The sequence below is a fragment of the Neofelis nebulosa genome, chromosome 17 (genome assembly GCF_028018385.1).
Source record: "Neofelis nebulosa isolate mNeoNeb1 chromosome 17, mNeoNeb1.pri, whole genome shotgun sequence".
NCBI lineage: Eukaryota > Metazoa > Chordata > Mammalia > Carnivora > Felidae > Neofelis > Neofelis nebulosa.
The window spans coordinates 10001-277330 of record NC_080798.1 but is presented as its reverse complement, the minus strand read 5'-3'; the positions used below and the strand labels follow the sequence as shown (position 1 = coordinate 277330).

Genomic DNA, 267330 nt, shown 5'->3' with positions numbered 1-267330 from the left:
GGAAACTGTTGCTAAGGAGAATTTGAGCTTTCCCCCATTTCTTTTCCTGTCTCTTTTCCTCTTTCTTTCTCCTGGTCAAGGTTTTAAATGTAACCAAGAAGCAGAGAAGCAAAAAAAAAAAAAAAAAAAAAAAAAAAAAAGTATCCATGCAAAAGCTTGCACGTGAATGTCATAGCTGTAGTACAGATAATACAATAATACAGATAATATATAATATATATAATTACTATAGCAGCCAAAAAATGATAACAGGCCAATGTCCATCAACTGATGAAGGGATAAACAAAACGTGGCAGATACTTACAATCAAATATCATTCTGCCGTAAAAAGGAATGAAATATGGTTACATCCTATAGGATACGTGAACCTTGAAAACACTATGCTAGGTGAGAGAATCCAGACACAAAAGACTTCACATTGAATGGTTCTATTTATCTGAAATGTCCAGGATAGGCAAATCTGTAAGAAACAGAAAGTAGATTAGTGACTGCCAGGATCTGGGAAGGAAGGAATGGATAATTTGATTAATTGGGTATGAAATTTCTTTTAGGGTGATAAAAATGTCCTGGAATTAGATCATGGTGATGATTACACAAAAATGTGAATATACTAAAAAACAACAACTGTACGTATTAAAAGTGTTAATTTTTTTAGAAAGTCATCAGCCAAAGGGCACCTGTGTGGCTCAGTTGGTTGAGCATCCAACTCTTGATTTTGGCTCAGGTCATGATCTCACGGTTTGTGGGATCAAGGCCTGTGTCAGGCTCTGTGCTGGCAGCATGGAGCTTGTTTGGGATTCTCTCTCTCCCTCTCTCTCTGTCCCTCCCCCCTGCTCATGCTCTCGCTCTCTCTCGCTCTCTCTCTCAAAAATAAGTAAACTTTCAAAAAAAAGACTTTCCAAAAAAAAGTCATCAGCCAATTTCAAAAGGCTGTTACATGATTTCATGTATATAACATTCTTGAAATAACATAATTGTAGAAATAGAAAACAGAAAGCCAAGCCTTAAGGAGGGGATGGAGGCAGGAGAGAAGTAGGTGTGGCTATAAGGGCAACTTAAAGAATCAGGTGATGGAAATATTCCTTATCCTTACTATCTATTTGATATGGTTATCATACTGTACTGTAGTTTTGCAAAAAGGTACCATTGGACAAAACTGGGTAAAAGCTACATAAGATCTCTGTATTATTTCTTACAGATGGGAATTTATAATTATGTCAAAAAACTTTTTTTTAATCATCAGAATTAAAAAAAAAAAAAAAAAAAAAAGTCCGTTTTTGTTTCTTGAAGGACCAGAAGACCTGGCTTCAGGAGTCCCATGTTTCTGAGGATAGAGTCTGGCAGGGATATCCCTCCAGGCAGGACTTAGGCTTCAGAGCTGCCCAGCCCTCCATCCCCTCTAACCGGGCCTAACTGCCTGGGAGTCTGCCCATCTTGGGATAGTATCCAAATCCCTGAAGGTCATCCCGATTGCCTTCACTGCTCCAGCCTCCCACAATCCTCATACTCACCTTGCTTGCTCTTTTTCCGCCTGAAAGCCTTTTTCTCCACTTTTCCCCCCAGAATGCCTAATCACCATGGTCTGTGGCCACCTCCCCAGTAAGGTCCCGTCTCCCACGCCAATGGGCTCTCATCCGACGGGTCACAAGTGACTATTTGTGTCTACTCCCAACCCCCAATGCCCGGGCTCTCACCTACTGGGGACTGAGTGAAAAAAATACAAAGTGGGAGAAGGGGAGGGACACTGAGCAGGAGACGTCCAAAGGGGGTTTTGGTCTCAGGAAGCGCTGGGCTTGGATCACACCGGGCAAGTGAGAGTGGAGGTTGGATGCTGGCGTGCAGAAGGCACATGCAAAGGCTCGGAAGCAGGAACCAGGAGCGCCAGGAGGAGGTCTGAACGAATGAATGAATGAACGGAGTTAGGAATGTTGGCGGGCCTAGGGAACGAGAGCAGGAGTAACGAACGAAAGGGTGAATAGACGGACAAATGCATCGGGAGATGCCGGACCGCGCAGTTTAGCGCACGAGAGGCGAGAGGAGGAACCAGAAAGCGGGGGCGGGGGATGAAAAACAAGTGAGTGAATGAACGGGCAGGGGGAAGGGATGCTACACAAATAAATGACCTACGTGGCTCACGGAAGGGCGAGCAGAGCCCACCGACTCTCGGGCGACCGCACTTCCGTCCCGACCCCACTTGGCCGAGCCACTTCCGGGCTGCTCTGGGCGGCGTGGAGACCTTACTCTCAGTGGTCCCAGAGCGCGCCTGCGAGGCCAGGCCGTGGGAGCCGCGGGCGCGGGTCCGATAACACGTCCGAGCTGGGATCGTTCTTTTCTGTGTAAAAGTCTCTCAGTTGCCCCCACTCTCAATTTGGGTTTGGGCAAGTGTGAATGCATGACTCAGGCAGACAGCATCCAATTCCCCTTGGCCCTCAGGATTGACTCAGGATCCACAGATGACCTACTTGGACCTGTGGGTTTCACGGGGCAGGGATTCTTTCTGAACTATTAGGACTTGTATTTCCTGTGGAACTTTAAACCCTGAATACCTGTCAGCAGGTACAGGTGCAACCTTCGTGTCTCCATGAAGGGAGAACCTGTCAAGAGAATGGAGCCCACACAGAGAAGCAGAAATGAAGGACAGTGTATTAGTTTCCTGTGGCTGCTATAACATATGACCACAAACCTGATGGCTTAAAATACCGGAAATGTATTCTTTCATAGTTCTGGGTGCCTGAAGTCTGAAATCAGTATCATTGAGCTGAAATTGGAGTGGCAGGAAGGCTACCCTCTTTCTGGAGGTTCTAGGGGAGAATTCATATCCTTGCCTTTTCAACATTTAAACTGCATTCCTAGTATTCCTTGCTTATGGTCCCTTCTTCCACCCTCAAAAAAGTGGTTGTAACACCTTATTAAGAAACAAAATCTTTGACACATGTTCATTTTATACTTGCATGAGAGTCACAATTTTAGTTCTTTTTTTCTTAAGTAGGCTCCATGCCCAACTTAGGGCTTAAATTCATGACCCCAAGATCAAGAGTCACGTGCTCTACTGACTGAGCCAGCCAGGCGCTCTATGATTTTAGTTTTTTAAAAAGATGTATTCACTAACAGCACATAACAGTGACTACACTAACAAACAATCCCAGGATCTCAGTGGCTCAACACAATACAGACTTCCTTTTTGCTCATGTCACAGTCTCAAGTGGGTCAAGTGACCTTCCTAGAAGATTGTCCTTGATTTAGGTACCCAAGCTCCTTCTATCCTGGGTCTCTGCTGTTCTTTGTGTCCTTCTCAGGATTTTCTGCTGAATCTCCTCTGTCCAGCTGACTGATGAAACAAGTGAAAAAGATGATGTAGGCCATTTTAAGTTATCCATCACTCCTGTCCACATTCCATTAGCCAGAACTCATTCACGTGGCTCTGGGTAACTTCAGGGAGCCTGAAAAACATAGGTTTGTGGATGCAGGAAGAGAAAAGGGGATTGTTGGGTATTTTAGTCCATCTGTACCATAGGACACACAATGTCTCCCAGGAAGTCCCTGGTTTTGACTGGACTCAAAGGCTACCGTACTCCTAGCCATCCCAGCAGCCATTCAACTCCTTGCTCATATGGACTTTCTGATGCTTGATGAAGTTGGACTACCAGCAAACTTCCTTTTTTCCTTAACTTTTCCATAAACTTTTCCTTATGCTTCTCACTTAGATGGTATAGTAACCAGCATTCAAGAGGACTGCCAACAATCCTCACCTCCTGACAGTCACACCTTTGTTGGTATGGTTTTCTCCTACATTGAATCAGGGATGGTCTCTGTCACCGGTAGAATATGGCATAAGTGACAGTGTGTGACTTGGACTCTTGAATTGCTTGCTCTGGGGGGTGAGGGGAGTCAACTCCCATGTCATGAGGACACTCAAGCAGCTCTACGGAGAAGCCCTTTAGACAGGAACCACTTGCCAACCATATAAGTGAGCCATCTTGGTAGTGGACCCTTGAACCCATCATGCTTCAGAGGACTACAGCCTCATGAGAGACCCTGTCATGTGATTCATTCTGGCCAATGAGCGGTGAGAAGTACCCTGCAGCTGTTGGGCTACACTTTCAATTAAGAGGTGTGAGACCCCAAAAATTCCTTTTCTATCTTTCATATTAGTGTCCAGCTATGTTGGAGATAGTGGCTGTTCCGTTGTCAGGGACCCTGATGAGTGACAGTGAATGTAATGAGTAGTGCCCTAGCCAACCTGTGAAGCATGGTTTGGGCAGGAGTTAGTTTTAGTGTTTTCAGTCAGTAAGGCAGTAAGCTGTGTCACTGAAGTGGAACTGAGCCCATCTGGTCACATTCCTAGGTTCTCCCCAAAAAGAATTCTCTTGTGTTGAGGCTTGATGGGAAATTTTATTACATATATCATACCAATGGGTTTTTCTTTGGTTTGAATGTTTTCAGATCAAAACCTGTTGATGGTTACAGGTCATTCATGGCATAGTGACCAGTGGTAGAGTTTACCTCCTTCATAAATCCTCTTATGTCTACCAAGGATTGATTTTTCAATAATAGAATGTCTCTCCAGAATACATGTTCTAGGTTTCTGTAAAAGATTGAGTTGTCTTTGGGTATACCCACAAAACGGGTATGGTAAATGTAAATGCAAACAGCTGAATGGAGGGGCCCTGCTCACTCCAGCAACAACCAACACCAAGAAGGCCTGATGCCTGCTATGACTATTTCCAAATGCCACTGTGGCTGTTAGTTTTCCATTGCTGCTATAACAAATCACCACAAATTTAGTGGCTTAAAACAATGCAAATTTATTATCTCACATAAAGCAAGGTTTCAGCAGCGTTGCTTCCTTCTGGAGGCTCAAAGGCAGGATCTGTTTGCTTGCCTTTCCTAGATTCTAGATCCCACCCACTTTCCTTGTCTTGTGGCCCTGTCTTCCATCTTCAGAGCCAGCAGTGAAACATCAGACTCTGCCCCTCCTGCCTCTTCTTATACAAAGATGTTGTGATTACATTGGGCCCATCATAAATAAGCCAGGATAATCTCCCGCATCAAGATCCATTATCACACCTTATAGTCTCTTTTGTTGTGTGAAATAACATATTCATAGGTTCTAGGGACTAGGACACATACATCTTTTGAGGAAGGTGGGGTGCATTATTCTCCCTACAACAGTGGCTTTTTCTGAGCTCTTCATATGGTTTACTGGGAAAACACAGTATGTGCATCAAGATGCCATTCAGATTAAACAAAACTATGAAAGTTTAGCCTGGAATCTAATACACATACAGCTCAGAACAGTCCCATCTGGGTAGGGGCTCACTTGGCAGGCCATAACTAAAATATGCAGAGCAGGGGGAGTGAATCTGATGTGCAGCAAACATACATGGAAGGGTCAGACAGAGAAGGCCCACCTGATGGGTGGGAATATGGAAAGGAGGAAGAAGAGGACTTGCATGTTGATTAGGTTACTGATCAATGACAGTCACTAAGAGAGGATTGACCTGTTAAAGAGTTCATGGTAGGGGTACCTTGGTGGCTCAGTTGGTTAAACCTCCAACTTTATCTCAGGTCATGATTTCCTGGTTCACAAGTCTGAGACCTGCATCAGGCTCTGTGCCGACAGCTCGGGGCCTGGAGCCTGCTTCAGATTCTGTGTCTCCTTCTCTCTCTGCCCCTCTCCCACTTACGTTCTGTCTCTCTCTCACAAAAATAAACTTGAAAAAACTTTTTATTAAAAAAAAAAAAGAGTCCATGGTAAGAATGAGAATTCTTCCTAAGTTCTTGCTACCTCCAGAACAAATATGGACTTGCCCAGCACAGCCTCTGGAGTTTGAGTATGTAAGTGCACTAAATCAACACTTCACTGAGCACAAAAGCTCGGGCTCTTGTTCTTTCATTCTGTTCCCTTTTCTGTGGAAGGCAGATAGATATTCCTTTATCAAAAGTTCCAGAAATCTGAGTCTATTTGATGAAACTGTTTTCACCAACTCTTCCTTGACCGACTGTTGCTTTTCTGTCATTTTTGCAAATTTATAAAAAGCAGGTGCCCAGGGGCACCAGTGACCTGAAATAAGTTGGCTTGGAACTAAAAAGAATCTAGCTAACTAAAAAGAACTAAAAGGAAGCATTTAACCAAATCTCTCTACACATTTTCAGCCAAGGACACTTCAGAGTAACCAGATGTGGTTCTTTTCAGGATGCTGCTCCCAACAGTCTCTGGTGGATTATTTTGCCCATGGACATCACAACCACAATGGGAAAGATTTGTTGACAGTCAGTGATCTGGAGGAAAATGTTTTGGAGTGAAAATCATGTACATAAAAGGTGAAAATACAGAGTTTGACACGTTCCACAGATCTTGAGGGGTCATAGAAGCAGCTGGGCCATCAATGGAGCATGGGAAGTGGAAGGGCCCATATTAAGGGTGGTTTGTATGGTCACATGTTCAGCAAGTCAATGGTCTGGGGCATTCTCCAAAGAAGCAAAGATGGCAATAAGGACAGTCCTCACTCGGGTCACATGTGGTAACTGCCAAACCTCCTGTAGCCTCCAGGCCTGTGTGACACTGGCCTTAGACCCAGGACAGATGAGGCTACCTTTCTCCATCTGAATCTCAAAGCCACTTAGCATCTGGGTTGACTAAGGTTTCATGGGGCCACATTCAGGCCCATAAGGATATTGATCCTTGCTGGTTCCCTCTCCCATGGGTGGTACTGATCAGGGCTAATACCTTGGAAATCCAACACCTTCCCCATTGTGGCAACTACCACTTTGTGCCTTGCTTTCTCCAACTGGCAATTTAACCACCTGGAGATTAAGACCCAAGCAGAGGTGCTCAGAGCCCCAAAATGAGGGACTTCAAGCAAGTTTGAGGACATCTGGGTGCCACTGGGCAAGCATGTTGTCCCCCAGTGCCAGACTGTCCATGGGGCCCTAACAGAGTGATCTGTCACCATGGGAGCCAGTGGGAGGCTGAGAGAGAAACATCTCTTTCCCAAGCACCTATGGATTTGAGTCCACAGATATTCTTTCCAGGTGGGAAGTGGCTGCTATCCCACCCTGTTACTGGGTTTCTGCCTGTCTGCAGCTCTCCAAGAACAGCAGTTGTGGGTTCCTTCTGCCCTCCAGTGCTGACCATCCCAACAACAGATGGATATGAATCTAACCTGCAACAGACACCATGCCCAGGGCTGATGGAGCCAGGCTCAGTGGCCATGACTCCTGCAGGGTCCTGATGGCCTGCCTGGGGAAGGTCAAGGGAGGAGCTTTCTCTAGAATGAGCGGCTTGCTGTGCAAATAAAATAGACACATTGGGGGTCCAGGTTTCAAAAAGTATCACTTGTACACTGGGATTGACAAAACTGTTGGGTTGTGTGGACCCAGTGTGGGTGGACTGATCAGCCTCTTCCAGCTAACTCACCACACTCAGACTTTGTCCTAATGAGGACAGATAGGCAGAAAGAGCTGGAAGAAAAAAAGGCAATTGCACAATGTACTCCCACACAGCTGGTGGGAATGGAAAACGATGGAGCTGGCTACTGTAGAAAACAGCCTGGCAATTCCCCAAAAGGTTAAACATGGAGTTAGCACATGACACAGCAATCCCACTCCTAAATATTTATCCAAGAGAAGTGAAAACCACTATTCAAGCAAAAATTTGTACACAAATGTTCACTACAGCATTTTTTATATAATAGCCCAAAGCTAGTAATAACTCAAATGTCCATCACCTGAAGAATGGATAAACAAGATGTGGTCTGTTCATACAAGGAAGTATTACTCAGCAATAAAATGGAATAAAATACTAATACGTGATTGGACCTCAGAAAACAGTAAGCTCAGTGAAAGAAGCCAGACACAAAAAGACCACACTGCACAATTCCATTTATGTGAAAAATCCAGAATAGGCAAATCCAGAGACAAAGACTGTATTGGTAATCGCCAGGGGCTGAGGGAAGGAAGTACGGGGGGTAACTGCTTAATGAGTATGCAATTTCATTTTGGGGTGCTGGAAATGTTCAGGAATTAGACAATGGTGATTGTTGCACAACATAGCAAATATATTAAAAACTAAAAATTATACTAAAAACCAAAGTGAATTGTACACTTCAAAATGGTTCATTTATATTATATGAACTATACTTCAAAAACAAAACAAAACAACAGAATATACCCGGGCATAAATATTCCTGCATTTGGTGTGCCCAGGTGTCTGCCTGGGTGAGTCCATTCTGCAGCATCCAGGATGTCATCTGAGCTCGGGCCCCAGGCACAGTAATGCATGGGACAGAGGTACGTGTTTGTGTGTTTTAAACAATGCTTTTGTAATGAGAAAAGCAAGGTCTTCAAAAGTGTTAGGTAAAAATGAAATATACGGACTTCAAGCTGTATTACAAAGCTGTAGTCATCAAGACAGTATGGTACTGGCACAAAAACAGACACTCAGATCAATGGAACAGAATAGAGAACCCAGAAATGGACCCACAAACGGATGGCCAACTAATCTTTGACAAAGCAGGAAAGAATATCCAATGGAGTAAGACAGTCTCTTCAGCAAATGGTGCTGGGAAAACCGGACAGCGACATGCAGAAGAATGAACCTGGACCACTTTCTTACACCAGACACAAAAATAAACTCAAAATGGGTGAAAGACCTAAACATAAGACAGGAAGCCATCAAAATCCTAGAGAAGAAAACAGACAACAACCTTTGTGACCTTGGCCACAGGAACTTCTTACTCAACACGTCTCCAGGGGCAAGGGAAACAAAAGCAAAAATGAATTATTGGGACCTCATCAAAATAAAAAGCTTCTGCACAATGAAGGAAAAACTGATCAGGGCTAATACCCTGATGGTGACAAAACGAAAAGGCAACCAACAGAATGGGAGAAGATATTTGCAAATGACATATCAGATAAAGGGTTAGTATCCAAAATCTATAAAGAATTTATCAAACTCAACACCCAAAAAACAAATAATCTAGTGAAGAAATGGGCAAAAGACATGAATGGACACTTCTCCAAAGAAGACCCCCAGATGGCCAACCGACACATGAAAAAATGCTCAACATCACTCATCATCAGGGAAACACAAATCAAAACCACAAAGAGATACCATCTTACACCTGTCAGAATGGCTAGCATTAACAACTTAGGCAACAACAGATGTTGGCGAGGATGCGGAGAAAGAGGATCTCTTTGCATTGTTGGTGGCAATGCAAGCTGGTGCAGCCACTCTGGAAAACAGTATGGAGGTCCCTCAGGAAATTGAAAATAGAACTCCCCTACGACCCAGCAATTGCACTACTATGTATTTATCCAATATATAGATGTGCTGTTTCAAAGGGGCACATGCACCCCAATGTTTATAGCAGCAATATCAACAATAGCCAAAGTATGGAAAGAGACCAAATGTCTATCGACTGATGAATGGATAAAGATGTGGTATACATATGCAATGGAGTATTATTTGGCAATCAAAAAGCATGAAATTTTGCCATTTGCAACTACGTGGATTAGTCAGTCAGAGAAAGACAAATATCATATGACTTCACTCATATGAGGACTTTAAGACACAAGACAGATGAACATAAGGGAAGGAAAGCAAAAATAATACAAAAACAGGGAGGGAGACATAACATAAGAGACTCTTAAATATGGAGAACAGAGGGTTACTGGAGAGGTTGTGGGAGGGGAGGTGGGCTAAATGGGTAAGGGGCATTAAGGAATCTACTCCTGAAATCATTGCTGCACTATATGCTAAGTAACTCGAATGTAAATTTTAAAATTAAATTAAATGGTAAAAAACATATATACAGGATGCATGGTTAAATTTGAAGATAGATAGATAGATAGATAGATAGATAGATAGATAGATAGATAAAATAAAAACTTCTCCCACCTGGCCACGCTGACTGCACACCAAGCAGTTTTCACATCAGAGGCTGAACCTCTGCATTCTCCCCAGGCCCATACTTTTCTTCAACCAAGGGTCTCTTAATCCACTCATTTCAAGAAAACTCTTGATGGGAAGCTAGACACATCTGCTGTACATGATGGGCCACAAGCTGGAGCACGGGGTGATGCTTTATGGTGTCTCAAGCCCCCGGGCACTGCCAGTACTGATTTACAGGTGGGAAGCTGTGACTTGGCAAGGGCACAGGGTGTGCCCCGCTCTGTCTGACCATGGAGCCGTGTCCTCCACACTCAGTTTAGCCACTGGCTCCCACTGCCATGCACAGCATTCAGCTTCTGCCTCTCACAGGGATGGGCTTCGCCCTCTGGTGGGTGAATGCCAGTCACAGAGAGCTGTGAAAAGCAGGCCCATCCCACCCACCTCCCCAGCGTCCTCTGCACCCCCTCAGCCTCTGCCTCTAGGCACCAAAAGTTCTGCAGAGTTCCCTGGTCAGCCTCCCAAAGATCAGGCTGACCTTGCAGGGGGCCAACTACAGAATTGTGGGGGAAGCCATAAGCACGGATGTGGGGACTATCACTCTTCTCTTCCTCATACAGCTGTCACTCCAGAGCGAACTCTGGCCCCTCACAGAGAGGAGAGGGGCCCCACAGTGAGCGCCATGCAGCAGGAGGGAAGGCACTCAGGTTTCTGTGTATCATCCCTGGGGAGGAACCAGGGCTTCCACAAATGTACATCCTGGAAGCCTCTTAGCCAGGATCCAGGTCTCTCTGACAGGACACCAGGTCACTGCATTCCAGGTGTGAAGGACAGTGAGTGGGACCTGGGTGCCTGCCATGCCTCCGCCCCAGGGCTTCCAGTAAATGGTTCCCTACAGGGTCATGGCTGCTGGCCTCATACCCTGGTTTGCACAATAGCTGGCGGCCAGAGCAGGTCCCCAGGCCAGCATTCTACATGACCTCCTGGAACCTTAGGGACCCAGAAGCCAAGGACCCACCAGGGTTGAAGAACACATCTGGGACAGCCTGGCCAACTGGAGACAGCCAACCACCAAGGAATCAGTGGACAGGCCACGGGATGGGTGGTCTGGAGTGTCAGGTCACTCAGGACTGGACAGATGCCACCGAAGAAAGCTGTAGTGGACTGAATGGTCCCCCCACCCCCAAAAGATACATCCATACCCTAACCCCCAGAACCTGTGAAAGTACCTTAGCTGGGAAAGGAGTTTTGCACATGTAGTTAAGGATCTTGAGATGAGATCATCCTGAACTCCCTGGGTGGGTCCTAAATCCAAAAATAAGAATCCTTATAAGAGAGAGACAGAGAGAAGAGAAGGCCAAGATTGAGTGTTGGCGCCATGACCCAAGTTACAAATGGACCCACCAGGTGCCAGGACAGTTGCATGGGATGGTTTCCACCTCAGAGCCTTAAGAGTGGAGCCCTGCTGGGGCACCTGGGTGGCTCAGTCGGTTAAGCATCTGACTTCGGCTCAGGTCACGATCTCACTGTCTGTGAGTTCGAGCCCCATGTAGGCTCTGTGCTGACTGCTCAGAGCCTGGAGCCTGTTTCAGATTCTGTGTCTCCCTCTCTCTCTGACCCTCCCCCGTTCATGCTCTGTCTCTCTCTGTCTCAAAAATAAATAAACGTTAAAAAAAAATTAAAAAAAAAAAAAAAAAAAAGAGTGGAGCCCTGCTGACATCTTTATTTCAGACTTCTGGCCTCCAAAACTGAGAATAAATTTCTTGTTTTAAGCCACCTAATTGGTAATAATTTATTATAACAGCCACAGAATATTAATATGGAGACTGGTCCAGCACCCTTCATAGGATGAGTGGGTTATGTGGGGGAGCTCTCCTGATCCCTGCTGATGGAGAGGATCAGGTAAGACTGGGTGGTCCCAGGAAAAAGGAGCAGCTCCCACCTAGCAGGAAGGCACCCCAAACTTACAGGATGTGGGGACCAAGGGCCAACCATTAGCCATGTACCCAGGGCATCTCCAGAACTGTCCCCAGACACCCTGCTCCCATAGGTATCTTCCTCTGTTCATCTATGGTGACAGAAACCTGCCTTCCAGCACTAGACAGCAGATGGAAGCTGCAGACCAGGGAAGAGTCTCCCTGCCTCTCTTGCCCTGCTCCCAGTCTACACCTTTAAACTGCCCTACTTGTCCCTGGATGACCTTCCTTCCAGTCACGGACCTGAGGGCTCCTGGGAGCCTGTCCCCAACCCTGCACTGCAGCTGTCCCAGTGACCTCTCATCTGCCCTGGATGAGCATGCCCTGCACCCTGAGTGCTCACCCAGTCTTTCTATGGGTTTCCGGGGCTGCTGGTGGATGGGACCAGGGCACAAAGCAGCCACCTTGGGGCAAACAGGGGGCTGAGAGATGAACGTGTCTCAGGCTGAGCCCTGAAGAACATGACAACAGCACACCGGAAAAAGGTTAGTGGGGCTGACCTTACTCAGAGCTTGGGCACAGCCCACTGAGGCTGATAACCATCTGCCCTATTCTACACTGTACACGCAGTGCATGACCCTATAGGGCAGGAGTGCCCCGAGTGCAGGCAAAACTCCTTTCTGTGCCTGTCCTCCCCACGGTGCCTCCATCTTCCTGGCCCTGGCCCTGGAGGACACGGAAGTTTTAGCAATTTCAGGCCATCTACCGTGTCTGGGTCGGTGGGTGCGGCGGAGCCAACCGGGGGATCCTTACAGGGCTTGAATGAACAGGAGGAAAATCAAATTAGTGAGGTGAAGAATAACAAACGCGGGGTAGCGCCAGCACGTGGGAAAGAATGGCTTCTTAGGTCTCTTTGAGGAAGGGACACTTAACTGGGACTGAAGGAGGAAGAGGAGCCGCTGTGTCTGGGGACAAGTAAAGGGAAACGGCAAGCGCAAAGGACGGGAGGCGGGACTGGAGGCAGTCGGGAGGCCGCGTCGGCCAAGCGGAGGATATGGGCTTGATTTTGAGAGTCGCGACGACGGGTCCTGGGCCGGGTGCCTCTCACGTGGGCCTCAGTCTCCACACTCAAGATTGGGCACGCGGGAGCCTGAACTAGGGCCGCCCCGCCGCCGGAACTGAAGGCCGCCCCTGCAGTGGCCAGCCCGGACCCTGGGCTAGCGGACCGGAAACGCGCGGCCTCTGCCGGGAGCCCTACACGCCAGGGTGTGGAGGGAACAGGGGGCGGCGGCCGCGCTGAGCGCCCGGAGGAGCCCGCCTCGCTAGCTGGGGTCGCGGGTACGCGCCGAACGCCACATACCAGCTGGGGGGCGGCCCGCACGGGTGCCCTGGTCCCCGCCTCGCACGCAGCACGAAGCCTTCTTCCCTCTTCCTACGGGCCGTCGCGGCACTGAGGAATCAATGCCTCCGCCGGAGAGCCGGAGCCCTCGCGAGGGCTGTAGGGAAACGTAGTCCCGCCGCCCCGGCTGTCCAACCCCAGGACTCCCAGCTGTCATGGCAACCGCGGCCATCCCCACCCAGCAGGCGAGGCGTGAACTTGCGTGGTCGCCCGGGAAACGGCGGCCCAGACAAACGAGCAGTGCCGCCTGTCCGAGTCAAGCGGGTGTTTGATAGCCCTTGCTTCGAGTCAGACTTCTGGGAGTTCGGGCCCCAGAAACGATCTGCCATTTGCAGCCTCGCTAGGGGAACAAGAGTTGGGGGTGGGAGACACGTGGGTAGCTCTGAAAAGCCTGGGTGAGCGGGCTATCCTCTAGACCAATGAAATCGCTGGAACCTCTGGGTTGGGGCTCGAGCATGTGTGTCAAAACTCCACAGTTGATTCTAATATGTGCCCCATTTGAGAACCCTCAGCTCCAAAGGTGACGCTAACCCTGCTTGCTCAGGATGGGCTGGTGAGGCCTCCCCAGCCATTTATGTCACCCTCATCTTCTGCTCATTATCTCGTGGCTCCTGCCTCACATAAACACATCTAATTTTGTTGAGCTGATTCACCTCATGTATGGCATCCAGCAACCCATCCTGACTGCCCCAACTTTCTGCTCATGCTGTGTGTGTGTGTGTGTCTCAGGAGGCACTGGGCTTATCCCACTCCCTTTCTTGATGCTCTGGGTATCTGGACATTGAATGCTCTGACTCAGGGTCTTCTGTCTCCCTGTCCGGGGACAAAGTCAGGGCTCGGTATGGAGTCCTGTGTGGAACCTACCATGCTGAAGGATGATGGATGGAGCAGTCGCTGAGGAGCACTTGGAGGGCCGCTGCCCATGTGCCTACCCAGGTACACACGAAGGACTTGCCCACAGTTGCCGCACACGAAGGAGTGCAACTGCTGGCTATGTGGGTGCCCCAGTGAGTGAGCCGTTTCCACCAATGGCCGAAGGCCCCGTGCACTCCCTGGGGCTTCTCACTGCCGGGTCCTCTGGTGCTCGATGAGGATTACCAAAATTGGGACTTCTCGTGCCCATGGGTGCACTGCTGCTGAAGGAGCTTCAAACTCTTGCAAAAAAGTTCTGCTCTGGCTCCACAGAAAGGGCCTCTCCTCAGAATGAATTATCCGGTTTCTGCCCACCACACAAAGGCCTTATTGCTGTTGAGGCAGGCATGAGTCTGCTTGCACTCAGGGGGTTGCAGCTCCAATTGAAGGTGGGTACTGGCATTGGGGGTGTGTCTAGATGGGGGCTAGCTACAGGGTCTGTGGAAGATCTGCATGCCCTCACCGGTTTTTTTTGTTTGTTTGTTTGCTTTTAAATTTTTTTTTCCCAACGTTTTTTATTTATTTTTGGGACAGAGAGAGACAGAGCATGAACGGGGGAGGGGCAGAGAGAGAGGGAGACACAGAATCGGAAACAGGCTCCAGGCTCCGAGCCATCAGCTCAGAGCCTGACGCGGGGCTCGAACCCACGGACCGCGAGATCGTGACCTGGGTGAAGTCGGACGCTTAACCGACTGCGCCACCCAGGCGCCCCTGCCCTCACCGTTTTTATAGAACCCTGCTGCCTAAGTGCACTGTCCCACACCCCAGGGCTAATGCTGGGAGCAGCACCAGGAAAGCACCTCACTACATTCACTGGTCACATACACAGAGTATGTGGTTCTCACATACACAGTGAGAACCCTGGTCATGCAGGTTACTAGAGAGGAAGTGGGAGTCCCACATGAGGAACCCAACTCCCTCAAATTGTCAGTCACTGGATTGGGGCTTGTGCCAAAGTCACAGACCTGGGAGCCTGCATCCTAGGAAAGTTGTCTGGCCACCTGCCATGCCCTTTACACAGGCCCCTTACCTGAGAGGGGATAGCACATCTCTGTCCTCTGCCAGGAGTCTTGGCTCCACCTTGGGTCTCTCCTAAAGGCCCAATGCAGTTCACTGGAGTCAGTCTCAGGGACTCTTGTGAATTTTAGCTATGCAAGGTGACCATCCCCCCCGCTATTTCCCACCCCATGGGGTTTTATGGCAAGACCTCCCTCCTGCTCTCCAATGCACAGCAGGCCACTCTTTCAAGTTCTATACAGACGTCCATTATCAAGTAACCACCAGCAGCCCAGGGCATAGGATCCAAACTGGCCTTGTCTGATTCTGTTCTCATTTCTATGCTGAAGGGGGAAACTGATGGGGTGCCTGGGTGGCGCAGTCGGCTAAGCATCCGACTTTAGCTCAGGTCACAATCTCGCGGTCCGTGAGTTTGAGCCCTGCGTCGGGCTCTGGGCTGAGGGCTCAGAGCCTGGAGCCTGCTTCCGATTCTGTGTCTCCCTCTCTCTCTGCCCCTCCCCCGTTCATGCTCTCTGTCTCAAAAATAAATAAACGTTAAAAAAAAAAAAAAAATGAAGGGGGAAACTGAGGTTTAGGGGGTGGTGCCTTCTCACCTTCTGAGGAGAAAGGGGCAGGGTTGGGAGCCTCCCTCTGGATCCTGCTGAGTGCAAGGGTAACTGGTGCCTCTGCCTCTCAGCTTCCCTGCTTTCCCCAGCTAGCACCTCCCCAGAAACCCTAACCGCAGGACGAGGTAGGGCCCCTAAGGATCACAAAGTATTCTGCCAGGACCAGGTAGGAGTTCACTTATCCCCTCCTCATCCCCCACAGACCCCAGTGGTAGGCCCAAGGCTGCTGTTTGCACGCACCAGGACAGGGAAACGATAAGGGCCAGAGGCTGCAGGGGCTGGGGATATTGGTGCCCCCTTGCAGCCTGGGATCTAACCCCCTGCTTAGGCCACCTTCAGGGTATGTCCTTCTGAACAATGGCATGAACTGTGACTGACAACAGTCCAAGGAGGCCCAGAGTCTCTGGTCTAAAACACTCCCGAAATTGGGGTAGGGGCAGGGGCAGAGCCCTTAAATCGGTAAACAAACAGCTACTGAGCCCATACTATAAGCATGCTCACAGGGTGGTGGGCAAGTGGGTCACTGGAGATCTATCTATGCAGGACCCCTTCGGTCAAGTGACTGGGCCCTTTGGGGTCTGGCTAGAAGGAACATCCCCTTGGAGGCAGAGACCTCATCAGGAGGTAAGGAGCTCCATGCTGCCCCATTATCCTCCCACCAGCCGGCTTGGGTGAGCAACCACAGTGTTCGCTGCCTCTGGCAAGCCAACCAAAACAAGTCCACGTCCCAGCTAGACTCCAGGGTCTAGGTTTAGGAGGCGACAGACAGGAGGGGGATGTGTAGGGCGGGCACAAGATCTTCGAGTTGGCCACATGGTCACGGGTGGGGTACCCACTACCCGTGCCGACCCCCCTGCACCCGTCCATTGATCTCGCATCAACGCATGGCCGAGATGCATCAAACAGTGGGGTTTGACCCCCAGGCCACCTGCTGGACACAGCACCTGGTCCCACGTCCGGAGCTCCTCCCCTACCCTCAAGCTATGAAGAGGCAGCTGGAGCTTCAGGGGTCGAAGAGAGATGATGGGGGTACCCTGGCATGGGGTGAAGAGAGGTCAAACCGGAAAGGGTCCCCTCTGGGAGGCTCAGGCCCGCAGCAACCCCGGGCGTGCAAGCGTGGGGGAGGCCGACCTGGGAGAGGGGCTCGCGCATGCACGTGGGGGGGGGGGGGGCAGGACCAGCGGAGTGCAATCGTGACCACCAGACTCACTCTTCCTTCCCGAGCCTACAGCGAGCGCGTGCCTGTGAAGCGACTGTAACCTGGACGAGGAGCGACAGGGGTACCGAACCGGATGCCCTACTCAAAACCGGCGGCAGGTGGGGCGTGGAGCCCGCGGCGGAACACGGTGGAGAGCGCGAGCCTGACTTCCGCCGTCACTAGACATGGCGGCTTGGCCTCAGAGAATTCTCTGAGCTTGTGCAAGCCCCACCTACCCCCCCCCATCCTCCCCCCTCCCCCGCCCCAAGAAGGAAAGTACTGAAGGTTAGAACAGCCGCCAGGCACGCTTATGGGGCCGCTTCTGCAAGTGCGCGTGCGCAAAGGATTTACGGCTTTCCTTTGCGCCTTCACATTCTTGTTCCGGATTGGCCCTTGAACAAACCGTGTCATTTTTCGCACGCATTGTCCCCGCTGACCCGGAAGTTTTCACCTTAGTTAAAAGCGTCGGCCCGCGACTCGCGGTCTCTTCCTGTCTGCGCCAGGGCAGCGCGTGGTGCGCACCGAGCGATTGTGACTCCCCGGCTGCGCCCCCAGGTGAGGCGGCCGCAGGGTTGGGGGTCCGAGGGACGATTCAGGATCTTTTGGGGAGTCTTCATCGATCCTCGAGGCCCGGGGCTTCCCTAGGGGGTGGGCTCTTTCCTTTCTCTGGAAAATGTGCTGAGAAAACGCGGAGGCGAAGGAAAGTTATTCTTTCTTTGGCGTTCCGCTACCTCCGTAGCTTTACCCTGCAGCAGGGCTCGGATATAGTGGTTTGGCCCCTGCAGGCATACTTTGAAATAGGACGTTGCTGTTACTTTTATATGCGTGATGCACTTTGTGGCATATACACGGTTTTCTCTTTAGTAGCAGCCCCTTGGTGCTTGCCAAATGCCCCCTTGGTGTCGGACACGAGTGGTAGCCTTTGCTTTGATTTTGCACGGAATTCGTGTAGTGATCTTGATGACAGATAAACGGTTCTGTTTTATGGAAGAGGGAGCAGAGTGTCTAAATTAGTTTGACACTCCTAGCGTGGCAGAGCTCGTTAATGACGTGGCTGGGATTTGAACTTGAGCGGGTGCAATGTTACGGTATTTGGCATCTACTGTCTCGATACGGCCCGCGCAGCAGCTGTTGACCCAGGCCTGCCACCAGCTCTCCTTGGTGAGAGACAGCTGTTTCTTGCTGACAGCTAACTGGTTCTTCTAAGACTCAGAAAGATGGACCCGGATGTTTACAGCCTTTCTTGGTTCCACATAACTTCCCAACTTACAGGTTGTGGGTTAGTCTCACAGTGGTGGGTGTGCTTGGGCTCTGACAGTCTGTTCCTAGGATGACGGAGTGGGAGACAGCTGCACCTGCAGTGGCGGAGACCCCTGACATCAAGCTCTTTGGGAAATGGAGCACCGATGATGTGCAGATCAATGACATTTCCTTGCAGGTGAGGGGGCTGTGTGGTGGTTGTGCTACCCAGTTGGGTTTTGGGGCACACACGGATTCTTTCAGGAGGGGTCCCTGGAAACTTGTAGCTGTAAAGTTGAAAACCTGACAGGTAAAGGAGGGCTCCCTGGACCATCACACCTACATGTCCATTTTTTCCTTGTGTTCTTTTCATCTGTACACAAGATGGTTCCTTTCTCAGAGGTCACATCACATCCCACAGGGTTTTTGTGTGGGTGTTTGGGGGTGTTTTGTTGTTTGTTTTTGGATCATTATTTTGCATGTGAAAATCCAGTTGTCCCAACACTATTTGGTTTTTGTTTTTAGAGTTTTGTGCATTTTACTTAGCAAATTTAGGCTATAAGTTGTCTTAAGTTAAATCTTTTATACATTATAATAAGTTTGTCTGAATGCCACCATATGTTGAAAAGAATATTTCCCGTATCGAATGGTTTTAGTATCGTTGAAAATAAGTTGAGCCTAGCTATATGATATGGGTTTATTTTTGGACTCAATTCTTTTCTGTTCTGTAAATGTATCCTTAAGCCAGTACCTCACTGTCTTGATCATTGTAGTTTTGTAGTAGGTTTTGAAATCAGGAAATCAGTGGGAGTCCTCCCAGTTTGTCTTAACCCCTATATTGTTTTACGCTGGGCCTCATTAGGACTTTTGTGGGCCTTTCGTTAAAAAGAAATTATATTTTGTAATTTCATTGGTATAAAGGCAAATACGGTTTGAATTGTTTCTATTCCTTTTTCATTTTAAAAGAAACAAAAACATTTTTTGTTGTTTCTATACATATCATGGGATCTAGGCACTGTGCCTCATGGAGGATTCGGTCCTGTTTTTCACCCCGGATAGTTTGTAGTTCTGTTTTCCTTCATTTCTTTGTTCTGCGAGGGCTAGATAGCAAATATTTTAGTCTTTGTGGGTCATATGTGGTAGATATGTGTTGCGAGTGTAAGTGATGGAATGATCTTTGGGTGTATTTCATAGCGGAACAATTGACAATAGTCGTCTTCACGTACATGTAATTCCTCTGATTCCAACACCCCTGAACATTTTGGTGTTTTCTAGACATTTTCGTTAGAAATGATACATGTGTATATAGGAGAGATTGACGAATAATTGTGTGTGTGTTTAGAAAGAGTGGGGAAGGTGGTAGAGAGAGGGAGACACAGAATCCAAAGCAGACTCCAGGCTCTGAGCTGTCAGCACAGAGCCCGACACGGGCTCCAACTGGTGAACCATGAGTTCGTGACCTGAGCTGACGTCGGACGCTTAACTGACTGAGCCACCCAGGTGCCCCAAATAATTGTTTTAAAACAGTAGTTCTCTGGAGTGATTTCCCCCCACCTCCTTTAGGGGACAGATGGCAATGTTGGCTTATATTTTTGGGTGTTGAAACTGAGAAGGGTGTTACTAGCATACTGGATGCTGCTAAACATCCTGCAGTGTGTGGGGCAGCCCTTACACAAAGAATGTTCTGATTTAAAATGCCTATGCTGCAAAGTTTGCGGAGCACTCTATTTAATGTTTACTTTTATATTTGGGAGAGACAGAGTGCAAGTGGGGCAGGGGCTGAGAGAGAGGGAGACACAGAATTCAAAGTGGTCTCCAGGCTCCAAGCTGTCAGCACAGAGCCCAGCATGGGGCTCAAACTCACGAACCATGAGATCATGACCTGAGCTGAAATCAGAAGCTTAACCGACCGAGTCACCCAGGCACCCCAAGGAGCACCTTAAAATGAGATCATGAGGGGCACCTGGATAGCTCAGTCGGTTAAGTGTCTGACTTTGGCTCAGGTCATGATCTCACAGTTTGTGAGTTCAAGCCCCGCGTTGGGCTCTATGCTGTCAGCTCAGAGCCTGGAGCCTGCTTCAGATTCTGTGTCTCCTTCTCTCTCTGCCCCTCCCCCACTTGTGCTCTGTCTCAAAAATCAATAAATGTAAAAAAAAACTTTTTTTTAATGAGATCATGAGCTGTAATCTTGGTTTTCATCTTCCTTCCTCCTATTATAAGGGAAACACTCTTTTTAGTGACTTGGTAAAGTTACTTTTTGGGGATTTATTGTTTTGTGGCACACGGGCCTCACAGTCAAGCCCCCACAGGTGGACGGGGGCTATCCAGAGGTGGTGCTCAGTCCTTCTGGTTCCTGGCCATCCTGCTCCTGACCATGATCCCTCCATCCTCTCTCCCTGCTGCCCTAGGATTACATTGCTGTGAAGGAGAAGTATGCCAAGTACCTGCCCCACAGTGCAGGACGCTACGCGGCCAAGCGCTTCCGCAAGGCACAGTGCCCCATTGTGGAACGCCTCACCAACTCAATGATGATGCATGGCCGTAACAATGGCAAGAAGCTCATGACCGTGCGCATTGTTAAGCATGCCTTCGAAATCATCCATCTGCTCACTGGTGAGGTAGGGCTCTGAGGCCTGATGAGGCAGAGAGTGCCCTTAGTACACCATAAAGCCAACAGCTACCCCATGGCAAGCATGCCGGGGTCTGCCAAGTTTTAGGAGTGAGGACACCGGGGAGGGACGTAGGTTGGGTGTCAGGTTCATGGCTGCCTTCTCTTAGAACCCCCTGCAGGTCTTGGTGAATGCGATTATTAACAGCGGTCCCCGGGAGGACTCAACCCGCATTGGACGAGCTGGAACAGTGAGACGTCAGGCTGTCGACGTGTCCCCCCTGCGCCGTGTGAATCAGGTGGGCCTGGGGCTTTAGGCACATATGGATTGACGGGAACACCACTGGGCTCCGGTGTGGTTCTGCCTGGGGCAGATTGGCAAGTGGGAAGGTTTGTCCTGCCTGTGTGTTTTACTCAAAGTGGCCTTTCCTCCAGGAAGCCTTCCTGCATTTCCATCCCTCTGATGGCAGATTCTAGCTCTGGCCCCTTCCCTGAGCAACAGTTGCCTGAGGCACAGTTTCATTTGAGTATATTTTTACATACCATGTGTGGGTATATATTTTTTCACAGACCATTTGAGAATCAGTTGCAGGCATTGCAAACATTTTCCCCTTAACACTTCAGTGGATGTCTCCTAGGAACAAGGATATTCTGTCCCCACCATCAGCCTCAAGGAGTTTAACAGTGGTAGAATTATCTGATCATCCCATCACTGCAGCTGTCCCTAGCATACCTTACAGTTGTCTGTTTACTTTATTTTTTTAAATGTTTATTTTTTAATGTTCGTGTATTTAAATTTTTTTTAATGTTTATTTTAGAGCATGCACAAGTCAGCGGCAGGGGAGGGGTGGGGGGAGCAGGGGGCAGTGCAGACAGAGGAGACAGAATCTGAAGCAGGCTCCAGGCTCTGAGCTGCCAATACAGAGCCCTTTGTGGAGCTTTAACTCACAAGCTGAGGTAATGAATGACCTGAGCCAAAGTCGGATGCCTGAGCCACCCAGGTGACCCTAATGTTTATTTTAGAGCTGGGGGGGGGGGGAGGGGGGAGGGCAGAGAGGGGTACAGAGCGTTGGAAACTGGCTCTGTGCTGACATCAGAGAGCCTGATGCAGGGCTCTAATTCACAAACTGTGACAACGTAGCCTGAGCTGAAGTTGGACGCTTACCCAACTGAGCCACCCAGGTGCCTGTCTTAATGTTTCTTTGTTTTTATGAGAGTACATGCACGAGTTGGGGAGGAGCAGAGAAGGGGAGACAGGATCCCAAGCTGGGCTCTGCGCTGATAGCAGAAAGCCCATTGTGGGGTTTGTATTCATGAACTGTGAGCCGAAGTCAGATGCTTATCCAGCTGAGCCACCCAGGTGCCCCTATAGTAGCTGTCCATTTTTAATCGGAGGTCCAGGTCAAGAGCACACACTGCATTGCATTTCGCTGGGGTGGTGGGTTTCAAATCTCCTGTAATCAGGAGCTTTTGTGTCTATGCTTGTTTTTGTGGCCCTTGGTCTGATCCCAGATAGGCAGCATGCCACCTGGGCAGCCTGTGGGCTCCTGCTGTGTCTTGACTCAGTGGGCCAGTGGATGGCAACATGGTAACTGACATTTGTTGGGATCACAGAGTACTGGAGGACAGTGGTCCTATCTGCTTTGGGGGCACCCCTGCCCCCAGGCTTAACTGACCCCTGTGCTCCCTAGGCCATCTGGCTGCTGTGCACAGGTGCCCGTGAGGCCGCCTTCCGGAACATCAAGACCATTGCTGAGTGCCTAGCAGATGAGCTCATCAATGCAGCCAAGGTGAGTGAGGACACTGGGGTGGGGGTCAGTTCAAGAAAAGGCTCTTCCCGGAAACCAATTTGACAGTAAATTTCATATATTAAAGAAAAAGAAAAAAAAAGAAAAGGCTCTTCCAACATTCCAAACTAACCATCTACTTCCTTGCAGGGCTCTTCCAATTCCTATGCTATCAAGAAGAAGGATGAGCTGGAACGTGTGGCCAAGTCCAACCGTTGATCTCCTGGCTATGGCTCCAATAAATCTGTCTGCTCTTGGGGCAGCCTCACCCACCTGTGCCAATGTCTGTCCTTGTGTGGCTCCAGGAACTAGAGTGGGGATGGCAGTGTCCTGAGGAGCTGCCCACACTTCTGGCATGTGTTTTGGTCTGTGGGGACCTGGGATCACCAGGGAAATATTCTGTCCAGGAAGCAGCACTGACTCAGGACCATGGCACCCCGGGGTGCAAGCCTGGCCACCTGGAGTGTTCCGTGGATGTTGGAAATGAGACGGGTGGGGTTGTCCTGGCAGAGATGTCACTGTAGTCTGGGGAAGGGCTTGGTGGTTGTCCATGATATCTGGGTGGCTGCCCACCATCCTGAGAGGCATGTTCCCTGGAAGGAGCTCCAGGGAGAGGAATCCAAGGCCACAACCGTTTCTAGCCCCCTGTCTGCTTGTTTGAATGGGGCCAGCTCTGTCCAGTCCACTGTGGTGTCTGCCCACCTTCCACCCCAGAACTCCAGAGGTTCCTTGGTTCTGGCCAGGTTCCCCCAGGGGTTCCAGGCTGCCTCCCCAGTCATTTTGGGTGGTCAACACTGCAACCCAATCCTGGGCATCCTGTAGAGCCACTGCCACACTAGGCTTCTGATTGTACTGGGTGGCTGGGAAGTGGGTTTCTGAGGTGTTGAAGGCTTGGTTGCAGGGGTGTGGGGTGTTGGGGGGGGATTATTGCCCACCCACGAGGCCAGACTCTCCCTGCCCTGTCAGTCTGCCATCCCTCACCTGCCGCCCCCAACATCCGGCCAAGGTCAGGCTTGGTGTTCATGCTGGAGGGACCTGTCTGGGGGGGGGCAGGGCAGGCGGTCAAACAGGTCTGGTGGGTACCTTGGGAACCTGGGATCTGGAGGGAGTGGTACCAAGGCAGCACCCTCCTGCAGGGAGGGGCACCTAGTATGCAGTTGCTGGTAGACAGAGGACTGGGGTCAGAATTGGAAGGGACGTGCCAGCCAAAGGGAGGAGGCATCAACAGGTAGGAAGAGCCCAAAGGTCAGCTGGGGTCTGTCATTGTCTAGTTGGGACCCTCTGTCACCTGTTGGGCTTTCAACATTGCTCTGTCCTGCTGGGCTCCAATCCTGAAGTTTGGGTGTCCTCTTACCTCATCTTCCTCTCCTGGAGTCTGTGGACTCCCCAGAGTCAGTTCTTTTGGTGGGTGGGGGCATCCCCTTCTTTGCTCCTCTTGGTGTTGGATCCTCCTCATTGCCTACGGTCTTGCCTGGTGACTCAGGTCCTCTCTGCTATCCTCTCTGGGACCTTTTGAGTCTGTAACTTAGGATCTGGGCCCCCTGAGTCCATCCCAGTGTCTGTCCCTGTCCCCAATCCTCTGTTGTCTCATCTGTCCTGCCCCCCCCCCCCCCCCCTTCCCTAGTCCTGATCTTCTACTTCCTACTTCGGACACCCTTTTCCTCTGCTCCAACCCAGAGAGTCGCTAATTTTTCCCGTCCTCTCTGCTCCTTGGCTCTCGCAACCCCCCTTTCTCTGAATGCCCCCTGCTCTAGGTTGGGCCAGCCCCTGACCTTCGTTCTTACACGGCCTCCTTCCCTGGCTGACCGCCTCTCCCCTCAGGCCTCGTCCGGATGCCCTGCCCTCGGCCACCCTGGCTCCGCCGCCCCCGGGCCGCTCAAGGCTCAGGCCCCTGCTCCCCGGGCTCACTCTCTGTGCCACGCTCCCCGGGCAGGGGGGAGGGTGAAGACGACGAGGAGGAGGAAGAAGGGGACGGCAGCCCGGGCTCGGGCCCCATCCTGCCCCCCGCGTCTCCCGTGGAGTGCCTCATTTGCGTGTCCCCCTTCAACGGCGAGTTCAAGCTGCCCAAGCGCCTGGACTGTGGCCACGTCTTCTGCCTCGAGTGCCTGGCCCGCTTGTCCCTGGCCACGGCGGGCGGCGGGGACGCGGTGGCGTGTCCCGTGTGCCGAGCGCCCACGCGCCTGGCCCCGCGCCGCGGGCTGCCCGCTCTGCCCACGCAGCCCGGCCTGCTGCCCCGCGAGGCGCGCGCGCCGACCCCGCGCCGGGGCTCCGTGCGCTTCGACCGCCGCCGCGGCCTGCTCTACCTGCGGCCGCCGCCGCCCCCGCCCGGGCCGCGCAAGTCCCGCGCCGCCCGCCCGCCGCCGCTGCCGCCGCCGCTGCGCCTCGGCCGCCCCCTGTCCCGCCGCCTCTCTCTGAGCAGCCCGGCCTGGGCCTTCAACGCGGCCGTGGCGCTGGCCGTGCTGGTGGCCGCGGGCCTGGTGGTGTCGGGCGTCTACATCTTCTTCCTCATCCCGCACGCCGCCTCCTCCGGCCCCGCGCGGCCCCAGCTCGTGGCGCTCGCCCCCGCGCCTGGCTTCTCGTGGTTCCCGCCGCGGCCCGCACCCGGGGCGCCCTGGACCCCCGCCTGGACGCAGCGCCCCGCGGGCCGTGACCTGGACACTGCCCTGCCGGGGGCTGCGGAGGACGCGCCGCAGCCCGAAGGGGGCTCCGAGGACACGGCGGAGGGCGAGGGGACGCCGGCCAGGGCCCCGAGCCGCACGTGGAGGGCAGGGGCTGGGCCCGGCTGGGCCCCGCGGGGACGGGGCGCGAGGAGGGTGTGGGGGCCGCAGTAAACGCATCTGTGCTCCGGGTCCTATCTTCAGGCCTGGGGACCTCCGTGTCACTCTAGTGGGGCCCTGCCAGCACCCCTTGCCATGATTCTCCCGGAGGCCTTAGTAAGGTGCATCCCTTACCGATCGCCCACTTCTCCAGAAGGAGGCCTGGTGGGATCATTCCAGGCATCATCACCACAAAGCAGGGACCCTCTCAAGGACTAACCCCTGCCTTCATTCCCCCAAGGGGCCCTCAGAGAGCACCCATGACCCCAATCCCTGTGGACATCCGGCAGCTGAGGCTTATAAAGATCCCCATCTTTATAAAGGTCCTGCTGGGAGCCACTCCTAAGCCTGGTCTCCATTAGGATCCAGTGGGAAGTACCCTTGATCCTCATCCCTCGTGGCAGTCCACCTGGAGAGCCCCTCTGACCAGTATGGTGCAGGTACCCTGCTAGGGACACCATCAGCCCTGATCACAGGGCTCGACTAAGTGTACCCCCAGTCATCAGACCCCTGGGGGAGCACCCTCAGCAAGCAGCTGGGGCCGAAGGCTCTGATTTACTCACCCTTCGGACTCACTGGAGGTTGCTGGGGCCCCCCATCTTTGGAGGCAAAGCTGCTGCTGCTGTTAGTCTCTGGCCATGGTCTGGCCCAGCCCATTGTAGTCCTCCCCCTCCCCCCTCCTCCCTCCCCCACCAATCCCTACTGAGGCTGTGGAGTTTTCCACTCTGCTGCATACAGGCTGGGTCTGGGTGGCATCCAGCTGTTTCCATGCTGGTCCTGTGTTGCCTCTCTGTAGACATAGCTGGAACTTGAGCTTGGAGGGGCAGCAGTGGCCTGGCCAGGATTTAGGAGGGACAGATAGACCCTGAGCCTCAAAGACTAGCTCCCACTTGGTCCTGAGTACCAATTTGCAATGGGAGCCTCCACAACTCCAATGGGTCATGGCTTCTGGGACCCTCCTGAAATGCTGTAGGGGCAGCTCTGGTCACCTAGGCTTAAAGAGGCTAAGGTTGCCCTCTAGGTCAATGTCACACGATTTTGGGGGTGGGTGTTCCTGGATCTCCCTGGCCTGCTGGCAGGTATCCTGGCCACCTTAGGTTCTAGAACCTCCATCACCCCCATCTGCACTCAGTTATTGCACCTCTTCCTCCAGGGCTCTATCAACCTTTTTTGGCATCCTTGCCATTCCCCTAGGTGAAGCTTTAGCCCTCCCTGTGGACGGCAGCCTGCAGGGTTCCTGTCCTCCTCCTCTCAGAAGCCCTCCCTGCTAATGTCACTGCAGGGTAGATGGCAGCCACCTGCTACACAAACTGAACACGGGCCTTCTGTTCCCCCCAGGTCCTGGAGCCCACATCCTGTCTCACTTTGCCCAGGGTTGGGGTTCTGTGTTTTGTGGGTGGGAATCCAGCATTTTCCAGAGAGCAAAATGACTGCTATGGGGCTGGAGGCTCCTGTTTGACTTGTTTACATCTGTGTCCTCAGTGCCTGGCATACAGAGGGGGGCCAAATTGTATTCTGGGGAGTGACAGCATTGCAGGTGACAAAGAGGCAGCCCAGAAATGCCTATGGACACTCCAGGCCCAACTGTCTCCCAGTCACCCGGATCTAGGCATGTCGGCAGAGCTCCTTTTGATACAAGCTGCTCCTTCCAGGTGGAAAGCCAGAGGGGGAACATCAGGACATTGAAGGGAGTGTCTTCCCAGACCAGTTCTTGTTGCACACCCAGGTGTCAACGTCACCCACAGGGGCTGGGGGCAGTGTGCTGGGTCACTGGGCAGTCATAGCCCAGCCCACTCAGGGAGGGAGGGGACTTGGTCAGGCAGGAACAGGTTGGTGGTCTGTATTAGTTTTCTCTGGCTGCTGCAACAAATTACGACCAACTGAGTTCCTTAGAACAACACACATTAAGTATCTTATAGTTCTGCAGGCCTGGAGTCTTGAAATCAATTTTGCCTCAATAAAATCAAGTGTCCTCAGGGCTAACTTCTCTGGAGGCTCCAAGAGAGAATGTCCTTAGCTTTTCCATCTTCTTGAGCTGCATTCCTTGGCTTCTTCCTCTATCTTCATATTTTATTTTATTTTATTTTATTTTATTTTATTTTATTTTTTAAGTAACTACGTCTCACGTGGGGCTTAAAATCACAAACCCAAAATCAAGAGTCCTGCGCTCTACTGACTGAACCAGCATGCTCTATCTTCAAAGGCAGCAGCCTAGCAGCTTCAGATCTCTCTCTGATCTGCCTCCCTCTTTCACTTATAAGGACACTGTGATTGCATTGAGCCCACCCAGATAATCCCAATTTCCTCAGCTCAACATCCGCATCTGCAAAGTCCATTTTGCCATGTAAGGTAACAGATTCACAGACTCTGGGGATTAGGATGTGGCTATCTTTGGGGGACATTATTCAGCTTAGCATAGGGTCTCAGATATCCCTCTTCTCATTCCTTCCCTCCTCCACCCCAGGCTGGGAAAGTGGAGAGGGTCAGGAGTTGGATCCAGCTGGGGGTGTCAGAAAGGGGCCCTTAGCTGGTGGTGCACAGAAGAGGGAGAGACAATGCTGTCTGCTTGGAAGGAGACCTTAGAAATGTATCTTCAAAACAGCTGGCATCAAGGTAAAGGGACCTGGAACAGGAAGGTGGTGACTGAGGGCAGTGGGCAGGGCTGGCCCCTCCCCGCTGTCCTAACTAGCTTCCTCTTAGGGGCTAGGGAGAGTAAGAGAGTGCTTCTCCACTCTCACAAATGGAAACCTGAAGCCTCAGTCTTTCTTTCCTTTAAATGAGGCTGATGACAGATCCCAGGGGTCCTGAGCATTCCTGTCCACTAATTACTACCTTGATGCCTGCCCACCTGCTGCCCACAAACAAAAGGAGCTGCCCCAAACCACCCTGGGTGACTCCTCCCCATCCTTGCCTACCAGCCTATGTGGCCACCCAGAGCTGTGCTTTCCCAGCCCTCTCTCTGCCCACTGCATCCCTGCTGCATAACCACCCCTCACCAGCCCCAGGCTTGTTCCTTCTTCTAGGTCCTGGTGCCTCTGACTACCCAGAGATGGGGCATCAACCTCAATGCCTTGCATGGTGCCAGAGATGCCAGATGTTTGTTCTTTTCTCTCTAAAGTGGACAATAAACATTTTACTTGCAGGAAAATTTTGTTAATCGACAAGTATTTATTGAGCACCTGCTGTGTACCAAGGGGGGTGCCTGGGGACACCTCAGGAACAAAGAGGGCTCTCACATGCCAGATGACATCCATAAAGCTGAGCAGAGGGGCCATCATCTTGGCCACACTCCCTTCCTTGTCAAGCTCCTGGAGCCCCCAACTCCCCAAACCTTTCCCAGATCGTCCCCCAGCTCTCCCTCCCATGCTCTCTGAAGGGCCCCCAGGTACTCCATTCTACAGGGATCCCGCCAGCCTCTTCTGATTGGAGTCAAGGAGGCTCCTGCTTACTCCAAACCCGACCCTGACCATCAGGCATCCTTTCGTGTTGAGACCAAGGGAACAAAGGCCTCAGAGGGCCCTCACTGGACCCTGAGAGCAGCGGTGTCCAGATGACATATGGGGAAACTGAGGCTGATGGGCTGGGCAGGACGTGGATTTGAACAAAGACTAGAGCTTTCTGCAAAACACTTTCTCCCCTCAACTCCACGCCCTGGCGGGGCAGCCTTGGTTTTTTCCCTTCCCTGGAGGTGCAGTGGAAGTTCTCTCTCAGTGCTTGGAGTCTTCTCTCCTTGCTAAGACGAGCAGCAGGCCAGGGAAGCTTGGGAGAGCTTCTAGCGTTCCCGTCTGGGGGGCCACAGGAAGAGGGAGAGGTGAACAATAAACAAAAGACCCAGACACCTCAAACGCCTTAACGTAAGAAAAGGGGCAGATTTTGCGATCGCCTTTGTGGCACTTCTGCTGTGTACCAGGCCCAGCGCTCTGGACACACAGGCCCATGCCCTTGCAGGGCTCACGCCAGACACAAGGTGGTGGACAGGGACTAAACTCGATTTGAACAGAGATAATACAATTATGGATAAATTTTAACACAGACAAATGTGAACGCGGGCAGATTAGATCACGAGGTTTCCAGTGGAGGTAAGTGCCAGAGGAAGACCCCAAATGTGCGCCAGGCAGGTGGACCTGCCTGACTCTGAGGCACTCTCACTAAAGCTAACCACGCATTCAGATTAGAGCTGGCAAGTGCTAAGATCCTCCCATCCCAGAAGGGAGACTGAGGCTGGGTCAGGGAGCATCTCCACTAGGAGCCCAACTTGGCGGTGCAATCCTGGACGTCTCCTCCAAGCTGCCACCCGCTCTGCGCTGGCAGTCTCTGCAGAGGCTTGGAGCCACAGTGGCCTGAGCGACCTGTGACCTGAGTTCTCCCTCCCTGGGGCATGGGGCATGGATGCTTCACTTTAATAGCCTGGGAAAACTTTGGGTATAGGGTATAGGACTTTTTCAAAGAAACTTCTAGAAATCTACTCTTTCCTTTTTAATTTTTTTAGAGAGAGGGAGAGAGAGTACATGTGAGCAGGGGAGAGGGTCAGAGAGAGAGAAAATGGGGATCTTAAGCAGGCTCCATGCTCAGTGTAGAGCCTGATGCAGGGCTTGATCCCGCGACCCTGGGATCATGACCCCACGACCCTGGGATCATGACCTGGGCCGAAATCAAGACTGCCACTCAATAAACTGAGCCAGCCAGTCGCCCCAGCTCTGTAACTTCTTAATTAGGATCCAGCAAACTTTTTGTGTAAAGGGCCAGATCATAAATATTTTCGCCTTTGTGGGCTGTGCAGTTTCTAGTCACTACTCTGTCACTGTAGTGTGAAAGGAGCCATAGACAATATGTAAATGCATGGCTACAACTGTGTTCTAATAAAACTCTATTACCACCTTATAGCACCCAGAATGGCTAGTATCAAAAGACAAGAAAAAACAAGTATTGGCAAGGATGTGAAGACAAAGGAACCCTCGTGCACTGTTGATAGGAATGTAAATTGGTGCATCCACTGTGGAAAACTGTATGGAGGTTCCTCAAAAAATTAAAAATAGAAGGGACACCTGACTGGCTCAGTCAGTGGAGCATGCAACTCTTGATTTCAGGGTTGTGAGTTCAAGCCCTGTGCAGAGATTACTTAAAAAATAAAAATCTTTGGGGTGCCTGGGTGGCTCAGTCAGTTAAGCCTGTGACTCTTGATCTCAACTCAAGTTTTGATCTCAAGGTCATGAGTTCAAGACCCATGTTGGCCTCTGGACTAGGCCTGGAGCCTACTTAAAAATAACAATAATAAATAAATTTTTTAAATCTTAAAAAAATTAAAAATAGAGATACTGCACAATCCAGTAATTTACTGAGGAAAATGAAAACAATTTGAAAATATATGCATCCCTATGTTTTTTTGCAGCATTACTTACAAAAGCCAAGATATGAAAGCAACCCTAATGTCCATCAATAGATGCATGGATAAAAAAGATGTGGGGTAAATATGATGAAATATTACTCAGCCATAAAAAAAGAATGAGATCTTGCCATTTACAAAAATATGGACAGACCTAGATGGTATTATGCTAAGTGAAATAAGTCAGAGAAAGACAAATACCATATGATTTCACTTGTATGTGGACTCTAAAAACAAAACAAATGAACAAACAAAAAAAGCAGAAATAAACCCGTAAATACAGAGAACAAACTAGTGGTTGCCATAGAGGAGAGGGGACACGGGATGAGCAAAATGGGTGAAGGGGAAGGGAGGTAGAGGCTTCCAGTTATGGAATTAATAAGTCATGGCAATAAAAGGTACAACATAGGAAACATGGTCAAGGGTACAGTAATAGCGTTGTATGGTGACAGATGGTGGCTACACTTTTGGTAAGCATAACATAATATATAGACTTGCTGAATGGCTACGTTGTACATCTGAAACTAATGTAACATTGTGTGTCAACTATACTCAATAAAAACTCTATTTATGGATGCTAAAATCTGAATTTAATATAATTTTCATACGTTACAAAATGGTGTTCTTTTGATTTTTTTCAACCATAAAAAATGTAAAAACCATTCTTATCTTGGGGGTAGTACAAAAACAGGCAATGAGCTGCATTTGGACCACAAGCTATAGTCTGCTCTTGCCTGTCTTAAATTACTCATGACTCTTGATTTTGATATTCAGTGAACCACAGAAGACAGTGCCCTTCTTTGAGTGGCCGTGTGCACACGGTCTGAGGAGCATTCTTTCTCTCTGAACCAGGCTGGAGTATGGTTCTTCTGACCCAGCTGGCTCTTGTTGGTCCCTACTCCATGGGCTGCAGACTTGGTTTATCGTCACAGCTGGCCCCTCCCTTGCCAAGAGGCCAGCTCAGAGTTCATTGCTTCCATCAGTTCTGGACTCCATCCCAGGCTAAGTGAAGAGCTCTGTAGTGGGTGGAATAATGCCCCCCAAAGATATCCATGTTCTCATTCCTAGAATCTGTGAGTGCTATATGGCAGAAGAAACCTTACAGATGTGATTAAGGATCTTAAAATGTGGAGATTACCCTAGATTATTTGTGTCGGGCTTCAATGCAATCACAAGTACCCTTCAAGAGGGAGACAGAGGAGTCAGAGAAAGAGATGTGACAACAAAGACAGAGGTCAGAGTAATGGGGCCACAAGCCAAGGAATGCAAGCAACCACCAGGAAGTGGAAGAGGCAAGGAACAGATTCTCCCCTAGAGGCTCTGGAGGGTGTATGGCCCTGGTGACACCTTGATTTTGCACTTCTAGCCTCCACAACTGTCAGACAATAAATTTCTGTTGTGTTAAACCACCCAGCTTATGGAATTTTGTTATAGCAGGCCTAGAAAATGAATACATCCATATTTCCACTTTCAACCTCTTGCCACTTCTGCTCTCTGTCCCTTCCTGCCCCTGTCTCTGCCCTATCTCTCCCTCCTCCACCTCTCATTCCTCTCACCGCTCCCTCTAGTGTTTTCCAGTTTTGGTCTTCACTTAGTATATTATGAGATATGTTCATATCCTTAAACTGTTCTCAAATACTGGATACTCAGTTTCAACTGGATTTTCCTGTGCTTGAACACACCCTTCTGCACAACATTTACAAATTTCTAACAGGGCTGTGCTGAAAACCATTTATAGAGGTGTATATCGGAGAATCTGCCTTTTCTCCATGTTCTGTACTTCATTCTTGTGTCCTTGTCCCTCATGAGGCCTCCTACATTCTCTGATCTTGCACATCAGCCTCTTAACCTGATTTGAACCTCCTCAATGGAGTTATTCGTAGTGTTAGACACACATTTATGATGGAACTGCCCCATTCAACCAAAGTCACCGTGGACTTTGTCAGCATTTCTTCACTGTCAGCTTGTTGGCATTGAGTGGAGGACGAGGAGGCAACTTTCAAGCAGGGTATTTTTAAATTTTTTTTTTTCAACGTTTTTTATTTATTTTTGGGACAGAGAGAGACATAGCATGAACGGGGGAGGGGCAGAGAGATAGGGAGACACAGAATCGGAAACAGGCTCCAGGCTCTGAGCCATCAGCCCAGAGCCTGACGCGGGGCTCGAACTCACGGACCGCGAGATCGTGACCTGGCTGAAGTCGGACGCTTAACCGACTGCGCCACCCAGGCGCCCCAAGCAGGGTATTTTTATAAAAGAAGAGTCACAAATCTTCAAGGTTGGTCCTGCTACCCAGAAGATCCACCTCTGTGACATATGTAATCCAGTCTTGAAGATAATTTTACACCTAGCTGAGCACCAAGGGGCAATCCTTGGATAGGAACCATATGTATGTAGGGATGTGGGAGAAGGTTCTAGTTCAGTGCAAAACTTTCCCAGCTCCCATCCTTCAGTAATAATAATAATAATAATAGGAATGTCTGAGTTGCTCAGTCGGTTAAGTGTCCAACTCTTGATTTCAGCTCAGGTCATGATATCATGATTTGTGCCCTCCATCAGGCTCTGTGCTGACAGCGGGAAACCTGCTTGGGATTCTCTCTCTGCCCCTCCACTGTTCACCCACACTCTCTCTCAAAATAAATAAACTTAAAAAAAATAACAATATTGGGGCGCCTGGGTGGCGCAGTCGGTTAAGCGTCCGACTTCAGCCAGGTCACGATCTCGCGGTCCATGAGTTCGAGCCCCGCGTCAGGCTCTGGGCTGATGGCTCGGAGCCTGGAGCCTGTTTCCGATTCTGTGTCTCCCTCTCTCTCTGCCCCTCCCCTGTTCATGCTCTGTCTCTCTCTGTCCCAAAAAAAAAAAAAAAAAAAAAAAAAAAAAAAAAAAAAAAACGTTGAAAAAAAATAACAATATTAATAACTATGACAGTAATGTAATAACACTCATTGAGAGTTTACTAAATTCCAAGCACCACGGTTTGCCTGTCATGTTTTTTTTTTTTTTTTAACGTTTATTTACTTTTGAGACAGAGAGAGACAGAGCATGAACCGGGGAGGGTCAGAGAGAGAGAGGGAGACACAGAATCCGAAACAGGCTCCAGGCTCTGAGCTGTCCGCACAGAGCCCGACGCGGGGCTCGAACTCACGAACTGTGAGATCATGACCTGAGCCGAAGTTGGACGCTCAACCGACTGAGCCACCCAGGCGCCCCTGTTTTTTTAAAGCTCAAATAGCCCCACAGGTAAGTCCTAGAGATGGTGAAGAGGCTAATGATAAAAGACTCCAGAGCTGGACACTCTGTGCCCTTAGACAAATAATGTGAGCTTTTTGTGTCTCAGTTTCCTTCATGCCAAAACAGGGGTGAAAATAGCACAAGCTTCCCTGGTGTTTGAAAGGCTCAAAGTTATATAAAGACTAGATACATAGATAAAAGACAGTGCCCAGCAGAACTCAGCATGTGTAGTGATTACTATTGTATCTGTGTTACAGATGAGGACACCAGGGCTCACAGAGGTTCATCTACTTGACCAAGGTGACCCCTGCCCCAGTATAATTATGCTTGGAGTAGGGATGTGAACTTGGGGTTACAGGACTGCCTTGTATGCAGAGGAAGACTTTACTATTCTTATTTCATGGCCAATTTAGTAACTAATAGATTTATCAAACAATTAGCATGTTTAAACATTAAACAATCAACATTCCTAAATAACTACCAGTGGGACGAGTGAAAAATAAAAACTTAGGGATTTAAAAAGTCGTATCCATGTTTAAATATTGTGTCCCACTCATAGGTACTCAAGTGAAGTGAAAACTATATTCACAGACCAGTATACAAATATTCATAGCAATTTTATACTTTTTTTTAAATGGAAGCAACTCCAATATCCATTACTAGGATGAGTAAATACAATGTGGTACATCCATAAAATGGAATCCCATTAACCAATCAGAAGCAAAAACTTAGGGGCGCCTGGGTGGCTCAGCTGGTTAAACTGGACTTTTATTTATTTATTATTATTTTTTTTTGTGAGAGACAGAGACAGCGTGAGCGGAGGAGGGGCAGAGAGAGAAGGAAAGAGAGAATCCCAAGCAGGCTCCGAGCTGCCAGTGCCGAGCCCGACACAGGGCTCGAACTGAGGAATCGTGAAATCATGACCTGAGCGGAAACCGAGTGGGACACTTAACCAACCGAGCCACCAAGGTGCCCCTAAACTGGACTCTTGATATCAGCTCAGGTCTTGATCTCATGGTCCTGAGTTCAAGCCCCATGTTAGGCTCTGCACTGGGCATGGAGCCTACTCAAAGGGGGAAAAAAAAAAAAAAAAGAAGAAGCAAAAAATTAATGACATATATGCAACACCATGGAGGAAAAAGTCTTAAAAGTATGAAGATAAGTGAAAGCTAGGAAAGAATGATCTTTAAGATTCCATGTATTATTTTTTTTCAAGATTTTATTTTTAAGTGATCTCTACACCCAAGATCCAGTGGGACTGGAAGTCACAACCCATATATCGAGTTACGTGCTCTACCTACTAAGCCAGCCAGGCACCCCTGTAAGATTCCATTTATACAAATTCTAGAAAATACAGAATTATATTTTTCCACATTGGCTCTACTCATAAGGTGAGTTTTCTGAGCCCAAAGAAGAAAACATATGTGGGGCATTTTTTACTTAAGTCTTTCCCCAATGGTTGCGCATGCAAAATTCTCTGATATGAACTTGCTCCAGTAGACTTCAGAGGTGGGAGATATGACCAAGGCCCTCCGAAAGTCCTTATGCACACAAGATTTTGCTCCGTGATCTCTTCAGTAGTAAAAGAGAGTTGCTTCCTCTCCAAGGACTTGCCATAAGCCACGCACTGAGCGGGCGAGTTTTCCGCGTCCACTCTCGGGATGTTCTGCACAGGGATTGTTGAGGCCTTAGCTGCCCGATAAGGGCACATACTGAGCAGCAGGAAGGCCCAGGCGGTGCACCGTCTGCATCTCTGCCTACATCCAGCTGTCAGCCTTCCTCCCCACACCTCCTTTTCCTCTTGCAGAGGTTCCCCAGGCATTAGTCCTTAGCTGCTCCACGCCACGGGGAACGACTCGGGGGCGGCCGCGGGCACGTGCCGGCTTCTGCTGTGGCCGCGGAGGACGCCCCCTCTCTGAGCGGCTGCGCAGCCCCCGGGCGGTCCCACTGTGGCTGGGGACGCCGGGGATCGAGGAGGCGGGACATTCGTCGCGGTAAAGGCGCGTTCATGGCGTGGTGGGACACCCCCCACCCCCACCCCTACACTCTCGAGCTGTCCCTGTTCCTGATTCCGCCCTTTCAGGGAGCCTTACAGACGCCGTCCCGTTGCTGCTACCCGATGCCTAAGCCAGAGGCTGTCGGAAGTGGAACTCTAGACAAACAACCATCGGAGGCGGGCGGCGGAAGTCCCGCCCCAGAAGCCCTTCCCGAAACGCCCTCTCCTGGGTCTTCATTGGTCAGGGCCGAGAAGTCGTCGCAGTGTCTTCTGGGTAGCATAGTTCGCGCGGCTGGGCTCTGCGCTCCCGGCTGGCTGAGTCCTGTGGGTGCTCTGCAGGCTGGGTGAGGGCAGCGTCCGTTGTCGTATCTTTGCCGAGCCGTGAGCCTCCAGTATTGGCTCCGTCTCCCTGAGACTCGTTGTCCCGACTATGGGATGGGCTGCCTGTCACGGAGATATCCGCCCAGGCTGCGCGCTCTCCCGAGCCTCCTCACCCTGTCCTCGTCCCCGCTGCCCCGGCTAGCGGCACCCAGGTCCCTGTAGGCATTTTACGCAGGAAGGGGTGAGGATTGAGGCCCAGACTGCCACGGTCAGCCTGAGGTCATCCATCCTTTGGCAGGGCTGGGATCGGGTCTGCCGACCCGCGGGACCCACCGGGGTATCCGCCTTTCAGTGTGCAGCTCCGCCCCCAGGGTCTCGAGGCGTTGGCGGTGATGACAGACCGGCTCAGATGAGTTGAGGGTGCTCCCTTGGCCCTCGCTAACTCAGACCCCGATATCTGGGATGTTGGTATCCTGAGACTTTTCCTCCTCGCCGCATTTGCCTCTCTGCCCTTAGTTACTTGGGCTTTGGGAGTCCCATCTGGCCCATGATTCAGCGGTTATGCAGGAGAGTTCCCATTTCTGTCAGTCAGTAGGATGTGATATAGAAAGTGTTAAAGACACAGAGACCAGCAAATCCTTGGCAGTGAGGATGAGCTGGGAATGTTGAGAACCACAGGCCCCACTTAGGTCTTTTGAGAACAGTGAGCAGGGGCAGGAGTCAGGCGGAGAATGGACCTAGACCTCTGTTCTGAGGATGCTGGGCGCCATGGGAGATTTAGAGCAGAGGAGGAAGATGATCTGACTCAGGTGTTGGGAGGCTCTCTCTGGCTAGAGGGGAGAACAGACTGTACTTGAAGAAGGCCCATGAAGAGGCTGCTGGTGACAGGTGGCTGCACCAGGGTGGTGGCAATGGAGATGGCAGATATGCTTGTACTCTGGATCTGTTATTTGAGTAGGACCAGCCCAACTGCCTGATGTGAGGCAGTGAAAGACACTGAGCTATCAAGGGTTAGCCTAGGTGTTTGGACTCAGTGGTTTGATGGGTGGAAGATATATCAACAGATGTGGAAGTTGATGTCTAGAGCAGTTTCCAGGGACAAGATCTGGAGTGTGGTTTTGGAGATTTTAAGCATGATATATCCAAGTACTCTTGAATGGGGGTGTTGTGTAGGCTCCCGGATACACAACTCTGGAATTCTGCAGGATCAGGGTTGGGAACATCCAAAGGGTGGGGCTAGAGAGTGGAACTAGGAACAATGTGGGATTGGTGAAGGAATGTAAAGAATACCCCTACAGGTTGGAGAAGGGGAGGCTGAGAACCAAGGACCAGATGTCCTGACTATGCAGTTGGAAGGTGATGGTAGGTGTCATTAAGACACTGTGAAGGCTGGGCCAATGTTAGCAGGGGAATAAAGAGGGGGAGTGTCAGGGGGCCAAGGCACCTGAGAGGCAAGTGGACCTGGGGTGGAGCCTGTGGCATGGCAGTGATGGATGTAGGTGGTAAGTGGGCCCAGGATTGGGCTGATTCTGTGGGATCTCTAGGCTTTTATGTCTGCCCCCTTTGGGGCCTGAGGCTTTTCATTCAGGGTTGCAGAGGCACTCAGTGGCAGATGGGGGTCACCTGGGAGACAGGTAGGGTCCCAGGCCCGGTGGGCTGGACTCTGAATGTGCCTTAGGAGGGGAGAGGAGGGTCACGGCAAGTGAAAGGACAGCTTGTGCAAAGGCAGAGTTGAAGGAATTCCGGGATCTCAGAGATCCAGTTGTACTTCTGAGTGGCTGAATATTGAAGCTAGGAGCAGGGCCTGGTGGGGAGTCTTTAATGCAGGGGTGGGGGATTCCTGTGGCAGTGGACCATTGGAGGTGCAGGCGCAGACAGGCCTGAGCCAGGATAGGATTGTGGTTTCTATGCCACAGACTCTCAGGACGCCACATGGAGAGTGGCCTGTGGGGAGGCCAGGGAGTTGCCAATGGGGTGAGCTGGTTAGGTTGTGCTAGGGGTGTGGAATTATGAGCATGCCAAGTATGTTATGTGCCTGATAGGGGGGAGGGCAGACTGAAGGGCCTTGGGAGCAAGTATCTCGACCTAAGGGAGAATGGCGTGTGTAGGTTTGGTTGCATCTGAGAGGTGTGATCTGAAGGACACAGAAGGAATGGGCTGGGAGGAGAAAGGGTGAGGCCTGTGTGGCTGGACCAGAACATAGATGGCATCCATCCTGTTGTTGCTGTGGGCTGGATACAGAGTCCAATAGTAACATGAGGAGAACAGCATCAATGGTGTTGTGACCTTGGTATTCTCTCTGAGGTAGAGTTCTGGGGAAAGGGGGAGCATCAGGATGTGTTTGGGGGTGGTGGTTTGGGCCTCTGGGGAAATAGGATGTCAGTGAGAGATATATTACCCTTCCATGTCAAAGGCCTGGCTGGGTGTGTCCCTTTGTCCATATTTTGGTTGTTTTTTCTGCCTAGTCATCAACCCCTAGGATCAGTTGAACCCACCACTGCAGGGTATGGTGACATGTGAGGATGTGGCCCTGTATTTCTCCCAGAAGAAGTGAAGGCTCCTTAATGTAACCCCATGTAATCACCATGATGTGATGTTGAACTTTGAGCTCGTCGGCTCACCGGGTAAGTCCCTTACGCCCTCCTGAAGTATATGATCACCCTCTGCCTTTTCCCATGGGAAGTTCTGTCTATCCCAAAGCTGGACCAGAGGGCTGCTTCTTTCCCAGGTTCCCTATGGTGGGTGTTGTGGGTGCTGTGACTGGGCCAGGTGTACTTTCCCTGCATTTCTTTGAGCAGCCCCATGAGTAGCCCCAATAGGTATTACCTGAAGGCTTCACAGGGTAGAGTTTGGGGGGGGCCAGCTCTTTCACAGGTATCCAACTGATCCCACCAATCTCAGCCTGTCTCCAGCTTGTTGATCTATGCGCAGCACATGCGTGAGAGCTTAGTTGCATCTCTAAACTTTTTTAATAGCAGAAATTACAGGAAAGCCTTCAGATATAGCTCCAACCTCATTCAGTACTGAGAAATTCATCACCCCAAAATGACTTGTAAATGCAGTGAATATAGAAAACCTTTACCCCAAAGCCCCAAATTTGTTCTACATGTAAGTTTTCCTACCACAGAATATCCTCTTTAGCCCAACCAGTGTGGGAAAGCCTTTAGCTACAGCTCCAACCTTATTCCACACCAGAAAGTTCACGCTGAGGGCCTTAGAAGTACAATGAAAGTGGGAAAGCCTTTAGCCATGGCTATCACCTTGTTCGGCCTCACACCAAAGAGAAGTCTTTGCGAGGGAGCCACTGCCAAAGGTTCAACCTTGTGTAATAGTTTTCTATTGCTGTGTAAGAAATCACAATTACCAAAACATCCATGTATTAGTTCACAGTTCTGAGCTCAGAGTTCTAGCACAACATAGCTAAGTTTTCTGCTCCTACTAGGGTGAAGGTGCTGGCTAGGCTGAGTTCTTCTCTGGAGGTTCTGGAGAAAAAAATCCATTCGGTCTCATGAATTACAACAGAAAAATCTTGGGGCCTTAGAATTCTGCCCACCATGCTTTTTAAAAAGGGCAAAAGATTGGGACACCTCCACAGACAGCCAATAAACACAAGAAAATATGCTTGGGCACCTGGGTCACTCAGTCGTTACGCATCTGACTTCAGCTGAGGTCATGATCTCACGATTTCTGAGTTCAGTTCCCACATCAGTTGAGCTTGTATGCCTCTAATGGTGAGCTTTGCTTCCCTCTGTCTCTCTGTCTCTGTCTCTCTGTCTGCCCCTCCTAGGATTCTTTCTCTCTCTCTGCCCCCTCACTCACTTGTGCTCTCAAATTAAAAAAAGAAAATAAAAAAAGAAAAGATGCTAAACATCGAATGCCATTAGGGAATTGCAAATTAAAACAAGAGCATTACATATGTATTAGAATGGCTAAAATCCAAAATACTGACAGCAGGAGGAACCAGAACTCTCATTCAATGGTACAGTCACTTTGGTAGAGTTTGACAGTTTATTGCAAAGTTAAATATAGCCCTAGCATATGATCCAAGCAATCACCCTCCTAGGTATATACCCAAATGTGCTGAAAACTTAAGTCCACACAAAAACAGGCACATGGTTTATAGCAAGTTTATTTGTAATTTCTCAGAACTGAAATCAACTCAGATGTCTTTCAATAGGTAAATGGATAAAGAAACTATGGTGCACCCATACAATGGGATATTATTCAGCAATAAAAAAAAAACCTGAGCTATCAAGTTTTATCAAGCTTAAGACATGGAGGAATCTTAAATGCATATTGCTAAGTGAAACAGTCTGAAAAAGGCATACTGCATAATTCCAACTTTATGGCATTCTGGGAAAGGCAAAACATAGATACAGTAAAGTAGTGGTTGACAGGGACTTGGAGGAGGGAGGGAGGGAGGGAGGGAGGGAGGAACAGATGGATCACAGGGGATTTTTCATGCAGCACAACTATTCTGTATGGTACCGGAATGACTGACACATGCGACATTATGTACTTGTCAAGAGTCAAGACCCATATTATGTACAACACAAAGGATAAACTCTAATGTAAACTGTAGACTTTAGTTAATAACGTGTCAACATGGGTTCATCAATTATAACAAACATACCACACTAAAGATGTTAACAGTCGGGGAAACTGTGCAGGGATACCAGGAATATGGGAAGTCTGTACTATCACCTCAATTTTCCATAAATGTAAAACTGCTCTAAAAATAATGCATATTAATAAAAACTAGAGTAATATTGGAAAACACCAGAAATTTTAAAAATGAGCCAGGGACGCCTGGGTGGCTCAGTCACTTGAGTGTCCGACTTCAGCTCAGGTCATGATCTCACGGTTCGTGAGTTCAAGCCCTGCATGAGGCTCACTGCTGTCAGCACAGAGCCCTCCTTGGATTATCTGTACCCCTCCCCTGCTCACGCTCTCTCAAAAAAGAATAAACATTACAAAGGAAAAATGAGCCAGACTAGAGACAAAGGGAAAATCATATGATTTTCACTTGTAGTTCATAGTAGCCTACTTGGAACACAGCTGACCAGTGTGAAGCATTGTCTACTCAAATTTAAAACAGTTCTCCCAATGACAGGCCCAAGGAGACTCATACAATGAACTTAAGAGCTGCACTGTTTTGAGGGGAAACTGCCTAACAACAGGCACTACTGGAAATGATTAGGGTATCTCCATTAAAAAATGTTGGCACCAAACATGATTGTATTTATAATCAGCAAGTATACTTCTAAACATTCTTGGACAATCAGAACACATCATGCGCTTGTTAAAGAGTAGACAGAGTCCCAGCTGGTGCCTTGGATGTTTTCACTCTCTCTTCCCTACTCCTGATGAGCAGGGTCTTGGGGTTATCTCCTTGTCCATGTCAACCAACCCAGTAAGTACTAAAGCTGAAAGTATGTGACCCCAGACAATGATCTGAATCCACATGAAAAAACAAAAAAGCACCAGTAATTATGTAAGTATAAGTAGAAATGCATATTTCTTAACTTATTGTAAAAGTAACTATACAAAACCATACACACACACACACACACACACACACACAACTATACACAACTATATATCTATCTATATCTATATCTATATTAGTTGTACTGTTTGGCCTATAACAAATAGAAATATACTTTCCATTAGCAACACAATGGAGGTGAGTGGGACACTATTGGCTTAAGGAAATGGCTCCAGTGAGTATCTCAAATTCAACACATGGGCATATTTATTTGTCCAACCTCATCAAATTTTGCACTTGAAAGGAGTGCATTTTGTTGTACATAAGCTACACATTAATCAAGTTGACTTAAAAAAAATTCGTTAGAAAATGGGCAAAAACTTAAGATATTTCACTAAAGCAGATATATTATCCATATATCCATATATTACCCATATCCATATATCCATATATATCCATATGTGCAAATACATGCATGGAAAGATGTTCAATAGCAATTACTGGTGGGAACGTAAAATAGTACAGCTACTCTGGAAATAATTTGGCAGTTTAGTATACACTTACTGTACAACTCTACAATTGAATTCTTGGGTTTATCACCTCCCTGACACAAACAATGACAATTCATGTCCACACAAAAATGAAAACATGTTCAGAGAGAACCGAATACAAATGTTAGTGGCAGTGTTATTTGTAATAATAATAATAATAATAATAATAATAATAGTAATAATGCAGACAGCCCAGATGTCCCTCAATAGGTCAATAGCTAAACAAACTGTGGTATAGCCACACTATTCAACAATTAAAAAGGAACAAGCTACTGACACACACAACTTGGATGGATCTCAAGTGCATTATGATGAATGGTGAAAGCCCAAAGTATATCCCATCCGTACTATAGGATTCCATTTACGTGACATTCGTGATGTGGCACGAATATAGTGATGGGGGACAGATCAATGGTCGTCAGGATTGGGAGAAGGTGTGACCTAAGGGTTAGTTAGAAGAGCTTCCTTGTGAAATGGAACAGCTCTGTAGTGGATGGTGGTGGTGGTAGTAATATGAATTTAAACATATGATAATATTTCATAGAACTACATAAAGAGTATATGTGAAAATTGCTGTCATCTGAATAAGGTCTGTGGTTGAGTTAAAAGTACTGTATTAATACTATTTTCCTGCCTTTGACAATGTACTATGGTTACGTACATTGAGGGAAGCTGGATGAAGGGTACATGGGATCGGTTTTGAAACATCTTTCAAAGTACTTCAAAATAAAAAGTATTTAAAAAATTCCTTGAATGTATATGTCCAATTGAGTGTGGAAACACAAAAAAAAAGCACTATGAAATAAGAGTACATATCTATTAGAATGGCTAGTGTAAGGTAAACATACTTACATACTACTGTGCTTACAAAAGGGTCAGGCAAACAGTCCTTGTGGCGTACATGAGGAAGCTCACTGGGATTAATATTGCTGTAAGACCCTCACAGACACTGCTGGGCTTTATATGGGAGGTAGAATAGGGGGTCAGAGCCACTTCTCCACAGGGTCACTGGTCTCATCTGTCAATCCATAAAGTACACTGACCCCTCAACCTAGCAGGAAGACTTATATGGAATGTTTGTACTTTGATAAGGGAGCACATCACAAAATACAGGCAGGACTCTTGCCCAAGAGATGTATTCTTACATGCTACATCATTCCTAACTGGAGACATGCAAGAATAATTCCCCCTAGACTATGCAGAGAGAAGGGTCTACACTGTTTCAAATTCAATGTATAAAATGTGATTCTGTATCTTATACTTTCAAATCCACACACTTCAAACTTGCATCATATGTAACCACCATGTCCTGCTAGATGCAAAATGGTACACAGAGGCAAGGGGGTCAGAACTTAGGGAGTCAGGCTGAGCTGATTTGTACCTGGGCTCCCATGTGACTGTGGGTACAATGCCTCACCACTCTGTGTCCATTTCCTTATGTATAAAATGGGGAAATTAGGGGCGCCTGGGTGGCTCAGTCGGTTGAGCTTCCGGCTTCGGCTCAGGTCATGATCTCACGGTCTGTGAGTTCGAGCCCTGCGTCGGGCTCTGCGCTGACAGCTCGGAGCCTGGAGCCTGCTTCGGATTCTGTGTGTCCCTCTCTCTCTGACCCTCCCCCGTTCATGCTCTGTCTCTCTCTGTCTCAAAAATAAATAAACATTAAAAAATAAATAAATAAAATAAAATGGGGAAATTACAATCAGCCCATGGTGGGTGAGAATACCAACATTGAATGCCAGCAATGGAAGCTCAGAATCACTGCTCAGTCTCTGTATGGCTGTGTGGACACTCCCACCTTCAGTCCCACACTCCACAACCTTTCACAACTGGTTGGCAGGAAGTATCTCCCAACTGCTAACAGCCTCCCATGCTACACTGTGATCTGGGTATTTCCAGGTGTCCACCTGCTGCGGCAACCCAAATTGCACCCTCCTCTTGCCATCCTTCAGGAAGGCAGTCCTAAGTAGATGCCCTACATTTAGGGGTGCCTGGGTGGCTCAGTCAGTTAAGCGTCCGACTCTTGATTTTGGCTCAGGTCATGAACTTGTGGTTTCAAGATTGAGTCCTATGTCGGGCTCCACACTGATTCTCTCTCTCTCCCTCTCTCCCTTTGTCCCTCTCCCCTGCTTGTGCTGTCTCCCCCCCCCCCCCAAAAAAAAAAGATGTCCTACATTTAGGGTCACCCTGCCACCTTCCCAGTAAGACTCCATTATCTCATTACCTGTCCTTGTGGTCCCTAAAGAAGCACTAAACTTTTAATCTGAAAAGTAAAACTACTGAGGTCCAAGAAGTCAACCTCAGGAAGTAACACAAATAAAAACCATAATGAGCTGTGAATGCAAGCCCAAGAAAGATGAGTAAAGAGAGGAAACTTCAGTCCGAGAACACTTGGGTTCAAATTGTGGTGCTGTCGCCTACCAGTTGTGACCAAGTAAGCATGAGCCTCTGCCCACACCCAAGACAGGGAAGCCTGGCTCACTGAGGAATGGACTTTCTAGAACTACTGAAGAATGTGTATCTGCCCAAGACATGTTGAAGATGGCCAATGTTTTCAGCAGAAAGAAGGGAGAGGGGAGGTGAGACATGGAAGACAGAGAGGTGAGGGACAGCCAGGATAGAGGAGTCAGGGAAGTAGATGAGAGGGTAGACTGTCCATTAAGTCAGGAAGATAGAAAAGTCACAAGGGTAGTGGCCATGGCACTTGGACACCAGAGGTACAGCTCAGGCTCCAGGCACAAGAATAGTCTAACCCCAGAGACACTCCCACTCCCCAGCTTGCAATCTTGATGGATGAGCCTCTTCAGGACCTCTCATGCATCCTTGGTTTCAAGTCTACCTGGTCCAACAGTGCTCTTGACAGTACTCTAATCAGGTGACCTCATGGAGTGGAAAGGTGATAATCATGCAGGGAATACATACTGCTAGGCTCAGAGTCCAGCCTAGGCTAGAACAATCCACCCAATGACAGTAGTCTGTGGCCACTAACCACAGGCACGTACCATGTGGTGAGGGCAGTCCCAACTGTGCCTGCCTTCTTGGAGAGAATACACAGGTGTAACTGAGGAACAGGGTTGCGAGGAATATCTGAAGATATCCGATCAACTCAGGACCTGTTAATAAGAGGTAAACATTGCATAGCCAGGGGGCTGGAGTCAGGATTGTAAAGAGGATGAAAAAACACTAGGGGGTCAGGGAGGCACCAAGACCTGAGATGGCATGGACCAGACGCCAGGTGTGAGAATAGCCCACCTCGGGCAGTCACCAGGGCAGGTCTTCTCATCAATTCCATTGGGATAACCACAGGGAATGTAGAAACCACCAGAGCTATGCGAGCTGATGAGGTTTGTGAGAATCCACCCCAAGAGGACCAAACCACCCCTCAACAGACCATAACCCGTGAGGATCGTCTGTATATGAACAATACTGAAAATCCACAAACTGAATGTTCAGGGAAGGTCTCCAAGGCAGAGTCCAGTGGCCCCACAGACAATCACCATGTCAGTGCATGAAATGTTGGGCATCTTAGAGAAAGTGACTGAGCTGGACATGACCTGCTGCAAAGAGTTAGACTTCTGACCCGATTTCAGCCACTCATGGCCCCTTGATAGAATGTGTGTGTGTGTGGGGGGGGGGGGGTTGTTCACAGCAGTCAGGGAGAGAAGGAAACATAGCCTAGGGGCCGCAGCTACAGGACCACCAGAAACTTGCAAGGCGAACACGGCAAGAGCAAAGAAAACAGAGTTCTAGGTGTGGGAGTAAGGAAGCCAGTGGCCCGACCCAGAGGTCACCAGTGCAAAGTTCTCAAGCATCACCCTGGGGTAGGTTGCTCTGGGACTCGTCTAAGTGTTCCATTCTTCCTAGGAGACTCGGCACCACATCCTCTAGGATGAGTGCATCTGAATCCACTGCACGACATCCAGGAGCCGGGTCCTTCTCCTGCTAGCCTCGCATCTTGATGTGCCCAGGACCTTTCTCCCTGACATCCTCAACAACGCGCTCACCCTCCTCCACAAGGCCCCCTACCTGACTATGGCCTTACACGGGACAGGCTACCAGCCTACTGTCCCCTGAGCATGTTCCAGACCCATCCCCGGTACCCCAGACCTGCCTGAGTCCAGTGGCCCAGGCACCACCAGACTCAACACTTGTACAGTCCAACTGCGGATCTTCTCCAACACTTCCTCCTCCTGCCAAGGCTCCCTGGCCGCTGGTCCCCAGCTCCTCACTGAACTCAGGTTGGAGAGGCTTTTCTGAGCTCCGTCTCCTGCTCCGTGAAGCAGACACCGCGTCCGGGGCGATGACTCCTGGGCGGCGGCGGGCGCGGATGGGCTTTGACGGAGGTGAGACCCGAAGGTGACGCCTCTTTACCGCCAAAAACACTTGCCGAGCTTAAGCCGCGTACAGAGCGCGCAGCCTCCTCTCAGGCCCTCTATATTCCAGTTTCCACCGTTCGGAGGAGCCTCCCAAATTCCCGCCTCCGCGCAGTTACGCAGTCCGTCTGCCGGACGTGGTTCCGAAGGAGGGCGACGCCGGAAGTCCCACCTCCACGGAACGCGGAAAAGCTCCTCTCTGGGGCCGTCATTGGCTACGTCGGTACGAACGGACAGCAGCGCCCTCCCCTGTCGCCTTGGCAACGAGCAAGCGGCACCGCGAGGGGAGCTGGGAAATGAGGCCCTAAAGTGACGCTGGAGCTAAGTTAATGAAGGCGTCTGGAGGCGGCCGGACTTCCGGCGTTGCTCTAGCTGTGCTCTTCTTGCAGCTGTGGGTGGAGACCAGCACTTGGAGAGCCGCGTTGCCGAGAAGAGGGTCGGGGACCCTCGTCGCGCCTGTGCGCGCGCCGTGACCCTCGGAAATAACCCCATTTTTCTAAGACTCGGTGTCGCCCACTGCGGAACGGGTGCCGGAGGGTCAGGGCCTCCCGCGGGCGGTTCCCTGGTCTTTGAGCACATTTTACACGGAGGAGACCTAGCTTCGAAGGTTCCGCGGTCGGCCGGAGGTTCCTGCGCCCAAGGCGGGGTGGTGGTAGGTACGGATTTGAGCTGAGTAGACCGGAATTCGGCGCCTATCACAGCCAAGCTCCGTCCACAGCTTCCGATGGCCGAGGAGGCGCTGGTAAGTGGAAGGTGCCAGAGGCTCTGACAGCCCTGATCCCCTCCCAGTGGGTCGGGTTCTGAATGAGCTCAGGAGAAGCGGGGAAGGCTGTGCAGGTGAAGGGGCAGCCTGGTCAAAGGCAGAGGTGGAAGAGGGGTCTTGGAGATCCATGTGTGGTCTGGTCGGCTGAGAGTTGAAGCGAGGGACAGGCCTGGGTAGGGAGGTCTTCAGTGCAGAGTGCGGAGGCGGGGATGCCCTTAACACTGAGCCATGGAGGAGTGGGGCTGGACTGAGTGAGGATGGTATTGTGATTGCTCTCAGTGGTGTTACCGGAGACACTGTGTGCAGGATGGGCATGTAAGGGAAGTCCAGCGAGTTGCCAGTGGGCTGAACGGGTGAGATTGTGTTGGGGTGTGGAGCTCTATCAAGTTGTGGTACAAAGAGTTCTGTGCATGTCAGACACCGGGGGCAAACTGAAGGGTCTGGGACCTAAGACAGAAGGGTGAGCCTAGGTTTGCTTGTCTCTGGGAGGCGATCTCTGGGACTTAGAGGGAATTGGCTAGCAGGAGATAGGGTGAGACCTGTGTGTCTGGCTGGGGACATAGATGGCATCTATCTGGTCACCAGCCTGTTGTTGCTGTGGGCAGGATGCAGAGTCCAATAGTAACATGAGGAGAGAGGCACCAATGGAATTGGGGGCCCTGGCAATCCTCTGAGGTAAGAGTCTTAGGAGGAGGGAGGTAGAGGGTATGTGTCGAGTGGGAGTAGGGGTTTGGGGCTCAAAGGGAAAGTTGATGTCAGTGAGAGATAAGGCAGGACCTTGGGACACTGATCAAGGGCCTAGATGTGTTCCTCTGTCTGTGTTTTGGTTGGCTTGTCTGCCCACTATTGACCCCTAAGGCTCAGTTCAATCCATCATTACAGGGGCTGGTGACCTTTGAGGATGTGGCTGTGTATTTCTCCCGGGAGGAGTGGGGGCTCCTTAATCTGACTCAGAGGAGCCTTTACCGTGATGTGATGCTAGAGAACTTTGCACTTATTGGCTCGCTGGGTAAGTCTCTCACACTCTTTCCTAACAGACCGCCTCTGCCTTTTACCCATAGGAAGCTGTGTTCATCCTAAAACCCCACCACAGGGGCTGCTTCCTTCCCAGGTTCCCTGTGGTTGGTGCTGTGAGTACTGGCAATGGGCTGTGTGTTCTTCCCCTGCCTCTCTCTGAGCAGCCTTGTTAGCAGCCTCAATAGCTGTTGCCCCACAGCCTCCTGTAGTAGGGCTTGGGGTTCAGAAGTTTACAGTTTGCCCAACAAATCCCACTCGGCCCTGACTGTCTCTGTGACTCTGCTGAAGTCATGGCCTCTCTGTGCTCTGGGTTTTGCCTTCTTTCTCCAAAAGAAAATTTATAGGGTCCTCCTTGGTCCAAGCTTGAGCCATGAATTCGAATCAGTAGCTCAGTTGGGGGAGTATTGCCACTTAATATCTTTCAATTCAGAACATGAAATGTCTTTCCATTTATTTAGTCGTCTTTAACTTTTTTCAACAGTGTTTTGTAGTTTTCAGCATATAAGACTAAAGTTATTCCTAGGTATTTTATTCCTTCTGATGATATTTTAAGTGGGATTGTTTTCTTAACTTCATCTTAGATTGTTCAGTGCTAGTGTATAGAAATATAGATTTTTGTATAGTGATTTTGTGTCTTGTGGCCTTACTAAACCCATTTATTAGTTCTAATAGTTTTGTTTTTTTTTTTTTTTTTTTTTTTTTAGTGAACTCCTTGATATTTTCCATATATGTGGTGTGATGTCATCTGCAAATAGAGATATCTTTACTTCTTCCTTTGCTTAACTGACCTGGCTAGAACCTCAAGTACTTTATTGAATAGAATTAGTGAGAGTAGATATCCTTGTCTCATTCTCAATTTTATGGGAAAAGCATTTAGTCTTTCACTAATAATCACTGTGGGTTTTTTGCAGCTCACCTTTTCAGGTGAGGAATTTCCCTTCTTTTCTCAGTTTGTCCAGTGCATTTATCATGAAAGGTCATTAGATTTTGTCTAGTACTTTCCCATGTGTATGGAAATGATCATGTGCAGGGGCCTGGGAGGCTCAGTCGGTTAAGTGTCGGAGTCTTGGTTTTGGTTCAGGTCATGGTCTCACAGTTCATGAGATCAAGACCCGAGTTGGGCTCTGTGCTGTGTGTGGAGCCTGCTTGGGATTCTCTGTCTCCCTCTCTCTTTCTGTCTGTCTGTCTGTCTGTCTGTCTCTGCCCCTCCCCTGCTTGCATGTGTTTTTTTTCTCTCTCTCAAAATAAAAAAATAAATAAACATTAAAAAGAAAAGAGATGATTGTGTGATTTTTATTGTCTATTCTGTTAACACAGAGTATTGCAGTAATTGATTTTCATAGTTCAACCTTGTGTTACTAGGACGTTTTTCACTCTGTCGTAGTTTATAATCCTTTTATGTATTTCTGGATTGGCTTTGCTAGTATTTTGTTGAAGAGTTTTGCATCTTTATTTGTAAGAGATACCAGTGTGTAGTTTTCTCATAATGTCTTTTTTTTTTTTTTTTTAATTGAGTATGAGGGTAATTTTGGGCTCAATGGATGAGTTGGGAAATGTTCCCTTTTCTACTGTTTTCTGGAAGAGTGTGTCAAGTATTGGTGGAAATTTTTATTTCAGTGTTAATATTCATCAGTGAAGCCTTCTGGGCTGACTTTTTTTCTTACCCCCATGGGGGAAGTTTTGTTGTTGTTTAAATATAATCAGACTTTCTGTTTCTTCTTGAGTCAGTTTTGGTAGTTTGTGTCTTTTTTAGGAATTTGTCTGTTTTATCTAAGTTATCTAATTTGTGGGCATACAGTACAGTTGTTCATAGTATTTTCTTAAAACCCTTTCTAGGGGTGGGGCACCTGGGTGGCTCAGTTGGTTAAGTGTCTGACTTTGGCTCAGGTCATGATCTCATGGTTTGTGGTTTCGAGCCCCGCGTGGGGCTCTGTGCTGACAGCTCGGAGCTTGAAGCCTGCTTCAGATTCTGTGTCTCCTCTCTCTGCTCCTCCCCCACTTGTACTCCATCTCTTTCAAAAATAAATAAATGTAAAAAAAAAAACAAAAAAAACCAAAACCTTTCTAGGGATGCCTGGGTGGCTCAGTCAGTTAAGTGTCTGACTTCCGCTCAGGTCATGATCTCATGGTTCGTGAATTCGAGTCCCATGTCAGGCTCTATGCTGAGAGCTCAGAGCCTGGAGCCTGCTTCAGGTTCTGTGTCTCCTCTCTCTGCCCTTCCCCATTCACACTCTGTCTCTCTTTCAAAAATAAGTAAACGTTAAAAAAAATTTTTTTTTAACTTTCTATTTTGTAATTTTGTTAGTGATGTCCCCCTTTTCATTTTTCTTTTTAATAATTTGATTCTTTTATTTTTTTCTTGTCAGTCTAGGTAGCAGTTTTTCAATTTTGCTAATCTTTTCAAAGATCCCAATTTTGGTTTCACTGATTCTCTCTTTCTAATCTCTATTTCATTTATCTCTGTTCTTTACCATTTCCTTTCTTATGTTAGCTTTGAGTTTAGTTGTTTTTCTTTTCCCTGTTCCTTGAGGACTAAAGTTAGGCTATTGGTTTGAGATCTTTTAATTTTTTTAAATTATTTTAAAAATGTTTATTTAGGGGCGCCTGGGTGGCTCAGTCGGTTACGTGTCCGACTTCAGCTCAGGTCATGATCTCACAGTCCGTGAGTTCGAGCCCCGCATCGGGCTCTGTGCTGACAGCTCAGAGCCTGGAGCCTGTTTTGGATTCTGTGTCTCCCTCTCTCTCTGACCCTCCCCCATTCGTGCTGTATCTCTCTCTGTCTCAAAAAATAAATAAATAAACGTTAAAAATTTTTTTTAAAAAATGTTTATTTATTTATTTTTGAGAGAGAGAGGCGGAGGGAGAGAGGGAGCCCAAGCAGGCTCCACACTGTGAGCCAGGATCCCGACAAGGGGTCAGACTCATGAACCATGAGATCATGACTTGAGCTGAAATCGAGAGTCATATGCTTAACTGACTGAGCCACCCAGGTGCCCCTGAGCTCTTTTTAAATATGGGTGCTGTGACATAAAAAGAAATATATATTTTGTCTTTGTTCCCACTTCCTAGCACTGCTCCAAAAACTGTTGGAATCTCTGAAATGATGAGTATCTTTTGTGTGCTAATGGGATGGCTGGTGGCTGGGAGCCCCTAGATAGCTTCAGGATAGGGGTGGCCACCAGAAAGACTAGGGCACGATTGGAAGGTTAAAAATTGAGCTGCCCCCACCCCCTATCCTCCCAGTCCCCTAACCCTACTCTCCAGGGAGATTAGAGGGGCTGGAGACTGAACCAATGACCAGTGGCCCATGCTTTAATTAATTATACATCATAATGAAATTTCCATAGAAACTCCTAAACAATAGGCTTCAGAGAGCTTCTGGGTTATTGGGAAAAGTGGCACCACCAGAGGGCGTGAATGCCTCTAACCCTCTACTTCGTCAACCTCCACCCCCATCTCTACCCTGGCATACTTTGCCCTTTGCATCTCATCCATTGGGCTGTTTCTGAGTTCTATATTTTATAATAAACTGGTATAGTAAGTAAACTCTTTTCCTGAGTTCTGTGAGCCATTATAGCAAACTATTGAACCTGAGAAGGGATCAATAATTGTGGGAATCCCTGATTTATAGCCACTTGGTCAGAAGTGTGGGAGGTCTGGGACTTTCAACAGATGTCTGAAGTAGCAGAAGTCCTGTGGGACTGAGCCCTTAATCTGTGGGATCTGACGCTGACTCTGGGTAGTTAATATGAGAATTGAATGGAATCCTTGGACACCAGCTTGATGTCTGAGATTTGGAGAAGTGGTGTGGAACACCTGCCCTGTACCTACCCACTTTTGGTGTCAGATTGTTAGAAGTGAAACAGCACAGAGGTGTGTATAGCTCTAATTTCCTATTTTCTAAGGACTGCTATGTCCCATTACTTTGGGCATGTTGTATTCTCATTTTCATTCATTTCAGAGTGCTCTGTAGTTGTCTTTTGGTCATTTAGGAGTGTTGTATTTAAATTCCATAAATTTGTGAGTTTCCCAAATTTCTTTCTGTTGTTGATTTCTATTTTAATTCCTTTGTGGTCAGAGATCATACTTTGTGTGATTTCAGTCCTCAAAAGTCTATTTCCCATCAAGTGGTCTGTTCTGGAGAATGTTCCATGTGCATGTGAGCATGTGAGAATATGCATTCTGCTGCTGTATTGTGGCATGCTCTATAGATGTCTGTTAGGTCTAGTTGATTTTTAGTGTTGTTCAAGTGCTGTATACTTATTTGTTTTCTTCCTAGTGATTCTGTCCATTATTGAAAGTTCTCCAACTATTATCGTTTGTCTATTTTTTACTTAAGTTATGTCAGTTTTACTTCATGGGAGGCTCTATTAAAAGATTATGGTAAAAAAAAAAAGATTATGGTAAAACACAACATGGGGTCTACCTGCTTAACACATGTTTAATTGTGCAGAAGATGTTTTTTTCTTTTCTTTTTTTTAAAAATGTTTTTGATCCTTATTTATTTTTGAGAGAGGGAGAGAGAGACAGAGCATGAGAAGGGAAGGGGCAGAGAGAGAGGGAGACACAGAATCCAAAGCAGGCTCCAGGCTCTGAGCTGTCAGCACAGAGCCTGACATAGGGCTAGAACTCAGGAACCGTGAGATCATGACCTGAGCTGAAGTCAGATGCTTAACCAACTGAGCCACCCAGGTGCCCCGAGGATGTTGTTTTTCTAATACTCTGTTTCCTTCATGGTTGCCATGGTGACATGAGCTTCCTTTGGTGGGGGATGGAGTGGGTAAGCCTTGGCTTGGGTTGGCCTCTTACTGCCGTTCTCCCTCCCAGGATTTGCATCTTCAAGGTGCCATGTGGTTGCCCAGCTGGAGAGTGAAGAAGAGTTCTGGGTTCCCAGCATGGTGGACCTGACTCTGGTCAGCAGAGTTGAGGCCAGGAGGGGTCCTGGTCTTGGTGAGTAGGGCTGAGACATGTCTTGGTTTCAGTGATGGGCTCACAGCATGCTGCTCATCTGTGTGCTTTGGCTTTTTGGTACTGAGGCCAGTGACCACACACTATTCCCACCTTTCCTCTCCCTTGTGGACACAGTATGTGATTTCTGTCCCTACCATGACTCTCAGGACCTAGATGACCCCCCTCCCTGTTCTCCACGCCAGTGTAGAGCTACTAGTGACTTGAGATGTGCACACATCCTTAAATAATACTTCAAGACCAGCTACTCTGTTACAGCTGCCTTTTCACCTGTGCAGACACATCCTCTTCACAGTGCCCACTGTCACCAGCAGTGGAGGCCCTACTTGAAACACATTGCAAGGAGTGACCTGGTGGCCTCACCTCTTCTCCTGGCACTGCTCCCATCTTTGTGTTCTCATCCCTGCTGAGGTCTTTCCTAGTCTGTGATCTGGCAGACCCCTGTTCTACTGGGCCAGCCGTTTCTCACCCAGACTTCTAGCAACCTCCTGGCAATTCTGTGGACTGCTTTCTGGTATGTCTGATGTGTGTTTGTGATGTAGGTACCTCCTGTCTCTAATCCAGCTCTCGGTAACTGGCTTTTATGTTTCAGGTTGTCCATGTAGCCTGAAGGATGGGGAAACCCCTACAGAGCAGATGAAGAGTTACAGAGTCTACCTGTCAGAGAAGCCCTCTCTGCTTGGGGAGTCTGGGAAGGACGTGCCTACCACCTTAGGTCTTCTCCGGCACCAGGCCACCCACAGCAAGGGGAAGCCACACAGGAGCACCGAGCATGGAGAAGCCTTCCAACCCAGCTCCGGTAGCCAACAGCAGCAGGCAGTCCACGCCACACAGAAGGCCTTCAAGTGCAGTGACTGTGGGAAAGCCTTCCCAAAGGCCTTTGCGCTCCTTGACCACCTGGTAACCCACCCCAAAGAGAGACCCTTTAGATGTCCAAAAGGTGGAAATGCCTCCAAGGAGAAATCCACCCATGTTAATTACCAAAAAATTCACACTGGAGAAACATCCCATGTGTGTACTGAGTGCGGAAAGGCCTTTAGTTATCCCTCTAAACTGAAGAAGCACCAGAAGGTTCACACGGGCATAAAACCTTTCAAGTGTGATGAATGTGGCAAAACCTTCAACCGCAAAGATGCACTCGTTCTGCACCAGAGAATTCACACTGGAGAAAGGCCTTATGAGTGCAGCGAATGTGGGAAAGCCTTCAGCGTTCTGTCTACTCTCATTCGGCACCGGAAAGTTCACATTGGAGAAAGGCCCTATGAGTGCAGGGAATGTGGGAAGTTCTTTAAATACAACCATAGCTTCATTCTTCATCAGAGAGTTCACACTGGAGAAAGGCCTTATGAGTGCAAGCAATGTGGGAAAACTTACGTGACCCGCTCTGGCCTGTATCAGCACTGGAAAGTTCACACTGGAGAACGGCCCTATGAGTGCAGCCTGTGTGGGAAGACCTTCACCACCAGGTCCTACCGCAATCGGCACCAGCAGTTCCACACTGAAGAGAGGTCCTATGAGTGTACAGAATGTGGGAAAGCCTTCAAACATAGTTCTACCCTTCTTCAGCACAAGAAAGTCCACACTGGAGAAAGGCCATAAGAAGGCAGGGGATGTTGGAAAGCCTGTAGCTAGGGCTGGCACCTTGTTCAACATGAAAAACCTCACTCAGAAAGAAGAGGAGAGTAGCCATTTGAAAGCTAAACCTGGCACACCCCAACACATGCGCTGGGGTGGCAGGTGTGTGGGAAGTTTTCAGGAGCTAGGTTGCACTTGGACCTGCCTAGGCTGTTGGCAGTGTTAAGTTGCTGCCAGTTTCCATGATACAAACCATCTCAGCTCCACCACCTGGCAGGTGCCCAAGGTGTGCATCAGGCACACCTTTCAGAGCAATGTGCTCTGGAACAGCAAGACCTCCATGGTCGCCACTCTTTAAAGGAGAGAGTCATGAGTGGTGGAGTCCGTGATGGGCCTCATTTGCTCCCTCCAACTGGTTCAGGTATGCCTGTGACCAAGCTCTGGTCAAGAGTAGCTGAGCTGTGTCTACTGGGGGCTTCCAGAGAAGGTTAATCCTTTCCATGGACATCGTTTACACTACGCATGGTACCCGTCATGGATTTATCCGACCCTGGAACTGTCTCTCACTTCCCTGGAATGTATGGTAATAAAAGCTTTATTGTTTAAGCCATCTTTAATATTGGGGGTTCTGATCACTGTGTGTGAAGAGATTGAGAACAAACCTGGGCTCATGAATAGAAGGACTGGCTTCTGTGGTAAGGGGTATTTGACTTTTGTTGCCTTACTGGGGATAGCAGGATGTTCACCTCATGGCTATCACTCTGGTCCTGAGAGAAGGAAGATCCTGTTGTCCTGGGATGTGGCCAATGTTCCTAGTGTCTCTGCATACTGTGGCTTTCATTGTCTTTGCTGCCAGTGTGCCAGGGCACAGAGGAAAGAAGTGGTCGAACCAACATATGGACCCGTATCCTCTGGTTTGTGGGGTCTTTTGATTTAAAAAATTTTGGAAACTAATTTCCCAAAGGTCAATAAAATGTCAGTTCAGCAAAACTTGTATGTTGGTTGTAGCTGTGTCCCTGTTCCAAAAGTTATGCTTCCTGTCAAGAAGAGAATGTTAGTTTGAAGCACGTTGGAGAGAGAATGGTGACCCTAGGCTTAAGGGGCTTTGAGCCACAGTGCTCAGCCATTACCATGTGTTGGGGTTGGAAATGACTGCTGCCTCCCATAACTGGAGTGATGCTTCTCCCCCACCCCTGACGGCAGGAGGGCTGGGGGTAGAAACAGGGTAGAAGCCCAGGCAGGCTTATAGTCAGGGGACTTTTTGGCCAGTCCACTCAGTTTCTTCCCAACACTGTGAAGTATATGCCCACCTCCAGGCCTACTCAGGCCCTACTCCCTGCGTATAGTAATTGTTTGCCTGCACCATGGTGGGGGTGGGGGTGGGGGTTGGTCTGTGTTGTAGCAGAGTTAAAGTCCAGCTGAGCCAAGTAGGGCTCAGTTCTTGGGGTAGGGTAGACATCAGTCATTAGAGTTCAATCCTTTGTACCTTGTATGGGTGGCCTTGGTTAGATCAGATGGCCCTGAGCACATGGGTGAAGGGTCCTCTGAACCAGCTTTCTGGTCTCCCAGTGGGGTTGCTTGTATAGCAGCCAACCTGCTGGGGAGGGGGTGAAGGGTAATGTTTTCCAGGTGATGCTGGAACATCTGAGACAAATGGTTCCTGGTGGCTCTGACCCTTTGACTTGCCCAGGGTATCAGTTTGGGTATCAGCTCAAATCTCACCTGGAAAGCCAGTGCCAGCAGCCCATCCTTGCAGCTTCTTTTTTTTTTTTTTTTTTTTTAATTTTTTTTTTCAACGTTTTTTATTTATTTTTGGGACAGAGAGAGAGACAGAGCATGAACGGGGGAGGGACAGAGAGAGAGGGAGACACAGAATCGGAAACAGGCTCCAGGCTCCGAGCCATCAGCCCAGAGCCATCAGCCCAGAGCCCGACGCGGGGCTCGAACTCACGGACCGCGAGATCGTGACCTGGCCGAAGTCAGACGCTCAACCGACTGTGCCACCCAGGCGCCCTCATCCTTGCAGCTTCTGTCTTGGCTGCCCTGAGACTGCACTCTCCTGCAGCCAGGGGTAGCTCTCCTCTGGAGTCCACCCAGCAGTTCTGTGCCCCTGGGCATTTTTATATGTGCCCTCAGCCTATCAGGAATGCCTTCCCAGCCTCTCTACCTCTTTCAAGAATACCCCTTCCACAGTTAAACCAAGATAGTATTTCTTCTTGAGACCCCTCACTTCCTCATTTGGAGTGACCTTCTTCCTCTTTCTCTGCCCTCTCTGTGCTTTGATGTCTGGCCGGACACAAACCCAGTGCTACCCCTAAGTTTGTCCTCACGATTACATCTGCTGCACGTTTGAAATTGAGGGATACATTTGGGTTTGTTAAAGACTTAGCAACATAGAAGTCTTCACTGAGGTTGGGACTAGTGTGTTTCTTGATTTTTAAGTTCATCTACAGAGGCATAGTACTTCTTTTCTCACTGTGCTATGTGACGTGTTTGGTCCCCGGTCAGCAGGGCAGGTGTCTGTTTATTTTCTCACAGTCAACAAGACAGTTTGGTGATAGGAGTAAATGTGTGTGTCTCCATAGTAATTAAGCAGGAGAGCAAGGTTGAAATTCTGAATATCCTCAGTTTGATACCTTGTCTTAAAAGACTCTGTGAACTGGTTCATGAGAACAGACACCATCTTGCTCTGCAGATGCCCATAAGGGGAACCTCCTTCATCTCTTGGTGAGTGTCTCAGTCTGTTCAGTTGCTATAAGAAAATACCAGAGACTGGGCGGCTTAAGCAAGAGAAACTTATTTCTCCCGGTGCTAGGGACTGGGAAGTCCCGGACCCAGGTGTGGGCCAGTTTGATTCTTTGATGAGAGCTCTTCTGGCTTGTAGATGGCCATCTTTTTGCTGTGTCCTTACATAGTAGAGAAAAAGAAAGTTCTGGTGTCTCTATGCTTCTTATAAGGATGCTGATTCTGTAATGGAGGATCCACCCTCATCTAAATCTAATTACCTCCCAAAGGCCCTATCTCCGCACCATCAGATAGTAGTTTAGGACTTCAACACATAATTTTGGGAGACACATTCAGTTCATAACAAGTCTCCTTAATATTGGTGATTTTCATTTTTTAAGCCAAGCTCTGGAACTTAATCATTTAGCACCTCAAGCCCTAAGCAGACCAATATAGCTAATTTACTGGGAGAAATGGAGAAGAGCCTAAAGAAAAGTTGGCTTTTAACAGTGAGCAAGTAAGTATGTCCAGTAATTACTTGTTCGTTCACTCATTCAAGTTTTTACTGAGTATATGCATCAGGCCTGGTCATCAGAGCATATTCAACCCAAAGCTATAATGATGGGGGTCAAGGGTGGTCATGTGACCTGAGGTGCATTAATGAGAGGCATTCAAAGGACTTGAAAGGAATTGTGAGGAAAGGGGAACCCTCTTGTGGACCCTGGAGTTCATGCACCAGGATTTGGGAGTTGGGGCTGCCAGCAGCAACTTTTCCTCTTTAAAGAGATGCATGCCTGAAAACTAAGCCAAAAGAGGCAGCTGAGTGGAGATAAGAGACAAGCCCTTTTGATCTCACTGAGCCCTGCATCCAGTTGTGCCTAAAGCTGTCCTGTGAGCTTGATGAATGAATCAATGATTTTATTTTGGCAAAACCACTTATATTTGGGTTTAAGTGCCCTGGAAGGAAAAGAGTTCTGCCTAACATGTAGTCCTTCCCTGCAGTGGTTCCCCCCACTACTCCTGCCAAGGACATCACAGGGCAGAGCCTCCTGGGGTAGAGTACCCACGGACAGATCAAAGCCACGTCAGACATGAGGCTCAGATTCCACCAACCTAAAGGTATATCGAGTGTTCACTTGCCTTCTCTGAGTTGCCCTTCCCCGCTCCAGAAGCTCCCAGCAGCATGGCACCTGCACAAAGAAACTGGCCCCCTCCACCAGTATCACCACATGCAGCCCAGGCCTCCCTCAGAGCAGCATGTCCATCTGTGGTTCCCATTTGGTTTAGAACAAACCAAACTCATCCCAGCTTACAGGGCCTGCATGACCTGGTTTCCATGCCCTCCTCCTCCAGCATGGGTTAGCGTCTTCTCCTCACTCTCAAATGCACCATCTCAGTCCTGCCTGAGGCCTCTGCCCTGAAGTTGCCTCTGTCCAGAATCCTCTTCCCCTGGAGTCACCTCCTCAGAAGTAGTGGTTGTAGCTTTCTGTCACCTCCCTATTTCATTTCCTTCGAACCCCAACCATTCTCTGCTATGGCCCTGTTCTCTGATCTGTTTGCACATTAAATCTCTGTATTGCACATCATATTGAGATAAAATGTGTCTGCCGCAGGGCCTGACACACAGTAGGACCCCAGGAAATGGAATTTTTGTTGAGCTAGTATTTGGCTGCCCTGCAGGACTGTGCTGGGCTCAGACCACAGCCCCATCATCACAGCTGACTCTGGGGAGGGAGAGAGAAGGACACCATAGAAAAAGGTAGTAAATCCTTCTTTCTGCACTCAAGTAAGTTACCTGAGTCTGCTTACATATTTATCTCATGCTATGTGAATTGCTACTGTATGCTGAGACTGAACTTGCCCATCAGGGAAGAAACACATAAGGGCATGGAGCTGACATTTTAGTAGGGGGATATAGACTGAAGTCCCCCACCCCAAATTCACGGATTAAAAACTAATGCCCAGTGTGGTATATTTGGAGATGGGGCCTTTGGGAGGTGCTTAGGTCCTGAGAGTGGAGCCCTCATGAATTATATTAGTGCCCTCAGAAAAGAGATCCCCTGAGAACACCTTCCTTCCTTCCTGGAGTCTCACCAGACACTGAATCTCCTGCCACCCTGATCTTGGACTTCCCAGCCCCTAGTAATGCAAGAAATAAGTTTCTGTTGTTTGTAAGCTACCTGGTCTATGGTGGACTGAGACATGGGGAGACAGATATCCCTCAAGAAACCATACAACTGGCAACTATGACAGGGGCTATGAAAGGACATCCTTTAGGGTATCAACTGAGCCCCCTCTTGGTTCTCTGCATTTCAGGACCTCTGGGTTTGTCGTCATGTCTGTCTACTGGGAACTCAAGTGACTCTGCAATTGGCCTTTACCTTCTAGTGAAAGGAAGTTATCATGGCTTTTAGTCATCATGGCAGCTTCTTTTGTGTGGCTGTGATTTTGTTTTTATTTATTTATTTATTTATTTATTTATTTATTTATTTATTTATTTTATTTTTTTAATGTTTGTTTTTGAGAGACAGAGAGAGAGAGAGAGAGAGAGAGCGAGTGGGGAGGGGAAGAAAGAGAAGGAGACACAGAATCTGAAGCAGGCTCCAGGCTCTGAGCTGTCAGCAGAGTCCAACGCGAGGCTTGAACCCACGAACTGTGAGATCATGACCTGAGCCAAAGTCCGGTGTTTAACCGTCTGAGCCACCCAGGCTACCCTGTGACTTTGTTTTTAATCTAATATTTAATGATTCTACTTTTTTGCAGTCCACAGAGCTTATTCAAATTCCACCAGTTTATATATGCACACAGATACGTGTGTGTGGTTCTATACAGTTCTATCACGTGTAACTTCATGTAACATCACCTCAATCAAGATATGGAACTGCTGAAATACCACGACAACTTCCCTCATTCTACTCCTTTATAACAACCCCCTCATGTTTAACCCCCAGCAGCCACTAATCTCACCTCTGTAGCTTTCTCATTTTTAAAAAATGTTTATTTATTTATTTGGGGGTGGGGGAGGGACAAAGAGGGGGGAAAGCAAGAATCCTGAGCAGGCTTCACGCTGCCAGTGCAGCCCGATGCAAGATTCGAACCCACGAACCGTGAGATCATGACCTAAGCTGAAATCAAGAGTCAGATGCTTAACTGACTGAGCCACCCAGGCACCCCTGGAATTTTCTCATTTTAAGAAAAATGACTTAGATGAGGTCCAATTTGTCATTTTTTCCTTTTATGAATTGTGCTTTTAAGGTCAAGTCTAAGAACGTTTCACTTGATCCTAAGTCCCCCAAATTTTATCCTTAAAATGTTATAGTTTTGTTTTATATTTAAATCTATGATTCCTTTTGAGTGAGTGTTTTTACAAGGTGTGAAATTTAGGTAATGTTTAATTTTTGTTTATTTACTTATATTTTACCTGTGGGCGTCCATTTTCTCCATTACCATTTATTTGTTAAAAGGCATATTCTTCCTCCATTTAAGTTCTTTTGCATCTTTGTCAAAAATCAGTTGGGCCTTTATGTGTGGGTTCATTTGGTTCTTTGTTTTGTTCCACTAATCTATGTATCTATCACTCTGTCAGTACTAATGATTACTTTTAATATTTCCATTTCCCCATAGTTTGCACTGGGCGGACCTGGAGTCTGAGACCTAGAAGAGCAACTGGATTTGCTGTAGTGTAATGTCACCCTTCATGGATGCCACCACATTCAGAGGTTCATCCCCATCTCTTCTCCATGCAGCAAAGTAAAATTCCCAAAGGTAACTGCAGATCCAGCCCCCTGGTTGCCCATTTCCCACAGGACCTGACCCTTCCTGTCCGGGGGCCCATCTCTGACGAGGGATGGCCTGAGGACTTCCATCAGAGATTTGTCTTTTTTATGGACATTGTTGACTCTACATAGGACATTTGTCATGGATTTGTCCAGCCTTCAACTTACTCATCCCTGGTACATATCACCTTATACTGCTCTAGATTATATGATAACTTAGGTCTTTTTTTTTTTAATATAATTTTTTGTCAAGTTGGCAAACATACAGTGTGTACAGTGTGCTCTTAGTTTTGGGGGTAGATTCCATGATTCATTGCTTACAACACTCAGTGCTCATCCCAACAAGTGCTCTCCTCAATGCCCATCACCCATTTTCCCTCCCCGCCCCCCCCCCCCCCGCCTTCCCCATCAACCCTCAGTTTGTTCTCTGTATTTAAGAGTCTCTTATGGTTTGCCTCCTTCTCTGTTTGAAACTATTTTTCCCCTTCCCTTTCCCTATGGTCTTCTGTTAAGTTTCTCAAGTTCCACATATGAGTGGAAACATATGATATCTATCTTTCTCTGAGTGACATTTCACTTAGCATAATACACTCCAGTTCCATCCACGTTGTTGCAAATGGCAGGATTTCATTCTTTCTCATTGCCAAGTAGCATTCTGTTGTATGTGAACCACATCTTCTTTATCCATTCATCAGTTGATGGACATTTAGGCTCTTTCCATAATTTGGCTATTGTTGAAAGTGTTGCTATAAACATAGGGGTACATGTGCCCCTATGAATCAGCACTCCTGCATTCTCTGGATAAATTCCTAGTTGTGCTATTGCTGGGTCGTAGGATAGTTCTATTTTTTTTAATTTTTTAATTAATGTTTTTATTTATTTTTGAGAGAGAGAGAGAGAGAGAGCACGAGTGGGGGAAGGGCAGAGAGAGAGGGACACACAGAATCTGAAGCAGGCTCCAGGCTCTGAGCTGTCAGCACAGAACCCGACGTGGGGCTCGAACTCATGAACCGGGAGATCATGACCTGGGCCGAAGTCGGATGCTTAACTGACTGAGCCACCCAGACGCCCTGCGTAGTTCTATTTTTAGTTTTTTGAGGAACCTCCCCACTGTTTTCCAGAGTGGCTGCACCAGTTTGCATTCCCACCAACAGTGCAAGAGGGTTCCCATTTCTCCACATCCTCACCAACATCTGTTGTTTCCTGAGTTGTTAATTTTAGCCACTCTGACCGGCATGAGGTGGTATCTCAGTGTGGTTTTGATTTGTATTTCCCTGATGCTGAGTGATGTTGAGCATCTTTTTAAGTGTCTGTCGGCCATCTGGATGTCTTCTTTGGAAAAATGTCTATTCATGTCTTCTGCCCATTTCTTCACTGGATTATTTGTTTTCAGATGTTGAGTTTGGTAAGTTCTTTATAGATTTTGGATACTAAGCCTTTATCTGATATGTCATCTGCAAATATCTTTTCCCATCCTGTCGGTTGCCTTTTAATTTTGTTGAATGTTTCCTTTGCAGTGCAGAAGCTTTTTATCTTGAGGTCCCAATAACTTCATTTTTGCTTTCATTTCCCTTGCCTTTGGAGATGTGTTGAGCAGGAAATTGCTGCAGCTGAGGTCAAAGAGGTTGTTGCCTGTTTTCTCCTCTAGGGTTTTGATGGTTTCCGCCTCATATTTAGGTCATCCATTTTGAGTTTATTTTTGTGTATTTTTATGTTAATTTTGTGTGTGTATTTTGTGTACCCTTAGTCAAGGGTAAAACTGCAAGCATTTATACCCATGGTCAGTATTCCTTTGGGGTAACTCATGACTTTTGAATATTATGGAAACAACAATATATCCCTACTTCCAATGGGGATAAAATTAAAAATGACTCCTATGTCCAAATTTTATTAGATGCAATACCTTTGCCAGCTGCTCTGGATATTATTAAGCTTTCCAGGCATTCCAGACTCAACTCCCTGGAGGCCAAAAGAAAGCGCCTCACTGATATTTCCACCAAAAATGCTGCTTGCAAGGAGGCCAGTAGCCAAACCTCTGTCTTGGTCCAAAGAGATGTTATCCCAAGTGATAATTTGGGTGGTGAGGAATGATCAGAGACACCCAAAGGAAAAACAGTATTGAAAATCTAATAATTGTTGGTTCAATAGTAATAGAGAACCTTGGTTTGGAGCAAATAACAATCCAGCTCTACCAGAAATTCTAAAATTCTCCCTACTTACAACTGTACATGCATCAAACCATTGGTTTACTGAGAAAATGACAACATTCATGAACCAATTTTGGTTGCGAAATATTAATAAGGTCTCACAAAGTACCTACCTCACTCATCCCATCTGTCCAAAGTATAATCCAGGGAAACCTGTTAAAAAAATGGATTTCATACAGCTTCCCCATCTTGTGGATATAAATATGTTTTAATCATGGTTTGTATGTTTTCTCACTGGATCAAAGCTTTCCCTTGTAGACAGGTCAGTCATTCTACCATGGCTAAAATTGTTTCAGAAGAGATTATCCCTACCTGGGAAAATCCCTCTCCAACTCTCTAGTGCGAGGGGAACCCATTTCACTGGACAGGTGCTTTGACAAGTCTGCACTGTTTAGCTGGTTTTACAAAACTTTCATTAGCATACCATCTTCAATCCTCAGGGTTAACTGAATGCACTAACAGCATGGTTAAGACTCAATTGGTAGGGAGTCTGAGTGGCTCAGTCGGTTAAACCTCTGACTTGATTTCAGCTCAGGTCATGATCTCACGATTTGTGGGTTGAGCCCCATGTTGAGCTCAGTGCTGACAATGCTCTCTCTCGAAATGAATAAATATGCTTTAAAAAAGAGTCAATTGGCAAAATTTACAGAGGTCTTCCAAATATTTTGGCTGAAAGCATAGTTGTTAGTCCTTCTAAACCTCAGATCCACCCCTTTGGGAACACAGACTCACCCTTCGAGATAGTCACAGGATGGCCAATGCATTTGGCTATGCCTCCTTTGATCCACAGTTGATAAAAGAACAAAGAACATATACTTCAATATTGTAAAAGCCTAGTTGGTTCTATTAAAAGTAACCATGCTTCGGTAGAGCCATCTTTTCACAGTGCGCTCCTGGGAGACAATGACCTTAAGCATCACACCTTACAACCAGGAAAAGACTGCTCCAGAAGACTCTACTGCCTCACTGGAAAGGCCCTTATCAGGAACTTCACACCAAGTCTTGTGCCACCAAACTCCAGGCAATAGACTCTTGGATTTACATGTTGGAGCTAAAGAAATAACCAAACCCGACTGGACCTGCACACCACCTATTAATCTGAAAGTAAAGATTTCCCAAAGTGAAGCAGACAACATCTGATGAGACAACTTTCCCAAGATGTTTGGATCTTGCGTGCATTTTTTCTCACTGTTGCTTCTTCTCTCTCTTTTATGGGAAGAAAGGACCCCTGTCTGCATTTTCCAAGCCCTCACGAAAGGGGAAACCTCTTCTTTTGACTATGGCCTTTTGGAAACAGCCTCATTGTGATTCTGTGACAAATTAATTTTTCTCTTGCTTTTTCTGAAGGGTTAGAAGCTTCAGAATTCACAAAAATTTATATTTAATATATATATATTAAAAATATATACACACACACACATATATATGTGTACACACACACACACACACACACATATATATATATATATTTTTTTTTTTTTAAGTTTAGTTTTTTATTTTGAGGGGGCAAGGGGCAGAGAGAGAGGGAGACAGAATCCCAAGCAGGCCCTGAGCTGGCAGCATAGAGCCTGATGTGGGGCTTGGACTCATGAGCTGTAAGATCATGACCTGAAGTCTGAAGTCAGATCCTTAACTGACTGAGCCACCCAGGCGTCCCTTCACAAAATCTTTCTTTAATATGAACTATTAACCGATATTCAGAGATTCTTACTGAAATTCATGGTTTCTGAATTTAAAATTTATACGCTGTATTATCAATAACATATTTGGTTCCACACAGTTCTTTTAAGATAGTGATACTGTTTTAAAACATCTTTGAAACTTTGCTGTTTTGCAAAAAGTTGATCAACTATTGCTTCATGTTTATACTTGCACTGTATCTTCCCAAATTCACTTGGTTAGTTCTTTCAATGTGCTCCTGCAGTATTCACTCTTCTGTTTTCATGGCCTCTCTTAATTGGAGACTTCCAGGAGGATACACACTCCAGGTATGCCTCCATAGTGAGAGCTTTACTCCCCTGAGTCAGAAAGAGTGCCAATAAATATTTCAATTGGCTACTTTCAGACCTAAGGTCCTGGTTTAGAACTATCATACAATTTGGAATTATCACATTACTTCCTCTGTTTTGTAAACTTAATAATTTTAAGTTTTGTATATCATTGCTGGTCAAACTTTTGTAAGAATGATGTACCCAATAAAGAGATGATCTCCAATATTTATGATCTTGGTAAATTTATTATTATACATGGGAAGTGTCTGGAAGTTCTCCCTCCTAGCCTTCCATGTTAACTCAAATGTGGCCTTAAGTGGTTTCCAACTGGTTTCCACTTTCCCTCCAACTTAGGACATGACAACCAGGAAAGGTCCTTTTTCTGGCACTGAGTGACAAAACCACTAAAATCTGATCCTTGATCTGTGATGCTTTTAAGGAAAGATTTTGATCAAAAGGGGTAAATATGAACATTTATAAAGGAAACCTTATAAAATGGACTTGGGAGGTAGGAAGAGGACGCTCATGCCCTACCACTGGTCATCAATGGCAGACCCAACAGGAAGAAACCAGTAGTTCATCATTCCAGCAGAAGAAAGGAGGATTTCCTTCCTGACATTGGCAAAAGCCCAGCCTAAGAAAGACATGACAGTCACAATCCAGTCAATGAGAAAAAAAACAACAAAACAATCCAGCCAATGAGAAGACACTACACCTTTGAGCTCCCAGTTTACCCCAATGGAATTTTGGTTTACAACAGCCCCTCCTAACTTCTCCTTTCTTATATAAAAAAGCCTCCTTTCCTTTGATCTCCAGAATTGGATAAAGTTTTGTCACAGCTTGCTCTAATCAATCGTAATTGTCTGCTATTACTGAATAAATCCATTTTTGCTGGTACTCTGCATTATAGGTAATATCATGAAACAGTTTTGCAAAAGTCCACTTTTTATTACAGCTACCTCCTTAGTTGTAGCAGAGCATCAAAAGTTCTGTAATGGTCTCTTATTTATATGGGTTCCTATAGAGGTCCATAAGTAGAGCATTTTCCAAATCATACTGAAGTCATGCCTCAAAGCATACATACTATCAGTATTACTATTTTTTCTCTGGTTATTTGTCTACTGGCAGGTGTGGATGAGGGCAATTAATTCATCAATGTGAACTGAATTTCTGGGAAAGACTTTTTTTTTTAATGTTTATTTATTTTTGAGACAGAGAGCACAAGTGGGGGGTGGGGCAGAGAGAGAGGGAGACACAGAATCTGAAACAGGCTCCAGGCTCTGAGCTGTCAGCACAGAGCCTGATGCGGGGCTCGAGCCCACGACCCGTGAGATCATGACATGAGCCGAAGTCGGACGCTTCACTGACTGAGCCACCCAGGCGCCCCAAGACTTATTTTCTAAAAATGAATGATCTGTGATAGCCTTCTGGGCAAAATTTGGCTTCTGTTTTAAGTATGAACAATCAAGAAAAAAATAAATGAGGTTATACAAAAGAGTCTAAAAAAGTTCTGAGGGCACCTGGGTGACTCAGTCGGTTAAGTGTCTGACTCCTGATTTCATCTCAGGTTGTGATGTCACAGTTTGGTTTGTGAGTTCCAGCCCCACATGGGGCTGGGTGCTGATGGTGCTGATGGTGTGGAGCCTGCTTGGGATTCTCTCTCTCTCTCTCTCTCTCTCTCTCTCTCTCTCTCTCTCTCTCTCTCTCTGCCTTTCCCCCACTTGTGTGCACTCTCTCTCTCGAAATAAATAATTAAACTTTAAAAAGGCAGATCGCGGGGGGCGGTGCCTAATGGCTCAGTCGGTTGAGCGTCAGTCCGACTTCAGCTCAGGTCATGATCTCATGGTTCACCCCACATGGGGCTCGCTGCTGTCATCACAGAGCCTGCTTGAGATTCTCTGTCTCCTCTTCTCTCTGCCCTTCTCCTGCTCGCGCTCTCTCTCTCAAAAGTAAACATTAAAAAAAAAAAAAAATTCAAGGCGCCTGGGTGGCTCAGTGGGTTAAACATCCAATTTCGGCTCAGGTCATGATCTCGCGGTTTGTGAATTCCAGCCCCGCAAACAGGCTCTGTGCTGTCAGCTAGGAGTGTAGAGCCTGCTTCGGATCTGTGTCTCCCTCTCTCTCTGCCCCTCCCCACTTGTGCTCTGTCTCTCTCTATCAAAAAATTAAAAATGTAAAAAAAAAAAAAAAAGTTGTATACAAGATGTCAACCAACAAAAATTCACTGAAAATTTAAGAAAATAAGCATATACTTGGGCAATGAGAATTCCAATTTGGGAGACACAGACTCAGGTATAAACTTGAATTGGATCCTAAAGAAGACAAAGAAGGGGTAGAGTTATACAGGCAAAAAGCTAGGTAGGAGTGTAGTAAATGTTCAGTTCCTCTAGGCAAAACAGGGATTTAAATTAGATTAACTGAGATTGGTAGAGTTAATATGCAAATGAGGGATTGAAACTTATTAAATCACATTGGCTTTTTTTTGAAGTGAAGAATGTGGATGATTCAGGTGTCATGGTGAGGAGTAAATTAAGTCCAGGCTGAGAGCTTGCAGCTGACTAAAAAAAAAAAAAATTTTTAAGTTCATGGTTTCCCCAGTGAGGATGTGCATAAGTTTCTCCTCCCTTATGCCTGACCCTGTTTAATTTAATTTAATCAATTAATTATGTGATGTATTTTGGCAGCTTGAACCTTTATTTTTAGTATTTTTTTAAAAGCATAATTATAGAGAGGTGGGTTGGGATGGGCTAGATGGGCGACGGGCATTAAAGAGGGCACTTGTTGGGATGAGCACTGGGTGTTATGTGTAACTGAGGAATCACTAAATTCTACTCCTTAAACCATTATTACACTGTTAACTAACTTGGATTTAAATAAATTAAAAATAATTAATTGATTTTAGAAAAGCATAACTAGAAACTTTCAATACGTAAATAATCCTAGCAAACCATTTAAAAGTGTTGTTGTTCCACAGGAATTTCACATCAGGTCCACCAGGACATCCAGCTCTGTGAGTAACCCCCCCCCCCCCCACATCCCCCCCACCACCTGACTCTATTTTAAAAAGAGACCTTTTAGCCAGTCTTGTTTGCTCCATTTTGAAATCTCCTTTTACAAAGATGTAGTTAATGTTCTAACAGAGGTCCAAATAGTGGAGAGGTTTCTCCCCTTCAAGTTGGGGAAGAAAGTTGCTGGATTCAAGCTGCTATAGTGAGAAAAGTGATACATAAAAGGTTAAGACACCATGGGTACCCCAATATATCACTATGTTCTTTAATTCTTCTCATAACACTTACTAGAAATTGTCTTTCAGCAAGATCATTTGTTTTTTAAAAATTTTAAAAATGTTTTTATTTATTTTTGAGACAGAGACATAGCATTAGCAGGGGAGGGGCAGAGAAAGAGGGAGACACAGAATCCGAAATAGGCTCCAGGCCTGTGCTGTCCGCACAGAACCTGACGCAGGGCTCAAACTCATGGACCGTGAGATCATGACCTGAGCGGAAGCCAGACGCTTAACCGACTGAGCCACCCAGGCGCCCTTCAGCAAAATCATTTATATTTAGAATCCTGGCAGCCAAATATCTGTGAAGGCTGTTTTCTATATTTTGTGCTAAAAATTGAGTCTTTTTCTTGTAAATTGATAAATCATTGAAACATTTTACTTTTATAATAAAATTAAGAAGGTGGCATTTTCATTTTGTCAATTTTAACTTTTTCTTTTATCTGCAATTTGGTAGATAAAAGTGCTTTCAAATTATTAAATGTGGAGGATGCCAGACAAAAGTAATTTGTGCTATTATCCTTCCCTTCATAAAATGAAGGAGCAGCCATCCCTAGGTGGCTCAGTCGGTTAAGTGTCTGACTTCAGCTCAGGTCATGATCTCACAGCCTGTAAGTTCGAGCCCCGCATTGGGCCTGGAGCCTGCTTCGGATTCTGTGTCTCCCTCTCTCTCTGCCCCTTCTCTGCTCACACTCTGTCTCTGAAAAATAAATAATAAACATTAATATTCTTGGTTTGTTTTGTTTTGTTTTTGAGAGAGAGCACGAGAGTGAGAGCAGGGGAGGGGCAGAGAGAGGGGGGAGAGAAGGATCCAAAGCGAGCTCTGCACTGACAGCAGAGATCCCGATGTGGGGCTCAAACTCATGAACCCTGATATCATGACCTGAACCAAAGTCAGATGCTCAACCGACTCAGCTACCCAGGCACGCCTTGTGTTAATATTCACCACTGTCACCAACTGGTTTTATTCTATAAAACTGACACTGTGTCCTGTGACCCTGAAGACTTAGCACTTCATATACTGGTCATAAAGAATCACTTTCCTTCCATAGATGTTATGGACTGAATGTCTGCATGTCCCCGAACTTCATATGTTTAAGCCCTAATCCCAGTGATGGTATCTAGACAAGAGGGCTCTGGGACATAATTAGGTTTATTTATTTATTTCTTAATGTTTTTAAATTTATTTTAATTAAAAATTTTTTTAATGTTTACATATATGTGAAGGAGAGACAGAGATGAAGTGTGAGTGAGGAGGGGCAGAGAAAGAGGGAGACACAGAATCCAAAGCAGGCTCCAGGCTCCAAGCTGTCAGCACAGAGCCCGATGCAGGGCTTGAACCCACAAACCGCGAGATCATGACCTGAGCTAAAGTTGGATGCCCAACTGACTGAGCCACCCAGGCACCCCCATAATGTTTATTTATTTTTGAGAGAGAGAGAGAAACAGAGAGACAGAGCTCGAGTGGGGGAGGGGCAGAGAGAGAGAAGGAGACACAGAATCCAAAGCAGGCTTCAGGCTCTGAGCTGTCAGCATAGAGCCCAATGTGGGGCTTGAACCCACGAACCATGAGATCATGACCTAAGCCCATGACCTGAGCTGAAGTTGGGCCCTTAAGCCACTGAGCCACCCAGGTGCCCCTGGGACGTAATTAGCTTTAGATGAGTTCGTGAGGGTGGTGCTCCATAATGGGATTGGTGCCTTTGTGAGAAGAGGAAGAAAGGTCACACTCTCCTCTCTCTCCACCATGTGAGGACACAGCAAGAAAGCAAGCCACAGAGAGGGTCATCACCGGAACCCAAACATGCTGGCACTCTGATCTCTGACTTCCAGCCTCCAGAACTATAACAAAATAAGCATCTGTTGTTTAAACCACTCAGTCTATGGTATTTTGTTATTGCAGCCCAAGCTAAGTCATGTGACCTTTAAAATGTTAAGAACACCTTGTTTAGCACTAGTCTTCAAGATCAATGATTTCAGAAAGACAAATATACCCTTGAGGTTTGAAACATTTGCACCTGTGGGTACAACCATGTAAGAAAACATAAGGGTAGCAGAGGGCTGGCATCAGGCCAAAGCTTCAGGCATCAGAGAAGAGAGAAGCTAATACCAAATTGGAGGAGGAAAAGTACAGCAGACTTAGAGGAGAGGAAAAGTTGGGAGAGGTTGAGAAGACTGTAGAGGGTGTCCCTCATGGGGGAGGTCACAGGGCAAAGGTCCAAATGCAGGGAACTACTACTGGACAGAGCTCAGAGAAGAGCTATCACTAGTGAGGGCAGAATGTGCAGTGTTGGTGGATTGATAATGGACTGAAAGCGCTGTAACTGCTAGGTCCCATACAGGCTGGTATCCAGAACAGCTATAAGGTTAGGGCCATGAGGCCTTTGCCTGGAGTGTTCTGGCATCGCTGGCAAAAATCTTCCTTCTCCAACAGACTGGCTGCTGTGTACTGAGCCCCAGTAGGAGACCAGGCTGTTCTTTTTTTTTTTTTTTTTTTTTAATTTTTTTTTAATGTTTATTTATTTTTGAGACAGAGAGAGACAGAGCATGAACGGGGGAGGGTCAGAGAGAGGGAGACACAGAATCCGAAACAGGCTCCAGGCTCTGAGCTGTCAGCACAGAGCCCGACGCGGGGCTCGAACTCACGGACCGCAAGATCATGACCTGAGCCGAAGTCGGCCGCTTAACCGACTGAGCCACCCAGGCGCCCCTAGACCAGGCTGTTCTAAGGAAGATTCTTCACCCACAGAAGAATTCTTCACCCATGAATTGGGGGCCATTTATGGAATCTAACCATGGCCATCCACACAGTGTACAAAGGATTGAGATGACCAGTGTCTATCCTACCCTATTTGCTTGGAAGGCTTGATCCTCTTGTGGCTCAATTGGCCTTTAACTCTGATCTCACATGAGTTCTCCATGTTGATTAAAGATAATTCTTACATCCAGGAAGGAAGGTCTGAGCAGAGTGGGATTCCCCCAAACATCTCTGCTGGAGAGTACTTGAGCAGCCCTACTGCAAATTTTGATGACTGCAAGCCTGTCTTGGGTTCTGCCTCTGATGTGGCTATCATTCCTTGTTTCCTTTAGGCTTTTAGGAAAAGTCACCGCGAAGAGGAGGCAGCAACAATGCCTTCTCATCCACCAAGCAGTATGGATGTACACTGCATGCTGAAGCCTCTCATGTCAGAAAACTCCAGGTCTTTCTCCCCCCAGGTCTCATGGAAGGACACAGGGGAACGTATATAGCCCACATAAAGTTTTGTCAAACTGCTTTTGTACCAAAATGTTTTTTCAAATGGCTTCTAACATAAAACCAAAAGCCACATAAAAATCTGCATATCTGGCTCTTCTTGGAAAGCCAAGACATCTAAGAAACCCATATTAATTCAACCATGTTGTCTCCCCATCCCTTAAAAAGGACAGACTTCCTTGGTGGCTACCCAAAATGGGGTAATGAAGGCCATGACTATGCAATCCTCTAGAAACTCTGGTTATTAACATAAACCACTCTCCAGACCATGAGCTCTATCCTCTCAATGTCAGAGTTCTTGTGTGGTGACAGCCACGAGGTGAACAGCTCAGGAAGGATATAGGAATTCATAAAACACTTATTTGGATTTGCATTATGGGTGCTACACAAGTCTGCGGATCTTAAGAAGTTCTGCACCCTTGGGGCACCTGGGTGGCTTGGTTGGTTAAGCACCCAACTTTGGCTCAGGTCATGATCTCATGGTTTGTGGGTTTGAGCCTCTTGTCGGGCTCTGTGCTGACAGCTCGGAGCTTGGAGCTTGTTTCAGATTCTGCGGCTCCCTCTCTGCCTCTCCCTGGCTTGTGCTGTCTCTCTCTCTCAAAAATGAATAAACATTAAAAGAAGAAGAGGAGGGGGAGGGGGAGGGGATAAGAAGAAGAAGAAGAAGAAGAAGAAGAAGAAGAAGAAGAAGAGGAAGAAGAAGAGGAAGAGGAGGAAGAAGGAAGAAGAGGAAGAAGAAGGAGGAAGAGGAGGAAGAAGGAAGAAGAAGGAAGAAGAGGAGGAAGAAGAAGGAAGAGGAGGAAGAAGGAAGAGAAGGAGGAAGAGGAGGAAGAAGGAAGAAGAGGAAGAAGAAGGAAGAGGAGGAAGGAGGAAGAAGGAAGAGGAGGAAGAAGAAGGAGGAAGAGGAGGAAGAAGGAGGAAGAGGAGGAAGAAGGAAGAAGAGGAAGAAGAAGGAAGAGGAGGAAGGAGGAAGAAGGAAGAGGAGGAAGAAGAAGGAGGAAGAGGAGGAAGAAGGAGGAAGAGGAGGAAGAAGAAGGAAGAAGGAAGAGGAGGAAGAAGGAAGAGGAGGAAGAGGAGGAAGAGGAGGAAGAAGAAGGAAGAGGAGGAAGAAGAAGGAAGAGGAGGAAGAAGAAGGAAGAGGAGGAAGAAGAAGGAAGAAGAGGAAGAGGAGGAAGAAGGAAGAGGAGGAAGAAGGAAGAGGAGGAAGAGGAGGAGGAAGAGGAAGAGGAGGAGGAAAATGAGGAAGAGGAGGAGGAAGAGGAAGAGGAGGAAGAGAAGGAGGAGGAGGAGGAGGAGGAAGAGGAGGAGGAGGTAGTAGTTCTGCACTCTTATCTCACTTGGCCAGTCACCTGGAATTTTCTGATGTACCTTTAGAACAGCCAAGTTCCCCCCTAGTTTACTAGTCTTCTTCTCCACAGCCAGTGTTTCTGTACTAATGATGGCTTCCTAAATGGCCCCTGTGGGTCTCAGATTAAGTTATACTTGCCTCACCTGCAGAGCCACAGTTAATGGAGAACTGTGGTTACTCCTTATCCCCAGCGGCATGGGCCTATAGTTTCCTAGTCTCCCCAACTCCCTATTACTTCACACCCAGTGTTTCTCTATCCACTAGGTGGATACAGTATCCACTAGGCCTCTACTGGCCTCCCAGGGTCATATCTCCTTATTAGGAACCAGAAGACAGCTTCTCCTCACATGGGGGAACCCAGAGTTCTCTCTGTGAACTAGGGACCTGCCCTCTAATCCAACAGACCATTCTAATGTTGCAGACTAACATCCTCCTTCTTCAGGGTGAGCTCTGGGCCTTCAGGTATCTCTGAAACACAGGCCACTATGTTTACTTTAAGAGCCCTTCAGTTTTTCCCAGTCCTTCAAATGCAATGCGAAGTGGGCCACAAAAGATCATAGAGCAATTCCCTATGTTCCTTTTATACCCTGAGGTAGATGTTGTCGGGTGCTCTGTATCAGCCTTCCCCCACTCTACCTGCTTCTTTTTTCAACCTACCCCACCCCAACCCCCAAGATTAAGCTGGGTTGATCAATGAGGTCTTTATTATCATGCTGGATAGAGAAGACCAGGGTAAATGGTTCCAGGGAAGGGTAATGTGTGGGCTCAGTGGACACATCATTGGGATTACATGCAGACATGACAACATCCATGAGGAATGTGCGTCTTCCTGAGAAGCCCAAACTGGACATCCCTCAAGGCCCCTCAACCAGCCTGGGGTCAGTTCATTTCCTAACCCTCTCAGAGGCAGTGGGAATGAAGCCATTCCAATGGGCCCAGGATAAGTCTGTTTTCCTCCAGGAAAGTGGAAAGGAGGCACAGGGAGCTATTTTTTCCATGCATATGTAGATGACTGTTGCAAATATTTGGATCCAGGCAGGTTCAAAAGGGATTTGTGCTCCATAGGGGAGAGAGCTCAGCTCTGGGCTGCTGAGAAAGGCCAGGGTAGCTTTTGAAGGCTTCTCCAAATTAGTGGTACATGTAGGTAACTTCTCTGTGGGTATTCTGCTCCAAGTCTGACTTGGCTGAAAATCTTCTCAGAAAGACCATTTCCATAAGACTCCACTCAGGTATGAATCCTTTTATGCTGAGCAAGATTGCAAAGACGGCTAAAAATTTTTCCACAGTGGCCACACTCATAAGTCCTTTCTCTGGTATGTACTATCTGGTGTCGAACAAGTGTGGATCGTTCACTAAAGGCTTTCCCACATTGGCTGCACTCATAGGGCCTTTCCCGTGTGTGAACTCTCTGGTGACGAACCAGGTGAGAATTATTGCTGAAGGCTCTCCCGCACTCACTGCACTCATAAGGCCTTTCTCCAGTGTGAACTCTCCAGTGATAAATAAGGCTGGACTTTCGGCTAAAGAACTTCCCACATTCGCTGCACTGATAAGGCCTTTCTCCAGTGTGAACTTTCTGATGTTTAATGAGAATGGAGTTCTGGCTAAAGAATTTCCCACATTCACTGCACTCATAAGGCCTTTCTCTTGTGTGAACTCTCCAGTGCTCAATGAGACTGGAACTGTGAGCAAAGGCTTTCCCACATTCACTGCACTCATAAGGCCTTTCGCCGGTGTGAATTCTCCAGTGCTGAATCAGGCTGGAGCTGCGACTGAAGGCCTTTCTACATTCACTGCATTCATAAGGCCTTTGCCCGGTATGTACTTTCTGGTGCTGAATGAGAGTGGAGCTATTGCTGAAGGCTTTTCCACATTCGCTGCACTCAAAAGGCCGTTCTCCAGTGTGAACTTTCTGATGTCGAAGGAGGTGGGAGCTCTGGCTGAAGTCTCTTCCACATTCACTGCACTCAAAAGGCCGTTCTCCAGTGTGAACTTTCTGGTGCTGAGCAAGGTTGGAGTTATTATTAAAAGCTCTTCCACACTCGCTGCACTCATAAGGCCTTTCTCCAGTGTGAACTCTCCAGTGTTGAATGAGAGCAGAGCTACGGCTGAAGGCTTTACCACATTGATTGCACTCATATGGTCTTACTTGGGTGTGAACTTTCTGGTGCCGAAGGAAATTAGAGCTTTGGCTGAAGGCTCTTCCACATTTGCTGCACTCAAAAGGCCTTTCTCCAGTGTGAACTTTCTCATGCCGAGTGAGGTGTGACCTGTTATTAAAGGCTTTCCCACATTCACTGCACTCATAAGGTCTTTCTCCTGTATGAATTCGCTGGTGATGAACAAGTGTGAGTTTGTGGCTGAAGGTTTTCCCACAATCATTGCACTTATAATGTTTTACTCCAGTGTGAAATTTCTGGTGCTTCCTCAGTTTAGAAGGGTGACTGAAGGTCTTCTCACACTCTTTACATACATGACATGTCTCTTCATTATGACATTTTTGGTGATTAACAAGGGTTGATTTCTCCTCTAAGGAATTTTCAACTGTTGGACATCTAAACAGTATCTCTTCAGAATGAATTCTCAGGTGGTTGAGGAGGGTGGAGCTCTTCTGAAAGACTTTTCCACAGTTGCTGCACTTGAAGAGCTCCTGGGTGGAACGGACTTCTAAGAGCTGCTCAAGATTAGAACTGTGTGAAAAGGCCTTCCTGCACTCTGTGCTTCTATATGGCTTCCCACTGCTCTCAATGGCTGGATGCTGGAAGAGGTCATGGCTGTCCAAGGCATCCTCACCATCTTCCCCACAAGTGAAAGGCTTCTCTGACAGAAGGACTATAGAGTGTTCCACAAATGAGTCCCTGTCCTTGTCCCATCTGAAGGGCTTTTCTCTACTGTGCTCCTCCTGGTGCTGGTGAAGGTTCACACTGAACCAAAACTCTCTTCCACATGCTCCACATGTATAGAGGGTATTCTCAGGATATGTTCTTTGATGTTCATCCAGGTGCAAAATGTCTTTCAAGAATGGGCCACACATATCACAGGTGTCAGCCTTCTGGGTGGAAGGATTTGCAGTGGGGATCCTGACCTGTAACATCCCTTGTATAGAAGCATTCTTCTTGGAATGGGCCCCCTCATCTTCCACTCCATGCCAACAACCTAAAAGCAGAGAAATTTCTGGTAACCTGAGTGCTCCACTTGGTGGAAAGGGTGATTTCATTAGAAATGTGTGGCTGGACATATACAGCAATGGATCCAAGGGATGGTGACAGGTCAAGGGGGCCAGAAGAAGAGTGAAGGGCCCACTGTGTAGGACAGGGATAGCCAAGCTACAGAATAAAGGAGGCCTTACTAGAGGAAATGACAAAGGACTTGAATAGACATTTCTTAAAAGGAGATATGTATATATACATACACATAAACAAATGGCCAACAAGCACATGAAAAGTTGCTCAACATCATTAGTTATTAGAGAAATGCAAACGAAAACTACAGTGAGATACCATTTCACACCAACTAGGCTATCTATAAGAAAACAGACAATAGCAAGTGTTGATAAGGAAGTAGAAAAATTGGAACACTCATACACTGCAGTGGGAATATAAAATGGTACCGCCAATTTGGAAAACACCTTGGCAATTCCACTATGTATCTACCCAAGAGAAATGAAAACATACTTACGTAAAAACTTGTACATGAATGTTCATAGCAACATTTTTCATAACAGCCAAAAAAGTGGAAACAAGACAAATGCTCATCAACTGATGAATGAATAAACAAACCATTGTATATCTACACAATGGAATATTATTTGGCCATAAAAAGGAATGAAGTACTGGTAAATGCTACAACGTGGATTAACCTTACAAACATTACACTAACTGAAAGCTATTCACAGAGAAACATATACTGTGTGACTCCATTTATATGAAATGTTTAAATAAGCAAATCTATATAGTCATAAAGTATATTAGCAGTGGCCTAAGGCTGAGGAAGAAGAGATGAGGGAAGATGGGGAATGACTGTTAATGGGTACAATTTCTCTTTAGGTGATAAAAATGTTAGATTATGGTGATATTTATACAACTGTGCAAATACCTAAAAACCACTGAATTATACATTCTGAAGTATGAATTTTATGGTATAGCTCAACAAAGTTTAAAAAAAAAAGTCCCATGGGGGAAGGGACAGATTCTGGGCATGGCCCCATAGTGGGTCACCGAGCCAGAAATTGGTCTAGCTTAGTGGGATCCATCAGGCACACCATATGTCCCTGATCCCCAACCTCTGTTCCCACAAGGCCCCTGGCCAACAGCTATTAGGACTATTTATGAGGCTGCTCAGAGAAATACAAGGAGAATGCACACAGCCCAGTCCTAGCATCCACAGCATCTATAACAGGAAACCTTGGAAGAACCAGTGCCAATGGTCCAACTTTGGGATGAACAGAAAACTCTATGGGAAGAAGGTAAAAGGGAAGAAGCTGGTCACCATGCTGGGGCAGGGCAGAAAGGCCTTACCAAGTGAGGTCATGAGCTGAAAGTTCTCCAGCATAACATTGTGGTACAGGTCCCTCTGGCCTGCATCAAGAAGTCCCCACTCCTCCTTGGAAAAGTACACAGCCACATCTTCAAAGGTCACTGGGCTTTGCAATGATGAAACAGCTAAGCTAGAAGGCCAACAGATGGGCTGAAAAGCAAACAAAAAGTCAAATGGACACATCCAGTTCCTTGACCTATGACTCAGAGTTCTGCTACATCTACCACTGGCATCTTCTCTTCTTTGACTCCCTCAGTCCATCCTTCCCTCACCCACCCACAGCTCCTCCTCCTCCTCAGGCCCCCACCTCAGAGGAGATAAGAGGCCCTGGCACCACAGATGTCCCTTTATCCTTGTAGTCTCACTAGTTACTGTAGCCAGGCCAATCCAATCCAATCCAATCTAGAGAAACAAAAAGCTGATACAGATGCTGTCTGTGCTCTGTGCTAGCCAGGAACCCACTCTTCACACTAAACAAGCTCCTTTGTGTTCCCCAGATCACACCTCCCAAGTATAAGAAAATTTGGACTCTCTTTCCTCCCTTAAGCCTCTAGTGCCAAGGCCCTGGGCCCATTGGTTCACATTCCCTTACCTTGTACATGTCACTCTTTGGACACCCACTCCCCAGCCCCCACCCTCCCTTCCTGTCCACACCACAGGCATATCCCTAGTTCCTATATCCCACTACGCACATGGCATACCCAACATAAAATGGGCAACCAGGATCCAATACTCAGCCTGGCTTGCCCCACATCTCCAAAAATCGCCACTGCCAGAGACAATCATCACTTCTGGTTAATGCCTCCCCACTTTGCCTTGTTGCTTCAGCCTTCAGCTCCCCAGAACCATGAATAGATCTTAAACACCCCTGCCCTCTTCCACCTCCACCCTCTACATGCTTTCCCTTCAGCAGTCATAGCTGTTTTCACAGATAGACAAATCCCAGACCCTAGGCTTGGGGACTCTTAGTTTAGACTGACCCTTTCTGCCCCTGATTACTCCTCCACCCTGAAAAAAACCCCAGACCCCAAGGAGGATGGCCACAAAAACCTGGTGAGCTGTAGAGAGGTAAACCAGTCTCATCTCAGACCCCACTGTCATCTTACCTCTGTTACTTTCATGCTTCATTTTTTTCATCCCAGGTCTAGTCTCTAGGTAGAGGCTTGGTCACCATTTTGGTCAACCCCCAGCCACACATAATGTCGACACACAAGTCTCCCTTGGATGTCTCCAGCCTGGACCTGGCATAAAGCATACTTGGCACTTCCATTTGGCAGTCTACAGGACACCTCAAATACAATACGGCTAAAGCCTAGCTCTTCATCTTCCCTCTGAAATCTACTCCTCACGCCAACTTCCATGCCTGCCAAACCTGTCTGGGTCAACCCTGATATCTCATTGCCTCACAGCAGGAAATCTAGTCCACCCTACTTAAAAGGGAGATTCATGGGGCGCCTGGGTGGCTCAGTTGGTTAAGCGGCCGACTTCGGCTCAGGTCATGATCTCGCGGTCCGTGAGTTCGAGCCCCGTGTCGGGCTCTGTGCTGACAGCTCAGAGCCTGGAGCCTGTTTCAGATTCTGTGTCCCCCTCTCTCTGACCCTCCCCTGTCCATGCTCTGTCTCTCCCTCTCTCAAAAATAAATAAAACGTTAAAAAAATTTAAAAAAAAGGGAGATTCAGGAGCCAACAATTTCTCCTACTTCTACCTTTGGTCCAGCCACCAAAGCACACACTTGAACTGTTGCAGTCACTCAATGGAAGACTCAGTGGTCTTCCTGCCTCCAACTTCACCTCCAGAGAGAACTCTGTTCTCTCCTGGCCATCCAGAGGGAGCCTATTAAGATCCGAATCAGATCACCTCCCTCCTCTGCTCTAAACTTTCTGGGATTCACCATGCTCAGAATAGAGACCCAGCTCCTCAGCCTGCCATTCCAGGCCGATACCTGTCCCCATGCTTTCTATGTTCACCAGATGAAATACAGACCTTCAGTTCCTTGAACACTTCCACCTTATACTCCCCTTCAAGAAATTTGCACATGCTGGTCCCTGTGCCTGGGATACCCTTCCAGACCTTATCCCATAGGATTCCAGAAATATGAACGTTGGGGGGGAAGTCATCAAGAGGATGTGACTGCCAGTTGACCCATGACCTGGACCTGGGCAATGGGAGGCTTGTCATCACCTCCTGTCCTTGGAATGTGTATTCTTCCCCACTCCCAGAAATTCCCCCAGGGACATAGCCTTGAGATTGTCATCTGACACTGAAACCATCTGGATGGTATACTTGACTGAACCAAGTTAAAGTCTCCATATAAACTTTTAAGATTTGTTGGCCTGGTGTGGAGATCTACTCTTGTGGCTGCCCAAGGCAAGCTTCCTATGTACCTGTCCTTGCTTATTAAACCTGCACCAACCAGTCTGGAGTGAGGTGCCTCTTTCTTCACTCTCTCACTACCCTCCACCTCTGGGGTTGGTTTCAGATTACACCAGGGCAGCTCCTGAGGAGGTTGCTAACTTACAGTGAACCCATCCATATAACGTCCAGCCTGGTTTCAGGATGCTAGGAAGAGTGACCCTGGGCTCCAGACTCAAGTGTAGGCGAAGAGTCCAGGACACCATCATTCTCTTGTACAGGGGCTCCAGGATCGGGAGGGCAGGGATACCAGCGGGCGAGGAACTGGGGCACCCTCCACTCACCTGCCCGGGGTCCATCAGCGAGGTTGCTGGCCTGGTCAGAGTCTGTGGAGTGGGCGGGGCCGTGCAAGGCAGCGACAGTGACAAGCCCTGCGGGGTCATCCAAAACCCTACGCCCCCACTGCCCGGGGTGACCGCGTGCTGACGGTCGCACTCAGGGTTTTAGTAAGTCTTCCCCGTATAAAATGCACCCAAGGACCTGGGAGCTGTCTCCGGGGACCGTGGGGCTAAGGCGGAGTACATTACCTCCGTTCTACATCTGGGGAAACCAAGGCTCAGGAAGGAGGAACCATTAGCCGAGGGGTAAAAGTGCATGCAGTGGTGCGGTGACAGTCCCGGGACTTCCCTATGCCCATCTCTGGTCCCAGCAGCCGACTGCCAACCAGCCCACCAACTGCGCGGCGAAGATTGCAATGGCGACGACGGAAGTCCCGCCCAGTCCTCTTTTGCTAGCGCAGAAACGCCCAGACTCTGAGCGGGCAAATGCTCTAGGCCCGCCGCTGGCTACCACACTAGTTCCTACAACCAGTAGCTGTGCCTCCGGGTCGTTGCCTGGGTGATCAGGACACACACACACACACACACACACACACACACACACACACGCACGCACGCACGCACGCACGCACGCGGACACACACACGCACGTGTCGCGTCACTGCTCACGCGTCGCGAACTACATTCCCCAGAAAGCCTCTCATCAAGCGTCTTCTCAGAGCTTCCCAGGGAGAACCTGGGCGAGGGGCGTTTCCGAGGCCGCGATCTGGGCTCTGGCCAATGATAGCCTAGGGGAGAGGCGTTTCCGGAACCGCCGCGTCAGCGCGTGGTGGCTTCTGGTTTTCGGTTGTTTCTTTGGCAGCTTGCGGTTTTATCGGTATTGGAGGAGGAACCAAGTTGCCTGGCTGTGGATGGTGCCGGGAGGCTCACCGGGCCTGCGGGAACCGGTGCAGGGAAGATTCGAGAGTCGGGGAGATTCCGTCTCCGTGCCCTGTGCACCCCTTGACCCCAGAGAATGTCCTGACTACCCAAGCCCAGATATCCTTGGCTGTAGGGGGGCGACCGCGCGGGGATGTCTGCAAGGACCTCCTTCGGAGCCTGCCCGGGAGTCGTCGCCCTTGGCGTTGTGTCTGCTTTACAGAGCGGGGGACGGAGGCTCAAAGCCAAGCGTTCCGAGGTCATGACCAGCTTGTGGCTGGACTACCGGCGCGATGAGTGAGCCGATCAACTGGTCACGGCTGAAGGATTCTTCCACCCGACCTGACTCGGGGTCCCAGTGTCCTGAGTCCCCGACTGAGCTACAGGCCTCGATGTTCTGGATGATGGAGCGTTCGCAGGTGGGGAGTCTTCATCCCAGAATTCGGTATGTTAAGATGTAGAGGGTACAGACAGAGGGATCTGCATGTGCAAAGATTCGGAGGTGAGACTGACCTGAGAACATTCAGGAAAATTCTCATTCTTCCACTCCATGAAGAGAGGAGTCCTGCCTCTATTCATTGGCTGAATGTGCTGGGAGTCATAGAAATTTTTGAATAGAAGCAGGATATCCATTGTCTGGATTTAGGATTTTGAAAGTATCCCAATGAATACCAAGTAAACATACTGAGTGAACACACCGGTGGGAGAGGGGTTGTGGCCAGGGGTTGTGAGGATGCTGCTGCAATATTCTTCCAGACAATTGTGATGATGGCCTGTCCAGGGTAGAAGTAGGAGAGGTGAGAGAAGTGATCAGATTTCGGTTAGATTTTCAAGATGAAGTTAATGGGATTTCCTGCTACGTGTGATGAGTGAACGTAAGTGGTGGATAAAAGACCATCCCGAGTGTTTAGGAAGAATGAGATATTGTACATAGAGATGGGAGTTTGGCAAGAGGAGGATATTTTGGGGAAGATTAGCAGTTGGATTTTGTAGATGTGGACTTTTAAGTGGAAGTGACTACGTGCCATGGACACATAGGGAGTTTTGGTTTGGCCTCCGATCTCCAGGTTGCAGTTCACTGGTGGCCTGGACCAAGGAAGGGCCTGAGAATGGCATTTTGGAAGGAGAGTCTTAGGTTGTGGTTGCAGATAAGTGGCCCTGATGTGAGTGTGGGGTGTCCAGGATAAGGACCAGTGGCCAGGTGGAGGAGATGGGTGCAGAAAAGGAGAAGCACTGTCCAAAGACCAATGGATCTGGGGAGAGGGCACATCCAGGAGGAGGGCCCGCCCTTTCAAATATGAGAGGGTAAGCAGGCATGTCAGGGGACAAGGTTGGGAGACATAAAGGGAGGTGGCCGCAGGACAGAGACTGGGGTCCCAGGTCCCATGCCCAGTGCTTAGGTTGCATCCATCTGCTCCCTGGCCTGCTATAGCAAGGCCCAGTGACTTTTAAGAAGGTCATATACTGCTTTCAGAAAAAGTGGGGCTCCTTGATGAGACACAGTAGGGCTACTACCATGACATGGTGCTGTCCTCACCAGGTTAGGCCACTGTGTTCCCCATGGGATATGCGGCTGGTCCTGGTGCTGGCCCATGTCTTGATACATCTTCTCCCAGACTGCTGTATAAACAACTCCAGTATCTTTTAGGTCAAGGGTCAAAAGTATCACAACTTGCATAGCAGATCACATCCAGCTTGGTTATTATCTGGCCAAGTGACCCAGTCGAGGTGTGTTGCTTTTCTTTCTCCTCTGTCACACTTCCTCATTCCAGCAGGTTTTCTGCCGGCTGCCCCTTGTCAGCCCCTGTGATGGCACATGGACACAGACATGATCACTGACTGTGGGGACAATGCACCTTTCCCCTGAGATCTTTCCTGGTTGTTCATTTTGTGAGGTTCAGTTCTCCAGATGCATAAGTGATCCTTATCCACCTCAGTCTGTCACGGGTGAATCATGACAGACCTGGGGCTGGCCTCTCACAAGCCACTTGACCCCCCATAAGAATGACTGCCTGCACTACCATCAATGTGGTCACCCAAGGTGAACATGGCCAGGAGACCTGGACAGGGCAGCTTGAATCAGTCCATGACCAGAGAGGCCCATGGAGGACCAGTCCTGGTCAGTGCAAGACTGGTAGGGGAGGGCCTGTGGCAGCGGGCTTGTCTCTCACCTGGTACCTGGCCTGTGCCCTCTCTTACCCTGGTGCCAAAGTGAGTAGCCATGCCTCTTTTCTGTCATTCTGGAACTTCATTCTACTTTCCCTTGACTCATATTTCCTGGCTGATCCCTCTGTATCCTTTTCCTCTCAGCCTTTCGCCTTCTCCCCTTTTATGGTCAGATGCTCCACCATTGGCCTCCCCTTAACATGTTCTGAGCTGATACGTATCCTTAAGTAGTTCTTTTTTTTTTTTTTTCAACGTTTTTTATTTATTTTGGGACAGAGAGAGACAGAGCATGAACGGGGGAGGGGCAGAGAGAGAGGGAGACACAGAATCGGAAACAGGCTCCAGGCTCCGAGCCATCAGCCCAGAGCCCGACACGGGGCTCGAACTCACGGACCGCGAGATCGTGACCTGGCTGAAGTCGGACGCTTAACCGACTGTGCCACCCAGGCGCCCCCCTTAAGTAGTTCTTGAAAGGGTGCCTGGGTAGCTCAGTCAGTTGAATGTCCAACTCTTGATTTCAGCCCAGGTCATGATCCCAGGGTCATGGGATCAAGCCCCCATCTGGGTCCATGCTGAGTGTGGAGCCTGCTTGAGATATTCTCTCTCTCTCTCTCTCTCTCTCTCTCTCTCTCTCTCTCTCTCTCTCAAAAAAATTTTTAAGGAAAAAGAAAATTTATTTCTTCATGGGACTGCTTGCTTCCTCTAAGGAAGGTGGATATAATGTCAGTGGCTGGACCACCCTCACTGCTTGGCACCTGCCTGTCACCAGACACTGAGGCCCTTTTGCAGAACTCACAGAGAACTGACACTGAAGAGACACCCAGTAAACACATGGTATATGGAAAGGTGTTCAATCAATAAAAAAGACCAGAATGGGGGCGCCTGGGTGGCTCAGTCGATGGAGCTGCCGACTACAGCTCAGGTCATGATCTCACGGTTCATGGGTTCAAGCCCCTACGTCAGGCTCTGTGCTGACAGCTCAGAACCTGGAGCCTGCTTCAGATTCTGTGTCTCCCTCTTTTTCTGCCCCGCTCCTACTCGCACTCTGTCTCTCTCTCAAAAATAAGTAAAACATTAAAAAAAATTTTTTTTTAATTTTCAGAATGGGAAAAAAATCCCAAGTACATTGGGAAGATGAGAAGGCCTTCACCTTTGTCTCCATTCTGAGAAAGCAGAAGTACATTCATGTCTTCAAATGTCATGATTTTTGTAATGTGAGAAAGCCTCCAGCCAGAGCTCTATTCCTTTTGAGAATGAGAATGTTTGCCCCTTAGAAAACACTCATTAAGGCAGGGAGTGTGGCCCAGTCTTGAGCAAACTTTTGCATTTCCCCTTGCACCAAAGGAGTCAAGTGCCGAGAATGTGGGCATCTGCATTCAGAGCTCCATTCTTGTTAGCACCAAAAGATTCATGCCAGAGAACAGTTGTACAAATGCAGTAACCACCTGAAAGCTCTCAGGAAAATTGAACCTCTTTCACACAGTCCCCACTGGAGAAAGGCATAATGAGGCAGCTGGTGTTGGATAGCCTCCTTGCCCAGATTTAATCAAGTTTTGCAGCAGCAAGTTACTGCATTGTGAGTGTAGTGAGTAGGAGAGCAAAGCAGCTCCTGCTGGGTCCTGCATAGAAATATTCACACTGGAGAAAGCTCCTGTGTGTACAGCTGGTATGGGAGACTCAGCCACAGCTCCTGCCCACCAACCAGCACAAAACCTTCACTAGTGAAAAGTCATTTTAGGAGCAGTGAATTTAGTAAAGTCTTCAGCTGCCCCCGCCCCCCCCCCTTTTTTTTTAACATTTTCTTTTAAATGATGTTTTAAAAACTTCATTCAGGGGCGCCTGGGTGGCGCAGTCGGTTAAGCGTCTGACTTCAGCCAGGTCACGATCTCGCGGTCCGTGAGTTTGAGCCCCGCGTCGGGCTCTGGGCTGATGGCTCGGAGCCTGGAGCCTGTTTCCGATTCTGTGTCTCCCTCTCTCTGCACCTCCCCTGTTCATGCTCTGTCTCTCTCTGTCCCAAAAATAAATAAAAAACGTTGAAATAAAATTTTAAAAACTTCATTCAATATAAAAGAATTAACACTTGAAAAATACCATATACAAATAGCCTTCAGCCACAAGTTGTACCTTGTATAGAAGTTATTTTTTTTTTAATTTTTTAACACTTATTTATTTCTGAGAGGGGGGAGGGGCAGAGAAAGAGGGAGACAGAGGATCCAAAGCAGACTCTGCGCTGTGAACACAGAGCCTGATGTGGGGCTCGAACCCACAACCATGAGATCATGACCTGAGCTGAAATCAAGAGTCGGCTGTTCAACCGACTGATCCACCTGGCGCCCCAGAACTTCTACCTGCAGAGATAACTCCACGAATGCCCTGTAGGGGCCCCTATAGGGGCCATACTGTACTTTGTGACCAGCTGTCACATCGCTGGGTGCTATGGAAAATGTCCTTCTGTGTTTGATGGTCATCTATTACTCAGTGTAAGCAGCCCCTGTTCCCTGCTTGCCCTCCTCTGGAGGGATGGTGGTGGCCCTGCACCCATTGAAGTGATGTCCTGCTGCTCACCCATGACTGAGTTTGGCATGGACATGACTCTTGCTCTGAGCAAGGGGCCTGATAAGATAGTTTCTGGAGGGCTTCTAGGGAAGTTTTCCCATTGTTTATGGACCTTGTGAAATCTGCCTTTGACATCCATGATGTCTTCATTGAGTTTCTCCAGGTACTCATAACATAGTTTATATGCGTTGCTATCATTACCCAGCTCTGGTACCATGACTTCAGACTGCTCTGCACCATTTGATACTGAATACATCACCAATTAATTCACCTTTGATATTGGAGTCCTGTTTATTGGGAGTGAATTGGAAACAGAACAGAGTTCTCAGACTGGTTATCAGGTTCCCTATAGCACCTGACAGGGCACAACAGTAAGGCATGGAGCATTTCTGACCAGATGTGACCCAATTTGTATTTCTACCCCATGTTCTCTGACAAAGAATGAAAGCCTCTGTGTTCTGAAGCTTCTCACCTAGAGTTCGCCTGGAAAAGCCAGTCAACAGTCTGGAAGAAGCAAGATAATGGTCTGTGTTTTAGGAAATGTCTCTTCCACCCAGCAGTGGTGAAAGGAAGCACTCCGAAGGCCAGACCCCGGTAATATATCATCCACTTGTGTTTGTACAAGGATGAATTGAGTACTGTAAATGGGTAAAGAATACTGAGTGTGAGGAAATAAGGTGTGGGGAGCCTGGTGAACTGTTTTTTTTTTTTAAATTTTTTTTTTTTTTTCAACGTTTTTTATTTATTTTTGGGACAGAGAGAGACATAGCATGAACGGGGGAGGGGCAGAGAGAGAGGGAGACACAGAACCGGAAACAGGCTCCAGGCTCCGAGCCATCGGCCCAGAGCCTGACGCGGGGCTCGAACTCACGGACCGCGAGATCGTGACCTGGCTGAAGTCGGACGCTTAACCGACTGCGCCACCCAGGCGCCCCCTGGTGAACTGTTTTGATGTCTGGGCCTTTGCAGGATTGAGGTGTGCAGGTGTTGGGGCGCCTGGGTGGCTCAGTCAGTTAAGTGTCTGACTTTGGGTCAGGTCATGATATTGTGGTTTGTGGGTTTGAGCCCTGTGTCAGGCTCTGCGCTGACAGCTCAGAGCCTGGAGCCTGCTTCGGATTCTGTGTCTCCCTCTCTCTCTGCCCCTCCCCTGCTCATGCTCTGTCTCTCTCTCAAAAATTGATGAACATTAAAAAAAAAAAAAAGTGTGCAGGTGTAGATCTGTATATCTCCCACAGCTGTAGTCAACATATTTTTTATGCATTCCTGTCATCTCTTAGTGGGCTAGATACTTTTGGTCATCACCATGTGGTCAGGAACTCCAGGACTGTGAGAAAGAACAGCCCATAGCCTTTTTGTTAAATGGCTTTATTGAAGTATAATTTACATATTATAGAATACATCCATTATAATTGCATAATTAATGATTTTTAGTAAAATTATAGAGTTGTACAACCATTATTATCTCACCCCATTCCCATTGCCTCAAAATGTGCGGTTGGACACTTTTTTTTTTATTTGTTTAATTTGAGAGAGGGAGAGAGAGAGCATGAGCCGAGGAAGAGCAGAGAGAGTATCCCAAGCAGGCTCCATGCTGTCAGCATAGAACCCCATGTGGGGCTTGAACTCACAAATCCACGAGATCATGACTTGAGCCAAAATCAAGAGTAGGACACCTAACCAAGTGAGCCACGTAGGTGCCCCTGGACACTTATATAGCCAAAATCACTCCCATTCTCAGCCCCTGGCAACCACTAATCCATGTTATATGTCTATACTTTTGCCTTTCCTGATATTTGGTATCAATGGAATCATATAATATATATCCCTTTGTGTGTCATTTCTATCACTTAGCATAATGTTGTTGAGGGTTTTGTTTTTTGGTTTTTTGTTTGTTTGTTTGTTTTTGCTTTTTAAACTTTATTCTGGGGGTGCCTAACTGGCTTAGTCTGTTCTTGAGGTTTATTCATGTTATGTTATATATCAGTATTTTATTCCATTTTATTGCTGAATAGTATTCCCTTGTATGGATATACCACATTTTATTTGTCATTAATTGATAGACAACAGTTCTTGGCCGTTACAAATAATGCTGCTAGGCATATTTGCTTACAAGTCTTTCTGTAGATGTATGTTTTCATGTTGCTTGGGTAGATTCTGTAGGGGCTGAGGGCAGGCTGCCCCAAGATGGGCCTCTTCAGCATAAAGATTATTTTGAGTTAGGGGCGCCTGGGTAGCTCAGTCACTTAAGCGTCCAACTTTTTATTTCTGCTTGGGTTGTGATCTCATAGTTGGGGAATTCAACTCCCGCATCGGGTTCTGCACTGGCAGCGCAGGGCCTGCTTGGGATTGTCTCTCTGCTTCTCTCTCTCTCTCTCTCTCAAAATAAATAATTTTTTTTTTAAGTAATCAAAACCCAGCAGATGCAGGAAAAGCTCTCTGCCTTTCCCACAACTGTCTAATTTACATTGGAAGGAGAACCTGTAATAGGAAGAGAGCTATTAACAGACACTTCCCTTTGCCTAAGGAATTTATCTGCCTCATAGAGGAAACTTGTGTTTCTAAACATCTTTCACCTTCTTGCTAAAAGCTTTCTCCTTTTCATATCCTCAGACCTCTGCCCCTCTCCTCAGCTCATGTGAGCTTCATGTGCCCCATTGTCTTTGGAATTTCATGTCTGTGGATTCCCTGTATATGCACTCATTAAATATTATTTTCTCCTGTTAATCTGTCTCATGTCCATTTGTTTCTAAGGCCATTTAGAAGGATTATAGAGCAGAGGAAGGTCTTTCTGCCTGACAGTTTCTAGGAGTGGAACTGCTGAGTGAAGTTCACGTTTAACTCTTTACTGTCAAATTTTTCCAAAGCATCTCTACTATTTTATATTCCCACCAGCACTGTAAAACCGTTCCATTTTCTCCACCTCCCTGCCAATACTTGGTGTTGCCATACTAGCGTGAAGTGGTATCTCAATGGATTTTTTTAAATTGTGGTAAAATATACACAAAACTTCTATTTTTTAAGTGTTATTTATTTTGAGAGTGAGAGAAAGTGTGAGTGGGGGAGGGGCAGAGAGAGGAGAGAATCTCAAGCAGATTCTGCACTATCAGTGTGGAGCCCAATTCGGGGCTCAAACCCACAAATCTCGAGATCATGACCTGAGCTGAAGTTGGACACTTAACTGAGCCACCCAGGTGCCCCTAAAACTTCTATTTTTAGGTGTATAGTTCAATGACATTAAGTAAACACACAGTTCTACAACTATCACTCCTAAACATCTCTACAACTTTTTCATTATTATAAACTGAAACTCTGTGCCCATCAAATAATAGTCTCAAGGGGATTTTAATGTATATTCTCCTAATGAATAATGATGTCAGGCATCTTTTCTTGTGCTTATTAACTGTTTATCTTCTTTGATAAAATGTCTACTCAAATCTTTTTGCTCATTTTTACTTGGGTTGTCTTTTTTTTTTCTTTCATTTTTTTTGATGGTTTATTCATTTTTCAGAGACAGAGAGACAGAGCATGAGCAGGGGAGGGGCAGAGAGAGAGGGAGACACAGAATCTGAAACAGGCTCCAGGCTCTGAGCTGTCAGCACAGAGCCCGACCTGGGGCCCAGACTCATGGACGACAAGATCATGACCTGAGCTGAAGTTGGACTCTTAACCAACTGAGCCACCCAGGTGCCCCTACTTGGGTTGTCTTCTTATTGAGTTGTTCAAATTCTTTATATATTCTGTATTAAGACTCCATATATATGTACAGGTGTTTCATCTCGGCCTGTAGCTTGTTTTAATTTTTTTTTAATGTTTATTTATTTTTGAGAGAGAGAGAAAGAGCATGAGCAGGGGAGGGACAGAGAGAGGGAGACACAGAATCCAGAGCAGGCTCCAGGCTCTGAGCTATCAGCACAGAGCCTGACATGGGGCTCGAACTCATGAACTGCAAGATCATGACCTGAGCCAAAGTCAGACACTTAACCAACTGAGCCACCTAGGTGCCCCTTGTTTTAATTTTCATAATGACATCTTTTGAAGAGCAATATTTTATTTTTATTTATTTTTTAAATGTAAACTCTATGCCCAACATGGGGCTTGAAGTCACAACCCTGACATCAAGAATAGCATACTCTACTGACTGAGCCAGCCAGGTGCCCCTTGAAAAGCAATATTTTACATTGTGATGAAGTCTAATTTGTTAGTTTCTCCTTTTATGTTTTGTCCTTTGGTTCATATCTAAAAAATTATTTGCCTAACTCAGTCAAAATTTTTCTCCTATTAGCTTTATAGTTTTAGCTCTTACATTTCCATTTATGGTCCATTCTATGATAACTTTTTTAATATTTATTTTGAGAGAGAGAGAGAGAAAAAACTCAAGTGGGGGAGGAGCAGAGAGAGAGGAAGAGAGAGAATCCCAAGAAGGCTCCATGCTGTCAGCATGGAGCCCTACATGGGGCTTGATCCCACACCTGTGAGATCATGACCTGAGTTGAAATCAAAAGACAGACACTTAACTGAGCAACCCAGGCACCCCTCATATGTCTTCTTTAGTGAAGTGAGTGTTCAAGTCACTGACCATTTTTTTAAAAATTAGGTTGTCTTTTGTAAGTGTTCCTCATAGGTTCTAGATTCACATCCCTTGTTAGGATTTGTTTTGCAGATAGTTCTTCCAGTCTATGGATTGCATTTTCATTTTGTTGAAATGACTATTGAGAAGCAAAAGTTTGGGCGCCTGGATGGCTCAGTTGGTTTAAGCTTATGACTTTGGCTCAGGTCATGATCTCAGTCGTGGGTTTGAGCCCCATGTTGGGCTCTGTGCTGACAGCTTGGAGCCTGGAGCCTGCTTCAGATTCTGTGTCTCCCTGTCTCTGCCCCTCCCCTACTCTCATTCTGTGTTTCTCTCTCTCTCAAAAATAAACATTTTTTAAAAAGAAAAGCAAAAGTTAAAAGTTTTTATTAAGTCCAATTGATTTATCTTTTTCTTCTCATGCTTTTTGTTATACTTAAGGAATACACTAAATCTGAGGGCTGACCAGAACCTTTTAATACAAGGACCTTTGCCTATAGTTCTCGGGCATTCACTTTCGAATGTCCCCTTTCTGTAAAGAGAGCTTTCCTATGATTCTTCCTTTCTGATCTTATCCTCTAATAAACTTTTGCCTGCTACTAAAGAAAAGAAAAGAAATCCACCAAATCCAAGATCACTATGCTTTCTTCTAGATTTTTTATTGTTATGAGTTTTATGCTTACATCTATGATCAATTTTGAGTTAACTTTTGCATATGACTTGAGGTAAGCTTACAGGTTTGTTGTTGTTACATATGGCAATTCAGTTGTTCTAGCACTATTGGTTGAAAAGATTACCTTTTTCCTATTGAATTGTCTTGGTCTGTTTTGGTACATGGAATCCTAAAATCCACTTGGTATCTGGTTTCAGGCACTGAGTGGATCTGGGGGCTCAAATGATGTCAGAAGGGCTGCTTCTGACCATCTCTCAATACTTCCTTCTTCTGTGGCTGGTTCAAAAGACAGCCTTCCTGTAGAGTTAAGATGAACATTAATAGCCCAGTTCATAGGTGCTCAGAGCCATGAGGGCTTTGTTTTAGATGTTCCGGCGCATGCACGTGCATGCACACACACAGCTCCACAGACACAGACATGCATATGCGCGCACACACACACACACACACACACACACACACAGTAGGCCAGCTGCCTTGCACAGAGCCCTGATGGGGAGAGCAAAAGTCAGATTCACATTGGGACTACTTCACCAAATCAAGGACTCTTTGCCAAAAGACTTCGTTTTACAAGACACACACCTAGGTGACCATTCAGGAAAAGGGATTGAGTTCTGATGACAAATGTCTGTCCTATGTTGCTTGCAGGTGTGGGCTCCACATGGCTCAGCTGAACATTAACTCTAATCCCAAGGAGCCCTTCCATGTTGGCAGGAGGCAGTTGTTACACCCAGGAGGGAGAGCCTGAGCAGACCAAGGATTCTTGGGTACTTCATCACGATGGGGAGACTTTGAGCTCCACGTAAATTGGTCCTCTGGGGAGATCAAACTTTCAGAACCAACAGGCCTTTGTTTGCTATGTTCTGGCACCACCAGGGAAATATTGAGGTTCCAATAAGTTGGCTGATGTACAGAGAGCCGTGGTGAGGAGACTAGAAGGCAGGTAAAAGACTTCATTCATGCATTGGGAGCACTGTTATGAGGTCTGTCTAACCATAGCTAAAACATGGGTTCAAGGAGTTGAGCTCTTGATGACCCATGATCCCTTTGCTTGGAAGCCTGAGGCCTCAAGGTTCAAATGGGCTTTAGTTCTAACCCCAAGCCCCCATGTTAATAGAAGGCAATTATTGGGGCACCTAGGTGACTCAGTCAGTTGCGTCTGACTCTTGATTTGGGCTCAGGTCATGATCTCTGCAGTTTGTGAGATTGAGCCCCACATTTGGCTGTGCACTGACAGCACAGAGCCTGCTTGGGATTCTCTCCCACTCTCTCTGCCCCTCCCCTGCTTGCATTTGTGCTGTCTCTCAAAATAAATAAAATAAAACTTAAACAAGAAAACAGAAGGCAATTATTATACCCAGAAGGTCCAGGAGTGCCATACCTTGGGATGTGGGGAGCACTTAGGCAGACCTGCCACATGCCTGGGACCCTGCCATCCCTCATATGGTCAGCTTCAGGGAACTGGAGGATCCTAAGTGGAGTGGCAACAGCAGTACCGTTGCCCCTGCCACATGTTCTCAGGTAAACACTGCACCAAAAGCCTTCATGTCTTGGGGTCCTGGGGCTCCAGACAGCCTGGTTCATTTATTTTCTGATACTTGAAAGTATTGAACCAGGAGATATGCAGCCCATATATATCGGTTGCATATATACCTATAAGTTTTGTAAAGCAGCTTTCAACATTTATGAAATCAAAAGGCTTCACATAAACATATGGTTCCCTCACTCCTCTTGGAAAACCAGAAAATGGGGGCAAGCATATATTGATTCCATTATCTCTGACTCCTGTACCCAGGGACAGCCCTGCTTCAGTGGCAGCAAAAAATAGCAGATGATGAAGATCATGGACACTACACTCACCTGGAATATTGGCTGGGCTACAAAAGTCCTGAACTACAAGATCTCCCTTTTCTCAGGCCCAGAGTTCCTACCTGTGCAGTAAGGGCCTTGAAGTGACCAGTGCAGGAAGGCTACAGGAATCCACACCACCATTTGCTCAGGCAGTGAGCAACATACCACTGTTATGTCCTTTGTTCTAGAGGATAAGATGAGAATATGCAGGACTTCCTAAGACCTGCAGAGCAGAGTCTCTCCTATGGCCAAAGTCACTGTCAACAAACTTGGCAGACAATCCAAATCAGGTTTTTTTCAGTTGCTTTTTGTTTGTTTGTTTTCAAGGAGCTGTTGTTTCTTCATCTTTTGTGGTATAAATTCCACCATGGCTGATTGAACTCAACTAAATGTTGAGTTGAACACAACCAGTTCTTGTGAGTGGGTGTGATGTAGCCCAGGCATAGCACCAGCCATTATCTCCTCTGTTTGCCAGTGTCCCTGACCTCAAAACCAGTGTTTCTGTGCCCACTGAAACAGGTTCTACCTGCCTCCTGAAGATCTTACGTGCAGCAATACCTACCTACAGATTTTGGACATCAGGGGCCTTACTCCTGGACAGTAGCCCCTCAATTCTACTGGAGAATGTAGGACATTCCCAGGAACAAGGTACCCAACCCCTGCTGCCCAGGAAGTACTGGCGAATGTCCAAAGCTCTGGGTCTTACAGGTTGTCCTGGCATCCAGGACACAAGATTTGACCCAGAGACTTTCAGCCTGTCCCGGAAGCCCTTGGGCCTAGACTGCAATCTATTCCTTGCCATCCCACTGTTCAAGTTGAGGCCTCCCAAAAGACCTTCTCCCTTTCTATCCTGTTAGAGCCCAATTCATTCTCCATTTCTCACACACACAATGGATGGAGTCCCAGTATTAAAGATGGCTTCAATAGTAAGGCCTTTATTACTACACACTCTGGAGGCAGGCAGTTCCAGGGTTGGGTGATTTGGATACTGGACAATTCCATTGCAGGCACCATCTGTAGACTCAACAATAGCCACAATAAAAGGGAAACTTCTTCTGCAAGTCCTCACACTCCAGGTCAGATCATCCTGGGGAGAATAAGGTCAGGACTATGCCTGAACTACTAGAGACAGGGCAAAGATGGAAAATGAGGCCACCCCCAGATAGCTTCCATCACTCGTGTCTCCCTCCAGGGAATGAGAGAGCACAAGATCAGCCTTCCCTGAGTATGTTGACATGATAGTTACACGCTGTGGGAAGATCTGCTGGCTGGCAGAAGTGAGATGGCATCTGGCAGTGACGTCATCTGGCAAAGCACCTGGACAGGTTAGAAAGTGTGGTGAAGCTCCTGAAAGCTTCCATGTATCTGGCAATCTCCTGGTAGGGGTATTAGGATATTTAAGTTTCAATTTTCGGCTTATGGCTTCTTTACAAAGGTTCCTTTCACAGAAGCTTTCTTAGGAGTAAATCCTTTTAAGGTGAGCAAGGTGAAAGCCCCAGCTAGTTAGTGGTTTTCCACATTTGCCACACTCCTAAGTGTTTTCTTTGGTGTGACCTTTCTGGTACTGAGTGAGGCTAGCGCTCTGGCTGAAGGCTTTCCTATGTCCATTGCACTCCAAAGGCTCTTTTCCAATATGGCCCTTCTGGTGTTTAGAGAGGTTTGAGCTGTAGCGGAAAGCTTTTTCTTTTTTTTTTTTTTTTAAATTTTTTTTTTCCAACGTTTTTTTATTTATTTTTGGGACAGAGAGAGACAGAGCATGAACGGGGGAGGGGCAGAGAGAGAGGGAGACACAGAATCGGAAACAGGCTCCAGGCTCCGAGACATCAGCCCAGAGCCTGACGCGGGGCTCGAACTCACGGACCGCGAGATCGCGACCTGGCCGAAGTCGGACGCTTAACCGACTGCGCCACCCAGGCGCCCCGGAAAGCTTTTTCTGCATTTGTTACACTCGTAAGGCTTTTCTCCAGTGTGAACTCTCTGGTGCTGACTGAGGATGGAGCTTTCACTGAAAGCTTTCCCACACTGACTGCACTCATAAGGCCTTTTTCCAGTGTGAACTTTCTGGTGTTTAACAAGGTTAGAGCTACAGCTGAAGGCTTTTCCACATTCACTACACTTATAAGGCCTTTCTCTAGTGTGAACCTTCTCGTGCTGAATGAAGGCAGAGCTTTGACTGAAGGCTTTCCCACATTCCGAACACTCATAAGGCTTTTCTCCAGTGTGAATTCACTGGTGTGGAACAAGGTTGGAGGGGCAACTGAAGGCTTTCCCACATTGGTTGCATTTATAAGGTCTTTCTCCAGTATGACTCCTTTGGTGCAGAATAAGTTTGGAGGTTTGCCGGAAAGCTTTTCCACATTCACTGCACTCAAAAGGCGTTTCTGTGTTGTGAACTTTCTGGTACCGAACAAGATGAGAGCTGTTAACGAAGGCTTTCCCACATTCTTTGCACTCATAAGGCCTTTCCCCCGTGTGTATTTTCTCGTGCTCAACAAAATCAGCAACACAGCTAAAGACTCGCCGGCACTGTCTACACTCATAAGGTCTTTCTGTGTTGTGAACTTTCTGGTGCCGAAAAACATGGAAGCTGCGAGTGAAGGCCTTCCCGCACTAGCCACATCCATAAGGCCGTTCTCCAGTGTGAACTCTCTGGTGCTGAACAAGTGAGTGTTTCCGGTGAAGGCTTTCCCACATTCACTGCAACTGTGATGCATTTTTCCAGTATGAACTTTCTGATGTGTCCTCAGTTTTAAAAGCTGGCTGAAGGCCTTCCCACATTCCTTACACACATGGGATGTTTCTCCATTGTGTTTTTTTTTGTGTGATGAACAAAGGTTGAGTCCTCTTTAGGGGCATTTCTTGTTGGCCATCTGAAGGGTCTTTCTTTGGAGTGAGTTATCAGGTGGTCAAGGAGCATAAAGGCCTTCAGAAAGGCTCCCCCACAGTTGCTGCACTTGAAGGACTTCTGTGTGGCATGAACTGCCTGCTGCTGCTGGCAACTGGTGCTGGGTTAGAAGGCCTCCTTGCGTGCGGGGCTCCTGTTCAGCTTCCCTGTGGTGTGAGTGATCTGATGCTGGAGGAAGTCCTGGCTGCATGTGAAGAGTTTTTCTTCACTGTGCTCCTTCTAGTGCTGGTGAGAGTTTGTACTGAGCCAGAAGTCTCTCCCACATGTCTCACATTTGTATGGCTTCTGCCTAGGGTGTATTGCCTGATGCTTAGCCAGGTATAATACGTCTTTCAAGACCAGGCCACACATGTCACAAGTGGGTGGAAGGCCACACATGTCCTTCTGGGTGGAAGGACCTGCCTTAGGGGTTCTGAACTGAAACACTCCTACAGAAACACACTGTTCAAGAGGGGCTTTTTCATTCCATACCAACAACCTGAAAGCAGAGAAATGCTGGTGAAGTGTATGTAGGCTTTTTTGGGAGGGGGCAGCCCCTTTACAGCTGTGGATCTGACAAACTCAGGAATGAGTCTGTCTGTAGGATCAAGTCAGGATGAGGTAGAGCTTGTGGTGCAGGACTGGGCCCAGGAGGGCCACCGAAGGTGAACACTCAGCACATGAGAACACAGGGGTGGGGTTCAGGCTGGGAGGAGGGGCAGAGACCGCAACTCCTCAGCTTTCATCAGGACCCAATACAGACAGGCTCCAGATCTCTAGGAAAAGGGGACACAGAGTGGTGAGCATAAGCCCAGGAAAATCCAGCTGCAACCAGGCATCTGGTGCTTAAAGTCTTTATGAGGATATGTGCACATCTCATAATACATTGACTGTGGGCTAATGTGGGACACCCCCGTAAAGTGGGGAGTGGAGGGGAATAAGGAAGACACAGAGCAGATCAGTGGAGTCATCCACCACCCAGGGCCCAGGGACAAAGTAGAAATGGCAAGAATGTGGTGTCTAAAATGAAGAAGGAAAGTGGAATAAGGTAGGGCTACTGGCTCCAGCAACAAACACTAGCAGATACAGGGCAGGTGCCGAGTATACCCCAATGTAACCTTTGCTCCAGCTCCCACTCACTAGAGCCAGACCCTGTCCCGGCCTCTTTTGCAGTGTATGGAGATATGTCCACCCTGTCAGGCTCTCAGCGTTCTTTGCCCTGTTCCAGGTGGGCAACCACATAGGACTTGGAAGTTGCAAGTCCTGGGAAAAAGATAAGGTTGGTAAGTAGCTGGCCCAGCTAAGAGCAGCCCACCCTGAGAACGACCAAAGGGAGATCATGTCATCTTTGCAACTGGGAAGAAAACTCAATGTTACAAAATAAGTCTCTCAGGAGCATCTCACAGTGGTTCCCATGGGTAATAACCATGTCAACTGTCCATAGGCCATGACATGGCCAGGCTTCTGGAAATGTCTGATATTAAAAAAAAGGGAAAGGTGGGGCGCCTGGGTGGCGCAGTCGGTTAAGCGTCCGACTTCAGCCAGGTCACGATCTCACGGTCTGTGAGTTCGAGCCCCGCATCAGGCTCTGGGCTGATGGCTCGGAGCCTGGAGCCTGTTTCCGATTCTGTGTCTCCCTCTCTCTGCCCCTCCCCCGTTCATGCTCTGTCTCTCTCTGTCCCAAAAATAAAAAAAATTAAAAAAAATAAAAAAAACGTTGAAAAAAAAAAAAAAAGGGAAAGGGGCGCCTGGGTGGCTCAGTCGGTTAAGCGTCTGACTTTGGCTCAGGTCATGATCTCACGGTCCGTGAGTTTGGCCCCGCGTCGGGCTCTGTGCTGACAGCTCAGAGCCTGGAGCCCATTTCAGATTCTGTGTCTCCCTCTCTCTCTGCCCCTCCCCTGTTCATGCTCTGTCTCTCTCTGTCTCAAAAATAAATAAACGTTAAAAAAAAAAAAATTAAAAATAAATAAATAAATAAATAAATAAATAAAATAAAAATTTTTAAAAAAGGAAAGAAGGGGTGCCTGGGTGGCTCAGTTGGTTGAGTGTCTGACTTTTGATTTTGGCTCAGATCATTATCTCTCAGTTTGTGAGATCAAGTCCCATGTCAGGATGTACACTGACAGTGCGGAGCCTGCTTGGGATTCTCTGTCTCCCTCTCTCTCTGCCCCTCCCTTGCACGCACACTCTCTCTCTCTTTCAAAAATAAATAAACTTAAAAAAATAAAAAGAGGGAAGAACCTGGGCACAGAAATGCCACTGATCTGGACAAACCTGGGCAGCCAGCCAGACCCTCAGTCCTGAGCCTTTCTCCAGAAAGCTTCAGAAGCAGATATTGGGGCTCCTCAGGGAAAGGAGTAGGCTGTGCTCATGACCCAGCTCCTCACACACAGCAGATAGTCCAGAGGAAGAAGCAATACCCATGCTCAGCTGTGGGAAGACAGAGATGCTCCTGTCAGAAGGGGAAGGACAGAACCTAGAACAGGAAACTAGGAGGATGGGAGGGCCTTACCCAGTGAGGCCACAAGCACCAAGTTCTCAAGCATTACATCGCAGTACAGATGTCTCTGAGCTTCATCAAGGATCTCCCACTCCTCCCAGGAGAAGTACATGGCCACATCCTCAAAGGTCCCCTAGCCCTGCCATGATGAGGAGGACAGCTAAGTCAACCAGACCAAAGGGCAGCAGAAAAACTAACAACAAAAACAAATACACAGACGAACCCATATATGCCTAGGCCTGTGACCCCACATGCTGCCACCTTTCTGGTGTTTAGTCTCTGACCCCCAAATCACTCCTGCCAACACACTCCTAGGTCATCCTTCTCCCTAAGCTCCAATGCCATGGCTGCCACTGTCTCCTTGTATCCCACTGATTACGGTGTCCTCCTTCACACAGTAGGCAGGCAGATAAGTTGCCACAAGCTCTGGGCCTAGTATGTGGGGCCCCACTGCCTCCTACTAGGCAATTCCCCTGGGTTCCCAGATCCTGCCTCCCAGAACAACCAAACGGGCTCATCTCCCATAGGTCCCCGCTACCAGGACTCCCAGTCCATGAACTCATACTCCCTCTGCATGTACACATCCATCTTTGTATCCCACATCTCCAGACCCCACCACCATCCCATGAGCCATTCATCCTCTCAGCCACACTACATATTACTCTGCAAATGGTGTCCAGAATGTGCCTAACTTGGTAAAGTCAACCAGGATCACATCCTGAGCCAGACTTCCAAAAGTTCCAACTTCCGGAGGTAGCACCCAGCCTTTCCTTCAGTTTCTACCTTTAACTCTCAGCTACCCAGAGTGGGCTACACAGATCTCTGGGACCTCCAAGTCTCTGCCTTTCTCCATGCTGTCCTCTCACCAACCACAGTATTCCTCTCTCCTCCTAATGCACATTCAAAGCCCAGCTCCACCACCTCCCACCCTAGGCCTGAAACATCCCCAGCTGACTGCCACTGAGCTAATCTGCCATCCTGAATGAAACCCTCAGGTCCCAAAGAGGGTGGCCAAGGAAGGTTGGTGAGCCCACAGAGAAGTGAATAAACATCAGCCCTGGTCCCACTATCATGCTACTTGCGTCTCCAGTATGCCTCAGCCTCTGTCCCAGGGACCTTGGTCACTATTTGGACCCTCCTCTCCCACACACACCTTCCCTCATGGCTGTTCCTCCCTTCATCTGACTTTGTGACATCCACCAACCCTGCCCAGGTACCCAGGCCAGCCACCCAGTCCTCAGCTGCCCCAGTAGGACATCCTTCACCATAAGCTAAAGATGCCCCCTCCCAAATCTGAAACAGCTCCACCTTAGTTCACAGGCTGACTGTTGACTGGATGTCTCCAAGCTGAATTCCTCGGCATAACTTAGACCTGCATGTCCAGCTGCCCTTTCAGTACCTCCACCTGGAAGTCTGCAAGGCATTGCCAGGGTCAAAATCTGCCTCTTGATCGTCCCTGAAACCTGCTTTGCCCAGTAACCTCCCCATCTCAGTCGATGCCCTTCAATTCCATCTTCTCATAGCTGAGGCCAAAATCCATGGTGATATCCCTGGATATCCACATCATAAAATCTGGCTGACTTGAAAGATCCAAATCCAGCCACTTCTCCCAACTCCAGTCACCACTCAAGCCAAGACACCATCACTCACCTGATCCAGTAAAGGTGCATCCTTATGGGCCTCCCTTTCTGCCTCCTCACCTTCACTCCCTACCCCACGTCTGTTTTTCACTCTGCAGCCAAAGGGAGCCTATGAACACCTGAGTCCTATCACCTTCCTCCTCTACTCCAAACCTTCCATGACTCATACCACCCTCAGATTACAGACCAAGCTGCTCAGGCTACCGTGTCAGGCCTGACTCTTGTCCACCAGACACGAAGGAAACCTTTCACATCCTAGTCCCTAACCCTGAGACAGCTTTCCACACCTTGTCCCACTGGATTCCAGAATTATGAAACTTTCCACATAACCCCTGGCCAGGACTCAGGACCTCGGGCTTGGGGTAATCCTAGGGTCCTAGCAGCAAAGGAAGGAAGGCGAAGGCGGAGGAGAAGAGTCCAGGGACCCACCACTCCCCTCTATCGTGGGCCCGTACTATGCGGATGCCGGTCCGGGTCCGCCAGCGCCGCCGCTGCCGCCATTGGACCCGGGCAGGCCCTGAGAGGTTGGCCGATCCCCACACCTCCACTGGGCCAGGTGCCCGCCCGCCGCCCGTCGCAATCGGAGCCTCAGAGGGGACGAAACGCGGCAGCCGATCCCATCTTCCTTACTGTCTTCCACGCTGGGTCCCGAGGAGGCGCCTGGAAAGCAGCCCCCGCCCAGAGCTCAGGTCCCCGAGGGCGCTTTATAACGACCTGTCAAGAGCAAAATGAACGCCCACCACGGAGGCGCCGGAAGTCCCGTGAGCCGCAGGAAGTCGCTCTTCTTCTGTGATTGGCCCATAGCTCGCCGCCATTCCCCTTGGCCTTCTGGTTAGTGTAGTTTCAGCCTCGCATTGGCCTGGAGTGGGGCGCGGACAAATTCTCCGTGGGCAACGCCCAAGTGGCAGTGGAGGGGCACTGGGAAATGGAATCCGAGTTTAAGAATGGTAATGGTGTGTCATAGCTTCCTCTTAAAGAGGTCATTCTCGATTTCCTCCCTCAGAGATGTCCCGCCTGTGACCTGCATTCTGAACATGGAGGGACCAGCACTGTGAAGGGGCCCCTGGAAACACCTCTTCTGCATTTTCTGAGGATGTAAAATGAAGATAATACCTCCTTCATGGAGAGTTTTAGTAACATTAAATGTGTCTTTAATTCAGTGGCCCCCAGATCATTAGCATCAGCATCACTGGGGAACTTGCTAGAAATGCAAGTTCTTGTCCCTTCTCCAACCCCTCATCAGAAATTCTGGGACAAGCCTAAACATTCTGTGCTTTGACAATCCCTCTTGGGTATCCTCACCCAGAATAAGCTCTAACTCAAAATCCAGTGGTGAAAGTTGGAAAATACTACAACTTTCCTCAGAGAAGTGACACGAAAAGTGCTTAGCACAGGGCCAGGTACATGGTGCTGTGACACTTAGTAAAGGGAAACCTCACTAAAATGGAGTGCAAGGGAAAGCTCTCACTTGGTATCACTGGAAGTCAAGAATTGCCGACAGAAGAATCTTCAACAGGAAAGAATCATCAATTCCAGGCCCCAACAAGTAAAGATGTACATTGGATCTCCTAGTAGAAATCAACTGCCCCTGCAACTCAACCAATGAGAAACTGTCATCACCCTGAATTCTTTTCTCCCATGGACTTTCTTTCAAAACAGCCCCTCCCACCTTCCTCCTTCCTCTTATAAAATAACATTCCTCTCCTTTGTTAGACTTGCCTAAGGTTTTGCTGTAGCTTGCATGTTCAGAATTGTAATTCTCTGCTAATCCCAAATAAACCCATTTTTGCTGGCAAAGTAACTGTTTTATTTATTTATTTTTAAGTAACTTTTGTTTTTGTTTTTTTTTTTTAATTTATTTTATTTTTATTTATTTTTGGGACAGAGAGAGACAGAGCATGAACGGGGGAGGGGCAGAGAGAGAGGGAGACACAGAATCGGAAACAGGCTCCAGGCTCCGAGCCGTCGGCCCAGAGCCTGACGCGGGGCTCGAACTCACGGACCGCGAGATCGTGACCTGGCTGAAGTCGGACGCTTAACCGACTGCGCCACCCAGGCGCCCCTTTGTTTTTAAGATTGACGCTACTAAATAAATGAGAGCTATTGTTGTTATTGTTCTTATCATCATCATCATCATCATCATCATCCCAAGGCTTTCATAGCACTGCCAGGGGAAGGCAAATTGGAGATGCTTCTCAAGAGAATCGTTGTTGACATCTGTCAAAATATAAAATGCACTCTTCCTTGATTTAGCAAATAGCCATATAGGCAGTGTTCAAAAAATTTTTAAGTATGTTCATGTATTGTGGTAGGCAGAATATACTGACCCCAAAGATGTACAGGTCTTAATTTCCAGAACATGTAAATATGTTATATTACATGGCAAAGGGGAACTTAAATGGTATATGGAATTAAGATTAATAATCAGCTGACCTTTGGGACACCTGGGTGGCTCAGTTGGTTTAATGTCCAACTCTTGATCTCGGTTCAGGTCATGTTCTCACTGTTCCTGGGATTCAGCCTGGCATCCGGCTCTGCTCTGTGCTGACAGTGTGATGCCTGCTTGAAATTCTCTCTCTTTCCCTTTCTCCCAGCCCCTCCCCTACTTATGCTCTGACCTTGAGATATGGAGATTATTCTGTATTATCTGAGGTGAGGGAGGGGTGGGCGGACAATATAATAACAAAGGTCTTTAAAAGTGGAATAGAGAGGCAGTAGAGATTGAGAGAGTCAAGAGTGCTGCAATGTGAGAAAGATTCAAGTTGCCACTACTGGCTTTGAAGGTGGAAAGAGCCATGAACCCACACATGCTCCTCTGAGCCTGGAATAGGCAAAGGAACAGCCACCAACCCATCACCCTTGAACACTTCCAGCCAGACCTTTCTCAAGAAAACCAGATCTCTGAGTCTTGCCCACATCACGTCTCCACTCAGATATCTTCCAGGCAACTCAGACACAATCCCAACTCCTGCTTTTCCTCTGGAATCTGCTCCTCTTTCCCCTTTCCCATTTCTATGGAGGGCAGTTCCATTCTTTCAACTGCTCAGTCTAAAAGCCTGGAGTCCTTCTGGACCTCTCATCTCTTTCTCACCACTCTTTGATCCATCAGCAAATACAGCTGTCTCTGCCTGCAGAAGAGATTCAAAATCTGACTACTTCTCCCACATCTTTTGCGACCACCACCCTAGTCCAGGCTGCCGCCTGGACTACCATCGCTAGCCTCCTTGGTTGCAGTTGCCTTCTTCCTGTGTCCCCAACCACCTCCACCTTCATCTGGCACCCTATCACTTCTCCACATGGAAGCTAAAGTTATACTTGCCAATTTAGATCAGGTCCCTCTTCTATTCACACATCTTCTCAGTTCCCAGGTCCCTCAGGATAAAGGCCTAGTATGAGCCCTTCTCCCCTTGGAGCTTTCTGGTAGAAGTAAAGGTCTTGAAGTTTCCCCAATGCCCTCCTCTCTGGGTCGCCTCCAAGCCTTTGCACATGCAGGTATCTCTGCTTGGAACAGCTTCCATGCTTCATTCCATGCGCACACTCTACTGTCCCAACCTGGGGGGATAAAAATGACCCCAGGCCGGACATCCTCAGTTTCGCGACTTGGACACTGGGGCTTGAGTCTGGCCAGGCGAAAGCTTAAGAAACTTTCACCTACCCGTGCAGAGTCCACCAGCGCTGCCTCGGACGGGGACCCGGACGGGGACCCGGCGCAACGGACCCAATGTGGTCTCGGCGTCAGGTCCTCTGACAACACCGCTGACGAGCCTCCAACGCGTTGCCGCTTGGTCGTTGTCATGGTGACACGACAAGGCGGGGGGGGGGGGCGGACTGCGGTCCCCGCGGAAGTAGGATTTGCGATGTGAACTACACTCCCCAGAAGGCGCTGGCGCCGTGCGGGGCGTACCCGAGTGTACCGCTCTGGGCAAGGGCGGGACACTCGACGTCGCCCTGAGGTTTTTCTTTGGCTGGTTGTGCGCCTGTGCGAAAAAAGGCCTCGATCCCTGGTTTGAGGACGCGTTTAGGAGACTCTAGGGCGCCACCGTCCAGGGTCTGGGGTGCTCCAAGTGGGGAAGGTGTGGGGCTCCTTTTTGCGCCTTTGCGCCTACGGGCGATGCCTGCGAGCGATCGTCCCCGCCTCCTCGGGCCTCGGCGTTGACGGAAATAGAATGGGCGGCCCTGTGGGGCGTCCGCCGGGACCGCCGCAAGAGCCCTCAAGACCTTCCCAGTAAGGGCCTTGAGCGTGTTTCCACCATAATGCGCGGGAGACCGAGGTTCCGAGGGCCTGCCCGCAGCCCAGGGTCCTCCAGCCGTGCCGGGGGACTGAGGGCGGAGGAGGTGCTGTTCCAGCGGGCCACTCCCAACGGGTGCGCGCGCGCTCTCTTCCTCCCCGGCCCCCCACGGGTTGGCATGGGACCAGCGCCGCTACCGATGTCTTTGGCGAGTGAAGGGTCCACCTTGCCGAAGCCGGGCAGTCCTACCCCCAAGTTCCTGGAGCCCCAGCGTTAGCGGATGAGTGTACCTTGGGATTCCTGCCGCTTTCATTTCCTTGTCTGGGATGATGGGAGTCACTTTCATTTTGTGCCTTCGTGCTCCAGATTACTGGTCAGTATGCTGGCCAAAAGGGGGGTGGGGTGGGGCCTGAAAGGGTTTTTCACGCGTGGGGACAGAGATGTGCGGAGACTTGTTTGTAAGGGTGAGCCAAGCCATCGGGAACCGCAAATCCTTCTTAAATCTTGTGAGAAAAGAGCCTCAGAGGACAATTTAGGCTTCAATTTAGGCCTTCTTTAGGGAGACTAATTGCTGGCCCTTTATTCTTACTCTGCTGTTAACTGGTTTCTTTGGCTAGTGTGTGAACAGACTAAGGGGCCAGGGCAAAAGCAGGGAGGCCAGGGAGGAGCCTTCATCAACAGTCCAGGCATGTAATGATGCCCTAGGCCAGAGTGGCAGCCTTAGGTGACGCTTAGGAGGTGCCAGTCCTGAGGTGGACAAATTGTGGGAGCATGTGATGGGGAAGGGCCCAGGGAAGTTCTGCACACTGCTGAGGCTCCAGAGTGAGACTGCGGGCCTTGTAGGTTTGCTAGTATAGAATGATGGTTCAACCTACTGCAAGTGCAGGGGCCTGGATGTGTTATCTACAGTGACGGTGCAGCTAGAGTGGGTCTTGAAGGACTGTCTTGTGGTGGAGCAGGAAGGACACACCTGGTAAAGGGTTAAGACAAAGGCAGAGGTGTAAGAGGGCCAGAAGTGTTTGGGAATCCAGGTGTTTGTAGCTGAGAGATGGAGCAGAGGACAGTGACAGGCGGGAAGGCTTTGAACAAAGGGCCAAGGGCAGCCCCTAGGTCTAGGTGCCACTGGAGATTTTGTTGCAAGATGAGGTTGAAATTGGATCCTGGCTGTTATTTCCAGGGTCACTAGCTGCCATGAGCCGAGTGGCCTGGGGAGCCTTGAGAGAGAGGGCGGATCCAAGGGCATAACCCTTGGATAGAAGAGGACCTAAAGGTGTAAGAAAGGAGCGGTCACAACTGATGAGTCTGTCTAGGGGAGGCAGAACATTGGGGGAGGATAGCTTGGTGCTGGGGTCCTAGGGGGGAAGTTGAACTTGGGGCTTATTGTGGTCATAAGTTACATTGTGGTGAATGCCCAGGGAACCATCTGGAAATACAGCATGAACAGATTGGGTGATGTCTATCTGCCCTCCTGCTTCATGATGCAATGGCTCCAAAGCAGTGGCCAGTTGGTGTTGGGAGAAGGAGAAGGCACTGATGTTGGCAGACTAGTGTCCCCTCAGAAATGGAGGCCTGGGGAAGAGGGTAAGCTGAAGGTAGTTAGTATGTCTGGGAGGTGTTATAGGGGAGAGGTTGCCAGGGAGAGGGCAAGATGCCCTGGGTTTTAGGCCCAGGGCTTGAAGATGTCCACTCATTGCCCTGCAGGATCATCTCTCTTCCTCACTGCAAGGCCTGGTGACCCTCAAGGGTGTGGCCATGTACCTCTCTTGGGAGGAGTGGAGGCTCTTTACAGGCCCAGAGAATCCTGTACTGGGACATGATATTGGGTGACGTCACACCCATGGCCTTACCAAGTAAAGCTCCTGCCTTTCTTTATGTGTTCTTTTTCAGAATTGTTGGCACCCAGGTTGGGCTGTGGGCACTTGCTTGTGCTCTCCCTGAGCTACTCCACCTTTGCTGACCCAGGCTTGTGGTGACCTGGGGAGAAGAGTCAAAGTTCTCTCCATCTTTCCAATAAGCCCTTTGGGTTTGGCTCCATGACAAGGTCTCTCTGTGTGCCATGGATTCGCGGTCTTTCTCTAGCAGATACTTCCTTAAAACTGCCAGTGCCAGTCTCTAAGGGTCCTGTCATTGTTTACAAGGGCTACTGAGTTATTCCTGAAAAACCCTCCTGAAAATTTCATTTTTTTCTTTTTTTATGTTTTTGTTTTTTTATTTTATTTTATTTTAATGTTCATTTATTTTGAGAGAGAGAGAGAGAGAGAGAGAGAGAGAGGCAGAGAGAGAGGGAGACACAGAATCCAAAGGAGGCTCCTGGCTCTGAGCTGTCAGCACAGAGCCTGATGTGGGACCAAACACACAAACTGTGAGTGAAATCATGACCTGAGCCAAAGTCGGCCACTCAACCAACTGAGCCACCCAGGCGCCCCGTGTTTGTTTATTTTTGAGAGAGAGAGAGAGAGAGAGAGAAAGCAGGGGAGGGGCAAAGAGAGAGAATGGGACAGAAGATCCAAAGCAGGCTCCGCGCTGATAGCAAGAGAGCCCGATGCAGGGTTTGAACTCACGAACCGTGAGATCATGACCTGAGCTGAAGTCGACACTTAACTGACTGAGCCACCCAGGCACCCTGTTTCTTTTTCTTTTTTACGTTTATTTTGGGAAAGAGCGTGAGCGGGGAAGGGGCAGAAAGAGAGGGAGAGAGAATCCCAAGCAGGCTCTGTGTTGTCAGGGCGGAGCCTAACGTGGGGCTCAATCCCACAAACCATAAGATCATGACCTAAGCCAAAATCAAGAGTCAGACACTTAACTGACTGAGCCACCCAGGCAGCCCTCAAAGTTTCATTTTGTGACATCTCTTCTTCCTTCCTCCTTACTAACGATAAAGATGAAGCAAGCTCCTTGACTTCCACAGAAAGCTCACACAAAGGGCAGGCCCCTTACCTGCCTTGTCCTCCATTGGACTTGTGGCTACTGCATCCCACGGGGGCATTTTTGCCAGAGCATGGCAGGGAGTCCTGGGTATGTAGCTGAGAAGATGCAATTCTGGCCATTGTCAGAGAGTCCTGGAAGATGCTGGGACTTGATGAGTATAATTCGGATATGGGCTGAGGCCTAGTCTACGTTGGATTGTTCCTGGCTGTGGTCTTATACCACATCACTACCCTGTGCCAAAGTTAATGTCCCACCCTCAGTCCAACTTTACACCTTTCTGAACATTCTGCCCTCGTGCCTTCTCTTCCTGATGTCTAGTCCCTATCTTCCTGACCTCAAGTTCCATCTTGTAACTACTCTCCCTATGGGTCCTCCTGTGTTAGCTTCTATTTAGCTATTAGGAGATGTTTATGTATTGGTAAGTAATCCTGGGAAGCCTAATGCTAAGAGATGGCTGAATGTTACATCATGTGTGGGCTCTTTCTGCATAGCATTGACCTCTGCAAACATCCCTATTGCACTGAGTTTGCAGACAGTGAGCAGCAGATCCTGCCAGCCACATTGAGTCTGTGACCCTGATGAGATACTTTGCATTGGTCTGGCCAGACCCTATACCAAAAGGATTGGCCCTTTCTCCCCTGATCCTGGCCCCCTTAGTTTCTTATGAACCCAGGGAATCAATTGTTAGCTTAAGAATTATAAGCCCCACTTACTGGGGTGCCTGGGTAGCTCAGTTGGTTAAGCATTCATTTTGGCTCAGGTCATGATCTCACAGTTCATGAGTTTGAGCCCTGCATCGGGCTCTGCACTGTCAGTGCGGAGCCTGCTTGGATTTCTCTCTCTCTGTCCCTCCCCTGTTCTCTCTCTCTCAAAATACTTTCAAAAAGAAAGAAAGAGAGAGAGGAAAAGAAAGAAAGAGAAAAGAGCTTTAGACACCACTTAATGATGGGTCCATCCCCACGCATCTACTATGACATATAGAAAAGGGCATTTCCCAGGGCACTTGGGTGGCTCAGTGGGTTAAGCATCCAACTATTGATTTCATCCCAGGTCACGATCTTATGGTTTCTAAGTTTGAGCTCCACACTGTCAGTGCCGAGCCTGCGTGGGATTCTGTCTCTCTCCCTCTCTCTGTGTCCCTCCCCTGCTTGCTTGCTCACTCTCTCAAAATAAATAAATAAACTTTTTTTTCTTTTTTACGTGTATTTATTTTTGAGAGACAGATAGAGCTTGAGGGGGAAGGGGCAGAGAGAGAGAAAGGGAAAGAGAGAGACAGAGAGACAGAATCCAAAGCAGGCTCCAGGCTCCAAACTGTCGGCACAAAGCCTGATGCGGGGCTCAAACCCACGAACCGTGAGATCATGCCCTGAGCCAAAGTCGGACACTTAACTGACTGAGCCACCTAGGTGCCCCAATAAATAAATAAAACTTTTAGAAAATTTTTTAAAAAGGGGCATTTCCCTATTTTCAGGTAGTTCATGTGAAAAGGAAGATAAGGAGGCACTGTTGGAATCTGATGCTTCCAGAAAAATCACATCACAGGGCTGGACTTCCAGCGCTGGTCCTTCTACTCACAAGGTCCACCCCTATAACACTGGGTTATAGTCTTCAAAGACTTTGTCCATAGAGAAACATGGGAACAGATCCTGGACAGAAACTGCACATATGTGGGGCATACAGGAAATAATTCTGTTTAAATTTTTTTTTTCAACGTTTTTTATTTATTTTTGGGACAGAGAGAGACAGACAGAGCATGAACGGGGGAGGGGCAGAGAGAGAGGGAGACACAGAATCTGAAACAGGCTCCAGGCTCTGAGCCATCAGCCCAGAGCCTGACGCGGGGCTCGAACTCACAGACCGCGAGATCGTGACCTGGCTGAAGTCGGACGCTTAACCGACTGCGCCACCCAGGCGCCCCGAGAAATAATTCTGGTTCCACTTAAACCTTCAACTGAAACAGTTGACTTTAATATGGAGAGAAACTTCTCCCCTGTGATGAGCACATACTGCAGAGAAGCTGTGCAGCCATGACCTAAGAGCCTGGAGAGCCATGACCTAACACCCATCCACCCACAGCAATAGGAAGCCGTGTGGGAACACCAAGCTCAGGGAGGCCTTCCCACCCAGCCCCATTATTGAGCAGTTCCCAAAGTTCACAGCAGGGAAGCCCTTCAAGGGCAGCAACTGGGGGCAGCCTTTGCAAGGAGCTCCACCCTCCTTAGCCACCTGACTCACCCTGAAGAGAGACTATGTAGATGTCCAACAAATACAAATGTCTGCAAAGAGAAATCAACCCTTGTTGATCACCAAAAATTCACCCAAAAAAATTCAGAGAAACATCCTATGTAAGGAGAGTAGGAAGGCCTTCAGGCACACATGTAAACTGAAAAAAGGTCAGAAAATTCACTCTGGGGAAAGACCTTACAAGTGCATGGAATATGGAAAAACTTTCCACCAAAGTTATACTCTAAATCAGCACCAGAAGGTTCACACTGGTGAAAGGCCCTATGAGTGTAACTAATACGGGAAATCCTTTGGCCACAGGTCTAACCTTATGAAGTACCAGAAGGTTCATACTGGAGAAAGGCCCTATGAGTACAGCCATTGTGGGAGAGCCTTTAGTGAAACCCGAGCCTTTGTTTGGCACCAGATTGTTCACACCAAAGAAAGGGTGTGATTTGGTGTGGGCACTTGGGCCAATCCCTCTCCCTATTCTTACATGCCCAGGCTGGACACCTGAGATATCGTCAGCAGTACCAGATTCCTCATCACCACCAACTCCAGCAGTCAGCTGCCCTCAGAGATGGAAGAGAGGGCAGGAGCAAGTGAGGTTCTGGTCCCTGCAGCACTCAAGAATGGAACCATGGGAACTAGCATGCAGTGAGGATACTGGTGGCTACCTTCTGGCTCCCAGGTATGGAGGGCTGTAACACTGTTAGGGATGTGGCCCAAGACAAGGTGTGATGTTTTCCACAAGTCACAGAGGTCTCCAACATTAATGCAAGGCTGCCTGGGCCAGAAGCTGTATGTTGATACTCCGACAACCGTGAACTGGTTCTTAATCCACTTAGTGCATTCTTAGTCCACTACTTTAGATGTGAGGAAAATGTACATCATAGACAGGGGGCATCAGGGCCCAAGTTCACATGGGTTATAATCAGAGGAACATGAGCAAATGCAGGCCAGCCTGACCTATCTTGGGCCTAAGCTTTGACTCTTCTTCTTCCATGTTGCATTTTGCATCCAGCTAGACATGTGCATCTATTTTATGCAAGTTTGAAGCATGTGGGTTTGGAAACCAGATACAGAAGAATGACTAACATCTCATTTGATGCTGCCAATTTGAATCAGTGTCAATGTTTCTCTTCACATAGTTGGGAGGGAATAAGTCTTGCATCTCCCTAGTTGTGGATGGTGAGGCCTGTAAGACTGCACCCCATGGTTAGAGGCTTGCCTGTATTTCACAAAAGACCCCCCTGGACAGTTTGATTGTATACAAGTGTGCTTGTCAAAGTGTAAGGGTACACTGCTTGGGGTGCATTAAATTCAACACAACCCAAGGAAATGTTGAAGAACTTTTATTTACTTGTTAACTAACAAGTAAGGAACCAAGGAGATAGCTCTCAAAACACTGACTCCCAGTGGAGTTAGTACAGGAAGCAATTATTAAGTGTTTTAGGGGATGGAGACAGGGAGCTTGCATATACATTAAGGAACTTATTCATATCCTATTACTTAGCCACTTTGGTTCACTTTGTATCTTGGTTTGCTGTCTTGATGGGGTCAAATTACTCCATTGGGTTTGTGTCTTTTTATACACTGGACACTCCAGAATGTCTTCCCACTCTCCTTTTCTCTCCTGATTCCAGCCCCTTGCTGTGCCCACCTTCTGGGCCTCATATCTTACCCTTTGCCTTTATCCCCTCATCTCTTTCTCTCAACTCCTCCAACAACAGTCTCCCCTTACTGTGTCCTGACTTGGTCAAGCGTGTTTAAAATGTCTTATTAACATGTTATTGGATGACAGCCACTTGTGCATTCCAAGGGATTGTGGTCCAGGCATAACTAGCGCCAAGACCTGCCACCCAACATGGTGCTCCCCTGTCACCAGAGGCCATGTCTGTACCAAATCCCCCAAACAGGTAACTGAACAGGAGACCTACGTACCATGTCTCTTTGTATTCACACCTGCTCAGAGACCCCAAGTCCGAACTGTCCAGGCCTGCAGTGAACCTAACCCCTGTCCCCTTGGCAGTGACCCCATGGATTACATCCTGGGTGTGTCCAATATGCACTCAGTGAACTTGTATTTCTCTGATCTTCAGTTGTTAGTGATATGGAGAAAAAAAGGCAAAAGAAATGTAGATTAAGTTAAATTTCCTTACAGCTTACAGCCCATTGACAAATACTCCAGACAGAAAGAGTATGACATTCGTCCAGGAACTCCCAATTGTCTTAGCATTAATACCTTGCAAGAGAAAAAGAAAACAAAAAACCAGCAACAACAATCTTAGCTTGACATAAACTAGGCTTCCAGGATCCTATAAATCTTCCTTAACCTATGAAAACAACTTTGTAAACTTCGGTTATCTCTAACCCCCTCAACTTAAAAGTATAAGCCAATCACTTCACACAATCCTGGGACAGCTCTATCTGCCCAAAGGTCCTGTCCCTGTGCTTTAAGAAAACCACATGTTTTGCACTGATAATGTCTGAAGAATTCTTTCTTGACTATGTGCTCCAGAACCCCACATCAAATCATATCAATTAGCAGGGAGCAGAGAAAAAGGAGGTGTCCTATGACCTGAAAGATAACCCTTGTGAAATATACACAGAACCATTTCCCTACAAAAACATATACTACAGGAGTAAAGACTGTGAGAGCAATTTCCATTTGGGGTAAGGACAGTGCTTCCATTCCAGGTCCCACTAGTCTTCTTCTCTCACCTAAGTGAGAGAGGTCATAGTCAACAGGGGCCAGGGCTACAAGGAAATACATTGAGAAATGCCAGGGAAGGCAGTTGGGGTCAAGAAAAAGAAGAAAGAAAGGAAGAAAAGAAAGAAGAAAGAAAGGAAGAAAGAAAGAGAAGAAAGAAAGAAAGAAAGAAAGAAAGAAAGAAAGAAAGAAAGAAAGAAGGAAGGAAGGAAGGAAGGAAGGGAAGGAAGGAAGGAAGGAAGGAAGGAAGGAAGGAAGGAAGAAAGAAAGAAAGAAAGAAAAGAAAGAGAAGAAAGAAAGAAAAGAAGAAAGAAAGAAAGAAGGGAAGAAAACTATAGGAGTGGAGATATACTCCTGAGGCGCAAGTCCCACTAAAGACCGAGTATTCATTGGAAGATTTAGTATGCTCCTCTCCCCTGTCACCCATACACCACATCAGTGGAGTTCCAGTGTAACAAACAGTGCACTATAACTAAAACAGATGCAAGACACAGACTCTCTCCAAAGAATACTTACCAGAGTACAAAGTCTAGAGAAGAGACAACTAGGGCACTAGAGGAATTTGAAGCCTCCAGCACCCCCTGCTACAGCAAACATTAAACACAGCCCTCCTCCTATCCATATTACCATAAATCCTCATACAAACCTCCTGTTGCCTTAGTTCCTCTTAACAAACATGTGTCTGGTGTTCAACAACAAATGACAAGGCATGTCAAAAGGCAAGAAAAAAGGCAGCCCGAAGACACACAAAGCAGTCATCAGAATGACACTCAGATATGAACAGATGTTGGAATTATCAGACGGGCGTAAAATAGCAATGATTAAGATGTTAAGGGCTCTAGATGAAAAAAATTGACAAAATACAGGAATAGATGGATAATGTGAGCAAAGAGATGGAAACTCTTAAGAAAAGATCAAAAGTTAGGGCTAAGAAATAAAAAAAACACTGTAATAGAAACAAAGAGTGCCTTCAATGAGCTCATCAATAGGCTCAACCCAGCCAAGGAAAGAATCAGTGCTCTACACAATTCAGCCCAATGCGAGTGTTTACTACTATCTGTTTTGCTTTTACTGATATGGGAACAGGAGCTCACAGATGTCCAACCAAGTGGTTAGGGTCTAAGCACCTGCCACAGACAACACCCCCCATAACCCCCCCATCTCCCGTGCCATCTTGTTCAGGGTAGAATGGGAGCCAGGTATATGTATTGGAGCTATTTTGTGTACAGAGGAAGATTTGTTGCTGCTATTCATTTCCAATTCATTAAATTATGAATTTATCAAACAGTGAGCATTTCTCTCAATATTAGGCATCAAGATCCTGTAGTCTAACTAATTCCACATTATAGGGATGATTTTATATTATTTTATTTTATCTTTTCAAGATTTTATTTGTCAGTAACCTCTACACCCAACATGGGGCTCAAATTCACAACCCTGAGATCCAAAGTTGCAAGCTCTAGTGACTGAGTCGGCCAGGTGCCCCCATACGGATACTTTTTAAATAAGAAATTAAATGTCTCCAAACATTCAAAGAGTGCTTGAAATGTTAATGCCTCTAAGCTTTGGATAAAATCACGAATTTAATACTTACATTTTCTTAAATTCTTTCAAAGTGAGCAACATTTACACACAAATATTCCAAAATTGTTGTGGTCTCTTGCATTGTGATTATCTGGAGAGCACATTTCTTTTATCTCATGTGAATTTACATCAATTCTCACCTAAATACTTAGACACAAGTGTGAAATGAAAAGCACATAAACAGGTTTTGGTGGTTAAGAATCTGCCTTTGGTTTAGCTGCACCTTTACATCAGCTGCTCCTTTCTATTCGTGGGAGTAATCAGATATGAACCGTGTGACCTCACTTGTAGTATAATGTGACTCATTAATATTGCTAGATGTGTCCTATTTAAATCTCTATTGACCGTGCTCTCTTGCATTACGACGATTTACAAATAGTGTTAATTCTAAGGACAGTTGTTGCTGACATAGATGCATATATAAGGACGGAGGAAGGGAGGAAGGAAGGCGGCAAGAATGAACGAACTCTACGGATTAATTCCGTATTTCCTTTTAACAGCTCTACGATGGGTAACGTCATTGTACCATTTATGTACGAAGATGAAGGACCCTGACAACAAAACCTAAAACAAACCCTCACACTAGAGCAACAAAGAGGAAAGCTCTCGTTCTCCAGCAGTCGTGGGCGTGTACTGAGACTGCCCTTCCTTTTGTTTTCACGTGTGGCAGAAACTCAGGTTGGTCCCCAGGAGACAGGACCAAGGAATCAATATCCTGATGTGCCAGCCACACCTAGACGACCCAAAGATCAGGCAAGTCTGGGAAAGTACATTTTGCGCGGTCCAGTTTAGCAAGGAAAACAGATGGTTTAGCAAAGTGTCAGAAAACAATTCAGACTCCAGAAAAATTTAGCCTAGGGGCTTGCAAACCTGATGTTAACCCCTTTACAAAACACGGAGAGGTCAATCCAGGGCACAGGCCTCCAGAGGTAGAGCCAGGCTCTGTGCCAAAGCACCCGTCCCCTCCTATCTCGCCCCTCTCATCAGGCCCTGTCCTTTTATTTGTTTATTTATTTATTTATTCATTAAAAAACTTTTTTTAATGTTTATTTATTTTTGAGAGGGATATATATATTTTGAGAATATATATGTTTATATATTTTGAGAGGGAGAGAATGAGCACGGGAGGGCAGAAAGGGAGATTCAGAATCTGAAGCCGACTCCAGGGTCTGAGCTGTCAGCAAGGAGCCGGACGAGGGACCAAACTCACAAACCCCAGTATCATGACTTGAGCCTAAGTCGGCTGCTCAACCAACTGAGCCACCCAGGGGCCCCTATCAGGCTTTGTCTTTTTTTTTTTTTCTTCACGCTTTGTCTTTAAAGCCCGGTGCCGGGGTCGCCTCCTGGGACCTCAGCAATTTCCGCTTCTGCGCGTCCCGCGTTAAGTCTAGTCCGCCGCGTGGGCGAGTGTCTAGAGCCCAGGACCCCGAGTGAAGGACGCCGAGCCGGACGATCGCACGCTTCACTCCCTGGGATCCACGGAAGTTGGGGAGCGCCTGCGGGACTCCATTTCCCAGCGCGCCGCGCGGGGATGCCTAGACGTTGCCGCAGATATCAAGCAGGGCTCCGCCCACGCGGGACGGGAACTGCGCTTCCCAGAAGCCGCCGCGCGTGCGTCCGCAGCGTGCACTGGGCCTATGAGGACTTTCGGGGGCTGGACTTCCGGCGTCCCGGACTGTCACTTTGCTACCGGGCGTTGGGCCACACCGGTATTGGTGAACTGGAGCGCCGCGAGCCCCCAGGCCGGTTTCTTAGAAGGTTTGGAGACCCGAGGCGAGGGCTGGGAGGAAGACGCGAGCGGTGGGCCGCCTCGCGCACGCCCTGATTGCGGGCGACGGTCGCGCCCCGAGCCTAGGCTTCTCCGTGAGGAGCCTGGGCCGCTCCGCGGGGCTGTGGGGCGGCGCCCCGAGTCACGTGCTGTCCGACCCCGGGGCTGCGGGGGAGGCGGCGTCCTGAGGGACCCTGCCTTAGACGGCCCGGGAGGTTGAAACCAGGAGCCGGCGAGTCCGTGTTGTCCGTCCGTCTCTTTCTGCGAGTCCCCAAGTACAGGTTCTGATGGCGACCGCGGCGCTGACACACCGGGCCCAGGTGAGTAGAGGAAGCGTAAGGCTCCCATCCGCCCGGATCCCTCCTCGAGGGACCCGATCCTCGACGCAGGGAGAGACTTTACCTGCACGTTTTGTCTCCCCTCTCGGTTCGTCCTAGGCCCCGGCGTTCAGGCCAGTGGAGCGTGCACGTGTGAGATCCCCACTTCTGGCAGCCAAGGGAGTGAGGTGTAGAAGGAAGTTCCAAGCAGAGGGTCCCGCACGTGCAAAAGCTGGGAGGGGAGACTGAGCCTAGGTGCTTCCGGAGCTGAGCTTCCTGACGTGAGCACGGGAGAGAAATGGCAGGCTTGAGTTGCATCGGGGGCCATGGGATGATTCTAACAGAGCCTGGATATGCTTTAAGTTAGAGATTTTAAAGTAACCCACCGTTTGCTTGGCGGAGAAATGACGCAGAGGGGGTGGCTGTGCGCAGGGAGCAGGCAGCACGACAGTCCAGGTGGACAAAGACGGCACCCGCTGCACACGGGGCCAGTGGAGATGGGAAAGTGGCTGGATTCTGGAACGATCTGATGTCTCAGGTGCGGCGTGTGAGCGAGTGCCCCGAGTGGAGCACAGTCCCAAGTGTTTAAGCCTGAGCACCCAGAAGAATGGAGTTGCTGTAGACAGAAACAGGAATTTGAAGGGAAAACAGGTTTCAGAGTAAAATCAGGGAGTCTGTGATGTCCCAGAGTGGAGGTATCATGTGGACCTGGAATTGTAGGTGTCCAAGGACAGAGTCCTGGTATTCGGAACCAAGGCAGGGCCTGGGAATCAGACTTAGGAGGAGGGAATATCGTAGATTCAGCCAGGGGTGGGTAGTGCTCCAGGGAGATGCAAAGAGGCTGGTGGCCCCTGGGGCTCTCAGGGGAGGTCTGGCAAGTGGCTGAAGGGAGGGTTTTGGCCAAGGAAATGGGGGGCGAGGAGCACATGGCTATAGAGGGAGAGGAGAACTGGCTTCCTGTGTGGCGACCAGACTCTTGGGGTCAGTCCTATAGTGACTGGAGGGGATTAGCCGGTCCTTCAGGCTGAAGGAGCAGCCTTGGAATGTCAGGCAGGTTCAGCAGAGGCGGGCATCCTTACGGGGATGGGCATGTCTTGTGGGTCCACAGCTAGGACTTGTACAATTGCTAATTACAAGAACAGGTAAGGGCGTGGCACATCTGGAGAGGGTCAACTTGTGCAAAGACTGGAGCACGAGTGGACACCTGGGCCCGCCTTTGGAGTGGCAGCCATCTGAAGGCCATGGGCTTGCTCTGGCTGCCTTGTATAGAGTGACTAGTAGGGAGTCTGAGAAGACCTGTATGCCCTAGACAGGTAGGGTGGAGGGGAGGGGAGGGAAGTTTCATGTGCAGAGTTGCAGAGCCCTGGGGTGGGGCAGGGGGGGGAAGGTAAGCATCTGAGGGACACTAGTTGGGGTAGCCATTCAGACAGGGAGGCGGGTCCTGGGTCCCACAGCCAGAGCTTAGATTGTGTCTACCTTCCCCTGCCCACTCTTGTAGGGCCTGATGGCCTTTGAGGATGTGGCCGTGTACTTCTCCCAGGAGGAGTGGGAGCTCCTGGACGCAGCCCAGAGGGCCTTGTACTGCCACGTGATGTTAGAGAACTTCGCGCTTGTGTCCTCGCTGGGTAAGGCCCTGGGTTTTCCGTGGGAAGCTCAGTCGTTGCCAGCACTAACCCCTTCTCTCCTGTTGGCCTGTGAGCAGCCTCACACCAATTGGCTGAGTGTCCCTGTGCCACTGTGGCGCCTGTGTCTAGGCTCGGCCCCTTTCATCTGGTGCTGCCAACACGGTTCTCCTCACAGGGACCATTGAACTTTTCCTGTGAGTCCTGCCCTGCAGTGAGGCATCAGATGACACCATCTATGTCCCACAAAGCCCCTCACTCCTGCCATCTCTTGGGCAGTAGGTTGTCCTGAGCTGGGCCTGGCCCCTCACTTGCTTGTGTTTTCTCACAGGACTCTCTGCCTCACGACCCCGGGTGGTCCTGCAGCTGGAGCGTGGCGAGGAGCCCTGGGTTCTCAGTGGGACAGTTGTGACACCAGCCAGGAATGCTCAGAGAAAGCCCAGCCCTGGTGAGTGGGGGCTCAGAGGGTGTGAGCTTGGGGCTAACCAATGGCCAGGCTTCTGTCCCCCGTTGCCCTGCTTTCCTGGACACTTTCATCTCCTGCTTCCGGCCTGACTCCCTCCTGTTTTCCTACCATCAGCCTCTCCTGGCGTCTCTGGCCTTGGCTTGCCATTCAAGGGGTAGCTCCCAGGGTACCCCTTTCCAGGCACTGGGGCACAGCCTCTATCTACCAGGTCTCTCCTGCTCCTGCCCTCATAGAGTTCACCATGCTAGGGAAGAGGCTTGGGGAAGTAGGGTTTGTGAGTAAAGCCTGTAGGATTCGGTAGCCTCCAGCAAAGGCCTACCCACTAGGCCCGTCCTGATCACCCCCTCTTGGCCAGGATGACCCAGGATATACCATTTCTATGCCTTCAGGTCCCTGTCATCTGGCATATGACAAGGTTGTTCCTGAAGCAGCTTTGCCAGTGACCTTCCAGAATGGCACCCTTCCAGCAACTACCTTCACAGGCACCTGCGAACGTGGGAAAAGCTCAGTGGGTTGGCAGGGCACCTCCCTCTCTCGGGAGAAAAAGTCCACAGGCGTGTCGGTAATCTATTGGGAAAGGCTCCTGCTGGGTCCTGGCAGCGGGGAAGCCAATGTCAGTCTGCGGTTAACCTCTCCACTGAGGACTCCTGAGGATAGCCCGCCTAGGGAGAAAGCCCTCATGAACCGCCCCATGCCAGACAAGCAGCCGAGGTCATGTGGGGGCCAGAAGCCATTTGGGCAGGATGGCCCTGGAAGAGGCTGCCCCAAAATTCCAGAATTTGAGACTGGTCTCACCTCTGGGGAAAGAGAAAAGGGTGGAACTAGCCTCAAGCCTCATGGACTCCCTGCTAGCCAAGAACCCCCTACCTGGGATCAGCTGGGCAAGGCCCTCCACACAGGCCCCAGCTTCCTCTCCGGGGAGAAGCCCTTCGAATGCAGAGCGTGCACCAAAGTGTTTCTGAAGAGCTCTGACCTGCTCAAGCACCTGCGCACCCACACTGGAGAGCGGCCATACGAATGCTCTCAATGTGGCAAGGCCTTCAGCCAGACATCACACCTGACGCAGCACCAGCGCATCCACAGTGGTGAGACACCCTATGCGTGTCCGGCCTGTGGCAAGGCCTTCAGGCATAGCTCCTCGCTGGTGCGGCACCAGCGCATACATACCGCTGAGAAGTCCTTCCGCTGCAGCGAGTGCGGCAAGGCCTTCAGCCACGGCTCCAACCTCAGCCAGCACCGCAAGATCCACGCAGGCGGGCGGCCCTACGCATGTGCTCAGTGTGGCCGCCGTTTCTGCCGCAACTCGCACCTGATCCAGCACGAGCGCACGCACACGGGTGAGAAGCCTTACACCTGTGCCCTCTGTGGTGCCGCCTTCAGCCAGGGTTCCTCCCTCTTCAAGCACCAGCGCGTGCACACGGGTGAGAAGCCCTTCGCCTGCACACAGTGTGGCCGCGCCTTCAGCCACAGCTCTAACCTCACGCAGCACCAGCTGCTGCACACTGGGGAGCGGCCCTTCCGCTGCGGGGACTGTGGCAAGGCTTTCGCCAAGGGCGCAGTGTTGCTCAGCCACCGACGCATCCACACGGGTGAGAAGCCCTTTGTGTGCGCACACTGTGGCCGTGCCTTCCGCGAGCGCCCGGCCCTCTTCCACCACCAGAGGATCCACACGGGAGAGAAGCCCGTGCGGCGACCTCGGCGTGGGGCAGGCCTGTGCCCCCAGGCCAGGCCTTCTTCAGGGGCACCATCAGAGGGCACGCTGGGCAGAGTAGCTGGGCCCACTCCCACCTCAGGCCCACCGGCAGTTTCGAACCCTGCTGATGCCTGAGCTCACGGCTCCAGCCTCCCCCAGGCTGTGGGAAAATGCCCTTGTTCCCTGCACATTCTGGAGAAGCCCTGTGCGTGCCCTGTGGTGCCGTCTGCACATGGTGATGATATTTGCCATTTCAGCACCAGCTCACTGCAACTCTAAGAGATCTGACTACAGAAAGATCAGGGGGATGGACGTGGAGGCTGGGACTTTGGTGGGCAGAGACTGGGCAATCAGAGTGCCGCTTCATGCCTGTTATGACTGTGAGCACTCAGGTGAGGAGGGGAATGCTGGAATGTTGGGGAGGCAGTCCTAGAAATTTCTGACGCCCGCACACATACTGGCCAACAGGCTGACCCTCAGGATATTCTCTCAAGACCTCAGTTCATCAGAGGCTTCTGGGAGCAGGCCCAGTGGATAGTAAGTCAGGTTGGGGTCTGGTGTTGGCCTTGGGCTCTGAGCCTCAGTTTCCACCTCTGGGGAAAAGAAAGGAAGAGAGAGGGAGAGAGATTCAGGGTACAGAGGGTATTTGCAGCACCTTGACAAGCAGGATCTCGATAAGGGCCAACATGTGCCAACTGCCAGCCCTGTGAGATGGCTACTATGGCTGGTATCCCCACTTCTCAGATGAGGAAACTGAGGCAGAGAGTGGGAGTGTGCCGCTGCACAGAGCAGAGCCCAGGACTTAAATCCAGGTCACAGGCCCAGCTCATCTCTCTGCCCCCATGCTCTGGCACTCGTGCTCTAGGCTGCCAGTGTGAAGGCTGGGCGATGCCAGGCCTGGCTTCCTGCACATGGCAGTCCCACAGGACGTGGAGGAAGTAGAGGCGGAGGTCCCTGGGGTGGGAGGAGGGAGACAAACATCAGTGTGTTCATTCAGGTTTCACCCAAGCCTCAGCCCTGGCCATGCCCTGTTGTTACCAAAGTCACCATTACAGGGGTGTTTATATCCCCACTGCCCTGGTGAGAGGCGACCACGATAACGGGTTGGAGGAGACCAGATGGGACTACTTGTTTCTGCAGGGTCAGTGGGCAAGTGCCCACCTGTGCTCTTCCCTCAGTTGGAAAGAGGATTTGCTGTTACCTAAGGCCATGTGTGTGTGATGCCCTCCCATCATGGGACACCTCCAGGTGGCTGGGACATGTGGTGGACTGGGGCCCAGGTTTCTCCCTGTGGCCCTCAGCAGAGCAGGCCCTGTCTTGACCTCAGGCCTCACCCCTAGGGATGTTAGTGGTCTCTTTTCTTGCGAACAAAAAAGAAAAGACCAAAAATTATAAGTTGGAGTGGATGTACATTGTGTGAATCCCTGCACAGCACTGTGGAAATCCACAACCTCAGTCTCTCCTCCCAGCCTCCAGGTCATGGTTCAGACAGCTTTAACAACACAGTCTAGAGAGGCTTCCTGATAAAAATTTCTTTGTCAAACATGTGAGGTGTAACAGTCTGATGCCTGTTTCATCCTAGGACATTGTAGTCATGCCTTCTGTGTGTTGTCATTGAGCTGTAGGGTTGGCTTTGTTCCACATCTTTGAGAGGCCAAAGGCTACATATGTAGCCTGTCTGAGATCCACTGAGGGGCTGGAATACCTGTGCCCCTTGGCAGCCAGAATGGGTGTGCACCAGCCAGGAGGGTAGATAGCATGGGGCTGCCCCAAGCAGGAATTCTATCTGATATGAGTCTTTGTGAGTCTGGTTGGGGAATCTGAGGCAGGGTTCACCAGTGGTGGCCAGAAAGATTGACTCCAGCCTGGTGGGTCTCTCGTCCCTCCACCTCCACGATTGGCAGCCATCTGCCATGTACAATGAACACAGACCTTTCACCCTCCCATTCTCGCACCCTGCCATCAGGGCCAGACCTGTCATTTGCTTTTGGAATCTCACTTCTTGCAAGGAGAGGAGTCCTGCTGGACCCACTCCCAAAGATCCTTGGGTCCAGGTCCTCTGTGCCAGGCCTTGTGGTATCCTACAGGCCCCTGAACCACTGTCCACCCCTCCTGGACTCCTTCTTTCTCCTCTGCTTTGGTACACACTTTTGCGTCACCCCCATCTTACTTTCCCCCAGAGTGGCTTCCATGAGCGTCCCTAGGTCACAGCCTCGGTTTGCCCAGATGTGCAATGCAGACAATCCCCACTCTGATAGCTCTTCTCAGGAACCCATGGTATTCAGGAGCAAGGGCATCTGTCAAACATCTAGTGGGTACTCAGCAAGTCATATCCAACCTTTTCTGCATCTTGGACTGAAGCTCCTGGAGTTCTGACCCCTTGAGCTGGGCCTGATGCCCTATCCCATTTCCTCACCAGTCTCCTCCCCACTTAACCATTCTTTTCACCTGTGCGTTTGGCCCCTGCTATCCCTCACTTCCTCCACCGTCCTCAAAACCACCCCTCCTAGTACTGAGGTCTGGTCAGTGCCCTCCACCCAGGTCCTTTAGGAGCAGCAACCATGATTACCTGCTTTCCCCCTTGTCTTGGCCTTTACATTTATCTCCCCCAAACATCTGTGATCATGTTGGACCTTGGCCTGTCAGGCTAATCCTTCTGCTCTTTATCCCGAACAGGCTGAGTGTAAAAATGTCCTTGAGCTCTCTGGGTCAAGATGATGAATTGAACACATACATTTCACTTGGTTCAGAAACCCACTGAAGGTACAGAGATGAGAGTGTTTAAAAACATAAACCCACAAGTATAAGGATGGTGGAAGAGGTCAACAGCAATGGCATTCTGAAACTAGAAGTGGATGTGGGATCTATCTCTGATTTAGAGAAAGCTAAATACTGATTTGGTACTGGGGGAAATGGACAGAGGTCCCCTAAGGCCTATACTGCAGAACTCCAGAAGGCTTGAAAACCAGCAGCCCCCTGGGAGAGGAGTCCTAAAACAGGACTAGAAAGAGAGCTACTGAAGCTGTTAGAACACCAGTTCTTCCCCGTAGAGTGGTTGGTGGAAGAGTCGTTTCTGGGGAATCCACACAGAGAAACGATCTAAGTCCCCACAAAACAGCCCAGTCTGATAACATTACTTAGAAGAGTTGACAAGTCCCAGCCATGCACATGGTCAGAGCTTCCAATTGGTGTGTAAGACCAATGCTGTTTATTGAGTGCTTGTAGCCAGGGATTACTAGGTATCACAAGAAATCAAAACACGCATATGCAAATTAGGATTGAATAAGTCACTGTTCAACTACTTGATTCCTGGAGGCAAAATACCCCTTTCCACAGTGATTTTAACAAACTAACTTTGTCTACTGAGATTTAAACTAAAGATCATTCTTACTAGCTTTGGTACCCAAAGTAAAAAGTTAGCGTCCCATAACTGGATAGAAACCATCCCTCACTTTGCAGTACTGGCATCTGAAGACACGTCTGAGACTCTGAGGGTATATAAATCATGGGACAGCTTCTTGATGTGTAAATGAGTGTTCCCTGTTCCTTGTTCCCGCATGTCCCCAGCAGAGGTCGAATGGAGGACCCCATCAGGGGACTCACTGGAGTCATGCTCCAGAGGTGGCAGAGGTCGACAGATCAGGCTGTCTTAATGGGTCGGAGTGGGCTTCCTTCAGGGACCGCCGGGAGGCGAGTCTCTGCCAAACCATACTACCCAGGCCATCACTTCCGGCCTCCCAGGAGGACAGGGTGACGCTCTGGCCGTTGCCTTGGAAACGGATGGAGGCGGGCTGGTGTCCTCTAGCGGTTACCAAGAGGATTGCTCCGCGACAGGAGCTAAGCCACAAGAGGGGGCTGGGGAGGGGCGGAGGTGGGGTGCTAGCTCTGAATGGCCATAAGGTCACACTCCTCCCCCCACCTCACTTGCCAATAGGAGCCGGGTCCGCTGTGCACATGCGCAGGATCCTAACGTACCCTCCATCACGGCTGTTGGTGAGTCTAGGGCTCGGATGCAAAGGAAGAGTGGTAGCTAGTGACGGGAGGGAGCCCCCAAACACTGCGATTCTTCAGATTCCTCTAAGAGGAACAGCTCTCAGTTCTGAGAGGCCTTTGGAAATGAGCATTCGCTGGCGGAGGCCGCGCCCGTCTTTGCTTGCTGGGTCTCACGGGAAACGTAGTCCGAAGGCGGGGGGGGGGGGGGGGGGGTAGTACTTGCCGAGCAGGCATGTGATTGGCCAGGGCGGAGTCGCCATGGCAACGCGCGGCGGGGCGGGAGTGGCGGGGGCTCTTACCGGAAGTGGCCTCCCGGCCAGGACACAACGGCTGAGGTGAGCGCGGGCCTGGCCGGATTGGGCGCGGCTTTTTCCACCCCCTGGGGACCCGGCCGCTAGATGCTGTCTGCACTCCAGAGTGCCCGCCTACCTCCCGACCTGCCCGTCGCGCCCCACCTCCGAGCCTAGGCCTAGGCCTTTCCGCCCACAACAGGTTCCCCGTCCTTGGGCAGAACGTCTTCTCTCCTATCCTTTTTGGAAGATAGATTCCGGGGGGTCAGGCCTTGGTGTAGCTGGTCTGACAGGCCGCCCAGGTGGGCGTGTTTCATTTAGAACCTCTTGAGGGCCGGGACACGGTGTCCGCTCACGACTCCACGCAACTGCAACTGGTGGTTTGGTTTGGTTTTGCTTTTCACGTGCTTAGTGCAGGCGGCGTGAGTCATTCACATTTCTCTGTGGTTAGGGAGCACGGTGTCTCAGAGTCCACCCCCCGCCTCGATCCATGGCGCAGACGTGCCTCAAGGCCACTTAAGTCAACATGTCCTGATGTCCTGGAGATCGTGGGGACATACATTCCACCATAACCTAGCATGGCTCTTCCCACCTTCATTTCTCCTGCTCACCAGGGGTTAAGGCCCTACCAGGACCCTGCCTGGCTGCTTGTCCCTTGGCCTCCTGCCTGACTGACCACTCCCCTTCCTCCTGTGCTGGTCACTTTCCCTGGCTCCTGAGTCAGACCCTGGAAGCCTGTGATGATGATTCATTTATCTACCTCTTAACCATCATCTCCTGCAGTTTCCTGGAAATGCCATTGGACAACTTGCCTCCAAGCATTCATCCACAAGGCTTTCTTCTGCATTCAGTTCCTTTCAGCAGCCAGCTCCCGTGACCCTTCCCTCCATGAAGTTTTCCTAGCCTCATGCTTCCCTGTGGCAAGAGTCCTCTCTGAACCAGCCCCCTGGGCTGGGCCTGTCTGCCTTACCCTAGCCATGGCCTCTTGGCCCCCACCCTGACCCCTCCTTTCCTGCAGGTCTCTTTTGTTGGCTACAAGAAGACACCCAGTACAACAATGCCATCCCCACTGGGCCCCCCACGCCTGCCCTCTGTGGACCCTGTGGCCACTCTGGAGGAGCCCGAGGCAGCACGCCTGCGTTTCCGGGGATTCTGCTACCAGGAGGTGGCAGGTCCCCGTGAGGCCCTGGCGCGGCTGCGAGAACTGTGCCGCCAGTGGCTGCGGCCGGAGGCATGCTCCAAGGAGCAGATGCTGGAGCTGCTGGTGCTGGAGCAGTTCCTGGGCACGCTGCCCCCTGAGATCCAGGCCTGGGTGCGGGGCCAGCGGCCAGGCAGCCCTGAGGAGGCTGTAGCCCTGGTCGAGGGCCTACAGCATAACCCTGGGCAGCTGCTGGGCTGGGTGAGTGTGGCCAGCATTGACTTCTTGGAGGGACAGAGCAAGACTAGAGCCTCTGTGACTTGCCTCTCCCCCTCAGATCACAGCCCATGTCCTGAAGCAAGTGGTGCTCCCAGCGGCACAGAAGATAGAGGAGTCCTTGGGGAGACCCCAGCCTTCAGGGACAGTGGAACTTCTCAGGGCAACCTCTGGGGAGGAGCCACAGGACACCCAGATGGAGGGGTCTCCCCAGCTCAGCTGCAGTGTGAAGGAGGAGCCTGATGCTGATGGGCAGGAGATGGGTGAGAGTGGGAGCCACATTAGGTCCAGGGGATTCCTGGACGATATGTGGACATCGCTAGCTAGGGTAGGGGATTCTAGGAGGGGTTGTGCTGGGGCTGGGGGTTTCCTAGGGGGAATGTGAATGTCCTCGATGGGACTCAGGAGGGACTGCAGACTTCAGAGATGGGTCCCCAGGAGGCAGGAGGAAAGGACTGGCTGGCACTGACACACAGAGTAGCCTCCTGCCTGCTGGCAGAAGAAGGCCAAAGCTGCAGCACCAACACCAGCTCACCTGCCCTGGCCCACCTGATCCTCGCCTGCCTCATTTCCTAGCACCTTCCAGCCCCCCACATCCATCCCAGTCCCGCGAGGGGTACCCAGGACACCGGGAACCAGCCGCCACCTCCTTCCACCCACCCAGGATTCAGGTGAGCAGCCCCAGGTGGGAGGTACAGGCCCCCAGTGGGAGGAGCATGTCCTTGGTGGACACTCTATTCTGTCAGTTTTTCGGGCTTCTTGGCCAGCAGCTTTTGTGCTCTTTGCTGCCCAGAAGTGGAGTTGCTGTCAGGGTCCCTCCTGTGGGTCCTGGGAGACAGGGACAGGCTGGTGGTCTCTAAAATTGGAAAGGATTTGAACCTCGGGCCATGGAATCTGGTTTAGAGTGACTGAAATTCGTAGGGGTTGGCTTCCTCACTTACAGGGAAATGGTGATTTTGACGTTTCCAGCAGTCTTAAGCTGGCCCCTGGAGATTTGAACCCTCATATGCAGGTGGTGAGGGGTCAAGATGACGAACCCTGGCAGGAAAGCCTGAGCTTCACACAGCAGTCTGGCCTCCCCTGCACACCTGAGATCAGAATGGAGATACCTAGGAAATAACCTGCAGCCACCTCTTTCCTGGGGCTTTTCTAAAAGGCCAAGCAGCCCTGGGCTGTGGCCAGCTGGGCACAGAAACTCCACTGAGGCCCCTGCTACCTGGAACGCTTGGTTCCTGAGTGTGGACAGCAGGGGTCCTGTCCTCTCCTAGCAACTTTGCTCCTAAGCCATTCCATTGGGGACCGTCCCCAAGGGAAGAGCTAGTTGAGATGTGCTTCAAGGCTAAAAAGTCCCTCCAGGCCCTCCACAGCCTGATGGTACAGTGGGAAACAACTGGGTGGGAAGGCCACTCCCTCCAAAGCCTCTTGACTTCCGGTAGCATTCCAGCAGTGGCTGCCACCTTCTTGTCCCTGGAGCTGCAGTGGCTTGTCTGTCAGGCTTGTTTCCCACCCCAGCAAAGCCCCAGATGATGGGATTTGGGGAGGCAAGGAGAGCAGACCTGGGAACAGAGAGTGCATCACCTGGTAAAGCCCACAAGGGTCCAGCTTCAACTACCAGAGTTCACCCTCTGGCAACAGGCAGGAGCCAGCCCACCACCTGTCCCACATACGTCATCTGAGCCTGAGATGCTTGGCTGCACCTCCTAATGTGAGTCCTCCTGCCCTCGACCTCTCCACAGCCAGGTCGACACATCTAGGAATGCTGACAGCCCTCAGCAGCTCCCCCAGGGAGGATCTCTGTTACTTTTGTAACCAGAGGCTTGGTGAGAGGTGGCTGGGTCCTCTTGGGTCCCCAGGCCTTTTGGTCTCAGTGCATCACACACTGTTCAAGGCAAGAGGGTGAGGCCAGCCACATCTGTCCCCACCTAGGCTTCCCCCAAAACCCATCCAGGGGTCCTCAGCTTCAAGGTGTCTGACTAGAATATGGCGTGGGGCTTCTGAGGGGGACAAGTGCTAGCAGCATCCCCACCCCACCCCCCAGTGAGCTGATGGACAACTCCTCTCTGCCTTATTTCCCAACCTTCATACACCTTTCTCAGCTTCTTCCTTAAGAAGCAAAAGAGCCTTAGGTAACCTGGCCGCTTCCCCAGGTAACTAGTAAGGTTATGGCCAGGGAACATGGGTAGGGTAGGGCACTGCAGAGCAGGGAAGAGGATGGGGGGTGGACAGGCACCAAGGGTGATGGGCTGCATCCTGGCAGGAGGAGTGGGGGCTACTGGACCGGTCACAGAAGGAACTGTACTGGGACGCGATGCTGGAGAAGTATGGCACGGTGGTCTCCCTGGGTGAGGACCAGCCACAGCCCCTCCTTTGGTGCCTGTGTACCACCTTGGCTATAGAGCTCCCTGCCCGACCCTTTCCTGTGCACGCTTCCCAGCTTTTACTCATGTTTGCCCTCCTTACCTAGGGGCACCCTGTCATTTGCCAGGATCCCCATCCCTGCCCCTAATGTATGAGAACCCCTCACCAGCCCCCATGCCAGGACTGCTACCTGACTGTCCCTCACCCCAGCAGGGTTACCGGCCCCCTTGCCAGAGGCACGGGTTGAGTCGGAGCCAGGGGTACTGCGCTCGGGGACAGAGGGTCAAAGAAGCCTCCACCCGGGTGAGTGCTTCTCCATGCGATCTGAACCGCCTGTTGCCTGGTGGAGTGGGAGCTTGTCTGCCCCCACACACCTGGTGGGAGGGGATGGGATTGTCAAGGACGCTGGGCTACCTGGGACTGCCAACTCTCCTTCCCCAGGAGATGAGAGTGAGAGTCACTGTGAGGGTCCACCCCGCTGCCCAGAGGCCCAGCCACCCCAGGGCCCCAGGCCTGTCACCTGGGAGGGCCCATCTGGGGCCTCCGTCTCCACCAGGGCTACACCGGGAGCAGGGCTGGAGGCCGGTGCCCCGCGGAGGAAGCCTTACACCTGTGAGCTGTGCGGCCGAGGCTTTGATTGGAAATCAGTGTTTGTCATCCACCACCGGACGCATGCGGATGGGCAGGCCACGCGGGCCCCGGTGCTGGCTGTTGGGGGTGCTCAGAAGCTGCCACCAGGTTCCCGGGAGCCGGGCACACCACGCCATCTTCGGCGTGCACTCCCAGGCCCCCGGAGCTATGGGTGTGAGGAATGTGGGCGCAGCTTCAGCTGGAAGTCTCAATTGGTCATCCACCGCAAGAGCCACGCAGGCCAGCGGCGCCACTTCTGTGGCGACTGTGGCCACAGCTTCGACTGGAAGTCCCAGCTGGTCATCCACAGGAAGAGCCACCGGCCGGAGGCCCCATGAGTGGCTCCAGAAGGCAGCCTCGTCTTGGGAGCCTTGCAGCCTCCAGATCCTGGACACAGTTCCTGGCAATCTGGTTCCAGCCTTCCTTGGGCTGCTTGGTCTCTGTGTGAGACATGTGGAGGCAACAGAGGACATTGGTGAATCAGAGTTCCCAGGAGAGTCCCCTGACCCCAGTTCAGTCTCCCCAAAACAGCCACCTGGGTGTAAGTAAAAGAAGCCACTGCTCCCTCAATAGCCTAGCGAGGCCTGGGCTTCAATAAACTGCCTAAGCTGAGTGACTTCCAAGCTCCGAGGTCCCCAGCTGTGACCTGATGCAGATGGACAGGTTAAGGACTCTCCTTACCCCTGGGACCTTGTTGGCCCCAGGTGGCTGCTCAAAAACTGCCCTTTCTACCCCTTCTGAAGCTGCTGGGCCTGATGTCTTGGCGTAGACGGTCCAGAAAGCTCAGGAAAGCATGCCTTGCTTTGTTTGCAGACAGATGGAAAACTCATGGCCCTCTACATTTTAGATTTGTAACAAATTGCATTTTTATAATGGGAAGTTTCTACATAAGAATCCTGATCTCTGCTTTCTTGCTGGCCATAATATCAGCAATGGCACTTCTCCTGCCTGGCAGCTGGAGCCACAGAGCAGGCCGTACCCACCAGAAGGGCCAGCAGTCCTGGTATCCTGCCCCACCTTGTTCCTTAGCCACCCACATCACTCCCTGGCCTTCTTGTCCTTGTCCTTTGAGCCCTTGAGTCCCAGCTTGAGTGGACACTAAGGGGACCTCCTTTGCAAGTATGGATGGACAAGGAGGGTGGTCTCTGAGAAAAGGGTCCACAGATGTCCCATAGGCCATGTGATTTAAAAGTAGTTGGTGTTCACTTAGAAAAATTTGAAATCTAAAAGAAGGCAAAGATTATGAAAATGACCCCTCATTCCACTGTCTGATAGCAGTGCTTATTCCAGGTGTTTGCAGGAGTGTTTTTGTTAATGTTTATTTATATTGAGAGAGAGCAAGTGAGCAGGGGAGGAGCAGAGAGAGGGAGAGAGCAGATCCCAAGCAGGCTCTGCACTGTCCACACAGAGCCTGATTTGGGGCTCGAACTCAGGAACTGTGAAATCATGACCTGAGCCAAAATCAAGAGTCTGATGCTCAAGTGACTGAGTCACCTGGGCACTCCAAGGGTGTTTGATAAAGCTTCTTGTGGAGATACTGTGTATGCCATGCTTTTCTCACTCATTTCCCTGTTATTAAAAACATGTTTTTTAATGCGTGGGTGAAAATTCCCCGTCTGTCCAGCACTATCATTTCTACCAAGCCCAGATATTTCATTTTCTGCCTCATGGTGTCCAATATTGTGATGCACACTCCTGAGCATACTCTTTGGATGCAACTCTGGTTATTTTCTTTTGTTTGTTTGTTTGTTGTTGTTGTTTTCTCTTTGTTTTGTTTTGTTTTTTAAGCATGCCCAATGTGGAGCTTGAACTAATGACCCTGAGATTAAGAGTTATGCACTCTAGCAACTGAGACAGCCAGGCGCCCCAATTCTGGTTATTTCCTTAGAGTAAATCTCTCAAAGTGGGATTGTTGAGTTTTAGGAAACATGGGATTTTTGTTTCATTTTGTTTTTCCCTTGAAACAACACTGGATTCCTTGCCCCAATTCCAAGTCCTCTCCTCCCCCCACAACACCAAGAAGTTCTCCAACAAAAAATATTTTTTAACTCAAAATCAATAAGAAAATGACTAAAAACCTATTATAAATGTGGATAAAAGCTGTGAATCAGTAATTCACATCAGAAAAAAACTTGATTGGACCAACAAACCAGAAAAGACATACATGCTCAGAAGTAATCAGAGAAATACCAGTGCTGAGAAGGCAGGGCCTGGCCTGCTGTGTTTACATAACCTGCTCCTGGCATTATGCTTGGTATTCTGGTATTCGTAGCATGGCCAATGTGAATAATTAAGATACAAATCTTAAATAATATGATGGGTTTCTCAGTCTTCAAAATAGCAAATAAGAACCCTGACAATAACAAATATTGGTGAGGAAGCTCAGAACTGGAACCTGTAAATATGATGAGCTATCACTCTTGTCATTGGGTTAAGTTGACCTTAAAATATGGAAATGATCCCAGTAGGTGTGGCCTAATCACATGAACCCTTTTAAAGCATGGAGTTTTCTCTGGCTGGTGGCAGAAAAGAGAGTCCAAAAGAGTTGAAGCATGAGAAGAATTTGATATGCATTGCTGGCTTTGAAGATAGGGGAACAACATTGTGGCCTCTAGAAGGTAAGAACAACCCCTGGCTAAACAGCCAGCAAAGAAACAGAGACCTCAGTCCTACAACCACAAGGAACTGCAGTCTGCCAACAGCCTGAATGAGTTTGGAAGCAGATAATTCCCAGGTCCTCCAGATAAAAGCCTAGCCCAGGCAACATCTTGATTTCAGCTTTGTGATACTCTGAGCAGAGAACCCAGCCACTATCTCCCAGACTTCTGACTTATAGAACTGTGAGCTAATGAATGGATGTTGTTTTAAGCCACCAAGTTTGTGGCAATTTGTTAAACAGCATAGAAAACTAATACAATAATGTATCATTAATGGGTTTAGTACTGTTCATAGCCAAAGGTAGAAAACGGGCCTGTATCCAGTGATGAATGGAGTGTGGAGTGAAATGGTGATAGTGTTTTTCAATAAAATTTTTAAGAATAAGAAATGAAGCACGTAATGATTTTGGAAAACTTTGGCAGTATCTACTACAACTAAATACATGTGTACTCTGACTCAGCAATTCCACTCCTGGGTATGCACCCAACAGAAATGAATGCTTATGAGCACCAAAACACGTATACAAAAACATTTAGAGGAACTATTTATAAAAGTAAAAGATCAGAAAACAGCCCCAAGCCCACTGCAGTTATCAATTTATTGCCTCTCAGCTCCATGTTCTTACCTGCTCTGCAGTAGTGGGCTGGACCCTGTAGGCATTTCTCCTTTGCAGAAAGCACATTGTTAAGCTTTGTCAGCAGAAGGCACTGGAGGAGAACCACAAGAGTGTCTGTTTCTCTTCCTGCAACTGTACAACAGCCGTGGTACATGTGGAAGACTGCCCAAAGTAGGCATTCTTTGGGCAAGCTCCAAGCCTTGTCCTGACCTAGTAACCACCTCACCACGGCCCTCCTGATGTGGATACCATGCACCCCAAGGTGCCCTGCTAGCAGGACATTCCCAATGCCTCTCCCAACAGATAACATCATGCTGTAGGCCTCATAGCTGTAGTGGCATCTTAATTCCCTCTGCATGCCTGCCTGTAGCCTTGGCCTACCGCCACACCAAGGTGGTGATTCCTGCTTGGCTTGGGCAACCCAGAGAATTTCTCTGCCACCCAGTGTGCTCCAAACACACCTCCCCCAACAAAGTCTGACCCCCAACCCCCAACCTTGAGGACAGAGCTCCCACCTTGAAAGTTTATTCTTACCTTTGGCACTCTCTCTCTCTCAACCCTAGAATTTTTAGAGTTATCCCTGTTAGAGTTAATAACTTTTTTTAAGTTTACTGATTTATTTTGGTGGGGAAAGGGGCAGAGAGAGAGGGAGAGAGAATCCCAAGTAGGCTCTGCGTTGCCAGTGCATAGCCCAACACGGGGCTTGAACCCACAAACGAGGAGATCATGACCTGAGCCGAGATCAAGAGTCAGATGCTTAACTGACTGAGCCACCCGGATGCCCCTAATTAATAACTTTTTATATCAAATGTACCCTGTTCAAATTACTGTTTGAAAATTTCTTCTGCCTCCTGAATGGACACTCACTGATATACCCACCAATAGCAATGTGGATAACTACACTGGATATCCATGCAGTGAAATACTATGCAGACAGCAATGACCAAAAACAAGTGATTGCTACATGCAACACTGTTGAATCTCATGCATGAATGGAAGGGAGGGACAGAGCTTGGCCTCACCCAGCAGTGCAGAGTTCTAAAGCCTCTCCAGCTTCACCTCCCAGTACAGGGTCCTCTGCGCAACCCCCTGCCCCCCCCCCCCACTCCTTGGTGAAGGCCATGACCATGTCCTCAAAAGTCACAGGTCCCTGGGACTGGGACACATCTGTCCAGCCAGACCTAGGTCATCTCCTCTCCATCCTTGCTTTGAGCAGATTCAGGGGAGGGGGCAGAACAGGCAGGATTCCATAGTGCCCAGAGATGAGAGGGACCCCGGCCCAAACCAAGAGGCACTGGAAGAGTGGACACACATTCCCAGGGAACTCCATCCCACCCACAAGACTGCTCTTCATCCCTTGCACCTTTGGTCTATCCCTGCCTTGGGGACATGCTCTTCCTTCCCCTCCACTTTTGCCAGATTATACCACAGTCACATTATGTTCAGCTCCTGATTCCCCAGGCCAACTGCCCCTCCAGTCCCACCCAGAAGTCCCTAGACAGCCTAGACTTTATTGGCTCAATGCTACCTACCCCTCCAGCCACTTCCTATCTCAGTGGTAACTCTATCCCTCTAGTTGCTCAGAGCTGAAACAAAGGGGGCCCCCATAATCTTCATCTGGGGTCCACGATCTGATCACCCTTCACTCTCCCACTGCTGCCATCCTTGTTTCCCATATCATGGCACTAGTCCCTTAACTGAATTGGCTTCTCTCTCACCACATCCTCTCCTCCATGTTCTTTTTGCCCCACAACAGCTAAAGGGGTCCTGCTAAAGCTTTAGTCAGTACTCCAGATATATACAACAAAGAATTGAAAATAGGTACTCAAAACGAGTACATGTAGAAGATTATTCATACTTGGGGCACCTGGGTGGCTTAGTCGGTTGAGCCCCACATTGGGCTCTGTACTGGGCATGGAGTCTGTTTAAGATTCTCTCTCTCCCTCTGCCCCAACTCCCTGTTCACATTCACTCTTTCTCTCAAAAAATAAAGGTAAAAAAATTTAAATGTATTAAAAGAATGTTCATCCAAAACAAAACAAAACAAAACAAAAGTTCATACTCAAAATAGCCAAAGGTGGAAACAACCCAAATGTCCACCAACAGAGAAATGGATGAATAAATTGTGGGATAAACATATACTGGAATAGCGAATAGCATTCAGCAAAAACAAGGAATGAAGGACTGACAGATGCTACACCAGGGCAGATGGCACTCCAGTACTATCTACATGCTAGGCCTGCTCTGAGCACTATACTCAACACCCCACCCACCCTTCCCTATACCAGAAGCACAACTATCCCCTTGACAGATGAGGAGACACAGCCCAAGAAAGGTCAGGTCTCCTGTGTGAGGGCAGTGGGCTAGGTACACACTATGCCCTATACCAGTGGACCCATCCCCTTCTCCTTGGAGCATCAGCTTTGTTTGTGACATACTTTTCTTTCAAAAGATCCATACATTAATTATAAAGCAAACTTCACATCATACAATAAACAAATAAACACTCTTCCAGTCACTTTAAAATAGAGAACTTCTAAATTAACAGATGTTCATCTACATAATCCTGTTTTACCACCTAAACCACACCTGGGAAGTCTCACCCACCCGTGCCCATCACCAACTCCAACGCCCCTCAAGTGAGCACCATCTTTTGGAGAATCAAAGGCTTTTTTGGGGTCTGCACAGGCCACAGTCTCTTCCCACACTGGCAGATGCCTATGGGTGGACCCGTCTCCTAATGAGCCGTGGGTACTCAACGAGGCAGTTCACTTTTACAGGAGATTTGTGTTTTCCCATGGTCTCAGAAATACTAAGGGTATCTGAACAAGTGTCTGCCCACGAGTATGTGCTCCACCCACTTCCCATTCTGTGAAGGCCCCACCCATCCTGTCCTGACTCTGCAATGGGCTGTCTGGACCATGTCTGCCTTTCCTACTCCCCAGCACTAAACACACCCTGAAGACCTCCTCTCCTACCACATCTGCTGTCCCTTCAGATCTGGCCTCTCAAGCCATGAATAGTCCCCCCATTCTTCCCCAAAGATCCCCCCACCCTATACCCTTCCCAGAATGTTCTGCCTAGCCTACCCTTCCCAGAAGTCCCACCCACCTCACCATTCCCAGAAGAACTTCCCACCCTACCTTTTCCAAAGGTTTTCCCCTGCACCACACCATTCTCAGAAGTTTCTCCCTGTGGGCCTCCTGTCACCCAACCTCTCACAGCAGAGACCTGGCCACAACTCCAATCCATGTGGCTCTGCCTGGCCTTCCTTGGATGGGTGGCATGTCAGGAAACACAGGAGACCCAAACTCAGTGAGGTCTCACTCCAGGGCAGCCGGCAACCATGTCCACATCTCCTCAGAAACCCTTCCCCAGGGACAAGCAGTCTAGAGAAAAGAGCCAAAGAAGAAGGAGGGAGACAAACATGAGATGCCTCTAGTTATCAATATTGTTTGTCACCACGGCTCATTTACTGAGAGAGAAAATCTCATCTTGAATCATTAAACCTGAAAGCACAGGCCCAAAGAGGGAAGGGGGTGGAAGTGGAGCCCAAAGAGGGAAGGAGGTGGAGTGAATAGTAAGGGAAAGATGGGACAAGAAGACCCTGTGGACTTGGTAGTCTTTAAGAAACTTCACCACCTAAGTCATCACTATAGCCTCTGACTGTATTTGGAAAGCTCACATGCTTATGTGCCAGGCATGATTTATTCCCTAGGCCAGGATCTGCTGTTCCTGGGATTCATGGCCCAACTACAAGGGCGTCTACCACCCAGACAGGGATCCCTGCCACAGCAGCCACCCTATAAGAACAGAACAAAAGCATGGTGCCTCTACTACCTTTCACTTAAGCAGTGGGGTTTTTGTTGGGGGATGGAAGGAAGAACTGGGGAAGAGTTCTGACACATGACCAGTGCTACTCTAGTCTGAATGTTTGTGTCTCCACCAAATTCATATTGAAGGCTAATCCCCAATGTGGTGGTATTTGGTGATGGGCCTTTGGGAGGTGATTAGGTTATGAGGGCAGAGCTCCCATGAGTGAAATTGTGCTCTCATAAAAGAGACCCGAGAAAGTTCCTTTTCCTCTTGTGCCAGTGGAAAGATGGCCCTCTGTGAGCCAGGAAGCAGGCTCTCACCAGACAATGAATATGATAGTGCCTTGATCTTGGACCTTGCAGCCTCAAGAACTGTTAGAAATAAATTTCTGTTGTTTATAAGCCATTGAGTTGGTGGCATTCTGTTACACCAGCCCAAACAGAGTAAGAAAACTACCTAAGCATATTTTGAAATAAAAGTAAGGATGGGGCGCCTGGGTGTCTCAGTTGGTTATGAGTCCAACTCTGATTTTGGTTCAGGTCATGATCTCATGGTTCATGAGACTGAACCCTAATCAGGCTCCTCCCTCTGAGCACAGAGCCTGCTTGGGATTCTTTCCACCCTCTCTCTCTGCCCCTCCCCGCTCACTCTCTCTGTCTTTCTCAAAATAAAAAAAATAAACTTTAAAAAAAGGTAAGGAGAGGAGCACCTGGGTGGCTCATTCTGTTGAGCATCCTACTCTTGTTTTCAGCTTGGGTCATAATCCCATGGCTCATGTGATCGAGCCCCACATCGGCTCCGTGTTGACAGTGTGGAGCGTGCTGGGGATTCTCTCTCTGCCACTCCCTCGCTCAGGCCCTCTCTCTCTCTGTCTCTCTCTCTCTCAAAATAAATAAATAAATTTTAATTAGAAAAAACTTTAGGGGTGCCTGGGTGGCTCAGTTGGTTAACCCACTCTGGGTTTCAGCTCAGGTCATGATCTCACAGTTCATAGGCTCGAACCCCGCATCAAGCTCTGTGGTGGCAGGACAGACCCTGCTTGGGATTCTCTGTCTCCCTCTCTCTCTCTGCCCCTCCCCCACTCACACTTTTTATTGCTCTCCAAATAAATAAATAAACTTTAAAAAATTTAAAAAATATTTTTTTAAGTAAGGAGAAAATTCCTTATCAGATGTTAAAACTTATTACTAAGCCATGCTAATTAGAGTGGTGTGGAACAAAAAAACCCAGAAACATCAATTGAATAAAGTAAGAATAAAATATGTGTGATTAGGGTGGGGGAGAAAAAAAATATGTGTATGATCTGGGCACCTGGCTAGTACAGTCAGTGGAGCTAGCAACTCTTGATCTCGGGGTCTTGAGTTTGAATCCCACATTGGGTGCAGAGTTTACTTTAAAAAACAAAAGAAAAAGAAAAAAAATATGTGTGTGATCTATCAAATAAATATTAATTCATTGTGTTTCTAGTCTGGGGCGGGAATAAGAAAAGTAGATAATTATGTTTTAAACCTTGCAAATATAATAGCAAAAAGAGTGAATGCCCCAAGCTGTCTGGGCTTTGGGGAGCAGGGATTTGTATAAGGTGCTGATGAATCTGTAAGTCTGCACATCCATAGTGAGATCATGACCTGAGCCAAAATTAACAGTCAGACACTTACCGGACTGAGACACCCAGGTGGCCCATACATATTCTATTATACATATCCTATTACTTAGACACTTTGGTTCAATTGTGTCTATGTGTGCTGTCTTGATGGGGGCAAGTTACCTGATTAGGGCTTGTTGTGTCTTTTTATACACTGGACACTCCAGATTGTCTTCCCACTCTCCTTTTCTCTCCTGATTCCAGCCCCATGCTGTGCCCACCTTCTGAGGCTCATATCTCACCCTTTCCCCTCACTCCCTGATCTCTTTATCTCAGGTCTTCCAACACCAGTCTCCCCTTAGTGTGTCCTGACTTGGTCAAGCATCTTTGAAATGTCTTATTAACATGCTATTGGATGACAGCCATTTGTGCATTCCAAGGGGTTAGGGTCCAGGTATAACTAGCACGAAGACCTACCACCCAACATGGTGCTCCCCTGTGACCAGAGGCTAAGGCTGTACCAAATCCCCCAAACATATAAGTGAGCAAGAGAATTACCATATCACTTTGTAGTCGCACCTGTTGAGGGGCCCCAAGTCTGGGCTGTCCAGGCCGGCAGTGAACCTAATTCCTGGCCACTTGACAGTGACCCCATAGACTCTATACTGGGTATGTCCAATATGCACTCAGTGAACTGGCATTTCCTGTTTTTAAGTTGTTAGCATGAAGCAGAGGAAGAGGAGGTGTCATCTGAACAGAGAGATAGCCCTTGTTATACTTCCATACACTACAGGAATAAAGACTGGAGCCATTTCCATTTGGGGAAAGACAGTGCTCCCATTCCAGGTCCCACTAGCCTTCTCTCACCTAAGTGAGAGAGGTCATAGTCAACAGGGGCCAGGGCTACAAGGAAATACATTGAGAAATGCCAGGGAAGGCAGTTGGGGTCAAGAAAAAGAAGAAAGAAAGGAAGAAAAGAAAGAAAGAAAGAAAGAAAGAAAGAAAGAAAGAAAGAAAGAAAGAAAGAAAGAAAGAAAAGAAAAGAAAAGAAAGAGAAGAAAGAAAGAAAAGAAGAAAGAAAGAAAGAAGGGAAGAAAACTATAGGAGTGGAGATATACTCCTGAGGCGCAGTCCCACTAAAGACCGAGTATTCATTGGAAGATTTAGTATGCTCCTCTCCCCTGTCACCCATACACCACATCAGTGGAGTTCCAGTGTAACAACAGTGCACTATAACTAAAACAGATGCAAGACACAGACTCTCTCCAAAGAATACTTACCAGAGTACAAAGTCTAGAGAAGAGACAACTAGGGCACTAGAGGAATTTGAAGCCTCCAGCACCCCCTGCTACAGCAAACATTAAACACAGCCCTCCTCCTATCCATATTACCATAAATCCTCATACAAACCTCCTGTTGCCTTAGTTCCTCTTAACAAACATGTGTCTGGTGTTCAACAACAAATGACAAGGCATGTCAAAAGGCAAGAAAAAAGGCAGCCCGAAGACACACAAAGCAGTCATCAGAATGACACTCAGATATGAACAGATGTTGGAATTATCAGACGGGCGTAAAATAGCAATGATTAAGATGTTAAGGGCTCTAGATGAAAAAATTGACAAAATACAGGAATAGATGGATAATGTGAGCAAAGAGATGGAAACTCTTAAGAAAAGATCAAAAGTTAGGGCTAGAAATAAAAAAAACACTGTAATAGAAACAAAGAGTGCCTTCAATGAGCTCATCAATAGGCTCAACCCAGCCAAGGAAAGAATCAGTGCTCTACACAATTCAGCCCAATGCGAGTGTTTACTACTATCTGTTTTGCTTTTACTGATATGGGAACAGGAGCTCACAGATGTCCAACCAAGTGGTTAGGGTCTAAGCACCTGCCACAGACAACACCCCCCATAACCCCCCATCTCCCGTGCCATCTTGTTCAGGGTAGAATGGGAGCCAGGTATATGTATTGGAGCTATTTTGTGTACAGAGGAAGATTTGTTGCTGCTATTCATTTCCAATTCATTAAATTATGAATTTATCAAACAGTGAGCATTTCTCTCAATATTAGGCATCAAGATCCCTGTAGTCTAACTAATTCCACATTATAGGGATGATTTTATATTATTTTATTTTATCTTTTCAAGATTTTATTTGTCAGTAACCTCTACACCCAACATGGGGCTCAAATTCACAACCCTGAGATCCAAAGTTGCAAGCTCTAGTGACTGAGTCGGCCAGGTGCCCCCATACGGATACTTTTTAAATAAGAAATTAAATGTCTCCAAACATTCAAAGAGTGCTTGAAATGTTAATGCCTCTAAGCTTTGGATAAAATCACGAATTTAATACTTACATTTTCTTAAATTCTTTCAAAGTGAGCAACATTTACACACAAATATTCCAAAATTGTTGTGGTCTCTTGCATTGTGATTATCTGGAGAGCACATTTCTTTATCTCATGTGAATTTACATCAATTCTCACCTAAATACTTAGACACAAGTGTGAAATGAAAGCACATAAACAGGTTTTGGTGGTTAAGAATCTGCCTTTGGTTTAGCTGCACCTTTACATCAGCTGCTCCCTTTCTATTCGTGGGAGTAATCAGATATGAACCGTGTGACCTCACTTGTAGTATAATGTGACTCATTAATATTGCTAGATGTGTCCTATTTAAATCTCTATGACCGTGCTCTCTTGCATTACGACGATTTACAAATAGTGTTAATTCTAAGGACAGTTGTTGCTGACATAGATGCATATATAAGGACGGAGGAAGGGAGGAAGGAAGGCGGCAAGAATGAACGAACTCTACGGATTAATTCCGTATTTCCTTTTAACAGCTCTACGATGGGTAACGTCATTGTACCATTTATGTACGAAGATGAAGGACCCTGACAACAAAACCTAAAACAAACCCTCACACTAGAGCAACAAAGAGGAAAGCTCTCGTTCTCCAGCAGTCGTGGGCGTGTACTGAGACTGCCCTTCCTTTTGTTTTCACGTGTGGCAGAAACTCAGGTTGGTCCCCAGGAGACAGGACCAAGGAATCAATATCCTGATGTGCCAGCCACACCTAGACGACCCAAAGATCAGGCAAGTCTGGGAAAGTACATTTTGCGCGGTCCAGTTTAGCAAGGAAAACAGATGGTTTAGCAAAGTGTCAGAAAACAATTCAGACTCCAGAAAAATTTAGCCTAGGGGCTTGCAAACCTGATGTTAACCCCTTTACAAAACACGGAGAGGTCAATCCAGGGCACAGGCCTCCAGAGGTAGAGCCAGGCTCTGTGCCAAAGCACCGTCCCTCCTATCTCGCCCCTCTCATCAGGCCCTGTCCTTTTATTTATTTATTTATTTATTCATTAAAAAACTTTTTTTAATGTTTATTTATTTTTGAGAGGGATATATATATTTTGAGAATATATATGTTTATATATTTTGAGAGGGAGAGAATGAGCACGGGAGGACAGAAAGGGAGATTCAGAATCTGAAGCCGACTCCAGGGTCTGAGCTGTCAGCAAGGAGCCGGACGAGGGACCAAACTCACAAACCCCAGTATCATGACTTGAGCCTAAGTCGGCTGCTCAACCAACTGAGCCACCCAGGGGCCCCTATCAGGCTTTGTCTTTTTTTTTTTTTCTTCACGCTTTGTCTTTAAAGCCCGGTGCCGGGGTCGCCTCCTGGGACCTCAGCAATTTCCGCTTCTGCGCGTCCCGCGTTAAGTCTAGTCCGCCGCGTGGGCGAGTGTCTAGAGCCCAGGACCCCGAGTGAAGGACGCCGAGCCGGACGATCGCACGCTTCACTCCCTGGGATCCACGGAAGTTGGGGAGCGCCTGCGGGACTCCATTTCCCAGCGCGCCGCGCGGGGATGCCTAGACGTTGCCGCAGATATCAAGCAGGGCTCCGCCCACGCGGGACGGGAACTGCGCTTCCCAGAAGCCGCCGCGCGTGCGTCCGCAGCGTGCACTGGGCCTATGAGGACTTTCGGGGGCTGGACTTCCGGCGTCCCGGACTGTCACTTTGCTACCGGGCGTTGGGCCACACCGGTATTGGTGAACTGGAGCGCCGCGAGCCCCCAGGCCGGTTTCTTAGAAGGTTTGGAGACCCGAGGCGAGGGCTGGGAGGAAGACGCGAGCGGTGGGCCGCCTCGCGCACGCCCTGATTGCGGGCGACGGTCGCGCCCCGAGCCTAGGCTTCTCCGTGAGGAGCCTGGGCCGCTCCGCGGGGCTGTGGGGCGGCGCCCCGAGTCACGTGCTGTCCGACCCCGGGGCTGCGGGGGAGGCGGCGTCCTGAGGGACCCTGCCTTAGACGGCCCGGGAGGTTGAAACCAGGAGCCGGCGAGTCCGTGTTGTCCGTCCGTCTCTTTCTGCGAGTCCCCAAGTACAGGTTCTGATGGCGACCGCGGCGCTGACACACCGGGCCCAGGTGAGTAGAGGAAGCGTAAGGCTCCCATCCGCCCGGATCCCTCCTCGAGGGACCCGATCCTCGACGCAGGGAGAGACTTTACCTGCACGTTTTGTCTCCCCTCTCGGTTCGTCCTAGGCCCCGGCGTTCAGGCCAGTGGAGCGTGCACGTGTGAGATCCCCACTTCTGGCAGCCAAGGGAGTGAGGTGTAGAAGGAAGTTCCAAGCAGAGGGTCCCGCACGTGCAAAAGCTGGGAGGGGAGACTGAGCCTAGGTGCTTCCGGAGCTGAGCTTCCTGACGTGAGCACGGGAGAGAAATGGCAGGCTTGAGTTGCATCGGGGGCCATGGGATGATTCTAACAGAGCCTGGATATGCTTTAAGTTAGAGATTTTAAAGTAACCCACCGTTTGCTTGGCGGAGAAATGACGCAGAGGGGGTGGCTGTGCGCAGGGAGCAGGCAGCACGACAGTCCAGGTGGACAAAGACGGCACCCGCTGCACACGGGGCCAGTGGAGATGGGAAAGTGGCTGGATTCTGGAACGATCTGATGTCTCAGGTGCGGCGTGTGAGCGAGTGCCCCGAGTGGAGCACAGTCCCAAGTGTTTAAGCCTGAGCACCCAGAAGAATGGAGTTGCTGTAGACAGAAACAGGAATTTGAAGGGAAAACAGGTTTCAGAGTAAAATCAGGGAGTCTGTGATGTCCCAGAGTGGAGGTATCATGTGGACCTGGAATTGTAGGTGTCCAAGGACAGAGTCCTGGTATTCGGAACCAAGGCAGGGCCTGGGAATCAGACTTAGGAGGAGGGAATATCGTAGATTCAGCCAGGGGTGGGTAGTGCTCCAGGGAGATGCAAAGAGGCTGGTGGCCCCTGGGGCTCTCAGGGGAGGTCTGGCAAGTGGCTGAAGGGAGGGTTTTGGCCAAGGAAATGGGGGGCGAGGAGCACATGGCTATAGAGGGAGAGGAGAACTGGCTTCCTGTGTGGCGACCAGACTCTTGGGGTCAGTCCTATAGTGACTGGAGGGGATTAGCCGGTCCTTCAGGCTGAAGGAGCAGCCTTGGAATGTCAGGCAGGTTCAGCAGAGGCGGGCATCCTTACGGGGATGGGCATGTCTTGTGGGTCCACAGCTAGGTCTTGTACAATTGCTAATTATGAGAACAGGTAAGGGCGTGGCACATCTGGAGAGGGTCAACTTGTGCAAAGACTGGAGCACGAGTAGACACCTGGGCCTGCCTTTGGAGTAGCAGCCATCTGAAGGCCATGGGCTTGCTCTGGCTTCCTTGTATAGAGTGGCTAGTAGGGAGTCTGAGACCTGTATGCCCTAGACAGGTAGGGTGGAGGGGAGGGGAGGGAAGTTTTGTCTGCAGAGTTGCAGAGCCCTGGGGTGGGGCGGGGGGGAAGGTAAACATCTGAGGGACACTAGTTGGGGTAGCCATTCAGACAGGGAGGCGGGTCCTGGGTCCCACAGCCAGAGCTTAGATTGTGTCTGCCTTCCCCTGCCCACTCTTGTAGGGCCTGATGGCCTTTGAGGATGTGGCCGTGTACTTCTCCCAGGAGGAGTGGGAGCTCCTGGACACAGCCCACGTGATGTTAGAGAACTGCCACGTGATGTTAGAGAACTTCGCGCTTGTGTCCTCGCTGGGTAAGGCCCTGGGCTGAGCCCGTGGGAAGCTCAGTTGTTGCCAGCACTAACCCCTTCTCTCCTGTTGGCCTGTGAGCAGCCTCACACCAATTGGCTGAGTGTCCCTGTGCCACTGTGGCGCCTGTGTCTAGGCTCGGCCCCTTTCATCTGGTGCTGCCAACACGGTTCTCCTCACAGGGACCATTGAACTTTTCCTGTGAGTCCTGCCCTGCAGTGAGGCATCAGATGACACTATCTATGTCCCACAAAGCCCCTCACTCCTGCCATCTCTTGGGCAGTAGGTTGTCCTGAGCTGGGCCTGGCCCCTCACTTGCTTGTGTTTTCTCACAGGACTCTCTGCCTCACGACCCCGGGTGGTCCTGCAGCTGGAGCGTGGCGAGGAGCCCTGGGTTCTCAGTGGGACAGTTGTGACACCAGCCAGGAATGCTCAGAGAAAGCCCAGCCCTGGTGAGTGGGGGCTCAGAGGGTGTGAGCTTGGGGCTAACCAATGGCCAGGCTTCTGTCCCCCGTTGCCCTGCTTTCCTGGACACTTTCATCTCCTGCTTCCGGCCTGACTCCCTCCTGTTTTCCTACCATCAGCCTCTCCTGGCGTCTCTGGCCTTGGCTTGCCATTCAAGGGGTAGCTCCCAGGGTACCCCTTTCCAGGCACTGGGGCACAGCCTCTATCTACCAGGTCTCTCCTGCTCCTGCCCTCATAGAGTTCACCATGCTAGGGAAGAGGCTTGGGGAAGTAGGGTTTGTGAGTAAAGCCTGTAGGATTCGGTAGCCTCCAGCAAAGGCCTACCCACTAGGCCCGTCCTGATCACCCCCTCTTGGCCAGGATGACCCAGGATATACCATTTCTATGCCTTCAGGTCCCTGTCATCTGGCATATGACAAGGTTGTTCCTGAAGCAGCTTTGCCAGTGACCTTCCAGAATGGCACCCTTCCAGCAACTACCTTCACAGGCACCTGCGAACGTGGGAAAAGCTCAGTGGGTTGGCAGGGCACCTCCCTCTCTCGGGAGAAAAAGTCCACAGGCGTGTCGGTAATCTATTGGGAAAGGCTCCTGCTGGGTCCTGGCAGCGGGGAAGCCAATGTCAGTCTGCGGTTAACCTCTCCACTGAGGACTCCTGAGGATAGCCCGCCTAGGGAGAAAGCCCTCATGAACCGCCCCATGCCAGACAAGCAGCCGAGGTCATGTGGGGGCCAGAAGCCATTTGGGCAGGATGGCCCTGGAAGAGGCTGCCCCAAAATTCCAGAATTTGAGACTGGTCTCACCTCTGGGGAAAGAGAAAAGGGTGGAACTAGCCTCAAGCCTCATGGACTCCCTGCTAGCCAAGAACCCCCTACCTGGGATCAGCTGGGCAAGGCCCTCCACACAGGCCCCAGCTTCCTCTCCGGGGAGAAGCCCTTCAAATGCAGAGCGTGCACCAAAGTGTTTCTGAAGAGCTCTGACCTGCTCAAGCACCTGCGCACCCACACTGGAGAGCGGCCATACGAATGCTCTCAGTGTGGCAAGGCCTTCAGCCAGACATCACACCTGACGCAGCACCAGCGCATCCACAGCGGTGAGACACCCTATGCGTGTCCGGCCTGTGGCAAGGCCTTCAGGCATAGCTCCTCGCTGGTGCGGCACCAGCGCATACACACCGCTGAGAAGTCCTTCCGCTGCAGCGAGTGCGGCAAGGCCTTCAGCCACGGCTCCAACCTCAGCCAGCACTGCAAGATCCACGCAGGCGGGCGGCCCTACGCATGTGCTCAGTGTGGCCGCCGTTTCTGCCGCAACTCGCACCTGATCCAGCACGAGCGCACGCACACGGGTGAGAAGCCTTACACCTGTGCCCTCTGTGGTGCCGCCTTCAGCCAGGGTTCCTCCCTCTTCAAGCACCAGCGCGTGCACACGGGTGAGAAGCCCTTCGCCTGCACACAGTGTGGCCGCGCCTTCAGCCACAGCTCTAACCTCACGCAGCACCAGCTGCTGCACACTGGGGAGCGGCCCTTCCGCTGCGGGGACTGTGGCAAGGCTTTCGCCAAGGGCGCAGTGTTGCTCAGCCACCGACGCATCCACACGGGTGAGAAGCCCTTTGTGTGCGCACACTGTGGCCGTGCCTTCCGCGAGCGCCCGGCCCTCTTCCACCACCAGAGGATCCACACGGGAGAGAAGCCCGTGCGGCGACCTCGGCGTGGGGCAGGCCTGTGCCCCCAGGCCAGGCCTTCTTCAGGGGCACCATCAGAGGGCACGCTGGGCAGAGTAGCTGGGCCCACTCCCACCTCAGGCCCACCGGCAGTTTCGAACCCTGCTGATGCCTGAGCTCACGGCTCCAGCCTCCCCCAGGCTGTGGGAAAATGCCCTTGTTCCCTGCACATTCTGGAGAAGCCCTGTGCGTGCCCTGTGGTGCCGTCTGCACATGGTGATGATATTTGCCATTTCAGCACCAGCTCACTGCAACTCTAAGAGATCTGACTACAGAAAGATCAGGGGGATGGACGTGGAGGCTGGGACTTTGGTGGGCAGAGACTGGGCAATCAGAGTGCCGCTTCATGCCTGTTATGACTGTGAGCACTCAGGTGAGGAGGGGAATGCTGGAATGTTGGGGAGGCAGTCCTAGAAATTTCTGACGCCCGCACACATACTGGCCAACAGGCTGACCCTCAGGATATTCTCTCAAGACCTCAGTTCATCAGAGGCTTCTGGGAGCAGGCCCAGTGGATAGTAAGTCAGGTTGGGGTCTGGTGTTGGCCTTGGGCTCTGAGCCTCAGTTTCCACCTCTGGGGAAAAGAAAGGAAGAGAGAGGGAGAGAGATTCAGGGTACAGAGGGTATTTGCAGCACCTTGACAAGCAGGATCTCGATAAGGGCCAACATGTGCCAACTGCCAGCCCTGTGAGATGGCTACTATGGCTGGTATCCCCACTTCTCAGATGAGGAAACTGAGGCAGAGAGTGGGAGTGTGCCGCTGCACAGAGCAGAGCCCAGGACTTAAATCCAGGTCACAGGCCCAGCTCATCTCTCTGCCCCCATGCTCTGGCACTCGTGCTCTAGGCTGCCAGTGTGAAGGCTGGGCGATGCCAGGCCTGGCTTCCTGCACATGGCAGTCCCACAGGACGTGGAGGAAGTAGAGGCGGAAGTCTCTGGGGTGGGAGGAGGGAGACAAACATCAGTGTGTTCATTCAGGTTTCACCCAAGCCTCAGCCCTGGCCATGCCCTGTTGTTACCAAAGTCACCATTACAGGGGTGTTTATATCCCCACTGCCCTGGTGAGAGGCGACCACGATAACGGGTTGGAGGAGACCAGATGGGACTACTTGTTTCTGCAGGGTCAGTGGGCAAGTGCCCACCTGTGCTCTTCCCTCAGTTGGAAAGAGGATTTGCTGTTACCTAAGGCCATGTGTGTGTGATGCCCTCCCATCATGGGACACCTCCACGTGGCTGGGACACGTGGTGGACTGGGGCCCAGGTTTCTCCCTGTGGCCCTCAGCAGAGCAGGCCCTGTCTTGACCTCAGGCCTCACCCCTAGGGATGTTAGTGGTCTCTTTTCTTGCGAACAAAAAAGAAAAGACCAAAAATTATAAGTTGGAGTGGATGTACATTGTGTAAATCCCTGCACAGCACTGTGGAAATCCACAACCTCAGTCTCTCCTCCCAGCCTCTAGTCATGGTTCAGAAGGGTTTAACAATAACATCTTTTTTTTTTTTTTTAAGTTTATTTAGGTGATCTCTACACCCAACATGGGGCTTTAAGTCACCACCCCAAGATCACGAGCCAGTCAGGTGCACCTAACAACACAATTTAAGTATGATCATCACAGAACTTTGAAGCTTTGGCTTCAATTCATGTCCTTTTGAGAGTCCAAAGGGTAGAGATGAAATTTGTCTATTTCCCAGTGAGGTGCTAGGACGTATCTTCTTGGCAGCCAGAGGTGGGAGGGGGGGGGGAGTGTTCTAGGAGACTTGGGCAAGGAGGCTGCCACAAGTCTCAGCTCTGCCAGGAGAGGAGTCTGTGGATCCACGCTTGGGAATCTGAGGCAAGGTGGTTCTGTAGTCCCATCACCTGCAAGGTTTGGCAGCCATCTGCCACACAGAGTGAGCACAGACATGACATTTCCCTCACTCCTCACCTGCCAACAGTTTCAGACCCATCTTCTACTTCTGGAGCGTCACAAGTCCTACAAGGAGGGGAGATAGGGTGGCAGGGAGAGCTGTCTTGCAGCATCTGGCTCTCTGAGATCCTTGGAGTGCAAGTCCACTGAAGTAAGCCTCCTGGCACCCTGTAGGCTTCTGAGGAACTGCCCACCTCTGCTGTACTCATCCTCTCTTCTCTAGTGCACACTCTGGTCTTATCCCCTCCACACCTTCCCCCAGATTCACCACTACGAGGGAGCCTTGATTAGGTCACAGACTCAGTCTGCACAGCTGTGAAATGCAGACACATCCCCCAATCTAACTGATAGAGAGCTTTCTGGGGAAAGGAGCAAAGGCATGTGTCAGACACCTAGTGGGTATTCAGCAAGTCATATACAATCTTTTCTGCATCTTTTTTTTTAAGATTAAAAAAAAAAGGTTTACTTTTGAGGAGAGGGAGACAGGATTGGAAGCTGGCTCTGTGCTGACAGCAGTGAACCCGATGCAGGGCTTGAAGTCACAAACCATGAGTTCGTGACCTGAGCCGAAGTCAAATGCTCAACCACCTGAGCAATGTAGGTAGCCCCAAGCTTTTCTGCATCTTGAACTGAAGTTCCTGGAGCTGTTTCCAACCTAATCCCTCCTGATCCCTTGAGCTCAGCCTGTTCCCTGCCCGTCTCCCCACTAGTCTCCTTCCCACCTGTGTGGTTGGCTCCTGCTATCACTCATTTACTCCACCTTCCTCAAATCCTTGCCTCCCAATGCCCATGTCTGGTCAGTGGCTCCCATCTGGATCCTATGGAAACAACTATGATCACCTGCCTTCCCCCATGTCTTGGCCCTTACATTGCCCTCTTCCAAACTAATGTGTTCATGTTGGGTCCTATGCTGCCAGGCTGACCCCTCTGCTCTTAACCTAGAGCTGGCTGTGGCTTCCCTGGCTTTCTGGTGCAAGATGGATAAAACAAACACATCTTACTTGGTTCAGAAACCCAATGAATCCACAGGGAGGAGAGTCTTCAGAACATAAACCTACAAATAGGAGGATGGAGTAAGAGGTGTCAGGAAATGGCATTCTGAAGCTAGAATCAGATGGGCATGGGTGAGCTTTCACTGATTTAGTGAAAGCCACATACAAAGTTGGCACCGGGGGGAAGTGGAGGGTGGTCCCTTCAGGCTTATGCTGCAGAACTCCAGAGGACTTGAAAACAGCAGCTCAAGCCCTGAGCCCACTTGGACTATATACATCATAGAGTTCTTCATGACCACTAGACTATAACAGCTCCCACATTGACCCAGGTGTCACTTGCAGTATCTGACCTCTCATGGCCTATGTCATCTCAGTCTTGACACGCACATGTGCCCCAGCCTACAACACCCATAATGGTCAGGTGTGATTCCTGCCATGGAGAGGGCACAGACCACTTCACTGAGGATTAGTATGTGCTATTCCTCTTTTCCAGGTCTACAGGTCTTAACATCACTGGGCAGCACCTAAAGCCCCTGACATGGGTGGAATGTACTAACCAGAGGTCCAGTGCCCTCAAATTCCTATCTGCATTTATCCTAATTCCAAAGAAGCCCTTCCAGTTCTTCAGACAGTGAGGACTACACTTCCCCTAGGCTTTGCCACTCATGACAACATCTCTTTCCCTTGGCCTACAGTTCACAGTTCCCATAATGATCAAGTAACATTTAAAGTCCCCAACACAGCATGCACTACTCTTTTCTGAAACTAGCAAAAGCGTGTACCCGCCTACAGTGCCCAGAGGGCTCTTCTGGCCCCTAACACACTGGATTTCGTTTACCAGAGGGCTCTGGACCTGTTCCACATCCTTTTTGCAGGTGCATTCTAACATGGATGCTCTTTTTCCAGTTATTTGCTCACATTTCTTGGCTTAGCCTGATGTCCTTGTCATACTGCCATGATAGCACATCTTACATCCTACAGACCATATACTTATCTGCTTTGCCTGAGGCTAGCCTCATCTCTCAACCCTGGAATGGCTTCAAGGCTGCTGAATCCTATCACACTTCTGGCCTTGCCCAGACAGGGCCATTCCTTGAGGCTTGTCAAGATCCTTGGTAGGGAAGCAGGGGGAACCCTGAAGTAAGGTCTCTGGAGGACAGTAGGCCCTGAATTCCTCACTTGTATCTCCATCCACTGTTGGGGAGGAAGAATTTCCTCTGCCCTTCAAGGTCTCTCTGGCTTGTCTAAGAATCAAATTGACAAGAGATATGTTAACAGGAGAAAAATCTAATTTGGTATATATACAGTGTGCACACAGCCATAAAATTCCAAAGACAGGCAAAAGGAGGCATATATCATACTAAACAGAGAAAGGTGTAGGGGTCCATGACTGCAATAGGAAGAAATGCAATTTAAAGGAAAATGAAAGGGGCACCTGGGTGGCTTAGTTGGTTGAGCGTCTGACTCTTGATTTTGGCTCAGGTCACAATTCCAGGGTTCTTGATCAAGTGCTGCATTGGGCTCTGCACTGAGAGTGGAGCCTGCTTGAGATTCTCCTGCCCCTCTCCCCTGCTCGCTCTCTCAAAAAAATTTTTAAAAGGAAGATGAAAAAGTAAATATTTGGGGGGTGGGCATTCGGAAACAGGACACAAGAATTCGGTTAAAGAGGCCTTCCTAGGTTCCTCCCTGTCATAATGTAGTTATCTGTGGTGATAGCTCTCTTAGAGCAGATCCTCTATCAAATCCTTTTAGACAGTTGTAGGAGAGATAAAGAACTGAATCTGCCGGGTTTTTATTGCTTTTATCATAAAATCATCTTTATGCCAAAATGGCCCATCTTAGGGCTGCCTGCCCTTAGCCCTACACACGCAGACGTGTGTACACATCCAAGTTTATTCTCACTCCACTACTGGGCCCACAGTCATCTTACTCTCTTCAACTGGGGTTATGGCCAGGCTGTGATTCATGATAACCCTCAGCAGATTTGTGGTGGAGAGGATCCTGCCAATATGAGTGGTAGTCTGCATTGGGCACTGCCACTTCAAATGTGGACAGGCCAGATGGTCAGAGTCTCCAGGTTCCATTGCACACGGCCTGGTACGTGTCCGGTGTCAGGGGCTGGAAAGTCTTAGCCTGGTTGTCCAACACGAACAAGGGGTCAGCAATGACGCCTACATTGAAGCCCTCACGCACCAACCGGGACTTCACCAGTTTGAACGTGCTTGTGATCTCCAGGGCGTCCTGCAGGGACAGTAAGCATAATCCCTATTGTGAGTCCCTGGCCAAGACCTCCCCCCCCCCGCCCCCCCCCCCCCACTTCCACCACCCTGAGCTCACCTGGATACGGATGAAATGGGGTGCAGCATAGGCAGGGAGCCAAGTGCGGACATGTTGGTACATCCTCTGACCATCGAAGGTCTGGCCTGGGGCCAGCCGCACAGCAGCCATCCCCACCTTGCCCTCACAACCTGAGAAGCACAACAGTCATTCTCCACTCACCCACCTCACAGTGCTCATGGCTGACCCTCTTCCTTGGCCCATCTCTTCTCACTGGCTGTGCCCCTGCAGCTCCCCCACCTTTAAAATCTGGATAACACCCACAGACAAAATCCAGATAAAATCTGGATAAAGCTCTTGGAGGTTTAATGAGTCGAATCCTCCACACCTGGTACAGAGACGCCGTAGACGTTCACCTCCTGCAGGAAGTCCACAAGGGATAAAACGCTCTCCACCTCCCGCGTAGATACGTTCTCACCTTTCCATCTGTGGGGTTGAAGCCAATGCTTGTGACCACAACCTTGGCAAACGGGATGCCCCGCCTCTTGCCCACCAAGCCCCTCCTCCAACGAGATCTGATTGCCGGCTCTGCTCAACTCTGGCCCCTTCAGGATCGGGAAGCCCCCCCCCCCCCCCCCACACACCCCCGGAATCCGGAAATCCCGCCTCTTCGCCCTGGCTCCCTCAAAGAATCGGGGAACCCGGGCCATCCGCCCTCCCAGTTCCCTGGGGACCCGACCGGAAGGTGTCCCCCAGGCGGTCCCGAAAGTAAAGGAAGCCTTCTCGGTCCATGGCCAGCACGTCTCCGGTGTTGAAGTAAACGTCGCCCCTGCGCCGCACATTCCGCACCAACTTCCGTTCCGACAGCTCTCGTGCCCCGCGGTAGCCCAGGAAAGGGTGGTGGCCCACTATCTGGGTTAACAGGAGCCCCGCCTCCCCTGGGGGTAGAAGCAGGAATTAGGGCATTAACAATGATAAAAAACCTCAGGAGCCCACTAGCCCCCAGCCAGGAGGTTTCCAACCATGATGGACTCCATCATCGAGATCCTGCCAGAGAAGAGACAGAAAGAGACCTGGAGTTACAGAGGGAGGGAGAGACAGAAGGAGGCATTGGGATGCCTAGAAAAAGGATAACAAGCAGGGCACCTGGCTGGCTCGGTCAGTAGAACATGTGATTCTTGATCTCGGTGGTTAGTTCCAGCCCCATGTTGGATACATGAAATGAGATTACATGAAATAAGATGAGATGAAATATAAAATCTTAAAAAAGAAAAAGGATAACAAGGGTTAGAGGAAGGACAGAGACAAATGGTGCTGGGAAAAAAGAGATATAGCCAGGACTGTGTAAGACCCCCAAGAGAGAAGACCCTAGGAGAAGATATTGACAAGAGATTGATGCCTGGGAAGACATGACTTCCACTGAGAGCTCAAGAGAACAACTCAAATAGACACCCAGAGACCCAGCAGAAAAAGAGATTGAGGCAGGGTAGCTGGGCAGAACTGAGAGACAGAGGGTCCCAGGCAGTAGTCAGACAGGCCAAGGACAGGTTCTGGGTGAGGCAGTAGACACCACCACTGAGCACTGAACTCAAGGCTTTGGGCAACTTGTTCCAGCCAAGAAGCAAGATGATCCCCGTCCTTCCCACACCCAGGGAAGGCTTCCTGACCCTCGTACCTAGTCCCACAGGGATGCAGAATCCCTGACTGTCTCTGACAGGCTCCTCAGCCTCCGTGTCAAATTGTACAAGCTCAAAGGGGGACAGCATCTGAGTGGGGGATGGAGAAGGGTCAGCAGAGGTCCTGTGAGCTCAGCTTCAGTCAGGGCCACTGTCCCACCCAACCCACTCGAAGCAAGCAGCTCATCTTGCCCAGGGCCCCACAGCGGCCTGGATAGTTGACGAAGCCAATGTTGCCTTCCGTGGAGCCATAGGTTTCCAAGATCCGAATGGGGCCAAAGCGCTGCTGAAAGGACTCCCACACATCTGCTCGGAGTCCATTGCCCATTGCCAAGCGGATTGTATGTGTCCGGTCCTCTGGTCGCTGCAGGAACATCCCAAGAAGAATGAAGAGGAAGTGACCTCAAGTGTGCCCAGGAACCCTTACCTACAAAGGCTATCTTTCCATCTTTCCATCTTTACCTGGGAGGTGATTGGAGGGTCTATACCTAGGGCATCTACCAAGGGTTCTTACTTGGAGTCTGTACTTGGAGGGTTACCTGCAGAGGTTACCTGGGGGGAAGTTACCTAGAAGCCTTACCTGGAGAGATACCTAGGGGTGACTGCAGGGCTAATCCAGGTCCTCACCTAGAGGAAATATCTGGGATTTTATATAGGGGTAGTACCTGGAACTTTTACCTGGGAGAAGTTATCTGGAGGGGTTACTTAGGGGCCTTTCTTAGAGGTAAATTGGGGAGTGACTTGAAACTTCACCTTGGGGAAGGTGATACCTGGGGGCCTTATGTGGAGCATTTTACCTGGGATCCATACCTCATTGCTGTATAAGTTCACATCTGGTGAGTTTACCCTGAGCCACCCCCTGTTCTAGGCTCTTTATATATGTTTTATTCTCACAAACATTCCCTTTGAATTATTTTCCCCATTTTCCAAATGAGGACACTGAGGCTGCTGAGAGAGGTGAAGTCACCTGCCCAAGGTAGCACTGCTGATCATCAAAGGAGCCACGATTGGAAACTTTGTGTGAGATTCATCATCTGTGGCTGTTACCTGGGGAGTTTTACCTAAGGGACCTTGCTTGACTCCTGTATGTGAATCTACCTGAAACCTTTACCTGGTATGACATCTGGGATTTCATACCCTAGGTGTTCACCATGGAGCCCTAATCTTAGCACCTCACCTGTGGAGTGTTACACAGGTACCGCAGGACCTCGCCTACATACAGGATCACAGTCACACCATGCTGCCGACAGTCATCCCAGAAGCAGGAAGCAGAGAACTTGGGGGCCAGGACACAGGTTGCTCCTGAGAGGGGAGAGAAGAAAGGGTTTCAGGTCATGCTTCCATGCCACTGTGATAAGCTGCTCTGATCATATGACTGTGACCCTCTGAAGCACAGGTTTTGGAGCCGATCTGTGTGTCCCTGGTGGAGCCAGGACTACCTGCATGAGACGAGCATAGATGGGCATGGGTTCGAATCCTATCTTCAGAATGTGTACCAAGCTCAATGCTTGGTACAAAGTGAGCACTGCTAAGTAAGGGCTATGGATATTAACCATTAATGATTATTAGAAATGTTTTATGAATGTCATAAAGGTCTTCAAGAACTGGTAAAACCCGGGGGAACGTTGATAGGGAGTTTTCCAAATAAAGCTCCCCAGTATATAAATCATAAGCTTGTACACCTGAAACTAGTGTAACATTGTGCCAACTATCAATCAATCAATCTCCCCTATTTATCTTAGCCTCTCTAAGGTAGGATAATAGTTATGGGCTGCCCTCAATGTGATGTATTAGGAAGTACAATGCACCCCACCAAGGTTCTTGCCAACAATAATTGAACTGAATCTAATAATTGAACTGAATCTAATATCTCTAGAGGGAATTTCCAGGGGAGGGGCACCTAGGTGGCTCAGTTGGTTAATAGTCCAACTCTTCATTTTGAATCAGGTCATGATCCCCCATTTTGTGAGTTCGAGCCCCACGTCAGGCTCTGTGCTGGCTGTGTGGAGCCTGCTTGGGAGTCTCTCTCCCTCTCTCTGCCCCTGCCCACTCCTGTTGTCTCAATAAATAAATAAATAAATAAATAAATAAAACTTTAAAATCTGCAGGGTAAAGAGGAGCAGAGAACAAACAAGTACTGTGAGGGGACTTTAACTGTAAAAAGACAATTAGACAATTGGGAAGATTTGAACATGACCTGTGCATCAGATGATATTAAAGTTACTGTTAATTTTGTCAGGTGTGATATCACTATGGTGACAGGTTTTTTTTTTTTTTTTTAAGCTTTATGTATTATTTTTGAGAGACAGAAAGAGACAGAGTGTGAGCAGGGGAGGGGCAGAGAGAGAGGAAGACACAGAATCTGAGGCAGGCTCCAGGCTCTGAGCTGTCAGCACTGAGTCCAATGCGGGGCTTGAACCCATGAACCATGAGATCATGACCTGAGCCAAAGTCAGACGCTTAACCAACTAAGCCACCCAGCCACCTCTATGGTGACAGTTTTTGTCATTATATATTAGAGATACATACTGATATACTTATAAACAAAAAGATACAGTGGCTAAAATTTCTTCTAAAATAATCCAGAAATGAAGAGGGGAATTATATATGAAATAAAACTAGTAACATGTTAACAATTGTCAAGGGTGGATGAGGATATGTGGGATATCATCAAACTATTTTCTCTACTTTTGCTTACTGTGTATATTTGAAAGCAAAATGCTGACGGTGGCCGAAGCTGGGTGGTTGGGTACATGAGGATCATGTAGAAATATCTAGAAATTTGTATATGTTTCAAAATTTTTATAAAAAATTGAAAAGAAAATATTGGAGAGGTCCCAGTCTGAATTGCTAATCAGGTGTCCAGGATGATAGCCCAGTGGAATTCTTGGTGAATACCTACCCTTCACTGACTATCCCAGCATTCATACCACCTCATTACCTTCGGACCACAGCAAAGCCATTAGGGATTGTCTAAGTGACCAAGTTTCTGTCCAAGTAGCCCTGGGGCCTGCTATTGTGTGTCCCTTGTCAAAGGTGAGAACCTTGGTGCTGGGTAACCTGTGGGGACTTGTCACCCTGAAAGCCCACTCTGATATTGAGTCTGGAGGTCCCATGGATTGGAGAGGTCTTCAGAAAAGGTCTTACCAAGCTCCAGGCAGCCAAGAATTCCAAGGATAAGCCCCATCACATGGTACAGAGGCAAGACTGTGTAGACCACGTCATCAGCTGTGACCCCACCCAGGGACAGCATCTTGCACATCTGTAGCAGCCGTTCCTGTGTGACAATGGCCGGCTTTGGGAGTCCTGGCGAATGGAGTGGGAAGGGTGGGTGGTGAAAGGACAGTACAAGAGGGACCAGCATACAGGAGTGGGTCTCTGTGGTCAGGTCTGCAGTGAGGGGCTTGAGGCTCTTAGAAGGTGGTCAAGTATGGGGATTTGAGGGTGGGCTCAGGGAAGAAAAATTCCAAATTTAGTGGCTGTTTACTGGGCAGAAGCAGGATTCTGGCGCTGACCATTCAATTCACACTGGGGATCAGAGTTCAGGCCAGGTGTCACAATCAAAGGGCAGGATGGGTTTCAGAGGTCAAGTTTGAGGCACATGTCAACTTGGGGTCAGAGCAGCATAAGGGTTCAGAGGTCAGGGCTAGAGTTGCTGGGCACCCTCACCAGTGGTCCCTGAGGTGTAGATAAACAGGGCAGGGCTTTTTGATGTGATCCGAGCACGTAGGTCAGCGGGCACAGGGTCGATGGGTGCAACGTCAAGAGCAGCCCCCAGAGCCCCCACTCCTGGGGTTGGGGAGGAGTGGCTGAGGTAGAAGCATCGGATGTTCTCTGCCTGTAGCTTGGGAAGGACCTCTTCCAGATTCTCCTGGAGGTCTGCAGGGAAAAGAAATTGGGGAAAGGCCCATATCTGACATCAAGAGGGGAGACCCAAGACCCAAAGATAGGGGAGAAGAGTCTACTGCAAGCAATACAGAAAGCAGCCCCCAGAGAAGAACTTTTGCATTCTTATGTAAAGAGCCCCATAATTAGTATTTGTTGGCAAAAAGGATCAAAACAGACGTGGTGAAGAAAAAAGTCAGCCCCCACCAGGACCACTGAATAGCAGTTCTCCAAGTCTGTCCCCTGCTCCATCCCCCTCTGTCCTCTACTAGCCTCTGAGGTCCTCACCTGGGTCCACCACCAGCAACCGAGCCCCAGAGCTCAGTACGGAGTGTAGCAGGGGTGCCCCCCGGGCATGTGGATTAATCCAGGCGACGGGGCAGCCCAACTTGGCCAGCCCCAGCCACAAACCTAGGGCCGGAATGGTCTGGGAGGCCAGCACTAGGAGGGCGGCAGGCTCCCCAGCAAGCAAGCCTGTGAGGCTGCCCAGCTCGGCCTTCAGGGCCCACACTGCCTGGCATGCTCTCTCGTCCAGCTCCCTGAAGGTGACCGAGCGGCCCCCCGGACCCTTCCACACCAAGGGCGCCCGGTCCGGCTGTGCTTGTGCTCGCCGCTCAAAGGTATCCACAAAGGTGTTGGGCGGCTGGCGGCTCATGCGCGCCTTGATGTTCAGCCCCAGGTGGAGGATCCCGAAGATGTAGGCCAAGTCTGCAGGCAGCCAGCGCAGCCCTGGGGGTGGCCGTGCGGGTAACACAGCCAGCATGAGTGCCGCGGCCACCAGACTCAGCCAGTGGGGCATCCAGGGGTAGAGCCAGGGCCGCGCCAGCATGGCCAGGCCGAGCAGCACACAGAAGATAGAGTCCCCCAGGAGCCAGCGCAGTGCCAGGACCACCGCAGCAGGCCATGCGGACTGTCCCAGGCACAGCAGCAGCAACAGTAAAAAGGCCAGTCGCAGCCAGACGCCCATCGCACCCGCTCCGTTCTCAGAGAAGCTTCCACAGAATGGTAACTTCTGCCAGGGGCTGCCTAGCTTTGATCTCTGACCCTTCAGCCCCACCCCCTAGCGGTAGCCCAGGAGCTGTTGACTGCTATGCTCCTGCCCTCTGGACTCTACTCCCAGCCATTTTGGACCTGTTTGTTTCACTGTGCCTACCTCCTACCAGGTACATGGCAGGCACCGAGTAAATACTTGAATGAATAAATCCAGTGCCTGAATGCAAACCCAGTTCTGATGTCCCCATCCCCACCCATGGGCTGGGCCCTATGACACTGTGCTTCACCCCCCTGGCATGGATGGGGACTGTCTTCGGGGTTCAGGAGGCTGAACTCCCCCTCCCCCGGGGAACATGGGCAGGGCAGTTTATGAATGGTTGGACAGAAAAGCCTTAACCCTTCACCTTTGGGAGGCAGTCACAGAGGGGGAGCTCAGAAAGGCGTTGCCATTGACCCAGGAGCCTACAGGTCAGGGCGGAGCACCACCCTCCAGCTCAATCCCCTCTCCACCTGCTTCAAATCCTTAAGACAGGTGCCGCCAATGCTCTGGAGTAAGAAGAGTGACCGCTTTCTTGGCTGGCAGCTGAACTGATGCGGGGTCTTGTGACACTGCTTCACTACTGGGTATCAGTATCTTCAGCTGCCCAGTGGGCAGCCCAACGGTCCTGGCTGCTGCTCCCACCTCCTGCCTGGCACTTCAGAAGTTAATGGCCGAGGCAGGTATCCTGGGGCTCAGATCCCCACATGGTAGCCTAACCCCAAAGACTCCCTGGACCCCCTCAAAAGTAAGGTGCTCAACCATCGTGCCCATCAGAATGGGGGAGGGGGAAGACTCAAATCCAAAGGACCTTGAGATTCCGGAGGTGGGGGGTGGTGAGATCTAGGGGGAAGGGCCTCAATTCTGCATCTTGGACAGCAGCAGCTGGGATTCTGAGGGTTTCCCACATGTGGCCTCTCTCTCCCAGACTCATCTCAGGCCTGGCCTACACGTCTCCCCACAGGGCAAGGGCTCTAGAAGAGTCAAGCACCAGTCATGTGTGCATCCCACACCCTCCCTGAAATGGCCAAGCCTACCGTCCTGTCTCTGCCCAGAGAGCCCAGTAGGTGGCAGCAGTGTTGCCCAGAGGCGGGGGCACTGAGTCCTGACTGCCACAGCCAGTGTGTGAGGGACAGAAACGCACCCATCCGGGAGTTCAGAGCTTCCGGGTTTCGGACCCATGGCCCACAGTACTTTATTAGAGAGCAGGAGTCCCGAGGCCCGACCCCAGTCCATGATGGGTCCACTGAGCCCCCTTAGACACCAGATTGAGGGAGGGGTAGTTCGGGGTGGGGAGCCAGGGTTCTTACCCAGCTTGACACTGGGGCAGAGAGGAGCAGCTCCAGAACCCACACTCACGCAAGGAGTCAGAGCCACAAATCTTGGGCCTGGCCCAAGGGTCTGAGCGCCCAGTTTAGGCTGGAGATGATCCAGTTCTCAGGGATGGTCGGGTCTCTGACCAACCCCATCCCCAGCCTGCCACTATCAGGAGGGTCCGAGTACGAAGGAGTACAGTAGTAAGGCAGGCTGAACCCCTGGTCAGGTCTGGAAAGAAGGGTGGTAGCAGAGGGAGGGCCTGTGCTCTGGGGAAAACGTGGTTTGGTAGTGGGAACGTGGTCAAGGCGTCTAGGCAGGTGTGAAGCGGCTCGGCAGGGGTGTTACCGGTTCCGCAGTGGTCGTGGCCTAGTTCCACAGGAGGTCGCGGACCTGCAGGGGTTGGCCTACAGCGCGGGAGCGTGGTCAATCCCGCGGCAGGCGTAGCCGGGCCCAGGCCTGGATCAAGGTGCAGGGTGCGCGGCCAGGTGGCGCTCCAGCAGCGCGCGGTGTGAGAAGACCTTGCCGCAGGCGGGGCACGGCGCGCGCTCGGGCCGATGCGTGCGCATGTGCACGTTGAGTGAGCTCTTCTGCGTGAAGCGCTTGGCGCAGACAGCGCACTGGAAGGCGCGCACGCCTGTGTGCGTGACCATATGCTTCAGCAGGTAGTCGCGCAGCGAGAAAGATCGCCAGCACACGGCGCATTGGTGGGGCTTCTCCCCTGTGGGCGACAGGGCATGCCGCGCACGTATGTCATCTGGGAAGGAGCCCCGGGGAGCCTTTGACGGGCAGGGACTCCCCTCTCCTCCCAAACTGCCCATCAACCCTGAATCCCCCTGCCCTTAAGGGACACCCCTTCCACTCCCGGACCACTCCTGGACCTTCCGGCCCAACAGGGAACCCCTCCCCCACCCGGCCATGACCCAGTATGTTTCCCCACTCAGCGGGGATGCCGCTTTCCCGGACCCTTACCGTAATACCAGGATACCACCGTCAGGGGCCCTCAACTCTAACAGGTATCCTCCCAACAGGGAATCCTGCCGGTCTGGGACATCGTTGCCTGACAGGACTTGACCGCTGAGGTCTCCCCCACCTCCAGGAAATTCCCTTCCCCTAACTCCTGCCATGCCCATGGAGCATTCTGTACTTTGATCGCTGGCCACCATTCTGGTAACAGTCTGGCAAGGCCCAGCACACTTACACTGTGAGGGACGCGGGCATACCTGCCTGGTTCCTGCTGGAAGCCCTGTTGCCCAGAAAACCCTTGTCTGCTGGCAGCTATAATGTACCTGGGGTGCCAGAGTAGGCTGCCCCCTTTACCCTGATCAGAGAAGGGGGAGGCTGGCTGTATTGGCCCCTAGATTCATCAGGTGTTAAGAAAAAAAAACAAAAAACAAAAAAACCCCACCTATCTCAGCGGCAGAGGGCTGCAGGGCAGTGCCTGGGCAGGGAGTTCCCCCAGACCAGGCCTTGCACCTGGCTAAGGCCACATGAAGCTGGCAAATCTTGGCTGGTACTACCTTGGGGCCCCTGACAGCTCTCCACAGGCTACATCTATATCCTCTCTCCTTCAACCCCAAGACAGCCAGGTAGGGATTTAAAACTAAATCACGTCTCACTCACTTCCCACTTCAGATCACTGATGCCTTCTCCAACATTCACAGTGAAATCCCAAGTTCCTGGCCCTGCAGAACTCCCCACTCCACTCCTACAGGTGTTCCAGCCAAACCTTTGCTTTTCCTAACAACATCCAGTTTGGCCCTGCAAGCAGTCTTTGACATTCCATACCCCTGTCCTCTACCTGAGCCTCTAGGGAGCACCCTGGACACCCTGTGACACATCCAGGACCTGCCAGCCACCACCTCAGCCCTTAGCTCCATAATCTCCAGTGCACCATCTAGCACACTCTCTACCTCTCCCTGAGCCAGTAAAGAGCCACCTCCCAGACACCCCAAGGGTTTAGGGGTACTCTCAGTGGTCTTCGAGGAGCTCCCCTTTCCTCCCTCTGCAGTTGTGGGGTCCCCACACTGCAGCCCCATCTCCCTCCAGCCGCGATCAGGCCACCTCTCTGCCAGCTTCGAAGGCTAGGCCAGCAAACCCACTCTCCCCTCACATCCAGTGCCAGTCACAGGACCCACTGACAGCCAGGGAGACCTAGGAGACTCCTCTACCTGGCCACATATTCCTGCCAAGGCTCCATCCCTCCTGCCCATCCCAAGCTTCATCGTGGTGACTAAAAGCTCCACTGCCAGCTTTCCAAAAGCTCTGGGCAAGTTCCTGCTCCTTAACCTAGCCTGAGGATTCTCCCTGCACCAATAAATTGAAATAGGGGTTGGGCAGGAGAACCTGCTTCTCCATGTGGATGGGGTTCCCCCCCCCCCCCCACATCGCACTTGGGGCTCAATTTCCAGGTTCCACTGGGGTCAAGAAAAAGCAACATAACTACATGAGTGCCTCCACCCCACTTGCCTAGTGCCCAATCACCCCTCAGGCTTGAATCTCCAATGACCAAAGGGCTCAGAGACCCATCCTGGCTCACCCGAGTGGATGAACATGTGCTTGGTGTAGTTTTTCCGCGAGCTGAACGTCTTTCGGCAGTGACTGCACTCATAGGCAGGCGGCTCGGAACCCGGGGCTCTGGCAGGGGTGGCCGAGGGGGCCACAGCGGGAGCGGTGGGCGGGGCTGGGGCCTCCCCCGGAGGAGCAGGAGCGCTAGGGGCCGCATCTGGCTGGAGTGTGGGATAGAAGGCGGAAGGGAGCGCAGGAGTAGGCCCCGAGGGTGCGGGAGGAGGTTGCGCAGGTGGCCCAGGAGCGCCCAGATGAAAGGGGAAAAGTGAGACAGGTGGCCCCTGGGTCTTCACGCCTGGGGCTCGGGATCCAGACAGGACACAATCAGGCGGGGCCGGCGTCTCGGCGGGACAGGCTTCCGCCGCGGTGCCATCCTCATCTTGCCAAGCGGAGACGTAGCTCTCGGGGAACACATCCTCGGCCGCCGAAGCGCCCCGAAGAAAGTCCCTGCCGGCGCCGCCATAGTCCGAAAGGCCGGCGGGTGCGGGCGGCTCCTCGCACGCGCTGTCAGGGGCGGCGGTGAGGAAGCCGGCAGCGCAGTCTGGGAAGGAAGGGGGCGCTTGGCCCTCTCCTGGGCCGCCGCTTTCGCCGTCCTCGCCGTCGGTTTCATCATCGGTGTCCTCCTCGCCGTCACCGCCGTCGTCTGTGGCCGCGGGAAGGGAGGGGTCGACTTCCGACCCCTCCGCCTTGGTGGGCGCAGTGGGCGCCGGCAGCTGCAAGCGCGCCGGCTGGCGCTGCTTGCGGCTATGCGCGGCACCGGGGTGGCCCGGAGGGCGCGCGGCCAGCAAGTGGCGCAGGCGGTGGCGTAGCTGCGCAGGTGCAAGAGGTGGGGGCACGGGCGTGGGCAGGGGCGCGGGCGCGCCGGGGACCGGGGCTCGGGCGCGGGCGATGATCTGGGTGCACTCGTCTATGACCGTCTGGATGCGCAGCACCGACGCGGCCGTGAGCACCTGCAGCGCTTCGCCTTGTGCCACTACAAGCGAGCCGCTGTAGAGGAACTCGACGAGCTGGCGCACCGTTTGCGCCGGCACCACTGGCGGCACGCGGATCTCGGAGTGGCCGAGCAGCAGCTTGTCCTGGAAGAAGGGCGAGCCGGCAGCCAACACGCAGCGATGGGCACGCAGCGAAGCCTCACGGATCCGCACAGTCACGTCGCAGAAATGACCACCCAGCCGCTGCCCGTTGAGGGTCTCGAGCAGCGAGCGGGAGAAGTTCTGCAGGTGTATGTGGTGCACCGCCTCTGCTGCAGCCATCTGCACCGGATGGGGGGGGGGGAAGGTCAGCCAGGGCCCCCCCCCCCTCCCCGCCTCATTGTCCCTGCCCCTTGAGCCCTTATTGCGGGACAAGGCCCATGGGCGCACCATAGTCCCAGCCCTTCCCAAAAGGCCCCTCGAGCCCTATTCCCATATAGAGGACTACCCCCAACTCCCACCCCCAGACTCCAGGACCTCTGCAGCTCCACCTAGGAAACTCCCGGCACACCCCTGGGAGAAGGTTGGGAATACCAAATATCTGGCTCCCTCCCAGTCTTGCTGACTGCCCAGCGGAGGGTCCAGAGCTCAGCTTCCCCTATACTGGTTCACACCCCCCTCGCCCTAACTCCAGTATCCATAAACCTTCCCCATGTCCCCCTTCCAGGGACCAGCTCTGTGGAGAAGAGGGCAGGGATGCCCATCCCGAACTGGCTGTCACACCTTATCCACTCCGCATCAGGGCTGGCTGTGATTCCTCCCACTCTCAGCTTCTTTTTGATCTCCCTTTACTACATCATCCAACCTTGGAGCATTCAAGACCCCGTGGAGACCAAAGTCTGTTGCCTCGGAATTGGGTTATGTTAACTAGTGTATGCAGAGGTCTTCGCCGGGGCGTGATGGCACGACCTGCCTCCTGGGCTAAGCGTTTCAGGGTGTGCGTGGTCACAAAGGGTTGAGAGTAGGTTGGGCATAGCCTGGCGGGCATTCCACAGAAGAAAAATACAAGGTCTCTGGCAGACCCCAACGCAGCAGGTAGGGAGGTGCCCCCTGCAGCCTGGTGCATCTTGGAATCTTGATATAGCCTGGAGGGCACAAGGTGTGGGTGTGGTGTAGAGAGGGGGCTTGTGTGGACTTTGAAGGGTGTGTGGTTGGGAAGGGAAAGGTGGAATAGCAGCAGCCTCCAGATCAGCATGTCTGAGCAACCCGGATGATTCTTGTCAAAACTTTAGCTTCCTAATCCCAGCACTGCCCATGCTCAGACACCAGAAAGGGGAGGGGATACCGCTCCCCAGGGGACTCTGGGACTCTGAGAAGCTCTGATACTTCACCCGTCATCACTCATCAAGTAGGCACCATGCTCACTAGGATAAGTTTCCCCTCTACCAAACAAAGATGGGTTTGGCTCATCCTGTACTCAAGCCACACACAACTCCAGTCTAGGGGAGGACAGTCGGGACACAGGTCACACCCTGACACTCACTCTCACTCCACCAGCCTAGCTCAGGCGGGGTCACACAGCCCTGGAGTGTGGCTTCTCTTAACCTTCCTGGTCTAATGGGGTCTCAGACTCATCCCCTCTGGCTCCTCTTACCCAAACCACCTTTCCTCTTCTGGGTCCAGACCCCTCCCTTTCTTGCATGTTCTATATCTTACCCTCACATCACTTCGCACACCTCCACTGCCCCGGTACCATTGGTGGAGGCTGATGGGAGTCATTTCCTTGTGTTACCCGCCCCCCGCCCCCCCCCCCCCGGTCTATTCCCCCACGCGACAGCCAGAGGGAGCCTGTTCAGACCTGACAGATCGGGACCCTCCTCTGCTCAGAGCCCTCCATGGTGATGAATTAATTCTTGGCAATTCGTCAAAAAAGCCAAGTCTTTGCACATATCGTTATCTATGCCACAGCACTTTTCCCCGTCTTTATTCACCCACCGTCTAAAGACCTTCAAATCTGTGTCTGGGCGACTGGGGCAGAAACCTGCGCATCAACCCATACGACTTGAAGCCTGCCTTTTCCGACCCACCTCCACCCTGCTCCCGGTCTGTGATCTCTCAGTCCAGACGCAGCAGGGTCTTCTTGGCGCCTCAGAACAAAGGCCCACCCTCCCGGGTATGGCGCCGCATTCTCGCTGCCACGCCTTTGCCCACGCCATGCGCTTTGCTCCAAGCACTCTTTCCCATACTCTGCTCCATTGCTCGCTCCCTACCCTAACCCCAAAGCCCCCTCTCTGATCCGCTCGGGCTGCCCCCGCTCCAGACCCGGCCAACCTGTATTTCCCGCCTCCGCGCGCTAGCCAGAGCCATGCCCCCATCCTGCAGCGCCCCCTCACGTCCACAGCGTGCACTCCAAACCTAGCGCCGGCGCCCTCCCTTGGGCACGCCCCGGCCTGCCCGCCGGCCCTGCAGCAGGGGGATGCCCGCCCGACCCCACCTCCGGCTCCTTCTCAGGCACCAGGCCGGGACTTGGCCTTCTCCCGCTCACCACCGCCAAGGCCACGCTTTCAGGCTGCGACGCCGGCGGAACCGAAGTCCGCAGCCGCTGTGGCGCAGGGAAGCGCTAGGTCGGAGCACGTTTCCGGTGTTTCTATGGCGATCAGCCGCCGCTTCAGGCCGGTAGGTATTGAACTTCCTGCTCTCGACCGAGTCGCAACTAAAGTCGCCGAGGCTCGGGCTGCGGGGCAGCAAGGAATGTCTCGGCCAGGACACGCTTCCGGCGTCGCCCTAGGGACTGGGATGCGCCGGGGCCTGCGCTGTCAATCTGCGGGCCACGCCCTCGTGCGCTCCCGGCTGTGTAGAGCTGCTGCAAGGCGACAAAGGCTGGGAAGGCGGTCTGAAGCCCTAGATGGGTCTCGGCTGGTTTAGACTCCATTGCGACCCCAGGTGGCGGCCTTCTCCCCAGAGCAAGAGTGGAGGCAGGAGTAGGGCTCACCCCTGGTCCATCGGACTCCAGCCCTTGCGTGGACTGCAGAAGAGATATTCCTGCAGCCGAACTCCACACCCGCCGGTAGCTACGAGTGGAATGAGGGAGCAGACACCACCCCAGGCCCTGGCTCCCATCTACCACCCCTTCCGCCCCTCAAGCCTGTGTCCCAGGTAGAAGGTGGAGGCAACCTGTCTCTATGACCCCCTACCTCCTCACACACACACCAGGCCCACCCGCCCCAGGGCGCGTAATGAACGAACGAATGAATGGATATTGAACTGAATGCCTTCTGCACTCAGCGCTCTGGGACACACCTCAGAATAAAAGGAAAGTGGGGGTGAGATGGATAGTACATCTGCCAAGACTGTGGTGTCCAGCCAGACTCCAAAGATCAGAAGTCACTTTAGGGGACAGAATATGTGGGAAGAGTTGTGTGGAAACAGACTTGGTCTGCAAAGACCCTGAGATGGGGCTAGCTACCCAGGACACCTGTGAACCAGGCTGGATGGTGAGGCTGGAGTGGTGGGCTGGCCTAGCCTTATGCTTTGTTCCTGGGGTCTAGAGGCAAGGCAGGAGGACGTAAAGGTCAGAAGATTTCCCTGAGACCTCAGTGGACCCCATGCCTTATGCAGCAGGTGTGCGGTCCAGCATGGGGGGAGGGGTGCTGACTTAGCCTCCAGTATGGGGACAAGATCAGAGGACCTGCCTCCCACCTTGGTCAGCTGCTGGGCAACTGTATTGGGCACATCTATAGATGTGTTGAAGTTAGAAGGATTCCAGGGGCTTTGAAGCTGGAGGGGGGCATGTGACAAGAAATATAGGGGGAAATTCTAGAATCTGAGAAGAGGACCACATGACAGCTAGCAAAAAAAAAAAAAAAAAAAAATAGGGGCCCCAGTCTACAACTGCATGGAATTACAATCTGCTAACTACTTGAATGAACTGGGAAGCTGATTTTTCCCTAGAGCTTCTGAATAAGAGCCCAGCCCCGCCCCAAACTTGATTGCAGCCTTTGTGAGACCTGGATCAGAGGCCACTGCCTGGGTGTCTAACCTGCAGAACAGTAAGCTAATAGATGGGTGTCGTTTTAAGTTACTGAATTTGTGGTAATTGTTAAGTAACAATAGAAAATGAATACAGCTGCCAGAGACTTAGGGCCTGCACACAGTAAGTGTCTGATAATGCCACTGTTTTCCTATCTGATGAATCCTTTCCCCTTGCCTCTCTCTTGCTGAATGCTTCATTTCTGCCTCACCAGCATTTATCATCCAGCTTGGTGGTCTCATTACTCCATCCTACAAGCAGAGGCACTTGGGGGTGAGAGAGGGAAACAAACATCCAGACACATGGCTGGAACAGAATCAGGCCAGTAGAGAAGCATGTATGAGGTCTCTGAGGAGGGAGGGTGGCTTCCCTAGGGTGAGGCAAGTGGGAGTTGCTATGGAGATTGCGGATGTTGAGAGTGGAGTGGGGGAGGACCAAAGTCCCATCTGCAGGTTTGAAGGACTGAGGGGAGGGTAGTGGATCTAGTGGGGCAGCAAAACAGGAGGCTTAAAAGACAGCAATGGCTGCTCAGACCTCAGTGGGAAGGCCAGAAGGGGACAGATACAGAGTAGGAAGGAGAGGACATGGGTGGCTTCAGAGAAGGTCTTAGTGTTGAGGGTGAGATGGAGTAACTGGCCCAGTAGGAGGCAGAAGGGAGAAACACAAACCCTGACACTGCTCAGGCAGCAAGGGAGGTGGGAGCTGCAGCCTCCAGTGACACAAGCCTCAAGAAGACATCTATTTTGCTTTCCTCTCCAAAGACCTTGTCTCAGTAGTTGTGCATGCAATTGGAGGAATAAATAGTATATCAAAGGACACAGGTTTAATAAGCCAAGGAGGGGTCAATGTGACCTGCAAACATTGAAAATCCTAAGCCAGGTCCTAGAGTCTTGGAACCAGTAGGTGATGAGAAGAGGCAGGTGACACTGGCTGACAGACCATCAAGGGAAGAACCTGTAAGGTTGCAATGGTCACAGACACATGAAAGGAGAAGATATTAAGCTCCTAATTGACTGGGCCTCATCAGCTGCCCGGGGGAGGCAGGACCTGCCCCTCACCCCCTACCACACCCTTACCACCACACACACAGCTTAGGTCAGAAGGCTCAGTCTCTACTCCCAGCTCAGAGTTCCCAACCTCCCTCCACCCTCCATTACTACTAGGCCAGCTTCTCACACAGGGCCTCCTTCTGTGGCAGCCACTGCCCCCAGGTAAAGCCCAGTGCTCAGTGCTAGCGGGGGTGGATAGTGCCAGATGTGAGATGCAGTCCCCAAGATTCACCTGAATTCACACACTTCTATCTGTCAGGAGCTTCCCCTTGCCAGGGGTCAGACATAAAGCTCGTCTCTGGAAAAATGCTTCCCAGTACAAGGCAGATAGGGTAGAGATTGAGGGACGTCCCAGGCAAGGCCAGTACCAGCAGTGGGGGATTTAGCTCTCCTGGCAGGACTGAGGAAATGAGGAGCCTTTTGGGATGGGGGAAGGGCAGTGGCAGGATCCCATTTCTAAACCAATAAGGTCTTGGAAGTTGCAGCTTGGATGAGGGCTGGCAGGAAACCCGGACCCAGGCCTTGGTGGAGCGTATAAAGGTGATAGGAGCAATGGGTCAGATGAGGCAAGGTGCCTATAGGACTTACCAAAAAGAAACATCCGGACAAGGATCAAGGACCGTTGAGGAGGGGGTGGAGGTGGAGATGGGGGTGAGGAATATTTGCAACATAGAAAAAGTTTAATTTGCTTTCATATGTAAAAAAACAAGAACATCCTACTAGTCTGTGGACCAAAGCCTGAGGAAATCATGTAGGAAGTAGGAGACCTAAACTAAATAATCATAATAACCCAACTACCATTGTCACTTCTGTGTCCCTTAACCGGGTCCTGTACTGGGCCTTTGAATTAATTTTGAAAATTAAAAACAAACAAAACAAAACAAAACAACAAACAAAACAAAAAACAAGAAACGCAGAGTACAATATAGCGTTTACAGTACAATATAGCGTATACAATATAGCGCTCCTACACTGGAGTACTCACATCCCCAAATTAGCAATGTTCTTGTTTTGTCCCTTTTGTTTTTTTGTTTTGTTTTTTGTTTTTTGTTTTTTTTGTTTTTTGTTTTTTTGGTCTTATTTTTAATAAACACACAAGAAAACAAAAGTTAAAATTTTATTTTCTTTTTTTTTAAGTAAAGCCTTTAGGCAAAGAAGAAAGCCCCTCGAGGTGGCACACCTGGGTACTTCTGTCCCTTAAAGGCCTCTTGTTTTACTCCAAGTTAAAAAATTTTTTAAATGTTTATTTGTATTTGAGAGAGACAGACAGATAGACAGACAGACGTTAGCATAGGAGGGGCAGAGAGAGATGGAGACAGAATCCGAAGCAGGTTCCATGCTCTGAGCTGTCAGCACAGCTGATGCGAACTCACTCACCAGCCCTGAGATCATGACCTGATCATAAAGATTAACTGACTGAGCCATGAGGCACCCCTACCCCCAGTTTAAAGGATCCACTGAATCCAGATTAATATGTTTTTTTTTTTACGTGTAACAATTTTTTTTTTAATTTTTTTTTCAACGTTTTTTTATTTATTTTTGGGACAGAGAGAGACATAGCATGAACGGGGGAGGGGCAGAGAGAGAGGGAGACACAGAATCGGAAACAGGCTCCAGGCTCCGAGCCATCAGCCCAGAGCCTGACGCGGGGCTCGAACTCACGGACCGCGAGATCGTGACCTGGCTGAAGTCGGACGCTTAACCGACTGCGCCACCCAGGCGCCCCGTCGTGTAACAATTTTTTAAAAAAATTTTTTTAACGTTTATTTATTCTTGAGACAGAGAGAGGCAGAGCGTGAACAGGGGAGGGGCAGAGAGAAAGGGAGACACAGGATCCGAACCAGGCCCCAGGCTCTGAGCTGTCAGCACAGAGCCCAACGGGGGAGGGGGGAGGCTCCAACTCATAGACTGTGAGATCATGACCCGAGCGAGCTGAAGTTGGATGCTTAACCGACTGAGCCACCCAGGCACCCCAAGTTTACTTATTTTTTTTTTTTTTTTTTTTAAATTTTTTTTTCAACATTTTTTATTTATTTTTGGGACAGAGAGAGACAGAGCATGAACGGGGGAGGGGCAGAGAGAGAGGGAGACACAGAATCGGAAAAAGGCTCCAGGCTCCGAGCCATCAGCCCAGAGCCTGACGCGGGGCTCAAACTCACGGACCGCGAGATCGTGACCTGGCTGAAGTCGGACGCTTAACCGACTGCGCCACCCAGGCGCCCCAATTTTTTTAATGAGCCTTAAACTCACCACCCCTAGACCAAGAGTTGCATGCTCTTCTGATCGAGCCAGCCACGTGTCCCTAAAATTCAATCATTTTTAGTAAATTTACCATGTGTGTAATCCTTAGCATCCTCCTGTTTTAAAACATTTCTATCATCCCCAATGAGATACCTCCACCCATTTGCTGTGATTCCCTATGGCCTGTCCCAGGCAACCACTAATCTAACGTCACCATAGATTAGCCTGTGCTGGACATTTCACATCAATGAAATCACACAATACGAGGTTTGGGTCACTTTGCTTTAGGCTTCTGTGCCACCTAGATGTTGTTAAATTTGTTTAGTTGGATTTTTTGTTGTGCCCTTGGCTTTGGTCTAAAAAGCATTTCCCTGTCACGGTAGGCAACTGAGGCAGAAAAGTCTCTAGCCCTGCTTCTTTCAGCTGCCCTCCTGCTGGACCCATGCCCTCCTTCATGACTTGGTCTATTCTCCATGCTACCCTCTTTGTGCTTGAGACACTGTATCTATCCTTCTCTTTTAACGTCAGGATGCATCTTTTAAAAACGAGGGTGGTTTCCTAGTTGCCTGTCTTTGGAAGCTTCCTCATTCCTTAGCATGCTTGGTCCCCATCCCCAAGTCACCAACTATTCACAAATGAGCTTTGACAGGTGATTTGTCTCTGCCAGGAACCCATTCAGAACTGCTCAGGTTCCTTGCTCCCTGTTGGTCTAGAAGCTCCCTCACCCTTTTAAAATTAAGGTGAAATTCACATAACACAAAATTAACCATTTTAAAGTGAACAATTCAATGGATTTTAGTATAGTTACATGTTATGTAACCAGTATCTCTATCAAGTTCCAAAACATTTTGCTCAATCCAAAATAAAAACTTGTTTTGGAGCCTGGGTGGTTCAGTCAGTTAAGCATTTGGCTCTGGGTTTCAGCTCAGGTAATGATCTCATGGTTTGTGGGTTTGAGCCCCGCATCAGGCTTTGTGCTGACAGCATGAAGTCTGTTTGAGATTCTCTCTCCCCTCTCTCTCTGCCCCTGCCCTGCTCTCTCTCTCAAAATAAATAAATAAACTTAAAAAAATAAATAAAAACTTGTACTCATTGGAAGTAACTCCTCATTTTCCCCTTCCTCAGCTCTTGGCAATGACTAATCTACTTCCTGTCTCCTTAAGTTTGCATATTCTGGATATTTCGTGTAAATGGAATCGTCTAATATGTGATCTTTCATGTCTGATTTCTTTTAATTGGTGTGATCTTTTCAAGGTTCATCTATGTTGTAGTACGTATCAATTCATTTCTTTTTATGGCTGAATTAGACTCCATTGTATGGAAATACATCTATTTATCCATTTTTCCAGCCATCGTTTGATGGACATTGAGTTGTTTATACCTTTGGCTATGTAGTGCTGCTATAAATTCCTGTACAAGGATTTGTTTGAATATGTTTTCAATTTGGGGAGGTATGTATATACCTATAAGTTAATTGCTGGATCATATGGTAAATCTATGTTTAACTGTTTGAGGCATAGCCAAACTTTTTTTTTTATAGGTAGTGCACCATTTTACATTCTCACCAGCAATAAAGGAGTATTCCAAGTCCTCCATATCCCTTCCATCACTTGCTATTGTCCTTTTTAAAAAAAATTTTTTTTTCCATTAATTTTGAGAGACAGAGAGAGAGCACAAGTTGGGGAAGGGCAGAGAGAGAAGGAGGCAGAGAATCCAAAGCAGGCTCCAGCCTCTGAGCTGTCAGCACAGAGCCCGATGTGGGGCTTGAACTCACAAACCATGAAATCTTGACCTGAGCCAAAGTCAGATGCTTACCCGACTGAGCCACCCAGGCACCCCCCTCTCTCTTTTTTTTTTAAGTGGATGTGAACTGGTTCAATTTGCACTTCCCTTATGACAAATAATGTAGAATTTATTTTCATGTTATTATTGTCCATGCCATTTGTATGAAAGTTGTATTAATGTATAGTTTAAACTATTTTTAATAATTTTTTAATGTTTATTTATTTTTGACAGAGAGAAAGAGACAGAGCACCAGCAGGGGAGAGGCAGAGAGAGAGAGAGAGAGACAGAATCTGAAGCAGGCTCTAGGCTCTGAGCCGTTTGTCAGCACAGAGCCCAGACATGGGGCTCAAACTCACAAACCGTGAGATCATGACCCAAGCCAAAGTCAGATGCTTAACCGACTGAGCCACCCAGGTGCACCTAGTTTAAACTATTTTTTTATTAATTAATTATTATTTTTTTTTTCAGTAATCTCTACACCCAATGTGGGGCTTGAACTCACAACCCTAAGATCAAGAGTTGGATGCTTTTCTGACTGAGCCAGCCAGATGCCCATAAAGTATAGTTTATATGCCATAAAATACACCCATTGCAGGTAGCCTTCAAAGCTTCTGAGCAAATTAATATTCATCATGGTGCAGCTATCACCACAATCCAGTTTAATTTATTTTTATTTAAAAAGTTTTTTAAAAAATGTTTTATCTTTATTTATTCTGAGAGAGAGAGTGTATGCCTGCATGCACAAGCAGGGGAGGGGCACAGAGAGAGGGAGAGACAATCTCAAGCAGGCTCTGTGCTGCCAACACAGAGCTTGATGTAAGGCTTGATCCCATGAACAGTGAGATCATGACCTGAGCCAAAATCAAGAGTTCAACGCTTAACCAACTGAGCCACCCAGGTGCCCCACACCAAAGTTATTTATTTATTTATTTTTATTTATTTATTTGCTTATTTATTTATATAATTTATTTATTTTGAAAGAGAGAGAGCAGAAGAAGGGCAGAGAGAGAGAGAGGGAGAGAGAGAGAACCTCAAGCAGGCTCTGCACTGTCAGTATAGAGCCTGATGAGGGGCTCAAACCCACAAACTGTAAAATCATGAACCTACCTAAAACAAGAGCCAGACGCCCAACGAACTGAGCAACTCAAGCACTCCAAGTTTTTTCTTTTTAAGTAATCTGTACACCCACCGTGCAGCGTGAACTCAGAACCCTGAGATCAAGAGTCACATCGTCCACCAAATGAGCCAGCCAGGCACACCACCACCATCAGGTTTAGAACATTATCCTTCATCTTAAAACTTCCTTTGTACAGTCTGCATCCATTTCTGTTCCACCCTGGAAGCCATTGATCTGGTGTCTGGCTAGAGATTTACAGCTCCCTCTGTGAAAACAAATAGAGGACAGTGGACCTCAGTTTCTGGTAGGACATCTCTTGCTTCTGGATGGGCCCACTGGCTACTTCTCTCCCTTCTTCCAGCATTTCATAGATGAGAAACTAGATCTAGAGATTTGGGTTTCAGGCCAAACATTACTGGCTACAACCTGTCAGAGCATGTTGGATGGGTCCCATTGCATCTCATGAAGGATCTTAGTGTTTGTGACCCTAATGTGGGGGTAGTGACAGCCTGACTGTCTACTTCCACTCATGTGTTCCCTCCCAGATGATCATATTCATACCACACCCTCTAGTCACCTCGTATCGTATACAATTGATAATCTTGACCTGCTCAGGAATCTCACAATGGGTTGGAAAATGATATTTTATGAATTCCAGAATTTAATTATCTAAGCAAGAACTGGGGCCACGTGTTACCATCAAATACAGTTCCCCTTGGAAAGGCAGGATCAGTGTTGATTTCCCAGAGCAAGGGGCCAGTCAAAAGTGATGTCATATGGTGACAGATGGGCTTACTTTCCTGGCTCTCTCCTTTTTGAGAACACTTAAGGACTCATGTGTAGGGTGGATTCATTGTATGTCAGCCAAAGACCATCAGTATTTTTCTGATACTTGAGTTGTGACATCAGGTTTGGTTTCTGTGTCCTTTTAATATATTCCTGTTATTCTTTGGGTGTTTATTTTGTGGCATAACAAGATGTTGCAGGTTCACCTGGGACTTTCTCTGTTTAGTTTTGGAATCAATCATTTCTCCCAGGAGCCCTGGTTTCTTTCTGCAGGAAAAGGGATGAAATTCTGGGCTGTGGAAGTCTCCTGTCCTTTCCCTCCTTGCCCTGCTTGGGAGTCGCAGATTCTCTTGGGAAGGAAGCAGATGGAAAGGGTGAGGGCACCCTGAGACCAAAGTGCGTTGGACTCCTGCAGCCCGTGGGGCTATGGACAACTCCTATTCTCTGAAGATTGGTTTTCCCATCTGTGAAATGTGGACTGCAGTAGGCAGAAAAATGGTCCCTAAAAATATATACATCCTAATCCCTGCCCCCTTGAAGTGTTATATATTAAGAAAAGGAATCTTTGCAATTGTTGTGTTTTTTCCCCCAATTATTTCAAGATACTTTATTTTTATTTATTATTATTTATTATTAAAAATTTAATGTTTATTTTTGAGAGCGAGCAGAGAGAGAGGGAGACAGAGAATCCAAAGCAGGCTCCAGGCTCTGAGCTGTCAGCACAGAGCCTCATGTGGGGCTCAAACCCACAAACCGTGAGATCATGACCTGAGCCATAGGTGGACGCTTAACCGACTGAGTCACTCAGGTGCCCCCAAGATACTTTATTTTTATTTTATTTTATTTTTTTATTTTTTATTTTTTTTTCTTTTAATTTTTTTTTTCAACATTTTTTAATTTATTTTTGGGACAGAGAGAGACAGAGCATGAACGGGGGAGGGGCAGAGAGAGAGGGAGACACAGAATCGGAAACAGGCTCCAGGCTCCGAGCCATCAGCCCAGAGCCTGACGCGGGGCTCGAACTCACGGACCGCGAGATCGTGACCTGGCTGAAGTCGGACACTTAACCGACTGCGCCACCCAGGCGCCCCGATACTTTATTTTTAAAACAAGTCACAGCACTAAGCTTTCGGCCCATTCTGTTGACGCACAAGCTACAAATGTTTGCCCAGCAGCTGAGGGGAATTCTTTAGTGAAGTGAATAAAAATCCATATAAAACAAATATTCAAATAGTTTCCATAGGAACACAGATAAGTGACCCCTCTCCTAGTCTTCCGTATTGGTGCATCCGTGCCAACCCTACTCACAAAGACATTTCAAAACTAGTGCTAATTAAGTGAAACGGTCCCCCCAAATCCCATAATTCAAGCTAGACTCGAAGTTAACAGCTCCAGGAGCGGCACCTACACGTTAAATCCAGGCAGCCGGGGGCGCTTCATCTGCTCTCTCCAGCGCAGGACACCGACAGTGCGCTGACGTCCTGCTCCTCCACTTCGGGCGGAAGTCGTGGTTCTGGATCTGCTGCATCCGTTGCCATGGAATCTTTGCAATTGTAATTAAAGATCTTGAAATGGGGAAATTATCCTGAGGTATTCGGATGGGCTGTTAATGTAAAATCACACGCATCCTTATCAGAGTGAGGCAGAGGGAAATTTGACAATCCGTTTGCTCAAGCTACCATTACAAAGTACCATAGCTGGGTGGCTTAAACAACCCAAACTTACTTCTCACAGTTCTGGAGGCTGGGAAGTCCAAGATAAAGGTGCTGGCAAAGTAGATGTCATTCTTAGGCTTCTTCTCTTGGCTGGTAGGAGGCTGCTATATCACTGTGTACTCACATAAGCTCTTCTTTGTCACCACAGCAAGCTCTCTAGTGTCTCATTTAAAAACATTAAAAAAAATTTTTTTTTAATAGGCTCCATTCCCAATATGGGGCTTGAACTTACAACCCTGAGATCAAGAGTTGCATGCTCTACCAACTGAGCTACCCAGTTAACCCTCATTTAAAATTGGGCCTGGGGGGCTCAGTCGGTTAAGTATCCGACTTCAGCTCAGGTCATGATCTCATGGTTAGTGAGTTCTAGCCCCATGTCAGGTTCTGTGCTGACAGCTCAGAGCCTGCTTCCGATTCTGTGTCTCCTTCTCTCTCTGCCCCTCCCCCACTTGTGCTCTGTCTGTCTCTCTCTCTCGAAAATAAACATTAAAAAAAATTACTTGTGTCATTGGCATACAATATTATATTTGTTTCAGGTATACAACATAGTGATTCAACAATTATATACGTGATGAAATGCTCACCATGGGGTGCCTGGGTGGCTCAGTCCATTAAGTAAACTTCAGCTCAGGTCATGATCTCATGGTTTGTGAGTTTGAGCCCCACATTGGGCTCTGCGCTGAAGAGCTCAGATCCTCTGTCTCTCTCTCTCTCTCTGTCTCTCCCCTGCTGCACTCTCAAAAATAAATAAACCTTTTCTCTCCATATTATAAGCCTTTATCAAAAGATTAAAGAGTTCATAGAGACAGTGGATTAGTGGTTGCTAGGGTCTGATGGGAGAGGGAATGGGGAGTGAGTGCTGATGGATACAAGGTTTTCTTTTGAAGTGATGAACACATTTTAGAACTGGATAGAAGTAGTGATTGTACAACATTGTGAATGTATGAAATGCCGTCGAATGTATACTTTAAAATAGCTAAAATGAGGGGCACCCGCGTGGCTCAGTCGGTTAAGCATCTGACTTGGGCTCAGGTCATGATCTCGCAGTCTGTGGGTTTGAGCCTGGCATCGGGCCCTGTCCTGTCAGCTGAGAGCCTGGAGCCTGCTTGGGATTCTGTGTCTCCCTCTCTGCCCCTCCCCCGATTACACTCTGTCTGTCTGTCTGTCTGTCTCTCTCAAAAGTGAATAAGCCTTAAAAAAAAAAGAAGCTAAAATGATAAATTTGATGTTATGTGAATTGTAACTCAATTAAAAAAAAAGATTAAAAAGTAAGATAGCCCAGGGGTGACTGACTGGCTCAGTCAGTAGAGCATGTGACTCTTGTTGGTGTCATGAGTTCAAGCCTCACATAGGGCATAGAGCCTACTTAAAATAAAAAAAACAAAAACAAACAGTAAACCCTAACCTCATCTTGTAGCTCACAAAACTGGCAGGGTCAAGACAGTCATCATCTTCATGCATTAATTTGTCCTTTTTTTTTTTGTTTTTTTTTGTTCTTTTACACATTTACTGAGTGTCTACTATGGGGCAGGCCCTGGGTTCAGCATGGTAGATGCAGCAGTTTGATTTGCTCTAGTTGAAATGTGAAGGGAGAGAAGGAATCAGTGAGAAAGAGGTGTGGAAGAATATTCTAGGCAGAATAAACAGAACCTGCAAAGGCACTGAGATGGGAACAACAGGTTGGCTAGTGTGGCTGGGGTCAAGTGGTGAGGTTGGAGATCAGCAGGGACAGTCTAGGGTTCTCACCAAAAAATGATTAAAAAAAGGTTTTTTTAATGTTTATTTTTGAAGGAGAGAGAGAGACAGAGCATGAGTGGAGGAGGGGCAGAGAGAGGGAGACACAGAATCTGAAGCAGGTTTCAGGCTCTGAGCTGTCAGCACAGAGCCTGATGAGGGGTTTGAACCCATGAACCGTGAGATTTTGACCTGAGCCAAAGTCGGACACTTGACTGACTGAACTACACAGGTGCGCCCAAAAATGATTTTTATGTGTGTGGTAAAATACTGTGTGGGTAGGCCCATTTACATGTGAATTTTTTTTAATAAATACAGTATAGTACTGTAACTGTATTTTTTCTTGTTAAAAAATTTTTAAAAATATTTGTTCATTTTTGAGAGAGAGAGAGAGAGAGAGAGGACAAGCAGGGGAGGGGCAGAGAGAGAGAGAGAGAGAGAGAGAGAGGGAGACACAGAATCTGAGGCAGGCTCTAGGCTCTGAGCTGTCAGCACAGAGTCTGATGTGGGGTTAGAACCCACAGACTGAGATCATGTACTGAGCCGAAGTCGGATGCCCAATAGACTGAGCCACCCAGACTCCCCTTTAAGATTTTATTTTTAAGTAATTTCTACATCCAATGTGGGGCTTGAACTCACAATCCCAAGATAAAGAATAGCATGCTCTATGGACAGCCAGCCAGGTGTCCCAAGGTTCAGTTGCATTTTATTTTATTATTCATTTATTTATTTTAAAAAAAGTTTATTTATTTTGTGAAAGAGAGAGAGCGTGAGTGCACAAGTGAGCAGGGGGAGGGGCAGAGAGAGGAAAGAGAGAACCCTAAGCAGGCTCTGCGCTGTCAGTGTGGAGCCTGATGCGGGGCTTGATCCCACGACCATGGGCTGGTATCAAGAGTCGGACGCTCAACCAACAGAGCCATCCAGGTGCTGTATTTTATGTATACAATTGTATTTTAAAGTATACAATTCAGGGGCGCCTGGGTGACTCAGTCGGTTGAGCGTTGGACTCTTGATTTCAGCTCTGGACATGATCCCAGGATCGTGGTGCGTCAGGCTCCGTGTTGGGTGTGAAGCCTGCTTAAGATTCTCTCTCTTTCCCTCTGCCCCTGTCCCCTGCTCACACTTTCACATGTTCTGTTTCTTTCAAAAAAAGAAAAGAAAAGAAAAGAATTCCAGTGGCATTAAGTACATTCATGATGTTGTACAACTGTCACAATACCTAGTTCCCAGATGAAGTCTGTGAAGATGGAGAAAGAGATTGGAATGATGCAGCCAGAAGACCTCCCCAGGAAGTGGCTTTGGCAGTGACACCTGAAGTTTACAGGGCAAGCCAGGTGTAGGTGTGGAATTTGGGTAAGACAGAGAGTGGCTGTCTGCAAGTAGGTGCCCCAAAGAAGCAGTGGGCAGGCCACGTCTGGCATGGGTGTAGTCTGAGTGACTCTTATGCATTGTTTTATCCCTTGAGCTCTGTCTGCAAGGCCAGAATATAGACAGTTTCCAGTGGTCCAGGACTGGGAAGTGTGAAATGCTATAAAGGGTGAACAAGCACAGAGGATGAGAGTATAAGGTGCCAGTGACTACTTGATCTGGCCTACTGAGGGGTACGGAGCCAAGATGTACCCATGTCATGCCATGTACTTCTGGACCTCTGAGCAAAGGTTCTGTCTTGGCCTGGGGTGTCCCCTGGTGCTTCTCTCAGTCTGTCTGAGCCTGGTTTTCCGTTGATTCCCCCTCCCCCAGTATGGTCCCAGCACTTACAGAAGACTTGGTTTATGCATTTGGACAATGGAGCTGGCAGTGGCCCAGTACCTGATATGGTGGTTATACTCTGATTGTGTGGCTGCCATGTATTGGGAAGGAAAGTACTAGGCCCAGGAGGAAGGAGGTACTGTTTAGAGAGAAAAGCAGGAATCACTGAAAGCACAGGGTCAGTTGCCATAGTCTATTGCAGGGCAATACCAGAGGACCCAATCTAAACCTATCCCTAGGCAGCTGTTCAGCAACCTCTTGGATCCCCCAGAAATCTCCTACCATTCCTGACTTCACTGATCTCTCAGTGCCTGGTCGGCCTCAGGACCTCTGCACTTGTTTCCGCCCAGAATTGTCCTTCCCACAGGTGTTTGGGGGTAGCGCTTAGGAAAGTCCACTCCTACACTCTTTACCATCACTTTCCTTTTTTCAATGTTTTTTATTTTTGGGAGAGAGAGAGAGCAATAGGGGGCTGGGGGCAGAGAGAGAGGGACACAGATCCAAAGGGGCTTTGTACTGACAGCAGAGAGCTCGGTGCAGGGCTCGAACTCACAAACCGTGAAATGATTACCTGAGCCAAAGTCAGACACACAACCAACTGAGTCACACAGGCGCTCCTACCATCACCTTTTTATTTTGACTGTCTGGCCCTGACACCCTGGTGTCTGCCCCAGAGGTTAGGGTAGGTATGAGTCACCCCCTCCCAGTGATTTTGGGGCACAGTGAGGAGTGGGGTTATGGAAAATGCTCAGCACGTATCACTATTCGCACCTCACCCAGCGTGCTAGCCAACTTTCCTTCCCTGTTATCTCAGTAAGCAAGAGTCTGAGGCAAGGGCCTTGGGTTAGCTGCATGGAGAGGGCGGGCCACTCAATCGTGGGGCGTGGCCCGGGGGGGGGGATACATCTAAGGGGGAGGGGCGGGGCCTGGATTTGGGGGCTGCGGCGAGGCTGGAACAAAGGCAGGCACAGAGACAAAGCCCCGCGGTCCCCCAACCCCCCCGGGAACAAAGGGTACACCCCTCCCGGTAGGGCCAGACTTGCCTGTACCGCCACCACGCGTGGGCGCCCGGTTCAGCCCGCAGCTTTTGCATTTGAACTCGGTGACGCCTAGTAGGGTCTTAGGGCCGGACTCACGGCCATCCGGCATGCTCTCTCCATCCTCTCAAAAGCTGAACCCCGCCCCCCCCCCCCCCCCCCCCACCTCCTTTAGCCTCGTCCTGAAACTAGAGATCTCAGCACCAAGGAGCCCTGCAAAAGGGGTCAAGGGCCACCCCAAGGACCATCTCGGAGGCATCCATCCCTCGAGTTTTCTTCGTGCGTAATGTCCTCAGACAGGATCCCCTCCCAGACTCTGCTCCCACCTCAAACTGGATCAAACTGGAGCTCTCTGCCTCCGCCATAGGCCCAGCTTGGACAGGACTTCTTTCTCCCCAGGAGACCCTGCCTAGCTCCAGGATTCTCCACAGAATTTGCTTCCTCCTCAGGATCCACAGAAAGGCCGTGTTTCTCTCCAACAGGATTCCGCCCCCCCCACCCCCGCCCCCAGGCCTTGTTCTCTCCATCTGATAGAATTCCCCCCAGACATTGTTTCCTCTCTCAGACAGGACTCCTCCACCCCTCCACCCCCAACCCCGCACAGATCCTGCTCCCAACTGAGGCAGGATTCCTTCCCCGATGAATCTTGCTTCCTCTCTTAGGTGGGATTCTCCCTAAACAGACTCTGTTTTCTTCTCAGACAGGATTCACCGTCACCCCGCCCCGACCGTGCTTCCTTCCTTAGAATTCTCCCACTATTCAGGTTCATTCAGTTCTTCCACCTGGAAAAGCATCCAAGTCAGCGCAGCGGCTGGCTAAAAGATGCGAAGGGGACGCTTGGGGGGTCAGGCGGGATTTCACAAGACTCGTTGCTCTGTAGCCCCTTGGAATCTATTTGCTTTAGGCAGGTTTCAGTGTCTGTCACGTTAAACAATAAAACAGTTAAAACGCAAAAGTCAGCCACTTGGCCCAGAAGGGGACTTCCTCCTGGCATGGGACCCACCGCCCCGCTCCCTGGACCCAATGTCTCCCTTCGCTTTTGGCCCCGCCTCTTTCCCCAACGCTTGTGGACGCAGCGACTGGAGACTTCTCCGGCCTGGCCTAAGGGGCGGGGATTGAGGTGGTGGCCTGGACTGCCAAATCTCCTGCGCAGTTTCGCGGCCAGGGGATAGAGCTGGAGGGGGAGCACCATCTGGTTAAAGGTGCGCGCGCCCCGCCCGCATACTCTGTTGCGGCCGTGATGTCAATCGCCCCGCCCCCGCCGCGCAGGCGGCGCCGGGATAGTGTAGGCGGAGGTAGGAAGACCCGGCTCAGGCGCGTGCGTACTCGCGGCCTCGCCTCAGGCGGCCGACCCGGGCCCCGCCCCCGGGCGCAAGGCACCCAGCGCGCTTGCGCGACGGCGTCGGCGCCAGTTATTTCTGTCCCGCCCCCCGGCCGCGGCTCTTTCTGCGAGCGGGCGCGCGGGCGAGCGGTTGTTCGCGTGGCGTGTGGCTCGGTTTCTGGGCGGCCTGTGAAGAGGAAGCGCGGTCTTCGTCGGCGGAAGGCTAGCGGGAGGCAGCCGGTCGGGCTTCGGCAGCGCCCCGCGCGCAGCGGGCAGTAGCCCAGGCGGCGCGTGGCGGCGCTCGGCCTCGCGGCGGCGGCGGCCCAGCCGTTGGTGGCGAGCGCGTTTGCGCCTGCGCGGCGGGCCCCGCGCCCCTCCTCCCCCCTGGGCGCCCCCGGCGGCGTGTGAATGGCGGCCTCGGCGGCGGCGGCCTCGGCCGCGGCGGCGGCGGCGGCCTCGGCCAGCCCGGGTCCGGGCGAGGGTTCGGCGGGCGGCGAAAAGCGCGCCGCCGCCTCCTCGGCCGCGGCTGCGGCCTCGGCCTCGGCGTCGTCGCCCGCGGGGGGCGGTGGCGAGGCGCTGGAGCTCCTGGAGCATTGCGGTGTGTGCCGGGAGCGCCTGCGCCCCGAGAGGGAGCCGCGCCTGCTGCCCTGCCTGCACTCGGCCTGCAGTGCCTGCCTCGGGCCTCCGGCGCCCGCCGCCGCCAACAGCTCGGGGGATGGCGGTGCGGCGGGCGACGGCGCCGGTGAGTACGGTCCGACCGAAGTAGCCCATCCCCCACCGCATTCCCCACTCGGTGTGGGGATTGGGTTCTCAGCGTGGTGATGGCGGGGGATCATTTGGGTGAGAGGATAGGGACCTGGATAGTGCGTGTCGGAATTGGGTATGGGCATTGGAGTCTGGGTGGGCGCTCACATGGGGTGTCTGCTTCTCAAGTTCGATGAAGGAAGGGTTTGGCCTCCTTCCTGAGGAGAGGATCCGGCCCTCCTTGGGATGGAGGTTGAGGCTCAGTGGGGCCATGGGGTTATAGCTTGGAGGTGAATTTGCAAGAGTCTCACAAAGGAATTTTTTTTTTTCCCCCCAGTGGTTGACTGTCCTGTGTGCAAGCAGCAATGCTTCTCCAAAGACATTGTGGAGAATTATTTTATGCGTGACAGTGGCAGCAAGGCTGCCACAGACTCCCAGGATGCAAATCAGGTATGTCCTGCTCCAGCAAACCCTAGGAGCCCTGGGGACATGGTACTAGTTCCAGACTTTATTTTTCTCACACTGCAAGGCTCTAGGCAGACTGCATAGGCTAGGTAAAGACACTGTTTCAGGTTGTATTACCTGGGGTGTATGTAAGGACCTATTTGGTGGTTCTGTCTCTGCTTACTTTGCCTTTGCCCAGCAGTGCTGCACTAGCTGTGAGGATAACGCCCCTGCCACCAGCTACTGTGTGGAGTGCTCTGAGCCGCTGTGTGAGACGTGTGTGGAGGCACACCAGCGGGTGAAGTACACCAAGGACCACACTGTGCGCTCCACTGGTATGCAAGGCAGAGGGGAAAAGCCTTGGTTACCTTACATCTGTTCTCAGCTGTTTGTGGTGCTGGTTACAGATGGCGGATGGGTCCCAAGGAGCTTTTTGTTTTTTTCTTCTCTTTTCTTTCTTTTTTTTTTAGGGGGTACGACCTGAAGGGTTTTAGGGCAGCAGTCAAAAATAGGGAGGCTGGGGCTCAGGTGTGCCAGTCTTTGCCTGCTGGTCCAGGTGGGAGGGAAAAGGCCACAGGCAGGGAGTGGGCAGAGTCCCGGACAGCGGGGGGTTGGAGGGGGGTGCTCTGTATGCCAAGGGGCCTTTTGCACTGAGGGTTCAAGGAAGCTCATCAGGGACCCACCCCCACTCCCTCCTCAGGGGAAAAGCTCCAGTGGGAGGGGCCAGCTTATTCCAACAGGGAAGCCCAGGGAGTTTGGAGAAAGGGTATGAGGCCTTTTGAAGAATTCACTGGCAACCTGGTTAAGTCTCTGTATGGGAACGTGAGGCCTCTGAGCCACAGTGTGTTGATAAACTGCAAGAACCTTCAAGACCATTATGGACGGAGAGTGAGTTTTAGAAATCTTTCATCTTCGGATCATACGCATTTTAAAGGTCAGCTAAAGTATTTGTAGGCTTTTCTGTAAATGTTGGTAGTGGCACATAAAAGGACTTTTTGAGGGGCGCCTGGGTGGCGCAGTCGGTTAAGCGTCCGACTTCAGCCAGGTCACGATCTCGCGGTCTGTGAGTTCGAGCCCCGTGTCGGGCTCTGGGCTGATGGCTCGGAGCCTGGAGCCTGTTTCCGATTCTGTGTCTCCCTCTTTCTCTGCCCCTCTCCCGTTCATGCTCTGTCTCTCTCTGTCCCAAAAATAAATAAAAAACGTTGAAAAAAAAAATTAAAAAAAAAAAAAAGGACTTTTTGAGTCTAGCCTGGTTTTTGGTTCAGAACTCACTATGTGTGGCCTTCTGGTAGTTACACTGTGACTTCTCAGTCACAGAGGATAGCATAGCATTGGCAAGAAGATAAGGATGGAGGTGGTGGCTGTGGGGCATGAGGAATCAGGAGCAAAGGACTCCTGGGTTTAGGCAGGGGTGCAGGAGGGGGCAATATTGGAGGAACTGTGGTCTGTCTGGTTGATTTGTATCCCAGTGTTGGATGTCTTAGGCTGGAATAGTGTAGCCAAGATGTAATTGAGATTGGGCAGATGGTCTCAAGCATCTTGCTGGTGGTGACAGGTTGGGAGTGGGGTAGCGGTGTATTGGCCTTTTTGCAGTATTACTTTAATCACCAAGATTCTTCTCAGAGAGAGGAGACTTGATCTTTCAGTGAGGGGTTTGGTCTGACATTTTCACTTTTTCTATCCTGACAAGGCTTGGTGAGGCCAGAACTGTCTGTAGGCCTATGGGTTGTAAAAGGTTTGTGGACTTTTTAATTACTAAAGAGATCAACCAAGACATGACTTCTGAGGAAGCTGTACCTGAACAGTGTCTCTAGTCCCTGATTTGCTTCTGTGTGTGCCAGCAAGCAAACATTCTGTGTGCTTGGATGCCATAGTAGCCATAATCTCTCCTCTGCTGGACAGAACCTGCTGTGAGTAGAGGAGAAATGGAGCCCAGTGGAGGTTTTCAAGGTGGAGGGGCTCTCCTGAGTGTCTACCCAGGGAAGGTTCTAGTAAAGGGAATAGCAGATGGGAGGTCTCTGTCAAAGTCTTTAGAGTTTGTTGTCAGTGTCAGAAGCTGGAAGGAGCAGGGGTAGTTCTCTGGGTCAGGGTTGGGGCAGAGAGTTTTGAGAGGAAGGATCTAGGCTTACAGGCCTGTGCTTTTTTTCCTGGCCACTGATGCAGGGCCTTTGGGTTTTCCCAGCAGACAGCCTATGGTTGCAGGACAGGTAGGAAGTGAGGCCTTAAGTTCTGTCTACCACTTGAGTTGGAGATAGCTAAAGGATGAGCTTCAGCCTCATGGTTTCTTCTGTTCCCCAGGGCCAGCCAAGTCCAGGGACGGTGAGCGCACAGTGTACTGCAATGTGCACAAGCACGAGCCCCTTGTGCTGTTCTGTGAGAGCTGTGACACCCTCACTTGTAGGGACTGCCAGCTCAACACCCACAAGGACCACCAGTGAGTACTGAAGCAGGATGGCTGGGTGCTGCCCGTTCCCATATTCAGCACCCAGGCCCACTTCTGTTTGCCCTCAGATATCAGTTTCTGGAGGATGCAGTGAGGAACCAGCGCAAGCTCCTGGCCTCACTGGTAAAACGCCTTGGGGACAAGCATGCGACGCTGCAGAAGAACACCAAGGAGGTTCGCAGCTCGTAAGTGTGGAAGCCAGGGCCATAGTTGGGGGTAGTTCCTGCTGAGCACCTTCCTAACCTGGCTTACTCTGCTGCTCCCCCAGGATCCGCCAAGTGTCTGATGTACAGAAGCGTGTGCAGGTGGATGTTAAGATGGCCATTTTGCAGATCATGAAGGAACTGAACAAGCGGGGCCGTGTGCTGGTCAACGATGCCCAGGTATGCCCCGTTTGAGGGGGGAGGCTTTCTGGGTCCCATCTGCTGGCTGCCAACCCTATCTACAGTGGGAGGGTCTTGGGGACTAGCACTTTCTGCTGGCTGTTGATGCCATCCTTGGTGTTTTCTTTCCTTGGTCTTCTCCTCTACCTGCAGAAGGTGACAGAGGGGCAGCAGGAGCGCCTGGAGCGACAACACTGGACCATGACCAAGATCCAGAAGCACCAGGAACATATCCTGCGCTTTGCCTCATGGGCTCTGGAGAGTGACAACAACACAGCTCTGCTGCTCTCCAAGAAGCTGGTGTGTGCTGGTGGACACCCAGGTGATGGCATCCAGGCAGGTGCCGCTCAGCACCCTGGAGCCTTGTTTACTGTCTGTATGTTCATGCACTGGCCCTTTTTCAGATCTATTTCCAGCTGCATCGGGCCCTCAAGATGATTGTGGATCCTGTGGAGCCACATGGCGAGATGAAGTTCCAGTGGGACCTCAATGCCTGGACCAAGAGTGCAGAGGCTTTCGGTGTGTCCCTTTCTTTTCTGTGCTACGTATTGCAGTCATTTCAGACATTGTCTTCTTATGCTAATTTTTTCTTTATGCAGGCAAGATCGTGGCAGAGCGTCCTGGCACCAACTCAACAGGCCCTACGCCCATGGCCCCTCCTCGGGCTCCAGGGCCCTTGAGCAAGCAGGGTTCTGGCAGCAGCCAGGTGAGCAGGCGGGGGGGGGGACCCTGGCAGCGTAGGGTAGGGGCAACGGTCGTATGGGACACCTGCTCACTGAGGTCCACCTGCTTTGCCCACAGCCCATGGAGGTGCAGGAAGGCTATGGCTTTGGCTCAGGTGAGTGCCTTGTAGGTGGGAGAGCTCCAGTGCTTTAGGTCTATCCCCAACCTTCTTTTTTCTATTTTCTGAGCAGACGATCCTTACTCGAGTGCAGAGCCCCATGTGTCAGGTGTGAAGCGGTGAGTTTGGCTATCCTTTGGTGGAGCCAGATGGGGATAGGGATGGGTGTGCTAACACCAAGCCGCACCCACAGGTCCCGCTCAGGTGAGGGCGAGGTGAGTGGCCTCATGCGCAAGGTGCCACGGGTGAGCCTTGAGCGCCTGGACCTGGATCTCACGGCTGATAGCCAGCCACCAGTTTTCAAAGTCTTCCCAGGCAGCACCACTGAAGATTACAATCTCATTGTTATTGAGCGTGGTGCTGCAGCTGCTGCTGCTGGACAGCCTGGGACTGCTCCACCTGGGGCTCCTGGTGCCCCTCCACTGCCTGGCATGGCCATTGTCAAGGTGAGTCTGCCCCAAGTGACTGGCTGGGAAATGAACGCCCACATCAGCATCCCGCTGAACACCCCTTATCTCTTTGCAGGAGGAAGAGACAGAGGCGGCCATCGGAGCCCCACCTGCTGCCACTGAAGGCCCTGAGACCAAGCCTGTGCTGATGGCCCTGGCGGAGGGCCCCGGCGCTGAGGGCCCCCGCCTGGCCTCACCCAGTGGCAGCACTAGTTCAGGTCTAGAGGTGGTGGCTCCAGAGGGCACTTCAGCCCCAGCAGGTGGCCCCGGTGCCCTGGATGACAGTGCCACCATCTGCCGCGTCTGCCAGAAGCCAGGCGATCTGGTCATGTGCAACCAGTGCGAGTTCTGCTTCCACCTGGACTGCCACCTGCCTGCCCTGCAGGATGTGCCAGGGTGCGAGGCTTGTGTAGGGTCTGTGCCGGGTGGAGGGCTGGGCTGGCTGGCTTCTGTGCAGCCCCTCATTCTCCTTCCATCCAGGGAGGAGTGGAGTTGCTCTCTCTGCCATGTGCTACCTGATCTGAAAGAGGAAGATGGCAGCCTGAGTCTGGATGGTGGTGATAGCACTGGTGTGGTGGCCAAGCTCTCGCCAGCCAACCAGCAGGTGAGGGTGAGGGTCTGCTCCTTTAAGAGTTGCTCAGCAGCCTTACCCCACTTTGGCTCTGATGTCACTTGTCCTGTTCATAGAAGTGTGAGCGTGTCCTGCTGGCCCTGTTTTGTCACGAGCCCTGCCGTCCCCTGCACCAGCTGGCTACTGACTCCACTTTCTCCCTGGTGAGTCCTGGGACTTCAGTGGGGGAGGAGGTGGTGGGGCTGCCTGGCCTCACTTTCAGCCTGGCCTCTGTCTACAGGATCAGCCTGGTGGCACCCTGGACTTAACCCTGATCCGCGCCCGTCTCCAGGAGAAGTTGTCACCTCCCTATAGCTCCCCCCAGGAGTTTGCCCAGGATGTGGGCCGCATGTTTAAGCAGTTCAACAAGCTGACAGAGGTGAGCTTGGGGAGAATGGGGCTGGTGGCAGGGGGAGGGTAGGTGGGAGGAGGGAGAGCTAGGACCCACCTACTGCAATATGCCTGGCTCAGGACAAGGCAGATGTGCAGTCCATCATCGGCCTGCAACGCTTCTTCGAGACTCGCATGAACGAGGCCTTTGGTGACACCAAGTTCTCAGCTGTGCTGGTGGAGCCCCCACCGCTGAGCCTGCCTGGTGCTGGCCTGAGTGCCCAGGAGCTATCCAGTGGTCCTGGTGATGGCCCCTGAGGCTGTGGCCTCTCAGGCCAACCCAACGTGGCTCTGTCCTCTGTCCTGTCAAATCCCCTCTCCCCCACGTCCCCCTCTGGTGGCCTGGCTCCTACTTCTTGGTGGCCCCATCCCCCAGTCCTTCACAATATGGTTTTTACTTATGTGGATTTAATAAAAACTTCACCAGTTCTTCAGGCCTCTTTTGGTGGGGGCCGTGGTCCTGGGGCCTTGTCTCAATTCCCTCACCATGCCCTGGTGGACAGAGTAGGTGTGGGGGCATTTGCCCTCAGCCACCTTGATGTCCATGGGATAGGGAAGAGCATCTTTCTTGGGCCCTTCCCAATGGAGAGAGTGTTTCAGATTGGGGGAAGGGTCGCATGGTGAACATGCTGGAGGTTGTTGGGTGCCCTCTAGGTGGGAAGGTCCAGGCTGATGTGTGGGGCAGGGAGGGTGAAGCCCCAGATACATCCTGCATGGTGGCCATTCTTCCTGAGTGCTTCCTAGACTTGCGTGTAACTATTTTTCATAATCAGATGGTACCATACTGAGCTGGGTGTTTGAGGATCCCTGACAGATGAACCCAGACTTCCAGGGTATGTGGGAAGCCCACTGTCTTCAAGGTGATAGGCACTGGAGACCTTGGGAGGGGTGTTGAAGCAGGGCTCACAGCTGACCATCTGCTCCCAAACTGAACATCCCCGGACGCTTGACCTGTCAACCACTGCCACAAACAGGGAAGCAGTCCGGCCTTCTTTATCTCACACCCCACCTAATGTGGCACTTAGCCTTCTGCCATGCATGCCAACCACCCCTTTACCAAGCCTATATGTGACCTCTGTCCCAAGGGACCCCAGCCTGGCCCACATCAGGCCAGTCACACAGGCCTAGGAATTAGTGTCCAATCCTTTATTACAGAAGAAGTACAGTAAAACTGCCGGGCATCTACTGCCTGCCTCCCACCAGGGTGGTATAAGGTGGTCAGTCCCTCCGCAGATTCTTGAGCCGCTCCTCCAGGTCTGCATCGGCATCTACTAGGGCTGAGGCTGCAGCTTCTGCTTTCTTCCCACTGGCAGCCACACTGAGTGAGCCTCCAGTAGAGGGGAGGTCTACAGAGTGGGGGGAATAGGACAGCTCCTGTAGAAAGGAATAATGCTGGGAGGGGAGGGGTCGGGCTGTGGCTGGACCATTGGGTGGGACAGGGCCCAAGGTTTGGTGCACTCACTTGACAGCTCATCTGTCAGGCTCAATCCTAGCTCATCCAGGACCTGGGACACAACGGCGTCACTTGGGAAGAGAGAAGAATTTTATGAGGGCCAGGCCTGTATGAGGACCAGGCATCCATTCCCACCCTCCCCACACCTGGTGTCCCCTAACCTCTCCTCTTCATCTTCCTCATCCCCCATGGCATCATCAATTGCATCATTCATCATCTCCTCCTTCATGTCCATGATCTCGGCCTGCCGCTCAAATTCCATCATGATCTTCTGGATTTGAGGCAACTTCAGCTGGAAGTGGGGTGTGGGGAGGGTGAGTCTGAGTCTGGTCCCTGACATTGGTTGGGGGAGGAGGGAAGGGGAATGGGAAAGGCGCACCTGTCTGTTCATGGTGCCCATGGCTTTGGTGACCCCCTTCATAGCTTGTGCCATTGAGTTGTTAGACTTCAGTGTCTGGATCTTCAGGGACACAGCCTGGATGTTGGCCCTCATCAACACAAATTTGCGCACATAACGCCGAGTGCGCACCAAGTCTTTTGCCATGATTCGCACGGCATCCTGAGGGAGTGGACAAAGGTGGCAGGGAGAGTGGGCTGAGGGAAGAGGCTCCAATTGCACCATTCCAATTGATGTTTTCAGCAATTTACATGTGGTTAAACCCACTGGTCACTTTCCCCTCCCTCCTCCCAACCTCATTCTCCTGTCTCTTGGGTCACCACTCCATAGGCTCCTTTGTAGCTTACTTCTCTGACCCAGAAACGCTGGAAGGAAGGCTGAGCTCACTGTATTCAGTCATCCTTTTCCCTCCATATCTAGAGTCACACTCCCTTGACTTAGGATGTCTACTCCTGGCTGATGAATTTGCCTCTCCCTCCACCTCACACAGGCTCATACCTCAAGCTCTTTATCCCACATCACATGTAAATCTATCCATAGCTCCTGACTTCCTTAAATCTCTTCCTTGCCTTGCTTATTCTGGGAATTGGCACCTCTTCAACCCAACTGCTCAGGTTCAAGCTCTATCACCTGTCATGGGCTCTGCTCCCTAGTGCTTCAGGCTATTTTATTTTTTTAACTTCGTTTTGAGGGGTGGGGGGCAGAGGATATGAAGCAGGCTCTGCACTGACAGCAGTGAACCCTACGCAGGGCTAGAACTCATGAACTGTGAGATCATGACCTGAGCCTAAGCTGGATGCTCAACCAACTAAGCCATCCAGGTGCCCCTCTGTCTCTTTTACTGAGCTCTAGGGCACAGTGTATTTCAGGCCACATCTCTTTGCATTAACCCCTCTGACTCCACTCCCACTGTGGCCCTTGATTTCAACTGGTCTGGCCTATCCTCTCTTCTGAGCTACCTATCACTCACTCATGGAACATTTGCTTCATCTGTTTGATGCACTGGTTGCTTGGACTTTCACAGGCTCGCTCTCTATTACTCAAGGTTTGTGGCCCTGATGTCACCTTCTGGGAGGCAGTCTTTCTGGATCCCCAAAATAGGGAAGCCCTGCTTGCCCTTTGTTTCAAAGCACCTATCTATTGGTGTCCTGTCATACATGGTCTGTGGTTAGAGCAATGTCTGACCAAACAGCACCTAGTCCTGTGTCCCAGCCTTTGCCCAACTGAGCTCACCATCTGGCCCTGCTTGGCCATCTTCTTGATGTCTGCAATGATTTTCTTCTCCTGGGTCTCTAGCTTCTGTCGTTCACGGTCCAACTCTCGCATGGCACGGTTCAGGGCCCGCTGGTTCTGCCTCAGCAGTTCCTCTGGTGTCTTCCGGCGCCCAAACAACAGGTCCATGGTAGCAGGAGCCCACCAGTGGGCCTGTGCCAAGTGTGAAGCCTAGCTGCAAGGTGGTGGGAGAGCCCAGAAAAAGGGCAAGAAGCAGAGCAGGGATCACAATGTGTATGGGGAGGGGTGATGGTTGGGTGTTTTGCAAAAAGGGAAGGGGTGAGTAGGGAGAGGAAGCGATAACAGAAGGCCAAAACGTAGTCTGGAACACCACAGTAGCCCCATGGATACAAGTGGGCCAGCAATATCTGAAAGTCCTCCACGATATACCCACCCCAGCCTTTCATCATAGTGCCCCCAAGGAGGTTCAAGGCTTCAGCCTCTCCAGATCATGGTGAGGACCTGGATTGGGACGCTGAGCACCTGACAGGGCAATTGTGGGGAACCGACTGGGGATGGAAGGATAAGTGGAGGGCCTGAGTGCCAATAACAAAGTGGATACAGGGAGTTCTGAAGCTGACAGCGTATGAATGGCATTTGGATTTGGAGGGTCCAAATGGAGAAGGAACCTGGGTGAGGAGAATATGGTTGTGGGGCGTGGGAGAAACCGGTACGCTAAGGACGTGATGGACTCTGGAGAGCTTTGTAGACCTAGGAGAGTTAGGGGTCCTTGGGGATCCCTGTACACCCAGAGAGGGAAGACGGGCGTTAGGGCGCCCCGTTCACTTAGGACAGAATCGGGGGGGGGGGGGGCGTGGGGAAGCCTGCACACCGAGAACAAGTTGGCCCGATGATGAAGCCAGGGTCCCGGGGAGGGGCAAGGCAGTAGACGCCCAGGTGGAGAGGCCCTCGTATGTCGTCGCCCACGCACCCACCCGGGACCCTCGGCACGGCAGGGGCCACTCACCGGAGCTGGGACGGGAATCCGCTTCCGCTTCCGGGTCACACTCTCCTCACTCGGATTCCAGGCGCGCCCACCAACGACAGCCCCTCGGTTCTTTCTGCCGTCGTCGCCGTTTCCGGAAAAGATGATCTGACGTAACACGTTCCGCCGGCACCCGGAACGATGGGAGGGGACAAGAGCGCGCGTGCGTACGTCCTCTGGAGGGGGCCGGCACCTAGGCGCATGCGCACCACCTTTCGTCTCTCTACGGCCTGCCCGAGGGTGTTCCATAGGTTCCAGCTGAGCCGCGTCTGGGATCCCAGTTCCCGCCGGGTTGGTGCATCATCGGGCGCCTTCCGCCTGGCCACCCCAGAGGTCCCGCACCCCACCACTTCACCCACTAGAGGGCCCAGCTCATCCGACGGACCCTGACGTCTCCCTAATATTTCTGGACCTCAGGCACCTGGTAGCACCAGGGACAAGTTCTTAATAGGCCCAACCATGGCAGGAGGGGGCAGAGCTGGAGATGGCACGGACTTTCCTCTATGCTGGCTTACCAGCCAGGAAGCAAGTGGTTACTGGATCCTGCCCCTGGCTGGTCCCAGATTGGGATTCATTCCATCTAGCCTGAAGCTTGGGGTGTGGTCTCCGTACTACCCCTCCCTCTCCTAGGGCTGGTTCTAGGCACTGGATAGCCTACTGAGGGGTACCCTAGTGCCACCTGTGACCACACATCTTCCACCACGCTGAGTGCGAGAGCCCTGGTGGACATCACCTCCCCCTCCCACCCCCAGAGAAGGAAGAGACGGAGGCCATGCAGTAACATTCCCCTTTAATAGCCTGGTGGGACCTCCAGTGGTGGAGGGGTGGGGTTCCCAAGCCCCAGCCACCCGGTCCCCTTGGCCACCCACCCCAGAGCCCAGAGTGGGGGGCTGGACAGCACCCAGCTGGGGGCTAGACAAGCCAATTCATTTCCCATCGCTGAGCGGGTCGGAGGGAGGCAGCGCCGACCTTAATCACATGGTGGTTAAAAAAAAAAAATAACTAGGAGCGGGTGGCAAGGAGGGGAGGCAAGGCCAGGGCATGGGATTCCCCCACCAGCCACCCCATGCCCCCCACCTGTGGCCCCCAATAAATATTTGCAGGGGACGCCGGGGCTGGTGGCCCTGGCAGGGGTGGGCGTGCGCCAGCCCTATTTCAGGCAGCGCTCAAAGTAGGTGGAGCCGATATAGCCACCTCGCATGGAGCGCTGCACATTCTGCTCAAACAGCCGCCGGTTGTTCTGCAGGACCTCGGCGGCCTCCTTGTTCAGTGGGTCTTCAGGGTTGGGCTCCTGTGGCCAGTATGGGTGGGGGTCAACAGGCCCTAAGAGCAGAGAGGGCCAACCTCCACAACCCCCCCCCCCCCCCCCGCCTCACCCCCAGCCCTACTCACCAAGAAGAGATACTGCAGGCCATAAATTATGGAGTTTATCGTAAGGACTGGTTTCCAGTCCTCTCTGTGGACAAAGAATCAGGGTCAGACACTGGTGAGTGGCCACCACAGAGCCTGCTGGGACTGAACAGGTCAGGCCCAGGAGAAAGCTAAGGGCAAGACTTGAAGAAAATGTGGAGATGAAGAGATAGAGTACCACAGAGCACAGGAGAGAGGGAAAGGGCAGACATCTGTGCAGTCCAAAGTCAGGGCCCTCACCTGAGGATGTTGAGGCAGACGTTGCCCTCGAGGTCAATGTTGGGGTGATAGACCATTGTCTCACACTTCACCTTGGGGGGGTCATGTGGGTAACCCTGGCCCACCTGGCTCCAAAAAGAGAGAGAAAATAGATAGGTGCCCCAGCAGTGCCTGGTTGGGTCCTCAGCTGTTGCCTCCTCAGCCAGGGGACCATCCCTGCCCACCTGGGACTCACCTTAAAACTGAACACAAACTTCCCACTCTTGTAGAAACCCTGTGAAAAGAAAGAGGAAGGTGTTAGGGCACCATCCTGCAGGGCCTGGCGGGTAAACCAGGTCTCCCAACACAAGGTACCCCCCCCCCCCAGTCATGCCTGGGAGTCCAACTTAGTGTGCCCTTACCTCATCAGGACAAATAACCAGTTTGAAGTTGAGGAGATCGTCTGGATCTGAGAAACTGATGTCACACGTCTTGGGCAGGTTCAGCTCGTTTATGTCTGGGTTTGCACAGCAGAGAAAGGGAACAAAAAGAGGGAGAGATGAGGGTACTCAAGAGCAGGTGTAGGTGCTAGATCCATGGCATACTTCAAACATGCATTTTCAACTGTGCTATGCAATAGTTCCTGGCCCAGGGTAAGATCCAATTCTTCTGAATTTATAGCCTTATGTCTCAGCACTTGAGAGCTGGGTACCCCCAACCTAGCTCCCAAATGCTCCCACTCCCATGTGGCCTCCAAGAGCCTCCAACTACCCCAAACCTCAGGATCCCTAAACATGACCTCCATTTTCTAGTGGACACTGTTGGTCCCCACCTATCCACCCAAACTCAAGGATGCTGCCCCCCATTGTCTCCTCACCAATCCTGTCCCCATGTCCCTCCTCTCTTCTGTCATCCCAAATTCAGGTACCCATCTAACCCTCAGACATATGCATTCCCATTGCTGTACCCCTCTAAGATTCCCACCGCCTACAGCACGACAGTCTAATTGCAACCTTACTCCCATCTCCAGTTCCTAGCACACACTCTCGCCCCTCCATGTGTCACCCCAAGCCCCAAAATAGCCTTGTGACCCCCAGACCCACAAATCCGTCCCCAAAACTTACTGTACCCCATCTGATTCTCAGATTCCTAATGATCCCAACATACTTCCCTAAATTTTCTCCCACTCCTATCCCCAATCCTTGGCCCCCCACTATCCAATCTCCTCTTTGTCACCCATATTCCTGCTGACCCCTATATTCTGGAGTCCCCCGCCTCCTACCCGCCCTCCATTGACGGACTCTCTGATTCTCGGTCCCTAATGCAAGATGCCTGGCTTTGGCTTTCTAAATATCCTAAATGTTCTACATTTGGACCCCTGTCTCTGACCCCTCCGGTGACTACATTACTTACCCCTAATGCCCCATCACACCAAACTAAGGCCCTAACCTCCAACCCCCACTTCTGTGGCCACATCTCTGACCCCCACTGACTGCATAATTCCACTCCCGAAACCTTTAACATCCCACCCCAGGCGCTGACCTCCGACCCCCACCCCCATCCCCCGAACCCCTACCCTTCTGGATCCGCAGCTGCGCAGCCGACGCCTTCTTGCTGCTGCCCTTGGTGCCGCCCGCCGACTCCTCCTCCTTCTTCTGCTGCTTCAGCGAGAACAGCTTGATCATCCTGCCGCCGCCGCCGCTGCCGCCGCTGCGGGGCCCGGGACCCCGGCCACCCGGCCCCCTGCCGCCACCCGCGCCGCCTCCGCCACTCGAACCCGCCGCCGCGGCCTCCTCCGCTGCTGCTGCCGCCGCCGCCCGCCCGGCCTGCCGCGCCGCTCCGCGCCCACCGCGCGGCCCGCGTCGGCTCCCGTAGTCCGGCTCCGGCCTGGCCCAGCGCCTCGGACTCGCTCGGCGGCGCTCGGGCCGACTCGGCTGTTCTCGGGCCCGCTAGGCCCCGCCCCCACCCGGCCGCTCCCTCCTCCCCCTCGTCCGCTTAGGTCCCCTCAGGCCCAGCAGCGGCCGTGCCGCCTGTCCGTTCACTCGTTACCACCGCGAGGGGGTGCGGCTCGAGGGGAAGGAGGAGGCGGCGGCCGCGGTGGCGGCGGCCGCGTACTGAGGGAGGCTCGGCTTCCGCGGCAGCAGCGGCTTCGGCGCGGAGGTCCGCAACGGCCTCGGGCGCCCCACCGCTTCGGATATTTCCGTCGCTCGCCGACTTCGGCTTTTCTCGCCCGGCCTGCGCTGTGCGCCTGCGCAGCCGCCGCCACCCCGCGTTGCTCAGCGATAGGTCTTGGTATTCGGACTCTTTCGGCTAAGTTCGGTCATTTCCGGGGACGCTCGTGGGTCCAGGCATGGGCGGTGCCGCCGCCATCTTTAAGTGGGGCAGGTTCAGGTCGCTTCGCTCGTAGTCCACCCGTGCAGACGGCTGAGTGGGTGGGTCACACGAGGTCCTTGCCCCTGGAGGTCACAGAGGCAGGGTGACCAGGGCGGGCCGGAGCCACGGCAAGGCCATAGGCGTTGCCCAAGGAGTGCGGGGTCGAGTACCCTCGATGTCCCACCGCAAACGCAACACGCTCGCGGAGATCCTGGCTGAGGTAAACTACCAAATAAAACGTGTATTGCGCTAGAGAGTGGTAAGCACTTTGGGAGTTCACATAGGTGGACACTTAGATGGGAATGTGGGGCAGGGGTGTTCTCAGAGCGGGTCCCGAGTTCCAGTGGGGACGCTTTGCGATCTTCAGCTCTCGGTGTGGTCAGTCTCCACTCCAATCACAGCTCAGCGTTTCTCTGAGGGCGGGAGAAAGCGGCGCGGGGCGGTTCTGCGACTTCCGGTTGTCACCACGGAAACCGTGGATATTTAGAAAGCCAAACCGTCAGGCGGGTGAGCTGCGCGGCGAGCGTTGGATCGGGTTTGGGGCAGGGCAGATGGGTGCATCCGGAGCTCTGCAGCTTGGTCCTTTTGCGACCGAGTGCGGCTCCCGCTGTACGTCCCCTTGCGTCTCTAAGGCGACCTACCGTCATCGCCTGGGGCTTTGTGGAAGAGGTCTTGGCGGTCCAGTTGGGCTGGCGCTGGGGTTGGATAGGGGTGTTTACGGGTTCCTCTCAGCCGTCGACCCCGGAGCCAGGCCCGCAGTCCTGACTTAAGTGGAGTCGCCCTGACGCCATCTCATCCCCAGCGCCTCCTCAGACCCGACCTGGCGTCCACTTCAGCCATCCTCACCTCAGGGAGTCGCCTCCACCTCTTCGGATCTTGGGCTGGCGTCCATCTTGGCCCCAGCCTCCTTAGAGGCCCTGCTCTGTGGGTTCTCTGGTACCATTGACGTCCTCGGGCTCCATGGACCGATCCCAGTCGTGTCTTTGCAACTGCTTCCTCTTAGGCCCTTCCATTCTCAATGTCACCCTCCCAGACACCCCTTTCATTCCTCTGGTTGTGCCCTTATGCCAGCCTCACAGTCTCAGCATCCTTTCTCAATTCCTTTGTGCGTTGCGTGCTGGAGAGGTGCCAGGGTGAGGAAGGGGACTCAGGAGCATCAAACAGTTCAAATTGGGGGCTGACATTGCAACCATCCCAGCGTTCTCAGGCTTCAGACATGGCTGGTCTCAGGACTCATATGGCCCCTCCAGACTCACTCTTCCTCTGTCCCTTTCTCTCTGTTCTTCTCAGTCATTCTGCTCTCCCGATTTATTGTACAGGCTATCTCCAGCTGAAGGTTGATGACCATTCTTTTTGCAGCCAGTCTCAGGGGTGTTGCCTATTGGTCACACTAAACCATGTGTCCATCCTCAGGCCAGTTTCTGAGGCCCATCAGCTGAAGGCCCACCTGAGGATGGGGTACGGTTCCCTGGAGAGGTGGCGCTGCACTAGCCAAAGCTAGACTCATGTGGTCTGTGACCTTATGGCTTCCTAACCATCCAGTGGGGAAGCCTGAACCATGAAACAAAATGCTGGGTAAAGGGGGTCATGGGATCTGGACCAGGAAGGAGGGGATGGCTGTGCTGAGGCTGGGGGTTGGGTTGGAAGTGGTGCAGCTGTGTTTCCCTTGTTATTCTCATGGCCACACAGTGACAGAGGGGCACAGGTGGTTTGGGTGGTGAGGGTGCCTGTATCCTCTGGGCCTGGCATTTGGAGGGATTGGGCAGCACATGGCAGGTGAAGAGTGAGAGTGGAAGTGCACTTGGGGTATTGGCACAGCTTCTGGGAGCTGTAACTGGGAAGATAGGATTGGTTTTGGTGGAAAGGAAGCGCAGGAGCGGGCAAGGAAGGGAGGCTGAGTATTGTGGGCCTCCAGGCTGGTGGTTGGGATCAGAGGAGTGGTTCTCTCCAATGGAGAGAATTGGACAGGTTTAGGAGGCTTGGGGTTGGGAATAAGAATAAGTGGATGCATGCAGCATAGGGAGACTGTGCTTGGGAGTAAACAGTATAGGGTCAGGTACAGATGATCCAGGGACAGGCTGGTTGGGCACTGTTGTAGCTTCCCCAGATGCCAGTGCCTTAGGGGTTCCTCTCCTGGCTTCCCCCTGTGGCTCTGGCTGAGTGAGGCCAAGTGGTCATCCTGTCTAAGCCCTCAGCTCTGCTGACAGTATGGCAGCCGTTGGGTTCACAGTCCGCAGCCTGGCTTGCAGAGGTGTCCCCAGCCAACTGTAGAAATAGCCTTTTGTGGGGCGGGGGGTGTTGGGGCTCTCACATCAACTTTCATGTTTGTTTCTTTTTTTTTTTTTAATTTTTTTTTCAACGTTTTTTATTTATTTTTGGGACAGAGAGAGACAGAGCATGAACGGGGGAGGGGCAGAGAGAGAGGGAGACACAGAATCGGAAACAGGCTCCAGGCTCCGAGCTGTCAGCACAGAGCCCGACGCGGGGCTCGAACTCACGGACCGCGAGATCGTGACCTGGCTGAAGTCGGCCGCTCAACCGACTGCGCCACCCAGGCACCCCTCATGTTTGTTTCTTAGAGGACTGGTTCAGCAGGTTGGGTCCATGGACTTCTCATGACTTTGGGCATGGGGCCTTGGCCTGATGTCTGCATGCTTTTCGTGTGTGTTGTAATTTTTCTTGTGTGGAATTTCAAGTTGTTAAATAGTCATGTGTGCAGATTTCTCATCATGTTCTTTTTTTTTTTTTTTTTCTTTTTTTTTTTTTAATTTTTTTTTTTCAACATTTTTAATTTATTTTGGGACAGAGAGAGACAGAGCATGAACGGGGGAGGGGCAGAGAGAGAGGGAGACACAGAATCGGAAACAGGCTCCAGGCTCCGAGCCATCAGCCCAGAGCCTGACGCGGGGCTCGAACTCACGGACCGTGAGATCGTGACCTGGCTGAAGTCGGACGCTTAACCGACTGCGCCACCCAGGCGCCCCACATCATGTTCTTCTTAAACCAAGATGATCAAAACATGAGAGCAGTCTTTCTTCTCTTTGTTTCTGATTATAAAATTCACACAGGCTTTGAAAAAAATCCATGTCACAGGATTTATGAAGTTGTGGCAGTACCCCTCACCCTCAGAGCACTAGGCATCTCAGTGTTTGTGTGCCTTCCTTAATCTGACTCCCAGCCTCCGCCTAGGGACCAGTGACTGCCCTCCTCCCCTCTGATTTATATATCCCAGATTAGAGTCCTTAGAGTTCCTTTTATAGTTGGAGAGGACAATGAGTGTTGGCATAGGGCCCAGGGGACTCCCCCCACCCCCAACTGTGTCACATGGGAGTGTCCCTACATGGGGACCTGTTGACTCTGCCAGATTCCACAGTGGCCCTAGTCCTGGTTGGGGCTAGGCCAGGGGGAGATGGGGAGAGGGGCAGAGTAGGATAGGGAAGGGAGCAGGAAACACACCTTGTCTGGGATGGCTATTGGAAGCCTCTCGCCCAGGTGGCTTGTCTTTCCCTGATTTCAGGACTCCAGTCTTGTAGCAGCAGAGGCAAGTCCAGGTGTATTTCTGGAAGAAACTTGGACATGAGCCTCAAGAAGTTGTTCCTTCTTGAGGTGGTTCCTTCTTGAGGTTCCTAGGGGTGCCTGCATGGCTCATTGGGTTAGGTGTCTGACTCTTGAGTTTGGCTCAGGTCATCTCCTGGTTCATGAGTTTGAAACCCTCAGAACGAGAGCAAGGTGACGCCTGCCCAGAGTGGGGTTTAAGTCCCAAGCCAGATCGTGATGCATGAATATTCTTTATTTGGCACCACTTTTCATTCTGTTTTTGGCGCCCAGTATACCTACCGTTTGGGGGGCAGGGGTGCTAGGTCAAGGGCCTACAATCAGATGGAGGGGCAGATAACTAGGGCAAGAGGAAAAGTAGAGGGTTCCAGAGATGCCAGCCCACAATCTGCAGGACATTGAACCCGTAATGGCAGCAACTGTATTTTCATGTAAGCTGCTGCTGGCTGTGTTTCCTATGGCTTGCCACTGAACACATTCCTCATAGAGACCATCCAGTGTGGGGGAGCTTTTGGGGGTTGTGCACCTGGCTAGGGTTGGTGGAGACTGTGGCCCATGGAATGTGAATGATTACTAGAGGGCTGGGGAACTGGCCTGGGGCCAGCTGACTTCAATTTCCAGACTGGCTGGGGTTCTATCCTAAAGGGAACCTAACCTGAGCACCTGCTGGTAGTTAACATGCATGAAAGAATCTAGATTTCTAGATAAAACCTTCCAGCTTTTATGTCTAAGAAATGGCTTCCTTGGTTTAAAGTTTTACAAACATATCCCTAGCTCTGGCCTGCTGGACACGAGTTTGCTACTTCTGTTGCACCTGATGATCTTGGCTGGCTGGGGAAAACTGGGCCAGTCCTCACTTGGTAGTTGACCTGACCCAAGGTTATTCAGGTTGAAGGCATCACAGACAAATAGTACAGTAGGCATGGTACAAGGCAGCACCCACAAGATGCTGTTAGGAGTCACCTCTGCAGGGGGCCATGGCTCTCACAGAGACTGCGTGGTTGCATAAGTAGTAGATGGGTGGGGTGGATGGAGGGACCCGCCCAACTACTGGGGAGGCATTGAGTGGGTGGATACCAGACCCAGGTTCTGTCTGTTGTTTATTGAGCACCTACTGGGGATCCAGGTCCTGGGTGGACCTGCCCGTACCTAAGCTTGATCACAGCCCTCACAACAACCCTGTGAGGTAAGTGTTCTGCGTGGGCGTGCGTACACACACACACACACACACACACACACACACACTCTTCCCCCCAAGAAAAGGCCAAAAGAGAGGGACGTAGAGGAAGGGTACCGTGAGCGCTGGTTACTCGGCACTGTGGATGCGCTGGTGCTGGATAAGCTTAGTGCTCTGGTGGAAGCGGCGGCCACAGTCCTGGCAGGCAAAGGGCTTCTCACGCCGGTGGGTACGCAGGTGCTGTGTGAGCGTGGGCCTCTGGCGGAATGCCTTGCCGCACTCGGGGCACACGTAGGGCCGCTCGCCTGTGTGGATGCGCCGGTGTTGTGTGAGATTGGCGTGCTGCCGGAAGCTCTGGCCGCAATCAGGACAGGCAAAGGGCCGCTCACCCGTGTGGATACGCTGGTGCTCGGTGAGCCGGGAAACCTGCGTGAAGCCCAGGCCGCACTCACTACAGTGGTAGGGTTTCTCCCCAGTGTGCGTCCGCTGGTGGCGCGTGAGCTTCAGACGCTGGCTGAAGCGTTGGCCACACTCGGGGCAGGCAAAGGGTTTCTCGCCTGTGTGCACGCGCAGGTGCTGTGTGAGCGTGGGCCGCTGGCGGAACGCCTTGCCACACTCGGCGCAGGCGAAAGGCCGCTCGCCGGTGTGGATACGACGGTGTTGTGTAAGGTTGGAACGTTGTCGGAAGCTCTGGCCGCACTCGGCGCAGGCGAAGGGCCGCTCACCACTGTGTACTCGCCGGTGCTGCAGCAGCACTGAGCGGCGACCGAAGCGCTCACCACACTCCACGCAGCCAAAGGATTTGTCACCTGTGTGCACTGCCTGGTGTTCTAGTAGTACAGCGCGCCGCGAGAAGCTCTCGCGACATTCGCTGCAGGGGAAAGGCCCTGGGGGCTCAGGCGCACCGGGAGGTGCAGCGGGTGCAGTGCCAGCGCCGGGGGGGTCGCCGTGGATGCGCTGGTGCTGCAACAGGTTGGAGCGCTGTCGGAAGCTCTGGCCGCACTCAGCACAGTGGAAAGGCTGCTCGCCTGTGTGCACACGCCGGTGCTCCTCCAGGCGGGTGCTGCGCACGAAGCCCTGGCCGCAGTCGCTGCACACAAATGGCCGCTCCTCAGTGTGTGTGAGTTGATGGCGCAGAAGGTGTGAACTTCGGCTGAAGCTCCGGCCACACTCGTTGCACACGAATGGCCGCTCTCCCGTGTGTATTTTCTGGTGCCTCAGTAGGTTACTGCGTTGGCTGAACACCTTCCCGCACACGTCACAGTGGCCACCTCTCCGTGCCCCGGGGTCTGTGCTGGGCCGACCCCGGCCCCGGCCCCTGGGAGCACGCCAGCGGGCTGTGCCTAGCATAGGGCTCATAAGCTGGCAGGAACCCTCATTCGTGGGGTTCTGCTCACCTCCTGGGCCACTGGGGAGCAGGAGCGCACGTGAGAAGCCACTTTCATGGGAGGGTGACCGGAGTTGGTCCGTGAGGCCAACCATGCGGAGGTCCCAGGGGATATGGAGGTGGGGGCTCACAGTGCCTGGGCCAGCAGAGACACTTTCCATCTGGAGTGCAAACCCTGCATTGCACAAGGGGATCCAGTCATGCATGCCAAGAGAACTGTTCCTGACCCACTCCAGCCGGTGGGAAAGAGTGTGAACTAGAGGTGCCTGAAACTAGCCAGTGAGGCAGACAGAGGTAACAAGGGCACGGGCAAGGACTCTATCTGTGTTTCCCAAAGGAGGTGACAAGGGCACAGAACCTTGGATGAGGAGGAGGATTCAGAAGTTGGGGACATGCTTTCTAGGCCTGGCTTAAGTTTGCAAAAATCGTCTTTCTGGAAGGGCTCTAGGGCAAAAATGGGTCAGGTGGCCCTTGCACTAGGTGGTGATGGTTTCCACAAATACACAGAAGTGGGTGGGTCTGAGGGAGGTTGGAAGTGGAGCCAACAGGAAGGTAACTTGGAGGGGAGTGGGCCAGGCCGCACGACTTTGGTCTGATGTGCCTTGCCTGAGATGTGCATGGGGCGCCTGAGGGGCAGAGACTACATGCAGCTGTGGAGTTCAGGAGTTGGGGCTCAGTCTGCAGGGAAATGTGACCATGGCAGCTGTGGCATATGCATGGCACACAGAGCCCTGGCCCTGTGTGTGATCAAGTAAGAGTGGGTGTCTATGGAAAGAAGTAGCAGGTCCTAGCCACGCTGTGAGCACTCTAGCATTAGATGCTGTGTGAGGAAGGAGATGTAAGCAAATGCAACTGAGAAGCAGGGACTAGAAAAAGAGGAAGGCTGCAAGGAGACTAAGAGAATAGCAAGGACTTCAGTGGGTGACAGAAAATCCAGTAAGTTGTCAAAGAAAAGTCATAAATTACACTGTGTCAAAGGAAATCGTTCATGCACAGCATTGATGACCTTAGAGCCAAAAAATGAATGACAGATTCTCCAGAAGCAAAAGGGTAATTAAGCTTCTAAGTAAAGAGCTCCAATTAATCAACAAAACCAATGACCTGACAAAACACGGGCAAAGGAGGTGAACAGGAAAGGAAATGTAACTAATACTAAATCCCATAATATATGCTCAATTCACTCCTAAGAAAACTGAATATTAGAGTTCTGGTCATCTATCATTCTCACACCCTCCCTGGAGGGACCCAAGTGTTTGCATGCCTTGCTAGTAAGTGAAATGGGAAGCCAGTGTGGCAAAATACATTAAAATAGCAAATTTCTCACACTCTGATCAGCAATTTCACTTTTATGCACTTCAACAGTTGTGTTCCCCACTGTTCAAAATGACCTATATATGAGATTTTTCAGTTCACCACTGGAAATCCACACAAAGGAATGTAAGTAGGAGCTGCGATGGATAAACAAGTGTGTCCACAGTGAGCCACAGGGGGGCTTTATGCAGCTGTCCAGAGAGGAGGGCACCTGCTGCTGTGTGCTGAAGTGGGAAGATGCAGGAAAAATGTCAGGTGTGAAACATGGTGATTAGGCATTCACATGTATTTTAAAGAGAAACAAGTATGTATCTGAATCTGTGTTTGCTTTTTTATGCACAAAATCTTTTTGGAAGAACACACAAGAAGATGGTAGTGCTGGCTGTTGAGGGACAAGACCGTATAACACAGGCAGGGGAGGGGCATTCCAGTGTACACTCCCTTGTGCCTTTTGAATTTTCTAACATGGGAATATATTAGCTATTTAAAATACTACAATGAAGGGGCGCCTGGGTGGCTCAGTCGGTTGAGCGTCCGACTTCGGCTCAGGTCATGATCTCGCGGTCCGTGAGTTCGAGCCCCGCGTCGGGCTCTGTGCTGACTGCTCAGAGCCTGGAGCCTGTTTCAGATTCCGTGTCTCCTTCTCTCTCTGACCCTCCCCCGTTCATGCTCTGTCTCTGTCTCAAAAATAAATAAACGTTAAAAAAAAAAAAAAAATACTACAATGAAAACACTGGCTGCACAGGAGCAGCCAGGAGTCCTGAATGGAGACCAAGGTAGCTGAAGGAATCAGTTATTTGAAGATGCGAACTTTGGTTGTCTACAGAGAGAGTGTGGATACAGAGAAGGAACCTGCCAAAGTGTCTGAGGTGGTGGTGCCAGTGTGGATGGAGAAAGCTGAAAGACTGTGGGGTTCTGAACTGAGAGAAGCAGGTCCAAGTTAGAGGTGGTGGTCAAACAAAGTACGAGGCCCAGCCTGGCTAGCCAGTTTAAGACTAAAACAGCAGATTAGGGATGTGCCAGATCCTACTCTCTCAGCTCCAACATGCAGAAATGACAACAGAACCTGAGAAAATATTTAAAAATGTTTTGGACAGCTCCAAAGGAAAGAAAGGACAGTTGGTGGGGCTTAGGAATCCAGAGCCTGCACAGTGAGCTCTGAAGCCCCTGTGACTTTAGTCCCCAGGTCTAAAGCCAGGCTCTGTCACGAAGCTGGGGGTTGAGGACATGGGCTGGGTTAGCTCAGTCCACCCACATACCTGACCAGGAATAAGGTGCTTGCTTTTGGCTGGGCTCCAGAAGTATCGTCACTGAATGTCCTGGGGCCCAGATGATACTTCCACTTCAAGGTTATGAGTCTTCTCACTTAGCATGATGCTTAGGGCAGGGACAAATGAAGCTCCTACAGCTATGAAGGGCAGACTGTCAACAGTACAACCAGCTGGAGAATTCACACTTGAGGAAACTAAACTAGCTAAACAGCCTGGAAAGGACACTAAAGTATGTCTAAATTCTCAAAGGAGGAATCACCATCCATGAAACAAGGACATTATGGAAAAAGGATGAATTAGGATCCTTATTGACAAAAAACATAGCAAATGGAGACTTACAAGTAATAAAGGTATCTATTTTAACTTTGTTCTATCCTGAAATAACAGTAAAAACCACACCAAAATTTTTTGTTTTTTAACGCATAAGATCCACAAAGGTGAGAGGAAAGGAAAGAAACCCCGGAACATTTTCTATTTCAGAAAGCTAAGGGGCAAATAGTAACTGTGTAGCAGATTGGAGAAAGTGCATATTAAACTAGTAGTAAAGAAAGTGGAAAAACAAACAACAACAAAACCAACCCCAAAAAACCCAAACCCTGTTTGTCCCCAAAGAAGACTTGAAAAGTTCAGGAGCTGGAGGTAGCAGGTAGCTCTGGCCATGGAGGTGAAGAGGCAGGGCCACCAAGCAGGATGGGGAGGCTGTTCAGCAGCAGCTGGGTTGGACTGCTGCAAGGAACAGACCTGGGATGTCTGCACAGAATTCTGAGCAAATAGTGGGCACTGCTGTAGCTCTGATTCCTGGATCTCTTCCCCCATCCTGGCAAAAGGCTGGGTTGAGGGTAGGAGACCATACTGAGGAAGCAGTATAACCAAGAACCAGGTAACAGGCATACCAGAAACAAGGGAACAAAACAATGGAGAGAAAAAAAAAACGAGAGAAACTATTCGAGGTAGTTTCCCACAATTGAGTGATACGGATTTCAAGTTGAAAGGGCTCACCAGTGATGATGAAAAAGCTTTGAAACTAAATAAAAAGAATTCCTCAAGCAGCCAAACTAGCCTAATATAGAATGTTAGATCAGTGCGTTTTAGAGATGTAGCATGTCAAAACTTTTTATCTCCCATACCATAGTTCGCAGAAAGGTCCCCCAGAACAAGGGAGTAAACCAAGAAAAAGAAGGGGTCCAGGAAACAAGAAAGAAGACGCAGGGAGACTGGATGATGGCAGACCAAGAGTGGTAAAGCTGAGGTGGACAGCAGAAGGCCTTTAGTCTCCTGCTCTGTCCTGCCCGATCCTCAACCCGTGTCAAGGTCCCTCCTGCCCACTGTCTACTAACCTACTATCCTTGCCAGATCCAGACCCTCCCTCCCCGACTATCCAGACAGTGGGATGCAAACCCAGAATCCATCCAGGATGGGAGGGCTGGGAAAGGACGGGGGTGTGGGGAATACAGGCCCTGCTCTAAGGAGGTTTTACTATGGTGGGGAGCAGTAGCTGGAGGGAACAAGTTGGCTGAGGGCTTGACTTATGAGGACAGGAGATGCTGAAAGTTACATGCTGCAAGGGATGGTCCACAGAATGGAGAAGCTTGGAGATGCTGGAATGAGAGGGCCACCTGAGCAGGGCCAGGAGTGGGATGGGTTGATGTGCCGCTACCATGCAGAGGGCCTTGCCCCACCATGTTCCATCTCACTCACCTGGAGGAAAGACGCCCCCAGCTTCCTCCTGCCACAGGGCCCCAGGATGCTCCCTCCACGAAGGCCCCTCAAGCCCAGTCTCGCTGCGGGGAGAGGCCTGGTCCAGCACTATCTCACAATCCTGAAACCATAGTGGTCACTGTTCGTCTGTGCCCAGCTAGGTCCAGGGAGGGACCTATCTGACCCCCACCCACTGAGGCTCCCCAGACAGGGTGGGGAGCATGGTCTGTATGGGGCTCACCTGGGCCTCTTTAGGCAGGAGAGTGGAAGTGGCTTCCTGGGGATTGGCTAGAGGCCCAGAATCCAGAAGCTCTGTAGAGGAAGGTTGGGGTCAGGTGGCCCATGGGTGTCCCCACCCCACTGCCCTCCTCAGTGGTATGCCAAATGCTGGAATCCAAGTTTGGAGCTGGACATGGCTGGGCATCTCTAAGGGCTCAGCCTGGGGGTGGAGTAAAGCAAAGCCCCCTTGAAGACCACAGGAGAAGTTACAGCAGGATGAGACAAGCTCAGGTCTGTGTTCTGTACCCTTGCATGAGTCCTGGGTAGGATGGCCAGTGAGGGTGGAGAGAAGCACTGCACTAGGGTCCACACAGGAATGATAGATGGTGTGGGAAGCCAACTTTGGCATCTGCCTGGAAGGAGTAAAATGGGGAGGGGTATGCCTTCCAGCACCCTGGGGTCCTCCCTCAGTCACACCAACCCATATTCAAGCCTGCTGCCTGCTCTCCAGAGAATTGCTATTGTCTCCTAATGGATCCCCTTGGGGAGTGAATCCCACGTGCCTCACACACAGAACCCCAATAGCTTACTACTCCATGCTAGGGGAGAGCAGAGAAACATAGTTGTAACAGTCAGACTTGGCATGTGAGGAGTAGTGATGGCCACTAGCTAGGCAGGTTGTGGGGGCTACTAGGGCATATGAACAGTTCCATCCAGCAGGGGACCTTTAGGCTGTTGAGGCCAGGCCCCTCTGGTCCACCCATTCAGGCCTTGGGCCATGCATACCTTGCGTGCCCTCACCTGGGTCCTCTGTAACCATGGGCTCCTCTTTCACCTGAAGGCCCAGCGGTGACTCGTGTGTGGCTTCAGATGGTGTCCCGGGTCCACGTTCTGGAGTCCGTGGCTTGGTTTGAAGGAGGGGCTGGAAGTTGGAGGGTTCCATCTTCTCTGATAGCACTTCCTGACCCTGTACTTGGACTGTGACCTGGAGAGGTGCCCCCAAACATCAAGGGCCCAGGCAGAGAGTTGGGTTTTGCACAAGCAGGGGGGTTTATGGGCAACCACTCCATCACAGGACTCCAGGGGTCCTGACCTACTCTGTTCTCCAAGGACCCACTTCCCTCCAGGACTGAGCCAGGAGTGAAGGGACCACCTGTAGTTGCTCTCCTGCTGCAGGCACCCAGGAATGCCCAGTGGTCTCCCTCTCTCCCCACCGTGCATCCCTTCCCATGTCCATGACTCCAGGTGATGTAGGGATAGACCAATGAGGCTGGCCCTGGAAACGCGTCTATGCTCACACAAGGTCTGCTGCAAGTGACCACTTCTAAACCACAAGGAATAGGTGTCTGGCTGAGCATGGCACTCCCCAGGGTGGGGCAGAGCTGGATACTGTTCCAGCCTGGACCCTGGCTCCGGGCCACAGACTCACCCATCTTCGGGGCCCTCCTGGCTCCTGGCGAAGCCCCTCGACCAGGGCGGCTGCTTCTTCAGGGCTGCCTGGCCGCTGTCCCTCCACGCGGGCCTGGATCTCAGGGGGCAGTGCACCCAGGAACCGCTCTAGGACCAGGAGCTCCAGCATCTGCTCTTTGGAGTGAACCTCTGGCTGCAGCCACTGGCGGCATAGCTCCCGGAGCTGGGCCAGGGCCTCTTGGGGACCCACTGCCTCTTCATAGTGGAAGTGTCGAAAACGCTGGCGTGCAGTCTCTGGGCCCGGATCCCACAGGGCAGCGTCACCCTCCTCATCTGAGTCCTCCAGCTTCACCATGACAGGTCGCTCATCTTCCAAGGATGTGTGACCTAGGGAGCCTAGTGCTGCAGGCCTCATTGGAAAGACTGGGCTGGGGGCTCCAAGGACAGTGTCTTCCCCTGGGGGAGGAATAGGATGAGGCTGCTGGGAGGAGGACAAACAGCAGCAAATGCTTACTAAGCACCTACTGTATGCTGTGGTGTTCCATATTCAGACCTGCACCGAGTGGAAGGCAGATAAGAAAACGGGCACAGAGAGATGGTCACAAGCCAGGCACCTGAGTCTCTGGTCTCTAGCTGGGACCTAGTCTCTGGTATTCCCTGCTCCAAACACAAGGTGCTTCTTAGGAATAGAAGGCACCTCCTCTCCTCTAAATCCTGTCCTTCTATGTGCACCACCTCATCCTTGCCCTGTGGCTGTCAGGTAAATGACATTTACAACATCCACTACCCTCCCCCCCCCCCCCCATTCAGCCTCCAACACCAGTCCATCACTGCACCACCCACACTCCCATCTAGTCTCTCAGACCATTCCCTTCTCAACTTGTTTCTACAGAGCAGCCTCCCTCCCCCCCCCCCCCCCCCGCCGTCCCTGGGGCAAAGTCAACTGTGTGGCCAAGCCTCCAGGCAGCATCCCCCCCCCCCCCCCCAATTCAGCCCCATTCTGAACCAGCCGAACTTATTATCACGCTACGTAATGCCCCATCATCTCTTCAGTTTCCTGATTTAGGCAGGGTTAGGAGGTGATGGGGGAGCTCCAGGGGGCCCACAAAGGCCCCAAGACCACTGGACCGGGTGCCTGCAAGCAAGGTTGGAGATTCTCATCTGGCCTATTTGCTACATAACCTTGGCAAGTTTCTGTGAACCTCAGTTTCCCCATCCTTACCGATCCCCTGTAAGTGGGGGCGCTCCCCCCTCCCTGCCATTGCTGCTCCTTTTGCAGCTGGTGTTAATGTGCAGGCTTTGTGAAGAAATCTGAGTTTATTACGTGAGTAAGAATCGATTTCCAGGGTCGCCTGATCCCGTGAGTCAAATTCCGTTCCTGAAGGTTCCAGGTCAACCAGAAACCCTGGGAAAAGGTCGGACCATTTGTAAGCCGGCCAGCCCCTGCGAAGGTTTCTGCACTACATTTACCAGAAATCTTGGAGGGCAACTTCCACTTGGGAGAGCGCCCTCTTCCCACTCCCAGGGTTGGTCTAGTGCCGCCAGGGCAACCGGGAAGGGGGGGCGGGGCTCCGAGAGCTTGTCGCTGTGGCACTTCAGTGATAGATGAGCGTCGCCGACAGCACCGGGCTCACCGAGAGGGAGTGCTTAGGTCCCTGTTCCGCACTCCCGCAGGGTAGCCGCAATCCAAGAGTTCGCGGTCGCCGCCCGGGTCCCCGCCCAAGCCTTCCTCTTTGAGAGGTCCCCGCCCTCACCTCCACACTCAGCGGGCCGCTCCGCGCTCCTAAGCATGCGCAGTCGCCGACTTCCCCCTCCCCGGACGGACTAGGTCTCCCAGAATGCTCCACGCATTCAGCCCGAGTGCCACCTGGCTCTTCCCCCACCCTCGCCTCGTTTTCCACCCTCCTCCCCTGTCCCCCGGTGTAGCATTCGCAACGATCAGATCACACGCCCGGCCGCCTCTTCCGCGCTCCCCGCCTCAGACCCAGGCGTCCATGCCCCGTCGACGTGCGTAAGCTTCTCTGGGGGCTTCGAACAGCAGCACCGCCTTCCCAACCGCGCATGCCCCCCACCACGTTTTCCTCAATTCTTTACGGGTGTTCCTGGGATTAGCAGGGTTCTGCACCAATCACCGTCCTCGCTAGGGCGCCGGCAACCTACGTCTCCATGGCAACCTTCTGCCTCTAAAGGGGCACGTCCTTCATCGCCCGCCCCGACGGCAGATTCGGAGAGGCTTGGCCGCGTGCTTTCTGGGAAGTGTAGTTGGCTGAGACCTCCGTGCGCGTACGCGCAGCCAGACGACGTCCCATTGTGTACGTGGCGGGCCCGGGCGTTTCCATGGTAACCGGATGGGCTGACTAGTAGGTCTCCAGCTCAACCCAGGGGAGCCGCTGGCCGTCTGAGAGGCGATGGGGGACGTGGGATAAGGGCTTGGGGAGCGGGCCGGAGCAGAGAAGCCGAGCGAGACAGTAAGGAAAGACAGACGCGAAGACTTCCGGGCAGGGAGAGACCCAAAGCCTATGAGGGTCCACTCGGGGGCAGAGAGATTCAAGGAGAGACCGTGAAAGTAATTGAACAGATACAGAGACCGAGACACCGGTAGGAAAGAAAGTCAACGGGGAGGTATTTCTCCTTTCAGAGACCTAGAGAATGTGATAAGAAGCCAGAGGATCAGAGAGTCAGGGCTAGGTAGACAGGAGTGTCTGTAAAGTTAGCAAGAGGGAGGGAGATCAAGAAGGGGTGGATATGAAAGGTGAGACAAAGTGGGAGAGTGAGAATAGATTCACAAAGACAAGAAGTGCAGATATTGAGATTCAAGAGACAGATAAGGAATACAGACATACCGAGGCAAGAGGAGAGGAAGGGACAGAAATTAGAGATGGATTGAGAGTTTTCAAAGACCTAGAGAAGGGTGACAGACGGCAAGTAGAGACAGTTGGAGGGAGACTTGTTAGGGAAACTTATCCAAAAATTGACAATAGGACAAAAAAGGATGACTGGGGACCCTCTCTGCGTTTCCTAGCATTGTCTACCAAGCCCACTTCAGCTTATCTGATTCCCTATAAGAAGTAACTCTTCAGAGGCCAGATTGCAAATGCTTGGCGTTAAGAGTTGTATCAACCTTACGACACTGAGACACCCAGGCCTGCTCGCTTGTAGGGCACCAATTCGACTTTGGGCTTTTATTTCAGTGTTCCTTATTTCTTTCTTTTCTATTAAAGAATTTTCTTTTTTAATGTTTATTTTTGAGAGACAGAGTGAGACAGCGCCAGCTGGGGAGGGGCAGAGACAGGAGACACAGAATCCAAAGCAGGCTCCAGGCTCTGAGCAAGCGTTCAGCACAGAGCCAGACGCCGGCCTTGAACCCACAAAGTGAGATCATGACCTGAGCTGAAGTCAGACACTTAACCGACTGAGCCACCCAGTCACCCCTCAGTGTCCTTTATTTCTTTCACCCTTTCTGTTCTTTCTCATCTTCCCGGAACCACCTATGTCATCCTGCTAGTTCCCTCCATGAGGTAAATAACTGTTTGCCATGTACTCCTTGAGTTTATTTTTAACTTAAAAAAAAAAAAAAAAGGATTTGACAGTCTGAGCGGAATTAATTCTCCAGGATGGGGAACAAACTGGGAGAAAGAGGTGACAAAGCTAGGAATGGAAGGAGGTAAGGAGGATAATGGAAAGAAAGCAGGCGGCGGGAAAAATTCGAGAGAAATTAAACAGAAAGCAAGTCAGCTTTGGGTAGAGACAGCCAACGGCGCCCCCGCCTGGGCTCTGCGCGCAGCATCCTCGTCGTCGAACTACATTTCCCGGCTGGCCTGCGAGCGCGGGGCGCAGGGACTAGAGCGCCGTCGGGGACTGGCCCCGCGCGGACTAGTCCAATCTCGATAGTCGCAGGCAATCTTCCGCCTCCGCCGATAACATGGAGGCTGAGCTCGGCCGCCCCTGGGAAGAGGCGCTGTAAGGCAGGAGATGGGGAAGAGCCGCAGCCCCAGCCGCCCAGCTGAAGCAGCCGGCCCGCGTCGCGGTCCGGAGGTGAGGGCAGTCAGCCGCGCGGGGGCCCGGGCTCCGGTGGCGGGGGCTTGGGCACCGTTTCTCTCGGTCCGAAACGGCGAGAAGGAAGAGAGGCCGCTGCGCGCGCAGGCCGGGACGAGCGCGAATGGGCCAATCGAAGATTCCGGCGGTCCCGAGGCTTTGTGGGAAATGTAGTCTCAAGGGGGACGAGCCCTTGGCTCCGCCGAGACATTGGGCAGCGAGCCTCCACCGGCGGCGGGTTTGGAGGCTTTCTCACGAGGGTGGGTGGGAGGGAGGGAATGAATGAATGAGCGTGTGGGTGAATTAATTTAAAATTGTGGGTGAGCAGAGGAAGGCATGGATGTTGAAAGAACAATGGCGCAGCGCGTGAGTGGTTCAGTAAGCAAGAGGAGCCTTTCTCATGTCCACCTACATTTCCCTGCCTCCCAGGCATGGGGGACCTGTGGCATGTGCCACCTTATTTTAAGCCATGTGTAGTCCATGGATCCTTGAAGGTATCGATACCATAGCCATGGCAGAAACAAACCTGCCAGTCATTTGTCCCTTGTATTTCGCACGCACTACACACACACACACACACACACACACACACACACATACATACATATACACACACATGTGTGTGTGTGTGTGTGTATACTCTTTGATCCAGTGCTACTTCCACATGATTCAAAATGCAAAACGGACAAGGTGAAAAGCATGCCTTCCACCGCTGTACTTAATTTAATAATTTCATCAGCTAGCGACTACTGGATTCACTATTCTTGGGTCTGAGGACACAAGGGAGAGCTCAGCCAACACAGCTCCTGCCTTCAGGCAGCGTGTAGGTGGAGAGGGCCTCTTTGATTAGGTTACATTTGAGCAGAGATCTGTAGGAGAGGGAACAAGCCATGCAGATAACGGAAGTGCCCAGGCCCTGCATGGGCTGAAGGAAACAGGAGCAAAGGCCCTGAGTCAGGAGCACTCTTAGTCTGCCCCAAGGATGTGGGCAGGAGTGAGCAAAATACAAGAAGAGGCTCTAAGACACTTGAAGAATCTGGTGAGGATTGTGGCTTTTACTCAGAGCTGGGAGGGCTTGAACAGAGGGGAGATAGGATCTTAGTTCTTACTGGATCTTTGTGGCTGCCGTGTGGAGAACCACCATCCTCTTCTATTCTCAGGTGCTCCATAGTTTGTGGCATAAATTAGGTTGGTTCTCTTCTGTGTTAATTTCCTATGATTGCTGTAACATATTACTGAAAAATGAGTGGTTTAAAACAACACAGATGTATTATCTTAGAGTCTTGGAGGTCAGAAATCTGAAATGTTTCTCAGTGGGCTAAAATCAAGGTATCAGCAGGGCTGGTTCCTTTTTTTTTTGTTTTTGTTTTTGTTTAATGTTTATTTATTTTTGAGAGAGAGAGACAGAGCATGAGCAGAGGAGGAGCAGAGAGAGAGGGAGACACAGAATCTGAAACAGGCTCCAGGCTTTGAGCTGTCAGCACAGAGCCTGACACGGGGCTCCAACTCACAAACTGTGAGATCATGACCTGAGCTGAAGCTGGATGCTCAACCGACTGAGCCACTCAAGCGCCCCTTGTTCCTTCTGTATCCTCTATGCTTCAGTGGTTGCATTGCCTTTTTCTGAGTGAAATCTTTTGCCTTCTCTGATTACATTTAGGGCCCATTCGGATAACCCAGGATAATCTTCCCATCTCAAGATTATTAACTTAATTATACCCACAATGTCCCTTTTTCCAGGTAAGGTAATCTATTCATAGGGATTAGGATGTGAATGTCTTTAGGAACCATTATTCAGCAACCCACACTGATGTTTGAAGCATGAAAAGGGTGAGAAGCATGGAAGTGGGTACCTCATTTGCTCATTAGTGTCTGGGAGGTGGGCCAGGGTTTCTAGACTATCTTGTGGTTGCAAGAGGTTTGCTAGGGGAAGAGAGCAGAGTCTCCTAGCAGACATCTCTTGATCTCATAAGCTAAAACTAAGTGACATGCTCCTTTAGATGCAAAGGATACTTGGAAGTGAGTGTGCAGTGTTTTTAGCAGTAGGGAAAGAAGGGACTGGGCATGCCTCTGAGGCAGTGGTCAGCAGAGCTGGGTGCTCTGTGTCAGAGCACGGAAAGGCCAGCTGATGGTTGGGACTTCCATATGCTTACACATTAATGCCCATGTGTCCTTGTCTTACAGGCAGAAGCAGGTGTGGCAGGAGAGGCCAAGAGGCTGCCCTTGTGGGCACACTGGTAGCTACTGTGGAAACTGGCAGTGCGGAGAGGCTTCATCAAGGTGTGTGTCTCAGGGAGGCGGAATGAAGACAACTTCCCGCCTGCAGGTGTCGGGGAAGGCACCCCTTGGTGGGATTGGCCTCCGCCACAGTGCCAAGCGGGACCGAAAGTCCATCACCCTGCATATGAAGTTAGAGGTGCTTCGGAGGTTTGAGGAAGGTGAGAAGTTGACTCAGATTGCCCGGGCCTTGGGGCTGGCCACCTCTACCGTCGCCTCAATCCGTGTCAACAAGGACAAGATCCGGGCCAATTCCCAGGCAGCCACACCTGTCAGTGCCACGAAGCTGACCCGCTGCCGGGGTGTGGTGATGGGCCATATGGAACGCTTGCTGAGCCTATGGATTGAGGAGCAAAAGCGGCAGAACCTGCCCATCAGCACACTGCTCATCCAGGACAAGGCACGACGGCTCTTTGTGCAGCTGCAGCATGAGCAGGGCAGTGGCACTCAGGCTGAGACCTTCGGGGCCAGTAACGGCTGGTTTGCCCGATTCAAGGCTCGCAACAATGTGCTTTTGACAGATGAGCCAGCTGTGGCTGACACCCAGGCTGCTGCCCACTATCCCCCAGTGCTGCGCACCATTCTGGAGGAGGGCTGTTACTCACCACACCAAGTTTTCAACGTGGATGAGACAGGCCTGTTCTGGAAGCGGCTGCCAGAGCGCATGTTGCTGGCACTGGAGGGGGCAGCCGGGCCTGGCCTCAAGGCCTCTAAGGACCACTTGACCCTGCTGCTTGGTGGCAACGCAGCTGGTGACTTTAAACTGAAGCCTCTGCTAGTGTACCCCTCGGAGAATCCACGTGCCCTCAAGGGCTGCTCCAAGGCCAGCCTTCCTGTGGTCTGGCGCTCCAACCGCAATGACTGGCTGACACCCAGCATCTTCCAGGAGTGGTTTACTGGCTGCTTCTGTCCTGCTGTAGAGAGCTACTGTGCCAGCCATGGCCTCCCACACCGTGCCCTATTGCTCCTGGATGGTGCACCCTGCCACCCTGCTCACCTGGGTGGCCTCTCAGCCCACGTGAGGGTTGAGTTCCTGCCTAAGAACACATCGGCCCTGATCCAGCCCATGAACCAGGGTGTCATTGCCACATTCAAGGCCTATTACCTGCGCCGCACGCTCAGCCAGCTGGTCCAGGAGACGACTGGTGAAGACCGACCCTCTGTGCAGGAGTTCTGGCGCAGCTATACTGTCGTGACTGCTGTGGACAATATAGCTGAAGCCTGGGCAGAGCTGCAGCCTGCCACCATGAACAGCGCCTGGAGGAAGCTCTGGCCTGAGTGTGTCCCTGCTGGCACCCCCGAGCCTGACACTGTGCCTCAGCTCCGCCGCAGCATTGTGGCACTAGCTCGGCATGTGGGCCTTGGAGATGCAGCTGAGGCTGATGTTGCCAGCCTGCTGCAGGCCCATGGGGAGCCCCCACCCCACAGCATCCCCCAGGATGCAAAGGATGGGGACATGAGTGGTTCTGGGCTGCCCTGGGAGACAGGGAATGGCCTGGTCTCTAGAAAACAAGAGCCAGATTTCACAGAGGCTGTGGTGGGTGCAGGCACTGAGGAAGCTGGTGTGGGTGCTCTGAGCCCTGAGCATCTCGCCCAGGCTCTGTCTCACTTTGCTGCTGGTTTACAGGTCCTCATAGAGAATGATCCAAACCGGGAGCGCAGCCTGCGGGTCTCCCGGGGTGTCCACTGTGCCCTTGCTCGCCTCCGGGAGCTACACCGGGAAAGGAGGCGACAGTCTCGGGCAGCTGCATCCTCAGGAGGCCCTGTGGTGGTGGCAGCAAGGGAGTTGGCAGGAAGCCTGCCATTGTCCCAAGTGGGTCCCATAGAGGGTGGGCAAGTGGCTAAGGGCACAGGTCCTGAAGGTCAGACCTCTGGCTGTCCTATATGATTTGGGGCTTGGACTTGACCTCACGTGAGTTCTGTCTAATGGTGTTTTGTTTCTGGAGGTCAGATACTGCTCCTTCTTCCCCATGGTTCTCATATCTCATGCTCTGTGGTCTTTGTATAGCGACCCACGACTCTAGGCTTGGGGAACAGAACGGTGGTGTCTTCTGATTGGCAGATGAGATGCAAGGCCCAGGAGTGCTCACCCATGACAGAGATACACCCTGTAGTATGGTAGTTGCCCTGCACAGTCTGCCAGGGTGGTTTTCCTTGTGGTGAGGGGCCAGAACTGAGACCAGCCTCTTCCATTTTCCAAACCTGACCTCTCCCTGCACCATTGTTACCCTTCCTAGCCAACTTTAGATGAGGGTTTCCTGCTCTTGGCATGTCCTTTCTCACTTTCCATGCCACCCTTACCTCTTCTGGCTTCCACAGCCTCTGTCGTCTCAGTGCCAGAGCACTTTGGCTCACTGTGACTGTTGATACCAGGGATCACTTGCTTGGTTTGGAAATGTTTTCTTCTCTGAATTTCTGTGGCATGGTGTCTTGGTTTCCCTCCAGCCTCTGAGCTTTTTGTGATTCTGACAGTCTCCTGGTTCTGGTGCTCTTTGGAAAATACCATCCACTCCTAAGAGCTCAGTGGTCACCTCAGAGTTAGCTCCCAGTGCATTGGTTATAGCCTAGCCTCTCAGATGTTAGACCCAAAGCTCTAATTCTGATGGACACTGCCCCACCTCCTGACAGTCTTGTTGTCTCCCTTCATTCCAGTTTGTTTTCCTGTCCGCCCAAACTGTAATCACAGGCATCATGGGGTGTCCATCTGATTGCCGAAACACCACTTGGGCCAGCAAACCACAGTCAGTCAGCAAGGGAAGGTGTTCTTGTGCTCTAGCTGGATGAGCCACAGGTGGTGGGACAGGGATGTCTGGGCTCCTGGACTCCTTTCAACACAGGTATCTGCATATGTCTGCATACATGCGCACGCACACGCGCGCACACACGCACACACACACACACACACACACACGTGCCAAGAAATAAAGATGGGAGAAAGGATTCTTGCTACCTCTGTCTCAGCTAACATTGCATTGATGGGCTTGCTGTGAACTCATCACATGGGTCAGGACCAGTGGCTTGAAGGATCAGCCTTACTGGAAGAAAGGTGAGATGAGGCCCCTTGCTTGCTTTCCTGGGGAGAATGGTAAGGGGGATGAGAAGGAGAAGGGAAGCTTTTCTTAGGATTCTGGTGGCAGACTGGATTGGTTGCACAATGTATGAGCACTTATAATGTGCTAGGTGTGGATTCCAGGGTGAGTGAGACTGACTTCAGGAGCTGCCAGTCCAGAGGTTGTTACATTCTATGTGACAAGGCTATGACAGGTCACTCAGGAGGGACCCCACCAAGCTGGGGACATGGACATGATAGGGTAGGCTTTCTGGGGAAGTGGTGTCTCAGTCTTCATCTTCAGGGACCTTGTTGACAATCAGGAAACCCGTCATTTCAAAATGCCATGTTACAGAAGGGCTTGACAGACACAGCCCAATGTGGTAGGGTGGTTTGTAAGGGCCTAAGGAATGGGAGGAAGGAATATCCTCCATGGAGGCTGAATGCGGTGCAGCAGCTGAAGGAGGCAGGTGACCAGGCAGGAGTCGTTGAGGCCAAAGCCCAGTGGGTGGAAGGTGTAGTCGCATGAGCAGCCACTGGAGACCTTGCAGACATTGCATAGGGGAGACTAGGCATGCGTGTGCCCGTCTGGCTCCAGGGCTCGTTTGTTCAGAGCCGGGGACAGCGCCTGGCCCTCAACAAATGACTGGAGAGCCCTGGATTCGTTCAACCAGCAACCTTTAGCAGGTCCCTGAACATTTCCGGGGGGCCCTGGTGGTGCGACAGGGAAGCCCCGTGTCTCCTGTGAAATGCACTGTCTGCAACTCTACAGGTTGGATCTCTGACGCGTTGGGGACTACGTTTCCTAGAGAACCTAGCCGACAGAGGCGGCCTCCTACGCCTTTCAACTCCGGCAGCGGGCCGTTGCCATAGACCTGCAGGAGCACCCGACACCCGTGTCCCTCACCTCTTGGCCTGCTTGCGTGGGTTGTCGAGTAGAGTTGGGGGGTGTCGGGGGGATACAAGGCGCCGGAAGCAGTCAGTAGAGGGCCCGGAAGCTCCCGGTTCTTGTCCCCAGGGTGGTTGGTCATTGTTCAAGCGCGGTGGGACTGGTCCGTGTGGCTGCTTGGGGCGGTGAGTCCTGGCGCAATCCGGCCAGGAGTGTCGGAAAGGCCTGAGGTAGGGTGCGCAGCCGGTGGAGGACAGCAGGGGAGGTGGTGCAGAGAAGCACCACCCGTTTCCCTGGGAGCCCAGCTAGTCCTCCGAGAGAGGTGGCTCAGGGGCCCCTTGGCCCTAGAGTCTTGTGTGAGCGGGTCCTGGCCCGGAAGTGGTTCCGGGCTGAGGTCAGCTCTCGCCACCCTTCGTGGTTCCATCAGCCGGTTGGCGCTGTTATCCTACACGAGCCAATTTTCTGGGCTTCCCTCCTTCCTTTTTAGATTCACACCCAACCTACACCCTCAAAACTTCTCACTTCTTCTGGGGAGTCTCTGGATTTCCTCAGTCCAGACCTGAGTTCCTTTTTGCTCCCACTACTTGTGCGTTCATCCGTGAGAGTGATGGGGAGGGGTGCTCCCCCCACATGGCGATTAAAATCCAGACCCTTATACTGTCAAACTCTCTGTAGGATCGCCCTGGCCACATGGCTCTTGCCTGTGCTGATCCTGCTGGCCAGAATATTCTCTAGCCACCGCCTCTGGGCACCTGGTGGTTAGGTGGGTGTGCTGGGGGTGGGGGGGGGGGGTGGCGGGTGGGGCGGGGTGGTGGTGGTGGTGGTCATTGTGGTGGTGGTGGTGGTGGTGGTGGTGGAGGAGGATGGAGGTTCCCCAGTTTGGGAACCTTGACCAACCCATATAACAACATGTGCTGGCCCTGAAATTATGTGTTAAAGTTGCAATGGTAACAAATGGTCGTTGCCAAAAAAATTGAGACGGTGTGTAGAGATTTATGAAAAAAAGTGGACTCCTCCTCCAGTTACTTTCCCCAGATTTGCTTGCTGGGAGTTTGTTTTTCAGGACCCGTTTCTGAACATTTATTATAACAGTAGCTTCTGCATACATGCACACACACATACACCTCAGAATTTTGTTGCTTTAAAATATGTCAACATTAGTGGGATCACATTGTGTGAGGACCGCCACAGATTAGTTTCTTGTTGAACATTGTAGAGTGGACATCTCTACTTGACATTTGTTGATCTTGGCTAATTGGTATGAGCTGAGCCTCTTGGGCTCTGTAGGAGTCTGCCATGGGGGAAAGGAAGGCCTTCCAGCGTAGGTGTCAGCTGTTGCTATCCCTGCACCTGACCCATGCTGGTTGCCCTGCAATTGTTTTTAGTTTCCATCTTTCTCTTCCAGTCTGTCCTCTATGATGAAGTTTTGGGGTGATGGCGGTGGGGGGGGGGTTTGTGGGGTCAGAGCCAATGACCAAGAAAGGATTCTTGAAGATATCTGGTGCAAAAAGATGATTTTATTAAAGCATGGGGACAGGACCTGTGGGCAGGAAGAGGTACACTGAGGTTGTAACAGGTAACTCATTATATACCCTCAGGTTGGGAGGGGGTCAGGGATAGAGTATGTCTTTAAGGAATTTTGGAAACAAGGTTTCCAGGACCTTGAGGGGCTAGCTGTTGCTAGGGAAACACCATTTATCACCGTTTAATAAAGCCTCAGTGATGAGACTCTTTAGATGCATATCGGGGAACCATAAGCTTGGAGTATGATTGCCAGCATATATCTTGAAGCAGTTGAAATAAAGGAAGTTGACTTACAGGATCCTTGAGGTTGGGATAATGTGAAGCCAAGGTTCTCTTTTGCTCCCAGCAAAGTGTCATCCTTGAGGTAGCTGAACTCCTAGAGGGAGGTCACTCTGCCGGTCTCAAGGACCTGTCAATGGGCTATAGGCAGTAAGGGAATTTAATTTTTCATTTCCCTTGGTTTCCCACATCACCATGGCAAGCACTTAAGCCCCTTTCCTTTGTTCTTGGGTAGCCAGGAGTGTCCGAGGAATATTACACATATTCCACCTGGGGGCAGGGGGCAGTATGCCAGCCTGTATTTTGCCCTTAGCTTGCCCTATGCGTCCCCATCACCCTACATCACTCTTCCTAGTGTCTGGAAGATTGTATCCTTCACTTGCTCTGACCCTCCCTGGGCACAGACCCTCTGCTAGTTCCCACCAGCACTTCTGTTTGGCTGTTGGTGGAGTTCTCTCAGTTCACTGAGATATGGCATATCCATGCCCTCTATCTCCAGGAACAACTCTCGTACCTTTACCTAGCCTGATATGAGCTACTGTAAACTCCCCCTGCAGGGGTGGGTTCACTCTCCTCTTGACCAGATTCCCAGTGCCAGGTGTTCTCTTGAAGGCACAGATGGGGAAGTTCAGGCTGGAGATATCCCCTACCAGGTTGCCAGCTAGCCAGACTTACAGACAGTTTCTGCAAGAGGAAGTGACCTCGAGGGTATGGGTGGCTGGAAGGGCGTGCATGGTCTCTGGCCCTGATTGGGTGGGCATTTGTCCCAGGAAGACAGTGTGTGGCCTGAGTGAGTGCAGGTGAGACCAGCTTCCCAAGGTCTTGCCATGGCAGTAGGCCCAGCACCCCTCAGTCAAAAAGAGCTTGTGGTCATCAAGAGGGAGGATGATGAGGCCACCTCATGGGATCCTGAACCTCTCTCTAACCCTCAGCCCTCCACTCTGCTGTCCAGGCTTTGTAGGGACCCCTGACAGTGCTTCTGCAGCTTCTGCTATGAAGAGGCAGCAGGGCCCTGAGAGGCCCTGGCCAGGCTATGAGATCTTTGCTGCTGGTGAATGAGGCCTGAGTCACACTCCAAGGAGCAAATGATGGAGCTGTTAGTGCTGGAGCAGTTCTTGGGTGTGTTGCCACCTGACACCCAGGTTTGGGTGGAGTCCCAGTGCCCTGAGAGTGCTGAGGAGGCTGTGGTGCTGGTGGAGAGCCTTGCTCAGATGATGCAGGAAACTGGTGAGCCACAGGGGCCCAGGGGCCTGGTTGGGAGGCCCAGGGGCTGGGGAATGCAGAAGGGGACACAACCTACCACCCTGACCCAGTGTTCTTATCACTGGGAAGAAGACTCAAAAGCTGCAACATGTTTGGAGCATTTTGTAGCCTGTGAGCCTCCCAGAGATGTGAGCTTGACATTGGCATGACATTTCACCCTCTCAGGGTGCACCAGGCCTCCTTTCTCTTCCTTCTTTCCTTACTCAAAATGTCACTGGATGCATGCCATGTTCCAGGCATCTAAGTCAATCAAGGAAGGAAACAAGCAAGGTTTCTGCCCTATTGGAACTTGGTCTGTTTAGAGAGTTGGATAGTGAGACCACCAGTCATAATTAGGGTATCCTGTTTTCTCTGGAGGGGGTAGGGCAAGAGGAGGTGAACAGAGATTGGCCTCGCCAGGGATGGCTTTGCAGTTCATGCCATGTGACATCTTCACTTTGGGCAACATGTGTCTGTATGCCTGTGGGGAGGGGATAATCATGAAACCGGCTGGAGAGATGGTTGGATAGGATGCCATCATTCATCCTGGCATTTGTTCACTCATTTGCTCACAGATACCTATGCAGTGTCTTTTGTCTTCTTGATCCTCCATATCAAGAGGTAGAAAACCTAGTGATGAAAAACAAAAACAGGTTAACTAAGTTATAATTTGCATACAAAAAAAGTATACAGTCCCTGGGTTTAGTATATTTGCAAGATTATATAACCATTACCATTGCCTCATACCATAATTTAAACATCTCAGAGAAACTGTGCCCATGAGGAGTCACTCCCCATTTTACTCCTAATGCCTTGGCAAACACTAATATTTGTGTCTCTATGGATTTGCTTATTCTGGACATTTCATTAAAGGGAATCATATGATATGTAGCTTTTTATGACTTGCCTCATTCATTGAGTGTAATGTTTTCAGTGTACATTTATGTTGTGGCATGTAATTATCTCATTTTATGGTTAAATAATATCTACTATGAGTATATCACATTTTGTTTATTCATTTATCTATTAATGGACATTTGGGATGTTTGTGCCTTTTGGCTATTATGTATAATGATGCTGTGAATGTATGTGTATGTGTTTTTATGTGGACAAATGTTTTCATTGCTCTTGGTTATATACCTGGGGGTGGAATGACTGATGAGGCTGTTTGACCTTTTGAGGAATGCTAACATACCAGTCATTTTAACAGAGAGGATTTTAATGCAAATAATTTAACCTAGGTATTGAAAGAAGAGAAAAGTATAGAAAAAAGGTGTCATGGCTGTAGGGACTGCAGGGAATAGTACCCTCCTACAGATGTAGGAACAAAGGGAAGAGATTGGAATTGAGACAACTAGAAACTGAAAAGAGGGCCAGTGCTGGGTGGTGCTGGGCTCTTTGAAGGGGACATGATGAAGCTAGTTCTGTACATGCTGGAAAGGCTGCAAACTGGATTCACTTACTGTTAAGGAAAACCTTGATAATGCAGGTTTTCACCTAGGCATGAATGTGAGGTGCAGGCGAGACATTTTGGATGAATGTGTCTGTAGTTTTTGTGGGGTGTTTGCTTGTGGTACTGTGATCTTTTCTAAGCCTGTTGCTGGTGTTTTGAGGCGGGCTGTCTCCTGACTGTTTGCCTCCTCGTTAGAGGTCTCTTAGTTCCAGTTCCAAGCTTCTCACTGAATAGATGCTTAGGTGATACACACTATAAAAAGAGATTTTGCAGGGCACCTGGCTGGCTCAGTCAGAAGAGCATGTGACTCTTGATCTTGGGGTCATGAGTTTGAGCCCCACATTGGGTGTAGAGATTACTAAAAAAAAACTTAAAAAGAAGAAAGATTTTGCATTATAACATTGTGGATGTTGGAATAGCAGCCTACTAGTAGGTCACTAAATGGACTCAGGCCTGGTACTCATGTGGATCTTGTGGGATGTGCATGGTTACATCCATTCATCCTTGAAATAACACAGTTTCAAGTTTGCCATAGTTCACATTTACATGAAGACTCCTGCCTTTGCTCCATGCCCTTACCTGGTCTCGGCCTATTGCTGGCCCCTCCAATGCCCCCACGTGAGAGAGGGTAGAGGGGCTGGCCCTTGCTTTCTCTGGGTGGCCTTGGAGATGATTGTTGTGATGCTGTCAGGGATTCCAGAAGCCAAATGTCTCAAACTATTTCCTTGGCTGTCAATGTCAAGGTATGTGTGTGGGTCCCCAAGACCACTTTTAGTCTTAATGATATGCTGGAAGGAGTCTCAGAATTCAACAAGGCTGTTATACTCGTGATTATAGTTTATTATAGCGAAAAGATACATATTAAACTCAGCAATGGAAAAAGGTGCATAGTCTGGGAGATAGTGGGCATAAGTTTCCACATGACCTTTCCCAGGGTAGTCATGTGGACAATGCTTAATTCTCACAGCAATGATATGTGACAGTGTAGCAGCCAGGGATGCTTACCCGAGTTGTGGCATCCAGGGTTTTTATTGAGGGTCAGTTACATAGGTATGGAGTGTACTAACCATAGTTACTCAGTCTCAACTCCTCCCAGAGGTCAGGTTGGTACAATGTGGAGCAGGGTCACCACTGTAAGTCACATTGTTAGCATGAACTATCTGGTTTGGCCTAAGTCCTTAGGTAAACAGAGATACCTTTAAGAGGCAGAATATTCCAAGGGCTTAAGAGGTTACCTTTCAGGAGCAGGTCAAGGGCCAAACTTTTGGAATGTGCAAGGTTTGGACAACCCAGGCCTGCTGAGTCAACCCTTTCCTGAACATCTGGCTGCAGCCAAAGGAAGGCTCTCATGACTGTTTCCTTGGTGTTTCAGTGATTTGGGTTTCAGGGGCCTTGGATGTACTCTTAAGGTATGTATGTGTATGTGGACCAAAGGAGGAGGTGCATGTTGGCCAGGGCAGGGTGTTCTGTGTGATTTGGATGGCAGTCCTTGTTCTCATTCAGCTCAGAGTCCTGGGCCAGCATCTGGGTACATGTTAACTGCCTGGGTGCCTGACCTCTGTGTCCTTAGGGTGGGGCTGAGGGCACTAACACTTTCCTCTCCCCTCAGTGCTGGCCCAGTCTCATCCCGAGGACCAGTGGTCTGGAGACCTGGCAGAGTCAGCCAAACTCTTCACAGATGGAGCTCAGGTGAGCTGTGAAGCTGTGAGTCTTTCAAAGTCTTTCAAAGATGCCACATCTTGCTGACCACTCCCCACCCCCACAACCTTCCCTTACCCCAGACCATGGAGGGTCACTTCAGCAGCTGTGCTCAGCCTCCCCCCACCTCCCCTCACCCCCAGGCTTGGCCCTGGAGCCTGCCCTGCAGCCTCCTTCAGCTTCTGGTTGTGAGTGTGGAGTCTCCCCAGGCTTATACTGTCTGAATAGTGGAGTAGGTGCTTGTCTTGAAGTCTCAGGTCCCCAGTGCCCAAACCCAAAGACACAGGAGTAAGTCTGGGACCAGACGGGGTTGCCTGGTCTCTGCTGCTTTTGGGTATGGCTAAACATTGCCATCAGGAAAGCCCGAATCTAGGTTTTTATTGTTGGCACCAGTTCATAATTTATTTTTTATTTATTTTATTTTATTTTATTTTATTTTATTTTATTTTATTTTATTTTATTTTATTATTTTTTAAAATTTACATCCAAATGAGTTAGCATATAGTGCAACAATGATTTCAGGAGTGGATTCCTTAGTGCCCCTTACCCATTTAGCCCATCCTCCTTCCCAGAATCCCTCCTGTAACCCTCAGTTTGTTCTCCATATTTATGAATCTCTTCTGTTTTGTCCCCCTCCCTGTTTTTATATTATTTTTGTTTCCCTGCCCTTATGTTCATCTGTTTTGCCTCTTAAAGTCCTCATATGAGTGAAGTCATGTGATTTTTGTCTTTCTCTGACTAATGTCACTTAGCATAATACCCTCCAGTTCCATCCACGTAGTTGCAAATGGCAAGATTTCTTTTTTTTTGATTGCTGAGTAATACTTCATTGTGTGTGTGTGTATATATACATATATATGTATATATACACACATATATATACATCTATACATATGTACACATATATACATATATAATATATATACATATATATACATGTGTGTGTATATATATATATATATATACACACACATACATACACCACATCTTCTTTATCCATTCATCCATCGATGGACATTTGGACTCTTTCCATACTTTGGCTATTATTGATAGTGCTGCTATAAACATGGGGGTGCATGTGTCCCTTGGAAACAGCACACCTGTATCCCGTGGATAAATGCCTAGTAGTGCAATTGCTGGGTCGTAGGGTAGTTCTATTTTTAGTTTTTTGAGGAACTTCCATACTGTTTTCCAGAGTGGCCGCACCAGCTTGCATTCCCACATAATTTATTTATTTATTTTTATTTTTTTATTAAAAAAAATTTTTTTTTAAGCATTTTATTTATTTTTGAGACAGGGAGAGATAGAGCATGAACAGGGGAGGGTCAGAGAGAGAGGGAGACACAGAATCTGAAACAGGCTCCAGGCTCTGAGCTGTCAGCACAGAGCCCGACGCGGGACTTGAACTCACGGACCGCGAGATCATGACCTGAGCCGAAGTCGGCCGCTTAACTGACTGAGCCACCCAGGTGCCCCACATAATTTATTTTTTATTAAAAAAATTTTTGTTTGAATATTTTATTTTCAAGTTATCTCTACCCCCCACATGGGGCTTGAACTCACCACCCTGAGATCAAGAGTTGCATGCTCCTCCCACTGAGCCAGCCATGTGCCCCACCAGTTTCCGGTTTAAAACAGCATTCGGTAGGTCCAGAGGACATATCTTTGGGCAGGACTGACTGCATCGGCCTGTAATGGGGGTTGAGATTCTTCTCCTGTGTCTGGGGTGCCTTGGCTGTGCCTCCTAGGTTGGCTTTGATCTTGGCTTTGCTTCTCTTGGGTCCCCACCCTAGCAGGCTTCTCCTCTCCATTTCACTGTCCACCACTTGTCTTTGCCTGACTTCCCCAAAGTGAGTTTTCTCTTATTAATTTAGTCATAGTTTTTGTTGCAAAGAGATAGAAGGCAATACGCTGATCGTTATCAGTTTATCCTCCCATTATGTTTTAAATCTAACAATGTAACATATATGCATTATAAAGTAATTCAAATCTTAACAAAATATATAAAGGTCAAGCCTCACACCTGATCTGCCTCTTTGGAGATGGCCACTGTTAACCTTTGTGTGTCCTTCCTCCCTTGTTTTAAATATACATATGCAGCATACACACACACACGTGTGTGTGTGTGTGTGTGTGTGTAGGTATATAGACACTTCTAAAGAAAGCCCCATTAATGCTCTGCACCTGCTTTTTCACTCCATCTCCCGTTGGGGACCCTTCCAGTGTCAGAAGCAGCTTGACCCTTCCCTTTTAGTGGCTTTTTAGGAGTCATTTATCTTGCCCACCCCAGGACACACACACCTGTCCTAGCTGCCACTCCTCTTTGCCTCCTCTGCCCTTATGGCTTTTCAGCACATGGATGTCCTTGGATCCCCTGCTTTGGTGCTGAGCACTGTGGAGGCCTGTTTCACCTTCAGTCCTCATGGTAGCCCTGCATGGTTGTCTCTTTTGGGCAGGAAGGGAAGCTGAGGTGTTTTGTGACAAATAGCTGGCCTTCCATTCCTTGGTCAGGCTTGCCTTGAAGTGGAGGGACCTTTTTGGTCCTTGGGCATTGTACAGTCTCCCCAGGGATGGCTCTGCCCCATGAGATAGGGACCAAAGCTTGCTTCTGTGTCACAGGGTACTTGTGTGTTTGTGGTCCTAGCAGTAACCCAGGGGCTTCTCCAGGAGGAGAGAGGGTGTTGCTCACAGACATGGACTGAGCCCACATGGGAAGGAGAGCAGATCAGCCAAGGAGCATGCCCAGGGTCTCCTGCCAGGTGAGTGGGCCACACCCTGGCCCTCCCCACCCCTGACTGTCATTCCTGGAGCTTCCTGAGAGACTGCAAAACCTGAGAACTCCTACAGTTGCCCTGTCCACATGTACCCAAGCTGGGCTCAAGAGACTTTCTGTGAGTCACTGACATGCTGATAGCTCTTGGGCATAGCCAGGATGCTTCACTGTGAAACTCCAGTCACAAGTCAGTAGTGCAAAGCTCAACTGTGAGAGATGCTGTTCCTGAAAGAAACTGGTCGGCCTTGTTGTGGAAGGCTACTAGGGAAATGAGTTTCCCTACTGCCTCTAGGCCCCTTGCCTGATTCCACAGTAGCCTGTCTGGGTCATTTTACCATGCCCATGTATAGTTGACCCTTAAATAGAATGGGCTTGAACTGCCTGAGTCCAGTTATACGTGGGTTTTATTTTATAAATAGAGTATACTTCAGTAAATGTATTTTCTTTGTGTTTTTAATAACATTTTTTCTAGCTTTATTGTAAGAATACAGTGTCTAATACATATACAAAATATGTGTTAATTGACTGCTTATGCTGTTGGTAAAACTTCCAGTCAACAGTAGTTAATTAGTGATCACGTTTTTGGGGAGTCAGAAGTTATAAGTGGATTTTCAACTGCTTGGAGGGGGGTTGGTGCCCCAAACCTGTTTGTTGTTCAAAGGTTAGCTATTCCCTCTAGCAAAACAAAACAACAACAGAACAAAAACCATGCATTTTGATATCCTTAATTACGTTGTTCACGGTCTCTGCAAGCTCAGAGCCATGAAATGTGTTTATTCTAGCAGGACAGCTTTTTGTTTTCCTCCTTGGATGCCTGGAAGCTCAGAGTTCAGTTTTACGTACAGTTGTTGTAAATTTTTGTACCCTGCTACAATGTGCTGAGCGCCCCCCACCTCTCCCCCATTACTTTCTGATTTCTGTGTTTGGTCTGACATCAGTGTGTTATGTATTGTATCACACTGGATCCTTCAGGAGGTGGGTTGAAGTGGGTGATTTGGAACAGTGTGCCCATTGGGAGGCATTGTTGTAAAGAGGTAATGGGTTTTCAGAAGCTTGCTCCATTACTGAGGGTAAGTTAATTTAGTCTATGGGACCAGAGTTCTTCCATTGCTCTGTGGCCAAATGAAAGAGATTTATCAATGGTCTTTAGCAGGTTTTATCCAAACTTGTCTGGACTTCCCACTAGTAAAATTTTCTTCCCATATTACAGAGGGTCAGGGCCAGGGTGGCAGTGGCACTGAAATCAGCAGTCACAGGGTGGGAACACACTTATTCTTTAGCTGTGTCTGGAGAGAGTGATGCAGACAGAGCCTCCTCTACCATTTCTGGGCTGAAGATCTCTTTGAAGAGGCCACCCAGCACAAGCCAGTGCCCATGCACCAAGTGGGACCACAAGGCTATCAACCTGCAGGATAAGCTTGAGGTGTTTTGGCTCTTTGAAGCTGGAGAGAAGCTCAGCAGAATCAGGAATGCGCTGGGGCTCTCCACCTCCACCATGGCTACCATTCGTGACAACAAGGAGAAGATCCGAGCCAGTTCCCAGGTGGCCACACTGCAGGCGGCCACCAAATTGATGCACAGCTGCAGCCTGGTGATGGAGAATATGGAGTGGAAGCTAAGCGTGTGGATCAATGACCAGAATGAGCTCAATGTGCTCATCAACATCATGCTCGTCCAGGAGAAGGCTTGCAGCCTGTTCGAGGACCTCAAGTGGGAGCAGGGCACGGGTGCCCAATTGGAGACCTTCGGGGCAGTTGTGGGTGGTTCGCGTGTTTTAAGGCATGCCAAAGCCTGCATGCCTTGGGGTGGGTGGTGAGGCTGGGGGCTGCGAGGCCATGGGCACAACTGCTGCATCTGTGTGCAGGTACCCTGCCCTGCTTCAGAGAGTGATCCAGGAGGGTGGCTACACACCATGGTAGGTGTTCAACGTGGATGAGACTGGGCTTTTCTGGAAGCGACTGCCTGACAGGACGTTCCTTTCCCTGGAGGAGAAATCAGCCCCTGGGTGCAAAGCTGCCTGAGATATCCTGACGCTGCTACTCAGTGGCAGTGCGGCTGGCGATCTCATTGAAGTTGCTGCTGGTGTATCCCTCAGAGAACTCTCACACCCTCAAGGGCTTCTCCAAGCCCAACCTGCCTGTGGTGTGGCGTTCACACAAGAAAGCCTGGGTGACCATGAGCATCTTCCAGGAGTGGTTTGTACACTTCTTCTGCCCAGTTGTGGAGAGGTTCTTTGCCCATCACTGCTTGTCTTGGACAGTGTCCCTGGCCACCCTGGGAACCTGGACAACCTCTCCGACCATGTGTATGTGGAGTACTTGCCCAAGAACATGACGGCCCTCATCCAGCCCAAGAACCAGGGCATTGTTGCCACCTTCAAGGCCTGCTACTTATGGAGGGTCTTCTGCCTGTTGGCATTGAGGGTGGGAGGCAGGGACCAGCAGTCTGTGGTCTTTGACTTCTGGCGAGTAAACAGCATCCTTGATGCTGTCTACAACATCTCTGAGTCCTGGGAGGAGGTCCCACCAGCGACGCTGAGTAGGGGGTGGAGAAAGCTGTGGCCTCAGTGCGTCAAGCGGGAGGCCAGCAGGCTGCATGTGGAAACTCTACAACAGATCCGGCAGGACATCCTGGCACTGACACATGTTGCAGGTTTCAGAGAGGTGGCAGAGGCAGATGTGGTTGAGTTGCTTTAGAGCCCTGGGGCAGACCTGTCCAACAAGGAACTGATTAGCAATTGGATGCTAATTGTCACCCTGTCCTGTTCTCTGAAATGATGCTGTGCCCCATCTGATTGGTTGGGGAGAGAGAGGAGAGACTGGTGGGTGAGCTAGAGAGGTAGAGCACTCACCAGATCTCCAAGCCCCCAGCAAGGGGCATCCTCATGGCTGCAGGTGTCCCTTGGCCAGAACTGGATGCTAATTCTTCCTTTCTTCTTGTCTCCTCCCCTGCTCTCTCTGCCTTGCACTCCTCTCTTTACCGGTTTCCATTTGATACCTGCCATGCCCTTTTGACTTTCTTCTCCCTGTGGACACGGCTCATTCCAGACAGTGGTGGCATTTGGAGAAAAGGCTGTGGATCCCACAAGGGAATGCTGGGGGCCACCGATTGCTCTGCAGAAGGTGACCTTTGGGGATGTGACCTGTTTGGGTAAGGATGCGGATTTTGGGGAGTGGGTTGGCCTTATTGGTGGACATACAGGCCCTCAGGTGAGTGGTCTGTCTCCAGCTATGGGTTCCTGCTGCAGAAGGTCTTTACTCGAGACTACCTTCTTTCCACAGGAGTAGTGAGATGGAGGGCTTCTCTAGAGGACTGGTTATTGTTTAAATTTGGCCTGAAGGTTTTGCTGTCAAGCCTAGATGCCCACACATCTCCCATCTGCCTTCTGTACACACCTGTGCACACCTGGCGGGCATATGTCCAGACTCCAGCTCATATTACATACATGAAATGAGTACTACCTGCTGGCTGGACCTATCACACCTGAGCAGGAAATTCTTCTATCCCAAAACTTGGGCCATCTTGGACACCCAGAGCTCTGGCTTCTCCTGGGAGTGGCTACTGTGGGTGTATCTTGAGATCCCAGGGTTGCCGGTCAGCTACTCCCATTTGGGTGTCTGCACCACTCAGTGTAGAATCAGAGTCAGATGAACAACAACAACAACAACAACAACAACAACAACAACAACAACAAAAATCAGTCAGATGAAAGATTGATTTTAAACACCATTTTTGGATATGTTAATCAGATAAGGGAGGAGTCACTTGCTGTTAGTTTGCCATGGGGTGTGGGGCATGTGGCCCATTTCCATTTAGGAGTCCAAGCCTGCTGGTCAGTGAGTGCCCAACTGCCCCGGCAGGGAGACCTGGCTGAGCGTTTTTGGTAAACTGTGCCTGCATTACTTTCCACCTGGTATTGCTCCCCACTGTTATCACAGCTCCCAAGTGCATCCAGGGAGGATCTTGGGTGTGATGCCAAACAGTTTTGTCATTGTTTTGACCTTTTGCTGTCTAAAAAGAGAGAAGACAATTCCATGTATTTCACAAGTGACAAGTACAGTGAGATCATTGAACAAGTGAAACATACCAAACTACAAAAGAGGAAGTCTACCCTCTTGCTCCGCTGCCTGAAGTGATTTGTTATCTGTATTGGGAACAAGGAAATGCCAGTTATCCCCCTGTCAGAGGCAACATGAGCTTTTGCTACTGTATTAAAAACAAGAACATGTAGCACATGAGGCCCATGTTAGCATTGGGCATGGAGGGAAGCCTAGGATGCTGGCAGAGCTAAGGAGATATAAGAATGTGACACGGGAAGCCATACTACTATACTTGAAGCTATAAATTCATCATGGTCTACCAGGGACACACAACCAAATTTGTCCAGTTGAGTACTCTGACCAGCAGTAGTGGTGCGGACGTGGCCAGATGTCTGCCAGACATCTTCTGCATCTATGGGGCCCCTGCTGTTCTCCAGTCTGGGAATGGAAGATACTTTGCAAATGAGGTGAATGGTGTATTTAAAGGCACATGGAGTGGCTTAACAATTATGACCAGAAAGCACCATCTGAGCCAGAGCCCAGGCAGCCTAGAGAAGGGCCACCAACACATGGAGAGCATGCTTGTGCCTGGTTCACACAGAGGGGACCAGCACTTGGATCCTGGGGCTACACTTTGTCCAAGTGATGAAGAACAGAATGTTTTTTGTTGTTTTGTTTTATTTTTCATTTTTAAAGATTTTATTTTAAGTAATGTGTATACCCAATGTGTGGCTCGAACCCACAACCCTGAGATCAAGAGTCGCATGTTCCACTGACTAAGCCACCAGGTGGCCCGAAGAACAGATTGCTTAACCGGAGCATCTGGAGCTCACCTTATGAGGTGATGTTTGTTTGTGACATCAAAGTAGATCTATCAGTGTCCTCACTGTCCAGTGGAGCACTCGGCAGGCTGGAGACAGAAGAGGATCTGGAGGAGCTGCTGCAGAGTGTAAGAATAGACACTCAGAGGTCTGAGAATGAAGACGGTGGCCTCACTGTCTCCTTGCTGGAGGTGCCAAGAGTGGTGTATGCCCTCTGGGCTGTGGGGAAGCCCATGTACGTGAATCCTGCATGACACATGTGTACGTGTCTGTGGCAAAGACTCTGGGTTTTGAGAATGTGGAGACTCAGGCGTCCAGGAGAGCCTTGTTGCTTCCCTCAAGACTCCCATTTAAGAAAGTGAAGTTGGACTCTGTCAAAGCACTTTCTGGTCCTGGTATTGGTGACACTGGCAGAATTTCCATCCTGGATTTAGACAGGGAAGGCTGAGCTCAGAAACATCCTGTGTGTGATCCTTTCCATCAAAGATGGGCAGTTTTATTGATTAGGCAACAAACTAGGAACGATTGGGCAGTTTTTCATGAGGAGACAGTTCACGATGTTTTCAGAGGCTTCGGTTTCCATCAAGGAGGTCTCACCTGAGGAATGGTCCCTGAGGGAACTCTCAAGGGTCCTGTCTGTCACTGGCAGGCAGGGACACAGGCAGTGTGTATGTAAAAGTCAAGTGTGGGACCAACAAATGTCCCTGCAGAGCCTCCCAGTTTCCTCTCTTCCTCCAAGTGTCATCTCAGTTTCTGCTGTAATTAATGACCAGATGCTGATGAAGGTCTCTGCAGCCCTGCTCTCTGTGAATCAGAAACTTCTGACATGAGGAACCTGGAACCTGAGCCTCTGCCTCACTTTCTTTGCATTGTTGTACTGATCACCAAATGGGCTTTATCTGTGGTCAGGGGTTGGTTGACTTCAGCGTAAATGTGTTCAATAAAGAACTGTTTTTATTTGACTGTGTATATTAGGTTCTGTCTAGAGTTTGCTTCATCAGGACATATCTGTGGGTTAGAGCTAGGAGGGACAGGAGGAGAGTGGCCATAGCCAGTATCTGGGAGGAGACACATGGGTAATAGGACCAGGCAAGGGATGAATATGGTGTTGGGACAGGGCAGAGAGGCTCAACTCCTAGCTTCAGTGAGGAGGATCCTGTCCCTGGAATGTGGCATCCAGCTAGAGATGGAGCATGGCTTTCCCGGGGGGAGACTCAGATGGCTAGAGGTACAATGAATAGGGCAGGTGGCTCATGGAAAGGGTGAGCAGATCTTGGCTCCAGGGATCCCTGGACTTGGCTTTTGCTGTGAGCTCCCACTCCCCCAGTCTCCTTTCTTCTTTCCTTCAGATATCCATCCAGCCAGAAGAGAGAACTCTGTGGAACTTGTGAGCCTATAGGAAGGTAGTGTGGGCCTCAGAGGAGGGCCTGAAGATAGAGGAAGTTCCCATAAAGTCCATCAAAGTGAGGATCTCCATCTTCAGCCAGATCTGGAGGCAAGTGAGTAGGTGCCTGGCCAACCCTTCTTTCAGCTGCTCATGTTGGGCTCTTGGACCATGCCATGAATCAGCAGGCATCCTTGCCTAGAGGAATGCAGGGAAACATCAATGTTTGAGGGAGTGCAGGTATTCTGGAGGCATGGAAAGGCATCTACCACAGAAGGCTTCCTGCAAGAGGGTGAGTGAGGCAGTGAGAGTTGAAAATGGGTACAGGAGAAGACATGAAGAGAGAAATTTCCCACATTCATTGCATTAGAAAAACTTTCTTCTGGTACCAACTATGTTCTTGAATAAAGAATGTTTTCTGATGAGGGACTTTCCCACATTTATTAGAATCTTTTTGAGCATGAATTATGTCATGTTTCAAAAGGAGAATGGTTCCCTGGCTAAAGGCTTTTCCATGTTTACTGCATATACATGGTTTCTTTCCATTTTGAGTTCTGCAGTGTCCAAAAAAAAAGGGGGGGGGAGGGTGGGGGCTGAGCAGGCACTTCATTTGTTGCCACATTTACTGTATTCCCAAAATTTCTTCCCTGAGCTGGCTGGGCATCCCATGTCAAAAATCTCTTTCCTGTAGGTATGGTAGTCTTATCTACACAGGAGTGACTCTGTATGCTGGCAGCCTTTCTGTCTGTCACTAATATCCAAGAGGTATTTGTCACTTGACCCAGATCTCTGTCCTTGTTTGCCTTCTGCACCGCCCCCCCCCCCGCCCCCCCTCACCCTGACACTCTCAGGCCTCATTCACCTAGATATCTGGGAGATAGTTCTTGCTGAGTAAGGATGAGTTCTTACCCTAAGTGTCCTCTTTGTGAAGCCTCCAATCTGGGAGATACAAACCATTAAAAAGTCTCTTGAGTACTGTGCTGGGAATTAATATGGCAATCATGAGATTGGGGTAATAAATCAGAACTTAATGCCTGCTGATGTTCATTATTATGTTATTAAAATCCACACTTAGAATAGTGTATATTAGTTAAATGCTTTCTATGGGCTAGACACATTTTCTAGCACATAATGTGTAATTAATTCACACCACTACCTTCAGAGGTGGGTCACACCATTATCTCCCTCCTATAGATGATGATATTGATGTAATTGCCAAAGGTTATATCACTGGTAAAGTACAAACAAAAGCAGACTGGATGCACAGATGTTGCTTTAAAGTACTTCATTTCACAGAGAAAACCCAGAAATAACCCAAATGTCCAATGGTTGTAACATTATATTTCATAGAAATGTTGAAAATAATGTGGTCTAATTAGATGCCCACTTTTATGTTAGGTTAAAGTAACAGACTACAGACCACAGGGACGCTTGGGTGGCTCAGTTGGTAAAGCATCCGACTTTGGCTCATGATCTCGTGGTCTGTGGATTCATGCCCCGCATTGGGCTCTGTGCTGACAGCTCAGAGCCTGGAGCGTGCTTTGGATTCTGTGTCTCCCTCTCTCCCTGCCCCTCCCCTGCTCATGCTCTCTCTCTCTCTCTCTCTCTCAAATAAATATTAAAAAAATTAAAGTAGCAGACCACAAATTACTTATATGTACACTTTTGTTTTTATTTTTGTTTAAAGTTTATTATTTAGAGAGAGAGTGAGAGCAGGGGGAGGGGCAGAGAAGGATGGAGAGAGAGAATCCCAAGCAGGTACCACGTTGTCAGACCAGAGCCTGAAGCAGGGCTCGATGTCACGAACTGTGAAATCATGACCGAAGCTGAAATCAAGAGTTGGATGCTTAACCGACTGAGCCACCCCGATGCTCCTGTAGGTACACTTTTATTTTTTAAAAAAAATTTTTTTTTCAACGTTTTTTATTTATTTTTGGGACAGAGAGAGACAAAGCATGAACGGGGCAGGGGCAGAGAGAGAGGGAGACACAGAATCGGAAACAGGCTCCAGGCTCCGAGCCATCAGCCCAGAGCCTGACGCGGGGCTCGAACTCACGGACCGCGAGATCGTGACCTGGCTGAAGTCGGACACTTAACCGACTGCGCCACCCAGGCGCCCCTCCTGTAGGTACACTTTTAAAAGTCCTTTATAAAAATGACAATAGCTCAACTTCTGGGGAAGATGGTGGAGTAGGAGGATTCTAAGCTCACCTCATCCCATGGATGCAACAGCTAACACCCACATCAGTGTAAATAACCCAGAAAATGACCCAAATACTGGCAGAACAGGCTCTCCACAGCTAAGTGTAGAGAAGAGGCCACACTGAAGAGGGTAAGAGGGGTGGAGATGTGGTTGGGAGCCAAACTGACCTGTGAGACTGTCTGCAGGAGGAAGAGACACTGTGGGCAGGCACAGAGAAGGGAGAGAAACTGACCCTCACAATAGGCACCCTAGGCTTGGGGAACCCACACAGGAGAGTTGAATTCCCATAACATTTGGCTTTGAAAACCAGAGGGTCCTAATTTCGTGAGTTCTTACAATCAGTTGGGCTTAACATCTGGGACTTTAAAAAACAGTGGTTTTGGCTCTAGGAAAGGTGGAGGGTGAGAGGAAACTGAGTACTTGCCCTTAAAGAGAGAGCGCAACAAACAGTTCCACTGAGATACAGCATAGAAACAGCAGTTTGAAAAATGCCTAGTTTATTAGGGAGGGAGGTTTGCTTACCAATCACAGAGATATGCTGGAGGGGCCGAGATCTTTGGGAGACTTCAACAACAAAAGAACTGTCAAGCACCATTTCCTTCCCCTGCCCCCCAGTCTAGATACATGGACACCTGAGGGAACCAGCAGAGCATGAACCCTCTCCACCTAGCTTGTCAACAGTGTGCCCTATCCCCTATGCTCTTCTGTGGATCCACCCCCTCTATCTCAGCCTAGGCAGTTTTCTCGGATAGCTGCAGGTCCCCTCCCGCAGCAGCACTGTGCGGACTTTGCTGGCACTGTGCACCCCACCTCCATGCAGACCTGTCCCCTCCAGTCTGATGGCAGGAATTTTCAAAAGTGTCTCCAGAAGACAGGCATAGACCTTGCTAACACTGTGCACCCCACCCCCATGTTCTACTGTGGACCTGCCCTCATCAGGAGTCCATTCAAAGCAGTGCCACAAGCCTGGCAGTGTGCAAATGGCCCCGACAGGAGCCACCACCACTCCAAAGTGACTTCTGAACTGGGGAGAGGGGAAGATAACCACACAGACTAGTCAGATTGCAGCTCCAGCAGTGGCCTGGGGGCAGACATCTGACCTGACAGTAGGCAATGTCCCCTTCTCAGGGAACAGGACAGATAGCATGCCCTGCAGTTTTGTGCTACTGCAGCTCTAGCAAGTGCCTGGTCTGACTCAAGTCTAGCCTAAGGTAGCTCCAGACTGGCTCACTAACAACATAGAGACCAAACCCTGCCCACAACAGGCAAAGGGAGCCCTTGCAGATGACCAGACTGAAGGAAAAAGTGGCTCAGCCACAACAGTAGGACACATGCAACACATAGATACCCCTGAAGCACCAGGTTCTGGCGAACAGGGATAATTGCACTGCAGGGCCCCACAGGACCTCTTCTTCATAAGGCCAATACTTTTAAGAGCAGGGCACATGCCTAACTTTCCTAACACATAGAAACAGACACAGAGAGTTAGTAAAAATGAGGAGACAGAGGAATATGTCTCAAATAAAAGAACAGGACAAAATCCCAGCAGAAGAGCTAGGTGAAATGGAGATAAGTAATATGCCCAATAGAGAAATTAAAGTAATGCTCATAAAGATGGACGCCTGGGTGGCTCAGTTGGTTGAATGTCCGACTTTGGCTCAGGTCATGATCTTGCAGTTCGTGGGTTTGAGCCCTGCATCGGGCTCTGTGGTGATAGCTCAGAGCCAGGAGCCTACTTCGGATTCTGTGTCTCCCTCTCTCTCACTGCCCCTCCCCTGCTCACGCTGTCTCTCTCTCTCTCTCAAAAATAAACATTAAAAAAAAAAGTAATGGCCATAAAGATACTGGACTGGAGAAGAGAGTAGAGGACCTCAATGAAACCCTCAACAAAGAGATAGAAAAAAAGAACCAATCAGAGATGAAGAGCTCAATAACTGAAATTAAAAATATACTAGAGGGAATAAATAGTAGACTAGAGGAAGCAGAAGAATGGATCAGCAACCTGGAGGGTAGAGTAGTGGAAAGTAATCAAGCTGAACAGGAGAGAGAAAAAAGAATAATGAAGAATGAAAATGGATTAAGGGAACTCAGTGACACCATCAAGCATCATAACATTCACATTATAGGGATCCCAGAAGAAGAGATAAAAGAGGGCAGAAAATATATTTGAAGAAATAATAGCTGAAAACTTCCTGAATCTGGGGAAGGAAACAGAAATCCAGATCCAAGACATACAGAGGGCCTCCAACAAAATCAACCCAAGGAGGTCCACATCAAGACACATAGTATTAAAATGGCAAAAAATGATAAAGAGAGAATTCTAAAGGCAGCAAGAGAAAAGAAAACAGTTATCTGCAAGGGAAATCAATAAGGCTATCAGCTGATTTTTCAGCAGAAACTTTGCAGGCCAGAAGGAAGTGGCATGATGTATTCAAGATGCTGAAGAATCCCCGTCCCCCCCCCCCCCCCCCCACTACCCTGCAACCAAGAGTACTCTATCCAGCAAGGTTATCAGTTAAGTGTCTGACTTCTCCCCATTCCCGAGTTCAAGGCTTATGTTGGGCTCTGTGCTGACAGTTCAGAGCCTGGAGCCTGCTTCAGATTCTGTGTCTTCCTTTCTCTCTGCCTCTCCTCTGCTCATTCTCTCTCAAATATGAATAAATTTGAAAATTAAAAAAAATGTAATCAATATGCCAAAGTGGCACATTTGGGGTGACCTACCCTTGGCCCCTACACCATCCTGTGACACTCCCACATCCTAAATAACTTTATTTTAGAGGATTATGATTTACTCTTTTGGATGTAAAAATGCTTGGGTTTTGACAAATGCATAGTGGCAGGTATAAATCACTCAAATACCATGGAATACTTCCAACCCCTACCACTTGATCCTTTTATCATCTCTAGTTTTGCCTTTTCCAGAATCCCCTATGAATGGGATCACATAGTATGTAGCCTTTTCAGACAGGAGTCCTTCACTTAGAAGGATACAGGTAAGGTTCATCCATGTCTTTGTATGGGGTGATGGTTCATTTACTTTTATTGCTGAATAGACTAACAGGAGAAAAACAAACAGAAGTTAACTTGCATATGTCCTGTATATGGCAGATACCCAGGAAAACGGAGTAACTCCCCGATGTGGCCCAGTCCTCACCCTAAATGCTCTCTTCAGCTAAAGACCAAAAGATTTTGGGTGGTGGGAAGGCAAGTTTAGTGTTGTTGTCAGGCAAGCATAGTAAATGAGGGTATGGTTGTTATGAGGATTTAAGTGTGTGTCCTCTCTTTTGGTAAGAGTTTCTTGAGATTTAGTCGTTCTTCTGTTCTAAAAGGGCGACACCCTTATTGTAGCAGGATTCTCACAGGGAGTCATGACACCGAGGCTTTTCTTTCCAGGAAGCACTTTATTCCTGCTGGCACCATTCAGTTGGGTTTGTACCAGAAGAACTGAGCCCCGAACACCATGTGGCCCCCCTGTACACCACCCACCTGCATGCATCCACCCCCATGCATACATCCACCTGGCCCCCTGCATGTACCCACCTGCACCCTGCATGCACCCACCTGCCCCTCTACACACACCCACCTGCCCCCTGCCCCACTGCACGCACTCATCTGCCTTCACTCCCCCTGCGTGCACCCACCTGCCCTCTTACATGCACCCAACCACTTTCACCTCCCTGTGTACACCCGCATGGTCCCCACATGCACCCACCTACCTCTCTCATGCACAGCCCTACCTCACTGCCCCTCTCTCCACACCCACATGTCCCTGCATGCACCTCTGCCTCCCTGAACCCACCCACCTGTTGCCCCACATGCTCCCTCCCACTCCCTGCATGCACCCACCTGCCCCTGCCTCCTTGAACACATCCACTGGCCCCCCTGCACGTACTCACTTTTCCCCTTCACGCACACACCTGCCCCCCTGCGCGCACCCATCCATCTTCAGTTCCCCTGCATGCAGCCGGGGGCCTCTATCTTACATTTTCCTAACATAAGCCAGGATGTATTTTCAGCTCCTGGGATATAGTCTCTGAGATGTTGGTCTCTTGTCTTCCTGGTGTCATCACTGAAATGAATTACTTTCTTGTGTCATTTCCACTCACATCTCTGCCTTTGGATTCTGTCGGCATCAAGTGCCCCCACCCGGTCTGTTGGTGACCCTGGATTGGAGATCTTGCACCCCTTGCCCCTGTCACAGGACACTGCAAATTGCAAGGAAGAGATGAGGCCGAGCCCTCCTGGGGAGACCCGGTGCACTGGCAGGGAAGGACCCCGGGGCACCACCTCCCAGGAAGGAAGAATGGGTGTGTAGGCCTACAGCAGGTGCAGCTGAGCCACTGACACCCTGAGAGGCTGCACGACAAGACTGGATCCAGGGAAGCTCTAATCCAACTTGGAACATGAAGAGGAGAGTTTCCCTCAGGATCTTTCTGGATTCAGATCCTACACTGCTGGAGGTTTACCTCAGAAGAAAGCCCAAGAATGTAACTTCTGATTTGTTGTCCTGTAATGCCCTCCCTGGAGGGAAGGTCTGCATGAGTGACAAGATGGTTCTTCCACGCGGCTGTGGGCGGCTGTGGGACCTCCAAACAGGTGCTGCTCTGCCCTCAGCGGTGTCCCTGCTCTGCTCCTGTCCTCCCTTTTCCTGGTGTCTGTGAAACAAGCAGAGAAATGGAAGAGCCGGTGAAACTTGGAAGAAGCCGTGTCCCTTTACATTCTTGGGACCGTCAGACCTGATGCTCACAGGATTGCTACTGTGAGTGTGGACAGAGGAAACACCTATGGACACTAAAAGGCTGTTGGCATGAATCATTACAAACGGTCACAGAATCTGCAGTTTCAGGGCCTGGATCAGGTTAGGGTTAGCCCTCCTGAGACACACCAACATGTCTAATGGCCCCTCTGCCCATAAAGGTTCACGGTGGCTGGGAAGTCATCGCTTCCACCCGATGGATGGTGACAGTACCTCTTGAACCCACCTGCTCAGAGCAGCACAGGTGGCAGGGACCCGTTTCCAGCCTGGCCTCCCTATCCCACACAGCACCTGCTCTCCAGCATCTTCCCTGTTTCTGAGCCTCTCATCTCTTTCTGTCTGCCTTCCATCCCCTGTCCCTAACTTCCTGCCAAGTATTCCTATAAGCCAGCAGTTCAGCTCGGGGGTGGGGGTGGGGGAAGTGGGTGGCCAGGAGAGCCTCACCACACTCAATGAATTTCAGGACATTCTGGCTATTTCCTCCCAGGCCAAAAGACTGCCCAGCTCCCTGGAAGCATCCTGGCTCTTTACTGACAATGAGGCAATGAGGGCACTGTTGAAATCATCATTATTTTAAAATAACAAGTATTGATGAGGATGTGAAGAAGAAGGAACCCTCCTGGTGGGAATGCAAACTGGTGTAGTCACTGTGGAGAACAGCATGAAGAGTCCTCAAAAAGTTAAAAATAGAACCATCTGATGGTCCATAAATCCCCTCCTGGGGATTTACCCGAAGGAAAGGAAATCACTGTCTGGAAGAGATCTCTTCACCCCCACATTCATGGCAGCATTGTTCACAATGGCCCATCATGGAAACAGGTTAAGTGTCCATCCAGTGAGTGATGCATGTATGAATGAATATTGCTCAGCTGTAAAAAGAGAACAGGCAGATCTGGAGGACGTTATGCTGAGTGAAATAAGCCAGACACACAAGGAAAAGGCTGCGTGGTCTCACTTACGCGTGGAATCTGAAGAACAGGCAGAAGTTGAGTCTTACATGTGTGGAGCCCCAGGCACCCCACTCAGGCCTGCCGGGGCCCAGGGAAATCAGCAGGGACCCACTTACCAAGCACAGAATCGTGCAAAACAATACATGCTGTAGCTTCCATCTGGGCATTTCTGTGTTTTGGATGCAGTGGTAGGTGACCCCAGCAAAGTCTAGTTCTGTGGTTCAACCTCAGCTGCCCTTGGCAGCATACATCCCTGTGGCTCTCTCACCAGCCTTGCCCTCCCCAGAGAAGCTTCTAGATGTTGGGAGGGTGTCCTGAGGATGGAGGGCCAGGCAATGGATCTGCTCCCTTTGCTCCAACAGGACCCTGGACCCCCAACAGCCCGAGATGATTCTCTTTGCAGTGGCCCCAGCAGCCCTCTGAGATGCAACGCAACATCCCTGGTCAGCAGGGGCAGCCACCATACTCCTCAGTGATCCAGCCCAGGGCCCATCAGTGCTTGTGGCCAAGACTTGGGCTGCAGAGGCTGGAATGTGGCGTCTGAACAACCTGCTGTGCACAGGTCAGGCCCTGTCTCTGTTTCTCTCTCTCAGTCTCTGTCTCTGTCTCTATCCCCCATGTGGTCTCTCTGCTGGGTACCCTCACAGTCCAGCTTGTCACATGGACACTACTTGAGCAGGTGTCCCAAGAGAAGCAGGTACAGCTGCACGGCCCCTTCAGTGGGAGCCTCAGGAGTCCCATGGGCCACAGAGCCCACCTCGGGAACTGTGGGAGCCCAGGGAGAGGTCGACTGTCCAAAGCCCAACCCCCGACCACCCCAGGACATAGCTGCCTGGCCAGATCCCCTCCTGCCTGCAGGTGGCCTCCACAATCCTCAGGGTCGGTGGGCAGTTTCCCACCTCTCTTCCATCTGGATGTGACACCCTCCAGGTCCCTTGTCTTCCATGAGTGTGCTGTTAGGTGGGTGGGGTGGTTCTAGATATGGCTTCTAATTTCAAGCAGGGTCTATGTTCAGATCTCCTAAATAAGTTCAAATCTTGATTCTGTTTGGATTAGAGAAGGAAGAACATGAAAATGTGAGCAATGAAGCCAACAATAACCCATCATTTAAATCCTGCTTCTCACACTTTGTCTTGGAAACAAAATGATCCAAGGAATTCATGCCCAGTCTCCACCCAACAGAACCCTGCTGAGGCATCGATGGCCTTGCAGATCCTCTCCAGCAGGTAAGATGAGGCCACGTGAATGCAGGCAGGGCCAGCTGCAAGGACAGCTTCTCCGGGAGCTCCCCAAAGTGGGGATCAGCCCGCACATGGGACTTCCAGCTAATCTGGATCAGAACCCTGTGCCCATGTGTCTGGGGACTCATCTCCACCTATCTGCAGGGCCTTCCAGGCTGGTGTGGTTCCTCCACCAGAAATGTGAAATCTTCTGTCACCATATACATTTGGGAAATGCCGGGAGCATCTCCTCGGAATTCAGCCCCAAAACAGATGGGCATGCACACTGGGCAGGACCCAGCAGCGGAAGCTGAGTGCCAATGTGAGTGTAAGTGGTTGGGCCACCTGGCAAGCATCTGGCAGCTTCCCCTGGAGGGAAGCACTCACCTGGCCTATCAACCGGGACAAATGAAAATACATGCTCCCACCCCTGCTAAAGCCACCTGCCCCTGTTTGGACAATCACCTGTCTGGACAAGGAGGCCAACATGTCCTGCATGTTGGTGGCGGGGGGGAACTCAAGCCCCAGGGTGTCAAGGGCACAGTGCTGGCTGCCATCCACCTCTGCCCACTGGGAATGCTCCGGGGAGGGGCCTCTAACCAGACTTGATGGACAGAACATATAGACTGCACACTTTTGTGTGGACTCTTGACACTCAGAACCATGTCTCAGAGATTCATCTGTTTCCTGGCGTGGACCCTTCATTTTCTGTGGCTGAGTGGTGTTCTACCATGTGAACACTCCGGGATTCCTTTGTCCGCTTGGATGGTTCTTAATTTGAGGTTACAATAAAGCTGCTATGAGCATTCTTGCACACGCCTTTTGGTGAACATCTGCCCTCAGTTTTGCTGGGTAAACACTCAGAAGAGAGACTGGCAGGTTAGAGGGCATGTGCCTATCTGCCTCGAATGGTGCTGCTGAACCGATTTCCAAAGCAGCTGTGCCATTTCTTGCCCCCACCAGCTGCTTCACATCCTCGCCAGCACGGGGTATTGTCAATTTAGAATTCTAGTGGGTGAGTGGTTTAAAAGTACGTTTATTACAGTGTTAATTACACTAGAGCATTGGGGGCAGTTCCTAATTCAGCACTCCTATCTATTTCCCCTTCCTTAATGTAGTATCCTTGTAGCTGGGCTCGCGGTCACTCAGGTAGCGACTGCACGTCCCAGCTCCCCTTGCAGCTGCAAGTGGCCCCGTGACTAAGTTCTGGTCAGTGGTATGTGACAGAGCTGATGCGTGCCACTTCCTGTCCCACTGAATCTGTGAGCATGTCCTTCCTTCCCACAGATGCCACGCTGCCCACGGTCTGCCTGTCCACCTCTGGCAATGTTATATTAGAAGTAAAGAGATGTCCACCTTCATTAAGCCACTGCATTTCAGGTCTCTTTATTATGGCAACAAACCATGGCCCCAAAGGATGAACTGTGATTGGACATTCACCTGTGGCTCTAACACAGCGACACCTCTGCTGGTTCTGCCTGCTCAGCACCATCCTTCCACCAAGGTGTTGTTCCCACCCAGCCCTGAGGTTCTGTGAGGTGATGGACCCACCCTTCCCAGGCACAGGCAGGTGGCCCAGGTCTGAGTGGTCATGGCTCCCCATCCTGTTCAGGGTTATAAGTTCACAGGTTGGACATGAGACCCAACTGTAGTCCTCCCATGAGACTCTCAGTATGGTGAGAGAGAGTATCTGTCATTATTGTGCATTGTGGCGGGAGAGGGAAACCAACCCCAAGCAGAACCAGAGGCAATCGGAGAGAGGGGAGGAGGAAGCCCAACAATGGCGTCTCCGCCCCTGGGTCTAGCTGTACCTGCAGCACCTTTAGATGTGAGTGATCCACGATTGTGAGCTGAACTTCTGCCACTTGCAACCAGGAGTCCCATCTCCTTCCCTAATGATAAACACGTTTGGGAGTGATTTTATATAAGCATTGTGCTAAGAGTGTATATAAAGTCTGGAGATACCCCTTAAAATGTTAATTCATTTTTGTTAATGTTTATTATTTATTTTGAGAGAGAGCATACGTAGGGAAGAGGGGCAGAGGGAGGGAGAGAATCCCAAGCAGGCTCTACGCTCAGTGGAGAGCCCGATTTGGGGCTTTTTCCCACGACTCTGGGATCATGACCCGAGCTGAGATCCTGAGTTAGACGCTTAACCGACTGAGCCACCCAGGCACCCATAAAATAGTAATTCTTAATCTGGAGAGAGTTTGGAGGCTCTATCCATATAGAATCAATGGGGTTTTGAACTGTGCAGGTCTGCTTAGATGTTGATTAAAAAAAATTTTTTTTGTATGGATTAAAAAAAAATCATACCATACAGTCCTGTAAATATGTTTTCTCTTCCTTATGATTTCCTCAATGACATTTTCCTTTCTCTGACTTACTTTATTGTAAGAATTCAGCATATGATGCATACAACATGCAAAATACGTACTAATTGACTGTTGATGTGACCAGTAAGGCTTCTGCTAAAAAGTAGCTATTAGCGGTTAGATTTGGGGGAAGTCATAAGTTATTCATGGGTTTTTGACTGCCCTAACCCTCGTATTGTTTAAGAACATATTAATATTGGTACATATAACAGACCGTCATTTTTGGAAGGAATAAAATTAAAGGAGAAACAATAGTTAGCAGAAAACCCCCAAACCCTGTCAAACCAGCGAGTGAATAGGCATTAGCATGAAATGCACAGCTGACATGTAATCTCACCAGATGTTGACATGAGACAGATGGTTACTGTTCTTGTGTCTTTTGTGTAAGTTTTGACAGATGTACACACCTGTGAGACCACCTCCACAATCCAGGACATTTCCTTCACCCCCAGAGTCTCCTCATGTCCGTTCAAAGTAACCCCCTCACCCCTTGCCAGACAAGTTCACATCTGCTTTCCCTCCCTGTCCACCAGCTTTCCCTGTTCTTGACTTTGGGGTCGTGGGATGGGACAGTCACTTTCTGCAGGACATCTGAACTTCACTGTGATGCGAGGGGACGCACATCAGTGATTTGCTCATGTCTGTGTGGTCTCTCATATGCACGGTCCTACCTCTTGTTTATTCATTTACTAGTAGATGGACACTGGGTGGTTTCCATGTTTGTGATGGTTGTAAATCAATGCCTTTAACTGTGAACAGTATGAGTTTAGAAAAAACAGATGCTTAGTATTTTCTGAAAAAAGTAAATTATGCTCATACCATACATAGAAATTAGAATAAAGGATAAAGAATCAATATTTCTTCAGAGTCCCACTACTCAGTTGTAACCACCAGGCTATTTTGCTGTGTTTCTTCCCCAACTGTGTCATGTGCGTGTGTGTATGTATGTGTGTATATAAAATTGTGAAAATTGGGAAAGTACAACTGTAATTTTGGTTCCTGTCTTTTATAATGAACACGGTTGTCTTAGTGTGGGTTTTCCGGGGAAATATAACGTATAACATTTATTACAAGGAATTGGCTCACAAAGTTATGGAGGCTGGGAGCCCCCTGACCTGCAGCCTGCCCACTGCAGACCCGGGAGCTGGTGATGTGTATATGTGTGTGTGTGTGTGTGTGTGTGTGTGTGTGTAGGGTGTGTGTGTGGTGTGAGTGTGGTGTGAAAGTGGACTTGTGTGTGTGTGTAGTGTGTGTACCTTTGTGTGTTTGGTGTGTGTGTGTATGTATACCTGTGTGTGTACTATAAGGAATTGGCTCACAACCTTATAGAGGCTGGGGGCCCCCTAATGTGCAGCCTGCCTGCTGCAGACCTGGGAGCTGGTGGTGGGGGTCAGAGCCCGAGCTGGGAGGCCCGAGAGCGCAAGCACAGCAAATGCACATTCTGGTCCGGGGGCAGAGAACACCGGGTCCCGCTCAGCAGCCAGGTGGAGAGGGGTTTACTACCCTTTCTGCTGTATTCAGGCCTCAGTGCACTGGACGAGGCCCACCCTCACTAGGGAGGGCAGATTCAGGTGTGAACCTCACCCAGAAGCACCTCACAGATGCACCTAGAATGCTGTTCGGCACACAGAGAGATTGATTTCAGGACAAATCATTTACACAGATAACCATGTGGAAGGTATTCCATTGCTAATCTGCCTTCTCAAAGACAGGGATTTTGTTTGCAAACTTCAGACCCAGAAAATCGACTCTTCTGCCAACATGAGACAATTATCTGTCCTCCCTGAAGCAGAGTGCTGTTTCTCTGGAGCCCCGCCTAGCTGTGTGCCTGTGCTGGATGCCATGTGCACAGTGAAGCTAGAGGACCCCAGAGGAGACCGCCAGGAGCCTCGTGTGGACGCACTGGAACAGAGACAGGGCAGTGTGGCACTGTGTCCAGAAGGGGCCGGTGGGGCCCTGACCAGAGAAGCCTCCAGGCCTTCCTCTCCTCTGCTGTGGTGCAGGGGGCAGAGCTCACAGGCTCGCTGGGAAGTGCTCTTGCAGAGCATGGGACGAGGGCTTGCAGCATGAGAGAAGGAAGCTAGTTCTGAAAGCCTCAGTCTCCTCCCTGTGCCTTCACAGTGGGAGACTGAGCATTCACACAGCATTGTGCCCACTGGGAAGAAACATCACCACATAGACCCCCTTCCACTCTGCACAGGGCACACACTGTCTCTTGTTTCACTGCTTCTCAAGGGTGTCTAGGCCCCTGGAAAATCTCTCAGGACTGCATTGTGGGATCACCTTGTGAAGCTCAGAGTCCTCAGGCAGTGGCACCTGCCCTTCCACGCATGGCGTACTGCCTGTGATGCTTGAGCCCTGCATGCTGCCCACATCCAGGAAGTTTGAGGATTTTGCCCAGACCAGGTTGGGGAGGGGAGCCGCACCACCATGCCATTTGGCCTGGGCCCTGGAGACACCGCCCCCCCCCCCCACCTCACCATCTGCATGTTCTGTGGGATGTTGGTGTAGGGGGCATCCTGGCCCAGGGTGACACACCCCAGGACAGTAGAGAGCAGGGTCTGGCTTAGGCTGGGGCCTGACCCCGAGTGCAGGCAGTGCAGAGCCTTGCCCAAGGGGCTGCATGAACCCCTCAATCTTCTCCTCATGGGGACAGGAGATATCTATTTGTTACCCCTGTCTGCCCTTAGTGAGTAGTGAGTCCAAGATCAAGATGCCTACAAATCAGGTGTCTGTGAGAGCACGTTTCCTGGTTCACAGACAGCACCTCTTTGTCATGTCCTCACTTGGTGGAGGGGTGAGTGAGCTTTGTGGGGTCTCTTTTGTAAAGGCCCCACTCCCATCCATAGAGGCTCCATCCTCCTGACCTAAGCACCTCCCACAGGCCCCTCTCCTAACCCCATCATCTTGGGTGTTGGGATTCTAACATGAGTTTGAGGGGCATACGAACATTCAGACCATAGAGGTATGGTATCTCCAGTCTCATTTCCAGCTGTCTCACGAAGGGGTCCCCACCTTCCATAGACATTGCTTTTGGAAGTCCCAGATGAGCCTGTCATCTGTTCCCTGCAGTCATGTCTTCAAAGCCACAACCTTTCTTGTAGCCTCTCTGTTGGGGGTAAAGCTGCTGCACTGGCAAATATATCAGGTACAATATAGGCCAGGTGTCCATGTGAGCACTCAGGGCTGTGCAGGTTTGCTGTGACCAGGAACCCTTGTCCCCATGCCTGTCTGATGGAGCCAGTGTATGCCATTTTCTCCGAGCCCTTCCAGATGTGGGACTTCTGCTCATACTTGAGCTCTGGTCCCCACAAACAGGAAAGGCTAATGTGACAGAGAGAGACTGGACACGTGACAGTTTGCACCCCTGGTATCAGGTAATGTGCTCCTTCTGTCTCATCCCCTCTGCTTCTCACTGTGCCATTCAAATTTATTTAAGGAATTTTGTGATTCCAGAATACTAATTTGGTTGATGAGCCTGTGTCTTCCATGACCTCTGGGGTAGCTTGTCCGGCAATGCACCTGGAGGAGATGAAGCGGTGTCTTCACCACCTCCTTCAGCGACGGCTCCTCCCAGTGCTCCAGAGGTTGAAGGAGACTTCCTGCCTGCCTTCAAGGGACCGTGCAATTATGGAGGCAACTGGCAGCAGCAAACAAACCCTGCGTTCTTCTCATTCTGTGAGTCAGACACAAGATCTGTGATGGCCCAGAAACAACTGTTCCTCAGGGTCATCAATCTCAGATTAAATGTCACCTGGCATGTAGGGCTGTAGCCTCTGTAACATCAAACATTTTGGGTAACAAGAGTTAGGCACAGTCAGTTGGTCACATATGTGCATGTGACCATGTGACGTGTGTGGATAACCCAGACATCTTGAGGCCCTAAGTAGCCACATGATGCCCAGACAGTCACAGTGATGGCATGACTTTGCACGCAGGTGCAGCCCTCAGACACTGCCTCCTGACTGCTTTCTCTCTTCTTTGCTGTCTTCTAAAAAGTGAAGCTGCAGGATGGGTGGAACATAGACCATGGAAGGTAGGAGGTGGTTGCTCTTGCAGGAGAGGCATGCTGGCTGCAGTGACATGAGCAAGAGATGCAGAAACTGTGAGCAGCAGATCCAAGAAATAAAAAAGCCAGTAGATGGGGCAGGGTGTCAGGGCTGCTTCCTTGGGAACCTCATTGCTTTACTTTTCAATGAGCCATGGCCTGGCCTTGCAGACATGTGTGTCAAAGCCCCAGTGGGACCTGGGATCGCCCATGCATCTCTACCGTGTTCTTGTCAGCCATAACTCAAGCTTGTGTCCTTCTCACCTTCAGAGGATCAAGGGTATCAGTGGTCCTTGCAAAGTACATCCTATGTCTTTGCAAGTTTGCAAACATCACAGTTTGAAAAGGGATGACACTGGGGACCTGGATTCCTGATGCAATACTTTCTGACCTCAAGATATCTACTCATTGGCAACCTGGTGAATTTTGTAAATAGGGCCCATGTTTGTTAATTCAGCTGCATCTAAGTTAATAGGATCGAATAAGGTCTTTCATAATACATTAGTTGACATCAAATCCAATGAGATACTTCTGAAAATATGAGTTGACCGAGAAGGCTTTTCCAGAAAACGAGCCCTGACTCATGGAGCAGCAACTCAAAGATTCATCTTGTAGTTGAGACCCTCCTGTAAGCTCTCCTCCCATGGCTTGTGTCAGGTCTCCTGCTGCTGCCAAATGGGGATCAGCCCCAGGGTTGGCCTCCTGTCCATGACATTGTACTCGGCCTCAGCACAAGTAGATGGACAGCTGGCATGGAGGCTGGAACCGGGAAGTAACAGCATCTGATACCAGATGTAATTTCTAAGGAGATTCAGTGTGCAGAGCAGAGCCACTAGGTACATGGGGCTGGTGTAGAGAGATGTCCATAGTTTTGGAACAACCCCTGGACACCCCTATTCCACCTCCTCCTGCCACTAGCAGATACTGACAAATTCTATTACCAGATGAGTGAGGGGCATCAGCCCAGGGACGTGGAGGGCAGCAAGTTGTCCCCAGCTCTGACTGCTCCCCACTGTGGGCCCATCCATGGCAGCATCAAGGCATCTTTGGCCTCAACCACTGTTTCAGGAAAACGCTTGAAAAAGTCAATCTCAGCATTTATTTCCAAGGTTCCAAGCCACATCTGAGGAATGAAAGATCAACAACAATGCAAAGACAGCCTCTCAGCTCAGCCCTGCTCACCAGCCCTGAGTTCCAGGAGTCCAAGTGTCCAGAGGGAAGGACTCATAGGCATGAGGAAGACAGTCTTCTCAGCATTTACTCTAAAGGGGTGTCACTTTCTTGGCTTATCCCCCTGCAGCCTGCAGATATCCAACAGAATATGTGGGTTTTCTGGAGACTTGAGGCTGTAGTGGGCTGTGGGGCATTCTAGTTCCGTGTTTTTGAGGAAAGATGCCTCATGGTTAAGACCCCAGACCTGGGTGCTCTGGTGATGGGCCGGCTGTAGATGTGTTTAGAGGTCATGGCAATGCTCAGGGCTCTGTGGTCAGTGGGCCCCCTGCAATGCCCTTCCAGCACAGAGTGGGGCTTTTTTGTCTTTGCAATCCCAGTGACTGGCTGGTGCCTGTACCTAGGTAGGCACTTAGGAGATGTTAAAAATAGAATATTAGAACTAGTCCAGCCCAGTACGCTGTTCCCGCTTACCCACGCTGCTCTGGTATCTCCCTTGATGCCTGCTTGGCATGATGTATCTGGAGGACCAGTGCCTGGGCAGAAGCTGTGCCCATCGGTGGTCAACAAGAATTCCTTGAATGCCTGATGTGTTAAGGAACTTCTCTAATCCCAACATGAAGGGTGAGGAGACAGTTGCTGGGGTGGGGGGGGTCAGAGTGAGTAGGGAAAGGGGTTGGATTCAATGGCTGGAATCCCCCAAGACTCTGATACTTGGAGGGGCCCAGAGATGGTGTTCGTGGGTAAGGTGTGCGCCTTCCCTCCCAGCACATTTTATCCCTCTCTGACGCACCTCTCAGAAGTCTTCATGGGAGGGCCCTCTTGTAGGTAACCTCTGATGTGTCTGATGACCAAAGTGTCACCTGGATCACATACTTGGGCAAGGGGTGTCCGATCAGGATTCTGACCCTAAACCATGAGATGCATTTGCAAACTTGGAACACCCCTCTTCAAGACAGCATCCTCAGTCAGGACTGAGAGAAGGAGCCGCCCTGGCATGGAAGCAGGTGCTTGGTCCTCGTGCCCTCAGAACAGGGCCTTTCCCATGTGCGAGGGAGGCACTTGGTGTGCTGTTGTTCATCACTTCCCTGCTGTCTGGTCCTTGCCTCTCCCCACAGGAGCCCTTTCATGAAAAGCTTCTTAGGGTTCATCCCTTTCAATTTCCCTCTTCCTTCCCTCATTGAGGAAAGTTCTGAAGCACATTCTCTTGTTCCTTTGCAAAACCATTGTTTCAGAGTTGGAAACATCACCAGGAGACAGCTGAGCCCAGCATTGTCTTTGCTGATACTTAATCAGGGGAGCTCAGGAGGAAATCAGAACCACTGAAGGTCCCACCAGTGTCCCCACTGGGAATGAATCCCATCAGGGCACCAGGGCTCATTGACTTCAGAGCAGCCCTGCCCTCCATACTGGTGCCCCTCCTTCCTCTCAGCTGCTGTGGGTTTTTAGTTAGTTGTTGTGTGGTGCGTAAGATAGGGGTCTGGTGTTATGCTTGGGCTATCCAGTTTTCCCAGCACCATTCATGAAGAAATTGTCTTTTCACCACGGTGTATTATTGGCTCCTTTGTTGTGAATTAATTGACCACATATGTGTGGATTTGCTTCTGGGCTCTCCACTCTGCTCCATTGGTCTTTCTGTCTCTTAACCCCATAGCATACTGTTGGTTATTGTAGCTTTGTAATTTAGTTTAAAATCAGGGAATGTGATGCCTCCCAGTTTGTGTTTCTTTATACAGATACTTTGGCTATTCATGGTCCTCTGTGGTTTCATACACATTTTAGGATTTTTCTAGTTCTGGGCAAAATGGTACTAGAATGTTGATCAGGAGGGATTACATTGCATCTGTACATAACTTTGGGTAAAATGACAATTCTATAATATTCATTTTTATAATTCAGGAACACATAATATCTTTCCATTTCTTCATCAATGTCTTATCATTTCCATGGTATAGGTTTTTCATGTCTGTGGTAAAGTTTTTTCTAATTGTTTTCTTAACTTCTTTTGATGGTTCATTATGAGTTTGTCCAATGTAATGATTTTTGTATCTTGATTTTGTACCTACAATTTCACGGAGTTTGTTTATTTAACTTTTTTTTGTTTTGTTTTGTTTTGGTGGAGTGGTGTGGTGGAAGATTGGAACTGAAAATGGCACATTTCTACCATATCCTCGGTCATCCACAACATCCACAGCATAGTGGCCACTAATATAATTCTACCCCAGTGTCCTTTAGTAATATGTTGCATCTTGTGAACTGTGTCCAGGTAGGGTTTGGCCTCCATCATGAAGTTTGATGTGTTCTATACTTTCCTGGTACGTTACTAATATAGTTGTTTTGAGAAGTAACATAGTTTCCACGATTTCCAACATATAGAAAGCCTGCAATAGCAGTAGAAACACTCTTTATCTCTACACTCAGCTTCACCAGCTGTCATTTTACACAGTTGACACTTCTTATGACATACTTCTTTGTTTTTTACTCAAAACAGGACACCTTCCCCAGGAACTGTCATAGAACTCCCAAACAGGGAAATCATTATGGTTTCCTCATTATAATCGAATCCAGAGGCCACTTCAAGTGTCATCACCTGCCCAAACTCTGTGATAATGACTCCTCCTGTTGTGACCCACAAGTCTGTTCTTGAGACTTTCGCTTACTTCACAACCATGATTGATTTAAAGATCACAGAGGGCTCCAATCTGTGCAGCCTTTTCTGTGTGGCTTCTGTAATTTAGTATGTTTTCAATCTTTGTTCTTGTTGTGACATGTGTTAGTACTTTAGTCATGATTTTAATTGTGGTTCAATTATAAGACATAATAGTGACCATTTAAAAGTTTTTAAAAAAGTTTTTAAAATGTTTATGTATTTTTGAGAGGGAGAGAGAGAGAGAGAGAGAGAGAGAGAGAGAGAGAGAGAGAGAATGAGTGGTGGAAGGATGGAGAGAGAGACAGAATCTGAAGCGGGCTCCAGGATTTGAGCTGTTGGCACAGAGGCCAAAGCAGGGCTCGAACCCACAAACTATGAGATCATGACCTGAGCCGAAGTTGGACACTTAATTGACTGAGCTACTCAGGCATTCCTAAAAGATTTTAAGTCTACAGTTGTATGCCACTAAATATATTCCCATTGTGCACAAATCACCACCTTCTACCTTGAGAATGTTTGAATTTTGACCAAGTGAAAGTCTGTGTATATTAAGCATTAACTCCCCATTCCCCTTTCCCCTTTGCCTGGCAACCGTATTTTACTTTTTGTAGGTGAATTTGATTATTTTGGATACCCAAAACAAGTAGAATCTTATAATATTCTTTTCTGTGGTTGGATTATTACCCTTGCATAGTGAATTCACGGTTCATCCATGTTGTGATCTGAATCAGTACTTTAAATTTTTTTTTTTCAACATTTTTTATTTATTTTTGGGACAGAGAGAGACAGAGCATGAACGGGGGAGGGGCAGAGAGAGAGGGAGACACAGAATCGGAAACAGGCTCCAGGCTCCGAGCCATCAGCCCAGAGCCTGACGCAGGGCTCGAACTCACGGACCGCGAGATCGTGACCTGGCTGAAGTCGGACGCTTAACCGACTGCGCCACCCAGGCGCCCCCTGAATCAGTACTTTAGTCCGTTGCATGGCTGGGTAATATTCCATTGTGTATACATGACCCATTCACTCTTCAATGGTTAGCTTAGCCTTTGACTATTGTACATGATGGTGCTACAAATTTGGGGGAAGAAATACAGAGTGAGTCCCTGTTTTCAAAATTTGGGGTATATACCTGGAGGTATATTAATTCTATTTTTAATATTTTGAGGAACTCCCATTCAGTTTTCCTCTGTAGCTGCACAATTTATTTCATTTCTTGATATGTTGGAAGAACATTTCAGTTTATGGATCTACCCTATGTTGTGTATTCATTTGCCCTTTGTGGCATGTTTTCCAACTGTGAATAGGATTGCTATGAATATATATGTTGGCTTTGGTTATGATTACGGTTCTGGTTCACAATGTGTGGATCATGGAGTAGGGTTTATAGATTATGATTTCAGGATTTTATTGTTTAGTGGTGTACAGTTTTGGGTTGATGGCATATGGCTTTTTGGTCACATGCCCTTATGATCTGGGTGTTTTTGTGTGAGGGGGTGGGAAGAAGAGTGTCATGGGGTTTGAGATGAAATATTTCTTTTGGGTGAGTGGATGAGGGGGTAAAGTGGTGGATGTTTGTGGGGGGAGGGTTTAGGAGGTTCAGTGGGTGCTGTGTGGGGGAGCTAGTGGGTTCAGAATTTGGAAGTGATGGTTTAAGGGTGAGGGAGTGAGGGTTTGAGAAGGTAATTGTTTAGGTGGTAAGGGGGTGACAATATTGGGTGCGGATTTAGACGGTTTTGGGGATGAGTGCTTATTAGTTGAGAGATTAGAGAGATCAGGTGGTAATGGTTTAGGGCATGAGGGTTTAGGAAATGAGTATAGGAGTTAGGGTGGGCCTTGAGTCATTGGAGATAATGGTTAATGTGTTTAGGCTGGGGCAGTGGAAGATGCAAGGAGAACCCGGTTGTCCAAAGAACTCATTAGGGAGAGCACTAGACTGATTAACTGGAATTTGTGGGTTCCAACCTAGAGGTAGAAGACCTTGAGAGAGCTAGGGTTTGGGATCAGGGTACATTCTGAATTCAGATATGTGGTTTGCAAATATTTTCTCCCAGTTTGTGGTTTGTCTTTTGGTTTTTTGAACAGGTTTAGCAGGGTAGAAGTTTTAATTTTATAAAGCCCATGTTATCCATTTTTTTCTTTTTTGGATTGGTCTTTGTGTCTGTGTTTTATTTTTTAAATGTTTATTAATTTTGAGAGATCGGCACTGTCTGCACAGAGCCCATTGTAGGGCCTATCTCACCAATCATGAGATCATGACTTGAGCAGAAATCCAGAGTCAGACGCTTAACCGACTGAGCCACCCAGGCGCCCCTTGTGTTTGCATTTTACTTATTTATTTATGTATTCATTCGTTTATTTATTCACTTATTTTTTGGTGCAAAAAGGTGATTTTATTAAAGCACAGTGTCATTCATTCATTCATTTATTTATTCATTTATTTTTTGGTGCAAAAAGGTGATTTTGTTAAAGCACAGGGACAGGAGCCGTGGACAGGAAGACCATGAGGAGAGACTGGTTATATACTATGGGGAGGTAAAGTCCAGGGGAAGTTTCCAGTGAGATTTTATATGCTAAAGAAGACTCACAGGATATTGGAGGCCTAGCTATTGTCAAGTTAAGGTTGTTTTTCCCTCTAGCAAAGCATTAGCATTAAGACAGTGGGGAGTTCCTGGAGAAATATTTTACTCTGCCTGCCTCAAGTATTTGCCAATGGGCTGCAGGTTATAAGAAATTTAATTTTATCTGCTATTTCCTTCTGTCTTTGTTTTCTACATCATCCCCCCCCCCCCCCAGCAATTTTGACCCTTAAAATCCTTGAGGTTGCTGAGGGTGGAAGGTCTCATCTTCGGTAACTTCTTCATGCTGAGTAGGGGCGTAGAGATGTCCCTACCTATGGGTCAACATTGGTCAGTTGGGGAAGGTATGTATATGTAGGAGTTACCACAGGCAGAGACAGCCAATCCAAGGTAGACAACATATATGAACCTCCTTGAGTAGAAAGGATCATCTGTCTCCTAGAAGTCATGGCTGTGAAGGAGTCTTGGCACCAGGCAGGAAGACACTGGAAAAAACAACAAAATAAGGTTCATACTATGGGAAAGAGAAACCTAAATATAAAAAAAAAAACCTTTGGTAATTTTCCTTCAGTTCATTACTGTCATTTGAAGAGAGATTTGAGGCCTTCCACTGGTTCACAGGAATAAGAAGGCATGTCAGCTTGCATACTAGATTCTTGTGAGGAAGGTCCACAAGACCTTCTGTAACTGTCAGATCAGGTTCAGGAAAGCTATGACTTGCATATTCATTTAGAGATGTATCAGTTAACCTGGCCTCAAGTGAATAATTAAATAAAGCACTATAGTCTATCTATTCATAGGTCTACAGTGAGAAAAGACTTTCCACATGCAATTATTGGAGGAGTCCATCCCATTTTTAGTTATTTAAGCAATCATATGCCCATGGGGTCCTGTTACTATCTGCACAGAATAACAAGGAAGTACATTGTCCATACCTGTGTTATTATGACAATTTTTTTCAACTTTATCTCAAGTTGTCCAGCTTAGGCAAATGATATTTATAGACTATCAGAGCTAGAATTTTACATCCATGAAGGTGAATTAGTGAAACATCGTTTTTCTCTGTAAAAACCCTCATTTCCAGAGGAAGCCAAATCAAGACTAATTCATTTATAAAACAAGTCCAGTTTTAACAAACTTGGCCTAATTATTTACATAAGCTCAGCAAGACTAGTGATTGATCCTATAGGTCTTTGAAAGTTTGCTTTGCTGGAACCATTCATAAGGAACCTCTAGATTGAAAGTTTAGGAGCCTCTCTAGGCCAGAAGCCAAGCCAAGTACTTGCCATCAGACTTGCCTGCAAAACCTTCAGATTTGGGCAGATTCCTCTTCATGAGATCCCCACAGTATCCTGAGGTTCCTTCACCTAACAGGAAGTGACATTCTTTACTCACCTGGTAAGGCTGCTGGGAACTCTGTAAGCAAGGTATCAGGCCAACATTTCCAAGGTCCTTTATTGGCATCATGCTTCATAGTCAATCTTAGTTCCTTAAAGACGTTACTATTCTGGCCAGGGTACTAACTTCCAGCCATAAGGTAGGCTTTCTCCTCCCCACACGTAACCACGGTTGAGAGGATTGCAGCCTGAGTGATCGACATGAAAGTGTTCCAATAAGACCATACTTCTCAAAAGGCCGTGAAATGAGGGTAAAGGAAGGAAAGAGTACTCATCAAGTTTGCACCAGCTCAGAGTCCAGATGAAAAGACTCATCACCCCACACAATGGGTGCCATACAAATGGTGAGGTTTTTGGGGGTGATAGTGGGGTTCATGGGGTCCGGAGCCGACGCCAAGAAAGAATTCTTCAAAACATCTTTGGTGCAAAAAGGTGATTTTATTAAAGCACAGGGACAGGACCCGTAGGCAGGAAGAGCTGCCCCTTGTGTTTGCATTTTAAATTTATGTACAGTTTCCAGTGAATTTTGGTGTAGGTTGTAAAGTTTGTGTGTACATTTCATTTCATATAGTTTCTCATTAATTTTTCCTTAACTATTTTTGGCTAAGTTGGGGGATAGTGGGCTCCACTTCAATTTCCAAAATGTCATGGATTCAGCGGGCGGCCAGGAGGGGGCGCTGCCTCCACGGACCTGTGAGCCCAGAGAGTCCTGCACTACCTCCACCGCCTGCAGGGGGCGCCCGAGCCCTGCTCCCTGACGCCGGCGCGCGCACGCGCACGCTCGTTCAGCCCGCCTCCTGCGTGACAGGAGCTCCGCTTCCTCAGGACCCATTAAGGGGGATTCGGGGGCACGTGGGGACGTGGCGCCGCGGCCACAGGGACAGGAACCGGGTCTCCTCAGGACCCACTGCGGAGGCTTCGGGAGGACGTGGGCCGAGTCTACAGGGACAAGAACCGGTCTCTTTAGGACCCACTGTGGAGGATTCTGGAGGACGTGGGGCCGTGTCCACGCCGACAAGAACCCAGTCGCCTCAGGACCCGCCGCGGAAGGAGCAGGTGGGGAGAAAGCGAGGCTGGGGGAGGAGGGGCTTCTGGAGCGGGGACCCCGCGGGGAAGGGCCCGGCGCGGCTTCGTGCGCGGTGACACTGTGTCCCCCGCGGGGCTGTGCGCGCGGCTGTCGGGTCTTCACGCTCCGTGCTCCGGGGCCGAGGGACCGCGGGGCCGCGCGTCCGTGTACCTGCTCCGCTCTGACTCGGTTCCCGCCGCGTCCCGTTCGCGGTCCAGGAGCAGGTGGCCGGGCGATGCTCGCGCTTCCGCCGCTCTGGCCGCGTGGGGTCCGTCCCGCCTCCGCGTGCGGGTCGGGGTGTCAGTCCCGTGTCTGCGACGGCGTGGTGGGGAGTTCGTTGCGACGGCCCCGCATCTGCTGATCGCTCCGGGCAGGACGGATGTGGTCACAGGATCGATTCCTCCAAGGAGTAGCTTTCTGTCCCTGTGCGTTTCTGCCCCCAGTGTCCTGTCCTCAGAGAGCAGGCCTGTCGCCTCCTTGCTTAGATCCCCCCCCTCCCCTCCCTGGGTCCTTCTTTCCTTCTGATGCGGTTGTAAATGGGACCGTCTGTTCATTTCTCTTTCTGATGGGTTAGGGTCAGGAGTGTGTAGATGTGCACATGGTGTTTGTGTGTTGATCTTGTATCCTGCGGGTGTGCTTATTTATTAGTTCTGTTTACCTTAAAAATAACGCTGCCAGTTTTTACCAGCAAAAATGGGTTTATTTGGGAAGAAGGGAGTATTCGTCCTCCTGTGACTGGCGTATTTCCCTCCGCACGATGACTGAAAGGTTCAGTCCATGTCGTAGCAGGTGTCAGAATTCCCGCCCTTTGTGAGGCTGAGCCTATTCCGTCATGTAGAGACCACATCTTGTTTATTTATTCATCTGTCCGCGATCACTCGGGTTGCTTCCGTGTTTGGTCTCCTGTGAAGAGGCTGCTATGAACACGGGAACAGGAACGTCTGCTCAAGGCTTCGCTTTCAATTTCCGGGCGTGTGGGCAGAGGTGGCGTCTGTGTTAGCTTCCTGAGGAACCACGTACTGTTCTCTGCGGCGGCGCCATGTTACTTCATTCCTTTATAGGACAGAATGATATTGCCGTTCATGGGTCTGCCCCAGTTTGTTTCTCCATTCATCCCCCCACCCTGGAGCATTTGCATAGTTTCTACCTTTCTGCTATCTTGAAGAGTGCTGCTGTATATGTTTGTGCACGTGCTCCTTTTTTAAACTACTGTTTTCAATTCATCCGGATACACATCTAGGAGTAGAGTTGTTGAACCATATGGTAATTCTGTGTTTTTATCTTTTTGAGGAAATGCCAAACTATTTTACACACAGGCTCCACCACTTTACATTTCCACAAGCACATTTAAGGGTTCCAGTTTGTCAACATCTTTGCCAACATTTGTTATTTTGTAGTTTTCTTGATGATAGCAATTTTAGTGTGTGTAAAAGGGTATCTAACTGTGGTTTAAATCTTCATTTCCATAATGACTAATGATGTTTAACATCTTTACATGTCTATTCACCATTGGTATGATCTCCCTGGGGAAAGGTATATCTGAGTCCTTTCTCCATTTTAAAACTTGTTTGTTGTTGTTGATGACGGTGATGAGTTGTATAAGCTCTTTATATATTCTGTGTAACAGACTCTTACAAGAGAAATAATGTGCAGATATTTTCTTCTATTCTAGGCATTGCCTTTTCACTTTTGGGATAGTACCTTTTGATCTACAAAGGTTTTTAATGTTGAGGAAGCTAAATTTATCTATTTTTTTTTCCTTGCTTGAGCTTTGGTATCAGCTCTAAGAGCATTGTTAAACTCAAAGCTCATGAAGATTTGTCTCCATTTATTTCTTCTAGAGTTTATAAGTTTACCTCTTACATTTAAGCTTTTGATCCACTTTGAGTTAATGTTTGTATCTGGTGTGATGGTAAGGGTCCAGTTTCATTCCTCTGCACATGTGATAGCCAGTTGTCGAGTACCATTTGTTGAAAAGACCATTGTTTCCACAATGGCATGTTGTCCACCCTTGTCAAAATTCAGTTGGCCATAGATGAAAGGTTGTATTTCTGGGTTGTCAATTAAATCCCACTGATCTGTATGTATATCTTTTTTTTTCAATATATGAAAGTTATTGTCAAAATGGTTTCCATTCTACACCCAGTGCTCATCCCAAAAGATGCCCTCCTCAATACCCATCACCCACCCTCCCCTCCCTCCCACCCCCCATCAAACCCTCAGTTTGTTCTCAGTTTTTAAGAGTCTCTTATGCTTTGGCTCTCTCCCACGCTAACCTCTTTTTTTTTTTCTTCCCCTCTCCCATGGGTTTCTGTTAAGTTTCTCAGGATCCACATAAGAGTGAAACCATATGGTATCTGTCTTTCTCTGTATGGCTTATTTCGCTTAGCATCACACTCTCCAGTTCCATCCACGTTGCTACAAAGGGGCATATTTCGTTCTTTCTCATTGCCCTGTAGTACTCCATTGTGTATATAAACCACAATTTCTTTATCCATTCATCAGTTGATGGACATTTAGGCTCTTTCTATAATTTGGCTATTGTTGACAGTGCTGCTATAAACATTGGTGTACAAGTGCCCCTATGCATCAGTACTCCTGTATCCCTTGGGTAAATTCCTAGCAGTGCTATTGCTGGGTCATAGGGTAGGTCTATTTTTAATTTTCTGAGGAACCTCCACACTGTTTTCCAGAGTGGCTGCACCAATTTGCATTCCCACCAACAGTGCAAGAGGGTTCCCGTTTCTCCACATCCTCTCCAGCATCTATAGTCTCCTGATTTGTTCATTTTGGCGACTCTGACTGGCATGAGGTGATATCTGAGTGTGGTTTTGATTTGTATTTCCCTGATAAGGAGCGACGTTGAGCATCTTTTCATGTGCCTGTTGGCCATCTGGATGTCTTCTTTAATTTTTTTTTTTAACATTTATTTATTTTTGAGACAGAGAGAGACAGAGCATGAGCGGGGGAGGGTCAGAGAGAGAAGGAGACACAGAATCCGAAACAGACTCCAGGCTCTGAGCGGTCAGCACAGAGCCCGACGCGGGGCTCGAACTCACGGACCGTGAGATCATGACCTGAGCCGAAGTCGGACGCTTAACTGACCGAGCCACCCAGGCACTCCCCGGATGTCTTCTTTAGAGAAGTGTCTATTCATGTTTTCTGCCCATTTCTTCACTGGGTTATTTGTTTTTCGGGTGTGGAGTTTGGTGAGCTCTTTATAGATTTTGGATACTAGCCATTTGTCCGATATGTCATTTGCAAATATCTTTTCCCATTCCGTTGGTTGCCTTTTAGTTTTGTTGGTTGTTTCCTTTGCTGTGCAGAAGCTTTTTATCTTCATAAGGTCCCAGTAGTTCATTTTTGCTTTTAATTCCCTTGCCTTTGGGGATGTGTCAAGTAAGAGATTGCTACGGCTGAGGTCAAAGAGGTCTTTTCCTGCTTTCTCCTCTAGGGTTTTGATGGTTTCCTGTCTCACATTCAGGTCCTTTATCCATTTTGAGTTTATTTTTGTGAATGGTGTGAGAAAGTGGTCTAGTTTCAACCTTCTGCATGTTGCTGTCCAGTTCTCCCAGCACCATTTGTTAAAGAGACTTTTTTCCACTGTATGTTCTTTCCTGCTTTGTCAAAGATGAGTTGGCCATACTTTTGTGGGTCTAGTTCTGGGGTTTCTATTCTATTCCATTGGTCTATGTGTCTGTTTTTGTGCCAATACCATGCTGTCTTGATGCTTACGGCTTTGTAGTAGAGGCTCAAGTCTGGGATTGTGATGCCTCCTGCTTTGGTCTTCTTCTTCAAAATTACTTTGGCTATTCGGGGCCTTTTGTGGTTCCATATGAATTTTAGGATTGCTTGTTCTAGTTTCGAGAAGAATGCTGGTGCAATTTTGATTGGGATTGCATTGAATGTGTAGATAGCTTTGGGTAGTATTGACATTTTGACAATATTTATTCTTCCAATCCATGAGCAGGGAATGTCTTTCCATTTCTTTATATTCTCTTCAATTACCTTCATAAGCTTTCTATAGTTTTCAGCATACAGATCTTTTACATCTTTGGTTAGATTTATTCCTAGGTATTTTATGCTTCTTGGTGCAATTGTGAATGGGATCAGTTTCTTTATTTGTCTTTCTGTTGCTTCATTGTTAGTGTATAAGAATGCAACTGATTTCTGTACATTGATTTTGTATCCTGCAACTTTGCTAAATTCATGTATCAGTTCTAGCAGACTTTTGGTGGAGTCTGTTGGATTTTCCATGTATAGTATCATGTCATCTGCAAAAAGTGAAAGCTTGACTTCATCTTTGCCAATTTTGATGCCTTTGATTTCCTTTTGTTGTCTGATTGCTGATGCTAGAACTTCCAACACTATGTTAAACAACAGCAGTGAGAGTGGGCATCCCTGTCGTGTTCCTGATCTCAGGGAAAAAGCTCTCAGTTTTTCCCCATTGAGGATGATGTTAGCTGTGGGCTTTTCATAAATGGCTTTGATGATGTTTAAGTATGTTCCTTCTATCCCGACTTTCTCGAGGGTTTTTATTAAGAAAGGGTGCTGAATTTTGTCAAAGGCCTTTTCTGCATCGATTGACAGGATCATATGGTTCTTATCTTTTCTTTTATTAATGTGGTGTATCACGTTGATTGATTTGCGAATATTGAACCAGCCCTGCAGCCCAGGAATGAATCCCACTTGATCATGGTGAATAATTCTTTTTATATGCTGTTGAATTCAATTTGCTAGTATCTTATTGAGAATTTTTGCATCCATATTCATCAGGGATATTGGCCTGTAGTTCTCTTTTTTTTACTGGGTCTCTGTCTGGTTTGGGAATCAAAGTAATACTGGCTTCATAGAATGAGTCTGTAAGTTTTCCTTCCCTTTCTATTTCTTGGAATAGCTTCAGAAGGATGGGTATTATCTCTGCTTTAAATGTCTGGTAGAACTCCCCTGGGAAGCCATCTGGTCCTGGACTCTTATTTGTTGGGAGATTTTTGATAACCGATTCAATTTCTTCGCTGGTTATGGGTCTGTTCAAGCTTTCTATTTCCTCCTGATTGAGTTTTGGAAGCGTGTGGGTGTTTAGGAATTTGTCCATTTCTTCCAGGTTGTCCAATTTGTTGGCATATAATTTTTCATTATTAATTATCATTAATTATTCCCTGATAATTGTTTGTATCTCTGAGGGATTGGTTGTAATAATTCCATTTTCATTCATGATTTTATCTATTTGGGTCATCTCCCTTTTCTTTTTGAGAAGCCTGGCTAGAGGTTTGTCAATTTTGTTTATTTTTTCAAAAAACCAACTCTTGGTTTCGTTGATCTGCTCTACAGTTTTTTTAGATTCTATATTGTTTATATCTGCTCTGATCTTTATGATTTCTCTTCTTCTGCTGGGTTTAGGCTGCCTTTGCTGTTCTGCTTCTATTTCCTCTAGGTATGCTGTTAGATTTTGTATTTGGGATTTTTCTTGTTTCTTGAGATAGGCCTGGATTGCAATGTATTTCCCTCTCAGGACTGCCTTCGCTGCATCCCAAAGCGTTTGGATTGTTGTATTTTCATTTTCGTTTGTTTCCACATATTTTTTAATTTCTTCTCTAATTGCCTGGTTGACCCACTCATTCTTTAGTAGGGTGTTCTTTAACCTCCATGCTTTTGGAGGTTTTCCAGAGTTTTTCCTGTGGTTGATTTCAAGCTTCATAGCATTGTGGTCTGAAATTATGCATGGTATAATTTCAATTCTCGTATACTTATGAAGGGCTGTTTTGTGACCCAGTATATGATCTATCTTGGAGAATGTTCCATGTGCACTCGAGAAGAAAGTATATTCTGTTGCTTTGGGATGCAGAGTTCTAAATATATCTGTCAAGTCCATCTGATCCAATGTATCATTCAGGGCCCTTGTTTCTTTATTGACCGTGTGTCTAGATGATCTATCCATTTCTGTAAGTGGAGTGTTAAAGTCCCCTGCAATTACCACATTCTTATCAATAAGGTTGTTTATATTTATGAGTAATTGTTTTATATATTTGGGGGCTCCCGTATTCTGCGCATAGACATTTATAACTGTTAGCTCTTCCTGATGGATAGACCCTGTAATTATTATATAATGCCCTTCTTTATCTCTTGTTACAGCCTTTAATTTAAAGTCTAGTTTGTCTGATACAAGTATGGCTACTCCAGCTTTCTTTTCGCTTCCAGTAGCGTGATAAATAGTTCTCCATCCCCTCACTCTCAATCTAAAGGTGTCCTCAGGTCTAAAATGAGTCTCTTGTAGACAGCAAATAGATGGGTCTTGTGTTTTTATCCATTCTGATACCCTATGTCTTTTGGTTGGCACATTTAGTCCATTTACATTCAGTGTTATTATAGAAAGGGGTTTAGAGTCATTGTGATGTCTGTATATTTTATGCTTGTAGCGATGTCTCTGGTTCTTTGTCTCAAAGGATTCCCCTTAGGATCTCTTGTAGGGCTGGTTTAGTGGTGACGAATTCCTTCAGTTTTTGTTTGTTTGGGAAGACCTTTATCTCTTCTTCTATTCTAAATGACAGACTTGCTGGATAAAGGATTCTCGGCTGCATATTTTTTCTGTTCATCACATTGAAGATCTCCTGCCATGCCTTTCTGGCCTGCCAAGTTTCAAAAGAGAGATCAGTCACGAGTCTTATAGGTCTCCCTTTATATGTTAGGGCACGTTTATCCCTTGCTGCTTTCAGAATTTTCTTTTTATCCTTGTATTTTTCCAGTTTCACTATGATATGTTGTGCAGAAGATCGATTCAAGTTATGTCTGAAGGGAGTTCTCTGTGCCTCTTGGATTTCAATGCTTTTTTCCTTCCCCAGTTCAGGGAAGTTCTCAGCTATTATTTCTTCAAGTACACCTTCAGCACCTTTCCCTCACTCTTCCTCCTCTGGGATACCAATTATGCGTATATTATTTCTTTTTAGTGTATCACTTAGTTCTCTAATTTTCCCCTCATACTCCTGGATTTTTTTTATCTCTCTTTTTCTCAGCTTCCTCTTTTTCCATAATTTTATCTTCTAGTTCACCTGTTCTCTCCTCTGCCTCTTCAATCCGAGCCGTGGACGCTTCCATTTTATTTTGCATCTCGTTTAAAGCGGTTTTCAGCTCCTCCTGACTGTTCCTTAGTCCCTTGATCTCTATAGCAAGAGATTCTCTGCTGTCCTCTATACTGTTTTCAAGCCCAGCGATTAATTTTGACTGTTATTCTAAATTCACTTTCTGTTATATCATTTAAATCCTTTTTGATCAGTTCATTAGCTGTTGTTATTTCCTGGAGATTCTTTTGAGGGGAATTCTTCTGTTTGGTCATTTTGGATAGTCCCTGGAGTGGTGCAGACCTGCAGGGCACTTCCCCTGTGCTGTGGTGTATAACTGGAGTTGGTGGGCGGGGCCGCAGTCAGACCTGATGTCTGCCCCCAGCCCACCGCTGGGGCCACAGTCAGACTGGTGTGTGCCTTCTCTTCCCCTCTCCTAGGGGCGGGATTCACTGTGGGGTGGCGTGGCCCATCTGGGCTACTTGCACACTGCCAGGCTTGTGGTGCTGGGGATCTGGCGTATTAGCTGGGGTGGGTAGGCAAGGTGCACGGGGGCAGGAGGGGCAGGCTTAGCTCGCTTCTCCTTAGGTGATCCACTTCAGGAGGGGCCCTGTGGCAGCGGGAGGGAGTCAGACCCGGTGCCGGAGGGGTGGCTCCGCAGAAGCACAGCGTTGGGTGTTTGCGGAGCGATCAAGTTCCCTGGCAGGAACTGGTTCCCTTTGGGATTTTGGCTGGGGGATGGGCGAGGGAGATGGCGCTGGCGGGCGCCTTTGTTCCCCACCAAACTGAGCTCTGTCGTCCTGGGGCTCAGCAACTCTCCCTCCCTTTGTCCTCCAGCCTTCCCGCTTTCCGCTTTCCGCTTTCCGAGCAGAGCTGTTAACTTATGACCTCCCAGACGCTAAGTCCCGCTTGCTGTCGGAACACACTCCGTCCGGCCCCTCTGCTTTTGCAAGCCAGACTCGGGGGTTCTGCTTGGCCGGCAGGCTGCCCCTCCGCCCAGGCTCCCTCCCGCTAGTCCGTGGAGCGTGCACTGCCTCGCTGCCCTTCCTACCCTCTTCTGTGGGCCTCTTGTCTGCGCTTGGCTCCGGAGACTCCATTCTGCTAATCCTCTGGCAGTTTTCTGGGTTATTTAGGCAGGTGGAGGTGGAATCTAAGTGATCAGCAGGACGCGCGGTGAGCCCAGCGTCCTCCTATGCCGCCATCTTCCTAGTAACTGTCTGTATGTATATCTTTAAGACAGTATCACAATGTTTATTTACTGTTGCTTTGTTTGAAGATTTGAAATTGGGAAGTATGAGCTTCTACCTTTGATTTCTTCGATTGTTTTGTTTATTTTGTAGTCCCTTGACTTTCCATATGACTGTTAGGATGAGCTTGTGCATTTCTTCTCAGAGGCCTTTGTGAATTTTCCTGGGAATCACATTGAATCTACATGTTGCATTGTGTACTATCGCCATTTAGCAATAGTACATTTCAGATCATCTTTAATTTCTTTCAGCAGTGTTTTTACATCTTTTACCAAGTATTTTATTGATGATGTTACCTAAATGGAATTGTTTTCTTAAATTCTTCTTCATAGGATTCATTGTTAGTGTATAAAAATAAGTGAGATATTTGTGCATCAAAATTTTGCTTGTAACTTTCCTGAATTAGGTGACTAACTCCAATCATTTTTGTTGATTATTTAGGAAGTTCTTTATATAAGATGATGTCATTTCTGGTTTCTGAATACATATAGTTCTACCTTTTCCTTTCACATGTGGATGCCTTTTTTGTTTCCTCATTGCTCTGGTTAGAACTTTCAGTACAGTATTGAGTAATGAGTGAAAAGCCTGCATCTTGGCCTTGTTCCCGGTATCAGAGGAAACCTTACAGTCTTCCAAATTGAGAATGATGTTTGCTCTAGGTTTATTAAACAAATTACTCTTTATTCAGACTTTTTTGTGTCTGTATCATGAACTAGCATTGGATTTTGTTGAGAGCTTTTTCTGTATCAATAAATATGATCACATGTTTTCATTTAAAAAATTGTGGTGCAAAACAATGCTTGGTTTCAGTGTGTTGAATAACCCTTGAATGTCTGGGGTAGACTTGCTTATGGTGCGTGTTTCTTTAATGTGCTTTGGTTTAATATCGCTGTATTCTCTGGAAGATTGTTAGATCTGTATTTAAAGGGATACAAATATGTTTTTTCCCTGGTTTTGTGTTGTATTGAAGTTATATGACTGGGAAAGGTATAGGTTTAAAGAATTATGGCTGTGTCCAGAATAAGTTAATGGGGATGGGATGAGGATGGGTAAGGTATACAGTGATATTCAGGGTTATGGTTAAGTAAAAGATAAAGGTAGGGATTAAGGGTCAGAATCAGGGTTAATAAAAGGTGAGTAAATAGAGAATAAAGGTGAAAGTCAGGGTATAAAGTCAGGGTAAAGGGTCAGCATCAGGGTCAGGGTGAGGGTTTAAGGGTTAGGGTTTAAGGTTAGGGTTAGGGAAGGTTGAATTAGGGATGGGGGGTTGGGGTTAGGGTTCATGGTTTGGGGTTAGGATTCAGGATTAGGGTTCAGGTTAGGGTTTGGGGTTAAAGTTCGTGTTCGGGTTGGCATTGAGGATTCGGGACCGGCTTTAGGGGTGGGGTTGGGTTAGGGTTTGTGTTTGTGTTTGGGGTTCGGGTATGGGTTTCAGGGTTGGTCTTCAGGGTTGGGATTCCGGGTTTGGGGTTGGGAATCGGGGTTCAAATTGAGGTTGAGTCTGGGTGGGATTCTGGTCGGGGTTTAGGGTTGTGGTTTGGGGTTAGGGGGTTATAGGATATCATTAGGGCTAGGTTTAGGGGGTTAGAGGGTTAGGTGTATGGTTAGGGGATAGGGTTAGGGTTAGGGTTTAGGGTAAGGGTTAGGGTTCGGGTTAGGGTTTAGGGTTGTGTTGAGGTTGGTGTTGGGGGTAGGGTTAGGGGTTAGGGATTAAGGTTAGGGGTAGGATTAGGTCCCAGGAGGCTCCTGGCGCTGAACCCACTGCAGGGCAGTAGTCTCCCCAAATGGCTGTGTTGAGGGTTCAAGGGAGGCTGCCGGTCAGGATCAGTCTTTGGCTGCCAAGGCCACACAATTCGATGGGCCCCTGGTCA

General features: G+C 49.7%; 14 protein-coding genes, 5 long non-coding RNA genes and 1 pseudogene across 68 annotated transcripts; 9 read left to right on the top strand and 11 right to left on the bottom strand.

Annotated features, from left to right (window-relative positions):
- Positions 1-466: 466 nt before the first annotated feature.
- LOC131498990 (uncharacterized) lies at positions 467-13620 on the bottom strand. 2 transcript variants are annotated; one of them, XR_009255679.1, is made up of 4 exons: positions 13169-13620; positions 11122-11197; positions 2128-3440; positions 467-1893 (listed from the first exon to the last, which is right to left on the bottom strand). It is a non-coding gene; the product is annotated as an uncharacterized LOC131498990 (long non-coding RNA). The 2 variants fall into 2 exon arrangements; XR_009255681.1 differs by having other exon boundaries at positions 2547-3440; positions 13169-13619.
- A 3738-nt stretch (positions 13621-17358) lies between these two features.
- Positions 17359-22845, top strand: RPS5 (ribosomal protein S5). 2 transcript variants are annotated; one of them, XM_058706623.1, is made up of 6 exons: positions 17359-17494; positions 18269-18377; positions 20587-20796; positions 20957-21085; positions 22478-22576; positions 22724-22845. In XM_058706623.1, the coding sequence occupies exons 2-6, from the start codon at positions 18270-18272 to the stop codon at positions 22790-22792; spliced, it is 615 nt and encodes a 204-aa protein (XP_058562606.1). In that variant the 5' UTR covers positions 17359-17494; position 18269; the 3' UTR covers positions 22793-22845. The 2 variants fall into 2 exon arrangements, with proteins under 2 accessions (XP_058562606.1, XP_058562608.1); XM_058706625.1 differs by lacking the exon at positions 17359-17494 and having other exon boundaries at positions 18256-18377.
- Positions 22846-22954: 109 nt separating this feature from the next.
- RNF225 (ring finger protein 225) lies at positions 22955-28537 on the top strand. Its single transcript, XM_058706621.1, has 2 exons — positions 22955-23801; positions 24395-28537. Exon 2 carries the CDS (start codon positions 24406-24408, stop codon positions 25402-25404), a length of 999 nt encoding a protein of 332 aa, XP_058562604.1. The 5' UTR covers positions 22955-23801; positions 24395-24405; the 3' UTR covers positions 25405-28537.
- Positions 28538-36612: 8075 nt separating this feature from the next.
- ZNF584 (zinc finger protein 584) lies at positions 36613-72868 on the top strand. 8 transcript variants are annotated; one of them, XR_009255656.1, is made up of 7 exons: positions 36613-38944; positions 46224-47471; positions 48375-48501; positions 53337-53459; positions 54070-55635; positions 61401-61541; positions 68725-70908. XR_009255656.1 is itself a non-coding variant. In XM_058706616.1 (4 exons), the coding sequence occupies exons 1-4, from the start codon at positions 47454-47456 to the stop codon at positions 55074-55076; spliced, it is 1275 nt and encodes a 424-aa protein (XP_058562599.1). In that variant the 5' UTR covers positions 44023-47453; the 3' UTR covers positions 55077-56042. The 8 variants fall into 8 exon arrangements, 1 of the variants encoding a protein (XP_058562599.1); XR_009255658.1 differs by lacking the exon at positions 36613-38944 and adding an exon at positions 72124-72868 and having other exon boundaries at positions 44023-47471; positions 68725-68760; XR_009255659.1 differs by lacking the exon at positions 36613-38944 and having other exon boundaries at positions 44023-47471; positions 68725-68760; positions 70795-70908.
- Positions 72869-74320: 1452 nt separating this feature from the next.
- ZNF132 (zinc finger protein 132) lies at positions 74321-81412 on the bottom strand. Of its 4 annotated transcripts, none has more exons than XM_058706916.1 (3): positions 81110-81412; positions 78152-78320; positions 74321-76790 (listed from the first exon to the last, which is right to left on the bottom strand). In XM_058706916.1, exons 1-3 carry the CDS (start codon positions 81176-81178, stop codon positions 74860-74862), a joined length of 2169 nt encoding a protein of 722 aa, XP_058562899.1. In that variant the 5' UTR covers positions 81179-81412; the 3' UTR covers positions 74321-74859. The 4 variants fall into 4 exon arrangements, with proteins under 4 accessions (XP_058562899.1, XP_058562897.1, XP_058562900.1 ...); XM_058706914.1 differs by having other exon boundaries at positions 80867-81410; XM_058706917.1 differs by lacking the exon at positions 81110-81412 and adding an exon at positions 80689-80860.
- A 14105-nt stretch (positions 81413-95517) lies between these two features.
- On the bottom strand, positions 95518-96601 carry LOC131500079 (zinc finger protein 304-like; annotated as a pseudogene).
- A 1869-nt stretch (positions 96602-98470) lies between these two features.
- Positions 98471-102286, bottom strand: LOC131499145 (uncharacterized). The gene is made up of 3 exons (XR_009255740.1): positions 102084-102286; positions 98988-101533; positions 98471-98905 (listed from the first exon to the last, which is right to left on the bottom strand). It is a non-coding gene; the product is annotated as an uncharacterized LOC131499145 (long non-coding RNA).
- Positions 102287-115299: 13013 nt separating this feature from the next.
- On the top strand, positions 115300-121703 carry ZNF324 (zinc finger protein 324). 4 transcript variants are annotated; one of them, XM_058706934.1, is made up of 5 exons: positions 115302-116380; positions 116498-116658; positions 117876-118002; positions 118331-118447; positions 118855-121703. In XM_058706934.1, the coding sequence occupies exons 3-5, from the start codon at positions 117882-117884 to the stop codon at positions 120291-120293; spliced, it is 1677 nt and encodes a 558-aa protein (XP_058562917.1). In that variant the 5' UTR covers positions 115302-116380; positions 116498-116658; positions 117876-117881; the 3' UTR covers positions 120294-121703. The 4 variants fall into 4 exon arrangements, with proteins under 4 accessions (XP_058562919.1, XP_058562917.1, XP_058562916.1 ...); XM_058706933.1 differs by having other exon boundaries at positions 116498-116915; XM_058706936.1 differs by lacking the exon at positions 116498-116658 and having other exon boundaries at positions 115300-116380; positions 118331-118495; positions 118894-121703.
- ZNF446 (zinc finger protein 446) lies at positions 120440-130437 on the top strand. 7 transcript variants are annotated; one of them, XM_058706922.1, is made up of 8 exons: positions 120440-120550; positions 123729-124151; positions 125460-125840; positions 125917-126118; positions 126432-126526; positions 128113-128197; positions 128424-128516; positions 128770-130437. In XM_058706922.1, the coding sequence occupies exons 1-8, from the start codon at positions 120524-120526 to the stop codon at positions 129390-129392; spliced, it is 1929 nt and encodes a 642-aa protein (XP_058562905.1). In that variant the 5' UTR covers positions 120440-120523; the 3' UTR covers positions 129393-130437. The 7 variants fall into 7 exon arrangements, with proteins under 7 accessions (XP_058562905.1, XP_058562907.1, XP_058562906.1 ...); XM_058706924.1 differs by having other exon boundaries at positions 128427-128516; positions 128655-129317; XM_058706923.1 differs by having other exon boundaries at positions 128655-129317.
- An 8147-nt stretch (positions 130438-138584) lies between these two features.
- On the top strand, positions 138585-147188 carry LOC131499141 (zinc finger protein 324A-like). Of its 4 annotated transcripts, none has more exons than XM_058706929.1 (5): positions 138585-141944; positions 142062-142479; positions 143435-143564; positions 143895-144011; positions 144419-147188. In XM_058706929.1, the coding sequence occupies exons 2-5, from the start codon at positions 142471-142473 to the stop codon at positions 145855-145857; spliced, it is 1695 nt and encodes a 564-aa protein (XP_058562912.1). In that variant the 5' UTR covers positions 138585-141944; positions 142062-142470; the 3' UTR covers positions 145858-147188. The 4 variants fall into 4 exon arrangements, with proteins under 4 accessions (XP_058562912.1, XP_058562914.1, XP_058562913.1 ...); XM_058706930.1 differs by having other exon boundaries at positions 138586-141944; positions 142062-142222; XM_058706931.1 differs by lacking the exon at positions 142062-142479 and having other exon boundaries at positions 143895-144059; positions 144458-147188.
- Positions 147189-150413: 3225 nt separating this feature from the next.
- Positions 150414-157531, bottom strand: SLC27A5 (solute carrier family 27 member 5). 2 transcript variants are annotated; one of them, XM_058706919.1, is made up of 10 exons: positions 156764-157505; positions 156260-156469; positions 155738-155896; positions 153768-153892; positions 152760-152954; positions 152590-152680; positions 151654-151852; positions 151303-151400; positions 150975-151105; positions 150414-150878 (listed from the first exon to the last, which is right to left on the bottom strand). In XM_058706919.1, the coding sequence occupies exons 1-10, from the start codon at positions 157440-157442 to the stop codon at positions 150702-150704; spliced, it is 2064 nt and encodes a 687-aa protein (XP_058562902.1). In that variant the 5' UTR covers positions 157443-157505; the 3' UTR covers positions 150414-150701. The 2 variants fall into 2 exon arrangements, 1 of the variants encoding a protein (XP_058562902.1); XR_009255739.1 differs by lacking the exon at positions 150414-150878 and having other exon boundaries at positions 150992-151105; positions 151393-151852; positions 156764-157531.
- A 1137-nt stretch (positions 157532-158668) lies between these two features.
- Positions 158669-165142, bottom strand: ZBTB45 (zinc finger and BTB domain containing 45). 4 transcript variants are annotated; one of them, XM_058706941.1, is made up of 3 exons: positions 164844-165142; positions 161359-162640; positions 158669-159540 (listed from the first exon to the last, which is right to left on the bottom strand). In XM_058706941.1, exons 2-3 carry the CDS (start codon positions 162638-162640, stop codon positions 159284-159286), a joined length of 1539 nt encoding a protein of 512 aa, XP_058562924.1. In that variant the 5' UTR covers positions 164844-165142; the 3' UTR covers positions 158669-159283. The 4 variants fall into 4 exon arrangements, with proteins under 4 accessions (XP_058562924.1, XP_058562922.1, XP_058562921.1 ...); XM_058706939.1 differs by having other exon boundaries at positions 164793-165141; XM_058706938.1 differs by lacking the exon at positions 164844-165142 and adding an exon at positions 164630-164741.
- A 7268-nt stretch (positions 165143-172410) lies between these two features.
- LOC131499616 (uncharacterized) lies at positions 172411-180878 on the bottom strand. 2 transcript variants are annotated; one of them, XR_009255979.1, is made up of 5 exons: positions 180324-180878; positions 175032-175177; positions 174715-174909; positions 173513-173655; positions 172411-172785 (listed from the first exon to the last, which is right to left on the bottom strand). It is a non-coding gene; the product is annotated as an uncharacterized LOC131499616 (long non-coding RNA). The 2 variants fall into 2 exon arrangements; XR_009255978.1 differs by having other exon boundaries at positions 175032-175184; positions 180324-180877.
- Positions 180879-180978: 100 nt separating this feature from the next.
- TRIM28 (tripartite motif containing 28) lies at positions 180979-187595 on the top strand. Its single transcript, XM_058707701.1, has 17 exons — positions 180979-181604; positions 181944-182056; positions 182253-182385; positions 184349-184484; positions 184562-184678; positions 184762-184876; positions 185030-185176; positions 185281-185395; positions 185476-185582; positions 185678-185714; positions 185791-185836; positions 185911-186163; positions 186243-186562; positions 186647-186770; positions 186854-186940; positions 187018-187155; positions 187248-187595. The coding sequence occupies exons 1-17, from the start codon at positions 181271-181273 to the stop codon at positions 187422-187424; spliced, it is 2499 nt and encodes an 832-aa protein (XP_058563684.1). The 5' UTR covers positions 180979-181270; the 3' UTR covers positions 187425-187595.
- A 702-nt stretch (positions 187596-188297) lies between these two features.
- Positions 188298-191407, bottom strand: CHMP2A (charged multivesicular body protein 2A). 3 transcript variants are annotated; one of them, XM_058707715.1, is made up of 6 exons: positions 191256-191407; positions 190250-190459; positions 188999-189178; positions 188781-188911; positions 188629-188690; positions 188298-188512 (listed from the first exon to the last, which is right to left on the bottom strand). In XM_058707715.1, exons 2-6 carry the CDS (start codon positions 190415-190417, stop codon positions 188385-188387), a joined length of 669 nt encoding a protein of 222 aa, XP_058563698.1. In that variant the 5' UTR covers positions 190418-190459; positions 191256-191407; the 3' UTR covers positions 188298-188384. The 3 variants fall into 3 exon arrangements, with proteins under 3 accessions (XP_058563698.1, XP_058563700.1, XP_058563701.1); XM_058707717.1 differs by having other exon boundaries at positions 190250-190463; positions 191256-191392; XM_058707718.1 differs by lacking the exon at positions 191256-191407 and adding an exon at positions 191121-191230 and having other exon boundaries at positions 190250-190463.
- Positions 191408-192046: 639 nt separating this feature from the next.
- On the bottom strand, positions 192047-194700 carry UBE2M (ubiquitin conjugating enzyme E2 M). The gene is made up of 6 exons (XM_058707719.1): positions 194458-194700; positions 193304-193398; positions 193138-193176; positions 192924-193027; positions 192666-192729; positions 192047-192564 (listed from the first exon to the last, which is right to left on the bottom strand). Exons 1-6 carry the CDS (start codon positions 194564-194566, stop codon positions 192424-192426), a joined length of 552 nt encoding a protein of 183 aa, XP_058563702.1. The 5' UTR covers positions 194567-194700; the 3' UTR covers positions 192047-192423.
- Positions 194701-195232: 532 nt separating this feature from the next.
- LOC131499612 (tigger transposable element-derived protein 1-like) lies at positions 195233-230838 on the top strand. Of its 12 annotated transcripts, none has more exons than XR_009255973.1 (5): positions 210891-211317; positions 213502-215131; positions 223640-223719; positions 226373-226487; positions 229783-230838. XR_009255973.1 is itself a non-coding variant. In XM_058707714.1 (4 exons), the coding sequence occupies exons 2-4, from the start codon at positions 213620-213622 to the stop codon at positions 226428-226430; spliced, it is 1650 nt and encodes a 549-aa protein (XP_058563697.1). In that variant the 5' UTR covers positions 210891-211317; positions 213502-213619; the 3' UTR covers positions 226431-230838. The 12 variants fall into 12 exon arrangements, 5 of the variants coding, with proteins under 5 accessions (XP_058563694.1, XP_058563695.1, XP_058563697.1 ...); XR_009255972.1 differs by having other exon boundaries at positions 229549-230838; XR_009255969.1 differs by having other exon boundaries at positions 227782-230838.
- LOC131499617 (uncharacterized) lies at positions 197115-197988 on the bottom strand. Its single transcript, XR_009255980.1, has 2 exons — positions 197814-197988; positions 197115-197570 (listed from the first exon to the last, which is right to left on the bottom strand). It is a non-coding gene; the product is annotated as an uncharacterized LOC131499617 (long non-coding RNA).
- Positions 199027-209548, bottom strand: MZF1 (myeloid zinc finger 1). 6 transcript variants are annotated; one of them, XM_058707702.1, is made up of 7 exons: positions 209037-209164; positions 208505-208687; positions 207302-207738; positions 206674-206857; positions 205895-205965; positions 205654-205774; positions 199027-201548 (listed from the first exon to the last, which is right to left on the bottom strand). In XM_058707702.1, the coding sequence occupies exons 1-7, from the start codon at positions 209071-209073 to the stop codon at positions 200116-200118; spliced, it is 2466 nt and encodes an 821-aa protein (XP_058563685.1). In that variant the 5' UTR covers positions 209074-209164; the 3' UTR covers positions 199027-200115. The 6 variants fall into 6 exon arrangements, with proteins under 6 accessions (XP_058563685.1, XP_058563690.1, XP_058563691.1 ...); XM_058707707.1 differs by lacking the exons at positions 208505-208687; positions 209037-209164 and adding an exon at positions 209443-209548; XM_058707708.1 differs by lacking the exons at positions 208505-208687; positions 209037-209164 and adding an exon at positions 209377-209499.
- Positions 230839-230849: 11 nt separating the features above from the next.
- Positions 230850-242684, top strand: LOC131499615 (uncharacterized). Of its 3 annotated transcripts, none has more exons than XR_009255976.1 (4): positions 230850-232861; positions 241018-241217; positions 241712-241881; positions 242041-242684. It is a non-coding gene; the product is annotated as an uncharacterized LOC131499615 (long non-coding RNA). The 3 variants fall into 3 exon arrangements; XR_009255977.1 differs by lacking the exon at positions 230850-232861 and adding an exon at positions 233320-234626 and having other exon boundaries at positions 234875-241217; positions 241717-241881; XR_009255975.1 differs by lacking the exon at positions 230850-232861 and adding an exon at positions 233320-234626 and having other exon boundaries at positions 234875-241217.
- Positions 242685-267330: the final 24646 nt, after the last annotated feature.

What these genes read in the sequence shown, in the direction of transcription:
- TRIM28 (XM_058707701.1), top strand. Translation starts at nt 181,271, where the DNA reads ATGGCGGCCTCGGCGGCGGCGGCCTCGGCCGCGGCGGCGGCGGCGGCC. An exon ending in ACTCCCAGGATGCAAATCAG is followed by an intron (nt 182,057 to 182,252) that starts GTATGTCCTGCT and finishes TTTGCCCAGCAG; the next exon opens with TGCTGCACTAGCTGTGAGGA. An exon ending in CTGGCATGGCCATTGTCAAG is followed by an intron (nt 186,164 to 186,242) that starts GTGAGTCTGCCC and finishes ATCTCTTTGCAG; the next exon opens with GAGGAAGAGACAGAGGCGGC.
- MZF1 (XM_058707702.1), bottom strand. Translation starts at nt 209,073, where the DNA reads ATGCTTAGGAGCGCGGAGCGGCCCGCTGAGTGTGGAG. An exon ending in CCCCCACTTACAGGGGATCG is followed by an intron (nt 207,739 to 208,504) that starts GTAAGGATGGGG and finishes TTCCTCCCCCAG; the next exon opens with GGGAAGACACTGTCCTTGGA. An exon ending in CAGGAGGGCCCCGAAGATGG is followed by an intron (nt 206,858 to 207,301) that starts GTGAGTCTGTGG and finishes GCACCTCTCCAG; the next exon opens with GTCACAGTCCAAGTACAGGG.
- ZNF132 (XM_058706914.1), bottom strand. Translation starts at nt 80,965, where the DNA reads ATGACCCCGCAGGGCTTGTCACTGTCGCTGCCTTGCACGGCCCCGCCC. An exon ending in CGCTGATGGACCCCGGGCAG is followed by an intron (nt 78,321 to 80,866) that starts GTGAGTGGAGGG and finishes TTTGCTTTTCAG; the next exon opens with CCCATCTGTTGGCCTTCTAG. An exon ending in TCAGCTCATGACCTCACTTG is followed by an intron (nt 76,791 to 78,151) that starts GTAAGGCCTTTC and finishes CTCTGCTTTTAG; the next exon opens with GTTGTTGGCATGGAGTGGAA.
- SLC27A5 (XM_058706919.1), bottom strand. Translation starts at nt 157,442, where the DNA reads ATGGGCGTCTGGCTGCGACTGGCCTTTTTACTGTTGCTGCTGCTGTGC. An exon ending in CTACACCTCAGGGACCACTG is followed by an intron (nt 155,897 to 156,259) that starts GTGAGGGTGCCC and finishes TCCATTCGCCAG; the next exon opens with GACTCCCAAAGCCGGCCATT. An exon ending in ACCTGTGTAACACTCCACAG is followed by an intron (nt 152,955 to 153,767) that starts GTGAGGTGCTAA and finishes ATGTTCCTGCAG; the next exon opens with CGACCAGAGGACCGGACACA.
- UBE2M (XM_058707719.1), bottom strand. Translation starts at nt 194,566, where the DNA reads ATGATCAAGCTGTTCTCGCTGAAGCAGCAGAAGAAGGAGGAGGAGTCG. An exon ending in AGTTTGTGTTCAGTTTTAAG is followed by an intron (nt 193,028 to 193,137) that starts GTGAGTCCCAGG and finishes TTTTGGAGCCAG; the next exon opens with GTGGGCCAGGGTTACCCACA. An exon ending in GTCTGCCTCAACATCCTCAG is followed by an intron (nt 192,730 to 192,923) that starts GTGAGGGCCCTG and finishes CTTTGTCCACAG; the next exon opens with AGAGGACTGGAAACCAGTCC.
- LOC131499141 (XM_058706931.1), top strand. Translation starts at nt 141,912, where the DNA reads ATGGCGACCGCGGCGCTGACACACCGGGCCCAG. An exon ending in CGCTGACACACCGGGCCCAG is followed by an intron (nt 141,945 to 143,434) that starts GTGAGTAGAGGA and finishes CCACTCTTGTAG; the next exon opens with GGCCTGATGGCCTTTGAGGA. An exon ending in TGGGGCTAACCAATGGCCAG is followed by an intron (nt 144,060 to 144,457) that starts GCTTCTGTCCCC and finishes TTGTTCCTGAAG; the next exon opens with CAGCTTTGCCAGTGACCTTC.
- RNF225 (XM_058706621.1), top strand. Translation starts at nt 24,406, where the DNA reads ATGCCCTGCCCTCGGCCACCCTGGCTCCGCCGCCCCCGGGCCGCTCAA.
- ZBTB45 (XM_058706937.1), bottom strand. Translation starts at nt 164,514, where the DNA reads ATGGCGTGGGCAAAGGCGTGGCAGCGAGAATGCGGCGCCATACCCGGG. An exon ending in AGACCGGGAGCAGGGTGGAG is followed by an intron (nt 162,641 to 164,385) that starts GTGGGTCGGAAA and finishes CATCCGGTGCAG; the next exon opens with ATGGCTGCAGCAGAGGCGGT. An exon ending in GCACATGTTCATCCACTCGG is followed by an intron (nt 159,541 to 161,358) that starts GTGAGCCAGGAT and finishes TGTCGCCCACAG; the next exon opens with GGGAGAAGCCCCACCAATGC.
- ZNF446 (XM_058706920.1), top strand. Translation starts at nt 120,524, where the DNA reads ATGCCTGTTATGACTGTGAGCACTCAG. An exon ending in CTGGGCAGCTGCTGGGCTGG is followed by an intron (nt 125,841 to 125,916) that starts GTGAGTGTGGCC and finishes TCTCCCCCTCAG; the next exon opens with ATCACAGCCCATGTCCTGAA. An exon ending in TGCTGATGGGCAGGAGATGG is followed by an intron (nt 126,119 to 126,431) that starts GTGAGAGTGGGA and finishes CTCATTTCCTAG; the next exon opens with CACCTTCCAGCCCCCCACAT.
- CHMP2A (XM_058707715.1), bottom strand. Translation starts at nt 190,417, where the DNA reads ATGGACCTGTTGTTTGGGCGCCGGAAGACACCAGAGGAACTGCTGAGG. An exon ending in TGGCCAAGCAGGGCCAGATG is followed by an intron (nt 189,179 to 190,249) that starts GTGAGCTCAGTT and finishes CCACTCCCTCAG; the next exon opens with GATGCCGTGCGAATCATGGC. An exon ending in TGGGCACCATGAACAGACAG is followed by an intron (nt 188,912 to 188,998) that starts GTGCGCCTTTCC and finishes CCCCACTTCCAG; the next exon opens with CTGAAGTTGCCTCAAATCCA.
- LOC131499612 (XM_058707711.1), top strand. Translation starts at nt 213,620, where the DNA reads ATGAAGACAACTTCCCGCCTGCAGGTGTCGGGGAAGGCACCCCTTGGT.
- ZNF584 (XM_058706616.1), top strand. An exon ending in TGCACTTATTGGCTCGCTGG is followed by an intron (nt 48,502 to 53,336) that starts GTAAGTCTCTCA and finishes TCTCCCTCCCAG; the next exon opens with GATTTGCATCTTCAAGGTGC. An exon ending in CAGGAGGGGTCCTGGTCTTG is followed by an intron (nt 53,460 to 54,069) that starts GTGAGTAGGGCT and finishes TTTATGTTTCAG; the next exon opens with GTTGTCCATGTAGCCTGAAG.
- RPS5 (XM_058706623.1), top strand. Translation starts at nt 18,270, where the DNA reads ATGACGGAGTGGGAGACAGCTGCACCTGCAGTGGCGGAGACCCCTGAC. An exon ending in TCAATGACATTTCCTTGCAG is followed by an intron (nt 18,378 to 20,586) that starts GTGAGGGGGCTG and finishes CTGCTGCCCTAG; the next exon opens with GATTACATTGCTGTGAAGGA. An exon ending in TCCATCTGCTCACTGGTGAG is followed by an intron (nt 20,797 to 20,956) that starts GTAGGGCTCTGA and finishes GCCTTCTCTTAG; the next exon opens with AACCCCCTGCAGGTCTTGGT.
- ZNF324 (XM_058706936.1), top strand. Translation starts at nt 116,348, where the DNA reads ATGGCGACCGCGGCGCTGACACACCGGGCCCAG. An exon ending in CGCTGACACACCGGGCCCAG is followed by an intron (nt 116,381 to 117,875) that starts GTGAGTAGAGGA and finishes CCACTCTTGTAG; the next exon opens with GGCCTGATGGCCTTTGAGGA. An exon ending in CGCGCTTGTGTCCTCGCTGG is followed by an intron (nt 118,003 to 118,330) that starts GTAAGGCCCTGG and finishes GTTTTCTCACAG; the next exon opens with GACTCTCTGCCTCACGACCC.